At 50.6% G+C, this 242,282-nt stretch overlaps 9 protein-coding genes, 1 long non-coding RNA gene and 1 other non-coding gene across 16 annotated transcripts; 6 read left to right on the forward strand and 5 right to left on the reverse strand.

The window, feature by feature from the left end:
* Positions 1 to 423: 423 nt before the first annotated feature.
* On the reverse strand, positions 424 to 71,669 carry FOXK2 (forkhead box K2). Of its 2 annotated transcripts, none has more exons than XM_060080904.1 (9): positions 71,257 to 71,669; positions 29,469 to 29,663; positions 26,618 to 26,765; positions 22,761 to 22,907; positions 17,463 to 17,656; positions 16,469 to 16,644; positions 15,029 to 15,325; positions 14,598 to 14,807; positions 424 to 3,670 (listed from the first exon to the last, which is right to left on the reverse strand). In XM_060080904.1, exons 1-9 carry the CDS (start codon positions 71,667 to 71,669, stop codon positions 3,474 to 3,476), a joined length of 1,977 nt encoding a protein of 658 aa, XP_059936887.1. In that variant the 3' UTR covers positions 424 to 3,473. The 2 variants fall into 2 exon arrangements, with proteins under 2 accessions (XP_059936887.1, XP_059936888.1); XM_060080905.1 differs by having other exon boundaries at positions 424 to 3,667; positions 71,257 to 71,600.
* A 19,153-nt stretch (positions 71,670 to 90,822) lies between these two features.
* TRNAM-CAU (transfer RNA methionine (anticodon CAU)) lies at positions 90,823 to 90,894 on the forward strand. Its single transcript has one exon. It is a non-coding gene; the product is annotated as a tRNA-Met (tRNA).
* A 3,098-nt stretch (positions 90,895 to 93,992) lies between these two features.
* Positions 93,993 to 114,850, reverse strand: NARF (nuclear prelamin A recognition factor). The gene is made up of 11 exons (XM_060082048.1): positions 114,706 to 114,850; positions 113,673 to 113,753; positions 110,534 to 110,677; positions 107,917 to 108,049; positions 105,248 to 105,382; positions 101,001 to 101,119; positions 100,283 to 100,412; positions 99,202 to 99,265; positions 98,156 to 98,293; positions 97,718 to 97,875; positions 93,993 to 95,792 (listed from the first exon to the last, which is right to left on the reverse strand). Exons 1-11 carry the CDS (start codon positions 114,730 to 114,732, stop codon positions 95,551 to 95,553), a joined length of 1,371 nt encoding a protein of 456 aa, XP_059938031.1. The 5' UTR covers positions 114,733 to 114,850; the 3' UTR covers positions 93,993 to 95,550.
* Positions 114,851 to 119,203: 4,353 nt separating this feature from the next.
* LOC132478990 (cytochrome b-245 chaperone 1) lies at positions 119,204 to 125,532 on the forward strand. 4 transcript variants are annotated; one of them, XM_060082497.1, is made up of 8 exons: positions 119,204 to 119,357; positions 119,728 to 119,946; positions 120,397 to 120,524; positions 121,360 to 121,401; positions 122,003 to 122,076; positions 122,662 to 122,758; positions 123,367 to 123,511; positions 123,916 to 125,532. In XM_060082497.1, exons 3-8 carry the CDS (start codon positions 120,440 to 120,442, stop codon positions 124,034 to 124,036), a joined length of 564 nt encoding a protein of 187 aa, XP_059938480.1. In that variant the 5' UTR covers positions 119,204 to 119,357; positions 119,728 to 119,946; positions 120,397 to 120,439; the 3' UTR covers positions 124,037 to 125,532. The 4 variants fall into 4 exon arrangements, with proteins under 4 accessions (XP_059938480.1, XP_059938481.1, XP_059938482.1 ...); XM_060082498.1 differs by lacking the exon at positions 119,728 to 119,946 and having other exon boundaries at positions 120,358 to 120,524; XM_060082496.1 differs by lacking the exon at positions 119,728 to 119,946 and having other exon boundaries at positions 119,207 to 119,357.
* Positions 125,483 to 143,736, reverse strand: HEXD (hexosaminidase D). Its single transcript, XM_060082494.1, has 14 exons — positions 142,990 to 143,736; positions 142,638 to 142,687; positions 140,773 to 140,913; positions 137,900 to 138,009; positions 135,842 to 135,929; positions 131,275 to 131,439; positions 129,954 to 130,137; positions 129,046 to 129,117; positions 128,721 to 128,916; positions 127,861 to 127,943; positions 126,860 to 126,938; positions 126,683 to 126,784; positions 126,422 to 126,511; positions 125,483 to 125,875 (listed from the first exon to the last, which is right to left on the reverse strand). Exons 2-14 carry the CDS (start codon positions 142,650 to 142,652, stop codon positions 125,689 to 125,691), a joined length of 1,512 nt encoding a protein of 503 aa, XP_059938477.1. The 5' UTR covers positions 142,653 to 142,687; positions 142,990 to 143,736; the 3' UTR covers positions 125,483 to 125,688.
* On the forward strand, positions 143,311 to 161,183 carry OGFOD3 (2-oxoglutarate and iron dependent oxygenase domain containing 3). 2 transcript variants are annotated; one of them, XR_009530435.1, is made up of 10 exons: positions 143,311 to 143,731; positions 146,011 to 146,228; positions 149,189 to 149,264; positions 150,395 to 150,437; positions 152,758 to 152,822; positions 153,379 to 153,435; positions 154,378 to 154,531; positions 157,851 to 157,974; positions 158,584 to 158,655; positions 160,861 to 160,947. XR_009530435.1 is itself a non-coding variant. In XM_060082495.1 (9 exons), the coding sequence occupies exons 1-9, from the start codon at positions 143,658 to 143,660 to the stop codon at positions 160,995 to 160,997; spliced, it is 948 nt and encodes a 315-aa protein (XP_059938478.1). In that variant the 5' UTR covers positions 143,315 to 143,657; the 3' UTR covers positions 160,998 to 161,183. The 2 variants fall into 2 exon arrangements, 1 of the variants encoding a protein (XP_059938478.1); XM_060082495.1 differs by lacking the exon at positions 158,584 to 158,655 and having other exon boundaries at positions 143,315 to 143,731; positions 160,861 to 161,183.
* A 2,516-nt stretch (positions 161,184 to 163,699) lies between these two features.
* Positions 163,700 to 167,366, reverse strand: LOC132478991 (uncharacterized). Its single transcript, XR_009530436.1, has 3 exons — positions 167,201 to 167,366; positions 166,940 to 167,018; positions 163,700 to 164,543 (listed from the first exon to the last, which is right to left on the reverse strand). It is a non-coding gene; the product is annotated as an uncharacterized LOC132478991 (long non-coding RNA).
* A 5,803-nt stretch (positions 167,367 to 173,169) lies between these two features.
* Positions 173,170 to 174,324, reverse strand: UTS2R (urotensin 2 receptor). Its single transcript, XM_060082996.1, has one exon. It carries the CDS (start codon positions 174,322 to 174,324, stop codon positions 173,170 to 173,172), a length of 1,155 nt encoding a protein of 384 aa, XP_059938979.1.
* A 21,721-nt stretch (positions 174,325 to 196,045) lies between these two features.
* TEX19 (testis expressed 19) lies at positions 196,046 to 196,621 on the forward strand. Its single transcript, XM_060082703.1, has one exon. It carries the CDS (start codon positions 196,046 to 196,048, stop codon positions 196,619 to 196,621), a length of 576 nt encoding a protein of 191 aa, XP_059938686.1.
* An 18,780-nt stretch (positions 196,622 to 215,401) lies between these two features.
* Positions 215,402 to 217,413, forward strand: SECTM1 (secreted and transmembrane 1). The gene is given in 6 exon segments (XM_060082704.1): positions 215,402 to 215,489; positions 215,675 to 215,989; positions 216,566 to 216,598; positions 216,851 to 216,990; positions 216,992 to 217,014; positions 217,410 to 217,413. Coding segments are annotated over 6 exon segments (603 nt in total).
* A 3,233-nt stretch (positions 217,414 to 220,646) lies between these two features.
* Positions 220,647 to 223,537, forward strand: CD7 (CD7 molecule). The gene is made up of 4 exons (XM_060082589.1): positions 220,647 to 220,716; positions 221,964 to 222,278; positions 222,521 to 222,654; positions 223,430 to 223,537. The coding sequence occupies exons 1-4, from the start codon at positions 220,647 to 220,649 to the stop codon at positions 223,535 to 223,537; spliced, it is 627 nt and encodes a 208-aa protein (XP_059938572.1).
* Positions 223,538 to 242,282: the final 18,745 nt, after the last annotated feature.

Consider the following 242,282-nt stretch of genomic DNA (forward strand, 5'->3'; position numbering starts at 1 on the left):
AAGTGTTAACAGTGTGGGGACCGGAATACCCGTGTGCCTAGTTAGACAAGATTTTCGTCTCATGGGAGGATGTATCTCAGGCTGTTTGCAATGATCTTTCTCAGGCTGAGAAGCAAGTCTGCAGAAGAAATGGCAGCTACAACCAGAACCTCAAAGTAAGTTTGAAAACTCTAACATGATGGATTGAAAGCCAGCAAGACTGTTATCGCTGCCTGTGACCCAATGCCCTTTTCACATGCAAACACTCAATGCCCCCTCTCTTCTGGTGGAGTCAAGAAGCCTGAACTGCTGTCCTCACAGCAGCTCCTTCGAATATTCGCTCCAGTGCGCTAGGCCTTTGGTGTGCTCAGAGAGCCTATGAAAAAACCACAAAAGCAGTGCCTGCTTAAGCTTATCAAAATGACAATGATACTCTGTATTCAATTAAAATTAATAAAAATATTTTATTGAATTTCAGGAACTTGGTTCTTTTAAAATTTCAAATCTTTGCACACAAATCACCACTATACCTGCTAGAATAGTGGAGGTTAGGACTTGAAGATTGTCACTCGTCTCCTTGTGTAACATAGCACAGAAATCCCAAGTCCTGACACGCCCCACCTCCTTCTGACCGTGACCCCGCCTACTCTGTTCTAGGAGAGGACGGAGGAGAGGTGTGATGCATTTAAGGAGCTCAGCTGTCCCGAGTGGAGACTCAACTTACGTGAGAGGAAGATTAATCCAAAAACCATGCATAGACACCTTGGGATGCACCACATCACTTGGATCACATGTGAGTTTCCCTTTTGTATTTTTGTCTGGTTCAGGGCAAAGCTGCTGAAATGAAATTTCTAGTCCCTGAGGGAGCTCAGAAGTTTGGCAGAAGTCAAAGGAGAGGCTTTTTGAAATGAGACATTTAGGAACCACCGGTGGACAGCCGGGTGGGAGTGAATTGCAGTGTGACTGTCGATGTAGCACCAGGCATCAAGTGGGGCCACAAGGACACAAGCTCAGTGACTCCTGGGTGTTGAAGGGCTCCTGGGGATTCAAAGCTAAATTAAAAAAAATTTTTAAGTGCCCAGGACACGGTAGTTTGTTAATCTATGTTTTCCTTTCCCTGCTCTCTCCTTGATATTCTTAAATTCCTATGTGCCAGTGTATGAGCCAAATGAATCAGACAGAAGGAAAAAGGAAAGAGAATGCCCCACCTTTGAAAAAGGCATGCTCTAGCTCCCAGCAGCAAAAACTATCCTTCTCCCTTCTTTACATTTGAGAACAGGGTACTTTTCTTACCTATAAACCAAGCAGAAATCCCTCCAGGCCCATAAAGTCTACATTTTAGGCTCAGAAATAATCAACTGATGGACTGGGCTTACGTAGGGAAAATCTACCCGAGTCTTTCTGGACGGTTGTGGAGATGCGTCTCCTGGAGGACACACAAGGCATTTGCTTAGTGTTGCCCAGGCCATCTCCCCATCAGGGTGGTCTTGTCCACTCACCTCCCCAGAGCTTATGGTTAGGGGGCTGCAGTGGCCATGACTAAGAGGTCTGGAGCACTCGGTGGAGTGACCCAATCCCACATGTAGGACACAGCAGATCCAAATTATTTGCAAATTGCAAACCTTCTGAGTAAAAAGGAAAAGAATATACATTCCAAGGTACCTGTGAAGTGCCTGGCAGATGCAGGGTGCCGCCCTGAGGCGCTCTGACCCACCCGTGCTTCAGTCTCTGCAAGTTAGACTTTGCTACCGTCACACACGGGGTCTCGTTCACAGGAGGGTTTCGTGTTTATTGTTTAAATGGCTGAGTTATAAATCCAGCTAGTGTGCAGTAATTTCATAATTTTTAATACGCATTATCTGCAACAACATTGTGACAGCTCCATACCGTGGATTGACACACAATACTTAGAACAGGTTTATCATATTTGGTCTTTAGGTAAATAATAAATGTTTTTAAATTGCCTAAATATACCATTCTGAGCTGTTTCATTCCACCAGGAAAATACAGGGGTTTTTTCCTCTCTTTAAAAAAAAATTAAATACCAAAATAACTACATTTAAATAAATAATGTTATGACGATGACATTTAAAAATTCACAATAAGGCCAAAGCCCTCTTTCTGTTTGCATGCTGCTCAACTCTGACCCCCAGAACCCTCTGGAAAGGTGAGTGGCTTTCTTCTGGAGGAACATGGGCTGAGGCCGTGCGGGCCTCCTACTTCTCATTCTCTCACCTTTCCTTCCTTTCCTGTCGCTTTTATTTTTTGTAGGAGAGAAGTCAGCCTTAGTGCTGAATTCAGTTCTAAAAGGTTGAGGGGAATTTCCTATTACAAATCAGAAAGCAACCTAGGTGTTTCCAATGCTTACCCGGACGGAGGGTGCCTGCTTCCAAGACCCTTGTATTAACAGGCAGCTTCTGCTCCACCCCAGCAGCTGCTCCTGCCATGAGGGGGGCAAACCGCACCATCATCGGGTGGCCGGCTGGTCGGGCGATGCCGAGAGCTGGTGACGGCACCTAAAATAGCGAACGTGCCACGGAGAGAGATCTGTGATGTTTGTTTGAAAAGGGTGTGTGATAAAAGATTGAATCTTTTTTTCCAAATGAAGAAGTAAATAGTTCTTTTGTTTTAAACATACACAATACATAGGAGACTTGTTTTACTTAGAGTGGAAAATTATGCCAGGGACAAAGTCAACACAAAGAAACAAACAACAAAAAGTAGCAAGAAAGAGAAATGGGTAAGTAAGTGCAGCTCCGCGAGCCTGGCAGCTCTTTCCGTCAGGGTTACAAGTGGCCCGCGGGTGTCCGTCTGTGTGTCTGTCCGTCTTACACACGGAAATGGAGGTGGATTAAATTCATCAGGTAACTGCTCTAACGTGGAAAATTTGTAGATGTCAAGTAGCTCCATTTAACTTAAACAGGACAGACAAAAGTAAATCATTCCATAGGCTGAAAACAAACAACAAAAACAAACAAACTACTTTGTTTCTTCTCCCCAAATGAAATCCACACAAAAGGTCCTGTGTGATTCCAAAATTACCAGAGTAGAAATGGAGTGATCTGAAATGTCAAAGACCCCATTATTTTGTAAAGAAAGAAAGTACACCTCAAAATATTCTAATTCCACATGTGAACAACAAAATACTGTCTTGTCTACTGGCGGCGGGGTGGCTCCGGCCCAGCAGGCCTGCTCGCACCGGGTGCGTCCTCCCTCAGAAGGACTGAGTATCTACTCGGAACTAAGCTGAGCACTGGGCGGGGAGACACTGCCGGAGCCCAGCTTTGCTGCGTGTGGTTTTGTTCAGGGGTGACTTCAGTCTTTAAATGAAGGAGTTTTAAGGCCACCTGGGTTTGTGTTTCCAGTGCTGAGGTGAAGTCCAACCGCAGGGCCCTCCACCCACCGAGGGAACGCGCTCTGAGCGTCGGTGAGAGGCAGTGTCTCCTTTTGGCACCACAGAGTTGACGTTAAAGTGAGAAACACTCTCCCGGCCGCTAGTTCTGGACGCCCTTCTCCCGCACGGCTGCCGGTGGCGCATCCATGCTCAGGGCGATGACGAGGCCCTCACCATCTTCTGTCTTGACCCGCTTTAGCTCTGGCTGCTCCGCCGGGTCGCCGTTCTGGCGCTTGGTGGGCAGGGAGGCCGACGCTGAGGCGTGTGTCGCCAGCATGTGCAAGGGACTCGCCGCTGCTGTGGAGAGACAGTGAGTCAGTGCCCATGCTTCTGGGTGGACCCTCGTCCCCGCCAGACCCCTGGGGATCAGAAACGCCCCCACACGTTAACCGCATGAACAGTGAGTCTTTTTATGAACAGCCGGCATCTGTTTATTGCCGTGTGCTGTCTTGCTGAAGCAGGAGGAGGGATAAAGGGACTAAGGCAGAGGTGGGGCACAGAGCAGATAGCTTTGCTATTTTGGCTCAAGGGCCACTGCCGGCTTCTCCCCGATGCAGAGTCCCCAAACCCAGAAGGGGATCGGAGTGCAGCAAGCCTGAATCTGAGCCACATACCTTCTCCTGAGCCTGTTGGGAGGGAGCCTGCGAGCACCGGGCCGGCTTCCCCACACCCCTCCACCCGAGCCCTTCCTTCCCTCCAGTCTTCATCACAGAGGGGCCCTTCCCCCTCATGGGGCTCTCACTGGGCACAAGGGTCTCTACCACCTCTGATCTCACCTGCCTCGTGCTCTGCACAACCAGGCAAACTTGTCGTCCCACACCTGGAAGTGCCACTTCCTCCAAGGGGGAAAGCATGCCTGGGCTGGGAGAAGCCTGGAGCTATTCCACTCAGAGGGGGTTCGGGTGAGTGGGGGGTGGGATGTGTGCTGGAGGAGGCACCGTAACCTGGAGAAGCAGCATCCTGTCCAGGAAGACCCCTGCCCTCCCACCCCAGGCCCTTGTGCCCCGAGGGAGGTTTAGGACGGTGGCAACAGGTGGCCAGATGGAGAAAGATATGTGCACAAAGAGCCAGAACAGCAACCCCGTCTCCTGGGCATGCCTGAGTCCCAGCAGTGACACACGTGCTGTCCTGCCGCACTGATGTCAGTAACTAGACGTTACGGCTGCTGCAATCATGACAGTCTGCTCTGCACGCTGCATAAGAGCTGTAAGTATAAGGAGTTTACACCAAGGTTTATAACTTTAGGTATTTTAACATACCGCTTTAGCTGGCACAGGGGGATTACAGAATTTCCTCTCAAGAAATGGAACTTGAAGCTACTAAGTGAAGAGATGAGGGAGGGTCTACAAAATGAAAGAGACAGGGAGCCACGGGACACAGACTGAGGTCAAAGCAAGGGGAGCTCTGACACTAGCAGGATGCCAGTGTCCCCGCTCTCATCTCCACATTCAACACCACATTCCAGCTGGAAGTCCCAGTCGGATTCTGTGTAGGAAAATTTCACGTGGCCATGCCTTTAGGGAGCAAAGGGACCAGCAGCTGGACCCTGGTTAACATGGGGCCTCTGACCACCTCCAGCGTCATCTCTCAAGAACGACTGCTGTGTCACTTTCATGAATAAGGGCATGTGTGGCGCTGGGTCAGCACTGCCGCGGAGCCTGGGTTCTTCCAGCAGGACACACGCTTCATGGCTGCAGTCCATGGCAGAGACCCAGAGCCCTGGCTAGTCTAGGAGATGCCCCACAAAATTCTGGCTTGAATAAATGCTATTTCAGGAGGATGTAGTGGCTGTAGAATCAGAGCAGAATGGAGTTAACGGCAGATCAGTGCAAACGGTCAAAGCCTGAAAAATGATGTGACTGGAAGAAGGGGCTGGTGTGCTGGGGCGGGGCAGCGGAGAGCAGGGCCTGCTGTCCGGGAGGCAGGGATGTGGGTGGAGCCTGGGCCCCAGATTCCTGGCCAGGCTGAGCAGGGTCTTCTGCTAACCATGAACTGCAAACCCTTAAGAAAGGTGACAGAAAGAAAAGGACCAGGACAGTGAGGTAGACTGAGGAGTGGGCAGAGGAGCTATCTCAGCAGGAAGAGTGCAAAGGGGCACTCAGGCCCCAGTGAGCAGGTGGGACGCCACCTAAGCATGGCGTCGGCCCAAGACTCCATATCCAACCAAAATGATGAGGCGTCGTTGAAGAAATAACACAGCCATAACCATGCTAGTGAACCACACATGTGCAACTGTGACTGAGGCCAGGGCCAAGAGCCCACCTCACAGCTGGACTCATCCTACCTCTCCACTTCCCATGAACACTGGGCATCAAAATGCCAGGCTTTCCTTTCCATGCCCTCCTCATGCCCATGGTGGCAGTAACTGGGAAGCACGTCCCTGGGGAGACAGGCTTCCTCTCCCAAGGGTGAGAGGGCAGCTGTGACAATGTGCTGCACCGGGGCACTCGAGAGGCCACACAGGCGCCCACAGAGCAGGGAGAGCACCATGTTCCCGTTGCGGGTACTCTGCCCTCAGTCACGTGGTGCCTCAGCAGGAGGGTGACAACTCCAGGGTCACTTTCCAAGGGGACGCCAGGCACCATCCTGACCCCTCTCGCCCCCCACCCATCTAATTAGCACTGTCTGTGTACATGGGCAGAGGCCAGCAGCTCCAACCTGGATGGTGGCATGGCCTCCCGGCTGATCCCCTGAAGCCTCCTTGTGGCTGTGAATGCCCCTGAAATACCCATCTTAGGCTTGGACACTCGTTGGTCCCCCAGCTTGCCCGTTTCCCACACCAGCAGCCCCTGGCCCTGCAGGTCTCCCTGCCAATGCACTGTCCCACCCAGTTTCCTGGCTGTGTCCTGGGATGCACTCTCCACTCAGGCAGACTCAACTCCCATCCAAGCATAACGCATGGACACATTTCCTGCTATAGCCCAGCACCACTGCTCCTAAGAGATGCCTGACACGGCTGTGAGTGAATCGGTGCCTAAAGCTGAGCCATACCAGGTGGGATACCAAGCTGGCAGGTGCTGAGCTGCTGTCCCGGGGAAACACGGGGTAGGGCTTGTCAACTGATCAACACATACCTTGTTTTATGTGGTTTTTGATTAAAGACGACTTAATCTATACTGTTGATCCATTAACACTGAACTCATGCCTGTACTTTCTCCATAAGGCATGTCACAGCCTTCTGTGCCTAGAACACTCCAGGCCTTTTCAGAACCATGCTCGAAGTTCACTTTAAACAGCAAAACCGGGACTTCCCTGGTGGTGCAGTGGTTAAGAATCCACCTGCCAATGCAGGGGACACGGGTTTGAGCCCTGGTCCAGGAAGATCCCACATGCTGCGGAGCAACTAAGCCCCTGCGCCACAACTACTGAGTCTATGCTCTAGAGCCCGTAAGCCACAACTACTGAGCCCGCATGCTGCAACTACTGAAGCCTGTGCACTTAGAGCCCAGGCTCCACAACAAGAGAAGCCACCGCAATGAGAAGCCTGTGCACCACAATGAAGAGTAGCCCTCGCTCACCACAACTAGAGAAAGCCCACGTGTAGCAACAAAGACCCAACACAGCCATACATACATAGAGTTTTATAAAAAAACCAAATAGAGGGAAGGGATGTGGGAACAGATGTATATGTATGACTGATTCAGTTTGTTACAAAGCAGAAACTAAAAAAAAAAAAAAACCAAACAGCAAAACCACCAACAAAAATTACAAAACACGAAAAACATGGCCCTAAGAAACAGTGAGTAGACACGTGTTCACAGTGGGAGCTGAAAGGAGGAGGAGGGGCACTGCCGAGTTGTGCTCGGCCGGGAACCAGCATGCTGAACTCGAATACTTTGCCGCTCTGCACAAGCCCGCAAAGGACTGTGAAATCAATACAATGAGTCTTGATCTGGGAGTTATAAGTGAATTTCAGTGATCTGCAAGAAACCTGCAAATATGGAATCCACGGATACAGGCTCAAGTGCGTGGGACCACCTACCAGGAGTCCCACCGAGCAGCAGCCTCACACGGGGCGGGTGTTGCGGATGCAGAGGCAGAGTGATGCCCCGGAGGGGCTGGCGCTGCCTCACGGCTAACCTGGCCGCGCCCTGCCAAGTCCAAGCAGCTCCTCCCCTTGCGCCAGCGGAAGACAGTGCTGGTCCGGCGGGCGCTCTGCCTGCTGCTACCGCAACCTGCAAGTGGTTCCCGAAGGACGCTGGGGCCAGTCAACAGAGCACACCACCGGGCAGGTAGAGAAGGCTCCCACAAAACGCTTTCACCCCCTCAACACCTAGCAGGGCCTGGACCCCAGGGCAGCACAGGCTGGAGGCTGGGGTCACTTTCTGTGAGAAGGAATAATACCTGTGAGCACAGGGGAGACTATTTAGGACAACAGGTGAAACGCTGGTCACACGAGGACGCTGTCTGCAGGGTGAAGACACCTTTCCTCCCGAGACCACTGCCCCACAAGATGGAGGTCTAGGGTAGCAGAGTCTCCACAAAAATGGACTGAGTACCTGTGACCAGAGCTGTGGTCCAGTGCAGAAGAGGCTGAAAAGTGGCCAGAGCATGTTGGGTTCAACCAATGGAATACACTGTTTTAACAGACTAAAGGAGAAACGACTATCTTAACACATGACCATCTTAACACAGAAAAAGTATGTGACAAAATTCAACACCCTTTCATGATAAAACTACTCAGCAAACCAGGAATAAAAGGAAAAGTCCTCAACATAGTAACATGTATGATAACCCACAGTTAAATCAGCTTCAATGGTGAGAGACTGGATGCTTTCCCCAAAATCAGGAACAAGACAAGGATGCCCGCTTTGCCACTGCTAGTCAACACTGCATTCGAAGTCCTACCAGGGCAGCTGGGCAGGAAAGGGGAATAAAAGGAATCCAAATGGGAAAGGAGGTAAAACTATCTCTACTGGCAGATGACATAATCTTTATATATAGAAAATCCTAACAAATCGACATAAGGAAACCCCCTAATCAAAAAGTAATACAATCAGGGCTTCCCTGGTGGCGCAGTGGTTGAGAGTCCGCCTGCCGATGCAGGGGACGTGGGTTTGTGCCCCGGTCTGGGAAGATACCACATGCCGCAGAGCGGCTGGGCCCGTGAGCCATGGCCGCTGAGCCTGCGCGTCCGGAGCCTGTGCTCCACAACAGGAGAGGCCACAACAGTGAGAGGCCCGCGTACCACACACACACACAAAAAGTAATACAATCAATTAGTATTAGTTTTTGAATTCAGCAGATTTGCAGGGTACAAGGTCAACATGCAAAAAAATCAGGTGTATTTCTATACAGTAGCGATGAACAATTTCAAAAGAAAATTATGAAAACAATTCCATTTAGAAAAACATTCAAAAGAAATAAAATAGGAAGAATTTTAACCAAGACTTAAACACTGCAAGACTTATATACTGAAAACTATAAAACGTTGAAGAAATCAAAGACCTAAATAAATGGAAAGACATTCCATGCTCAAGGATTAGAGAACTTAATATCATTAAGATGGCAATACTACCCAAAGTAATCTACTGATTCAATGCAATCCCTATCAAAATCCCATTTTCTCCCCCAGAAATGGAAAAGCTGGTCTTAAAATTCACATGGAATTGTAAGGTATACAGAATAGTCAGAACATTCTTGAAGAAGAATGGTGGACTCACACTTCCGGATTTCAAAACTTCCTACACAGCTACAGTAGTCAAAACGGTGTGGTGTTGGCATAAGGGTAGACACGAAAATCAATGAAATAGAACTGAGAGAAATAAATGCATACATCTGAGGTCCACAGATTTTCAACAGTGGAGCCAAGACCATTCAACGGGGAAAGAACAGTCTCTTCAACAAGTGGTGCTGGGACAACTGGATCTCCACATGCAGAACAATGAAGCCGGGCCCTCACATTATATACAAAAATTAACTCAAAATGCATCAAAGACCTAAACATAAGAGCTAAACTATAAAACTCTTAGCAGAAGAAAACACAGGAGTCTAAGTGTAAGTCTTCATGACCTCAGATGTGGCAATGAATTCTTACATATGACACCAAAAGCATAAGAAACAAAAGGGAAAATAAACTGGACTTCATCAAAATTAAAAACTGTTGTGCATTAAAGATACTATCAAGAAAGTGAAAAGACAAACCCACTGAATGGAAGAAAATATCTGCAAATCATATCTAGGTATCCCCCCACGTCCCCCTTTGCCAAAGTTCCCTTTATGCCACTTCATTTTATGAAAGACCTAATTAGTACCCATTTTTGATAATGGACAGAAATCTGAAGAGGATCTTCACTTTTATGGAGAAAGGCAAAAAGCAAGCTCGGCGTTTACCACGTGTTTTGCAGCGTGCCATCAGAGGCGGCAGCAGCACCCCAAGCAGTGGGTGACATTGCCAAGCTCCTCCCCGGGGATCCTGCTCCACCGCAGCACCAAGCCGCCAGAGCTCTGAACCGCGTCTCTGAGGGTCTGTGCCCTACCTTGACTCACTTTGTGCGTCTGTTAGGTTTCACAGGAGCTCTCTACTTTGGATAGCAGGGGAAACCTGTATCTGATCAGGACCTAGTATCCAGAATATATAAAGAGCTCCTATAACTCAACAACAAACAACCCAATTTAGAAAAAAAGTCTAAGGATTTAGACATTTCTTCAGAGATGCTATACAAATAACCAACAAGCACATGAAAAGATGCTCAACACCATTAGCCATGGGGAAAATGCAAATCAAAGCCACAATTAAGAGTAAGATGGCCATGATCAAAAAAAAAAAAAAGGAGAAAATACCAAGTGAGGATGTGGACAAATCAGAACCTTTGCACATCATTGAGGATGGAATGGAAAATTGTTGTGGCTGCTGAGGAAAACAGTTTGGTGGCTACTCAATAAATTAACAGAGAATTACCATACAACCCAGTAATTTCATTCCTAGGTATACACCCAAAAGAAATTAAAACAAGGACTCAAACCAATACTTGTATATGAATGTCATAGCAGCAATATTCCCAATAGCCAGAAGGTGGAAACAACCAAAATGCCCCTCAACTGATGAATGAATAAACAAAATGGAAACATATTCAGCTAAGGAATGATGTACACATGCTACAACATGGATGAACCTCAAAACACTGTGCTAAGAGGCCAGCTAAGAAGAGTCACAATTCATACGATTCCATTCACAGGAAATATCCAGTACAGGTAAATCCACAGAGATGTAAAGTACATTAGTAAGTAAGTGGGGAATGGGGACTGAGGTAAGTGGGGAATGGGGAGTAACTGCTTAATGGTTGTGAGATTTCCTTTTGGGGTGATGAAAATGCTTTTCAACTAGTTAGAGGTGATGGCTTCAAAATACTGTGAATGTACTTAATGCCACTGAACCACATACTTTAAAATGGTAAACTTTATATTATGTATATTTTATTGAATACCACAATTAAGAAAAATACAGATGATTTGAACGCTAAGGAGACACTGGGTATAAAAGAATTATTGCCGGGACTTCCCTGGTGGCGCAGTGGTTAAGAATCCGCCTGACAATACAGGGGACATGGGTTCGAGCCCAGGTCCGGGAAGATCCCACATGGTGCGGATCAACTAAGCCCATGCGCCACGACTACTGAGCCTGCGCTCTAGAGCCCGCGAGCCACAACTGCTAAACCCACGTGCCACAACTACTGCAGCCCGTGTGCCTAGAGCCTGTGCTCTGCAACAAAGAGTAGCCCCCGCTCCCGCAACTAGAGAAAGCCCGTGCACAGCAACGAAGACCCAACGCAGCCAGAAACTAACTAAAAGAATTATTGTTTATTTTTAAAACTGTAACAGTGGTATTGTGCTTATATACTAAAAGAGAGTCCTTATCTTTAGAGATGCATGCCAAAACAGGGAAGGACATGTCTGGATCTGGGTGGGAGCAGATGGGGCGGGTGGGGAATATGGAACAAGGCTGGCTGTGAATTAATTTTCAGAAAGTTTGTCATTTTCCATAATAAAAATTTAAAATACCAAAGCTTCTGATTTTCAAAATTCATTAGTACTAGGCACTGCTTCCCTTTCTTGAGAGTGACTTTCAAGGGTAAGGGAGGTCACAGCTGGGTCATACAGCATCCACATCACACCCAACAGCAGTTTTCAAAAAAAACCACCATCAGAGTCTCCACTTGCCCATGGAATCTTTCTAAAAGCTGACCTGCCACCTCCTCCCTCCTCCCCTTTCTCAACAGCCTCTCTCTCACCCACTCAACTGGGCTGCTTTTGAGGATGCAAATGTCAAGATGGAGCATAAAACAAAGGAAGAGTGAGAACACTGGCACTGTGCACCTGACTTACTACCGACTAGACAGCAAATCCTCTTCTAGACCAAGTGATTTCTAAGTACAAGTTGGAGACTTTATCAAGGAGAACCAATAAAATTTCCCACAAACAGATAATTCCCACTAAAAGATGATTAAAACCGGAAGGAGTTTTAGCATTTCTTCTACCCTTCCTTCTTCTGAGTGGGAACAAGGTTTCTCAGGGCTGACCCAGCACTTTGCCTACTGTTCCCAGCAGTGATCGTCAGTATCATACAATAATTGTGTGCTTTTCTTTAAAGCCCAGATATATTGAGAAATGCATCTTTAATACTACCTATCTATCTATCTATCTATCTAGCTGTGCCATGCAGCTTGCAGGATCTTAGTTCCCTGACCAGAAATTGAACCCGGGTCCGTGGTAGTGAAAGCGTGCAGAGTCCACTGGACCGCCAGTGAATTCCCAAATACAATTTTTAAAGAATTGTACGTTTGGTTTTGATCAATTCTATAGTTATAACAATTGATAAGTGAATCCTTATAGTCATAGACAATTCAATCTTTAATATTTCTCCATTTTATTATTGCAAAGAAAATATGTACTCAGTAAATGACATTTAAGCATAAAGTATGTGGCACTAGCACAAAATCTGTGGGGGACATGGGATTGAGCCACAAGGACTGGCGAGCCTGCTTGTCTGTGTGCTGATATGTGGGTGAGAAGGGGCATCAAATCAGAGCAATATTCAGAGCCAGGAGCATGTTTAAAAGAATAATGTAAGTTTTATTTTAAAACATCAGTATTGGGAATTCCCTGGTGGTCCAGTGGTTAGGACTCCGCACTTTCACTGCTGAGGGCTCAGGTTCAATCCTGGTTGGGGAACTAAGATCCTGCAAGCTGTGCTGCACAGCCAAAAATAAAAATTAAAACAAATATTTTAAAATAAAACAACAGTATTTTCAATAGTGGAAAATTTAATTCCGTGCTTATTAAATTCATAAAGAAAAATTTTAGACACCAATTTAAATATGTGAAAGGGATACACAGTTTCTCAAACTCCTTAGACAGGTGGCCATAAAAGGGCCCTGACCTGAACAGCGGTTCTCATAAGGTCTGGAACATGTGAGAAATGTACATTCTTGGGTCCCAGGCCAGACCTGCTCAGTTGGGGACTGTGGGAGGGAGCCCTTGAGTGATTGTAAGGCACATGGTATCTGGGAATCAACAGCCTACACCATGGCTTAAGACAGGGAAGAACGCCTCTGACCAGAAACAGACCGTCCACCTCTTGACACCACCTGCTCCCAGCCACACACAGGGCCACCAGGTTTGCCACATCTGGACCACCTGTGACAACCAAGTTATTCATGAAGAAAAGAAAAATAAGGCCTGAAAAACTCTTAGTTACTTAGGAGACACCGGGCTTGAGGAAGAAAGCATTTTAAATGGGCAACTGGTTGCAAACTTCTCAATTTATCCACAAGTGGCATGTTACCTATTACTTAAAAACAAAAATCTCTCAGTGGTTAGTTAGTCTTCCCTAGAAAAGGTTGCAGATATTGTTCGTCCATTAAATTAGGGGAGGAGCAAGGGGGAAGCGGAATCACATGAGGTGTCTGTCCCAGGTCTCTGTCCCTTAATAGCTCAGTAAGGAAGGATTCAGAGGTCAACACAATTAAGCCTTCTGTTCCCCACCCTCTTCCCAAGAAACTTGCTCTGGGCACAGAGAGCTACTTGGAGCCAGTAGCTTCTGATTCTACTGCTTGGAGTCCTGTAGTTGAATGACGACAGCCCACGTGTGTGGACAGCAAGCACTCCAAATGCCTGGGTGAAGACTCACTGCAAAGACGTCTGAACACCAGTTCCAAGGACCCCAAACTCCTGAGCTGACTTAACAGCCAGCTGGACTCCTACCCTTCACACTGCTCCACAGGACTGGGTGGAAGAAGGTTCTCTGTCCTCTGGTTTAACAGCCAAGCTCCCTTAGGCTCGTCCATGTCAGAACATCCGTGGGAGCTATGTGCACGGGGCTCCAGAGGGCTTTCAGAGCAAAGAGAACAGGAGACCAGCATTCTCCCCTTCCACCATCAGATACTCTCAAGCACAGCCCTGCCCCAGAGGAGGGCACCACCACTGGACAGATCAGCTGGGACAGCCCCCAGGTTGCTTCTAGGCCACACCCAGATGTCTACAAAAGGTGGGAGTATTTTCATCTCTCTAGATAAGAAAGTCCCCTACATACAAACCTTCAAGTTGCAAACTTTCAAGATGCAAGTGTGCATTCCATAAACGTCAGGCGTGGGTGAAATTGCAGCCTGCCCTCCGTCTCCTATTGCTGTTGATCCTTCAGTTCTACCACCTCCCACCTCCTCTCCCTCCTCCAGTCAGTAAAGTTTCTTGCCTGTTCACTCCATGCCAGCCCCTGTATGCCAGCTGTTGTACTGTACTACTGTACTTTTCAAGGTACTGTGCTGTAAGATGAAAAATGTTTTATTTTTTGCGTTTGCTTGTTTTTTATGTATTATATGTATGAAAAGTTATTATAAACCTATTACAGTACAATACTATACAGCCAATTGTGTTAGTTGGGTACCTAGGCTAACTCTGTTGGACTTACGAGCAAATTGGACTTAAGAACGCGCTCTTGGAATGGAACTTGTTCATATGTAGGGGACTTACTATATTTAGAAATGCTTCTCTCTTCAGATGGCTCCTCCAATGGGAATCACATGGGAGCCAATTCCCACAGCCAATTCCCCGGTATCCTATAGCACTATTCAGTTTCCTATAGTTTAGAAATGCAAACATTTCTTCAGACAAAAAAATTAAAATTGTAACAGAATGAAAACCTTGAACACCACGCTTAATAAAAGGACAGCAGAGGACCTTTGCTCAAGTTGTTAGCACCCAGTAACCCACGGAGGACGCTGCTTACCGTTATTCACCTGGCCGTGGACGGCGGCGGGGATTGGCACCACGTGAGTCCCGTTTTGTGTTACAGTTTTTATTGGAAGCTGGTGCTGACCTAGAGGTGCCTGCTGCACTATGGTGACCGTCTGGACAGGGGTGGTCTGTGACGTCTGAATGATCCGGCCAGCGGCACCTAGTGTGGCATGGCTAATCGCAGGAATAGGTTCTACTTTCACTAAATTCAAAGAAAAGGAAAAGAGAAAAAATGACACCAACTAATATTACCAGGTAGCTTACAGAAATCTCACTAGTTTGAAGTACAACAAACCAGGGGGCGAGCAGCCCTGCTCCAGCACAACGTTACATAACATGTTAGCAAGGGGGTCAGGATGAACGAGGCTGGCGGGTTTCTAAGAGCTTGAAAAGCTGCCCAAAGTGACTGCTTCCGCTGCTCACCTTTTACTTCTCTGTGGTCTCCATTCTCCTGTGGCTCTGCCTTAGGGGGGGCCAGCACGGCCGCCTGAGTGACCACGGCCTGTCCTGCGACGGTGTACGTGTTTGCCGGGGCCAGTCCGGCCACGCTGGTGACAGACACCGCTGGGATCTGGTGGACGACGTGAACCGTCTGCACGACGGGCTGCTGGGAGGTCGAGGTGGTCACAGGGGCGGCGACAGTGTAGGTAACAGGCTTGATCGTCGGTGGCAGTGGTCGCTGCACGGCGATTAAGACAGGCTGACTAGACAGAGGTGAGCCTACCAAGGACGGGAGTGGAGGTGAGGCTCATACATCCCAAACCAACTAACTACGACCCCTCACTAGCAACATGCAGACTGATTTAAGAAAATAGGACATGGCCCCTTTCACCTGGTAATAATAAAGTCATTCATGATGAAAGAAATGACATTTAATGGGGATATTTAACGTGTATCTAACTGCCAAAAAGGCAATCTCTGCTTTGTTCAGATTTCTTTTCTTTGTTTTTGGCCACACCACGCGGTACGCGGTACTCCCAGACCAGGGATCGAACCCGGGCCCCCTGCAGTGGAAGCACGGAGTCTTAACCACTGGACCGCCTGGGAACTGCCTGTTCAGATTTCTTACAACACCTCTTCCCACAGTTCTCTCATCATGAAAAAGAAAACCTCAACACAAGATATGGGAAGAAGCTGCCCAACGAAGCCTGAAGGAGGGGGCCGTGTTCCCTAAGATCAAAGTCTCCATCTCACGATGGGTGCAGAGGCGCAGGAGGTGTGGCGACGGCGCTGGCAGCCAGCAGCTCTGCCAGCCTCTGTTCTTCCTGATTTGGGCGTTTGGGCTCCAGCAACAGGAATGGGGGCTGGCAGGGGGTGTGGCCAGCACAGCCAGGAATTCCAATATACCAAAATGAACACTTTGCCGACCAGCTAGGAACCATAACAGAATTACTTTGGACACATTTTCACACTACTTTTTTTTTTTTTTAATTCCCCAGGGCACATATTTTTATTCTACATTGCGACTTTGTAAGTACACTGAGAAATGCTCACCTATTCATTAAAAAGACATTTTTTTTTTTGCTGCTAATGTCTACTTCGTCTAATTTATGTTATTTCTTTACGAGGGGAATCTTTTCCGTAGATTTTTGAAAGATGAAGCAACTAAGAAACAGGTTAATTCTAAAATGTTTCAGGCACCTACAGAGTCATAAAAGAATGTTGACTGATGTTTTTCTTTTTAAACGCAGTGCAATTACTTTTTCAGAGCCTATAAAATAACGTTCAGGTACTATGCAGAAAATATCAGGCACGAGGTGCCAGGGATCCCAGGCCTCTTGCTATTTCTTCTCTGATGAGACTGGCTCACATGCTCACCTGACCCACCCCTCTCCCACCACACTTGCCCTCTGCACATCTCACCTGGTGCACTCTGGGCAAACCGTGCCTCCTGGATGACAGCGAGTTTGGGCTGTGAGGCACCAGGCTCGGGCTCCAGAGGGGCCGGTGAACCTTCCCTCGACAGGCTCTCAGGGGTCTGGGCGCCACTGGAGTGAGCAGACAGCACTCCAGCATGGTTGGGAGAGGCTGGGGCGCTTCTGTGACCAAAGAGAAGACAGTGGAGTCGTACAGGTAAAGCACTCATGAAGCTGCCTTGTTGTAATAGGCCTATTTTGCAAACACAAAGGTGTCCTTTGTCTTCTGCCAACCAACTACCGTTCCATAAGTCTTACTTTAGAGGTGATGCCTGTGACCTGAGACGGACACTCAGCGAGGCTGGCATGGCTGTGACAGAGCCACTGTATGCAGGGCGCCGCTGCTCCACACCCAGCACGGGCCGCACAGCATGGGGCGGGACGGGTTGCTTCCCTAAGCAGCTCCCATCCACAGCCAGGCAGCGGGAGCCAGCAGCGTGCGAGCCGGCTGGGGCTCAAGACTTAACGTTACAGTCATTTCTGTTTTTGTTTAAAAACAGAAATCTACTAATGGAGCTAAAAATATGGATTTTAAAATCAGGCAATTAACACTGTATAAACCAATCTTGAGTTTAAGCAGCTAAGATGTAGCTTTAAAGAGCTTTTCACATCCAAGAAAAAGGAAAGAACATTATTCATCAACGTGGCATCGTGATATTGCCGACTCATCATATTGACAATATGCATTCAACAAAGCAACAATGTTACACAGGAATAAAATTTAAGTAAAACTTTATCATCTGAATTGTTTCAGACCACTAGAAACAAAAATACAATGGGTGGCATCCAACACTTTTTTTTTTTTCCAAATCCCCAACCCAACATTTAATCATAATGCATTTGGTAATTCCTTCATTTTCAAAAGGAAAATTTACCAATACATCAAAGGTAAATTTACTGACCATTAAATGAGGTCTTTTTGTTTTGTCTTTTTTCCTTACCTAGACGAGAGCGGTCCCAGAGGGGTTCTAAAGCAAGGCACGCCCCTAGGCCGTCTTTTCCTAAAAGCCTGCTCTATTAATTTGCTTTCAGAGGCAGGATCTATCCTCCAGAATGAGCCTTTGCCTGGTTCTTCCTGGGAACGTGGTACTTTGATGAAATAACGATTCAGAGAGAGATTGTGGCGAATTGAATTCTATGAAACATAAAAAAATACGTAGAATTCATATATTTCTTTGCTGAGAAATAAAAATGTGCCCCAGTTTTAGTGCCCTGCAAAGGTCCTGCAGCTCTGTGCTGGAAGGAACCGGCCCTCCCCAAAGTGAAGGAGGAGCTGCGGGGTATGACTACTCAAGAGGCTGCGACGTGGCTTCTACAGAGGAAAAGACACAAGGACACGGGGCACTGTGAACAGCATGGCAGGATGGGCACAGGAGGCAAGGAAGGGAACTGGGGAACGGGGAAGGGGTGAGAAATCTATACCACACGGAAAGAGGCTATTTCCAACAGGAAAGACATCAACTTCCACCTTTTTACCAGGTAGGAAATCAAGGGCTATCACTGTGACCTCTCCCTGTTTGGAGAAGGACAGCGCTGAGATCCACTATTCCTTTAAAATACTTTTTTAAGCACAAAATTAGCTTATAGAAACCGTCACAGCCTTTAAAATGAATAAATATAGCATAAGGTATTTGGCAAACCAGCAAAGGAGAAAAAATGAGCCAAAGTTTGAGAAATATTATTGACACCATCTTCCCATAAAAAAACTTCTATATACTTTGATTTTCAAAATAATATTGTGAGGCACACTGAGAAAATTCTTCTCAATTCCTAAGTCCATTCTTCTTTCTATTACAAAAAGCTCAGCTCACAGTTTACATGTGATTTGAGGACAGCTCCCTGATGCACCGAAATCTGAGACCTACGAAAGGTCAGGAAAAGCTGGATGGAAGCCCTGCATTCAGATCCTTTCGGCATTTACATTAATGCTTAAATTTAAAATTAATAAATTAAACTATTAAAGTTTCAACCCAAACTAAAATTCTGGCTATCCAAAAATCATTTCTAAGTTCTCCAACTAACTTTCTAATAGAACTGCTAGTCACGACCTGAAATTCTGAATTCCCAGAGGTGGCTAAGAAATCAAAACATGTCAAATACTACCTTACAGCCAATCTAAGGGACTATTCAAGAACCAGACCAGTCACAGGCCATGACGAACCACCAATGCTTGTGGATGTCAGTTACCTCATTGGCAACATGAAGGGACAGGCTAAGCTATGTCTGTGATTTGTGAGATTGTTTGTAAGTAGATGTAGTATATTAGATTTAGAATATATGCATAACCACAGATACCTGCTATGACGTTTTATCATAGGGTTTGGCTGATAACCAACCAACACCTACCAACCCCTCCAGAAAATCGAATATGTTATTGGTGTCCCCATCAAGACAGAGAAGGCAATCCTTCTCCATCTGCATTCAGACCTTTAGAGTGTGGAGTAGAAGGCAGATTCTAAGAAAAAAGACTGAGAAGAGCCAGCCCAGATCATGACACTGGAGGACACTCTCACTGTGAACTGTGGGTGAGGGTCCAGAGTTCCTGACTGCACCGTGGGAGGCCGGCACCCAGATGGGAGCTCAGAAGTGATCACTAAGCCACAGTGCTGGGTGACACGTGACAAGGGAGGTGCCGAGCCTCAAGTGAAGGCTGGAACTGCACTGACTGAGGTGGAGGAGGTTCACATGCATGTTGTTAGGAGGAGAAAGGGAGGTTAGCACAGTGGGAATCTGGAGGCAGAAGTGCTACTTCAGGGGACTGGGCACTAGGATTTCTACCCACTGACAAAGGTCAGGACCAGGATCAGCAATACAGCTGTTCCGTTAACCCTCACACCACGGACAAACTGTACAGTTAAGTCCTTAGGTCAGGGAGTTGCTATTTTCTGTTCTGAAAATGTAACAGAACCCAGTCTGCACCATCAAAAGAGGGTCTAACGTCCTCTGCGCTCTGACAACAATCTCACAGACAAATGAGCCCAATTACTGGTCACCTGTGATTCTCCAGCCAACAAGACTCTAGAAAACACGAAGAGGTAATAAGAGATATTTAATGTATAAACAGACAGAATAAATAATTGTATTTCTAAGGTAATTTAAGGCCTTTGTAATTTGATCAAACCAAGCTATATACATTTAAACCACACTGATTCAATTCCAGTGACTCAAATTATTTTAAAGTATTCAGAGAGAAGGCAGGTTATTATTTAAAACTAAATACGAAGAAAAGGATCTGCAATACTGTGCACATTCTCTTTCCCCCACATTCTCCCCAGTAGGGGCTGCTTCCCAGAACCCAGCTGACAGAGGGGAAGGCGCGGAGCTGCTCCCTCGCGCCTGCTCTGTGCTGTCCTCCCTGAGCGCCTCCAGCCTCCCTGCCCATAACCTACACTTCTCGTGGGCAGTGTGTGGCTGTCAGTCCTACTCAGCACTGAGCATTTGCCAGTGTGTATTCAGCACAGTAAGGACTTGTAAAGAAATTTAAGGGAAGGACCTTCCAGAGGAGAGTCCAGTGTGCACGGTGCGCGTGAGCACAAGTCACTCCCTCTACTTTCAGAAACTAGCTCTGGTCCTTTCAGAGGCCAAGAGCTCCAGAATTCTCAAACTTTTCAGTCACAACAAATACCTCAATTCTGAGCGGGGTAAAATTATAAGTCATAACAAAGTAAAACATTTTGGCATAAGTATGCAACCAAAAGAGATATGCCATCTTTCCAGCTAGTGTTACTCAGACCATCTTGCTTTATCCTCAGATTTGCTCCGGATTAGTCAAAAAGCTTTTGGCATGGGCAGACTGCAAAATACCAAAATCCAGTCTGAAAGGAGCCATGGATTTCCATTAAGTGCTCAGAACTGGCATGGTGGGAAGTGTCCGCAGGCGTCATCTTAGGAACTGAGGCTGAGCAAGGGGCTCAAGCACCGGGACCTGAGCCCTGAGAAGCATGGCACTGCCATCTCCCCTGCCCCACTGGGGAGGGCAGGATGCAGTCTGCAAATCCACACTTGAAAAATGGGCTGTTTTGGTTGACAGCTGTTGTTTTTTTTCTCAAAAGAAAAAGGATATGGGTCTTTGATGAAACAAGGTTGCAAAATAGAAGGCTTTTTCTTTTCAGCCAGGAGAGAGGGAATGGGAATGAGCCTTCCGTGTAGAGTCTGTAAGTGCAGTCCCTCAGGATGGGCAGCTCAGACAGTCCCATGACAGAAAAGGACACATGCGGGCATGCTGGGGAGAGCAAGGACTGCTGAGGACAGGAATTTGAGTGCATATCCATGAATTAAAGGAGGGCTGGAGCAAGAAAGCCCTTTCTCGCTAAAATAGCTGGAGCAGGAGGTGTGAAATGTCCCAGGAACAGCCTTACACAGGCAAGAGGCGCAGTCACCCTTACGAACCTTTATCTGGACAGAAAAGAAGATGTTTCAATAAAAACAAGTGTTAATGACAGTTCAGTAAAGAGGGTGTTTATGACTCTCAGTTCTAAGTGGGCTGTGAAGCCACTTCAGGAGCCAGCAGCAATCAGTGTACTCAGGGGTCACCTCCGCAGGCCTCGCCTCTCTGTGATCACGGCCCCTCCTGACTGACTCACTCCCCAGGACCCCGAGGCCAGGAGGAGGTCGCCCTTCAGCCTTCAGTCTTCTTTAGCAAGAAAACCCTGTGATGCACGGAATCAGTTCTCCCGTAAATGGATGCTACAAAGCACAGGGAAATACGACCAGAAGGGAAACACACCACTGAAAGTCTGGCCAGGCTTTTCAGAAACACTCACTCCCATTACAACCCAGCTCACTGGCATTTCAAATCATCAGAATTCTACACACAGCTCCTGGACAGGACACTCTGTGACAGACCTCACCTGCCTGTGCCCAGGGAGCTGTGTGACATGGACATGGATATAGACTGTCGTCTGCTTCTGCTTCTTTTGTTTTTCATTTTCTTTGAAGCACAAGTTCACTGTTACAGAGTAAAATACGGTAAGTACTGCTGGGACCTAATTGTTCATCGTAAGATAACTGCCAGGTAGCTGGATACGGAAGTGTTCTCCTGAGCCACTGTTTCCCTCATGGCCAACTAAGAAATGCCACCTTGCTGTGAACAGGAAGGCGGGCAGGGCACAGATGCTCCAAGCCAGGAGGATAGGCTAGGTCTCATTTTGTACCTTTAGTCTTTACATGACTAAAGACCCCTTACAGAGGAAGTAGCCAGGATTTGGCTGGAACACTGTTTTTACTAAAACATGTTTATACATCTGCAGGTAGAAGAAAAGTTTTTACCCTCCGTTAAACAGAATGGCTTACCCCCCCTACCCCGCCCACATCACTTGATTATGGTTATGGTTCAACAGATGCATTTTTCCAAGGATCATTTACTCATTAAGCCTCAAAGGAATTCTGTAGCCATTCCTGGTTACTTAATAAATTCAAAATATGTAAATGTATGTTTCTTCTCTCTTTTGTGATGCTTTTACTGTTCCATACTTCAAACTTACCCTTTCCCATACTGTCTGAATTAGTGAGGTCCTACTAAACACCTAGTAAATGGCCACACATAACACAGACACGCAGAACAAGGAAAAACATACACAATGTAGAGGTTTAAAAATTAAACTAAATTAAAAAGCTAAACAATGGAAATACTATGCACCAATTTCAAAGTGTCCTCTGAGGAGGCCTGGATTCACAGACAGCCTAGGAATAGGCTGGAAGTACAGGTGGACAACTGAAACAGGGCAGCGCTGTGTTCATCTGTTTTGTATACTGGCCAACTGGAGGAGGTATCTTTTGAAGAAAGGGTTCCTCAGTAAAACAGTTTGAAAACCATCTCTGTGCAAACTTCAAAAAGCTACGTATGTCAGCAGACGTATAGCTAAGGAAGACAGAAGAATGCCAAAGTAAATGGATGGACAGGATTTTTAACTCTCCCTCACCTTAGACACATGAACTGCACTGGTCCAAGAGAAACATCTCAAACGATCCACACCTTTCCCATCCATGGAGACCATAACAGTAAGAAACAGTGCTGAGATTTCTTCTAGAACCACTATTCCTCCCGCTCTGCGCTAAGGAGGTCAAAGAGAGCATGGCGACAGCAGGCCTCTTCCTTCCTCGGCCCAAGAGACCCTCACTCGTCTCAGTCTACCTGTGCCCCAGCTACATACATAGCAGCTCAGTTCTCTTCTCATTTGCCAACCAGCATCTACGAGACATGTGACAGAAACATCTAATAACAACTGAAATGGATTTACCTGCCAGCCCTTGTCCGCAGTCCTGTAGTAGGGATAGTTTTTCGTGATGTGCGTATAAATTCCATTTAGGGTGAGTTGTTTATCAGGAGCCATCGTAATTGCTTGTACGATTAATTGTGCATAGGAATAAGGTGGCTTTGAATCATCCTGTGTTTAAGTTAAAAAAAAAAAGTATTGAAGTTATCAAAATTTTTACTAAAATTCAGGATTCTTGACATTTTTGAGCATTCCTATGATAATGCTTAGTTTTCCTTCCTACAGAAGTAATCTAATATGATGGGGGGAACTCCCTGGCAGTCCAGTGGTTAAGACACAGCGCTCTCACTGCTGAGGGCCCAGGTTTGATCTGTGGTCAGGGAACTAAAATCCCATAAGCCACGTGGCAGGGGGAAGAAAAAAAGTAATATAATATGATGGGAAAGCATCTGGAAAATTGGGAGGAAGCAAATGGATGCATGTAGAGCAGCATAAAAAAGAACATTAAAACCACATAAGGAAAAAGTCCAAATGGTAAAAATGAAAAGAATAAGAAAATGAGAAAAGCTGCCTCACCTCAGCAGGGTCCACAGCATGCACACTAAACCATGCCAGAGGCCCATCACGTGGCTCTAGCAGTCAAGGGAAGAGCTGGGCCAGGACAGTGGTGGCAAAGGGTGGAGTGAGCCACCCTCTCTCAGGCCCCTGTGGGGGTCCTCATACACACAAGGAGATGGGGCAAGAATGCTGAACACCCCAGCGCCGGAGTGAGGACCACTCAGAAACAAGTGTCCATCAAGAGGCTCCTCCTGTAAGGAAACCCCACGCAGAGGAGAGCACCAGGAGCCAGACACAGGGTCCCCACACCAGGGTCCAAGGCACTCGGGCAGGCATTGTTCAGGTGTGCAGGGCTGCTATGCACACCGCAGGATGTTGGCGTTCCTGGTCCCAGCACACTCAAGGCCACCAGTGGCTCTTTGCCATTGTGACAACTCAGAACCCCATACACATGCACAAGGCCACTGGGGAGACGGTGCACCTCTGGCTGTGAACTAGGAAATACACATATCAACAGAGAAACCACAAAACATAACGCTGAATGTAAACAGTAAGCTGCAAAAGAACACATTCAAGATGACACTCCTTATATGAGGTTTAGAAATGAACAATTTAGATACTGTTTAGAGATAAATACAAATAGGCAGACAAGCAAAGGACTGTAGGATGGGTGAGGAAGGAAAGTGAAGTGCCAAAGAACGGAATGCAGGCTTCACCTGTACAGGCTAACTTTAGTCCTGACAGCTGGCCGTGGGCATGTGCTCTGCACTGGAAGACTGAACCACCTGTTATCCCAGCACCCCACTTTTATTTACTTTTTTTTTTTTTTTTTTTTTTGCAGCACGCGGGCCTCTCACTGTTGTGGCCTCTCCCGTTGCGCAGCACAGGCTCCGGATGCACAGGCTCAGTGGCCATGGCTCACGGGCCCAGCCGCTCTGTGGCATGTGGGATCTTCCTGGACCGGGGCACGAACCCGTGTCCCCTGCATCGGCAGGCGGACTCTCAACCACTGCACCACCAGGGAAGCCCCATTTTTTATTTTTTAAAATATTTATTTATTTGGCTGCACCAGGCCTTAATTGTGGCATGTGGGTGTGGCCTGCGGGATCTTCGTTGTGACGTGTGGGATCATTAGCTGCGTCATGCAGGATCTTTCATTAGTTGCGGCATGTGGGATCTCTTTTAAGTTCATGTGGGATCTAGTCCCCTGACCAGGGATCGAAGCCGGGCCCCCTGAATTGGGAGTCTGAGCCACAGGATCACCAGGGAAGTCGGTTAGCACCTCATCCATCCATTCACTCATTCACTCATTCATTAATTTATTTATTAATGGCTGCATTGGGTCTTTGCTGCTGCACACAGGCTCTCTCTAGTTGCGGCGAGTGGGGGTTACTCTTCATTGCACTGCACGGGCTTCTCATTGCGGTGGCTTCCCTTTGCTGTGGAGCACGGGCTCTAGGCGCGCGGGCTTCAGTAGTTCTGGCACTCGGGCTCAGCAGCTGTGGTTCGCGGGCTCTAGAGGGCAGGCTCAGTAGTTGTGGCTCACAGGCTTATTTGCTCCACAGCATGTGGGATCTTCCTGGACCAGGGCTCAAACCCGTGTCCTCTGCACTGGTAGGTTGATTCTTAACCACTGCACCACCAGGGAAGTCCCCAGCACCCCACTTTTAAATAGCTGATATTTCCTGAGCACTTGGACCAGGCTCTGCCCTGTCTGCCCCCTGAGGGAGCTCACGCTGAGTTACAGGAAAGGGACGGTGGAATGGCTGAGCTGGAGTCCACACAAGGTGAGAGTACAAAGCCTTCCTCACTGTGCCTATGCTGCTGTGTTTCCTTGTTATCTTTCTTCTATACATTTCAATTTTTTAAAAAAGCTTTTTTATACTGAAAAACATAATACAGACAGGAAAGTCCATAATACATCCATATCAGGTAAAAACAAAATTTTGTAAAATGAACAACAGTACAACCAACACTAGGTCAAGAGAGAACACAGCCCACGTTATCAGTAGCTTCCTCACGCCCCCTCTGCCTCCCAGAGAGGCCACCACTATTCCTGACATTTTATACTAATCATAACCTTACTGTGACTTAAGTCTTAGCATCTAAGAATGCATCTTGAAACAATTTAGTTTTGCCTGGTTTTAAACAGGCAAATGGACTATGGACAAAAATGGAACCAACAGGGGGTGCCCCTCTGTGTCTGCCCCCACCCAGCACCCTGTGCAAGAGGCTCCTGGCTGCTGTGGAGAGACAGTGCCCAGCCATGGCTTATCCATTCCCATGGCTATGACGTGTCCTATGACACGAATATACCACATTTTATAAATACATAAAGTAACACTATGCCTGGTTTTATTTTATTTTTTCACGTAGCATTATATCAAGAGCACTTCCATATCAGTAACTATGTCACATAATATCCCCTTACTTAATCATTCTTCCCTCAGTTAGGGGCATTTAGGTTGCTTTCAATTTTCTGTTTTATATGAACTTTTGTTTTGAGATTTTTGTCCATTTCCCTTAAATGAAGTCCTAGAAGGGGTATTACTGGGTCAAAGAATAGAAATAGGCAGGGTCCTACTGTGGGCCATCAATAATTACCATCCAGGGACTTCCCTGGTGGTCCAGAGGTTAAGAATCCGCCTTCCAATGCAGGGCATGTGGGTTTGATCCCTGGTCAGGGAACTAAGATCCTACATGCCGCAGAGCAACTAAGCCTGTGTGCTGCAACTACTGAGCCAAAGCACAACTACTGAGCCCGCGCATGCCGCAACTATTGAGACTGAGCACTCCGCAGCCTGTGCTCCACAACTAGAGAGAAGCCCACGCACCGCAACGAAGAGCCTGCATGCCACAATTAAGATCCAATGCAGCCAAATAAATTTTAAAAAATAATAATAACTACCATCCAAAAGGGGGACTGATGTGTCCTCTCTAAAGTGTGTGTTTGTGTGCATATGTGTTCACATGTACATTCAGACATGTGTGTGTGCAACCTTCAGCATCTGGGAAAGGAGAACTAAATCCCAAGAGTGGTCTCCTAGGGCACCAGGCAGTGACCTTGTGAGGACCAAGGGTTCAAGCTCTCAGCACCTGGGCCCATAGCTGCCACCAAGGAGGGCCCAGTGCTGAATGACCAAAAGAATGCATCTCTAGTGCCCCGCACTGAGAACATGCTCAGCAATGACCCAACATCCGCGCAGACGTGCACTTCTCAAAAGGCCCTGCGGGGGATGTTCCTTGACATGCAGGCAATGCAGTGAGGACAGCTGGCTCCCCAACAGGCCCTGGGTTCTGTTTCAAGGCTATAAAACATTTACCTTTGGGCTGTCTCCACCTGAAGCTTCCTTCTCATTTTCTGGCTGTGAGTTGTCGGCCATTAAATTGAGGTCAGATGGTATCACACGGCCCATTTTGTACCCTGAAGACCCTGCTCCCCGGGGGCTGGATGGACAGGAGTTCGCAGCACTGTGGACGAGAAAAGGTTGTTCCTATCAGTCTATGGGAAAACGTACATCACATTGTGTTTCAATAACCGACTCTTAATTCAAGGAAAACAAATTTTAAAAGTAAGAGAACTTCAGCATTTTCCATGGAAAAATGGACTCATTAACTCTGTGAAATTTAAGATCACCCTAAGAAATCAGGTATTTGCTTCCACATGTGTCGTCTTAGGAACTTACCAAGGACACAGAACCATGCATGATGGCTCCAGGGCTCAGCCTGGTAGAGGGACACAGACCACTGCTCTGCTCGCCCCCTCCCACCAGAGAGTTGAGGACAGGCTGTGACAAAGGACATGGCTTCCAGCTACACCGGAAAGGTCAGGGGGAGTCTGAAGAGAGGGAGACAGCAGCGAGGCTGAAGACAGGATGCACAAAGAGGGGAGGAGGCCAGGGATACAGACACGCAGGCTGTGACGGGCTCACAGGGAACACCCAGAAATCAGAAACAGGAACCTGTTTTCAAACATGCACTTTTTTTTTTTTTTCCACAAGGTAGGGCTTGGCCATGATGCTGAGAATGTTCTGATTCTTGATCTCTGCTGATTAAGAGCCACATTCATTTGTGATAATTCACCAAGTTATGTATTTAACTTATTCTCCCTTTTCTGTACAGTATTATACTTTACAAAAGAGAACAAGCTACTGAAATGGAAGGATGCCAAGATAAGATTGTTTTAAAAATCCAGTAAGTTATAGAATAGTATGTATGGTTAGATCTCACTTATGTTTTGGATAAAAAAAAAGTCAAGCATTGCAAATGTATAGAAAATTTCTGGAAAAAATACTTAAGAAACAGTAGTTACCTCCAAAAAACTGAACTGGAAAGGAGGGGCTCAGGAGGTGGAACAACACACTATTACCTGGCACCCTCTGAAGCACTACTGGACTGTCTACCATGAACATGCACCGTCAGTATATGCACTCACCCACGAAACAAGTGTTTATTACCACATGCCAGGAACAACTCTTAAAGCACTGGGGAGAGAGGAACAAGACAGATGGCAGGACCACACTCTTGGCACTCCTGCTTTATGATTTTAAAACTAGCTAACATAAATGAAGGGTCAATGTGGTGAGTGGCCCCACTGGCTGGGTGGTGGTGGGCTCCACCACCGTGAGCTGTCTGAACGGTGGCGGGGGCGGGTGGTGATCTGCTGCTCAGTGCTGGCGGTGGGGTATGGAGAGGGGACGAGCAAGAAAAACAGGATGAAGATGGGGCAGGGGGTGAGGAGAGACTGCATCAGCTCCTGACCCAATCCCTAAAGCTTCTAACCACCTCCAGTTCCCTGAGCGCCCACAGAACTTCTGTCTCCACATGGCCGGGCAGTGTGTCAGTGGTCTGACCCTAAGGCTGCTGCTTCCACTGTGGGCCGCTGTCCCACGTGCGTAAACATGGGCTTTCTCCTCTTCCTCTGTGAATTCTGTGCACTTTTCACACAGTGCTGAATAAAAATCGGGGCACCGGCTGCTGAATTCTGCTTACCCACTGCCACACTTACTACCTGGTCCATCTAGTCACATACAGACAAATTCAACCAAGTGGGAGAGACAGAGGCACCATCCTCAGCAGAGCAGCCATGGCAGGGGGCAGAGAAGGGACCCAAGAGCAGCTGCACTCACATAACACCAAGCAAGGGTGCAGCCAGAGTCTACCTGACACTCCTTCCAGGCCTTTCCAGAAGGATACCTTTCTGTCCATGCTGGCTTTTAAGATAAGAAACAGAAGTGTCCGACTGAAAGCTACAACCCAGAGCTGCCAGTGTTCCCTCTGTGCCCTCCTTGCTCTGCTACATGTAGGGGTCAGTCCCAGTGCACGAGGCAAGGCCTTCTCTGCCTGCCAGCCATGCCCTGCGGACACACCTGGACAGTAGGAGATTGGCTCTCAAGAGAACCAAATGTGTTCCTTTTGCACCTAAGTCTAACATTACTCACATGGAAGAAGATGCCTGAATACATACTTCACTCTTCTAAGACCCAACAGAACACAGGAGGACCGACCATCTGAGCCCTGTCCTAGGGTCACGCCTGCTGGTCCCGGGCAATTCCTGACCTGACCCTCAGCTACTGCCCCCTGAAAGCACCGCACAACATGACCATCTTGCACTGGGTTATGCGGTGGAGAGCACGCCTTGAGGCACCATCCTCCACTTCCTGAGGCTCCCAGTCTCTCAGGACATCAGGACAAACAGAAGTTTGTCACCTCACTGTGGTCAAACTCAGTAATCCAAAGTTTAAGTCATCAGAATTTGCATGAAATTGTAGCAAACAAAAAAACTCAAAATGCAACTGAAAACCCACCTCACACTTTAGACCAATAAGACAAATCATCTATCCTTTAAACTTACACTCAAATAAAAGAATCCACAAGTGAAAACAAGGAACATTTGGGAACTGTGTTTCATATGCAGGAAACTAAGCGCAAACAGTGCTCAGAAACTAAACAGTATTATAAGTGCCCTCAACATCTCCCTCTCCATGTAGGTCAGCACCAGGGAAGGGAGAAGATGTCGCTGTGCGCTGCTGCCCACTACTGTGACGTACGATGGCTTCTGAATGTCCCACAGCAAGAGGCAAGGACTGAAATTTGGACAGGGTCATGTCCACCTTGGCACATGCACACCCTGACCCCACGGTGACCCCGTCTACCATGTAAGCTGCTGTGTACCTGATGGTTCCTGTGGGGGAGGGGAGGGGGCTGATGAGGTGGGCCATGGTGTCTGGAATGTTGATGGTCAGCGGCGAGATGTGAGCCTGCACGGGCTTCACAGGGGACTCGGGCGCTTCCTGTTTCTCCCTCTTCTCGCTGGACAGGGCAGTGAACGTGATCTTGATGTTTGTGCTCGGGAACCTGAACGTGCACCTAAAAAAGAAAAGCCAAATGTCAGCGCCCATCTGCCGATCGGTGGGCAGGATGCCCCACCCACAACAGGTCGCAGAGCCCGAGTGTCCCCAAACATACTGGAGCCTCGACTTGCATGGAAGAGTCGGAGAGAAGCCCACTTCAAGTTCACCTCACATGTTACAAGTCGATTAATGAGTGAAACACAAAGGAGGCATCACATGATTTAAAAACACTAGTAAGCAAAAACATCATTTAGACCAGCTCAACAGGAAGAAAAAAAAGGGGGGGAGAGGAGACTCAAAAACCACTTAATCTACACTGGGTAGGGTCTGGAGACAGGCTTGTGATCTGGAGATGTGCTCTTGGCATTGAGTGGGTGGAGGCCAGGCAGGAATGCTGCTAACTCCGCAGTGCATGGACGGTCCCATCATAAGGAGGAGGCGCCCCAGGTACGCCCCTCACCTTACCTCTGATGACATCTCTTGCCCAGCCCTTCTCTCAGGTTCCCACTCTAGTCTGTCTGCAGCCAGTAGCCAGGGTATTTCTAAAACAGCAAGATCTGCACGTGGTGTTCAAAGATACAAAAAGGCCAGCTTCTGTCTCTTCTGCCCTCGGGGCACAGCCCTTTCCTTCTCGAGGTCCTTCTCTCATGCTGTCCTCCCTCCACTTTAATACCCCAGAGGCCCCCACCCCACTGTGGGTCAGACCCCACATCCCTGCCTCTTGTCCGTTCCTCCCCTTGCTCACTACCCAGGGGTCCCCTCCCACCCCTCAGCTGCCTATCCAAGGGTCTCCTTACCGCCCCACACCCTCCCCTTGCTGCCTTGTTCCTCATTTCACTCTGGCCACATGATTCTATGTTACCCCAACTTTTGCTTGTTGTCACCCCAATAGGATACAACCTCCATTAGAACAAAGCTCAGTTCACTGCTATAAACTGGAGACCAGAAGAGTTCCTGGTATATACAGAGAAGGCCCTCAGTATACACTTGTTGGAATTAATGAACAAGTGCCCAGTTTCATACATTAAAAAGGTAATTAAAACAAGCAAATTGGGCTTCCCTGGTGGCACAGTGGTTGAGAGTCCGCCTGCTGATGCAGGGGACACGGGTTCGTGCCCCGGTTTGGGAAGATCCCACATGTCGCGGAGCGGCTGGGCCCGTGAGCCATGGCCGCTGAGCCTGCGCGTCTGGAGCCTGTGCTCCGCAACGGGAGAGGCCACAGCAGTGAGAGGCCCGCGTACCGCAAACAAAACAAAACAAAACAACAAAAGAAAAAAACAAGCAAATCACATGAATACAACAAATGGGAAGCCCACAATTGCAGCTGCCCCTTTGTCGCCAGCATGAGATTTGAATAATCAACTCCAGGCCTAGAAAAGAAGGGGATTAAGACCCCACTGGCCTTAATTTCTAGCACAATATATATAACAATTATGGGAGTAAGGAAGTTTCCTCCTTTTCCTCCCATCTGTAGTTCCCGAGCCCCTGTCCTCAGGCGATAGTCACTGTTCACCAGGAAGGCCAGGCTGTGAGAACAAGCATCGTGACCCAGCACGAGGGCATCCGATCCTGCAGAGCAGTTACCTCTCTGTGCCTGTTTCCTCATCCACAGAACAGATGACAGCATCTATCTCTGAGAGTACCATGAGGATTAATTCAAATATTTATCAAACACTCAAATGTTTATTAAAATGAAAAAACCAAACTACCTTCAGTCCCACTGTAAGATGTCAATAGTACTTGCTTTTCCTACAGTTGGACACTCGCCATCCACTCTGTTGTTCGTCCCGTCATCACCTGGGAACTCACAGAAGCCCAGGCTGCACCACAGGAGCAGCACACCCACCTGCCTGTCCTCCATGTGCCACGGAAGCAACAAAGCACTGTGCACAATTCCAACACGGGAATGTGAGAATGGGACTCCTCCCTCCCCCAAGGGGTACCTACTTGTCTCCGGGGTTTATTTCTGCTTTCCACAAAATAGGACCACACCCTGCATGTTGGCCCTCAGTCTGCACGTTCCCTCAGTGTCACCCACAGGGTCTGTTCGCACAGATGGCTGAGCGCTGCCTTCAGGGCTAGCACCACCACATGGAGGACTTCCTTCCTTTGTATCCTATTCCCAAAGTTTCCAATTAAAGACAACAATCGTCTCCACGGCACAGGCGCCATCCATAAACCTCAGGCTCCAAGGGCACAGAGGGCATCTAAAGCAACGCAAGGCACTGTCAGGCCACCTGCTGACAGCCTCTGACCGACAGCATGTGAGAGTGTCCCGGCCATCAGTGGACACTGCCACTAACCCCACCCCCTTGACAGGCGAAAATGGTATCTCTGTTTGCATCTAAGCGTGAACTTCTCATACGTGTATGAACCATGAAACACACTTAAAAGCTACCCAGGTAGTCTGGTAACTTTCTGTTTTTTAATCTGAGTTTTGATTACATGGGTGAGTTCCTATTAGTGAAAATTCATCGAGTTACGCATGTATGAAACATACACTCTTCTGTATATGTAGTATACTTCAATAAAGAGTTGTTTTTTTTTAAATAAAAAAAGCCACCTGTAGATGGATACAGAAATTGGTAAAATGTTGATAACATGTCAGGGAGTTCACAGAATATTTCCTATACTTCTGGGTTAACAATGGCGTATTTCTGTACCTGGGCACCCATGTTATAATTATATCCGATTTTTCTATGTAGGTTACATTCGAAGCAAAATACATCAAAACGGTGTTTGAGTTCTCTATGGAGTTCCATTAGTGATGAAATCTTTGTTCCCCTTTAGGGAATGTGAATGGCCACTGCTTGACTTTTCTAAGCTAGAAATAAAAAAACAGTGGGATAGGGACTTCCCCGGCGGTCCAGTGGTTACGGTTACGACTCCATGCTTCTACTGCAGGGGGCCCAGGTTGGATCCCTGGTCAGGGAACTAAGGTCCCACATGCCACACAGTCAAAAAGAAATAAAATAAATTAATAAAATGAACAAAGCTTAATTACAGAGACTAGGTAGCCCAGCCCACCCTACCCAACATGTTAAAAAAAATAGTGGGATAATTTTAATTAGTTGTTTCACAAAAGTAAAAAGAGCAGCAAAACATTAAAACAGCAGACAAAGCAAGGTGAGTGTCAGATCTCTGTCTCCCCGCCACCACCACCAAGAGGCTGTTACGTCTGGGCACACTGGTCCTCGTTCCCATGAAGCACTTCAGGTCATGGAAAGGGTTGAAGAGCCTAAAAGATCCTATACGGATTTGGGAAATTAAGAGCATGCTGCCCGGGTCTCACACCGCTTCGTACCATCACAACACCTAACACCGTGTGCTCTTTAAAAATACTTCAACTGATCCTGAAAGATTTGTAATAAAGCTCAGTATAAAAACATGCTGTTTATGAGAACTCTGAGAAATATGACAAAATAACAGAGAAAAGGGAAAGATTTTAAAATGAACAATAAGAAAAACCAGACAGCAGAAAGCAGAACGGCGAACCCCTAAGCAAAAAATGACCAGGTACTGAGCACCTCTAAGAAGCCGCACAACTTGAGCCACAAATCAAAACTGAAGCAACGTAACAGCTGATGGTTTCAATCTTAGGCAAGGACCCTGATAAAAACTAAGTTTCTTTTACTTGAATAAACATTAACAATTTTAATATGGATTCAGAGTTGCAAATATCCTTTTCTTCACCTCTCTCTTAGTCTCCTATACTTGGTGACAGGCATTTTTCTTGTTGGAATGGAAACTCTTACAAATGAGATATGCAAGCCAATGGCTTGGGTCTAGAGCTCTGAATTTTCAGATTCACAGAGAAGCTCTAAGGATTCTGAAGACCTGTTTTTATTTATTTATTTAGTTCGTTAGTTACTTAGTTATTTATTTTTGGCCGCATTGGGTCTTCGCTGCTGCACCCAGGCTTTCTCTAGTTGTGGCGAGCAGGGGTCACTCTTCATTGCGGTACGCAGGCTTCTCCTTGCAGTGGCCTCTCTTGTTGTGGAGCACGGGCTCTAGACGTGCAGGTTTCAGTAGTTGTGGCGCACGGGCTTAGTTGCTCTGCGGCATGTAGGATCTTCCCAGACCAGAGCTCGAACCCATGTCCCCTGCATTGGTAGGCGGATTCTTAACCACTGTGCCACCAGGGAAGTCCCTGAAGACCTGTTCTTTATATATCAATACAAAGCCAGGCCTTGCTGCAAATACTTCAACACTAACATCACACAGCTAGGCAGAAATAAGCCATATTGAAATAAGTCTCCAACCAAACAGAAAGTCAAATTTAGTGTTATCTCTATGCAAAGCAAGTTCAAACAATTAACCAATTAGGCAAACTATTCCCTACAATGAAGTCCAACTGGGCCACTTCAGAGGTGTAGCTGGCCTCAGGAAGAGGGCACAGATGTCAGATGTCATACCCTTTACACCACAGAGGACGAGACAGGAAGGAACAGTGGTCTGGCCCCACAGCACCACTCGGAAAGGTGAGTGCAGCAGATCAGCCTTCCACCTCAGCACCCACAGTGATGGCAGGCCCCCGGGGGGACGGCTACCATGTCCCCCAGCCTCCTGTCATCCTTCTCTGTCATGGCACAGATTACTCAGACACACTTCCTGAGTAGGAAGAATCTCCCCACAAGTGGGCTCCATTTCTACCTACTTAAAACAACATGTCTGAATGCAATTCAGACAGTCATTATTAGGATAACTCTGGAGTCCCTCAGTTTTTAAAGAGTACTTTAGAAAGTTTAATGGGACGAGGCCTGCAGATGCCACCCTCATGGCCAGGGCACAAAGCAGCAACAGTATCCCTGCCGTGGGGCACCGAGAAGACACTGCCTCACCTTTGGATTTCCTGCTAAAAATAACAAACCCAGATCTCACCAAGAGGAAACATCAGACAAATATTCTACAAAACAACTGGCCTGTCCTCAAATATTCTACAAAACAATGGGACGTTCCTGGTGGTCCAGTGGTTAAGACTCCACGCTCCCAATGCAGGGGGCTCAGGTTTGATCCCTGGTCAGGGAACTAGATCCCACATGCCGCAACTAAGAGCCCACATGCTGGAAATAAAGATCCTGCATGCCGCTAAGACCCAGCACAGCCAAATAAATAAATAAATAAATATTAAAACAAACAAACAAAAAACCCCAACTTTCTCCAGCTCCCTAAATCTATGACCTGCTAACTTCCTATCTCACCCCCAGCAGATGACCCTACTTCTTTAAAAAAACCCCCCAAAAACAAAAATCAACATAGAAGACATAGAAAGGCCAAGGAACAGTCACAAATGAGAGGAAAGTTCAATGCATGGGTGATCTGACTCTAGAAAAAGGGCATCAGTAAACGACTGCTAATCCAGTTAAGGCCAGTGGGTTAGGTCACAGTGTTGTATCAACGCTAATTGGTTCTGGTACCTGGGCTGTGGTTATGGAAGAAAATTTCTTAGGAAATATACATGGAAATACACATGGAAATATTTTAGAGGTAAAAATGCATCATGTATGCAGCTTATTCTCAAAATTTTCAGGGAAAAAACAGAGCAATGAAGCAAGTGTGGTAAATGTTAATATTTGGGGAATCTGGGAAAATGAGAATCTCTGTTCTATTTCTGCAACTTTTCTATAAGTCTGAGTAATTTCAAAGAAAAAGAAAAAAATTTAGAAACTTTCAAGATGTCCAATGCAAAGCTTGATGATCTAGGCCGTGCCACTCTAGGTGTTGCGGGGCCTGAGCCAGGCCAGGAACTGTGTCATGTGCCATGACAAGGAGAGCATACACACAGAGTGTTTGGAACCCATTTACTCTTCTACTTTTCAGAGTGGACCTTCTCCACAGACAGTCTGAGAGCCCTGCTCTGGGACACACCTTCATCATTATCTGTCTTCTATACACTTCAGACTCCCACCAAATTCCAAGGACAATCCTGTGGGACACCTGACATAGTTATGAAATGTCACCTCACTGCAATTCTTATCAACTCCAGACCCTCCTCCAGAGTCTGTTTGTCCCTGATAGTCAGCCTCGGGCTAAGCAGGGAAATACAACCCCAGTTCTGGAGTTCACAGGACAGGGTCACGGCCACATTCACACAAGTGACCCTGACATCTGTGCCCTCACATTCACCCAACACAGTTGGTGTCTGTTAAACCTACACACCGTCCCATCACTGGGCTTCCAGCCTGTGACCCAAGAAGCTGTGGTCTGTGGTGACACCATACTCCGTACTCTGGATTTCTTCTCTCCTGGGACGAAGATTTGTCCCATCCTACATATACCAATATTCACACAGAACAGTATCTCCCTACCATGTTACCAGAGCACAGCACTGAGTGTCCTGACAGCCAACACAGGCTGAACCCTGCTGTTCTACGAACGGCCCAATGTCTCTGTGGCTCACAGCAGAGGTCTGGGTCCAGCTCCTACCGTCCACCCCCTCGGAAGTGGCTGCTCGTGGCTGCTCTGCTCCACGTTTCCCTCCCTCTAGGGCCCAGGCTGATGCAGTGGCTCCAGTGAGGATTCTGCTGCTTCCAAGGCAGAGAGAAAAGACAGAAGGCGCGAGTTCCGTGGCCACACCTGCGGTCAATGGGCAGAAAGGCTTACAGCGAGGACCCTCCCCACACACCACCACCTCCCTAGTGTTAGCAATCCCAGGGGATGTCTGGAAAATCATTTCAAGTCCTTTCAGCTATGCAACTGGCCACAGAGACATTAGCTGAGCTGCTGACCTGCTCTCCAAGGGAAGAAATGAGAGGCCAGTTACTCTGTCATTCACCTCTGACAGCTGACAAAGATAATCTAATAAGAAGGGGAAGACAAACCGATCATTTAATCTTGGGATTGGCAAAGGAAAGACTGTGTTAATAAAAATAACATGTCACACAGGGTGGATGGACAGTGCTCTGAGGCCGTCGATGACTTGCTATGAGCAGCAGTGATTGCCAAGGAGGGATGCAACAGGATCTTCTGCATTTGAAGAAATGTGTGGACAGTTACATCCAAGACTGGATCGGGAGGTAAGGGGGGAAATGAGGAAACCAGTGAGGAGGCTTCCAAGGAGCCGGGGTGTGCAGTGCTCACACCATGTGAGGCAGTGAGGACAGGAAGAGGAGACGGGATCTGACTGGTGGGGGATGGAAATAAACTGCCCTGATGACCCACCAATATGTGTGGGCACAGAAGGGAGAAGACCGCAGATGACTGGCTTCACATCTGGCTTGTGTGACTAAGAATGTTGGTACCAATTACTGAGATGTGGATGGATGAGGAACAGGCTGGGGGGTGCAATGGCTAAGTGGACACATGACCTCTGAGGTGCCCGTTACCCATAATCCCAGGGGGACGTCCAACGAGCCCCTCCTGAAACCTGAACAGGCACACTCGGTGTCCTCGGCAGTGAGAGGGTACATTCGCCACATCACAGAGGAGAAAGAGCCTAAGAAACTCAAGCAGCAGCTCTGGTGGAAGAGAACAGCCTTCAGGACTCAAGCAAGCATTCCCCTGTGGCAGGAAACACTATTGTGGGAGTTTAACAATGGGTTCCAGTCCTAACTCAGTTATGATGGCAAGCCATGCCTCTTTTTTATCTTTTGCAAAAATGGAAGAAAAATTCCTCTCCTTTCCAAACCCTGAGGTGGACTTAGCCAAAAAGGCACTTTAAATGGGCCTATATATATACGCTTTGATCATTCTACTAGTTTCCTCTAATTTTTGACAGAAATATCAAAACTTTTACTACAACCTTTAATGAATTGTAGCCCTTAATCAATCACATTTGTCAGTGACTCATAAATCACTCCCCCACCTGGGGCTGCCTTTTCTGTGGCTCCAAGAGCAACATGTCCACACCACCAGTCAGCCCTACCCGCTGGTCACGCTGAGCTGCCACCACCATGGGTCTGAAAGGGCCACTTAGAGCCCTTCGCCCCAGAAGAAGGTATGTGGAGGGGCAGCTCATCAGCTCAGGAGAGGGCTGCCCCTCAGAGGAGGTGTCTTTGGGAGGCCAGCAGCCACTTATTAAGGAGCACAAGTCACAGGTCGACAGCCTGACCCACTATAAGACAGGTTAGGACAATGAAGACCATACTGGAAGGAGCCCGAAACCCTAAGTAGTCCACAATTTTCTCTGCTGCTCCTCTGCGGTAAACCTCAAGCAACACCTATTACCTCACTTGACTTCTTACCCTGAAAAATGATAAAACATTCTATAAAACTCATGAAACACAATGGTGTTTATTAAAAGAGGCCACATTACTATAGTTTTTGTTGGGTTTAGCATGAATTTTTTATATACAATAAAGCTATTCCTTCTTTTTTAAATTTATTTTTTATTTATTTTTGTCTGCGTTGGGTCTTCGTTGCTGCGCGTGGGCATTCTCTAGCTGCGGAGAGCGGGGGCTCCTCTTCATTGCGGTGCACGGGCTTCTCATCGCGGTGGCTTCTCTTGTTGCAGAGCACAGGCTCCAGGCACGCACGCTTCAGTAGTTGCAGCACACAGGCAGCAGTTGCGGCACTCAGGCCCTACAGTACGCGGGCTTCAGTAGCTGCAGCGTGTGGTCTCAGTAGTTGGCATGCAGGCTTCAGCAGTTGTGGCTTGCGGGCTCTAAAGCAGGCTCAGTAGTTATGGCGCACGGGCTTAGTTGCTCTGTGGCATATGGGATCTTCCTGGACCAGGGCTCGAACCTGTGTCCCCTGCATTGGCAGGAGGATTCTTAACCACTGCGCCACCAGGTAAGTCCCTAGCATGAACTTCTAACCGGAGCCTCAAAAGTCTGATTCAATAAGACACCTGCGCAGCTTCCCTGGTGGCACAGTGGTTGAGAGTCCGCCTGTCGATGCAGGGGGACACGGGTTTGTGCCCCGGTACGGGAAGATCCCACATGCCGCGGAGCGGCTGGGCCCGTGAGCCACGGCCGCTGAGCCTGCACGTCCGGAGCCTGTGCTCCACAATGGGAGAGGCCACAACAGTGAGAGGTCCGCATACCGCAAAAAACAAAACAAAAACAAAAACAATAAGACACCTGCAACCTGGGCTCAGGCCCTGCGAGATTTATCTTTGAGTGAAGCACTTTCACTGCATGTTTAGCTTTGAGGTGACTCAGAAACTACACGGCACGTGAAACAAAGCTTTTCTGCGTGGACAGGGCCACTGCAGGCATGTGGCTAGTTAGTGAGTCAAACAGGTGTTGTGCTCAGAAGGGCCCACAGATGAGGCTGAATGTTCCGAAGCCAGCACCTTGAAATCTCTCCTTCATTTTATCTGAGTCTGTGTTTTGTAAACGAGGTCCAATGGGTCAAAGGACCACAGCCTGGGGCCTGGAGGCTCAGTTCACACACATCTTGCCTCCCACACCCCCTTCCCCTCCACAACCACCCACTGTCCAGGACGGGGCCTGGACAGGGGCACCTTGGGCACCTGGGAGAGTCTGCACTTGCCCCACGAGTACCCTTCCACCTAAGAAAGCTTGATATTAAATAACAAAAATACCGCAGCAGGTTGAGAGAGAGAGGCCACAAAAGAAATGAAAAGCTTTTTGCAGCTTCTTAAAAAACCGAGGTATAACTGATGTACAATATTATATGTTTCCAGTGTACAATGCAGCGATTCACAATTTTTAAAGGTTATGTTCCATTTATAGTTATAAAATATTGGCTATATTCCCTTTGTTGTACAATATATCCTTGGAGATGTTTGCAGCATTCTTATTCCACACTTTCATTTTGCACTGGACCCCATGTATTATGGAGCTGGCCCTGTATCCTAAGGCACTAGTATATTAGGAAATGGTGCATTTCCATAGGCAGATCTGCTTTTGTACCCACAGACCACGAAGCCTTGATTCCAGAAACATTCCTGACCCAATTTAGAGAGCTGGTGTTGGGTTTTCCAGCAACACATGTGACCAGCAGCTTCACAACTGCTTCTGAATTTTTTCTTTGGCTTGGAGAAGAATTTTGTCTGTTGGCTACTTACTGCACTGCGATTCCATTAATGAAGGTACTGGAAAGAGCTGCCTTATCTACTACTTTGCGTGGCAATTTGCTGTTGGGGGAAAGGCTGACTCAGAGAGGTACACTCATTAAAAATCCTGATGCCAGGCTGAGGGTGAAGGCAGTACTGGATATTAGTATAGTCAATGTGATGCTTTGTGCTTCCAGCAGTCTTATAAAAATTTTCAGTCATTCCAAACATGTTCTAGACTAACAAAGATTTCCGCTAGTTGTAGAAATAATCCCATGAGCCCTCTCTCGCCTGGATCAAAAGCCACCACACCCACGGCTCTGGGTGCAAATGGCTGGGCGGGCCCTCCGTCCATGTCGCTGACGGTAGCAGCACACAGTCTATTTTGCTGAGCATACAGCAGGTGCTCAGAGAGAAGCGATTACCCCTCTGAGGTGGGACTACTCTTGAGATTACCCCAAACTTGCCCAAATAACGTTCACATGAAACCAAAGCAGGCTCTCCAACAGACACCTGACTCAGACTGAACTCCTAAGCAAAGCCGTGGGGCAGGGCCTGGGTGCCCTCCTTCCTCTCCCCAGTTCACAGCAATTCCTTCTGCCAATGCAGAAGAGCAGTAACCTCCAAATATTTTTGACTGTACACTTTTAAGTGAAAAATTAAGCAGGAGTCAACATATGACTAATATATCATCAAGAAATGAAAAGGCAAGGGACAGAATCGGAGAAATATTCATAATACACATAGCTCACAGATGACTTGTGTTCAGGATGTACGAAGAATTCTTAAAATTCAATAAGAACACAACCCATTAAAAATGGTCAAAGAGACCTTCACTAAAGTAGTACAGAAATGGCTAACAAGCACAGGAAAATATGCTCAACACCATTAGTCATCAGTGAAATGCAAGTCAAAACCACAATAAGATACCACTGCACACCCACAGAATGGCTAAGATGAAAAAACTGACAAAACCAAGTGCTGATGAGGTCACAGAGCAACTAGAACTCTCTCACACTGCTGGTGGGAATATAAAAGGGTGGGACTGCTTTGGGAAAGTCTGTTGGCTTCTTAGTAAAGCCACTCCACTCTTAGGCATTTGACAAAGAGAAATGAGAGCATCTGTCCACACAGACTCCTTTATGAATGGTCACAGCAGCAGGATGCATAACAATTCAACCTGGAAATGGCCCAGGTGTCCAGCAACAGGTGAATGGATCAACCAATGATGTTAAGTCCATGCAAGAAGATACTTCTCAACTACCACTCAACAATCACAAAGGAAAAAAACTGGGGGCTTCCCTGGTGGCGCAGTGGTTAAGAATCTGCCTGCCAATGCAGGGGACACAGGTTTGAGTCCTGGTCCGGGAGGATCCCACATGCCGCAGAGCAGGTAGGCCCGTGTGCCACAACTGTTGGGCCTGCGGTCTGGAGCCCGCGAGCCACAACTACTGAGCCCATGTGCCACAACTACAGAAGCCCGTGCACCTAGAGCCCATGCTCTGCAGCAAGAGAGGACACCTAAATGAGAGGCCTGCACACCACAGCGAGGAGTGGCCCCTACTCGCTACAACTAAAAAGAGAGCCCACACTCATCAGCAAGGACCCAGTGCAGCCAAAAATAAATAAATAAATTTGCAAAACCAAAACAGAACAAAAAAAAAAAGTGCCCAAACAAGCAACATGGATGAATCTCAAAAACATGTTAATCAAAAAAAGCCAAACTGAAGAGTACACACTGCATGATCCAATTCTTAAGAAATCCTAGAAAAGATAGAACTAGTCTACAGTGATGAAAAGCAGATCACTGATTACCTAGGACTTTCAGTTTAGTGAAGAGGGGCAAAAGGGCAGGAGAGAGATTCTGGGAGATAGAAATGTTGTATTATCTTGATTGAAGTTTTGGTTACATATATATATGCATCGGTCAAAACTCTTTGAAAGGTACCCTTAAAATAGCTTTGTTTTATCCTATGTAAAGTATACCTCAAAAAATGTTTTCTAAAAGAAAAGATTAATGTGGCAACAACACATTCACATATGTATAAATTATATTACTGTACTACACATTATAAAACATAAAAATAGCAACCAAACAGGATGAGAAAAACAATCAGAAGTATTTCTTCCAAAATTCTAAAGGATCATCTTGATCTCTTTCTGGGGTACACACACACACTCTGGAGACTAATGTACTAGAGAAAACATCACTTTTGTTTTCCCTGTGAGGTTCCAAACACAAGGAATATAATGTCTAGGATTGTGGAATTTTTTTGTTATATTGAAATATAACATGATATAAGTTTAAGATAATGTAAGGTAATGATAAATGCATATAGTGCAGACTGATTAGCACAGTAACGTTAGTTAACATCCACCAACTCACAAGTTACAGTCTCTGTGTGTGTGTGTGTGTGTGTGTGTGTAGAACTTTTAAGATTTACTGTCTAACCAACTTTCAAATTTACAATACAGTATTGTTACCTACAGGCAGCATGTTGTACACTACGTCCCGAGGACCTATTCATCTTACAGCTGGAAGTTTGTAATTTGACCCTCCCCGCTTCACCCACTTCCTCCATCCTAGGATTGTGTTTTTTAAACCATTGATAAGGCTACCAATTACACAGCAGTAAGACACATGACTGCATCGAGTTCCTTATTAAATGGACAGTTGTTACATATGTTCGACAATGGAGTAAGGCATTCCATTCTTGGGGCAGTTTATAAAAAGATAATTTCCACTTTATGGGTAAGAAAACAAAAGCATAACCCATAAGGTCTGCTCTCTGAATTGGCAGTTCTGATGCAGAGTCACCCTCCACACTGAGGTACTGCCGATGCTGAATACCTGCAGATGCATTTAGACTTCTCTCTTATTAGGTCAGCTGCACACAAAAGGTGTTCATTTGCTCAATCTGCAGGAAAGTCTTCTCAAAATACTATGCTGAATGGCCAATATGCACACAAAAAGTTCAACATCATTAGTCACCAGACAAATGCAAATTAAAACCACAATACAATACCACAACATTCCCATTAGAAACCCTAAAATGAAAAAGAGAAAATCCCAATGTGACGAAGCTGTGAAGACATCTGAACTCTATCTCACACAGTGTCAAAGAAGTGTAAATGTAGAAAGTGTTTTCCAAGGTGGTTGTACCTATGAAAGCCGAACATAGGTACATCCTGTGAGCCACTGGAGCTTACCTAAGAGAAACGTGCACGTGCTTGTCAAAACACAGCTACCAGAATCTCAATCAAGTGTTCAACTAAAAAAGTCTTCCACTTAAAAAAAAAAATCTATAAAAGACTCATAGGAGCATTATCCATTATAATAGCCCCAAATAAAACTACCTAAATGTCCATCTATGGCAGAATATCGAACTGCACCATATTCACATTATTAAATACTTTACAGCAATGAGAATGAATGATCCACAGCCAAGTACAAAAATATGGGCTAATCTCAAAAACATTTTATTCAGTGAAAAACCAACACCACCCTCTGAAGTACATTCTGTATAACTCCATGTACATGAAATCAAATGCAAACACTCTACACAGTTTAGAACTCGGGATAGTGGTTCTGTGGCTAGGAGGGACACATGGCGCACTTCTGGGTGCTGACAAGGCAATGTTTCTTAACTGGGGGCAGGTTACACTGTGGGTTCTCATTAAGCTTTATACTTAGCATCTATATTGAGATTTTCTGTATGTAGGTTATACTAAAAACAAAAATAAAAACAAATTGTAGAGGGTGACAAGACTAGAGACCAACTAAGAAAGTACTCCAGAAGGCCAGGTGAAAAATCGCTAAGAGCTATGCAGCAGGAAGGTAAGGGAAAGATCTGAGAAATGTTCAAGTGGAGTGAAGGGGACAGATAAATAACTCTATGAATTCAGAGAAGCAGAGCAGACTGGGGGGAGTGTGAGCCCTGGTCCTTGACAGACATCAGCTCACAGGAGGAAAGGAGGATGCTTGAGCAGAGAGAAACAGCAGGACTGCAGACTCTGGGCTGGAGGACAGCCACCTATCAGCATCTTACTCTTCATATCCCACCACAATGACTTGCCTTCAAGGCCTCTACCTTATACAGGCCCACAACCCCTTGCTCACAAATTCCAAAAAGCAAACAGCTCCAAAAAACCTGATCTGAAATGATTTGCAGCCAATTCTGATCTGAACCGAGAAGGAGCTAATTCTAGCCTTTAATTATCCCACTTAGAAAATTCATGTGTTTTGTAACAGAACTTCTAATGTGTTGGATTACAGGGTGCTGGGAATGTGAAACAATATACAGTACACACACTGTACTACTCTTCTAAAATCCAAACTACTCTGATTCTGAAACACCTCTGGCTCCTTAGGTTCTGGGTGAGATCTGTGTATGCCTGCTGGGTTAGAAATGGTACCATTTCCTTAAGAATTTCTCCAGAAATAATTCTGATTGTTGAAGGGGAAATCAGATGGCTTGCTTCAAAAAAAAAAAAAAATCCATTAAGCTACTGTCCAGAGTAGAATATCAATTAGTAGTTTTCTTGCTGTCATTAACAGGCAATAAATGTGCATGGCCGCAAAATTTAAAAGCCACGAAATAGTAAAAACAGCAAGACTCCCTCTCACCGCTCGTTTCTGACTTGTGGCCCCTCTGGAGACAAGCCAGAAAGGCCTTGCTACAGTCAGCTCTCAAGGTAGAACCCAGAACTATTCAAACAAACAAGTAAACAAGCAAAGAGAAGCCTGCCTCAAGAGGCAAAGGCCCTGGGTTCCAAGCAGACCAGCAGTGTCTGCCTCTCTGCTCACTGTCATTCCTTCAACTCCCCCCTTGTGGCGCCTCCCCACACCCCCGAGTAGCTCACAAAGCCCCTTAAAAGAAGTGTTCGTCTGTGTGCAAAAAGGCTGTTTCACCTACTGCCTCGCTGGTAACTAGCATCTCACTTGTGAATCATGTTTGACCCTCAATAATTTGATTAGCCTCCACAAATGACCAAATTGCAATGTGTTTTTCTTTTTTAAAGAGACATTTCATCAGAAAATTCTGGCACAGGTTACAGCATGGATCAATCTTGAAGATATTATGCTGAGTGAAATAAGTCAGACACAAAAGGACAAACACTGTAAGATTCTATATGAAGTCCCTAGAGGAGTCAAATTCATAGAGACAGAGAGTAGACTGGTGGTGGCTGGGCCAGGGGAGGGGAGGGGAGGGAATTAGTGTCTAATGGGCACAGAGTTTCAGTTTTACCAGAAGAAAAGTGTTCTGGAGGTGGTGGTGTTGCACAGCAGCGTGAATGTGCTTAATGTCACCGAACTGTACACCCTAAAGATGGTTCAGATAGTACATTTTATGTTATGCGTATTTTACCACAATTTAAGAAAAAAAATTTAAGAGCACTTACAATTGCGTCAGAACATAGTAAGCACTCGGTAAATCTTTATTGTTTCTTTCTTTATTTTTCAAAGACATTTCACTGAAAGAATTTGAAAACAAGCCTGACTGGGAGAAAATATTTGCAAAAGACATACCTGATAAAGGGGTGTTATCTAAAACACACAAAGAACTCTTAAAACTGGACTAGAAAACAAATAACCCGATTTTAAAATGAGCAAAAGGGCTTCCCTGGTGGCGCAGTGGTTAAGAATCCATCTGTCAATGCAGGGGACACGGGTTCGAGCCCTGCTCCGGGAAGATCCCACATGCTGCAGAGCAACTAAGCCCGTGTGCCTCAACTACCGAGCCTGCGCTCTAGAGCTCACGAGCCACAACTACTGAGCCCGAGTGTCACAACTACTGAAGCCTGCACACCTAGAGCCTATGCTCTGTAACAAGAGAAGCCACCCAATGAGAGGCCCGCGCACTGCAACAAAGAGTAGCCCCCGCTCACCGCAACTAGAGAAAGCCCGTGTGCAGCAACGAAGACCCAACGCAGCCAAAAATAAAATAAATTAATTAAAATTTAAAAAATAAATAAAAATGAGCAAAAGAGCCAAACAGACAACTCACTGATAAAGATATACACATGGCAAATAAGTATAAGAAAAGATGTTCCACATCATATGTTAATAAAGGAAATGCAAATGAAGACAATAATGAGATACAACCATGCAGAATGGTAAAAATCCAAAACAGTGGCAACACCAAATGTTGAGAAGGGTATGGAACAATAGGAACTCTTGTTCATTGCTGGTGGGAATGCAAAATGGTTCAGCCATTCTGGAAGACAATTCGTCAGTTTCTTATAAAACTAAACATACTCTTACCATATGATCCAGCACATAAACTGTGGTCCATCCAGACAATCCAATATTATCAAGTACTAAAAAGAAAGGAGCTATCAAGCCTTGAAAAGACAGGAGGAACCTTAACTGCACATTACTAAGTGAAGGAAGCTAATCAGAAAAGGCTACATATTTGTGTGATTCCAATTCTGTGACATCCTGAAAAAGGCAAAACTATGGAGACAGTAAAAAGATCAGTGGTTGCCAGGGTGGGGTTGGAAGAGGGAGGGATAAATAAGTGGAGCACAGAGGATTTTAAGGGCAGTGAAACTACTCTGTATGCTACCCTAATACGGTGGATACATGTAAATATACACTTGTCTAAACCTATAGAATGTTCAACACCAAGAGTGAACCGTATTGCAAACTATGGACTTTGGGTGATTATGACCTGTGGATGCGGGTTCATTGACTGTACAAATATCCCACTCTGTTGGGGATATTGATAGTAGGGGAGGCTGTGTGTGGAGGGGCAGGGGGTGTATGGAAAATTTCTGGACCTTCCATTCAACCGTGCTATGAACCTAAAACTGCTCTAAAAATATATTACCCCCCCCACCAAAAAAAAGACATCTCAAAATATTATTGATAGCATGTCCAGTTTTTAGTTAATAATTCCAAATATTTGAGGGGGGAAACAGATTTAGAAAATACTGAGCCCCCCACACGGGAAATGACCTCTGACTCGTGGCCCCTCTGGAGACAAGCCAGAAAGGCCTTGCTACAGTCAGACACAGGCGTATCCACACAGGCAACATTATGCCTTCTAATCAGCTCAGGAAGTTGAACCAATTCCATATCTCCTTCTCATGTAAATAACCTAAAACAGTAGCCAAAGGCAGGCCGTTTTAAAAGAAACAGAGAAAAACAAACCCACACAACACAGCAAGCACCACCTGCACATTGGCTGACCCGACCCCTGGCTAATGCAGCTCTAACCCACCTGCCCCCCCAGGCTCCTTCTCTATGTCTCAGCCTTCCCACCTCTTGAGCCCACAGGAGCTTTAAGACACAGTGTAGTTTAAATAGTAAGTTAAGCATAATAAAACCATTTTTCAGAAGTTTGCCAAAAGTTTTGTTTTGAGTGTCATATCCGGTTGTCATGCAAGTTGTCAATTTTTAATATACAGATTTAATAAATTAAAAATTTAAATCATTAGACATTCAGAATCTGTAACTACTTTTTGAAATCCCAACTCCATAAAATTGCTTACTTCAGGAGTACTTTTTTGATGATTTCTTCCACACATGCTCTCCTCCCTCCCTCTGTGAGAGAGGCTGGCCTGATGCACACCTTCGCCCAGAGGATGGCCTGTTGGTGGAGCCAGAGACCAACGCACTCCAGTGTGGACCCACCGCCCCAGAAGGTGGCAAGTCATTCCCCCAAGGGGGCCGCTGCACTCCAGCCTACACAGTGTTAACAAATGAAAAGGCTTCCCACTCAGCAAGCCCAGGTGCCAAGTGCCGGGAAAGCCACCCACTGCTCACCTACCCATATGTGTGCCCTCCACCATCACTCCTGACAAACTACTTAAAAAAAAAACTCAGAAAATGAGTATTCAATGAAACCTATGGTGTTTCTCCTCTAAACCTCTTCTTAATATGACAAATGACGCAAATAAAGTAAATGGTACTAGGTCCAAAATTATTAATTACTTTACGGAACTACTGTTACTGTTATTGTCTTTTCTTCACTTCTATATATAAGCAAAAAAATTTTTAATGTTTGATACTTTGTAGTTCATCTCAATGCAACTAAATTTAAAAATTTAACATTTAAATTTACATCCAATTAATAAGTTGTTCTAGCTGTAGATGCAAATTTAAAATACTAGTAATTTCAAATAAACCAAATTTAAATATAAATATTTGACCTAAAAGTCAGTCAGCTTTACAGTTGTAAAAGCTTCAATACTCTTTCATTTCTCCCTCCCACACTCACCACCAAGTTTTCAACTTCAAAAAGAAATCCCATCACCTCCCAGTTAAAAAAAATTTTTCTATCTCACCAGAAAACAAACCAGAAAAGGAAAGAAAATAAGATTCTCAAGGACTCATCATCACTGCCTGGGCTGGGTGGTCTGTAAGCCCCTCCTCAGTGTGGTAGGGGGACAAGTCCTTCACTGGGCTGCCCATGGCTGAGCATGGCTGGAGGAGGTATCTTAAGTTTGGATGGGGTTTCTACTCCATATAAAAAGAGCACAACACTTTGCTCTTTTATTTTATACCACAACACAATACACAGAGGAGCCCCTAGCAGCAGTCCAGAGGGCAGCTTTCCACCATTCATATGTCACAGACAACAGAAGGAGCACAGGAGGATTCTGGGAGAATGAAGAGAACTGCTAGGATGGTAGAATCAGGGTGGTCTTTCCTTTTGCAAAATGAACTCAATGGTGCTACAGGTCACTTTTAATAAAAAGAAAGAACATTTAAAAACAGAAATGTGCATCTGACACAGGAACAGCAATTCTAAGAATCTACTAATTCAAAATTCAATCACAGTACTGTTAATAATAGGAAAAACAGTTAATCTAAATGTTGAACCACAGGGGATGGTAAGGTAATCCACAGCACGTCCAACAGAAGGAAGCTCATGCAGCATGTTTTAAGAGTTAACACCATGAAAAAAAGTAATTGAGTGAAAAGAGGAGACAAAAATCCTATCTATAAAGGGAGTCTCTACTATTTAAAAAATAAATTTAAACCTATTCATAGAATAATGCACATATGTTTTGTGCCAACAGTGGCTACTATGGATGGTGAGATTACAGGTAATTTTTCCTATCCCTTTTAATTGTTCCAAATGTTCTATTGCAAGCATTACGTTATATTATTTTAAAATTTACAATATTTCAAAATAAACTTAATTTGATCATTTAAACTCTAGCCCACAGCCCCACTCAGCTGTCTGCTGGAGGTCAGCCCTCAAACACATGCCCAGAGCATGATGCACGAAGAGCCTTCTACAGCAACTGCTGAGTTTTATACGCTTTTTCCTGGAGAGTGCTTTCTAACCTCAGGTGCCTACCAGAAGCTGCTGGAGAGGTTTTCCAAAGTATACACGCATGCGCGCTCGCGCGCGCGCACACACACACACACACACACACACACACACACATCCCTCCCACTGTGCCCTCCGCCAGTCTCTGCAGGGAAAGGGAGGGTCCAAGCACCATTTTTCAAAAGACCCTCATGTGACTGACGGTAATGCATACCCCTGGTAAAGAGCCAAAGGTGGGAACAAACAAAGTTGGACATTTGGCACCACCTCACAGCCCATCCCAGTAAGGGGCTGAGTCAACTAGGGCTCCCGCTTCGCCTGCAGAGCAGGGCTTACTCAGGTTCTAAGCACCAAGTAGGGCCAACACATCACCAAAATGATAGTAATGAGGCCAGTGAGGGGTGCGAGGCAGACACATACTGCGCCTTCTGCTCTTCCGAGAGGGAGGGAGCAAAGGCGGCGGCCAGGGAGCATAACGGCTGAGAATCCTGAACCTGGGCAGGGCACACTGACCACAGGCCCCACAAGTCTGAGCGACAAGCTCAGCTTCCACTGCACATCCTATCTGCTCCTCACTGTGTGTACCACCCCAAATGCTATGTTTTTGGCTGATGTCAAAATTGGGAAGGCCAAAGAAACCTGTGCCTTAATAATAAATCCTGGGGATTGACCAGTGCCTCAAATTCAACAGGTCCAAAACGAAATCCAGCCACTTCCCATCGGTTAGGGCAGCGCTAAGGTGTAGGTTTACTCCTGGGACCTCCCCACCCCTGCAGCACGTGCTGCCCTCTGACAGGACCCGGTCCTGTTGAGGTGCTGGTCTCAGCACCTTGTCCACTACAGCCTGTAGCCCACGCAGAACCAACCAGTATGCTTCCACCTCTTCTCATGTTCTGAAACAGGTGACCTCCTGGGAGCACCAGCCTAGATCCTTCCCCTCCCTTCAGCCAGGAGGAAATTCAGGTCCACGGGAAAGCAGGAATAGTCTAAGGACATCACCACCGAGAAAGTGGGGAATGGAGACATCACAGGCCCTGAGAAGCACCTGAGACCACCTCAGTCCCTCCTCCTCCATAGTGGAGCTTCTGCTTCAACCAGCTTGAATTCCAGCACTCTGCAGGTCAAAGGGGGCCCAGGACAAGAAATACACAGAACAAAGAAAGGACAGTGAAAACTATAGGACAATACCAGAAAAAACGCCAGACTAGAACATTAATGCCAGAAGGAAAAACATAAAGGGCAAATACATAAGCCAAAAGATCTGTGTTGTCCTCTTGGACAGGGCTCAGCACCTGCTCTGTCTCCCATGTGCTCAGACTAGTCAACGGCAGCAGCAAGAACCATTAACTAGAGCCGAGAGGTCTGTGTGCCTGATGCCCCCACTCCCCTCACTCCTGTGAGCTGCACCACACAGCTCCTGCTCCCTCCCTCCTTGCAAGAACACCTATAGTTGCCAGCTTACCCACATGCTCTCGCAGTCAGGTAGAGCCATGAATTCCAGTGCTAAGCAAGAAGATGCACAGGAAGTGCCTGGGACTCCTGGAAGTGCTCACCCTGCTGCCTGGAATGCAGAGGTAATGCTGAAATGCTGGCCATCAAACACTACAAAGATAAGAGCCAGAGTAAATTCATATTTTTAAAATGAGAGAGAGGGACTTCCCTGGTGGCGCAGTGGTTAAGAATCCACCTGCCAATGCAGGGGACCTGGGTTCGAGCCCTGGTCTGGGAAGATCCCACATGCCGAGGAGCCACTCGGCTACTGAAGCCCTGTGCGCCACAACTACTGAAGCCCTTTTCCCTAGAGCCCGTGCTCTGCAACAAGAGAAGCCATGGCAATGAGAAGCCCGCACACTGCAAAGAAGAGTAGCCCCTGCTCGCCGCAACTAGAGAAAGCCCGCGCACAGCAACAAAGACCCAATGCAGCCCCCCACCACAAAAAATAAATTAAAATAAAAAAATAAAATGAAAGAGAAATACACTTCCGTGGGTACAAAATCCCTCATCCATAATTCTAAAATCACCAAAGTCTGGGGGTTTTTTGTTATTCATTTGGCCACAAAGCCTGATCTGAAAGCGGGAATGTACATGTTTCTCTGCAGAAACAGGATATGACTGAGGGGTAGCACTGCCCAGCCTTTGCAGGAGATCCCAGGAGCTGATTTATACATAAACACTGGGTCACCCTTCTACAATCCCAAAGCATTCGGAATTCCAGAAGATTTCTGCCCCGCAGGTCTGTGCAAGGATCTTCTTAAGGCGCTGCTAGCTTCTGTCTAGTCACGAGCAGCAAAACCTAGGCCTGGCTCCGCATCCATCTCCAGCCCCCCTCTTCTCAAGTGCAGCACCTAACCCTAATCCCCCACCCCCACCCCACCACCCTGTAGTCATGATCATCCTTCTGCTCAGACCACCAGAGCTCCCTGGCTGACGAACGACAAACTCCTGGGCAGGCAGGGTACTCCCCAGTCTCAGGCCCCATGCCCATCAGTCCACATACGCAGCTTTATAGACCGCGCCTTACTCCAACTACCCCCAGCCTCCCTGTCCCCACATGCTCCCTTCCACCAAGGCAGGGCCACATCTTCTTGGCCCTCCCATCATAGCCCTGCCTGAAGAAGCTCAACTGCTGGGCCCTCGAAAAGCCAAGGAGTTTCCTCACGGATTCTTGTTTATTGTGAGGGAGAGACCTGAGATCAGAGAGAGGCAACATTTACTATAGTTTATAAAGTACTGGGGACTTCCCTGGTGGCGCAGTGGTTGGGACTCTGCCTACCAATGCAGGGTACACGGGTTCCATCCCTGGTCCGGGAGTAGCCCACATGCTGCGGAGTGACTGTGCCGCAACTACTGAGCCTGTGCTCTGGAGCCCACGAGGCACAGCTGCTGAGGCCTGTGTGCCTGGAGCCCGTGCTCTGCAACGGGAGAAGCCACAGTGGTGAGAGGCCCGCGCACCACCAATGAGGAGTAGCCCCCACTCGCTGCAACTAGAGAAAGCCCGCGCGCAGCAACGAAGACCCAGAGCAGCCAAAAATTAATTAATTGATTGATTGATTGATTAATAAGACTGCCCACGCTCAAGCTCCAGTCCAGGCTAACTAAATCAAAGTTTCTAGGGATGAGGCTTGAGTATCAGTGTTTAAAAAAAAAAAAAGTACTGACCTCTCTAAACTGGAGGTGCCCTGAGGCCCTGCCCCTGCTTTGCTCCCCATCTGAAGCCCCCTGGGCCCACCCCAACCAGAGAAAGGGCAGGTACCCAGACATCTAAAAAAGGCACAGTTACTACACGGAAGGAGAAGAGTGACCTTGAACCGTCCAAAGTACAGATGCCAACAGACAGAATGGTCTGGGGCAAAATCAGGAAAAGTAATCCCTCTTTCCTTTCAAAAAGGAAAAGGAAAAGAAGGCTTTCTTTGCCTATGTCCACAGATAAAAACTTTAACACAAGCCCAACAAATAAACAATTTATTTTTGATGAATCGGATTTTCCTTGCTAGCAATCAGAAAGTTAGATCTAAAGAATAAAATTCCCATCAGACTGCCCTGTGAAGGCAATGCAAACAGAACATAGAAATTTCAACACGTGGGGGCCATGTAACATTTATGCCAATAACTGACTTCACGTTACTTCCTATTCATCCTTTAGAGCAGGAGGGCAATCCTCACATCGCTGAGAATTGGAGATTATTTTTAAAATACTCATTCCTAAGAGCTGACAAGCAGTGACATCATCTACTGATGGGCACAGATGCCACAATCTGTAGACACAGCCTATTCTAGGAACAAGACACACACAGCATTTCAAAGCGAGACTAAATGTTCTTCCATGTCAAAAGAGTATTACCAAATAAGCAAATATTCACCTATATCATCACAGCTCTTCAGCCTATTATATGACATACACAGGCATACACTTCACAGTCACAACGCAGGTCTAGAAGCCACAGGGAGTGCAATTCACTTGCTGCAGAATATGAATAACTAATTTGCCTAAAGAACACATTAATCTAAATTAGAGTAGTCAACTTTTAGATGCAACAGTTTATTAAACAGAAACATATGCTCATTACAGTAATTTTTTTTAAAAAAAGGAAAACAGCAGGGCTTCCCTGGTGGCGCAGTAGTTGAGAGCCCGCCTGCCGATGCAGGGGACACGGGTTCGTGCCCCGGTCCGGGAAGATCCCACATGCCGCGGAGCGGCTGGGCCCGTGAGCCATGGCCGCTGAGCCTGCGCGTCCAGAGCCTGTGCTCCGCAATGGGAGAGGCCACAACAGTGAGAGGCCCATGTAACGCAAAAAAAAAAAAAAAAAAAAAAAAAAGGAAAGCAGCAATGTCAACCCATGATGCCCATTTGAAGATAAGCATTCCTACCATCTTAATGCTGTTTTAGATGCAGATATGCATCAAGTATGCCACACACATACACTTACATTTCTAACCGATGGAATTACACCACACACGCTTTTTCTTTAACTTTTCCTGCTGAATACGAGATCTCCTTTCTATGTGAATAAACACACTTCAATGACTATATAGTATTTCCCTGGCCATGAGTAATTTACATATCTAAATGCAAAAAACAGATTAGAGAAATCAGTGCTATTAAAAAGCTTATTTTATTATTAGAGAAATGCAAATCAAAACTACAATGAGGGCTTCCCTGGTGGCGCAGTGGTTGCGAGTCTGCCTGCCGATGCAGGGGACGCGGGTTCGTGCCCCGGTCCGGGAGGATCCCATATGCCGCGGAGCGGCTGGGCCCGTGAGCCATGGCCGCTGAGCCTGTGCGTCCGGAGCCTGTGCTCCGCAACGGGAGAGGCCACAACAGTGAGAGGCCCGCGAACTGCAAAAAAAAAAAAAAAAAAAAAAAAACTACAATGAGGTATCACCTCACACCAGTCAGAATGGCCATCATCAAAAAGTCTACAAATGGACTTCTCTGGTGGCGCAGTGGTTAAGAATCCGCCTGCCAATGCAGAGGACACAGGTTCGAGCCCTGGTCCAGGAAGATCCCACATGCCGTGGAGCATCTAAGCCCATGCGCCACAACTACTAAGACTGCACTCTAGAGCCCGTGAGCCACAACTACTGAGCCCGCGTGCCACAACAACTGCAACCCGTGTGCCTAGAGCCTTTGCTCTGCAACAAAGAGAAGCCACTGCAATGAGAAGCCCACACACCACAACAAAGAGTAGCCCCCGCTTGCCGCAACTAGAGAAAGCCCACGCACAGCCACGAAGACCCAACACAGCCAAAAAATACATTAAAAAAAAAAGTCTACAAATGATAAATGCTGGAGAGGGTGCGGAGAAAAGGGAACCCTCCTACACTGTTGGTGGGAATGTATATCGGTGCAGCCACTATGGAGAAGAGTATGGAGGTTCCTTAAAAAACTGAAAATCGAGTTACCATATTATCTGGCAATCCCGCTCTGGATCCTACGGGGCATATATCTGGAGAAGACTCTAATTCGAAAAGATACATGCAGCCCAACGTTCACTGCAGCACTATTTACAACAGCCAAGACACTGAAGCAACCACTGACAGATGAATGGATAAAGAAGATGTGGTATATGTATACAACAGAATATTACTCAGCCATAAAAAAGAATGAAATGTGGCCATTAACAGCAACATGGATGGACCTAGAGATTATCATACTAAGTGAAGCAAGTCAGAGAAAGACAAATATTGTAACACTTATATGTGGAATCTAAAAACGTATGCAAATGAACTTATTCACAAAACACAGACTCACAGAAATAAAGAACAAACTTATGGGAAAAAAAAAAAAAAAGAACAAACTTATGGTTACCAAAGGGGAAAAGGGTTGGAGAGGGATAAATTAGGAGCTTGGGATTAACAGATACACACTACTATATATGAATAACAAGGTGCAACTGCATGGCACAGGGAACTAGATTCAGTATCTTATGATACCCTATAATGGAAAAGAATCTGAAAAAGTACATATATATATATATCTCTGAACCACTTTGCTATACATCAGAAATTAACAGCACTGTAAACCAACTATAGTTCAATTTTTTTTAAAAGAGCAAAAATAAATAAATTAAATAAACATCTTATTGGTTTAAAAAAAAAAAAGCCAATTTTAGATTGACCTGTAGAGTTTCCCATCTTCCAACCAATGGTTTTTTCTTGGCCTTGAGTAAAGCTTAGTGCTTTAAAACACTGGCAAGAAAACTGGATGTGGGTTCAACTCTCAGCTCTGCCATTTCCAAGCTATGCAACTTTGGGTTAATACCTCCAAGCCTCAACTCTCAACTGGAATAGGGATAGGAATCAACTCAACAGAACTCACAGAGCAAATGAGAGCAGAAGCTGCAGGTCGGTGCCCCACAGCCTCCATTCCATCCTCGGTACCATCTATACGTAAGAACTTCACCCTTTCCCACTGGCCTACACATGGCAACATTTGAAAACATTTGTAGTAACTTAAATGCAAAATTATTTCTTACCTTATGCAAAACATTCTGCAGGTACTAAAAAACATTTAACAAAATCACTATTATGATCTTAACTTTTTTCTAAGGGATTTTAAAGAAGATGAATCAACTTCACACAGTGTTAAGACTCCTGAAGAAATTTCATAACTTCTGATTCAAAGTATAGACCCTAACAAATTACTAAGAATAGCCAAGACAGACTTATTGAAAGTGAATGAGAGTGTGATTTTCCTGTCATTTTGCACTCAAGGTAATTTAGAAATTTTGTCGCACTCTAGTTCGCTTTTAAAAAAATGAGACAATAACCTTGATTTTATTCAAATATTGTCATATCTCTAAATCCAAGGAAAACAACTGGACTATTTCATACTCACTGAAAAATGAGAATTAAAAGAATTAAAAATTTCACTGGAAAGAACTAATCAATCAGGGTGACATTAGCAAAATGGTTCAGTAGGAAGCTCCAAGCTCTCATCCCCCACAACACACACACACACACACACACACACACACACAGAAAAACAAGCAGAAACTGTCAGAACCAATTTGTGGAAAACCCTGCAAAGCACTAGTGTAACCACTAAGTGCTGAATTGAGAAAGAGGTACTGGAAGGTAGGAAAGTTTTAGAATTTGCTACCCCTGTCCATGCCCTCTGCAGGGCAGCAGCAGACTTGGTCTTAAAGCATAAATGGTCTTAAAGTGAAGCAGCCTAGGTTGCCAATGTGGGACTGCTTCCCTGGTTCCAGGGAGCAGAGCGTATCTTGGGACACTTTATTGCATGTGTCTGTTCCAACCCGTCTGAGGGCTACCTGAAGGACTGACACAGGCACCTCTGTGTTTGGCCTACCTCGGAGCTCAGGATGAAAAAGCTTGAAAACACTGCAAATCAAATCTGCCCCAGAGCCTAAGGCGAAAGATTACAGTCCAAATACACAATACACTGTCTAAGGTAAAAGCTGGGGAGAGTTTTCCTGGGAAATTAGGACATTCAAAAGTAACAGTGCAGGGGGGAGAGGGGGGCTTGGAATTGGTTGTAAATACTTTGCATATTGTCCGATTAAACACAAACAGATGGGGTGGGGGAAGTAACAGTGCATGCTGGGAAACTGAGAAAGCCACACAGATACCCAGCACAAGATGCATGCTCATGTAAGACCTGAGAAGACCCTGGGCTTTCACCTTGGGCTGATCCCCAAGCACAGTGAAAGCCTGACCAAAAGTTGAAGGAGGGCCCAGGCACAGAGACAACTTTCAAAGACTGGGAGATGGGAGAGCTCCTGGTGTTCAAGGAAATCTCTGTCAAAACACCAGCTGAGGGACTTCCCTGGCAGTCCAGTGGTTAAGACTCCATGCTTCCACTCAAGGGGTCATGGGTTTGATCCCTGGTCGGGGATCTAGAATCCCGCATGCCGCAGCCAAAAAAAAAAAAGAAAAACCAAACAACAACAACAACAAAAATCCCCACCAACTGAACACAAGCCATGAAATAGGACTTCAGGGATCACTTTGTCAAGGAATACAGTCTTTGCAATAGCAGTTTGAGAAAATCACTAGGCAAAAAGGAGTCCTGTAGCCTTCAACAAATGAAAAACAGCAATCCCTAGGGAAGGAGGAAAATCCAATTTTCAGAACTATTACATTATAACAGTCAAATGTGCGGTTTTCAACAAAAAAGAAATTACAAGGCACACAAAGAAACAGGAAAGTATGACTCAAAGGAACAAAATTAATTAACAGAAATCATCGCTGAAGAAGGTGAGAGATAGGACTTGCTAGATAAAGACTTTAAAACAACTGTGTTAAGTATGCTCAAATAACTAAAGGAAAACACAGGAACTAAAGGAAATCAGGAAAACGACATATTGACAAAAATGGAATATCAATAAAGAATACAAAGTATAAGAAGGAACACAACAAAGCCTGGAGCTGAAAAGTATAGTAACTGAAAAAATTCACTACAGGGGTCCAACAGTATATTTGAGCAGGCAGAAGAATGAATCAGCAAACTTAAAAAGATAGGACCACTGAAATGATCAAGTCTGAGGAGCAGAAAGAAAAAAGACTGAACACAGCCCAAAGGACTCAGGGGACATCAACGAGCAGACCAACATACACATTTTGGGAGTCCCAAAAGAAGAATGGCAGAAAATGTCCCAAATCTGATTAAAAGACATGAACCTACAAATCCAAAACACTCAACAAAGTCCAAGTAGGTTAAACTCAGAGGTCCCACACTGAAACGTTATAATTAAACCATCAAAAGACAAAGAAAGAATCTTGAAAGTAGCAAGAGAGAAGTAACATGTTACATACAAGCACTCTCAACAAGGTTAACAGCTGATTTCTTACCAGAGACCACGGAGGCCAGAAGACAGTGGGATGACACTTAAAGTCCTTAAAAAACAAAACAAACAAACAACAACAACAAAAAACTGTCAACCTACCAAGAATTATATCCGGCAAAACTGTCCTTCAAAAACAAGGAAGAAATTAAGACATTCCTCAATAAACAAAAGTTGAGTGAGTTTGTTAACACTAGACCTGCCCTACAAGAAAGGTTAGAGGGTGTCCTTCAGGTTTAAATGAAAGACCAGTAAACAGTGACTCAAAGTCATATGAAGAAAAAGAGATTTCCAGTGAAGATAAACACATAAGAAAATATAAAAATTAGTATTGTGACTATGGTTTGTAACTCCACTTTCCTACAGGATTCAAAAAACAAATGCATAAAAATAATCATAAATCTGGGAGTTCCCTGGCAGTCCAGGTTAGGACTCAGCATTTTCACTGCTGTGGCCCTGGGTTCAATGCCTGGTCAGGGAACTAAGATCCTGCAAAACACAAAATGCAAAACGCAAAAAAAAAAAAAATCTATGTTATTTGGCACATATGTATGAAGATGTAACTTGTGACAAAACATAAAAGGGAGAAAGAGGAACTGTATAGGAGCAGAGTTTTTGTTTTTGAAGTTGATATCAATTCAAAATAGACTGTTTTAAATTTAGGATATTAAATGTAACCCACATGGTAACCATAAAGAAAATATCTTAAAAATACACTCAAAAGGAAATGAGAAGATAATCAAAACAGTTGACTACAAAAAAATCAACTGAACATAAAAGAAGGCAGTTAGGGAAGAAATGAGGAACCAAAAAACTCTAAGACATAGAAAAGAAAACAAATAGCAAAATGGCAGAGTCCTTCCTTATCAGTAATTACTTTAAATGTAAATGGATTAAACTCTCCAATCAAAATACTTGAGACAAGAAATTTAAGATGTTTTCTTTAGAGAACAAATATTAATATTCATTTAGCAACTCTCCTGCATCAGGCAAAGGCAACCCATACAACAACCCCATGAAGTCAAATGAGTAATATCCATGTTTACAGAAGAGGACCCTGAGGTTAAGAGATTAAATAGCTCAGCCACAGGGGGAGGGGCGCTTGTCTTCCCTTGGCCAAAGTGACATTATGACAGTGTTTCAGTAGCCTGATGAGCATACAGTGCCTGCCTTAGTCATTCTCAGCCCACCCTCAACCTTTCCTACGTGGAGAGGTTTGTGGAGAATAACACAGAGAGGGGAGTAACAAGCAACCTCTGGGATGTGATTCTTAAGTGAAGCCCCTGGAAAGCTGCCCTCCAAAGAACAGAAAGGAGACCTAGGCTGATCCAGAGCTAGCTAGGGTTACTGGACACCAGGAGGTGAGGGATGCTCAACCAGCCTTCTCAGTTGAGCTCCACCTCAACCTACAGACCATGCAATGACTCACAGAGGCTTGGTCAGATGCCCAAAGTTAATCTGCAGCCAAGCCAGGATGCTGTTCCAACAGCATGAAGTGTCCTCCAACAACTATAACCAAGGCTTGGCGCACTACTTTAACAAATAATGGCATAAGTATACAAGCCAGTCACAAATAAAAGCGGTCAAATAATCGTCATTCCCAAAATACTAAAATCACTTTAAAAATTATTTATAGGGACTTCCCTGGTGGTCCAGTGGTTAAGACTCTGCTCTACCAGTGAAGGGGGCCCAGGTTCCATCCCTGGTCAGGGAACTAGATCCCACATGCCACAACTAAAAGACCCTGCGTGCCCGCAACTAAAAGATCCTGCATACCGCAACAAAGATCTCGCACCTGGCAACAAAGATCCTGCATGCCGCAACTAAAACCAAGAAATAAATAAATAAATATTTAAAAAAATTATTTATAAAAGTAAAGCTCTTCCCATTAGAGATACACAGGAAAAGAACTACCCTAAACATTGAATGCCTGGTTACTAGGAACCCACAGATGTTATAAAGAACTAGATATTTTTCAAAACTGTGACTAAAATAAATTTGCATCAACAAGAAAATGAACACTCTGAAAGAAAACTTTTAAGAGAGAACAAAATAAAAGATCAATGGAAAATAAAGTTTAACTTTCAGAGGTGGGGCAGGAGTGGGGGTTAGAGTTGGACCACCTCATTAGGACAAGGACATGCTCTGGACTGGGCAATCCCAGAAGGATCTCCCCAGACCTCTGCAAAAGTCCTAAGCCAGAAGAACCACTAGGAGCCTGGCCCTCCTCCAGCCTAAGGCATGAGGCCATAGGAGCCAAGATCTGTGCACCTGCTCTGTGGGAGAAGTGAAGACATATTTGCAGGGACGTGGGCAAGACTAGATCCACCTTGTCTAGCATAGAGCAACACTGAAGAAAAGAAAACTGCATGGTCTGACTTGCTCCTGGAACAGGTCTACAGAAGTTACCCTGCAGCATGACAACCGTTATATGATCAATGCGCATCATCAAGGACATTTTTATTCAACTACAGGAAATTCTGTCCACGTGTATCCAGGCTTCCCCTGACCCCCTCCATGTATCAATCAACTTTAACTTTAAAAAACATATATATAAAACCAAAAAGCCCACTGAGGATGGTCCACCATCAATATAAACAAGAAGACAGTGCAGGGAATTGTAGAATCAAAGAGTGAATTTAATTTTATTTATAAGTGTTCTAAACTGTTTCCTTTGGTGCAGTATCTATCAAACACTAACCTTGCAGCCTACAAACAAATTCACCAACAGACACTTGAGTCCTTATCATGTTCCTGGCACTACTCAAGGTCACAGGCCACAGTCCCAGTAAGTGTACAACCTGAGGATGAATGAGCCCAGCCCACAGAACACTTGAGTGCCAAGGTACAGGATATGAGCAGTGTTTAAAACACGTGTGGGCAAGTCCAGAAGGAGACTAAGCAAAGTGGGAACACAAGACTCAAGGAGGAACCAGAATGGACAGTTTACATTTAAACCACATCTTCCTCCACCCAGCTCAAACAGCTGTAAAACTGATGCTCATAAACCTAACATCCTCCAAAAGTTTAGAAGTGGCAAAAAAACATAGTATTTTTAATACATCACTTATGCACTCAAAACGCTATTACAGTCTGAAAAAGACCAGAAAAACACAACAGTCTCCAATCTACTTGTTTAGGGTTTTCTGTATCCCATCTGTTCAAGAGTCAGAAGATGAGTTTCATACTGCCGATTACTGGTGACTAAATACTATGAGAAAATGGCATCTGACAGCAGTCTTTCACAGTGTGGTTGTAGTGACTCTAATTCACACTCCCTCACACCATCAATTCATCTTCCAGGAGAACCAAGACCACAAAAAACTGGAACAACTCCAGTAAGACAACTCAATGCTCTTCTCATTAACTGTAAATGCTTGTAAAGTAATGTGACCAACCTAACTAAAGCCACTGGATATGCCTGAGTGCACGTATTCCAAGGGGGAGAACATCAGGCTACTCCCTAAAGTACTAAGGCCAATCTTCTTACAACCCAGGTTAAGATTTAGGATCACTTCCTGTGAGCGTCCTTCCAAAGCTGCAAAGAGAATGATTCTATGCCAGGCCTCTCCACCTCAGGCTTCGTTTCAGAAAGGCACCTGCCACTGAATTAGAAACAAATGTTTTGGTACTTTAAAGGTTTTAAATAGGTACCATTTGTAAAGTATTAAAATTCACCATCTATGGGGCTAAGAATAACATCCCACTGTTACTGACTGCTAAGATCACTGTGCTCCAGGGGTCTCCACCGTCCTACCACTGATGCTTGGGGCAGGATCATCCTCTGTTGTGGGGGGCTGTGCTGTGCATCGCATTATTTTTGGCAGCATCCCTGGTCCCAGCCCACTAGACGCCAGTTGCACGCCCTCCCAATTGTACCAACCTAACCTGTCTCCAGAGGCTGCCAAATATCCTGGGGAAGGGAAGGGGACCCCAGTGAGAACCACTGTTGTACTCTGATACCTTTCACTGGATAAGATACAGAAGCACATTGCAAATGACAAACGGCAGCAAAAGCCAAATAATGTCTAAAATCCCTATGGAATTCTCAGCAGGGCACCAAACATATACTCCAGAAACTGAGGCATGCTAGGAAAGGCATCTTCCTACGAGGTGCTTTCTAATCTCCCTGCAGCCATTTCCTGGGGATGACGGCAGTAACACTTTGTCATGGTGCTCAAGCTGCTTCAAATCACAGAAATGGCAACGTGTGCCGCCTTCAATGTGCCCTGGTGTACTGTGTTTCATTAGCAAATTCAAAAAATCCTCATTATAAACTAGGACCAGGGATTTCCCTGGTGGCACAGTGGTTAAGAATCTGCCTGCCGGGCTTCCCTGGTGGCGCAGTGGTTGGGAGTCCGCCTGCTGATGCAGGGGACGCAGGTTCCTGCCCCGGTCCGGGAGGATCCCACATGCCACGGAGCGGCTGGGTCCGTGGGCCATGGCCGCTGAGCCTGCGCGTCCGGAGCCTGTGCTCTGCAATGGGAGAGGCCACAACAGTGAGAGGCCCGCGTATCGGGAAAAAAAAAAAAAAGGAATCCACCTGCCAATTCAGGGGACATGGTCTTCGAGCCCTGCTCCGGGAAGATTCCACATGCGGCAGAGCAACGAAGCCCATGCACCAAAACTACTGAGCCTGAGCTCTAGAGCCCGTGAGGCACAACTACTGAGCCTGTGTGCCACAACTATTGAGCCCGCACGCCTAGAGCTGGTGCTCCACAACAAGAGAAGCCACTGTAACAAGAAGCCTGTGCGCTGCAACGAAGAGTAGCATCCGCTCGCCACAACTAGAGAAAGCCCACGCACAGCAACGAAGACCCAACACAGCCAAAAATAAATTTATTTAAAAAAAAAACTAGGACCAGAAGTGTGGGAGCTGACTTACTGTATTATCGTTAAGATATTGTAAACTCTCCAAAACCCAGACATAAAAGAAAACATGAGCTACACAAAAATGTTAAACAGATAAGAATACTATCCAAAATGCTAATTGCTTTGGTTAAAAGCTTCCTTATTTTAGAAATCCTCTTTTCTTCATTTAAAACACAAAAAACCTTTCTCCTCAGCAAAGCAAGAATCGTTGAATTTTCAGTGGAAAAACTTGCTACTGTCACTGAGGCTGTTGCCTCGTCTTGTGGAATATTTCCACCAATTATGCATGAAGCTATGCTGTGCTTCTGCAACTGTGTATCTAGATGAGACCTGCTGATGAACAGGGAACCAATAAATGGGGGAGCCACACCTGACTAGAATCCTGTCACTAAATGATCAACATTTGAGAATATTCAAGTAACAGTAATGTCCTAAATCAGCAGCCAACAGGGACATGTATGTTATTTTTTTTAAGATTTTTTTGATGTGGACCATTTTTTAAGTCTTTATTGAATGTTACAATATTGCTTCTGTTCTATGTTTTGGTTTTTTGGCCGTGAGGCATGTGGGATCTTAGCTCCCTGACCAAGGACTGAACCTGCACTCCCTCATTGGAAGGTGAAGTCTTAAACCACTGGACTGCAGGGAAGTCCCTGCACATGTGTATTATATATGTACCAAGTGATGATGGATCTGTGTCATTACCAGGGGTACAAAAACATATAGGACCTGGTCCCCACCTTGGAGGACCAGCAGGGGAGAAAGTCAAACAAGAAGACAAGTTCCAGTTCAAGGTGATGAGGAGGGAACGTTCTGCCTTACCCAGCTTGACAGCGGAAAGTGTTGCTGACAGGCTAGTCCCAAGAACGGGCTCCATGACCTACCCCTCCTAGGGGGTCCACAGCACTTTGAATGTCTGAAAAGCACACGGCTGACATTCGAGGCCTGCAGAGGAGCCCAGCTTCAGGTCCTCACTGCCTCTAAGAAAGAGACCATGGCCCAAGTTTCAAAAGTATATGTGGGAGGGCCTTCCTGGTGGCGCAGTGGTTGAGAGTCCGCCTGCCGATGCAGGGGATACGGGTTCGTGCCCCGGTCTGGGAGGATCCCATATGCCGCGGAGCGGCTGGGCCCGTGAGCCATGGCCGCTGAGCCTGCGCGTCCGGAGCCTGTGCTCCGCAACGGGAGAGGCCACAACAGTGAGAGGCCCGCGTACAGCAAAAAAAAAAAAAAAAGTATATGTGGGAACTTCCCTGGTGGCACAGTGGTTAAGAATCCACCTGCCAATGCAGGGGACACGGGTTCAAGCCCTGGTCCGGGAAGATCCCACATGCCGCAGAGCAACTAAGCCCGTGTGCCACAACTACTGAGCCTGCGCTTTAGCGCCCACGTGTTGCAACTACTGAAGCCCGTGCGCCTCGAGCCCGTGCCCCGCAACAAGAGAAGCCACTGCAATGAGAAGCCCGCACACTGCAATGAAGAGTAGCCCCCGCTTGCTGCAACTAGAGAAAGCCTGCACGCAGCAACGAAGACCCAACACAGACAAACATACATACATACATAAAGAAATAAAAAAAAAAATTTTAAGTAAAACATGGTTTGTGGGACTTCCCTGGTGGCGCAGTGGATTAAGACTCCGCGCTCCCAATGCAGGGGGCCCGGGTTCGACCCTTGGTCAGGGAACTAGATCCCACACGCATGCCACAACTAAGAGTTTGCATGCTGCAACTGAGGAGCTGGCAAGCCGCAACTAAGGAGCCCACCTGCCTCAACTAACATCCGGCGCAACTAAATAAATAAATGAGAAATAATTTCTTTAAAAAAGTGTATGTGGGGGCTCCCCTGGTGGCACAGTGGTTGAGAGTCCGCCTGCCGATGCAGGGGACGTGGGTTCGTGCCCCAGTCCGGGAGGATCCCACATGCCGCGGAGCTGCTGGGCCCGTGAGCCATGGCCGCTGAGCCTGCGCATCTGGAGGCTGTGCTCCGCAGCGGGAGAGGCCACAGCAGTGAGAGGCCCGCGTACCACCAAAAAAAAAAAAAAAAAAAAAGGGTATGCAGTTTGTTACACTTCAATAAAAAAGGCAGTTTTAAAAAGAAAAACAGTATACTGTAAATTGCAAAGTTCTTCGACTGGACAGAGAAGCCATCCTTCATTTACAAAATGAGTTTGGCCAATGGCATTAATGAACAAGAATCCTTCAAATCAGACGTCAAACAGGACATGACTTTTAACCAGTTCCTTTTCCTGACTTTGCCCCCAAGGCAGAGCCACTTTTCCTTTCCCCCTGAAACGGGGAAGGTTTGTGGTGAAGCCAACGTACTGGAGTGGAGGAGAACCAGAAAGGAGGCTCTGGGAGAGAGGGCACCCCCAGACAGACCTCTCGTGCCCTAGCGTGCTGGACGACACCATCCACGTCCCATGGCCTGGCTTTATCCTCAGGTCCTGGCAGAGAAAAGACAACTTTTCCCGGCTGAAGAAATTTCAAACTTCGCTCACTACTCCCAGAGGCTCTTGATCAATGTACTGCACACACGTGTGCATGTGTGTGGAGCTATGAGCAAGTTGCAGAGTGCTGGCCCCTTGAGGACATTTTCACCCCCATGTCATATTTTCTGTCACGTTAGATCTCCATAGGCCCCTCCACACCAGGACACTGTGATAGATAAAATACAAGCAGCCCCTGATGTCTAGCAAGGGCAAGGGCACAGGCATGGTGCTAACCGTGCCACACAGTGTCAGTTATTATCCCTGTTAAAAGTGAGAGAACTAAAACTCAGACAGGTTAAGCAGCAGGGCTGGAATTTGACTGCAGTCTGTCCAGCCCCAGAGCCCATGCGTGCCTTCTCCTGATACAGTTAGCTGGCACACAAATGACCACTACAGGTGACAGGTCCCACATTGTAGGCTTGTTCTCAAACTCTTAGAAATTAAAATTATTTTAAATCTAACCATCTTAAACTATTCCTTAAATAAGCATTAAAATGAATACACTGAGCTTTACCACTAGAAGAACTACTAAACACTAGGTAAAGTACAAGTAAGCTGGTTATTGGGTTATTTTTAACTTAGTAAAGTAACAATTATGCTGAAGTAGCTGCACTGTGTTCCAAATGTCTACAAATCAGTGATAATAAAAATATATTTCAATTTGCCAAATGAATATATATTGTAGCTTTAAAAAAATACATAGTGGTCATTAAAAGCAATTAATTTATAAACTGAGCACTTTCCGAAGTATAAAGCACCTCCGCTCCTCTGCTATGGATCTGCCATTACATGTCGCCCACTTCTGGGTCCTGGACTCCAGCCATCCTAGACCCCAGATCTTAGCTCTGCCTACAAGCTGGTCAGAGTCTCAGGTCATAAAATGAAGGTGTTTCAGCCAACCCTGCAGCCCTGAAACAAAAAAACATGCCAGACCTCACTAGTGGCTCTGCTTAGGTCTTCTAAGAAGACACACTCGGGACTTCCCTGGTGGTGCAGTGGTTAAGAATCCGCCTGCCAACGTAGGGGACACAGGTTCGAGCCCTGGTCCGGGAAGATCCCACATGCCATGGAGCAACTAAGCCCGTGCACCACAACTACTGAGCCCATGTGCCACAACTACTGAAGCCCATGCGCCTAGAGCCCGCGCTCCACAAGAGAAGCCACCACAATGAGAAGCCCGCACACCACAACAAAGAACAGCCCCCACTCTCCAAAACTAGAGAAAGTCCGCACACAGCAACAAAGACCCAACGCAGTGTGAAATAAATAAATAAAAGAAGAAGACACCCTCATTTTGGTGGGAATGCAAACTGGTACAGCCACTATGGAGAACAGTATGGAGGTTCCTTAAAAAACTGAAAATAGAGCTACCATATGAGCTAGCAATCCCAGTCCTGGGCATATATCCGGAGAAAACCATAATTCGAAAAAATACATGCACCCCAGTGTTCACTGTAGCACACTATTCACAATAGCCAGGACATGGAAGCAACCTAAATGTCCATCAACAGAGGAATGGATAAAGAAGATGTGGTACATATATACAATGGAATATTACTCAGCCATAAAAGAAGAACAAAATAATGCCATTTGCAGCAACATGGATGGACCTAGAGATTCTCATACTGAGCGAAGCAAGTCAGACAGAGGAAGACAAATATCATATGATATTGCTTATATGTGGAATCTAAAAGAAGGCTACAAATGAACTTATCTACAAAACCTAAATAGAGTTACAGATGTAGAAAATAAACTTATGGTTATGGTGGGGGGGTGGAAGGGTAGGGGAGGGATAAATTGGAAGACTGGGATTGACACATACACACTACTATATATAAAATAGATAACTAATAAAGACCTACTGTATAGCACAGGAAGCTCTTACTCAATACTCTGTAATGGCCTATATTAGGAAAAGAATCTAAGAAAGAGTGGATATATGTAATTGTATAACAGGTTCACTTTGCTGCAACTAACAAAACATTGTAAATCAATTATACCGCAATAAAAATTTTTAAAAAAGAAGACACCCTCATTTTATCATCTCCTACTGGGAACTCTATCCTCCACACCTCATCTGTGTCCATTCTTTGGGCCTCAGCTACATCTCTCAGTGGTTCCCCCACCCACTTCACCCTGGTGATCCACATAGTTTCTACTCCTTCTAACCCTAATATCGCCTCTGCCCTCCTTAGAATATCTACCCCCCCACAAACACTTCTTACACCCCCACTCCCTCCTCTCTCTCTTCACCCGGGAGTCCCACACCCCATCTCCTTCCTCATCCTCCAAAACATCCTAATCACCAAGCCCATGGCTTCCCACTGCAGGGTGACACTGCAGGTCACTGTCCTTTTCCCGAGGCTCTCCTCTCCTGGCACTCCCCTTCCGATTTCCTTCTTCCTGGTACTGGTATTCTCTGGGAAACTTGGTTCTGCCCAATCCCTATTATCCAAGCAGGACCGAGTCACTGTGAGATCCTTCAGTTCTCTTCTTGGAGTCTTTACCTGCGAAGCTCCAGAAGCCACTGTCTGCTCAAGCTTTCTCCTGTCCTCACCTTAGAGGATGCTACCTGTGATTTAGTGAGAAAGTCTTCAAGTGTGACATTACCAAACTTCATCTGCAAGTTAAAACATGCCACATAAGAAAGAGGAGGTTTGCTGTATCACCAACCGATAGGCAGTTAATTCAGCATAGAAACAGGGTCACTTTCTATTTAAACACAACTGCAGTTCTGCATGTTAAATATCTTTGGGCAATAGTAAATTCAACTTGTTCTATTTATGCTTGGCTATTAGATATTTAGGATCTTACTGATCGGAAAATACATCAAATTCACTTGACATTTCAAAGTATAAACAACTGTTAAAGAGTTGTTTATTTTTATTTATAAATTATGCTTAGTTTGCTACCATGGCCACAAGAATAGCAACAGCAGCAAAACCAGACATTCCTGCCCAACAGATCTTCCTAAAACACTTTACTGCTCACTCAGGCGCCAGACCAGGTCCTTAGACAAACAAGGACCCTGTCCTCAAGGAGAACATTCTTCATTCTCTCGTTGACCACTGTGAAAATGCTCCCCCACCAGGCCCAGGCAAACATCATGCTCCACAAACCTGTCCCCAAAGTCCTTTCCAGCCTGAATTCAATCTCTCCAGTGCCAGGATGCTGGCCCAGCCACACCTGCAAGGTCACTCTACCTGCCCACTTCAGGAACCCGGCCCAGGTGGCCCAGGGTTCCCCCACCTAGACCACTCCACAGACCCCCCCCCAGTCCGAATAACACCTGAACCTCCAACAAGTCAGACGCTCCTGGGGAGGAAAAAGTTGCATCTCTGTACACACAGCCCTGCATACTTGGCCAAAAACCAAGGATTTTTGGAAATCACTTGTTTTTTGGAAAACCACACACTATGGCACTCTTGTACATATTCAGCTCAAACTCCCACCCCCCCCCAACATACACACTCACGCGCCGGCCCTCACTAGGCATGGAACTTACCAACCACCATGGAGAAGGTGCTTGTACTCAGATTTTACCCAAACCATTTAAAATACTCACGACACCAACATACAGGATCACACTCCTCATTTTCCTTTATTCCTCCCGAATTAATACTTTAGTATTTTAATAAAATAGTGAACCATACTTTAAGCCTAAAGTGTTTATATACTCTTCCAAGTTCTCTGTATATAAACTTTTAATACTAACTACAAAATTTAAGTTCATTTTAAAGTTGGAATAAAGTCATTGTTATTCAAATAAGAGACCAACCATAGGCTGTCATATTTTTAAAACTCCTCAGTGACTTTTCAATTCAGTAAGCAAGTATGAAACAAACAGTAAGAATACTTATTAACGTCTGGGGACTTCCCTGGTGGTCCAATGGTTAAGACTCCACACTTCCACTGCAGGGGGCGTGGGTTCAACCCCTGGTCAGGGAACTAAGATCCCGCAGGCATTGGGCGTGGCCAAAAAGAAAAAAAAATTCAACCTCTGCGCAATCACTCTAAGTTACATTTGCTTTTAAACTTTCACAATTTAATTTTTTTAATGTTAAAAAGAACGTGGAACATAAAACTGAGTTTAATTTCAAGAAAAAGATTTTTAAAACAATTTCTCTGCATTTAGCTAGCACCAATCGTCTTTACATAGTTTTTTTTCCTATAACCTGTATCTATGATCACCCTACACCAACAACTTGGAAACAATGCCTTACAGAAAGAGAGGTGCTGCAAAATCCTAACAGTTATCCACTCATCTCACAGTGTAAAAATGCCAAAACCCCTTCCATGAAAAAAACCACTCCCCTCTGTCAGTATGGGCAGAGGTTCCCAGGCCCAGAAGTCCAGGGCTGGTGGTAGCCTTGGTGGCCCAGGGATTCTTCACTGTGCACTAGCTGGAGATGAAGGCCAGAGACCCCGCATCTACCCATCACCTTTTTTTTTTTAAAGATATTTTATTTTTATTTTTTATTTGTTTGTTTTTTGTTGTTGTTGGTTTTCTTTTTTTTTTGGCCCTGCCACGTGGCACGTGGGATCTTAGCTTCCCAGGATCAAACCCGCACCCCCTGCACTGGAAGCGTGGAGTCTTAACCCCTGGACTACCAGGGAAGTCCCCCCATCGCCCTTCTTACTCATCTCCTCTGAAAGCCTCACTCCACTCCTCAAAAGTCTGAATTCTGCTCCCTCGCAGAAAAATCAATTTATTTCCGTGTTTGGTATGTCAACGCAAATGGTTTTGGCTGAATGGTTAATAACAGAATTTTCTTTAAAAACCTCAAAGTTCTCAGAGTAAAAATATAATGCCCTTTGCTGTGATGCCAAGTTATTTGTAAACAACAAACCATCAAATTAAAAAGCTGCCATCAGGTCCCTACTATCGATTTTATGCAATTTATAGTACAAATACACACAAACAGCGTTCTGGTTTGAAAAATAACATTCTTTGAAACGCTCCCATCTAGATTTAAGGAACTAGCTGGTGCAGCTTTCCAGGCTAAACAGTAACACAGTACCCACATACAAAAGTGAACAAATAAAGAAAAGCAAGAGCTCTTATCACCATCTCCAACAACTGAAAGCAGTCAAAAATTCCAGTTTGTGGAGAAAGGTTCTACTTGAAATAATCTAGAAAGCCCCTGAGGAATAATTAGCATTTCCTAGAGAGCAATTTTGTTTTTCAAGCAGACTAAATGATAACTTCACAAAACCATAGAACCAAGCTGAACTGCTTTGTAGCAGGATTGACAGTTCCTCAAGAAGCTCACTTAATTATACTCTATAACACCTTATAAAAATTTCTAAATAATTGATTTTTTTTAAAGTTATGTTGAAAGTACCTAGTTTTCCAAAATTTTAAGGTTCAGAGCACAGATTTAAAAATCCATCATGCTTCAAGAACTTTCAATTTTTAGGCTACAAAAAACACAATGAGAAAAAGAAATCCTTGCAGCTTAAAAAACACACGCTTGAAATAATACACTACGGAAAACGTGTAGAACAAAAAGAAAGTAACAGATAACCCAACAGCAGTTAAGAAGACACAGACTTTTGTTTTGGGCAGTTCCACCAACCAGAGTTTTACATTTCTATTCCACACTACCTACATGCTAGTTACGAAAAATATATGCGAACTCCCAGAACGCACAGAGTACCCCAAAAAACCTCAGCCCACGTGGACAGCTGCCTGAGCCTCCAGCTTCAGCTTTGGATAAGTGAGGATGGGGGGTCCCGGGCAGGAATTGTAGTCTGTGTTCTGGTCGTGGGTATGGTGGATGAGGTCGGAACATTGGGGTCATGGACTGGGATCCGGTCGGGATGATGGGATCTGGGTCTGGTTCTGGTCGTAGAAAGAACGAACCCAGATGTCGGGATCTAGATCCTGGTTGGGAAGATGGACAAGGGCTTGGGGTCGGAATGGGGCTCCGAGTCTGGGTCCTGACTGTGCCCTACTCGTGGCTAAGTCCAGGCGGGGATCGCTGGCCGGGGGCTGGGTACTGTAGGTGGGGGCAGCAGATCCCGGGGGGTGGTCAGGACCCAAACCTGGGTCCACCTGGTCGTAGGTGGGGGTAGGGGGTCGTGGATCGCGAGTCGGTGGTCCGGGTCGGGGTAGAGGTCGTGGTCGGGGTTCGGGTCCCGCCGGCCAGGCCGCCCCCCCTCCCGCCCGCCCCCCCGGCCCGGGCCCCACTCACACGCGCGGCAGCTGCAGTGGCGGCGCCCCGCGCCTTTGGAACACGCCGTCCACGAACACGCCATTCTTGCCGAGGCAGCGCAGATAGAAGTCGCCGCCCGCGTCGGGCCCGGGCTGCGCCGACGGCTCCGGGGCCGCCCCGCCATGGCCGCCGCCGCCCGGGGGCGTGAAGATCTCGAGGTGGCGCCGCGAGATGAAGCTCGAGTGGCCCATGCTCACGTCCACCGAGCCCTGCGACGAGTTGCGCCCGATGGTCACCGAACGCTTCTTCATCAGGTACTCGAACTCGCGGCCCTCGAGGCGCGCCACGGCCCAGCCGCCCGGCGGGGACCCGCCGCCCGCGCCCCCGCCGCCCCCGGCGCCGCCGCCCGCGGGAGGCCCGCCCGCGCCCGGGAGCGCCGCGGCCGCCGCCATGGGCCTGCGAGGGCCCGGGCCGCCTTCCGCCGCCGCCACGGAGCTGAGGGCCGAGCGAGGCCGCCGGCCGGCGAGCGACGAGCGGCGGCGAGGGGCGGGACACGCGCGGCGCGCCGCGGGCCGGCGCCGGGCCCGTGACTGACGGCGGCACCCGCCTATAGCTGCGGTGCACGGCAGTGGGGCTACCAGAGGCTGGTCAATGGCGAGGCACGCCGGCCGTGCGTCGGCACGTCGGCCGCGGCGCCCGACGCAGGCGCGGCTTCTGGCGGCCTGGAAAACCTGGTACGGATTAGGGCGGCCGTGGAGCCGCCGAGCCGACGCACGGCACCGCGCCGAGCGGGGAACCAGGACGGGGCGGGGGCGGGGGCCGGGCCGGTCCGGGGTCAAGGTCGGCGGGGGCAGGGGGCGGGGGCCCGCACGCTCCGCACCGGCCCCGTGCTTTGCCGCTGCCGTCACGCGCGCATTCTCAAGCGTGGCCGGAGCTTGCCTCGTGTTAGCAACCGAAATCCACGCGTTTCCACGGTTGTAGTGGCTGTGAGACCCCACCGCGAGTGTCTGCGGGCTGGCGAGGAGGGAGAGGAGAGTGGGGAGAGTCCGTGAAGAGGGTCCACGGGGCAGGGGGAGGGTCCTCCGGGAGAAGAGTGGGGAGGGCCCGCTGGGAGGGTCCAGGGGAGCGTGGGGAGGGGGCGAAGGGAGGGGCGCGGGAGCGCGGGCCAGCGTCCCGACGCCGTGGGACTGGAGTGAGCGGGAAGCTTCGAGGGCCGTAGGCAGGTCGGGCTCCGGTGGCAGAGCCCGGCACTTGGTCTCTGTGTAAACACCCATTCTAAAGAAATGGAAATTGACGTGCCCCTCCGAATGCGACATCTGCCTGTCTCATTTGCCATAGATGTGTTTGCGGTTATAGTACAAACCCCCAGGGGTTAACACTGCTTTGAACCATAAGCGTGGTGTTGAGACGAGAATGTAAGTATTGGGTTTGGCCAGTGAGTTCGTTCGGGTTGTGCGTACAGGAAAACCCGAACGAACTTTTTGGCCAACCCATAATAAGTGGGGAACCTTTCATTTTCAAACAAAACACAGTCGATCAAAAGAGCAAGCATCCCATCAAGTATAACTGATGTTTTCAAACCAGTTGTCAAAGTGACCGGTGTGTTGTCCCGAGGTCCTGGTGCTCTGGTGGGGGACAACCACCACTCTGCCTGGCATTCGGAAGCTTCCTTGTGATAAAGTAACTGACTGTGTTCAGAGTATGTGCTGTGTGCTGTTGAACTTATGTAAGGCCGCTCACTAGAAACGTTCACTTGCTTTTCACATTTTTTCGACAACAGAGAGTGTCCACCGCATGCAGGGAACCCAGGCCTATAGGTATGAAGAGGGTGAGTTTGTCCCATTGAACTGATGTGTCTCAACAATGTCCCTCCTATGTAGACACAAGGCCCCTTGATGAAACAATGCCAGGCAAGTGGATATGGTAACAACCACACGGTTCTGAGAAGGAAACAGGTCACCGACACTGGGATAGTCAGAAAAGGCTCCAGAGAAGACGGGGCTTGTACCGGCCCTTCCATCCATTCCGAGTGCTCAGTAAGCACCCATTTTATACCAGTCACAGGCCAGGGTTGGACAGAGAGCAGTGAGCAGACCCGGCAGCCACGTCCCATCAGCACATGTGAAAGAAGGGGCCAAAAGAAAGCAGCACGCACGATCCATTGAGACAGAGGAAGAGCACCAGGAGATGCTCTCGGGGTTCAGCAGCATCGCTGCTCTTTACATGGAGCAGCTGAAGGCGGAGATGTGGAGGAGACACACCCCACCCAAAGGGCTTATAAACCTTTGTTCTGTCATCCGGGGGTGTGTCCATGCTGGACACAGGTGCAGGAAGAGAGCAAGACCACGGGGCACCTGCCTGGTGGGGCACCTGCCTGCTGGTGCTTACGGAGGACCCACAGTGCACATGTGAACACATATAGGCACAGCCAAGGAGCAGCACATAGAGCAGACTGAGAGGTCTGAGAGGCGGGCAGGAGGGCCAGAGGAGGAGGATACCTCTGACCTGAGGCCTGAAGGACATGAGCCAGGGCCACAGTGACCTCTGGGCAAAGAGCAAGGGCAGTGGCCCAGAGGCAGGAGTACTATATGCTCCGTGTGTCAGGGGCGGGGTCGGGGGGCCCTGCATGAGGGTAGAGACAGCCAGAGAGCAATTCAGAGGCTGCTGCTCCATGGGGGCCCTCAGCACCTGAGATGGGAAACCACTGGGCATTTCAAGCAATGAGCAACATGATCCAATTTAACTTTTACAAAGATCAACCTTTCTGCTGTGTGGGACAAAACTGAAAACAGGGAGGCCCATTTGTGTCTCTTACAATGATTCAGGCTACAGAAAAGGGTAGTTGGACTCACGATCCTCGAAGCTTTTTGCGTAAGTACCCAACAAACTAGTTTTGTGAAAATTTGTAAGCTTACATATTTAAGATAATAGCAAAAATTTCCATTATGTTTAAATAGTTGCAATAGATACAATTTCCCAAATATTAGAAATGCTGCCTTTTAAAATAAAATCATGGAGACTTCCCTGGTGGTCCAGTGGTTAAGACTCCGTGCTTCTACTGCAGGGGGCACAGGTTCGATCCCTGGTTGGGGAACTAAGATCCCGTAGGCCGCACAGTGCAGCCAAAAAAATTTTTTTTTAATTTTATTTATTTATTTTTGGCTGTGTTGGGTCTTCGTTTCTGTGCATGGGCTTTCTCTAGTTGTGGCGAGCGGGAGCCACTCTTCATCGCGGTGCGCTGGCCTCTCACTGTCGCGGCCTCTCTTGTGGAGCACAAGCTCCAAACACGCAGGCTCAGTAGTTGTGGCTCACAGGCCTACTTGCTCCGCGGCATGTGGGATCTTCCCAGACCAGGGCTCGAACCTGTGTCCCCTGCACTGGCAGGCAGATCCTCAACCGCTGCGCCACCAGGGAAGCCCCCCCCCAAATTTTTTTAATAAAATAAAATCATGACATCGTTCCTTAAATGTATCAAATGGATTCTGAATGTCACTGTAGTTTGAAACGCACTGTCGTATGTTTTATAAACATATATATAATTCCTTGGTTAATGGTCAGGAGTTGTATTAAATCCTCTTTTCCTAAACTCAAATCCCCCTGCAATTTTAGTTCTAAATACAGTAAGTGTCTATACTTGAACATTACTTACTTACTTACTTACTTATTTATTTATTTATTTATTTATGGCGGCACTGGGTCTTCGTTGTAGTGCATGGGCTCTTTGTTGCGGGCTTCTCTCTAGTTGCCACGTGCGGGCTGCTCTCTAGTTGTGGCATGCATGTTTAGTTGCCCCACGGTATGTGGGATCTTAGTTCCCAGACCAGGGATCAAACCCACATCCCCTGCATTGGAAGGCAGATTCTTAACCACTGGACCACCAGGGAAATCCCTGAACATAATTTATTGATGACCCTATTTTTATGCCTGGAGAGAGAGAGAGATTCATATATACATACATATTTTTAATTTGCAGTTTGCTGTGAATTTGTCTCATGATAAAAATACTTCTCCTGGGGACTTCCCTGGCGGTCCAGTTGTTAAGACTTCGTCTTCCAATGCAAGGGGTGCAGGTTTGATCTCTGGTCAGGGAGCTAAGATCCCACATGCCTCGCAGCCAAAAAACCAAAACATAGAACAGAAGCAATATTGTAACAAATTCAATAAAGACTTTAAAAATGGTCCACATCAAAAAAAGTTCAAGTTTTGATTAAGACTAAAGAGTTGAATTATATTGGAGATTTGTCTCAATAATGTCTAAGGCTTTTTTTCCCTGACAAGTAGTCCATATATCCAGTGATGAGAATTACTAGAATGAGGCAGGGTACAGAATCGGTATTATCCCTATTTTTTTCATAAATGTATACACATAAGTAAACAGAACTGGGGGAAGTTTTATTAAAGCAACCTAACTCTTCTTTGAACCTCTTCTGTCTGCAGGTCCTATGTGAGAGCTGAACAGAGATGGCAGAGGTCATGCAGGACTGGGAGATGTTGAAGCAAAGAGAAGAGATCTTGGTGCAGCCCAAGCAACCAGCTGGGACACCAGAAAGGCCACACCCTAGAAAACTGAATACAGCTGAAGAGAGGAAGTTTAAACTCAAAGTCACATCACTAGAAATCATCTGAATCAAAACACAGGGAAAGGGACTTCCCTGGTGGCACAGTGGTTAAGAATCTGCCTGCCAGTGCAGGGGACACAGGTTTGAGCCCTGGTCTGGGAAGATCCCACATGCCACGGAGCAACTAAGCCCGTGTGCCACAACTACTGAGCCTACGTGCCATAACTACTGAAGCCCGCGTGCCTAGAGCCCGTGCTCTACAACAAGAGAAGCTACCGCAATGAGAAGCACACGCACCGCAATGAAGAGTAGCCCCTGCTCGGCACAACTGGAGAAAGCCCATGCACAGCAACAAAGACCCAACACAGCCAAAAATAAATAAACTTATTTAAAAAATGAAAATAAGGAAAAAAGATAACAGAAAAGAGTATTAGAGACCCATGACAAGATCAGAAAGGTCTAATGTACATGAAATTGGACTCTCAAAAGGAAGGAAAAAGAAATGGAACAGAAAAAAATTCTTTTTTTTTAATTTATTTTTGGCTGCATTGGGTCTTCGTTGTTGCACACAGGCTTTCTCTAGTTGCACCAAGTGGGGGCTACTCTTCGTTGCAGTGCGCAGGCTCCTCCTGCAGTGGCTTCTCTTGTTGCAAAGCATGGGCTCTTGGCATGCGGACTCAGTAGTTGTGGCTCGTGGGCTTAGTTGCTCCATGGCATGTGGGATCTTCCCGGACCAGGGCTCGAACCCACGTCCCGTGCATTGGAAGGCGGATTCTTAACCACTGCGCCACCAGGGGAGCCCCCAGAAGAAATTTTTAAAGAGAGAATGTGTACAGATTTTACAAATTGGTGAGAATATACCAACTCACAGATCCAAAAAGTTTAGCAAAAATAATATATAAAATATATATTAACATACATAATATATATGCCAAAAATACAATAGAGGAGATGAAACAAAATTTTTAAAGTACATGAATAATTTAGTAGAAGGCAAAAGAGAAGGAATAAAGGGCAGATGGGACAAATACACAACAGCAAGGTGGCGGCTTTAAACCCAACCATGTCAATCATTACATTAAATGTAAATGTATAGAAAACTACAATTAGAAGTCGGAGATTTTAGAATTCCCTGGCAGCCCAGTGGTTAGGACTCGGTGCTTTCACTGCTGTGGCCCCAGGTTCAGTCCCTGGTTGGGGAACTAAGATCCGGCAAGTCAAGCAGTGCAGCCAAAAAAGAAGTCGGAGAATTTAGACTAAAGGGGAAAAAAAAACCCACCTAACGTAAATGAGTTTACAAAATCCTGAGCAGATATAATAACATAACTGCCTAATGTTCAAAGCAAAAATTGACAGAACCAAAAGGAAAAATAACCCTCTAATAGAGTTTGAGATTTCAACACGTTGCTATGTAATTAATGGAACAAGCAGGCAAAAAAGTCAGTCAGGATATAGATTTAAATACTTATTAACTAACTCAGCCAGTTACACTCCATAAAAATGATTATAAACCCTGCCCATCAAAACTCTGCAGTGGCCCAGCCACATTGTGTGCCAGCAGAGTAAGAAGGAAGAAGGCACCGGGGAGAAGTCTCAGATTTCCACCCGGGTCTTTCCACTAACTGATGAGTGGGGTGGCCTGGCCCCACCGTCTTGTCCACATTCTCAGTTTCCTCACCTGCAAGGTGAGCCACAGCATGGGCTGCTCTCAGAAGCCTCTTCCAGCTCTAACCCTCCATACTGAGGAAGCTCTAGGGGCTACCCCAGGATGCTACCCCACTTGAGAACCCTCTTTCTAGAATAAAACGAGATTCAAACAAGGCCTGACACCGCCAGTGTTTATGTTGGGGCTGTCCTGATGGAACCTGCTATCAAAATTGTGATTCAGTTAACAAACTCTTGTGCAGCATTCTCTGCATGCCAGGTACTGCTCTAAGGACTCTGCAGATACTGGCTCAGGCCATCCTCACGATACACCTCTAGTTGATAGATGCTCTGACTGCCCACATATTACTCCTCGGAGGCACAGAGAGGTTGACTAACTTGCCCATGTCAGCACACCAGTCTGTTCTTTATCACTTCACTGGAGAAGCAAAAACAAGGCTTCCTGTGTGCCCCTCACAATAAAGAGGGTGAATATTGATGATATAATAATCATGAATTTTGATACTCTTAAGAAACAAAAATTCAGAGTAAACTCCAGCACTGCAACTGGTGTCATTTAACAAAATAATATGAACAACTTGTGATGAGAAGTCCTGTGATCTTGAGAATGTAACACCAGGTTTCATAACTTTTCCTAGTAAAAAACCTTCAGAAGTTCATGGTTAGACACCAGATGGAAGCCAGACCCAACAGTCTGTGTTTCCTCCCTGTCCAGCTCCTGCCCAACTTTCCCCATTTCTTCCCACTGCACCCAGGTGGCATGGAGGACCTGTGCCCACCAGCCCTTCAGCTCCACCTGTGCCCAACTCTACTCTGACCACCACCTGCCCGTTGATCCTGCATTCCACCTTTGTTCATCAGCTGCCTGCACTCAGCACTCTCCTCCCACCTATCCAATTCCCTCTCCCTGCACAAAGTATTCCAGTGGTGCAGCAACTCTGCTAGGCTCTCCAGGGCCCCGGACTTCCTAATTGGTGTGTTCTGTGACACGAGTAACATACTGCCTACCTTGCATTGTTACTTACTTTCCATACTGTTACTTTTCACTAGTGTGTGGTGTATGTCTTGTCTCCCTGACTCTATTACTGCAAACTTTGAGCTGCCACTCCCAGTGACAGGCATTCAGTGCACAGCTGCCTCAGGAAATCATGCAGCTCTATCCATCTGACCGGGCTGCCAGGTGCTGCTTTCAGCTCTGTCCTTGGCTGTGGGCACCCTATCCATTTTGATAAGATGGAAGCAGCACTTTGAATTGCATGGAAAAAAATGTACTCTGCAGAGAGGAGACAAATATTCTTATTTTGGCCAAGCTTTCAGAGGAAATATAAGGTATGTTCATTAAAACATGGCCCTGCTGGTAACCAGTACTGGAAATTCAAAAGGTATTACCTTGGATAAAAGATAAATTTCACATTTCTGGTTCTCTTTACAGAAAACACAGTTACCACGGAATAAATAAGTCATAGTATCATAAACTTCTGGCTACCCAGGATTCTGAGACGAATGAAATGTTCCGTTTGATCACACATCCTCGGCTCTGAGGCAGGAATATGGCTGTTCCTATGTTCCTACCTCAGCATCATAGAGCTGGCAGGTAGTAGGTATTTCATATATTTGTCAAACCATGGAGCTGAATTGAGGCCCATTTGATAAAGAAATCCAAATTTATCATATGATATCACTTATATGCAAAATCTAAAATATGACGCAAATGAACTTATCTACGAAACAAACAGTCACAGACATAGAGAACAGACTTGTTGCCAACGGGGAGGGAGGAGTGGGGAAGGAAGGGTTGGAAGTTTGAGGTCAGCAGATGCAAACTATTATATATATAATGGGTAAACAACAAGGTCCTACTGTATAGCACGGGGAACTATATTCAATGTCCTGTGATAAACCATAATGGAAAAGAATAGGAAAAAGAATGTATATATGTATAACTGAATCACTTTGCTGTACAGCAGAAATTAACACAACATTGTAAACTATACTTCAATAAAATAAATTTTAAAAAATTTGTCATATGACTGTGAAGTTTCAAATAATTGTGATACAGTCACAACAACCTGACATCAAAACCTTACTGACGTGACTTTTCTTGACAATTCAAGAGGCATTTCATGATTTCACGGTGCCCATGATCATAATTACAAATACCATTTTTTCACTGGCATGCTATATGTGGAAAAGCACCTGCCAATGTGGAGTTCATCCTGATTGGTTTAGTTAACTATATTGGTATAAATCATTAAACAAAAGTAATGTATTCTTGAATACTGATTTGCTAAGTTGGTTATATGGCTCAATTAATCTATAGAGTCAATATCATCCCAATCAAATCCCCAGCTAGCTTGCTTGTAGGAATTTACAAGCTGATTCTAATATTCATATGGCAGTGCAAAGGATCAAAATGATCTTGAAAAAGAAGAACTAAGTTTGAAGGATTTACAGCTATATTAATATAAATTAAAATAAAGCTGTAATAACCAAGTGAATATAAGATGGCTTCTCTAATTCAGCCTATAACAAAAAGCTAATAAAATACAGTATAGCTACAGTAATCAAGTTAACATAAAACTATACTAATTAAAATTGTGTGGTACTGCTGTAAGAGTAGACAAATCAGTGGAACACAATAAAAAGTCCAGAAATAAACCTCCACGTATAGAATCAATTGATTTTCAACAGAGGTGCCGAAGTTACTCAGTAGGGAAAGGGCAGTGTGACATACTAAATATATACCTGGCCTGTGCCCCTGGTTCCTGACACAGAGCTCCTAAATCCCTTGGAATTTCCTGGGTGATAGGAGCATCTTTTGTTCTAATGAGGCAACTCTGGGTGGGCTCCTGGATGGGGGCTGGTCACCGGAAAGACCGAGCCAGGGTTAGAAGTGGAAGTTTTAGCCCCATCCTCATCCTCTGGGAGAGGGGCTTGAGATTGAGTTAATAATTACTGATGACTATATGATGAAACTTCCATAAAAGTTTCTAAACTATGGGGTTCAGAGAGCTCCCAGGTTAGTGAACACATGCATGTGCCAGGAGGGTGGTACCTCAACCCCACACAGGCAGAAGCTCCATTTAAGACACTTCTGGAACTCTCATACATTGTTTACGGTAAGAACATACAATGATGCAGCCACTCTGAAAAATGGTCTGACAGTTCCTCAAAAGGTTAAACATAGAGCTACCACATGACCCTGCAATTCTTTTTTTTTTTTTTTTTTTGCCGTATGCAGGCCTCTCACCATTGTGGCCTCGCCCATTGTGGAGCACAGGCTCCGGACGCACAGGCTCAGCGGCCATGGCTCACGGGCCCAGCCCAGCGGCCATGGCTCACGGGCCCAGCCGCTCCGCGGCACACGGGATCCTCCCAGACCGGGGAACGAACCCGTGTCCCCTGCATCGGCAGGCGGACTCCCAACCACTGCGCCACCAGGGAAGCCCCGACCCTGCAATTCTACTTCTAGACATATACCCAAGAGAAATGAAAAAGTATGCCCATACAGAAAACTGTACATGAATGTTCATAACAGAATTATTCATAATGGCCAAAAAGTCGAAACAACTAAAATGTCCATCAACTGAAAAATGGACAAATAAAGTGTGGTATATGGGGACTTCCCTGGTGGTGCAGTGAATAAGAATCCGCCTGCCAATGCAGGTGACACAGGTTCGAGCCCTGGTCCGGGAAGATCCCACATGCCGCGGAGCACCTAAACCTGTGTGCCACAACTACTGAGCCTGCCCTCCAGAGCCCAAGAACCACAACTACTGAGACTGCGCACCACAACTACTGAAGCCCGCATGCGTAGAGCACGTGCTCCACAACAAGAGAAGCCACCGCAATGAGAAGCCTGCACACCTCAACGAAGGGTAGCCCCTGCTCACCACAACTAGAGAAAGCCCGGGAAAAAAATTTTTTTTTAAATTTTTAAAATGTGGTGTATCTACGCAACAGGGAGGAGATATGGGGATATATGTATATGTATAGCTGATTCACTTTGTTATAAAGCAGAACTAACACACCACTGTAGAGCAATTATACTCCAATAAAGATGTTAAAAAGAAAAAAAAAGTGGTGTATCTAGACAATGCAGAATTACTTGAAACCAAAAATTTAAACAGTAATACATGCTACAACATGGATAAACTTTGAAAACATTATGCTAAGTAAAAGAAGCCAGTCACAAAAGACCTCATATTATATGGTTTAGGAAGTCTACTCAATAAACAATGCTGGAATAACTGGATATCTGAATAATCATAACAATGACAAATGAGAACTCTGACCCGTATCTTATACCATACAGAAAAATTAATTTGAGATGGATCATAGAGCTGTTTGTAAAAGCTGAAACTATCAAGCTTCCAAAAAGAAAACATAGGAAACTATCCTTGTCTTTTGGGCCCCAGCACCCCAAACATGAAAACCATAAAAGGAAAAGAATTGTTTAAATTAGAGTTATGAAAAAATAAATAGGCAAGAGGCTCGAACAGCTACTTCACAAGAGAAGATATATGAATGATCAATATACACATGGAGAGATGTTTGGCATCACTAGGCATCAGGGAAATGCAGATTAAAACCACAAGGTACAGGAAGAATGACTAAAATTAGTAAGACTGACCTTTCTAAGTGCAGACAATGATGTGAAGCAACAAGAACTCTTGTACGCTGTCGGTGGGAATATAAAGTTGGTACCACCACTGTGCAAGAAAGCCTGGCAGCTTCTTACATAAAGTCTCACACCCACACACCCACACACACCCCTACCGCGTACGTGTAGATGCAACCATTGCACTCCTAGGTACTTACCCAAGAGAAAAGAAAGCAGATGCCTGCAAAATTGCTTGTCCAAGAAGGTTCATGGCAGCTTTATTCGTAATAACCAAAAGCTGAAACAACCGAGTGTCTTCAGCAGGCAAGTGAGAAACAGATGGACAGGATGGGTGCAGCGGGGCAGGGGCACCTCCCCGGATTCTGGGAGCTGGTGCAGGCTCTCCCAGGCACGCCCTTTGGTGCCTCCTCATATAAGCATTTTGTGGAAAGTGTTTTGAGTTTCCACAAAAAGTTCATTCGAATAGAGCAAAGTTGGAATTGTGGTGTCTTCAGACTTGGAGGTTCCAGGTGTAGGAATTTACAAGTTACCAGCACAGCTGTGCTAGGTTGATTCCTGCAGGGTTCAAAACAGAAATCTACACAGCACTGTAATGTACATCAGTGGCAGCTAGCTGCATATTTACTAGGACATCCACACATTAAAGAAATGAAGAGGTGCCAAGACTTCCCTGCTGGCGCAGTGGTTAAGAATCTGCCTGCCAATGCAGGGGACACCCAGGAAGATCCCACATGCCTTGGGGCAACTAAGCCTGTGCTCCACAACTACTGAAGCCGCGTGCCTAGAGCCCGTGCTCCACAACCACACAAGAGAAGCCACCACAATGAGAAGACCGCACACCGCACTGAAGAGTAGCCCCTGCTCTACACAACTAGAGAAGAGTAGCCCCCACTCTATGCAACTAGAGAAAGCCCGTGCAGCAACGAAGACCCAACGCAGCCACAAATAAATAAATAAATAAATAAATAATTTTTTAAAAAAGAAATGAGGGCTTCCCTGTTGCGCAGTGGTTAAGAATCCACCTGCCAATGCAGGGGACATGGGGTTGAGCCCTGGTCCAGGAAGATCCCACATGTCGCGGAGCAACTAAGCCCGTGCGCCACAACTACTGAGCCTGCGCTCTAGAGCCCGTGAGCCACAACTACTAAGCCCATGAGCTGCGACTACTGAAGCCCACGCGCCTAGAGCCGGGGATCTGCAACAAGAGAAGCCACTGCAATGAGGAGCCTGTGCGCCGCAACGAAGAGTATCCCCCGCTCACCCCAACTAGAGAAAGCCTGCATATAGCAACGAAGACCCAAAGCAGCCAAAACTAAATTAATTAATTAAAATAATTAATTTTAAAAATTAAAGAAATGAAGGGGTGCCAAAATAAATAAATAGCATATATATATTTTAAAAGGAATTCCCTCGTGGTCCAGTGGGTAAGACTCCGCGCTCCCAACAGGGGGCCCAGGTTCGATCCCTGGTCCAGGAACTAGACCCCACATGCTGCAACTAAGACCTGGTGCAGCATGCATAAATGAATGAATGAATAAATAAATAAATAAATATTTTTTTAAAAAAGGAAATGAAGGGGTGAATCTGCCCAGGTGTGGTAATGGGGATGTGGTGTATGCCCCATGGTCAGGGCTGATCTACCACCTGTTCACCAGGAAAGGCCCAGAACAACACTCTCCCAGCTGCTCATATGAGCTACTCCCACTTCTTAGGAATCTGCCCTTTTCCATAATAAGAAACAATAATAAGCATGTCTCACTTTTGTAATTGCAATTTAAAATTACATTTTAATTAAGGTTGGAAAACATAATTAGATCACTTAAAAGTTAAAAATTGGTAAAATGTTTTAAACCGTCTGATTTTTGTAAAGAGTGAGTTTTATACGTGAATAATACACACATTCCTAGTTGAATTTCATTCTAAAAAAATGAGAGCTTCAGGGACTTCCCTGGTGGTCCAGTGGTTAAGAATCTGCCTTCCAATGCAGGGGACGTGGGTTCAATCCTTAGTCAGAGAACTAAGATTCCACATGCTGCAGGACAACTAAGTCTTCACGCTGCAACAAAGATCCCACGTGCCACAGCTAAGACCCGACCCAGCCAAATAAATAAAATAAAATTTTTAAAAAATGAGAGCTTCAGCGATAAATCTTATAATACCAATTTTAAAAAGAAAATACTGAGAATACCCTTAAATTTGCTGATATTAACTGGACCTGAAAGTGTGTTTCTAATCCTCCTCCACCAAAATCTCTTCTCCAAAGACCTCCCTTTGGAGCTCTGGAAAGAGAGGCAGGCGTGTTCTCACTCTCTGTACACCTGGGGGCAGGAAGGGGGTCCTTGGGTGTGTCCCTACATAGTTCTTCACACGTCACAGGAGCCATTACATATGTGGCTATGTGTACAGTAAGTCCCCTAAATACAAACTTTCAAGTTGCAAACTTTCAAAGATTCCAAAGTGCATTCCACCAATGTGAGTGAAATTGCAGCTTGCTCTCCATCTCCTATTGCTGATGATCCTTCAGCCCTACCATCTCCCACCTCCTCTCCCTCCTCCAGTCAGTAACTCTTCTTGCCTGTTCACTCAATGCCAGCCCCTGTATGCCAGCTGTTCTATTGTACTGTAAGATTAAAAATGTTTTATTTTTTGTGTTTTATTTTTATGTATTACTTGTGTGAAAAGTATTATCAACCTCTTACAGTACAGTACTACATAGCTAATTGTGTTAACAGGCTAACCTGTTGGACTTATGAACAAACTGGACTTACGAACGTGCTCTTGGAATGGAACTCATTCGTACGTAGGGAATTTACTGTACTTACCTCCTGGGTTAAGGCAATGCTCCCAGAAAGGCAGCCCTCAGAATGTGCCCTGGGGCAGGGGGGCCCAGCTCGAGCTGTCTTGTGTGCCTCTGTGCTCTAGGCCACATTTTTAAAAAAGATTTATTGTTTATTTATTTTTGGCTGCGTCGGGTCTTAGTTGTGGCACTCAGGATCTTCGTTTAGGCATGCAGGCTCTTTGTTGTGGTGTGCAAGCTTCTCTCTAGTTGTGGTGTCCAGGTTTTTCTCTAGTTTAGTTGTGGCGCACAGGCTCCAGGGTGCATGGGCTTTGTAGCTTGTGGCACACGGGCTCTAGTTGAGGAATGACAGCTCAGTAGTTGTGGCACGTGGGCTTAGTTGCCCTGCGGCATGTGGGATCTTAGTTCTCTGACCAAGGATCGAACTCACGTCCCCTGCATTGGAAGGCAGATTCTTTACCACTGGACCACAGGCCACATTTACCTAAGTTTGAGAAGAACACCAGGGATGGCCTGGGAGCGGGGGATGAAGGTGTGAGGCGTGTGCCCCTTGTAGTGACTGGTGTCCCATGGTCAGCCACATGCAGACCCATCTTCAGTTGCCCTTGGCATCGCCATCCAGCCAAGTCTCCTCCAGGTGACCTTCCTGGATCTCTGTGCTGAGGTCAGTGTCCCCCAAAGCACACATGGAAAACATGCAAAACACAGACAGTAGGACAGACAAGGATTCAATAGCTAAAGGCTATTTCTGAATAGAGGAACTTCTATCACCTCGACTCAGGGCCCCCAGCCTCAGCCCCACCCAACCCGGGCTGTGGCTTCTCAGAATTTGTCTGGGCACCTCTGGTCCTCTCATCTCCTGTCTAAACCTCCAGCCTAACTTTGACTCATGGGCTACTCATCACCCATTCATGCATTCACTCTTTCATTCATTCATTCACTAGCTTGTCCACTCATCAAACATTTCCTATTTCCAGCTTCATGTTGGGCCCAGTGCTGGATGCCCAGGCCCACAGGGAGCAAAGGGGACCTGGGCCCTACCTTCATCGGGACAGGGAGGGGAGGCAGCCTTGATTCAGCACTCCTCACCTGGACCAGCAGCCCACATTCCCTCACACATGGCCAGCCCCCTTCCCCGGGTCCCCCTCCCCTCACATGCTCACCTAGCCACCCAAATGCAAGACCCGGGTCCCATGGCACCTCCATCGGCCGCCCCAGCCACCTGCCGTGCAGTGAGAACTGCTCCTCCCTCAAAGCCGCCTGGTACCCACCTGGTTCCCAGCTTGCAGTCTGGGACAGTCATTGCGTACATGTTATCCCAACAGGACTCTGAGTCTGGAATTGGAGCTCCTGATTAGGCTTGGCACTGGTCTGATGCAGAGTAAGTTTGGGAAAGTGACCTAATAAGTGAATGATTATTCCAATCAGTTACTGTCCATTGGCCCATGCAGAAAACTTCTCTGAGCTTATGTGAAGCACAGAGGACCAAGACGAAAACCTTGCCTCATCCTGCTGGCCCTGGGTTAGGGATGAGAAATAGAGAGGAAGCAGGCAGTCAGAACATGAGCATGGAAGCTGAGGCAACTATCTTGTAGATAATTCTGATGGTAAACATCAAAGCTAAACATGTCAATTCAACATCGGTGCAGAGCTACATCTGTAGGAGACACTGTGCTTCATTTAGGAAATAAAAAGATGAGAAGACAGGGATCTTGCCTCTAACAAATCAAATACCACAATTTTTAAAAGTGGGCAAAGAAGATTTCTCATGTTGGAGAGTGAGTTACAGAGAAGCAAGGAAAGGCTGGAGGAAACCATGTGGTTCTGGACTAGAGCTGGAAACGTCAGTATGAACTCATTTCAACCTTCATATGACACAGCAAAAGGGCCTGAAGAAATGTGTTTTCCTATGATAGAACTGCTTCACACATTCACCTGTAAATCACTGTATGTGGTGTACAGTTATTTTATTTCATAGTCATGGAGCTCAGTACACGTAGGGGCAATAAAAAATGCATTTGAGGGCCTCCCTGGTGGCGCAGTGGTTGAGAGTCCGCCTGCCGATGCAGGGGATACGGGTTCGTGCCCCGGTCTGGGAGGATCCCATATGCCGCGGAGCGGCTGGGCCCGTGAGCCATGGCCGCTGGGCCTGCGCATCCAGAGCCTGTGCTCCGCAACGGGAGAGGCCACAACAGTGAGAGGCCCGCATACCGCAAAAAGAAAAAAAAAAAATGCATTTGAGTTGCACTTGTACTTGCCTTAAATTCAGATTAACTTTTATACTTTTTTTTTTTTTTTTGCGATATGTGGGCCTCTCACTGCTGTGGCCTCTCCCGTTGCGGAGCACAGGCTCCGGACGCGCAGGCTCAGCGGCCATCGCTCACGGGCCTAGCCGCTCCGCGGCATGTGGGATCTTCCCGGACCGGGGCACGAACCCGTGTCCCCTGCATCGGCAGGCAGACTCTCAACAACTGCACCACCAGGGAAGCCCAACTTTTATACTTTTAAAGAATTACTGATTATATCAAAATTCAAACAGAAGGAAGTATTTTACTGGAAGGGAGGGGGAAAAAAAGAAAAAAAAACAAAAGAAAAAGTCTGGTAGAAACTTCAAAATATCAAAACAAATGTAACACAATGGAAACTAAAAACGGTAATGGTCAAAATAATGAAGGGAAAGAATCATGATAGCTAAGTAAATATGGGTAATGAAAATGACAACACAGAGATGAAAGGTATTATGAGAGTCAGAACACTCCTAAACAGGAAGCAAAAACCAACCAAACAAACAAACAAAAAACAGAAGAAAAAAAAGCAGAAGGAAGATGATGGTAACAGAAAGGAAAACCACAACCAGTCCGCTCAGCAGGACACACCAGGTGGCCCCACCCACTGATTTTTTACTTCATTGATTACTTCACTAAACCTGTTAGAATGAACACTAATTCCCCCAACCCTGTTTAATGAAAAATTCATTCGTTCAAAATTATGATTCCATTTACAAAGAATCAAGGTACAACGGACAAAAGAGATGCTTCTTAAAACATTTGAAAGTTACTTTTTAACAGGAAAACTGCTACAGGATATTGACTAGCCTATTCCAAGGCTAAACATTGCCTGTATTGTTTTGCTTGTGTAGTTTTCAACAAGATAGACATCACTTACATCAGACATTCACATCAGTAGATGTCTTTAGAACTGTCAAAAATCATGAAGACTGCACAAAGCACAAGAACATGTTTACTTGGGCCACACACAAATCACATAAAAACAGAGCAGGCTCCTTCTGTAAGGAGGTCGGAAACACACAGAACATATGCGATCCAATTAGTGAAGATGAGAAAAGCAAACGTGGAAAGTATTTTCCATTTTTTCCTGGTCTGACATGAAATACATGACACAAAGCTCCTAACAAGTCACTGTGAGGCCACCACGGATTAGAGGTGGGTCCCTGCCTCCAGACATATAGGATAGGTTTCGCCAAGTCTGATGGCAACCCTAAAAGAGTATGTAACATCATCAAAAGAATGCAACTCTGGACAATCTTTTCTAAACTATTAATAATAAAAAGCAAAATCTGATTAACCCTGCTAAAGAAAAGACTGAATTATCTATTTACCATATATAAACAATATTACCAAATCATTCCCATATGAAGGAGTAATTAAGGTCTGCATTTAAAAACTTAGAAAAAATTGAGACTTCCCTGGTGGTCCATTGGTTAAGACTCCACGCTCCCAATGCAGGGGGCCCGGGTTCCATCCCTGGTCAAGGAACTAGACCCCGCATGCTGCAACTAAAAGAAAAAAAAAATTAGAAAAAAATATATGAGGTGTGTTAGGCAGTTAACTAGTGAAATGTTTTATTTAAAAATTTGTTTAATTAATTAATTAATTAATTTTATTTTGGCTGTGTTGGGTCTTCATCACTGCGCGTGGGCTTTCTCTAGTTGCGGCGGGCAGAGCCTTCTCTTCGTTGCGGTGCACGGGCTTCTCATTGCAGTGGCTTCTCTTGTTGCAGAGCACGGGCTCTAGGCGTTCAGGCTTCAGTAGTTGTGGCCCGCAGGCTCAGTAGCTGTGACTCACAGGCTCTAGAGCTCAGGCTCAGTAGTTGTGGCGCACAGGCTTAGGTGCTCCGCAGCATGTGGGATCTTCCCCAAGCAGGGCTCGAACACGTGTCCCCTGCCTTGGCGGGTGGATTCTTAACCACCACGCCACCAAGGTAGTCCTAGTGAAATGTTTTAACTGTTTAAAGTTTGTGATATTAATCAGCTGTGTATAATTTGCAGTTTGTTGTGGTTATTCTTCTCAACATTCACCTTCGTATCGAATTCCGTATTCTTCTTAAAAAGGGAGCTCCAAACTGCACAAGCTGGAGACCCCACCCATCCTGTGCCTTGCGTGCAGCAGGGCACCTGGGGCCCGACCGGGAGCGCTCAGCGTCTGCACGGCAGGGGCATCAATCAGCGCGGCCACACGGAGGGGGCAGGCCCGGAATTCGCCCTGTCCCCAGCGCGGCCACCAGGGCCCCCGACCCACGCCACTACATGCGAAACGTACGCACCCGCTAGGGGTAGGCAGCAGCGCCGCCGCCCAACGCGGACTTACGCAGGGCACGTGACTGCCCTCCCACGTGATCGCGCCCACGTGACCTCCGACGCCGTGCAAAGGGAGGAACCCAGTTCCGCCGAGACCTGGCGAGGTCCAGGATAAGCCTGAGGCCGTGTGGTCGCCGTCCGCCGCCTCCTTCGGCGACGAGTGGAGCGGGTGCCACGCTTGGCAGGGGGCCTGGGGCCCCGAGTTCGACGGGGCTTCAGGCGGAAAGCGGGGCGGCCTCCTCCCGAGCAGTTGGGCACAATTGTCAGCGGGAACGGAGCGCTCCTTCGCTTTGGTCCTGCGCTCTCAGAAACAGAGAATGAACTGATGGTTACCAGTGGGGAAGGGTGGTGGGGAGGGATAGTTAGGGAGTTGGGGACTGACATGTACACACTGCTATGTTTAAAACGGATAACCAACAAGGACCTACTGTATAGCACAGGGAACTCTGCTCAATATTATGTAACAACCTAAATAGGAAAAGAATTTGAAAAATTATACATACATGTATATGTATAACAATCACTTTGCTGTACACCTGAAACTATCACAACATTGTTAATCAACTATACTCCAATATAAAATAAAAAGTTAAAAAAAAGAGAGAAATAGTTCCATGTCCTTTGAATGTCCTGGTGCTCATAGTCTGGCCATAGAACTCCAGCAGTTTCAGTCTCTGTGTTTCTTTTTCCTGATGATTCTGTTGGCCTGAGAGAGGAGACACCCTACTATCTGCAACGGCAAGTTTCATGGACACTTTTTACATGAAAAGGTTCAGCACAAATTCAGCGATTTTTCCCCCAAAGGATTTATTTCCAGAATGTTCTTGGGGGAATAGTTTCTACCTCTTTGAAATGCAAAGTTATTTTTAATTTTTCCTTCAAATTATAAGGCTGAACAGCAAGATTTCATAACACTTTAATTTTAAGCAGTTTTGTATGGAAAAAACAGCTTCCTTGGCCATGGGGAAGAAGCAGGTCAAGAGAAGAAGCCGAATTAAAAGAATAGTTTATTGATAATTGGGACAAATTAGGAGTCTTTTTCAAATGATGGGGAGAAACGTTGCTTTTGTTCTTTTCCGAAATCCAACCAGCATCGCTGCAATACGGAACCTGCCACCATTGTCCAAAGACACTCTGGGCTGAAGGTTGTGTTTCTTGACTTTTTTTAAACAGCAGAAAAGGATGTGAATTCAGAGATTTCTCTGGGTAAGAAGTTGAGGGAGAGAGAGCAAAAATCCACTTTATTCTTAAAAGGGCACTTGCAGGAGACGCCCTCCCCGCTGCCTTTGCTTTTGTCTTCTGGGCTGTACCCCAGGGAGACTGTAGGGCTTCTTACAGGCAGGCTCAGAGGGAGGGGCATTACAGCAGAGTGGCGCAGCGGGAGCGTGCTGGGCCCATAACCCAGAGGTCGATGGATCGAAACCATCCTCTGCTATGAGCTTACATTTTGCCTGCTACATCTGGCTTTTGGGTCCCCAGCTGTGGGGCAAGGTCGGCCTGTGGACCCTGGTGTCTAGGGCTGGCAGCTAGTTCTATGATGTTAACAGTTAGCACTCTGGACTCTGAGTCCAGGGATCTGAGTCGAAATCTCAGTGGGACCTGTGAACCCCTCTTGACCCTTCCCAGGGGCACTTGGGCCAAGGGTGGCCAGCAAAGGGGCACAGTGGCATATGGTTCTAAGGTGTAATGGTTAGCTCTCTGGACTTTGAATCCAGAGATTCAAGTTCAAATCTCGGTAGAATCTGCTTTGCCTGTGACCATTTTGTCTCCCTCTCTTGTGTCCCGAGCAGTGGGACACAGGGACATAGTCTGGCACAGGATAGGTGGTAACTCTGAGACCCTGGCAGGCCACCTGATCACCAATGTTCCCCTCCCGCCATCCCAGAGGGAGCCACGTTAAGGATTTCCTGATCTCTTTGTTCTTTTTAATGTCCTTCCTCCCATCCTGCCCCCCAGTTTGGCTTTAAAAAAAGGAGACTAGGGGAATTCCCTGGCGGTCCAGTGGCTGGGACTCCAAGCTTTCACTGGCGAGAGCCCTGGTTTGATTCCTTGGTCAGGGAACTAGGATCCCACAAGCCGCACAGGGCAGACAAAAAAAATTAAAATAAAAAATAAAATAAAAAAAGGAGACCAAAGGGGCTCATACTCTAGTTCTGAGATGTCCCATCATGCACATTTTACCTCTAGAATCCCATGTCAGGACAGACAATTACTTAATCTTCTCCACTGACGAGCTTTCAGTGCAGACTGTTTACTCTTCATGCAAATGCAGAAAAGGGTCCATTCAGGTACTGCCCATTGGGCCCCTGGGCGGCTACTGTCATAGGAAAGGCTCTTGAGAGTGACACTGCCCACAAGTGCACCTGCTCTTCTCATTGATACCAATACTTCATAGGTCGTGTGCCCAAGTATATGCTTATGTGTGTATGTGTATATATGTGCTTATATACTTACATGTGCATGTCTGTGCACACATGTATATGTGCATGTGCACGCACATATGCCTGTGTATGTCTGTGCACACATATACGTACACACATCCGTGTATATGTGCACACACGCATGTGTATGCGTAAATACACGTGTGCATGTGTATATGCATACACACATACCTGTATGTATGTGTACATGCATATGTCCGTGTATGTGTATGCATGGGTATGTGCACATGTATGTATGTATATGTGCATAGTTATGCACGTGTATATATGCACATGTGCATGTACACACATACATGTGTGCACACATGCATGTATGTGTATGTGCAATTTGATTTCAATTTTAAAATCAGACTTCCATTCTGGTACCTGCTCTCCTTGTCTTTAAAACGTACGGCTTGAAAATAATTACCTTTCACTCAGAGAACATTGTGCCTAAAAGTTTTCATGAAGCTTGTAAGACAAGTCTATATAAATCTAATTTAAAAGGAAGTCTTTACAAGGAGATGGTAAGAAAAAGTTTTTCCTTGAAGAAATCTAGGCTTCTGGCAGCTTCAATGCAGCCTTAGAAATGCTAGTGCTTTATGTCTCACACAATTCACTACTTGCATGACTCACTGAGTGTAACTACCCTTCCCTCTTAGAACGCTGTGCTTGAGTTCTTTCATCAAGCTCTTGGAAACATCCATGTAAAACTAACGTGGAACACTTTTTACAGGGACACGGGAAAGAAGACACTTTTTCTCAGTTAAAAAGCCGGGCTTTTCACAGCTTCAGTGTAGCCTTAGAAAGACTAGTGCCAGGGGTCTCTTATCCAGTACACTACATCTATGACTCAAAAAACTAAAAACAAAAAAACCCCAGAACACATGGCTTATCCTTATTCAGAAAGTCCAGGGGCCAGTCTCTGTCCAAACATGAGACCGTGCTCTCTGTTTCCCAGAACATCAGAGTTGAGGGTTCATTTGCTTTAGATGAACGCTATGTCTGCTGTTGCTGATCAGGAGCAAGGCCAACGCCTGTGTGGAAGGAGGTGGCATCTAAGTACCAAGGTTGGGCCCAAGGTGGGAGCTCACGTTTGGTGGCCAGGTGCCTCAGGCAAATGAGCTGCCTGCCTGAGCTGCAGTCCCCTCACCAGGTGAGACACTCCTCACCTGCGTCTGATTGGACTGTGTGAAGACCTGAGGTCTCACTGCAGGCGGTGTGTCCAGAAGCTTCTGTTGCTCAGCTTTGGGCCAGCAGGTGAGGCCACGGAACACCTTTAAGTCAGTGGCAGAACTTAAGAGCCTATTAACAGGCAGTGCCCTTGCCTCACACCCTAGGCCAGCATCAAACTGATGTGTGGGCAGTGCATGAACTCCAATCCTTACTCCAGCAAAGCTGAGGAGGAAGCACCCGTATCTACACTGGCTGGAACTGGACCAAGCTGACAGGCCTGAAGGAAATGGAATTGAGAAATCTGGGCTCAGATATGGTCCAGAGCAAGGGCACTAGAGACCAGCTATTCAACAGGATGACCGACATTCACACACCTACAGGACATGATCACGGTCCACTGGAGGTGTCAGTGGCACCAGGACTCAGACAACAGCACTCCTGCAGGGCAGCTGCTGGGAGTGACACGAATCTGGACCTATTCTGTTCCCCTCATGCCAGGATAGCACTGCTCACTAGCAGACACCCCCTGCCGATCGTGGCACCACCCCTCACCGTGACTGCTCTTATCACTTGAGTTATACTGAAGGAAAACCAATCTTCATTCCACTTTCCTCTCATGCGGGTGTAACCAAAGGTCAGCTGCAGGTAGGACCTGACACCACATGTGCGAACACGCGCCCCCCCCCGCCCCGCCCCCAGCCTGGGGCCTGGCCCAGGGGTGTTTTTGTTGTAGCTGGAAGAGGTGGCTTTCGAAGCAAGAAGAGCAGCCCCACCCAACTCCTGGCATCCCTGGCCCGAGGAGGGCTTCGGGCAAAGACGCTCCCCTGCTCCAGGCTGGAGGGAGTTGCCTGGGTGGGGCTGGTGAGGGAGGGCACACGCAGGCCCCTGGCTGGGGAGTCAGCATCTGGTTCACGCACTCTCCACACTCAGACACTCTTCAAGTGTTTATTCCATAATCAGTTACTGTAGAGGATAGAAACCCAATTGTATATAGGTTGAAAGCAAAAAATATACAATTTCACACATTATATCCAGTTGTCAACCCAGATAGGTATACAGGTACAATACAACATAGAGTAGATGAAGGAAATCTAACAGCCCAGGCTTTACAGCACTGAGGGATCCAAGAAGAACGTCACCACCCATGATAACAAAATTCAAGTGCTTTGAACATCGAACTGGAGGCCTATCCACAGACATCTTTGTTTCACAGGATGAGCCCTGACATGGAGTTCCATGATTCCATAATTTCCAATTCTTTGCTAGCCCTTTCTGTTTGTGGGTAAACTGCTCTCTTCCACCTTTCTTTAAGGCGAGCTCACGTGAGCACTACATGCCAGGTGGGGGAGTCCTGTCAGGAGCCATGGAGGCTTCACCAAGCCCCGTGGACGAGCCAGGCCCACGGTGTGTGGGTAGGACACCGGGGAGGAGAACGAGGAGAGGCTGGACCATCAGGAAGCTGCCTCATCCAAGTTCAGGGTCAGAAGGGCCATCACCTGCCTGACCCCACCCAAGGAAGGATGGAGGAGGCTGACTGCCGACCACACAGCCTAGCCTGAGCAGGGCAGCTGCCTCTCCATCCTTCCATCTGTAACACCTGTCATCCTTCGCAGGCCTCCCTCTGCCTCAAGGTGAGTTCACTTAAAGACTGAATGTGAAAGCGTGAGTTTGGGACATAAGTTGCCAGAGCCTGCAGGGCCACAGTTAGAGAGTCTGGTCCCAGGAGGCAGCTGTTACTGCACTCTGGACACCACAGCAGTGAGGAACGTGGCCCACTGTTGCCAGAACTTTTTCTCCAGAAAAGCTGAAAATCCAGATTCATATTTATGAGCCCCGATTCCTAAAGGATGCAGTTTATTCACATTCTGGCAAAAACATGAACCGCAGGCTCAGCGGCCATGGCTCACAGGCCCAGCCGCTCCGTGGTATGTGGGATCTTCCCGGACCGGGGCACGAACCCATGTCCCCTGCATTGGCAGGCGGACTCTCAACCACTGCGCCACCAGGGAAGCCCAGCAAAAACATTTTTAAGAATAAAATAAGTGGGTAAAAATAAGAGCCAACTGGGCAGACCATAGACCCCCGCATCCTGCCCGCTTCCTGTCATTTCCACATCAAATCTCTCTGAGGCATGTGAATCAGAACTCCTGGGGTCTTAGCTGTTCACAGGACACTTTCTGGATTTTCATTAAGCCCAGAAGACAGTACTCTGCCTCCATTCTTGTTCTTTGGAATTTTTCAGTCTTAAAGGAACCTCAAATTGGGGCACCCTTCTCTCACGTTAAAATATTCCAATCACATGTATATTACGAAGATAGCACCTCATCAAACTGAGGGAGGGGGCTGCTGACAAATGGGGGTAGCAGAGAATTCTGAAAAACCAAAGTAATAAGAGAAAAGCTGAGCTGTTTTCTTCCAGTGTCTCTGATACCCACACGTGGCAGCTCCTCCATCCTCAGGCAGCTGACAGGCCTGACTCCCAGCCTCCTCGACGTTCACCACTTGATGTCTCGGCTGTTAGCAGGATGCCCTGGGCCCTGGTATGCGGTATGCAGGGCTTCCTGGACTCGGGGGGAGTCAGTGCCATCCAGCCATTCCTGGTACAGCTCCTGCACATGGGCACTGGTCTCCGGGAGCCGCACGGGGATGTCAGCGTAGATGCCTTTCATCTTCTGCAGCAGGGCCTTGTCCACGCACCCATCCTCGGTCTGGGCTTGGCCTCTGCCGTTAAGGCACCCTGAAAAACAAAGGGAACTTACTCTTTCCCTCCTTTCACTTTTTTTTTTTTTTTTTTTTTTTTGGCCGCACTACATGGCATGTGGGATCTTAGTTTCCTGGCCAGGGATCGAACCCTCGCCCCCAGCAGTGGAAGCACGAGTCTTAACTGCTGGACCACCAGGGAAGTCCCCCACCTTTCATCTTAGAGGGACGGTGGTTCTGGAAGAGAGAGGAATGACAGCAGTGTGCAGTGTCTTGTGGCCAGAGCCTGGAGCTGGACCTTGGGCCCCAAGACCCCGGTCACAGGCTCACAGTCCCTGGTGCTTCCTATTCTCTCCTATTTACATTACCCATGAAATGTTTTTATCTAAAGCCGAAATAACTTGCCAACCTTTTAGAAGTGAGTGGCTAGTTTCTCTTGAAATTTATCAAAACCAGGAGAGCACAGAAATTATTAATGAACAGCTAAATCACCGGTGTCTACATAGTGTGTGCATCCACATCTGGGCTGCACGGGGTGGGGGGGGCGGGTGGGCGGGGACGGTGGATGGAGACCCATGAGCCTAACACCTGGGCCTGAATAAAGAACATGCCTCCTACGTATTGATGCTACTTATTTTCAAACGTGTTAGATGATGTCATGACTTGTAAGATAAAAATTCATTTAAGAGAACTTGCAGCAGGACTTCCCTGGTGGTCCAGTGGTTAAGACTCCGCGCTCCCAATGCAGGGGGCCTGGGTTTGATCCCTGGTCAGGGAACTAGATCCCACATGCCACAACTAAGAGTTCGCATGCCGCAACTAAGGATCCCACGTGCCTGCAACTTAAGATCCAGCATGCCACAACTAAAAGATCCCTCATGCAGCAACAAAGATCCTGCATGCCGCAACTAAGACCCGGCACAGCCAAATAAATAAATAAAAACATGAAAATAAAAATAAAAGAACCTGCAGCAAATTTCCAAACCTCCCTCCACTTATCCCTTGGCTGCACCCAACAGCTGCCCTCTGGACCTCACATCTCACTTCCCCAGGGGCCTGCTTCTCTCTCCTCAGATCCCAGCTCCTGCTCCCCCAGCTGATGCCCTAACTACAGGGCACAAGTGAGTCCTGCTGAGCCTCTACCCGGATCGGGGTGCCTTTCCTGGAGGGCCTGCATGGACCCCTCAAGCCCATAGCTCCCCCGCTGCCTCCTCGTCCTCATCTCCTGTCCACTCCTCCGCTCAGACCATGGGATCTGCCCTCCATGTCCTGGTCCCTGGAGTGAGGTCTCCAAGGCTGCCCATCCCCCATGGCCAGCACTCGCCTCTCTGCCCTCAGCTACCCGCACTGGGGCCTCCTCTCCCTGAGCCCATCTCGCACCTGGATCCGCATCCCCCCGCCCAGGTATTTCCACCTGCGTATCTTGTGGGCACCCCCCACCCCAGAATGGCACAGACATCCCCGACCCCCTGAGTTGGCTCTATCACCACCAAGGGGCCTGATGGGCCATGGGGGCCGCACGCTTCCCTCCTGCCCGACTCCACCAGCAGGTCCTCTTGCGGGACCCCTACCCCCTCTCATGGGCCTCCATCCATCACACGGGTCTCTCCCATCACTCACTGACAAACCTGGCTGGAGGAAGTAGGGGCCATTCAAGCTACCAGGCAGTCTCAGTGTTCTCGACACCAGCTGCCACACGAGCCGGCTCTCAGCTGCTGCCACCCAAGCAACTCTCTTCTGGGACCATGTCCCCAAGAGGTTTTCCAAGGTGACATCTCCCAGCCTGCACTTTCCAATATGTGCGTGTGAGGGAAGGAGAGGGACCATCACACCACAACCACCAGGGCAGCATCCACACTCCCACAAAGCCCTTGGAGCTGAGTGAGGCTGGGGGTGGCCAATTGGGCCCGTTTCCTACAGGGCTCAGAGGTGCCCAGCTCAGCCTGGGCCCCTGAGTCTTACCCCCGGCACAGGCGAGGACCTCCACAAAGTGGTACGGGAACTTGCCCTTCTTCAGCTTTAGGACCACGTTCTGGATGTTTCGAAAGCCATAAGCAGCAGCAAAGCGCAAGAGAACCTCCCCGCTCTTCTCGAGGGTGACCTCCTGGAAGTCTTTGTTCCTATAAAATCAACAACACAGACTTTGATCTGTAGGGTCCTTCCTCTGTGGTTTGAGGATTATTTCCAATCTAAGTTTGGAGTGTCAGCAAAATTTAAAAGTCTGTGAATAACACATAAAAGGCCTTTCGATCTCGACTGGTGTAAATTCTATAAATAGGACCTCCCTCCTGGACCTGCAGATGGCTTTGCGGGGCGGGGGTCCTATTTATAGAATTTACACCTGACAGGCAGCGCTGACCACACAGGAAGACAGACAGAGGCCGCCCCAGCCCCACGCACCTCAGGGCGCGGTAGGTGACCTCCCCCACGTCCTCGTTGAACAGCTCCTTGGCCGCATGTCTGAAGATGTGCGCCAGGTATCCGTCGGAGCTGGCTCCGTCATGGCGCCTAACCTCCTCTTCCTTCATATCTCCAAACCTCACCAGGCAGGAAAAGTGACAGCAAGAGTTAAATCCAACTCCCTAAGTTTTATGATCCAAGGTCGCAAAAACCTTTACAAGTATTTAGACTTTGGGCAAAAACCTCATCTGTGTTGGGTTTCACTGGCTGACGTGAAGCCTGCAGGTGCAGGCGCGCCCACTACTACCCAAATGATTCCTTTCCTCTGGCTGCATGTGTGTCAAGGTATGACCCTTAGAACCTCACAACTCGGGGCACGAGAACTAGGCATCTGAGGGCCACTTGAGAGGGCACACCGTCTGTGCCCAGTGAGGACAAGGCCTCTGGGTCAGCCTGGGCCCAAGCACGGGCTCTGGCCACAGGCACACCAGTCGCTCACATCCTATGCTTACAGTCCGCCTTCCACACCAGGGCCACACGTGGGCCTGACATCACTGCCAGAAGGATCTGCTGCGCAGCCCGTGGGTGCCCTGTGGCCCTCGCGTGCTCTTGCAGGCTGTGTGCACTCTGGGGAACAGGATGCAGCAGGAGTGCGGTCAGTGGTTGGGGTCACCACTGATGGCAGAAACCCAGTCTGCTGCTCTTGGGCAAAGGGACCTGAGGGAGCCACTCTGTGTCTGGAGGTGCCCCCCCATCCCCCATAGGTCCAGGTGTAACATCAGGAACATGTGAAGTTCAGGAGTGGGGGGTGCTGGTGTCCACTCCATGGTGCTGCGCGTGCTCTATTCAGAGCCAAGGGTCGTACGCAGTGGGGCACAAAGGGAATGGTCCCCCAGACCAGGGGCCTCACCACACCCATGCTTCAGTGTGGCACGTGGCCTCACTGTAAAGGAGGGAGGCCTTGGGACATGCACCTGGCAGAGGTCACAAGGTCACACAGGAGGCCCCCAAGGTGCAAGGGTGCCCCTCCCTGCAAAGCCACTTACAGAGTGTCCAGAGCAGCGTCTCTCACCGAGAGGTCACTTTGTTCCATCATCTGAGTGATTTCACCTACAGACAAAGAAGCAACATAAGATGCCATGACAGGACATGGCCCACATTTCCTCAGGAGCTGCTCCCGGTGTCACCTCCTTCCCCCGGAGGACATTCTAGGTTACAATGACCTTGGTCATCACGCCTGTCACAGGCAACAGATGCAAAGTAACACTGATGAAATGCCAGGGAAGAGTCTAATTCCTCCTTCTGCCCCTGAAACGGGGGCTTCTACAAACGTCTCCCGGTGTTTTTGCTTCCTGAGTGGAAAGCTTTCATGTGGATAGGATGACAGTTATCTGCAACAAGACCGATCGAAAATCAGGACCACTTTTGTATCTCCCTTTGCACAAGGGATCCTAAAGAAACCCTTAACACTAAGGGTGTATCCTGAACCAACTGCTGTGGTGTCAGGTGTGTGTGAGAAGACTGAACATCTGTGAAAAAGAGTCAAATCTACTGTATTCAAAGAAAAGATGCTCGAGTGTGCTTCTTAGGAAAACCCATCATCTAAGGTGAGCAGAGGGCTGTGGCTGAGGCTCTCCCACCCCACTCACCCCCATCACCGCCATAGGAGCCTGTGCGGTGGGCACCTTTCCACGGGCTTCCATGTGGGGAGTTTCTGGTCAGGGGACCCACTGTCCTCGGAGGTTGCCAGAGAGTCAGCCACTCTGCCTCCATGCCATAGGGACCTGTTTTCAAGGCCATTTGAAGTACACCCACCTGGGCTTCAGTAAAGACTTAATCTACCCCTCAACTGATGGCAGCATTCTGAATGGTTCTTGAGGATTCCAGGGAATCACTCCTATCACAACACTGAGAAGGTGGTGCGGGCTCTCTGCACAAGTCCAGGGGCAGGGCCTCCATGAGGAGTCCCCCAGCAATGTCCCCGGTCACACATGTGCTTTCTGCTTTGCTCTGAAGGACGAAGCTTCAGTGTCCCCAGTGTGGTTGTGCGTCAGGCCCTCACCGTGGACATGCACCGGCCGCGGGGCTGGCCTCCCCCTGCTGCCTTTCCCGAGGCCCCACCCTCACCTGAGGTTAGCACGCAGTCAGTGCCCCGGGAACCCCTCGAGGCTGTGAGAACATCTTCCTGAAGGGCCTCCAGCTTCTTGTCATAGCAAGGGGCCACGATGACATGGAAAATCTTGTCTGGGGACAGGTTCTGTGCAGGAAAAGCAAATCCATGTTGGGGGCCATGCAGAAGGGAGGGGGCAGCTTAATGCGCTGGACATGCCGCAAGGGAGCAGGCCTGGTGCTTTCTCGGGGTCCAAGCCCCGGCTCCCACAGACCAAGTTCCTGAGCCGCAGCACCCCCAAGCCCACCCACGGCGCCACGGCGCTCAAGACCTGCTGCCTGGACATTCACAGGGAGAAGCCAGAAGCTGGCCTGTTTCCCCTGAACTATGCACATGGTGACCAAACATCGTGACAACAAGCCGCTGCTGGACTGTAAATGAACGCCCAGCCATTTTCCCCGCAGACTTTCCAGATGCTTCCCAAGAGACCAGGCCGCCCCTCTCCGTGCCCCTGGCTGAGCAGGAATTGGTGGCAATGCCAGAAGCTGGAAGCTGAGTGACCAGGTGTCTCGATGCCCCCTTAATCAGCAGGGCCTGGGGCTGAGACCACCTTGCACACCCGGTGGAACCTCCCCTGCCCTCCCTCGCTCGCCCTCAGTTCCCATCAGCACCTGTCCTCACAGGGAAGCTCGTCGCCTGACCTGCATGCTGCCCTTCAGGAAGAGGCCGGCTTACCTGCCGTCTGGCAAAGTAGTCCTTCACCAGGGATCCCATAATCTGCTGGGGAGACTTGGCAGTGCAGAGGTGGGGGGTGACAGGGTGACCTAGCACCCGCTCAGCATATCGGACCCAGCCTGAGGAGGGAAGGGCCCCGTGTCAGCTCCTCGTGGCTGCCTCACCCGGCGTAGAGCAGGATACGTCTTCTTTCAGGAGTGCGTGACAGGCTCCCTCTGACCAGGCCGCCTCTCCTCAGCGGCTTGGCCACGGGAATCCCAGGTGCGTTTGCCATAAGACCGGAGGGTGCCGGGAATGCGCGCCTCCCTCGGCCCCAGACCAGAGAGAACAGAGCAAGAGGAAGGTAAGAGCTGGGGTAGCAGGTCTCCCCAAATCGAGAACAAGCCTTGGAGGAGCAGCTACGAGGTGGCGGCCTGGGCGGCTTGGTTCCAGCTCCACCTTGCCAGCTACAAAGTTGTTCTCATAGCCAGGATGGGTGGCCACAGCTCAGACAGGAGCCAATGGTCACCAGGCCTACCCAGCTTCACTCACCTATTGGAAATCAACAGCCCAGTAATTGCCCACTTTTAGGACAATGAAATATGAGAAACCCACACTCCCCAAGCAACATACAACAAGCAGCACAACCTGCAGCGTGCCCATGGCGTGCCCAGCACAGTCCTTAGCATTTCCCCTGAGTCGCTGACTCCCACAATGCCTTGTGAGTGCACCGCCGCTTCCACAGATTCCGGGGTGGACTGCAGGTCAGAAAGGTCAGCGGACCAAACAGCCAGCAGCTCAACCTGCAGGAGCAACAGCCTGCTCCCTTCTCCCGCTGGGCACGACCTGGTGAGGAGAGCGTCTGGTGTGCACACCACAGCACCATGAAAGGGGTGTCAGTGGGGGAGCGGGGGCGAGGAAGCCTGGAGACAAGCTGCCCACCAGAACCCTGGGGCAGCCACCTCCCCATGCCCACTCCCAGAAGGAGGAACAGCAAGCACCAGCCAATCCCATCTGAACAAACTCAAACCACAGCCATCACCTGCTTGCAGGCCTGAGCATACTCAGGAAATGTTCATGGTCACCAGCAGAAGCCCCTAAGAGAAATGCTGCTGGAGGATGGCTCCCCTCGTTCCCAGCCTCTGCACGTGTACATGGAATGGTTCACATTGAAAAAGAAAAACTAGGGAATTCCCTGGTGGTTCAGTGGTTAGTACTTAGCGCTTTCACTGCTGGGGCCCCAGGTTCAATCCCTAGTTGGGGAACTAGGATCCCACAAGCTGCATGGCACGGCCAATAAATAAATAAGTAAAAAGAAAAAAGAAAAACTATCAAAGGTCGTTGAGCGTTTGCGGGCCCAAGGCCACTCCCACCACAGGTCTGGCTTTGTAAGGCCCCTGTGCACCCTGGTCTCAGCGCCAGTGCCCGCACCTGAAGACTCGGCTCTCAGGCAGACCCCAGCTCCATGCTGCGGGCGAGTGTGCTACGTGCTGTGAAGGCCTCGCACAAGATCAGGCAGGACAGCAGGCGGTAGGAGCCAGGGCCCCGGAGAACCTCCTGGCCGGGCCGGGGAAGAGGACCAAACAGGGATGAGGAGGAGGAACCGGGTCACAGGATCTGCAGCACCTGGCACCGGAGACCAGACAGGCTAGCACTTTCTCATGGGCACCCCTGATCAGAACTTGCTACCAGCACCGGCATGGGGCTTGGTAAGCCCCGCTGGCCCCCCAACTTGGTGGCAGCATGGGTGTGGTGGATAGGGCACCCAAATCCCACCCTGTCAGACTACCCACCTCTTCTCAGTGACCCTCTCTGAAGGCAGAAAGGGAACCTGCTCAGAGAAGTGCCTGGCACAAGGTTCCCACTCTCCAGACACTCTGCTGGGTTGGAGAGATTACTTCCCACACTTCAGCTCAATGAGTGCTCTTGGTGGGATATCACACAGCCCAAGGCCCGTGAGCATGTCCAGAGCTGAGCAGCTCAATACCTCCTCTCCCATCCACCCCCACGGGGCAAAGGTACATCGGCAAGGTGGTGCTCCATTGGCTTGTGGGCAGCAAGGGCCTGCCCAGATGTCCCTATCCCGGCCTGGATGTGCTGCCCTCCAGTCTGAGGAAGCACGACTGGGACATAGGGACCCTGTGTGCAGAAGCTTGACAAGTCAGTCCAGGACCACCTATAGCCTGATTCTGCGTGCCAGGTCAAATCATCTGACTTGGTGTTGTTTTAATTTCCCTAAGTTGTCACAGGGAAGCAAAACGTCAGCACCAAATTCTACAAAAGGGTTAGGTCCGAACCAGATCTCACCTCATCTCCCTGAATTTGAGAGGTGGCATAAACCTGAACAACAGTTACAGTTTTGACTGGCTTAGCTACGAAGAGCTCCCGAAGGAAAATGCATCATTATCTAGGAAGAAAACTTGGAGAAGCTCCAAACCCATGAGTAAACAGCCCTGAGCAGCTCAAGGAGACCACCAAATGCTGCAAACACCACGCTGGAGGAGGGGGAGTGGCTGGTCTGCAGCAACAGCAGACAGCCCAGGTCTCCACCAGCGCTGCACTCACTCCAAGGACAGAGGGCCCATTGCTTTCTGCAGGAATCAACCACCTGCTTACTACCCAGGTCAGCAGGGCTAGTTCCTGCTAGGAGTGGAGGTTTCTGTCCCAGGCTCCATCCCAACAGGGCCTCCCACATAAGGAATCCATCGCTATCTGAAGGTTTGGTGTCAGGACAGCACGGGAATTCCTGTGATCCTGCTGACAGGAACGTGGAATGGGAAGTCTGGAACCACTGCCCTGGGGGCACGGGCCAAGCTCGGGTCATTTTATTTTATTTTATTTTTTAATTTTTTAATTTTTATTTTTTTGCGGTATGCGGGCCTCTCACTGCTGCGGCCTCCCCCGTTGCGGAGCACAGGCTCCGGACGCGCAGGCTCCGGACGCGCAGGCTCAGCGGCCATGGCTCACGGGCCCAGCCGCTCCGCGGCATATGGGATCCTCCCAGACCGGGGCACGAACCCGCATCCCCTGCATCGGCAGGCGGACTCTCAACCACTTGCGCCACCAGGGAGGCCCTCGGGTCATTTTATACTGCCTCTTCCTTGGATGGGTGGGAATGAGCCACAGTGAGTGGCTGTGTGGCATTGAGTGAGGGCCCCACAAGGATCCGGTGCGGGGATCCCAGGGGCAGGGGTACCTCTGCAGTGCCCTTGGAGAGCCAGGTGGTTCCCCGAGACCTCAGCTGTGCATACCTACTCCTAAGCAGCTGCGAAAACACCTACAAGGACGTAAATGCAGAAGTGGACACCACAGTCCAGCAAAGTGTGCATTTAGAGTCAGTTTATACATAGACTCTGGATACAGAAACTGCCTGACATGCCTGGAGAGCTGGGAGCATCCATGTGGGGGGTCACCTTTCCAGGAGGACAACCTACACACCGGAAATAAGCCCCACCTGATGCTGATCACCTCTCGCCGGCCCGCGGGCCGCTGAACAACATCACTCAGTTAATGAATCAACCCATGGGCCTCTTGGACAGATGGCAAATTTCCTTTCCATGGTTTTACGAGTGGGTGGAAAGTATTTCCAAATTCTAAGCCACCATAATGTCAACATTCGACTTTATTAAATCGTAATCCTAATGATTGATGGGTGACATGTAAAATGCTAGAAAAATTTGGAACCATGGTGGGGGAGGAGGGGTAAACTGAAAATAGAAACGTGAACAAAAACCTAAGATTATGTAGACCATACCTGGGCTCTCACAGACCTGATTTATTTAGAAATAATTTTTTCACTAAATGTCACTTACCAGTACAGCACTTCCTCCCTTCCCTTATGCATCATCTTTAAACATTTTCTTATTCCAAAACTTTCTATTTCTGCAGAATTAAAAAACCTGTGATAAAATTTCTCTACCTCAGGCACCAAGCTCTATATAATAAAACTAATTAAAGACTGTTTTAAAAAGTGCTCCAGGATGGAATCTAGTATTAATGTAAAGAAATATTTTTTATTATGTAACTTCTGTTTAAGCTGGCAAAAGATCCGTGGGTGTTCATATTATCTACAACTGTTTGGACATTTGAAATATGTCATACTTTTAATAAATATGTTGGTCGATGTAAAACTACTCAAGGCTCAAACTACTCCCCAAGACCCACTGACCCCCTGACCTCATCCACTGCCTAGGCCTGCCCCCAAACGCAGACTGATGTGAAAAGGTGCTTCAGGCACCCAGAGGCCCAGCCGCAGGCCCTGTGCTCACCAGGACAGGCAGAGGTCAGCATGGGTAACGTGGGCTCTTCCTCACTGTGCTGGCGGAATCGACGCACAAATTCTTTTTGACTCTCCAGGATGCTGAAATCTGCAGCGATTGTTGTATCGAAGACATAATGCACCCCTGCAGGGAAGAGAGGTGCATTCAGCTCCACATCACAGAATGTGGGATCTATTCTCAGGGTCTGGAGTGTCAGCGACAAACTGAAAGGGCAGACTCCACAAGCATCGCTAGCTGCTGAAGTAGGAGAGTGTGACCTTTATTCTTTCAAACAACAGCATGTATCATTTTTCACAATAAAACATATATATTCTCTCTCCTGCTTCCTCTTTTCCCCTCTACATGTACACAAACACCTTACCGTACTCCATATGTAAATTAATGGAATTTTACAAGGTACCAGCGGTATTCTCTTCCAATTCACTGGCTAAATTAAATTCCAGTCTGTAATGGTCTTTGATATCTTTAAAATAAACAAAATGAGTAAACTGGCTGAGCATACCTTTATTATGTTGATTTTTAACTAGCTTTCTTTTTCTTAATATTTTTCTTTTTTAAAAACTGAAGTATAGTTGATATACAGTATTATATACAGGTGTATGATATAGTGGTTCACATATTTTAAAGGTTATGCTCCATTTGTAGTTATTATAAAATATTTGCTATAGAGAATTCCCTGGTGGTCCAGTGGTTAGGACTCAGCGCTCTCACTGCCATGGCCCGGGTTCAATCCCTGGTCAGGGAACTAAGATCCTGCAAGCCGCGTGGTGTGGCCAAAAAACAAATTTTTTTTTGCTATATTCCCTGTGTTGTACGATATATCCTTGCAGTTTATTTTATACCTAATAGTTTGTACCTCTTTATCCCCCACCGTTATAGTGTCCCTCCCGCCTTCCCTCTCCTCACTGGTAACCACTAGTTTGTTCTCTGTATCTGTGAGCCTGCTTCTGTTTTGTTATATTCACTAGCTTATTATATTTTTTTAGATTCCACATATAAGAAATATCACACAGTATTTGTCTTTCTCTGTCTGACTTAACTCACTTAGCATAATACTCTCCAAGTCCATCCATGTTACTGCAAATAAGTTCTTAATATTGGAAAATAAACCTAAGACAAAAGAATGTGCTTTCGATAATTACAATAAAATAAAGCAAGCAAGTAATTTTAATATCTGCAGCTGGTCTAAACCTTAAAAGCAGCCAGTTATTCTTAAAAAGAAATATTATTGGGACTTCCCTGGTGGAGCACTAGTTAAGAATCCGCCTGCCAATGCAGGGGACACAGGTTCGATCCCTGGTTGAGGAAGATCCCACATGCCGAGAAGCAATGAAGCCCGTGTGCCACAACTACTGAGCCTGCGCTCTAGAGCCCACGAGCCACAACTACTGAGCCCATGTGCCACAACTAATGAAGCCCGTGTGCCTAGAGCCCGTGCTCTGCAACAAGAGAAGCCACTGCAATGAGAAGCCCGCACACCGCAACGAAGAGTAGCCCCACTCGCCGCAACGAGAGAAAGACCACGCGCAGCAACGAAGACCCAATGCAGTCAAAAATAAAAATAAATTTATAAAAAATAATTTAAAAAAAGAAATATTATAAATATTGTGTCACCTTAAAGAGTTACCTTAAAAATATCAGTTTCACTGTGGATATATTTTCTTTATCAATATTAACATATAATGCCCAATTATTTATTTTTTAAAAATCCCCCCCTAAAAATAGGGCCTTTCACTATGAGAAGACAGAGCATCTAATAACTTTGATCTCTGGTAAAAGTAAGCTAACCTTAGGCTTTTTAAGATTAAAAGCATAAAGGACGACTTAAGGAGTCCACGCTGGTAGCTGCAGCCTTAGTTTTGGTTGTGGCAGGCACTGCACTGAGAAACAGCTCCGCGGGGAAAGCAACACGGAGCAGTGAGGCAGGCAGACCAGTGCGAGGACATTGAGTCTACGTGTCATCTTATTAGTAATCCCAACGCGTTTACATCTTTAAAAATCCATTGAGGAACAGTAAAAACTCTTATTTGGCAAATGGCTCAAGTTCTCCTCTTCTGAGCCCACCTGTAGGACACTCGGGGTTGGAGGGGAAGTTCTAGTCTGACATGACAGGCAAGACAGAAGCATTCTTATCGCTGTTTGAGGCAGTATTACTCTAGTATTCGTTCACCTCTGAGTCCTCGTGTACTGACCTTTCACTCTTCACACAAAGGACATAGCCCATTCCCTTCCTGCTCTGATCTTCAGAGAGCTTCCTGGGAAACCAGATGCCAATCATTGTAGATGTGATTCTCCATCAAATAAACGCCCTCTGTAACCACTATGAGCCAGGCAACTCAACACTGCTGGGCAAGCGTGGGTCCCAGGTGTCCCCAGCTACGTGCCCCAAGATGGCCATTTGCTGTTCCCGGAGGGGCCATCCCCGGCCGTAATACAACACCCATCTGCATGGCAAGAGGGTAAGTGACACCAGCCTACCATGCATGGGGCAGAGAGACAGTCCTCTTATGTTCCACAGAACTCTCACGGAAGCTCTTACCTATCCTGTGCCCTTGAAGATTGAACTCTAGAGATTAAAAGGGCAGTTAAAAACTCAAGTTATAAATTCAAATTAAATCAAATTTATTTGCTATAAATAATATCAAAAGGCACCTCACCAAGACTTTTGAGGAAGCCACAGAGTCTTCTGGATGCATCAGTCACACTGAGGCTGAATTTCGCAGCAAAATAAGGCAGAGACTGAGGACATACCGACACTGCCAGCACCCTGTGCTCTGAGGCATCACATTTCTAGGAGAAACAGAGAAGCACATTGTACATGTGGTGGTTACACAGGGAGTGAAAGTAAGACGCCGTCATGAAAGGTCTAGAACAAACGGAATGTAACAGATGCCCTACGGGAAAACTCGTAAAATATACAAGACACTGGCAAGCACAAAGACAAAGGAGAAAAACACGAGAATGAAAAGAATGAGACATTCCAGGAGATTTTATCAACTTTGAGAACAATATTAAATCAGAAATATGTACATCGATATTATACCTAAATGCAAACATCTGGAGAAAATGGATAAATTTAAAGGAAAAATAAAAGTTATGTGCAATATTGGACTGTAAATAACTGAAATGACCCATAACAATGAAAATGGGGCCCTGAGGTCTGTCCCCAAGAGACCTCAAGCCCAGGTCACTTAGTGGCAAATTTTAGCAAATTTTTAAGTAGTAGATGATCCTCATTTTCTGTGAAGTCTTTAATAAATACCAAACAAACAAGCGTGAAACCAGGCTATCACACCCTGAATCCAAAACTAGATGCTGGCAGTTCAAGAAATCCCTAGAAAAATAGGAACAAATTGAGTTTAGAAGCGTGCTGATTCATCACGGACACACAGGATATAACCCAGGGGAGCAGCATGAGCAAGCATGTCGGGCATTGGAAAGTCAGCAGTGGGATCCCTTGACATGGGATTAGAGGAGAGAAGATGCAGGATTATCATGACAGAGACTGTTCAGGTCAGACACTGTCTGCAAATGAGGAAAAGCGGAAACCTGGACAGAGGCGTTCAGTGGTCACCTTCCACCACAGTCTACCTGTGGACTGGTCACAGACAGGACAGTCTGGTCCTGTCCCCATGCCCCTGCCTCGAAGCTCAGGCGAGACAACGCTGAGGCTGCCTGTCTCCTCTGGATGGGATTTCACCTTCATGTGACGCCTGGGAAGCCCACACCCAACAAATCCATCAGGGCGCCAAGCTGGCACACACTGACCTCCAGCTCCCTCACAAACTCCTATGATGCCCAAGCCATCCAGGCATGGTTTCTGTGGTTTGTGACCAGCAGCACCCTAATATAAATTCGGAAGCAGGAACAAGGGGGTGCAAGTTTCAAATGTTACTGGAGCAGGAAGAGCAGAGGGCAGTCTGTCCCCAGCTTCAGGAGCCAGACTCAGCACTTCCTGCCCCTCTGTCTGACACCCTGCCCAGGGAATTGCGAGGGCGCACTCCTCACTTCATTCTCACTCAAATATCACCTCCTCTGAGGGAGCCGATTTATGACCAAGAGGGCATCAGCCTGAGCCCAGAGCCGAGGGCAGCAGGGAAATAGAAACTGCTTTTTCCTGATGACAGCCCTGACTCACTCACTCTGCCAAACCCCCAACCTCTCCCACTTCTAAGCTTTCAGTTTCATGAAATAACTAAGCATTTTCTTTTTATGCTAGTTTGACTTGGGTACCGATTTTCTACAGCCAAAATGCTGATTGGTATGAGTATCTACATCTCTTTAATAGTAAAAGATTCTGCAAACATCTATTTAATAGTGAAACCTTACCAGCATTTCCACTAAAGTCTGAAACAAGACATTAGGACTATCTTTTTAAATTTAATTTTATTATCATTATTTTTTTAATTGGCCATGCCACACGGGGCATGTGGGATCTTAGTTCCCCGACCAGGGATCGAACCTGCGAGCCCTGCATTGGGAGTGTGGAGCCTCAACCACTGGACCGCCAGGGAAGTCCTGACATTAGTACTATTTTTATCACTACTGTTATTTCAGGTTGATTTAAAGGTCCTAGACCATACCATCAGAAGAAGAAATAAGATATACACAGACTGGAAAAGATAAAATTTGTTACCTGCAGTCCGTACACCTAGGAAAAAACCTGGGCCTCACATGGGCCAAAGCGCCCAGCAAGGTGTGTAGAGCCAGTACACACACTTCCTGGGAAGCAGCTGTGAGAGCACAAACACCCCAGGCCAGAGTGAGGGCAAAGAGAGATGTGCTTTACAGCCTCATCTGCCTCTGCGTTTCCTGTCTTTCCCCTTCACCTGTCTTCCTGTCACTACTGGAATACAAGAGACATTGAGTAGTTCCATCTGTACAGGGAGTCTGAGTCTGCAGGGATGAGCTGAAGGACCACAGCCCTGCCCCAGGTCACAGAGCCTGTGAGGACAGAAGCCCTGCCTCTGAGAATGCCCCAGAGGCAGAGTGGCAGCAGCTGAGCCACCACACCATCCCATGACCAAGCACTCAGAGGCCTCCCCCAAGCCAGGGGAGCCTGGTCGGTGGTGCCGGCCATAGCTGCTGTCCACATCAATGAGGGAGTGTGACTGTGGGTGTGGTTTTGTTCTGACAGGGCTATGGAGAGGGTCAACTACAGCAAGGGACACAGAGCCAGGGCCAAGATGCACTCCCCAAGCCCCAGCAGAGGCTTCATGCCTCACCTTGACCTCCGCCCACCTCTGGCGCCAGAAAGCGCCCGGTATGCCGTACCTTGTTAAGGTTCAGAACTCGGAAGAAGTCCTTGGCGTTCTGCTGGGAAACCTGGACTCCTTCCTCTGCAGACACACAGCTGTCACAGGCCAGGCAGTCACTCAGAAATATCTTGGCATCAGCCAATTTATGGAATTCTCCTTTCTACGAAAGAAAGATGATGCTCTGGCTTGATTCTTCAACAAAATCTCTTTAATACTTGCTTCTTCAGAAAAAGTAACAGCACAAGCATAATACAGAAAACTGGTGCAAAATCCCTGAGACATCCAGGCCAGGCCTGGAGCTCCAGGTGCTGCAGCCACCACGGTACCAGGGTCCCACGGATGGCAATATGCGGGGAGCGGGCCAGCACCGTCAAATGTGGCAGGAGGAGAGCTACACTTCTGGGCTTCTCCTGCCCCCACGCCTCTCCCTGCTGCCACTGGGGGCTCCTGCTTTGGCCTGCTCTGCACTCGCCGTTGAGCTCGCCCAGTCCCACGGCTCCCCACAGAAGCCTCCCATGGAAGCCCACAGACTGGCCTCCCTGAGAGGCTTACAACTAACGTACTTCACTGCTGACCCGTGGGCAACAGGGCCCTCGCGTCACAGAGCTGTGACGCTCAAACTCACACATCAGTGACTCTGCTCCCTTAGACGCCAAGACAATAACCCTTGGCTGCTTCATCTTCTCCTGGCTGCACCTGTGCCCACTTGCTCCCTGCAGCCCCCTCCCTAGGCAGAGGTCCACCAGAACACAAGCCACACCTCCGATGGAGGCCCTCATCGCCGTCACTCCTCCCAGCTCTCACCTCTAGCCACTCTGGCCCTTCCTGCTCTGGGTCTCCCTGAGGGAAATGCTCCCTGAGAGCCTGGCTCACCCCTCGGACCCTCGCAGACACCTGCCAGAACAGCACCCCCTGGCATCTATGTGTTGCCTCTTTTCCCTGAAATGCAAGCTCTGAGGGAGCAACCTTGTCTCATTCCCTTCTGTTCTCTGACATCTCCTGTATACAGAAGGCACTCAATAAATATTTGGTGGATGAACATATGAATATTCTAAAGCCTACTAGAGCCATTTCAACAGCTCCTGATGGTTGTACATTGGTTCTTCTTTCAAACATTTGGTGAGAGAGGGCTTGGGGTGGGGGTGGTGTGGCCCTCCCGTCCACAGCAGCTCTGAATAGGAGTGCACACTGTCACCTGCCTCCTCCCCATGTGCCCCTGTGTCACTGTGCAGCGCTCACTCTGGGACCTTGTTATGTTGCAGATACTCATTCAGGAGGTAAGGACAGGACCCAAGGGTTTGCACTTCTAACAAGCCCCCAGGTGGGGCCAGAGCTGCTGCTCCAAGGGTCTGGAGCACAGGGCTTGGCACACAGCTGGTGCCTAATAGGTACTGTTGAGCGGCACTGAGAGCTCTGCCTCCACTGCCCCTGCAGAGGCGCCCAGGACCACACTCTGAGCCGCCGCGGGCAGCAGGGCTCCCTCCCGGCCTACGAGCCACACGCCACCCCGTCATCCTCATCCTTCTGCAGGCTTTCAAGGGCCAGGCCTGGTTCCTTTCCACCTGTTGCGGTCCTTCCCCTTTCTCCTGCTGCCTCTTAAACACGGGCATTCTCTGCAGAAGCCTATCCATTGGCCCTTCTCTCCAATCAGCCTCACTTCTCAGAGCAGCGTCAGGCCCCTACTCAACCTCTCCAATCTCGGCCTCCAGGGAGCCCTCTCCCTCCCCAGCTCCAGACTGACATCCTGCAAAGCTCAGCGTCCATGCAGCTCAAACTGCACTCAGCTCCCTGTTCCGTGCCCCCTTTCCTGCTTCTGCCACTCTGGCTGGCCCACCCAGGCCTCACCACCCTCAGCCTCCCAAGTAGTTTCCTTCTATTCTTCCCCTACTCTAGTCAGCTTAAGCCACCTGCCTTAAAACATGCATCCAATCTATCTCCTTGCCCTTAACACCTTCCCTGTGCCTGATGAGCTTTCACCCCATCCCTACATCCCCACCCTCAGTTCTCACCACCCCTCAGGGCCCACTCCAGTAGCCACTTTCCTGACTGGCTCTTCCCATCAGGGGGTCCGCCCACTGTGCTGGCAGGGCGCCCACTTAAGCCATGTACACACGTTATCTCCCGGCTACCACAGCCCTGGGAGAGAAGTAACCCAACTCCCCATGTCACTGATAAGGAAACTGGGGCTCCCAGGGTTAGATGTCTGTCCAGGGTGATGTAGCCAGAGGGTGGGTGTGGGAGGCCCCAGGCCAGGTGCTCTGGGGCTGCAGGGCCCCAGGTGCTCCCTGCCTCTCTTCTGCCTCAGTGCCCTGGGTGCTTGTCTCATCCCCTGCTGCTCACAAGGCCTACGGTCACCAGAGCACACAGCAGCCCTGGTACCTGGCAGAACCGGATCAAAGCCTGTCCGACTCAATGTTGCATCAGGACTCCTCAACGAAAGAGGAAACCTGCTGCTTGCTTCTTCCATGTTGCCAAGTCTCCATTTCTAAAACCGGCACCAGTACTTTTTAAGGGAAGAAATAACCTTAACCTCCCTGTACCGCATCCTCCTCTCTGTAAAATGGGGACAACAGTAGGGCTTACTTGAAATGCTCATTCTGAGCATGAAATGAGATCACATGTATAAAGCACTTTCTCTAGCGCCCAGCTCAGGGTATGTACCCAGTAATTGTAAACTGTCACTACTAGCTAAGGAAAACTTAAAAACTCAAGAACTGAGATTAGAAACCATTAGAAAAATAAACTTACAGAATCAGGAAATCTGAATTATTTTATAAATTACCTACCTAAAATCCCATCTTACAGAATAGAACTTTTCACTAAAAAAAAAAAAAAAAAAAAAAAGGTTTAAACATGACAGCTCTATTTCTAATAAACAGTCAAGGACAACATTTTTCTTTGTCCCTAACATGGTATGTCTTGGCTTGGTGTATTCTGTGAAGAGACACTGTTTCGTACTCTTACCTTGAAGATCGTGTGCCTCCAACTGACTGACCTGCACGTTTGGCCCCTGGCAGGGGCTTTTTAGCCCCTGCATTTCTTGCTTCTTTCTTTCTTACAGCAATGATGTATCTGTTGATGTGAGCCCCCAAAGAGGAAAAAAACAGCAGCAGCTGTTTACTCCAGGCTGATACAAAACTGAAAAATCTACTTGCCTCTCCATTCTCGTGGGCTGGACTTGGTACATCGACTGATGCATTCTCTTGGTCATCGGTTTTTGTTTTTTTACTACATTCCTTGAAAAGGCAAAGGAACATATGAAAGAACAACTTTTAATCTGACTCTGTGAATTTAAAAAAACATACATACTTGCTGATGAATTCATCACATGTCTCAAAATCTTTTCTACAGAAATAGAAGCACTTATAATTGTGGACATACAAACACACCCATACACACCTTTATACCTGCATTGTTTGCAGCAAATGAAAACTAGAACCAATGTGGCCTCTCATGACAGGTAAATTAATGCCAGACTACCTGGACATGTGTATACTTGGAATACAACGAACTAAGGTTGTGTGTAATGCTACGAAAAGGTATCTCCTGTATAACGTTGAGTGAAAGAAAGAGCAAGTGATGGAATAATATTTATGATACGATCCAATTTTGAAAAAACAAACAGAACCCTCCCCCCCCCCCGTGCATCACAGCCTAGAAGTAAGTGGGTAACGCTATCACAGTTACCGTGGTTACCCAGGTAGCAGAAGGCCCAGGCCGTTTCCTTCCTGCACTTCTGTATCGTTTTCGTTACTGTAAGCACGAAAGTTTTTAGGTAGCATAAAGCCCCCTAAAAACACTGTTTATCACCGTATCGCTAATTCACACCAAGGATGGTGTCTGCTGTAAGTGCCCTGACTGGTAGCAAAGGCTGGTCGGTTTGTCTGGTGGTTTTTGGCTTCCAAGGTACTTTGAAAGGATAGACATGCGCCCCGACGTCACGCCGCCTCCAGGAGACGGGAGCGGGAACCGGACGCGCGGGTGGCCCACCCTCAGCGGCCTCCACCCCCGAGAACGGCAGCTGCGGGCCGGCGCCCGGAGGTTCTGTCAGCGACAACGCGGAGGCAGAGGCGCTCGGAGCTGCCAGGCTCCCGACGCCCCCGAGGGCCTGGGCTCTGCGAGCGTAGGCTCCTCCCGGCCCCGGACCCTGCCCCGGACCCCGCCCCGGCCCAAGCGCGCGGAGCCCACCTTCCGCGTGCAGTGCTCACACTTCATCTGGAGCGGGGCTGGCAGGTCCGGGTGCGCGGCCTGAGCGGAGCACCGCGAGACGCGTTCACCACCGCCCGCCTCCCGCTGCCCGCCACCCTTTGTTGTCTTCGCTCCGACGCGGCCCCACCCCTCGCCGCTCCGCTCGACCAATGAAAGCTCCGGGAGCGAGCGAGCCACAAGCCTGAACCAACAGGAGCGCGTAGAGGGCGGTGCGGCTCCACGCTTCAGGGCTCTGCCTAGGCCAATGAGACCGCGGGAAAGGGGCGGGTCAGGCCCTGGAGCCAATAGGAGCATGCGGGGCGGAGCGGGCGGGACCCCCGCGAGGACCGCTGCCGGTTCCCCGGTGGGTTTCCGCGGCGTGAGGGTCTGATGGCGGCTCTGGGCGAGCTAGCTCACCGTCCCAAAGGGACGGCCCGAGATCGTTCCCAGGGTGCTCGGGCGCGTCAGCTTGGCGCCAGACGCGCGCTCCGCTCCGGGCTCGGGCCGGCCGAGACGGCGCCGCCCCGCCGCCATTTTCACCCCGAGAGGCGTCACGTAGGCCCGGCGGGGCGGCAGTGCGCACGCGCGGCGGGTCGGGAGCACGTGTTGCCGTCGGGAGCGCGAGGCACCTGTGAAGCGGTGGTGCTGGACCTGCGTCTTTCCCCTGCCTCTAGCAAACCGGGGGTGGTGGGGGCGGATACAAGGCTAAGTGGAGATGCTGAACTCTGTCCACTGTGAAGATTTTATTAAGCCTGTACATGGTCATCGTACCATCGGAAATGAGAAATACACCTGGAAGAAAAGCATGAGGGTGTCTATCACACCAGCAGTTCACAGGAATCTCAGGAATGGACCCTTCTTCCTCCTAACCTTGGGGGAGGGGGTCACAGAGGTCAGCAAAACATTCAAGTATATTCCACATAGCAGAACCTCACTAGGATCTTAAAATTTTCCCCATTAAAACCGTTTTTAAAAAATAATTTTTGGTTCATACCACTTTTTTTTTTTTTTTTACAAATGCCATCAGTTAAATTCAGGAGGTCCTCACTAGCTGCCAGATTAACGCACTGTATTACTCAAATCTATGTCAGCACCTCCCAGAAAACATCTTCAATTATCAGCTGGAAGAAAAGAATAATTTCAGGTTGTCATTCGTATATATTTTGTTAATGTTTTAAAAACATAACAGTATCATTGTGTGAAAAAAGCAAGTTACAATTAGTTCCATCGAATGTGTATTTAGTGTCCAGGTTTCCCCAATGGTCTCATCATTTTTCTAGTTTCAATCAGGATCTAAATAAGGTTCAATGTTTTATTAGTCTATATTTCAATTGGTTTGTGTGTTTGTCTCTCTTAGAAATCTTTGTTTCTAGAAAAAAAAAATAAGGCTCACTTAGAAGTTAACAAATATAGTACAGGGAGTTCCCAGTCTTAAGGTTTTGGGAGTTTTTTTGGTTTGTTTTTTAAATCTAGGCTCCATCCACAAACCCCCCTCTCTCCTTGCATATCATAAAGAAATCAGGTTGACTGCAAGGTTTTCAGCAATCGCTGAATGCATCCATGTGGAGTTCTTTAGCATACCTTTATTCTGAATTTTCAGCAAAGGGTAGTTAAAACATTCTAGTGGCTTGATCACAGTTAGGTAAAAATTTTTTGGCAAGACTACATAAATAGTGTTGTGAAATCCCTCCAGGGGGTTCTATTGTCCTTTTTGTGATGTTAATTAGCAGCCATTGATGAGATTGCCTAGATTCATTAGGGTGATTTTTAAAAAATTATTTATTGGCTGTGTTGGGTCTTCATTGCTGCGAGCGGGCTTTCTCTACTTGCTGTGAGCAGGGGCTACTCTTTGTTGCATTGCACAGGCTTCTCTCATTATGGAGCACGGGCTCTAGGGTGCGCAGGCTTCAGTAGTTTCACACGAGCTCTAGAGCGCAGGCTCAGCAGTTGTGGCACATGGGCTTAACTCCATGGCATATGGGATCTTCCTGGACCAGGGCTCGAACCCGTGTCCCCTGCATTGGCAGGCGTATTCTTAACCACTGCACCATCAGGGAAGCCTCATTAGGGTGATGTCTTACTCCTATAATTTCTTCTTCACTTATTAGCAGGACTACTTCCATAATGAGAAATTCCTCTTATCCACTATTTGATTATTCTGTTGAATTCTTCTGACAAGACATTAATAGTCTCTTTGCATTTAAAAAAAATAAATTTATTTATTTTTGGCTGCCTTGGGTCTTCGTTGCTGTGCACAGGCTTTCTCTAGTTGCGGCGAGCGGGGGCTACTCTTCATTGCGGTGCGTGGGCTTCTCATTGCGGTAGCTACTCTTGCTGCACAGCACGGGCTGTAGAGCGCAGGCTCTGCAGTTGTGGCACACGGGCTTAGCTGCTCCGCAGCATGTGGGATCTTCCAGGACCAGGGATCGAACCCATGTCCCCTGCATTGGCAGGCAGATTCCTAACCCCTGTGCCACCAGGGAAGCCCAGTCTCTTTGCTTTTTAATACATTTCCTTGTACATTTCTTACTTCAGACCTGACATAAGTCTCACTGGAGGCACTCTGCTACAAAACCACTTAGGGGTTGCTGGGGAAGGTGGTGGATGCTGGGTGTAGTTGGCCAGTGTGTATTGTAAAAGCTGGACACTGGAGAAGCCCTGTGCACTGCAGAAGCCTGTGGATCCAGCACAACAGAACCAGAACCAGGAAAGGAAACTCTTCCTCCAAGTGTCTCCAGCACCCTCTATTGACAAAGCTTAATATCATGCCAGAGAGCACAGAACAAAATAAGGGCTCAGATGCATTTTCATAGAACAGGCAATGAAGTCTGAATTTAGAACAGATATATAATGCATTGATAACTGGCAAAATATGCAGATTTTCCTCACTCAATCCCCTATTTATGGATTTTGTATTTATTTCCAGACTTTTGCTCTTATCAATATTCAGCAGGATTTTAACCAAATCAGACATCATTTGTTCACTCATTTAACATTAGTAGAAAGCTCGTCTAGGCTTCATTTTTAAATGGCTTGTACTCTAGTACAAAAGGTGAAATTATGCAAATAACTGTAATGCAAAGTAGAATTTTCTGGGTATCAACTCAGTTCTCCCTAAGTCCTAAGGAATTAAGATCACTTTCAGCTGTACCAAGCAAGAGGGACTTAAAGGAGGTGCTAACCAATTCAAATGGACCTTCAAGATGGTGTGGGATCTTACCAGAGAAGGCATTTCAAGAAGATGGAATGTGAGCTGAGGCATCAGGTCAGGAAACCTGCCACATTCAGGCAGAACCTTCTTCTGTTCCAGCTTAGCACGTAAGTTCTCTGAGTGTGGTTCCCAGAGCAGCAGCACGTGTACATTTCAGGCCCCATCCACTGCTGGGAACAGGTCCAACAGTCTGTGTTTCAACAAACCCCCCAGGTGATTCTGAACCACAGGCAGAGAGTATATGGAGGCTGGTAAAATAGAAAAGTCATCTCCAAATTTTTGACATTGTGCCTATATTGATAAAACATCTAGGGTTATGCATATCTATGTATGTATATTTCTTTATAAGGTAATATGCACTGTGTATTAATCTTATGTAAATTATAAGACACATGACAATAGATAAAAAAACATAAAATAAGTAGGAATACAAGCTCTAGTATGTTTTTCTAGCACTCCACAGATCGTCTTGACCGTCCCAGTTTGGAGGTCACTGAAGCAGGCAGTGGCCGTGTGGTGGAGGCTCTCCTGTTCCAGGTAGGGTCCTCCATCTGGTGGAAAATAGAAAGGCAAGTCAGGGTCCTGCTTGGGGCCTCATCTGGGGGCTGTGGGGACAGGTGCTGAGTGTTTTGGTGGAGAGTGGAGCAGGGAGGCCACTGAAGTGGCCATTCAAGATTTTCCTGGAGAAAACTGTCTCTCCTACTACAATCTTCCTTCCCAGGCACTGGGGCAAGTTTCTGAGCAGCAGAAAAACTGCCATCACGAACATGTGAATGTTCAGTTTCCCCAGCTACACTGAGTTTTTGGGGGGTCAAGGATCTCTGGTTTTCCCCTACCCTCCTCCACTGTGCCTTGCAGCATTGTTCAGATTTAGTTTTTTAACCTGCTGATATTCTTACTGGGTTCGCAATTGAATCTGCAGATCACGTTGGGAGAATTTATATTTTTACAATACTTTTCCAGTCCATGAACAAATATCTTGGTTCTACTTTAATATTTCTTATTAAAGTTTTTACAGAATCTACCATAATGTTCGTACGTATCTGCTGTGAGGTTAACTACGTACTTCACGTTTTCTCACCATCCTAAGCGGATGTTTCGTGGTACAACTCACCTCACCTTCCTCTGCGGAATTTCTAAGGGTGGTGACCCCAAACGCTATCTACTCAACGACAGGGCGCGCACACCACACCATGCGGCCGCCTCTGCTGCTACGTAGGAGACCTCCCGTTGTAGCCCCGCCCGTTCTCCCACCTCGAAGGCTGAATGGGGGCCTCAGAAGTCAGCGCCCGCCCGCCCCACCGCCGGTCCGGAAGTCAGCTTTCCCATCCGCCCCCGCGGGTCCGGAAGTCAGCCGGCTTAGCCCCCCAGCTCCGGAAGTCGGAGGCCGGCGGGTCCTGAAGCCTGGCGGTCCGGCCTTTCCCCGCGTCCGCGCCCGCAGGTTAGTGTCCGCAGTGGACGGGCCGTACCGCCGTCGCGGGTGGGAGGTGCGGGGTGGGCTGGGGGGCGGCTCCCGCAGCCGGGGTCCTGCTGGGAGCGCAGTCTCGGGACCCGGCCCGGCTCAATGCCCCGGAGGCCTGGCGGCGCGCGAGCCGGGCGGGGCGCCTGGTGTGGCCGCAGGGGTCAGCGGGGCGTGTCCAGGGTGGCTTGTGCCGGTGACAGGCGTGATCGCGCCCCGCGGGCGGCTGAGTCGCGCGTGGAGACAGATGAGGCATGTCAGGGGAAGGAGCCGGTGATGTCCCAGGATCCTGGCTTCGTTTGTGTGAACTGAATTCACTATTTGTTGTCAGAAATTTGACTTGACTTCACAGGGAATATCTGAAAAGCTACCCAGAACGGGGTCCCTGGAGCCAGCATTTCGAGCGTATTGCAGCGTGCAGGGCAGAATTCTCCACGTGTGGAAGATCAATCCCCTTTGCTGACTCGTTCATTAAACCAGTGCTCTGGACCCTCCGCTCCCTCCGCTCCCTCCGCTGGGTGCAGACTGTTCTTCTCGGCAGCTGTAGGAGACCGTAGAGCTGGCTTTTTCGGTCAGTGCCAGTACAGACTCAAACTATGATGAGACTTTCAGTTCCCTTTTTCAGAGGCCAGCACAGGGAAATGAGGGTGTTCTGGTAGGTTCCGGTAAGGTGCCGGAAGTTTGAAGCCTGCTGGGGGCTAACGGTTTCCAAGAGACTGAGGTTTCCAGGTAGGAAGGGAGCAGGTGATCAAGTGCTTGTTGATGCTTTGTGAGTCGGAGCAGGGGACAAAGCCCCAGTGCAACCATTACAACTGAGCAGAGAAGAACCTTCCTTACAGGTCTCTGGGGGATTAAGTGATTTGCCGGACCGCAGAGACTGCAGTCAGCACGGGCTGACTGGTTCCTGAGCCTGTGTGGGCCTTGCTAGTGGGCAGCCTGGCTTCCTGTTCTGGAGAGGAGCTGGGTTCTTGTCTGTTGGCAGTGACTCGAGGGCTCCAGCTGTCTGTCTGCCCTTCCCCAGCCCCCCAGTCTCCTGTTGAAAGTTGTGGCAGCACGTTCCAGGGATGTATATGCAGGTGGAGACACGCACCAGTTCCTGCCTCCATCTGAAGAGGGCTCCAGGCATCAGGTCCTGGTCCCTGCTGGTTGGTAAGGATGTTCATATTTCTCCTCAAGTTAAAAATCTAACTTTAAAAAAGGATGAAAATTAAACTAAATTTTTTCATGGTTCTGTTACCCCAAGATATGGCAACTATTGTGCCTTTCCAACTTGTATCCTCTACGTGTGCTTTTACAGATGATGTGTGTCTGTCTTGTCTTTTTTCACCGTTTAACATCCTTTCGTTAATACTCTGCATGCTCTTCTGAGGTCCCCGTACTTCCCCTTTTGCTTGTTTTCATACACCCAGTCCCAGGTATCTGATTTATGTCAGGGCCCACATGATGGAGACAGTGAGGAGTAAGGCGGCGGGGGCCCTGGCCTCCATCCCTGTCAGTACCCATTGGAGGGCCCTGCACTCCCTGGGCAGCTGCACCATGTTGACTGGAACCTAGGTGTGTGGGGAGAAGCTGCTGTGCCTTCAGCAGCCTGGCTGTGGGCCTTCCTTCCTAGGACTCTGCCTGATGTGTCTCATGTGCTGAGTTGTGATTCTTTACCTTCAGCCTTGTCTTCATTCCACACAATGTGCTGTCAGTGGGTAAAGCCCACATCAGGTTCCTCTTTCTGGTTCCCCCGTCAGCTCTGCAACCTCACATAGACATGTGTCCAGTGAATACTGTGACTGGTGTAGAACATTCTTCTGAACAGACTTCCCAGTTGTTTCCCCCACTTCGGAGCCTGGTGGTCTTCTTGCCCCCTGCTCCCTGCCCTCAGCCATCCCTGGCAATGGGAAGGGGCTGCTTACCTGGGTCTGTGGGTCCTGGGAGGAGTTGGGCTCTGGGCTGGTGGTGGCCCAATGGGAAGGTACCTGCTTTCTCCTCGCAGGAATCTTGTCGATTGGCCTGGCTGCTGCCTACTACAGTGGAGGTGAGATGCATCACCTGCCCCCCAGGAACTTCCTCAGCTGATTGGAAGAGAGAAAATAGGAAAGCCCGTCATTTGTAATCTGCCAGGGCATGGCTTTGGGGACTGCCTCTGCCTCTAAACTGTTTGCGGATGCGGCCCACTTCCATGTGCTGGTGTGTCCCCCGCAGCTTACGTTTTTCACGTATATCTTCAGCATTTTCATATATCATAAAATATTCTTCAGAAAGGCACTCTTGTGTCTGCCTCATGTTCTGTTGCAGGGATGATCCGTGCTTCCAGCAGCTCCCTGTAAGCGTTCCCACCTTTCTGCTCTTACTCACCGTGCCGTGATTGTCATCACGAGTAGACATCCAGGGGAGAGTGAGGGCAGAACTGGGGGAGCACGTCCTGTCCCAAGTGACAGGGCCCGCAGTGCTAGGTGGCCATGGCGAGGGTGGGGTGTCCTTGCAGGCATGGGCAGCAAGCCAGGCCCCCAGGTGCCACTCCTGCCCTCGGTCTGGGAAGCAGCTGTGCTGGGGAGGGGGCACCGTCTCTGGGCACGTTGGCCTTTGCCCCTCTGCTGCCTTCCCTCGCCTGATTGTCTCCTGTGTTTGCTCCCCAGATACTCTGGGCTGGAAGCTCTTCTATGTCACGGGCTGTCTGTTCGTGGCCGTGCAGAACCTGGAGGACTGGGAGGTGAGGCCAGCGCAGGAAGGGTGCCCAGGCTTTTGGGCTCCTGGGCTTCCCTGCAGTGCGAATCAAAGCAGGAAGAAAGGCTCCAGGGGCCTAATGCCCCCCCCCCATCCTGAAACTTGAGCTTAGTGGTTTCTGGATAGCTGGACTTGGCCTCTGGACATTGCCTGTCTGTGACCATCCCTAGGCGAAGGAATCGTCTAAAGCTGTTGTTCTCCCAGAAGTTCTCCTAGAATAGAAGGGCAAGGCCACTTCCCTCACCTCCCTTTTGTCCCTCTTCACGTGTCCTTTGGGTCGCCTGGCCCCAGTATTGCTCTCTGACTGCCGATTTCCATTCCCTCGTTTGATGACCTCGTCCGCCGTGCTCGCTTCTCTTGAGTGCGGAGAGAGGCTCCTGCTTTTCACACCCCAGCCCCGGGAGGGATCAGGCTGCAGGGGTTTGGGGTTCTGACTGGGATGGGAAGGAAGAGGGGCCGCCTCCTTGAGTGTCTGCTCTGGTGAGGGTGGGGACGCAGTCGGCAAGTCTGTGTGTGTTGGGCTGGCTCACAGGCTAGCAGCCAGGTGACTGCCTTGTGGCTGGCGTTCTAGGAAGCCGTCTTCAATAAGAGCACCGGGAAGGTCGTGCTGAAGACGTTCAGCTTGTATAGGAAGCTGCTGACTCTCTGCAGAGCAGGCCATGATCAAGGTGAGGCGTGGGGAGTGAACAGGACACAGGTTACTCTGGGATGGACGGAGGGCGGCGAGCGTCTGTGATGGCAGGGAGCAGCTTGAGGCCTGGAAATGGGCTGGGTCCAAGCTGGCCGCTCAGTGACCAGGGTTGTGTCCTGCCTTGTGGACGCTGTGTACCCCAGATGTGCCCTGGCCCAAAGGAAATTGCTGGGCAGCCCCCAGCTCAGTGACTGGCCACTAGAAACCAGGAAGGCATTTTCCAGCAGTTGGGGAAAATGAAGCAGAAAGCTGGGCAGCACTGTGCTTAGCCACCCCCTGAGGTGTTAGACTGAGAGAAGGGGTGGGATTTTCAAGGCAACAGTGGGCCTGCTGGACATTCCTTCTCACCCAGACTGGACATTAACCAGCAGCCACACAACCCTGCACTGTGGTCACTGACCTGTGACATGAGGTCAGGGTCTCGGCATGGGCCCAGCCTCAGACATGGGGTGACACGTGCTCTCTCCTTCATGACAAGCGTGATGTGATCCTCTGCATCGTGGCCCCGAAGCAACTGTGCCAGCACCCCGGTGGGAGGGGCAGGGTGGGTGGGGGACACGGCCACTGACAGGGCCCTGCCCACAGTGGTGGTCCTGCTTAGTGACATCCGGGACGTGAACGTGGAGGAGGAGAAGGTCCGGTTCTTCGGGAAGGGCTATGTGGCAGTGCTTCGGTTTGCCACGGGCTTCTCCCACCCCCTCACGCAGAGTGCTGTCATGGGCCACCGCAGGTAAGCCGAGGACGGGCGACTTGATTGGCCAGGGCTGCCCCTCGCCCCCAGTCAGGTGGTCCTCCCCAGGGACTGCCCTGCACGGCAGGGCATGGAGAGAGGCCTCAGGAACGTGGGGGAGGAGGTGAGGCCGGGGGGGCAGGCCTGCCACCACCCACTAGGGGGAGGTCAGGGGTCCCCACAGGGACAGAGGGGATGGGGACGTCAGGGGTCCCCAGTGGGCATAGAGGACTGGGCTAGGGTCAGGTGAGGGTGGGGATCAGGACTGAAGGTGCTGGGTCCTAGTGGGTTACCCTGGAGGTAGATACCTGGCGTGAGACAGGTATGGTCTTTTGGCTGCTGCGGGGTGGCCGGTACCTCCATCACAATAACCCACCCTTCCTCCCTGTGCCCGTCTGGACCAGTGACGTGGAAGCCATCGCCAAGCTCATCACTACTTTCCTGGAGCTGCACTGCCTTGAAAGTCCCATGGAGCTGTCTCAGAGCAGTGACAGTGAGGTCGATGGCCCTGGGGACCAGAGCTGACCTCCACGGAACCCCCGCCTTGGTTCTGGTGGGGCCCCAGCAGGACTGATGGGCCGCCTCCAAGTCCTCCTCCTCAGCTCCCGGCTGTGTCCCTGGAAGCCCCGGGGCAGGACCCTCAGCCGCTCCTGCTGCTTGCTTCTGTCGTCTGAGAAAAACCACAGTGGGACCTTCTCTGCAGGCTCCGAGGGGTCCAGAGAGGGCACAGGCCTCAGATCTGTCTCTTTCTGGAATCAGACAGCCCACTGGGGCAGCGGCCTGGTGTGGACAGGCCAGACGTGCTAGCTGTGGGGGGCTCAAGGCCTCTGAAACGGGAAGGAAGAACACCCAGGGTCCCAGGGTGTGAGGGCCAGGGCTGAGCTCTTTGGGTCGAGAGGTTTGCCAGGACCAGGTCCTGGGGGTTGCGGTGAGGCTCCAGCAGGCCAGCGCAGGGCCAGCGTCTGGGTGAGGCTCTGAGGATGCTGCCGCACACGTCATCCCCAGGAATCCCATCTCCTGCCCTGCTCCCCACGCCCATCCCTCCCCGCAGCCAGATGTCCTCAGTGGTCAGAAGCGAGGTGCTTGCCTGCGGAGCTGCCAGGGCTCAGGGTGGACGCTAAGGGGCACGCCTGGTTGGTGTGCGCAGCCACTCCTGAGGCTTCCACAGCCCCCAGACTGCTGTCCACTCAGGTGGCTCATCTCGAGTCCAACCAGGATTGCAGCCAGGCTCTCACAGAGAGGATAACCTCCCGCCCCTGCCCCCAGAGTAGGCAGAAGTTCTCTCTTCTAGCTTTGTGCAGCATTTAAAAACCTGGACCCACGCAAAAAAAACAAACAAAAAACCTGGACCCATCCCTCAGAACCCAGATTCCCAGCTTCTCTTGAACTCTGGTGCTGGGCCTGTGTGTTTGGGGCCGGAATCGCTGGGCTCATGGCTGCCCCTCAGCAGTGCCTGAGCAGCTAGCTGCAGCCACCCTTGTGGAGTCTGGGTGCCAGCCACACTGACCCTCAACTGCACTATTAGTTTTCTCCTGCTTTCTCTGAACCTAGGCTCCTCCGAGGTACAGCATGTGCCCAGAGCACCTCTGAGTGAGGGACCCGTGAGGCTGTGCACCTGGGAATGGCTGCATGGACCAGGGGTTCTGAGGCTGCCTGGGTGAGAGATGGCAACTTCCAGGGAACTCCAGAGAAATGAGATCCTCTCCCTTACCAGTGGTGGCCGCCAGCCAGCCCTTAATTTGGGCACACAGTCATTTAAACATGCCAAAGTTAGGTTTCTAAATGGTTAAACCTGAAATACTTTTTTCTTAAAAGGTGTGAAACAGCTATGGTTGGTTTCTTGTGTGTTTGCCCCTGGGCTGGAGGAGGGAGGGTGTTTGGCCAGCTCCCCTCTCCCAGGGCTGGGCTGTGCGAGGAGGGTCTCCAGACCATCGTGAGGGCCAGTAACTAAGTCTTTCAGAGTTCTGGCTTCCACTCTCCTTTTTATTTTGAAAGAATTAAAGTTCTAATGCTGATCACTGCATAGGCCCAGAGTGTCTTTTCCTTTCATGTTTACTCTTGTTTCTGTGGGTGCTGTCTGCTGGCACGGCTGCCCAGGGCTCAGGAGGCGCACGTGGGGCCGGGTGCAGCTGATGAGACTGCAGGGAGGCCGACAGCCTGAGCCTGGCCCCCTCCCCTCAGGGGTCCTGACCCGAGTCGGGCCTGGGGCTGGCTGCCTCACCCAGATCCTGCAGCAGAGCCTGCAGCCGCCGCAGGCTGGGGTGCACGTTCTCCTCCAGCCACTCCTCCACTGCGTCTGGGTAGAAGACACGCTGCAGGGCAGCCTCCAGCTCCCCCACGAGAACGCTCCACCTGGCCAGGAGACTGAGGACCAGGAGGCAGTGAGCCTGCCTGGCGAGGGCCCTGGGGCATACCCTCATGGCCTCCAGAACCCCACGGGTCAGTACATCCCGTACCTCAGTTTACTCATCCATAGAACAGGGCCGTTAGCACCAGCCTCAGAGGGTTGTTGGGAATAAGTGAATGACTGTCACAGTCTGACCTCTGAAACTAGAAGGCACTTCACAACTGGCTGGCAGGGTTTTTCTTGGTGCATGAACCTGCTGACAGTTGACTGCATCTTATACTCAGTGGGGACAGTCTGTGTTGGCCTCTCTCAGAGCCAGGATCAGCCCTAGGCAGTCTGGTTCTGTGGTGAGCCCTGGACCCTGCTCAGGGCATCTGGTGACCCTCACCCTCTCAGGCAGGAACGCCTCAGTTTCTCTAAAGCCTAAAGGCACAGCTGATTCAGTTGAGTCACCTAGGAATCCACGGCTGCGATAACTAGAAAGCTTGTCTAGAAAGCTGCCAGCATGCAGTAGAGGGTGGGCAGCCTCGGGGATGGGCACGGCTGGGAGGGGCGTGGGCTACCTGTGCGCCTGGGGCTGGATGTGCTGGATCATGACGGGGTGGATGAACTTCCGCCTGCGATGGTAGGGGCTGAACCAGCCGGTCACATACCTGGGGGCAAATCCACACACACAGGTAGGCACGCTGTGGCTCGTAAGGCTCGGTCGTTGTAAAATAAGACCTTTGAAAATCTGGTAGAAATTTTAAAAAGTTGTTTTCCACCCAGAAAGTCTTCTTGCAGGATTGGCTGGCCCTCATCCTGCCGGGTGGGGGGTCACTCACCTGTCCCTCTCCAGCAGCGCATCCACGGAGCTGCACAGATGGAGGCTGACTTGTGTGATGAGGTTCAAGATGTCACTGCCAGGGAAGGAGCCGGCCCTCTCACTGCACAGGGAGCCGCCGTGCTGAGGATGCATCCAAATATGAGGGGACAGGCAGGGCTGGGGGTGAGGGTGTTACCTCCTAAAATCCGTTGCTTCCAAGCTCGAAGTCCCAAGAAAGTTCTCCACTCTTGCTTTAACGTTTTCGGCAAAGCCTCCTAAAACCAACCACAGACGGAGGTTGGAGGGGCCTCTGGAGGAGAAGGTGGCCTGGACTCCGTGCTGGCTGGACCTCCTGGCCCTCAGGCATGGGTGGTGGGCAAAGCAACTGAGAAGGACCACCAGCCAGGCCCAGCTGAGCACATGCTGACCCCAGGGGTGGGTTAGCCCAAGGCTACTGCAGCCTGGTGGGGAGGTGAGAACACGCTGGAGGCTCTGTGCTGCCTGCCTCCTGGGGAAGGGGTGCCAAGGCCAATGCGCTCCTATTAGCACAGGCATCTGCTCTGTTGTCTGTACCTTTTCCCGAAGAGTTCAGAACTAACACTTCAAAAGAGGATAAGCCAGAGTCCCAGTATCTGTCCTTCCACCTCCCTGTAGCTCAGCACAATACAAAGTGTGTTTTTCAGTCCTCTTTCCTCAACCACCTCGATGTTTTTGTGTGTCAACATCACATATGTTGCTACTTAAATTCCCACCTGGTCCCATATAACATGCAGTTTATGTAACCAGGGCCTCGTCACCAACCTTGCCTGCTGGTCTCCTCTGTCTCTAAGCATCTATGCCCACACCTGGCTGCTCCCTCGAGAACCAGAAGTGAGGGAGCTGCCCCACTGGGGCCACACCCACCAGCACTGGGCATTCAGGATATTTACGAAGGCAGACCCTCCCCTGCACCCTAACCATGATGAATTTCCTTGTGGGTTCACTGTGCCTGTGGGGCATGTCCCCCTAACTTCCTGGTCTGTGTCTTGGGTTTAGGCTCGAAGACCCGGGCTGCAGTGGGGTGGGTGGGTGGGTGAGCCGGGGCCATGGGTGCGTTCCCCTCCCCTGCACTGGTTGGAAGACCACAGTCCAGCCCCAAGGAGGTGGCAGTTGGGGGCCCCGGGCACTAGTCTTCCTGAGAGGAGCAGGGGACCATACCATGTAGAAGCACCTGCAGACAGACAGCCAGGGATGGGATTCCCACGGGCAGCAGCTCGCACAGCACAGAGAAGTGGTCATACCTAAGACCATGGGAGAGGGGCGCTCAGCACAGCAGATGCTCAAACACGAGTCACCGCGAGACAGGACGGATCTAGAAGCTTCTGCAGAGCGGTTGCTGCTTCCGTAAGGTTCCATGGCTTTGCAGGAACCCCACCCAGAGTGACCTGCCTGGGCTTAATGCTCTGTGGTTGCCACCCTGAAATCCCTAAGTTAACCTTTGACTCAGCCGCATGAGTGAGGGCTGAGGTCCAGTGGGTCAGCCCTGCCTCCCGCTACCTCCTGTGGGTTCAGGGCCTCCTGCTCTTGGTGTCAGGGCCACCTGGCCTCCCCCTCAGGATGGGACCTGAGGCCAGGACTTGCCTGGGACCAGGGGTTTACCTGTAGCTCTACTTTTCAAATGATGTGAAATCCTAAACAAGCCAAAGTCTGTCCTCATGCCTCTCCCAACATGACCTCGGGCGGGGGGGGCAGGACAGGGTGAACAGGCAGAGACAGGTGGTTCGGACAGGGCATGGGCCAGGAGGGCCAGTGCCCTAGGGCCCTGAACACCCCAAGCAGTGTCCCCTCTGCAGAGTGTGGTGCGAGGGGCTTGACCCCAAGTGGCTTGTTTTGTGCAGCTGGTCCTTCCACACCCTCCTCAGAGGGCTGGCTGCTTCCCCTTGACCGAATGGCAGGAAGGACTGAGGCCCAGACTGGATGGGCCAAGGAGGGTGGTGTGTCCTAGGTGACGGGAGCCGCTTAGACCCTCCCGGGAAAGGCCGGCCCCAGGAACGTCCCTGGGGCCTGCATGGCCTCACCTCTGCCAGCCAGTCAGGACGATGCCCTGCAGTGTGTCCGCTGGCACGCTGCCCGCCACCTGCAGCCACTGCATGTGGTTTCTGAGGTGGTGCTCGATGGGGGTCAGGGCCTGGCTTGCCCCTGTGGCTCCCTTGAAGGCACTGGCGGCCCAGAGCCAGGAGAAGCCGCTCTTCCGGTACTTCTCCATGAGGAGCGCTGGGTAAGCAAGTGAGAGGTGTGAGTGGCAGACCTGAGGAGGTGCAGCCGGGAAGCCCGAAACACACACCTGTCCAGGTGGAAAACCGGGAGGAGCCCAGGACCACCGGGCTCTGCTATGGTACTGACCCTTGCTGTGGACGTCCAGGTCGGCCCCGTAGTCCCAGAGCACAGGTTCCACCAGCTGCGGCACCCTCGATGCTGGGGGTGGAGAGAGGCTGTGAGGGCGCGTCCCTAACTCTCCCTTATTATGTTAAAATAGATTTAAGTACAGACTCAATACTATGCTATGATTTTGGCTGTAAATGCCACAGCCACAAGGCCAGCTGGCTTTGGAAGTGACTGGACACTGCTGGAGCTGCCAGGGGTGAGTCCCAGGCCAGCGGTCCCAGAGCTCCCTCGAGGGGGACACACTGTCTGCATGCGGGGCCGGCCCAGGTGCAACAGGAACATACCGCTAAGTGGACTTAATTATATTTAATTAAAACCCAAGTGGCCACATGTGGTAGAGGCTGCAGTGAGGACACCTGGGTGGGCCTTGCGGAAGCGTGGGCCACGACCTCCCTGTCTCCCCCCAGAGCCTCAGGCAGGCTGGGCCCCGGAGGGCTGGGGGGCCACTGCTTCCCTCCACCAGCTGGTGTGAACCTCAGTAGAGGCCCCTGCATGGCTGGCCGTGCAGATGTGTGGGGCTGAGGCCCCTAGAAGCACTGGAAGCTCTCAAGCGCCACCAGGGGCCCTTGCCCCCCCGCACCCCCAGGTTTTGATGGTCAGCGCCCCTCGGGGCCTCGTGCTGCTCTCTGGGTCAGATCTCTCACAACAGTACTCCTGGCAAGACTCCAGGAGGCCTTTTAGGGGAATGGCATTTTCATGTGAGAAACAGTCCTAACAGGATGGTCTAGAGTTAGCTTTGGTACGGATCTACTACACGGTCTCTCCTTGACAGTCGGGGGCTCAGAGTAGCTCGGCTTCCTCCCCTCATGGCACCAGGAAGCCCCCTGAGGAGCGTGGCCGGTCCCCCAGGGCCATGCCTGGCCGACCTGAGAGCTGGTCCTCGGGGATGTCCCGCAGCATGTCATCCCACACCAGGGGCGTCGTGGTGGGGTGCCGGGCCTGCACGTGGCTGGCCACCGCCTCCATGTAGGACAGACACAGCTCTGCTCTGGTGTTGGGCTCCTGCTGCAGCCACTGTCTTGAGTCCTCACCCTCTCCGAGGTAGTACACCTGGGAGGAGACACAGGTGGGTTTGCCCCAGGACCACGCATCCTCACCCGCGGGTTCACGCTGTGGCCTGGGAGACTCTCGGGGCAGCTGCCCATGGGGAGGAGACAGTGAAGGGTGCCCTTGCCTTCTGCACCGAGACCCGAACCTCGACTCAAGACTCCCTTGAGCCTGGGCAAGGAAGTCTCGAGTCTGGAGCCCCACAGCAGCCAGAAGATGGAAATAACCAGATGTCCAATAACACAAGATGGATAAACAGAGCGTGGCCCGTCCACTTGCTGGAACATCACTCAGCCACGCTGGAGAGGGTGCCCAGTGAGAGAAGCCCATGCATGGGGCAGAACTCCGTTTATGGGGTGCTGGGGGGCAACGCAGAAATGGAAAGGAGACTGATGGATGCAGGGGCGGAGGACAGGGCGGCAGGGAGATGAGAGGTCCTGCAGTAGCCGGGGGGAGGGCTGCACAACACTGAGAATGACTTAAAAGTTACTGGATTATTCACTTTAAAGTGGTTACAGTGGTAAATTTTATGTTATGTGTATTTTACTACAAAAAAGAGATTTTTTTTTGAAGAAGAGGATCAAGCTCTGGGGTAAAATGCCTACAAACCACCGTCCCAGCTCAGATGCCCAAGCTCAGACGAGCAGAGGCCTTTGGGTCACTGTGCTCGGTGGCTCGGTATCTTCCTGGCCACTGTGTTTCTCAAGGACAAGGAGGGCACCCCCGGGAGCCACTTTTCCAGCCAGTGCTCCACGGCCCTAAAGTGGTAATTTCCTTTCTCCCACAGTCCAAAACTGTTCTTCTTCAATTGGAAGAAAGTAACCAGCTCAAACTCATGGCCACACTGACCCCGAGGACATGAATGTGCCGTAACCGGGGGCTGCTCTGCTGCTGTCCCGTGGGTGCCTGCACCCCATTGCACCCTGCTTGGCTCGGCAGGTTTGCCGGTACGAGATCACCCGTCAGCTGGGACCAAGGCCCTCACGGGGGACATCTCCTCGGCCAGCACTTCTTTATCCTCGGAACTACTTTTCTATTTAAGAGAAGAACCCACGAGGTGGGAGAAGGTGACCGTGAGGTGAAGAAAAGGGGCTGCTGCAGAGCTGGGGGAGCCGCCTGCTGGCAAGGCAAGGCACCCACCTCGTCACAGCCGATGTGGAGCCACCGGGCGCCCGGGTGCAGCGCCATCACCTGGTCAATCATGGCTCCAACCAGTGCCAGGGACTCCGCCTTGTGGGGATTCAGGGTGTTGGGGAAAAGTGCCACTTCCCGGAGGTGAGCGAGAGCCTCGTGCTTCAGCACAAACTGTGTGGAGACAACAGGAAAGCTGGTGGCCCTGGGGAGGACCTTGTCCCCGAGCTCCCCGAAGTCCAGCTCCTGCCTCTGCGTCCTGATGGCCTCGCATCTATTAGAGTCCCCGGAGGGGCCGGTGGGGCTGCACTGCGGACCAGAGCCAGGGTGCCAAGTGGGCGGGTCTCTGAGTAACCTGGCTGCTTGGTCAACAGTCCTTCTCCCTTCCAACTCTAACTGGGCTGAATGAGAAAACGGAAAAGATAGCTTCCCTTCACAACAGAGTTACACACGGGTGGACTTCTCGCTCAAGTGAAGAGGTTGGCAAATCCTCTCCCCAAAACAAGTACAAAGTGGAATGATTTGTCCAAAACGACCGTCTCAGGGCTCCAGAGACCAACCAAAGGTGAACAACAAATTGGGAAATGCGTGTTCATGAAAGGCTGCCATAACTTTGGGTAAAAACAGCTTCTGCAGCTTCTGCCTAGGTGCTCCCACCCCCCCCCCCCCAATGGCTGGCTGTGGGTAAACCCGGCCTTTGGGGACCTGTCAGTGAAAGTGGCAAACTGTTCTGAATTCTGCGGTCCCCACAGGGCTACAGAGGTGACACATGTTCTCCTTACGCACCGGCTGGCTGGGGCCACACACACCCGAGGGCCCGAGCAGGCTGGGTGGAAAGCAGAAGCCGCGGCAGACTGAGAACTGCCTGAACGCTGAGTGTGGCCCCCCAACCCCTGTGGCATAACGGGGGGCCTTATGGGCTCGGGCACAACCACCACCCAAACCCTGCGGAATCATCAGCTGTGAAGACAGAAGAGTGACCCCTAGGGCAAGAACCGAGAACAAGAATACAAAAACAACAGAGGCATCCGTGGCCACACACAGCTGGGGAGACAGATTAAATCCAGGCAACTTACCACTACCCATGGGGGGGAAAGTCAGACTTGCTATAACATATGATCTGAAATGTCCAGTTTTCAACCAAAAATTGAGACATGCAAATAACTGGAAAGTGGGACCCAGACTCAAAGAAAAAACAATTATATGGAAACTGATGCTGAGTGGACCTAGATGTTGGATTTATCAGACAATTATTTCAAAGAAACTATTATGAATATGTTCCAAGAATTAAAGGAGGGGCTTCCCTGGTGGTGCTGCGGTTAAGAATCCGCCTGCCAATGCAGGGGACACGGGTTCGATCCCTGGTCCGGGAAGATCCCACATGCCGCAGAGCAACTAAGCCCACGCGCCACAACTACCAAGCCTGTGTTCTAGAGCCCGTGCTCTGCAACGAGAAGGCACTGCAATGAGAAGCCCCCGCACCGCAATGAAGAGTAGCCCCCGCTCACCACAACTAGAGAAAGCCCGCGTGCAGCAACAAAGACCCAACGCGCCAAAATAAATGAATGAATGAATTTTTTAAAAATTAAAAAAAAAGAAAGGAAGTATTTACAATAAGGGAAATTAAAAATCCATTCAGGGGGAATTCCCTGGTTGTCCAATGGTTAGGACTCTGTGCTTTCACTGCCGAGGGCCCAGGTTCAATCCCTGGTCAAGGACCTAAGATCTTGCAAGCCACGCAGTGTGGAAAAAAAAAATCCATTCAATGGGCCCAGCAGATTTGAAATGTCAGAAGAGAGTCAGTGATTGGAACAAAAGATCAACAGAAATTATTCAATCTGAGTAACCGAGGAAAGATGCAAGAAAATGAACAGAGCCTCAGAGACCACAGGGCAACATCGAGCTACCAACACATGAGCTAAGGAGTCCCAAAAGAAGAGAAGGGGACAGAAAAAAACATGAAGAAATGGCCCCAAACTTCACAAAAGTGAAGAAGCTCATCAAACTCCAAGGAAGATAAAGGCAAAGAAACCCAAACCTGGACACAACATAACCTAAAAGGCACATTTAGGGGAATAACACAATTAATGGCTGACATACCACGTTCGTGGTTTGGAAGACTCAACACAGTAAAGAGGTAATTTTCTGCCAAAACTGATTTACAGATTTAACACAATCCCAATCAAAATCTCAGCAAGGTTTCTAGTAGATACATAGAGAAACTGAATCTAAAATACATATGAAGAGGCAAAGGAACTAGAATAGCCAGAGTAATTCTGAAAAAGAATAAAGTTGGAGGAATCTCACTACCTGATTTTAAGACTTACAATAAAGCTATAACAATCAAGATAATGTGGTATAGACAAAGGGATAACACATGGATCAATGGAACAGAATAGGGTCTAGAAATAGATTCTCATAAATGTGGTCAATTGATTTTTGACAAAGGTGCAAAGGCAATATCAAATTTCAAAGAAAGCACAGTGTTTCTGACAAATGGTGTTGGCACCATTGGTCAAGTAGTGCCGTACTACGCGCAAGAAAAATGAACCTCCACCTCACACCTCACACAAAAACTAACCCCAAATGGATCATAAGTCTAAACGGAAAATGTTCAAGTGTAAGACTTCAGAGGAAAACAGGAAAAACCTTCATCACCTGGTGACTGGCAGAGTTCTTAGAAATGACATCAAAAGCATGATGCATCAAAGAGAAAAACGGATAAACTGGACTTCGTCAAAGTTAAAGACTTTTGCTCTTTGAAATACACTGTTAAGAGAATGAAAGGACAAACTGCAGATTGGGAGAAAATGTTTGTAAATCACATATCTAACAAAAGACTTTGTCCAGAACAAAGAATTTAAAAAACTCAACAGTTCAGAAAGTGAAATGCGCAAAATCCTTGAACTGTGCTTCACTGCTGAAGAGGCTATTCTGATGCAAGTGACCAGACGTAGAGTCTTCGCCAACCCTGCTGACACCTTGATTTTGGACCGCTGTCCTCCAGACAGTGAGAGAACAAATGTCTGTAGTTTAAACCGCCTGGTTTGTGGTCCTTTGCTATGGTAGCCCCAGGAGACGAATCCACCGTAAGAGCAGAGCAAGGCCACTTAAGGAGCAGGAGGGCGTGGTACGATGGAGCTGTACTTGAGGTGCTCAGACCAGCTGTGGAGGGGAGCAGGGCGCAGGGTGGGGATGGGCGGAGTGATGCTGGGAGACCCACTGGAGGACTTTACAGCCCATCAGGCAGTAGCTTAGACAAGGATGGTGACAGTGGGACGGAGGGAATGCTGACTCAGGTGGCAGAAGAGCAAAGGGTAGGACCTGACAGTAGACGGGAAATGCAGCTGGAATGGGGGGTTGGGGATGGTACAGCCCCTCCCTGAGGCTGGAAGGGGCCTCTCAACAGAGACACCAAGCAGACAACTGTAGACTAGAACCCAGGGTCTGCACTAGAGACGGGGGTCCTGGGAGTCACTGAGGACAGGAAAGGGAAGCAGGAGGGGGAAATGGCTTTGTCCAGAGGAGTGTGAAGTGAGTAGAGGGCCCTCGAGAGGTGCCATGGGGACAGCCAAGTCCAGTGCAGCTACAGGACAGCACACAGAGAAGATGCTGGGCACAGCCAGAGCCGGGGAACAGGAGGCTGTAGGGTTTAGGAGGAGGGGGTTGTGGGTAACGAGAGCATGTCAGGACCGGAGCCCAGAGAGCACAGCAGGGAGAGTGCACCAGGAGAGCTGGAGGGCAGATGATGGGAGAGAATCCCCCAACAGGAAGGAAAGCGCCATCACTGGAAGTGAAAGTGAAGATGTGGGAGAAGGACTGCTGATAGATCTAAACGGAGCCTGAGAGCCATTAAATCAGTATTATGTTTAATTTGCTTCCCCTTATCTGAGGCAGATGTGAAAAATATTTTTGAAGATAACAAAGGAGCTTGGGAAAATATTTTCAACATTAAGTGAAAAAGGAGAACACAGAAAGCACGTTTTCTTTTTTTTTAATAAAGTATATTTTTAAAAATATTTATTTATTTATTTTGGCTGTGCCGGGTCTTAGTTGCGGCACGTGGGATCCTTAGTTGCGGCGTGCAGGATCTTTAGTTATGGCACGCAGGATCTGTTTTTAGTTGTGGCATGCGGACTTCTTAGGCGCAGCATGCATGTGGGATCTAGTTCCCCGACCAGGGATCAAACCCGGGCCCCCTGCATTGGCAGCACAATCGAACCAGGGCTCCCTGCATCGGGAGTGCGGAGTCCTACCCACTGGACCACCAGGGAAGTCCTAGAAAGCACATTTTCTTAATGTTGTATTTCACCTCACACAATAATACTTTGATGAATACACGTTAAAAAGGAAAACAACCCAGTCTGCAGGGCTCTGTGGGAATCAGGACCCCCATCTAGCTCTTCCCCTCCCCTCCTTGGACAGAGGGTGCTCCCACCTAGAGCTCCGAGCTCCTCAGCCGTTCCCAGAGCCTCTCTGTACAGTACTGAGCTGCTCCCTGCCTGTGTCTGGCCCCGTCTGTGCACCCCTGAACCCCACACCTGGGTACCAGGTAACTTTCCTTCCTCCCACTTACCTCCATGTGCCCAAATGTCTGCACCAAGGGAATGACCTCCAGCTCATTCAGTGTGGCCAGATGCAGGATCTCTTTGATTTCGGAGGGGCTAGAGAGACCAAGACCACCCAGAGAGGTTCACGCAGGCTTCCATTCAGGCTCCCCCCAACCCCCCTCATCAGGTTCCTGGGGGACGAGTCTACTGCGGAAACTAGCAGGGTTGCTAACTCTGAAAAGCCCAACAGATATTCTCAAGTTTTCAGAGAAGACTCCCATGCTAGAATTTAGGAAAACGATGCTCTGTTATGTCAAGTAACAGTTTACTTCTTGTGAGAATAGTGCCAGCTATTCTGACCCAAACTCAACAAGAGGCTAAAGTCATTTTACAAGAAACTAGGCCACACAAGCAATCATATTTTAGAGTAAGGGTGGGAAGACGGGCCTGAGAACAAACACACCACCTGTTTCTGTACAGCCTGTGACCTAAGAATGGTTTCTATGTTTTAAAATTGTTGAGAAAACTCAAGAGAAGAATATTTTGTGACATGTGAAAATCGTATGGAATTCATCCTTCAGTGTCCACAAATAGGGTTTTATTGGAACACAGCCACGCCCACTCATTATTATCACCTGTGGCTGCTTTTACCCCACTAATAGTTGTTAACAAAGATCAGTTGGGCTGCACAACCTAAAATATCTACTGTCTGGCCCTTTATACAGAAGGCTGGTGATCCCTTTACAGAGGAAAGAAAAATGAAGAGTTTCAAGATTAGGGTGGGAGTGTCCCTTCAAGCCAGCATTTCGTCTCTGAGGCCACTGAGGACGCCATCCTGGAAAGGCCCACTGCCTGCTCCACCGTGAGTTGTCATTTGTGAATTTATCTCAACTTCTGTATGTGTTTGAACCATCTCTAAAGTTAACCAGTTCTATAAATGAATTGATTTATATAAAGTTCTGTCTTTAAATATACCTTTTTCAAGCTTCACCGGAACCCTGGCACCTTTTTCACTTTCAAAAACGAAGGAACTACACTACCAAACGTAAGTTAGATAGCTAGTGGGAAGCAGCTGCATAGCACAGGGAGATCAGCCTGGTGCTTTGTGACCGCCTGGAGGGGTGGGATAGGGAGGGTGGGAGGGAGGGAGACACAAGAGGGAAGAGATATGGGAACATATGTATATGTATAACTGATTCACTTTGTTATAAAGCAGAAACTAACACACCATTGTAAAGCAATTATACTCCAATAAAGATGTAAAACAAAACAAAAAACAAAGGAACAAAACGTGTTCATTGTAGGAATAAACACGAATACCTCCGCCATCTCACCACATTAATGCTCTGGTTCATGCCTTTCCTGTTTCCTGCCCACACGTACGTGCTGGGAGTTCTACCACATGCAGCCAAGCTGCCCTCCAGGACGGCTGGGCTGCTTTACAGCCCACCAGTGGGAGGCTTGCTTTTGCTCACCCTTGTGGACACAGAGCATTATCATTTTTTTAAAAGCTTCACCAGTTTGGTAGCCAAGATGGCATTTCACTGTTATTTTATTACTATCATATACTTATTGGCTATTTTTCTTTCTTTTGGGGGGATCAAAATGTTCTTTGCCCATTTTCTTTTGGGCTATTTATTACCGATTTACATGGATACCCATAATTTTAAAGCCAAGTGGGGTGTACCCATGACCGCACTATCTGACTTCACTGATTCTGATCCTCTCCCCTTTAATCCTCACTTTTCTGGTGAAGATCCCGCCTTAAAGAGCAGCCCTCCTTCCCCTGCATGGACACCTGTCAAAGTGTCCTCCACGCACTTCACACCCAGACAAGACTGAAACAGATCACAGCGCTTCCTTGTGGGGGATCATAGCTGAGGCTTATTTTCTTTTAAATGTTTCCAAATTCTCTTCAGTGAACATGCTTTATTTTTATGATTAAAGACACACATTTAACAAGACAGAAGAGGACTGTCCTGCTGTCGTTCGATTCTTGCCTGCCCTCCACTCCCTTCCAGGTTGCTGCCCCACACACCCCATTTTCTCTGCAGAGGTATCGCCTTGCTTGGCGGCTCAGGTACCTGTATGCGTGCTTGGCCCTCAGCAGCCTCAGGTGGCCCTCGTAGGGAAACATGTCTTCATACTCGATGAGGAGGCCGTTTGCACCCAGGGCACGGAACAGGGGGAAAATCTGGGGGAGAGGGGGATGTGATGAAGTAGTGACTATTTGAACAGAAAGTGACACACGTGAAGCTCACGGACTCGTTCTTCCAGCTGATGGACATGGATTGCAGTTGATCTTTGTATTTTTCCCACGTACTCTGTGTGATGCCAAATCAAATTCTAAAGTAGTGATGTGTTCATTGGATACAAGGGGGCGGAATGGTGGGGGGGCTGGGGCAAGGGGAGCCTACAGGGCTTTGGAGGGTTACTGGAGCACCCGGAAGGAGCCTAGAGGAGGGAGATGAAGGAGGAAAGAGGCTGTCCCGCTGTGCTCATGGGGTCCCTCCCCTGGTTCTCCCCCACTTCTTTCTCCACCTTTATCTCAAAGAACATGGATCCCTATTCTCCAGGACTTTTAGGACTGTGTCTACTGTACACAGGACTGAGATTTTCTTCTAGCCTGGCATCATGGCCAGGGGTGGGTGTTAAGGGAGGGGGCTCCTGCAGAAACTCACAATAGTAACCCACGTCCAGACAAGGGCCACTGTGAGTTTTACGTGATTTGTAGCATTCTTGTTGATGTTGCTATCAGAAGTTTTCTTTCCCCAAGAATATGGGGATGTTCTGAAGCATGCTGGATGGAAGGAGGAAATCAGCTTGGGACTAAGAATTAGCTGGGATAATTGTAAAATGGGTAATCAATAATTGACTGCAAATTACAAGAAGAGGCAGATTGTGGAAAGGAGTCAAACTAACCCAGGTCAATCACTTACACAAATGGAACATAATGGTTACAGCATTTTCGTATTTTCCTCAGCGTTTTTGCTCCTGGTTTACCTTGTAGCCTTTTGGCCATCTGACCACTGGGTGGCCTCTTTGGCATTTCCATTGGGGGTGGTAGGGATCCTTGGTGCTGGGGGTGGCTAATGGGCTGCTAAGCTCAGCCTAAGGGTGCTACCCAGCCAACTTGTGGAAACAGGAGGAATAAGAAATTGTTGTCTAAACCTCTGACTCTGTCAGCAGCAGCAGGTAATGAAATGGGGGCTCCAGCTACACATAAGCTGGATCTTCTTTGCCTGTCTTCCACATCTATCCATTTGTCACCATGCTTTTATCTCTTCACACTTGACTTTTTCTTCTCTGCCATTTATTTCCCAATACTGTTTCACATGGCATCTACTCACTTTTTTCTTTTTCTAGTTTGGTCTCCGTTTCTGACTTTTTTTTTTCTTTTTCTTTCTAATTCATTCCCGAGTCTGGAGGCAATCTTTTCACAATCTCCTTCTGTCTGGCTGTCACATTTCTGGGCTTTTCTATTTCTGACTTATGCTGTTCTTCCATAATTGTATCACTTTCTTAGTATCTCTGCTCTCATTTTGAAATACTGCGGAACTATGTCATCTGCTTTGTGGTCACACGTTCCTGGTGCACCTTCACTGTTCCTCAGATCATCGTCTTCTTTTTTCTTACAGTGTCTTTGTGTGGCACAACTACACTTCTTTTCTGTTGCTCATTTTTAAATGAGATGTGTTTTTTCTTGTGTTTTTGAGAGCAGGTTCTTCTGTTTGGGATGGAGCTGGGCCCAGGGCTCCCTCTGCTGCTGTTACATAAAGGATTAGCAGTTATGGACTTTGTGTGGCTACTGCCACAGCACGTGGTCTCCACTCCCTCTGGATCCCGTCCCCCCAGTATTTGAAACTTCTCTCCACTTCACCCTCAATGTTCCTGCCCAGCTCAATGTGGATTTTCCCCCCAACACTGTGTCCTTAGTGTGGGCTCTGTCCTTCTGGAAGAAGTTTCTGGAAGGTATTTTGGAGTGCTTTGAGGCCTTGGGCACTCACCCTCAACCTGGAGCCAGGGACAACTCGCCCAGTTTCTGACAGACCTTTACTAGCTGGGCTCTTTTCTGGGTCCTCTGGTCTTGACATCGTCTGAATTCTCTTTTCTCTTTCCTCTACCACCCCCTGCCAGGCTGCTAACCCCACGTGGGTGTTGTGCTGTTGGTGGTTTGGCCCCACCCCTTGCATTTTGGAATTCACGGGGATACCCTGATGCCTATTTTTGATTTAGAGTACCTGTGTTTTCTGTGGCTGCCATAAGAAGTCACCACAAACTGGGTGGCTTGAAACAGTCAGAATTTATTCTCTCACAGTTCTGGAGGCAGAAGTCCAAAATCTAGGGAGTCAGCAGGGCCATGCTCCCCCTCTGAGGCTGTAAGGGGAATCCTTCCTGCCTCTTCCAGCTTCTGGGAGTTTCCAGCACCCTTGGTCCTCCTGGGCTTGTGGATGCATCGATTCTAATCTCTGCCTCTGTCCTCATGTGGTACCTTCCCTGTGTCCTCACATCGTCTGCCCTCTGTGTATGTCTCTGTGTTTAAATTCTCCTCTCCTTATAAAGCCACCACTTATTGGATTAGGGCTTTCCCTATCTCCATATGACCTCATCTTATGTCAATGACCTCTGCAAAGACCGTGTCTTTAAATCAGGTCACATTCCGAGGTCCGACGGGTTAGGATTTAAACACATCTTTTTGGGAAACACGATTCAGCTCACAATGAAGAGGCTGTGGTTTCTTTTGTCCTTTCTGTGTTTCCGTTTGCCGTCCTGGTTGCTGTCTGCTTTGTGAGGGGATTTGGGAGAAATTCAAAACCTACGCTGCTGCCACCACTGTGCCCCAACACAGAGCACACAGTTGTGCTCCAAGCACACGTCTACAGAACACGGATTGTTCACAACTTCATAACCAAACCCAAGGCAAAGTGATTCTCTAGAGGAGCAAGGGCGCTCTCACCTCCGAGAGGTAGCAGACCCTCGGTGGGGCTCCTTTCAGGTCCAGATGAACCAGTCGCATCTTAAATGGTGAGCAAGCCGACATCGTACTATTTTTTGTGAAGTCATGTGACAAAGAAACCTCTTGTCTGGGCACTTCTTCCTAGTGGAGAAATTCAGGGTTATAGACTCCAGAGGCTCAACTGGCCTGGTCCTTCCAATGTCTGTTTCAGTTCTTATATGAACTGGGAGGGAACTCATTTCACCGACATGAAATTGAATCAAGATGTCTGTCTCGGGACTTCCCTGGCGGTCCAGTGGTTAAGACTCCATGCTTCACACTTCCCTGGTGGTGCAGTGGTTAAGAATCCACCTGCCAATGCAGGGGACATGGGTTTGAGCCCTGCTCCGGGAAGATTCCACATGCCACGGAGCAACTAAGCCCATGCGTCACAACTACTGACCCTGCGCTCTAGAGCCTGCGAGCCACAACTACTGAGCCCGCATGCCACAACGACTGAAGCCCGTGCACCTAGAGCCTGTGCTCCACAACAAGAGAAGCCACCGCAATGAGAAGCCCGCGCACTGCAACAAAGACCCAACGCAGCCAAAATAACTAACTAACTAACTAACTAACTAAATAAATAAAAAGACTCCATACTTCCACTACAAGGGGCATGGGTTTGATCCCTGGTCAGGGAACTAAGATTCCACATGCCATGCAGCGCAGCCGAGTCAAAAAAAAAGGATGTCTGTCTCCATGTTCAAACATAGGGACCCTTGCCATTAAGTTGTGATTTGTCCCTAAAATAGAACAGCACTGTTTCCTTATAAGATGGCTATAATCTGTAATAACACAAATGACTGCAAAATAATTTCTTGTTTTAAAGACTCTCTTATCCTATGTATACTATGCCAGTGAAAACAGGCAAATATCTCAAACACTTTTCAGGCCCCACAATATGATGTTTTTGTAGAAAATCTATCCTCAATTTTATTCTACTTTGAATAGCGTTAAAAACAATTATGTTTCTAGAGTTCGAGTCAGCTTGGTTGTATAGAGGAGGAAGTTCTAAAAATTTATTCTAGGTCAGAGAAAACTATCTGTGATTTAAAACAGGCCATTGATAATTTAAAAAACAAGTAAGCCACAAGTTTATCAGTGCTGGCTAGTTTATGTTAAACTAGAGAAAGTTTCTGGATGATACTGAAGCAGCTGGGAAACAGTGAAATCTTATTTATTCTATCATAAAACACCAAGGATTAGATTGGAAAACGGAAGAAAATCTTTGTACATTGGTCATATATTCAGCTCAGTAATTCAAACTACTCATTCTGTGCAAGGATTCATAAATCCCTGACCTTAAGGAATCCATAATATAGCAGAGGAAATAACATAATGCACACAGAAACCAATCAGTTTGATTTTTTTAAGAATAAACTATATTCAAGACAGTCTCAATGACAAAGTTCTTAAAGCAATTACCTAAATTACCACTGAGAAGTGGATGAGTTTAAGACAAAGCATTCTGAAAAACTGCAATGTTTTAAAGTTGAATTGTTTTACATTTAAAAAACACCCCCCCGAAAAAACCCAAATCTATATTCCTGGGAAAAGAATTAAAAGAAATTAAAAAAAATTTTAAAATATTTTCCTGGCTGCGCCGTGCAGCACGTGGGATCTTAGTTCCCCGACCAAGGATCGAACCTGCGCCCCATGCATTGGAAGTGCAGAGTCTTAACCACTGGACCACCAGGGAAGTCCCAAAAGAAAAAATTTTGAGCTGAGAAGTCTGCATTGGTCCTGTGTGTGCCTCCTCGTGTTCAGAAAGAAATCCTCCTATTATTCCTGTAGCCCTAGGGCAGGAATGAACACAAACATCTTACCTGCATCAGACACATTCAGAGTTGTTTATCAATGTAAGTTGCTGCAAAATCTAAAGGAAAAGGAGAGGGAGAATTCAGTAATCCATCTTGTGAGTGTGTAGTTCTTTGCTTTGATTCCCTCCTGCATGAAGTCTATAGAAATGTGATTATTTCAAAGACTTGGGTCAACTGTCATTATTGTTACCAGACAACCTGGCAGGTCTGCAATTGTCCCAGTTCCTCGGGCTTCCAGTTAAGTTACCAGGAAATGGCATCTGATTTCCCCAGTTTCGGGATTGTGGGGCAGATCTCTTTTCCTGTTCAATGAGTCTAACTAGGTTTTCTTTTCCCCCTGTATCAGTAAATTACTCACCTTCTTCAGACTTAATCCTCATGAATGAACCTCACTGCTAATTCCACTCTTTCAGAATCAGGTATCTCCACAGGGCTGGTTAAGATCTTACTTCTTGCCCACTGGACGTAAGGTTCTCTAGGGAAATTGAATGTTGTAAACCAAGCAGCAGGGCCTAACGGATACATGTGTACTGAGCACCAACTGGACCCAGTGCCCTCCGGTGTGGCATGGGCCGGGGGAGAGGGGCGTGGAAACCCCACAGAAGAGGGTGCGGAGTCCCTGGGAGGAGGGCTTGGAGGCCCCGGGCGGGGAAAGGGCTTGGAGAGCCACGGGAGGAGGACTTGGATACCCCCGGGGGGTGGGCTTGGAGACGCCGGGAGAGCACGCACGGCGGGGCGAGGACACACTTCAGACGAAGGCTTGGAGGCTCTTCGGGTTCCGCGGAGGGCAGGGGAGGAGAGGGGTCAGGCAAGGGCGGGTGCGCCGCGGATGCGCGCAGGTCCCCGTTCCGCCCCGCTCGGCGCTCGGCCTCAGATTGCTCAGGCCTGGCCACCAGACCGGAGGTCGACGGCGGAACGCGTCGCTCCGCGTCCCTGGCCGCGCTGGTCTCGCGCTAACTCTCGCGGCGCTCGTCCCGGGCTCGCGGCGGATCCCGCGTTCGACCCGGCTCCACGGCGGCCTGGCCAATGGCACCTCAGAGGAGGGGCGCTCCCAAGGCGCCCGAGGGCAACCGGGCAGCGGAGCGCCGGCGCCCGAGCAGGTACTGGTCAGCGCCGGGAGCGCGCGGACGGCGGCGTGGGCGGGGCCTGGTCGAGGGGGAGGGGCCTGGCCTGGAGGGGCGTGGCGTGGTGTGGCGGGTCTGTGGGCGCGGCCCGGTCAGGAAAGGCCTGACCCAGTGTGGGCGGGACCTTTCCCGGGACGGGCCTGCAGTGTGGGTGTGGCCTCGAGGGGCGTGGTATATGCTTGGGCGAATCGGGCTCTAGAGGGGTGTGGTGTGTCTGGAGGGCGTGGCCTGAAGAATCCCGCGAGGCCCGCGCCAGGAGGATCGGGGCTGGGTGGGGGGCGGCCCAGGAGAGGGCAGACCGTCGTGAATTTTCTCTGACCTCTCTCACCCAACTGCCTAAATCTTTAAGAGCCAGGGGTGTATTTTAATCATTCCAGGATAAATTACCTTGTCGTCGTGCTTGCCCCATGGGCCATGGACCTTGCTCCAAATCCCCTTCTGTTTTGGCAAGATTCTAGGGGTGCAGCTTGAGCGAGCTTACCCTGAACAGGGGTGCTTATTTTGAGGAGACCTCCAGGGGAGTGTTGCATCCGAATCTGGCCCAGGAAGCTGTTTTTTCCCCTCTTGTCTCTGTACCTTCCTCTGTGTCCCTTTCTGTCTCAGCAGCCGGGCTGTTCCAGGCGAAGGTGTCACTCACAGTTTTGCACCTGCAGTTGGGGTTCCAGCCCCTGCTGCTGAGATGGGCGGGCAGTCTCCCTGCCCCATTTGGAATTGGGGAAGAGAAATGATGGGACCACCGGAGGGAGGTGTCCACCCTGGTCTAATTGGAGGAGGCCAGGTGGGCTGGAGGCTAGACAGCAGTTCTAGGAGTGGGGGTGGGGGTCTTTGTCTTCTGGGCAACTATGCTCCCTGTTTAAAATGATCATGTATTCACCCAACCTAGTCTCACTGAGCTGTGCCCACCTTGGGATTTATTTAATCAGAATTTGTGTGTTATATATATAGCAATTTGAAGTGTGGAGAGACATATAAAAATAGAAGGCAGGGGCTTCCCTGGTGGCGCAGTGGTTGAGAGTCCGCCTGCCGATGCAGGGGATACGGGTTCGTGCCCCGGTCTGGGGGGATTCCATGTGCCGCGGAGCGGCTGGGCCCGTGAGCCATGGCCGCTGGGCCTGCGCATCCGGAGCCTGTGCTCCGCAACGGGAGAGGCCACGACAGTGAGAGGCCCACATACCACAAAAAGAAAAAAAAAAAAAAAAAATAGAAGGCAGGGGCTTCCCTGGTGGCGCAGTGGTTGAGAGTCCGCCTGCCGATGCAGGGGACACGGGTTCACGCCCCGGTCTGGGAAGATCCCACATGCTGCGGAGCAATTAGGCCCGTGAGCCATGGCCGCTGAGCCTGTGCGTCCAGAGCCTGTGCTCTGCAACGGGAGAGGCCACAACAGTGAGAGGCCCGCATATCTCAAAAAAAAAAAAAAAAAAAATAGAAGGCAGGCTCTCTGCTTTTAATCGTATACTTGAAGACATGAGGTGCACCTCCTGAAAGGATGCCTGGATCTCTTTTCTCATTTCTGCCAGTGCTTCAAGCCCTTCACACTTTTCTTAGATAACAGAGTGCACAGCTGCTCAGTTACACACACGTGAAAACACACGTGCATGTACACAGACACACATATGCATGGTTATATACCACCCAAACACACATAGACACACATGTGCACACACACACAGACATGCCTACAACTTCTGCACAGGCAGTGTGAATCCCACAGTTAACCCGGGTTGTACAGAAAGTGTCTTACCGGTGAATCATTTCTCTTGTACTTGTATTCTCTTTGTGGCTGGCTGGTGGTTTTAGTGAAGTGGGCTTGACTCATGCTTAACTTACTTCACATTGTGTGTGTGTGTGCACACGTGCATGCACACGCACGTGCACTGGGACCACATGCATGGGGTTGCGGCAGTCATTTTTGGATGCAGGCAACGTGATCGGTGCCACAGACTCTGCCAGGACCTCGCAGACAGGTTCTCCATGGGCCTGGCCAGGCTAGGAGGAACACCAACAGGCAGTTCATCTTGTTGCCCTTGGGAGCAAGTGAGCCCTGTCTGGTCATATGGGGTGAGGGGCACGTTCCCCACCACATCCTCCCATGCTGGCGAGTGCCTCTGGATTGATTGAGAGTAGCTCTGACAACGGCAAGCGTGGGAACAGTTTAAGGCTGTAACTAAGGGTAGGTGTGGTCTGTGGTCATTGTGGTCTGCATTTTCAGCACATGCAGGTGCATTTGGGTGACCACAGCTGTTTTCTGTTCTCAGCACCAAGAGTGTCCGGGCGCCTCGGGATGTGTGGAAGAAGTGGCTGAGGGTTGCCGTCCTGGGGGCCTGCACCACGCTCGTCGCGCTCCTGCTCTGGGGCAGTCTGGGGGGTGATGACAGCATCACTGAGGTCCTAGCTCATCGAAGTGAGGTCCTGCCAGGCAGGTTCATCGAGGTGCCCTGCTCCGAGGACTATGACAGTCACCGAAGGTTTGAAGGTACGCGATGCTGAGGTGATCCGGGAAAGAGCAGCATGTTAACATGGAATTCAGTGTGTTCAAAATGCGTCTTTTTTTGCTGCAATGAATTGATGGGAATCAGGTTGAAAGTAGTGTGGGGGTGGTGTTGGGCAGGTGACCTTCCTCAGCACCCCCGCTCCCCCCCTCCCCCGCCCCCGGTTGGTTAGCCCACACCTGGACCCGGAAGTGTGGGTGTTTCAGGCCCTGCCTGTGCAGGGGCAGGCCCACTGGTCACTGACCAGGCCTCACGGCCCAGGCCGTGGCCAGTGTTTCACTGAGGTCCCCCACACTGTGGGTGCCATCTGATGGAAGAGGCGGTTTGCCTGGAAGGATGTAACAGAATTGGGATGATAGTAATGAGCAAGTGGAACCCAGAAAAGGCATTTTCTGTCTTAGGGTGTTGTTACTGCAGAAAATGTTGCAACAGGGAACGTAGATACCAGAGGCCCTTCCCCCATGTCGTGTGCCCCATCCCAGCGCCTGCCTCCTCTGCTCGAGGGCAGCAGTTTTAAAAACCTAACCAGAGTGACTGGGTTTTAAAGACAAAATTCATTTTATTTTTCTCTTCGGAGACATGCTTTGGACTTGAACCAAGAAAATATTGCTAAATCCTTCCACCAAGGGGCGCCATTGTGATGCACACAAGTGGGGTTTAGACGAAGGGAGGCAAAGACCCGCCCAGGGAATGGGGGCTGCCTTTCCCCTCAGGGGTCAGGAAAGTGGATAGGTTCTGTTGTGGGCACGCTCTCTCTGTCTTGGTCAGCTTTTTCACTCTAAAGTCCCAGCTTTTGAGAACGTATTTTTCCTACCCATTTAGTAATTTATCAACATTAAAAACAGTTGGAATGAGGTGGAGGGGGAGTTAGTGGAGACGGGTATGGGTTTTCATTTGGGAAGATGAGAATGTTCTGGAGATGATGGTGGGGATGGTTGTACAACAGTGTGATCGTAGTTAACGCCTCTGAACTGTACACTTTAAAATGGTTAAAATGGTAAATTTGGGGTTGTATATATTTTACCAAAAAAAAAAAAAAAGGTGGAGTGTGCATTAAAGCCTCTGGACTCCGCCTCCCTCTCGACCCTCTCTCCCCTGTAGCTGACAGGGGCTCCGCCTGCCCTGGGCCTGTGTGTCTGGGTGGTGTGTGTGCGTGTTTGCAGCGTGTGCACTCGTGTATGTGCACTGACATCGTCAGCCACTCACAACTCACTTTCTCACCAAAATTATGCCCTTGATGCTCATTCACATTGAGCCTATGGTGTCGCTGCTGGATTTTAAGATTTCAAGGTCGATGGGGCTTGGGTTCTCTCTAATTGCACTGTAGCTGGAGACTGTAACCTGTATGGTACAGACCTTGTGACGCTGAACCGACTTTCCTTTTGGGCTAATATGTCTTTGTTAACATTGCACGTGTACCTGGAAAAATGTGTGTTTCTGAATGGTTGTTGCAGAGCTCTGCGTGCTTCCTAGTTCACGCTCACCAGTGCAGACGGTCTTCTTGAACTTGTGTCTCGCCGTTCACAGTTACCAGGAGCCGCGAGGCAGGGTCTCCACTAAGACTCTGGGTCTGGTGGCCGCTTCGCCACCAGAGGTGTTTGAGGCGATGTCACTTGGTGCTTTTGTTGCCCCTGCATCTTCCTGGTGAAACTCTTCCTGTTATCAATCTTTTTGCCTCTCACAATTCTTTTGTGTTAAAATGTATTTGTTGATATGATGTCGCTCCCCAAGCTGTCTTTTGGTTATAGTTGTTTTTGCCTTTACCTTCAACCTTTATAAAAAGCATTTTTGTGTCTTAATAAAAACACCTATATTCATAGATTGTATTTAGCTCCGTGGAACTGAGGCACCCCTCCCCTAATGACCCCCATGTAGAAGTTTATTTTTCCCACATGATGAGACCCAGAAAAAGGCACCCCAGGCCAGCCTGGCTCCCTGTAAGCACCCCAGGCTGAGCGCCCCAGCTCTCCCACTCAGCGTGTGGCTCACACGGTCCCAAGACAATCGCTCCACCTCCAGGCACGTTCCAGGCAGGAAGAGAGAAAGGAGGATGAAAGCTAAAGGTCAGCCAACCCACCGTGTCCTAAGAGTGTCCCAGGGCCCCATCTCATCGGCCAGGACATATCCTAGGGCCCACCCAGTGCGAGGCAGCCAGCCTGCCCTTGGCGCCAGGACACCAGGGGCTTTGCTAAGCTTGTCCATCTCTGGTGCTCTCCCTCATCCTGGCCCCATCTACCTGACCCTGGCCCTTTCCACCCTGACCCTGGCCTTGTCCACCCCAACCCATGGCAACCCTGGCCACTTTAACCCTGGTCCTGTCCACCCTGACCCTGGCCGTGTCCACCCTGGCCCTGTGCACCCGACCCTAGCCCCATCCAAGCTCCCCCATCCTCCTCCCTCTAAGCAGCTCAGTCCTGGGTGCAGAGGCAGGAGGAGGCAGGGTGGAGTGTGTGGTGAGCACCTTGGGGCAGCTTCGCCAGGCCCTGCAGAAGGACAGCGACTACAGTTGCAAGCACAGCTTTGGTCATCCAGGAGGCACTAGCCAACGGGTCTGGATCTGTAGTCAGTGATGGTTCTAGAATACTGTGGATGCCGCCTCTGGGCTGTTTTCTCAAGGGTGGGCAGAGTGTCAGCTGCTTCAGGAGTGACCCGCCTGGTGTGGGGCTGCCAGGACCACCCCCTCCCAGTGAGATGTGTGCACCGCAGGGGGTCTGCTTGTACTGGAAAGTCACCGTTGCTTCTCTGAAATTCACATCTGACCGAGTGGCCTATATTTTATTTGCCAAACCTGGCCCCCTAATCCCATGGAAGGCAAGGCCCCATCCCACAAAATTCCGTTGTCCCTGGGGAGGGCCGCCCACAGGTGAGTCCTTGACAGCAGCGGGCAGCTCTTTTGTCGGGGTTCAGCGGGCGTGGCGTCTCATCCCGGCTCGACTCTCTCCAGGCTGCTCCCCGAGGAAGTGTGGCCGGGGCGTCAGCGATGCCATCATCACCAGGGACGAAGCCCGGAGGATTCGCAGGTACACGTGTCTCTGAGTTTCTGTCCTGAACGAGCAGGAGAGCGGGGCTGTGGGTGAAGCACAGAGAATTACTACTAAAAGGATGATTTAAAGAAATTCATTAGAACTCCCTAAGAATTCCCCTTTGCACTTCCAAGGCAAAGAGGGCCTTTTCTGATTTCCAGGAGGAGAGGCTGTTGTCATCAGTGATGTGGTTGCTGACGGAACCTTCCAGAGGCCTGGGCCCTCTCCAGGGGCAGCAGTTCTGGCCCAGTGGGGAGGTTGGGGGGATGCTCTCCCGTCAGCCATTGAGGGGCCCAGCAGGTGCCTGTGTAGAGACAGTGTGTGCACCCAGCAGCCCCAGGCGGTCACTAGACTAGTTCCGTCTCCTCTCCAAAACTGGTTGGGATAGCCCTTCTGCCTCCTAGCCGTGACTCATGACAGGGCAGGAAGTCTTACTCAGAAGTAGTTGGCACTGGATTTTTCCTTATTGTCTTTTAAAAACAAGATCTTGAAGCTCTGATTTTCCAACAGGGAGTTCAGACACAAGCATGTGCCCAGTGGAGCAGCGTCTGGTCCACATGCCGAGCTGCGTCTTGAGGGGAGATTCTCCTCCTGTTTCTAGATAACATTGTAGAGGCTGGTTGGGTGGGGAGGGTCCCTGGTGTGAGGGATGGATCCAGCCCCCAGTCAGTTTCCCGGGCGGCCATGAAGCATCTGTCAAAGGCACCAGAAGCTCCTGCATCTTTGGTGATGTGGGTGGTCCTGTGAGCTCCAGCACAGGCCACCATGTGGCCTCTGCCTCCTGAGCTGGTGATTACGAAGGCTGCCCCCCAGCCTGTGATGCCAGGAGAGGGACCTTCCGGTCCAGAGGAACCCATTCAACTCAGCATCAGGTCTCTGAGCTAAAGATGGAAACTAAGCCCACTTCTCCCCAAGCTATGTCATACGTGGTTAAGGAGATGGTGACAAAACACTAACATTTACTCACTTAGCTTGAAAGTCAAGTCCTTTGGTCCAAACATGTGATTTTGTCATAAACATTAAGCAGCCTGTTAACATTGTGTTAGTCGTGCTGATTGATACGTGTCTAGATGTATCACAGATGATGCTGTTAACTGAATTCTGATTTAAGACGGTCTTCCCCACAGCATAGCCGAGAAGGGGCTGTCCCTGGGAGGATCGGACGGAGGGGTGAGTTGTGTGCCGTTCCTGCTTCGGTTTTCTTTTTACCCCTTTAACTTTGCTCTCCCTCCGAGGGGAAGGCGAGGGCACCGGGTGTGCAGGCCCTGCTCCTGGGAATGAAGTGTCCCCTCCCTTCACAGGAGGGCTGCCTCGGATCACATCTTTGTGTCAGGCACCCTGGCTGGGGGCCGTGGGGGGAGGTCGTAGGCAGTGAGTGAACAGAGTGGGAGATGAGCAGGGGCCCATTGAGGTGGGTGACGGCCCTGGGAATGGGAGAGCCAGCACACGCGGTAGGAGCTGGTGGGAGACAGTGAGGACCACGCAAGGTGGAGGAGGCTCCCACGGATGCTGCGTGGGGACTGTCATCCGCCAGGTGAGACTGCAGGGGGTCTAACAGTGGCCCCTGAAATATGCATCCACCCAGAACTGTAAATGGAACCTTACCTGGGAAAAGGGTCTTTGCAGATGTCATTAAGTTATGGGTCTCAAGATGAGATCTTCCTGGATTATCAGGATGGACCCTAAATCCAAGGACAAGAGTCCTTGTAAGAGGAAGGCAGAGGGAGATTTGAGATTGAAGAGGAGGCCGTGTGAAGATGGAGGCAGAGGTGGAGTGATGTGGCACAAACCAAGGGACCCCTGGGACCACCAGAAGTCCAAAGATTCAAGGAAGGATCCTCCCCTGGCGCCTTTGGAAGGAGCGGGGCCCTGTCGACACCTTGATCTCAGCCTTCTGGCCTCCGGAGCTTGAGAGGATGAATTCCTGCTGTTTTAAGCCTACTGTTTACAGCAACCACGGGGAACTCAGCCAGGCCGATGCAGCTCTGCATCTCATCCGCTTCCTGGGCAGGCTTAGGAGTCCACCCCCGCGAGCACCTTACGTTGGCCGGAATTTTCGTGTGGTCCCAAATGGGGATCTCCTTGCCTGGCATGTGGGCCTGTAGTAATATCCACTCTCCTCTGCATAGTTTGGGGATTATCTTCATGAGTCTTTTATTCTGCAGACTCTTTCCTCTTGAGTTCTGAAAATTAAGCTTCTTCTTTTATTTTGGTTCAGTTCAGGGGCAATATTTATTACAAACCTATTTGTGCGTGGACTCATCTTTTACTCTGTGCTCAGCATTTACTCGGGAAGTTGTCTTGCAATGAATCATCCAGGTTTGATACCTTTAAGTGCAGTTAACATTTTTAAAGCCCAAATTGTGTTCAAACAAACCCCTGGGCTGATCGCTGTATCCATGAGCAAAGACACCCAGACAGGGTAGAGGTGGTCTGTGCTGGCGCCCACTCAGCTCTCAAGACATGGGAAGGCCCCCCGGAGGCAGGGTGGGCAGGGGTGGAAAACACTGGCTGCTCATTAAAGAGTTATGACCCAGCGATTCCGCTCCTGGGCATCTACCCAGGAGAACGAGAGCGTCTCCCACGATGGAATGCTGTCCCAGTGTCACAGCCAGTTCAGTTACAACGGCCCTAAGCTGGAAGCAGCCCACGTGTCTATCTCCAGGTGAATGGACCAACAAGTGACTCCTACCCAAACGATGGGTGCCCCTTGGCCAGGAGACAGTGGGCGGCAGGTACCTGCACCGATGGGAGGGAGTCACGGGGAGGCAACACCGAGTGAAAGGAGCCAGGCCAAGAGCGAGTGCACCTTCGTGACTCCAGGGCCTCAGGTTCTAGAAAGTAACCAGCTGCTGTGGCAGAAAGCACCTGGGGAGGGTCAGGAGGGAGGGGTTGCAAAGGGTGCAAGGAGGGCTTCCCTGGTGGCGCAGTGGTTGAGAGTCCACCTGCCGATGCAGGGGACGTGGGTTCGTGCCCTGGTCCGGGAGGATCCCACATGCCGCGGAGCGGCTGGACCCATGAGGCTGGGCCCGTGAGCCATGGCCGCTGAGCCTGCGCATCTGGAGCCTGTGCTCCGCAACGGGAGAGGCCACAACAGTGAGAGGCCCAGATACCGCAAAAGCAACAACAACAACAACAACAACAACAAAATGTACCAAACTGAACACTTTAAACAGGAGCTGGTCGTTGTGTGTTGCTTATACCACAGCAAAGCCGGGGGAAGGGCTTGTTCTTAGACCCATGGAGGAACTGTATCTGTGGACTGTTTTCAGAATTTTAGACCAGAGAGTCTTCATTCTTAGGGCAGGAGAGAAATATCCTCTGTCACACACCTTTGTCCAAATGTCTTGAAACCCAGCTCGTGTGCCTCGTCGCCCTGACCCGGGTGTGCAAAGATGGGTCTTGGGAACACGTGTTTAACGTTGGTGGCTTTTAGAGCTCAGTCGCCTGCCAGGCAGCCCTCACGCTGCCCTGCCAACGTCTTTTCCAGGCGTCTATCCTGGACCTGCACTCGGGGGCCTTGTCTGTCGGGAAGCACTTTGTGAACCTGTACAGGTGAGAACCCCAGGGTTGGGGGTGGGGGTGGGGTCTCTGCTCATTTCTTAGCTGGAGACACCTGAGTGAGGCTTGCGTGTATGGATCAGAGCGGCTTCAAGTCTTGGGTAAACTACGACGTTTGCCATCGGGCCGAGGCCAGATGAGGACTGGAAGATGCAGCTCTTCCAAAGGGCAGGATCCTTGCCGGCTAGCTTCAGGGGAACAGCTTAGTTAGGAATGGACCAAGGGGTGGGGTTGGAGGGAGAGGTGGGAGAGGTGAGTGGCAGGCCAGGCTCCTGAGAGCTGCCTCCTGAGAGGCTTTGATCCTCCCCGAGGGCCAGGAGAAGCAAGAGATTCCCCCAACCTTGATAAATGTCGCCCCACCTGCCAGGTACCTCCCTCCCACCCTCCTCCCTTTTACCACACAGTTATCATTGTAGAAGGAGCAGCTCCAAGATAATAAGGACCAGCTGGTTTTCGGGGACTTGCTGGTTAACTGGAGGAAAGGCTGAATTGAAAGGAAATAGGAAACATTAATAAAACATCACATTTGTTAATACTCATTTTTTCACAGATACTTTGGGGATAAAATACAAACTATCTTCTCAGAAGAGGACTTCCAGTTGTACCGGTGAGGGAAGGAATGCCCAGGTCAGGAGGGGGGAAGGTGGCGGCGGGGCTGGGAGTGCTGGGGGTCAATCCTGCAGAGAACTGACCCTCAGGTTCCTGGGTGTGCACATGATACCCTGTCCCACGTGTGCGGACCTGTGTGTGCATCTCTTCACCTTTCACCTTAGCCAGCCCTTGTCTTTCTGTAGTGTTACCAAACCCAGGTCTGGCTGCTCGCTCCTCGAAAACCAATTCTTGAGAGACAAGTGTTGGTGGGGAAGGAAAGGTTGCTTTATTTCAGAGGCCAGCAACCGGGGAGAGGGTGGACTCCTGTCCGAGAACCAACTCCCGATTGCTGCTCAGGGGACAGGGACTTTTAAAGGGGAGTTTCAGGGTTATATAGGCAGAGAGAGGGAGCAGAACAGCATAGTCAGTTCTGACAGTCAGCTTGAAACCAGTAATGTGGTCTGATCAGCATCACCTTGGTTGTTTTAAGTACAGTTAATCTTTAGTTCCAGGGTTTGTTCCCATGTCTCTGAGGTCAGTTCTCGGAATTGTGTGAAGTGGAGGAGCTTATGTCATGGCTTCAATTTGGTCATCATGTAGTCATCCTCCTCCCCCTGGTGGGGGCTTCAGTAGCTGCAAAACAGCTCACGGGATATGGCTCAGAATATTATCTATAGCCCTTAAGGAGGAACTAAAGGTCCTTGACTATGCTTAATGACTAAACTATTATTATCTGGTCTCGTTTGACTATTTTCCTTTGTTTCTGCATTTTCTCACTTCTCTGATTAAACTTATTTTTTGGCTAAAGTGTTTCCACAGACAAAAGGCAGGCTGAGAACATGGGGGTTGGGGGCAAGGACCAGAGGGTCCTGCTCCGTTTCAGTGTCACACGGTGCAGGCCCTATGGGCCCAGGGAGAATTCTTTCCTGTGTGGCTGACACCTGTGTCCTCTCGGCAGGGACCTGCGGCAGAAGGTCCAGCTGGCAATCGCCCAGGCATTTGGCATCAGCGCGTCCTTGCTGCACCTGACGAAGCCCACCTTCTTCTCCCGCATCAACAGCACGGCGGCCCGCACGGCTCATGACGAGTACTGGCACGCGCACGTGGACAAGGTGAGCGAACCTGGGGCTTGTCCACCACGGCCCAAGCTGGGTGCTGTCTGTTCACGTGGTCAGAGTTTTAGAAGTTTCCTCTCTCACTGATGCGGTCGAGGAGATAAGATTTGTTTCTTGTGTGATGAGGTGAGAGAAGACTGTGAAAAGCACATTACAGAACAGTGAGGGCCTGACGGGGACCATCCTTTGCTACTTGTTCCCACACGCAGAGCTGTCTGCACCTGAGCTGTGAGCTTATCGTCGGATGTAACCTGACCCGGCCTTGATTGACCTGGCCTTTCTGTCGTGTGGTCTCCCCTCGGGCCTGCGTCCCGCACCCTGCCCAGGAGGCCCCCTTCTCCCCACTTTTCACCATTTCTTGGGAAGATCTCTTGACCACTCCAGATTCTGCAGATTCCCCTTTCTTGATCTCTTGTTGTTCCCTAGACACAGTGGCACCTAATCAATCAGTGGTCCTGATCAGCCACAACTGAAGCCCTCTCCCGCCTGCATTGCAGCCACTGCCCTGCTCCACTCAGCCAGCACGCACAGCGTGGTGCCAGGGGATAGTTGGCCGCGGAAACGTCTGAGGGCTATTGGCGGTCACCCCAGCCGCGGGTGTGCTCAGGTGACCCAGATAAATAAATCTCTGTGTCGCTTGACCCTGGAACAAAGGAAGCGAAGTGAAAAATAAGCAGAGGGTTTGAGCAGAAGCTCGCAGACTGGGCTTCTGCCTGAAATTCAGTGGGATATTCGTGTGTTTATTTAATCTCGACTGTCTGAGCTCAGTGGAGGAGGGCAGCACTTAAATGTGGTTAGTGAGATTGAGGAACCCAGTATTTAATTAAATTAACTTAAATTGAAGTAGCTTTATGTGACCAGTGGCTTGTCTGAGCCAGGGCAGCTCGGAGGGCTCGATGGAACTCGGGTTGGAAGTGTGGGCTTCACCCTAAGGGGGCGTACAGTGTCTGCTTGTTCTCTTCCCACGGGCTTAAGGTTGATCAGTGGGTTCAGACTGATCCATCCACGATCAAGCTTCCTGTCCACCCTCACTTCATGGCTCTAGCAGCCATTGACCCATTGATAACCATTGCCCAGGTGCATTATTTCATTAGGGGACCAGGACCGAGACCTTCAGTATAAGATCATCGTAGATATTGCAGAGGGAAAAACAGGGTTTTATGGGGTTGAGGGCAAAGACGACGTGTGTGGAGGACAGACAGGTTCGCACAGCAAGGAGCCTCACGCGTGGGACGGAGTCCGGAGAATTTCCCTGCAATGAAGGAAGAGCAGCCCTCCATGTACTGGGAAGTGTGGGTTCAGGAAAGACAACACTGAATGTAGCCTGGTTCAGTGATCCAGCTTCAAAGGAAAAAAGATAAGGAAAAAATTCTTCAGGCAGAGAAAATGAGTCAACAGTGACAAGTGGGGTAGCCTCAGACATCTCAGAGCCAGGAGACCTCGGGACAGGGTCTACAGGACCAGGGTGGCTATCACAGCCAAGGGGTCACTCATGCATGGACACAGCAAAAAGACATACTCGCACGAGGGGACCCCATGCATCTGCTCCTTGCCTTGAAGCTCTCCAGCCTCTAGCTCAGGACAGCTCAGGCCCTGCTGGCCTCTGCCATCCCCGTCACCCGCCATTACCCACCTCCTTCCCAGATCACTGTGTTCATGTGGGTTTGGGGTGGTTCCTTTGCAGAATCTGAGCTGGGTGGGTAGGAGAGGGTCAGGCTCCTGGACAACCCCCGCCCCCGGGTCTCTTTTATGTTTTATGCAGGTAGTGGACATGAGGTTCACTGCTGAAGCGATTCAGAAGCACTGCCCTGGGCTGTTCTCAGGTTTAGGTCACTTTGATGTTTGCTTGGTGCCCTGATGCTGGATAAGGGGCCCGTAAATGGGGTCTTGGTGGGGGAGGTGGAGGGAGCTCAGGTCTGTGTAGAAAGTCCAGTCCCACAGATGGCGTGGTACTGAGTTCATGAGAAAGTGACGGGGACTCAGTCACCTTGGCAGGCTTGCTGCCTCTCCCCCCTGGTCAGCCCACCCTCTTTCAGGAGATGACCACTGTCACGGTGATGGTGGCCTAGCTGGTTGCAGGGGGAGCGGGGCTTTTGGACTTTTTGAGCCTTGATCAAATGTGTTATGGATATTGATCTGGGGCTTCTGTGTACTGCTCCCATGGTGCCTACAGGTGTCAGTAAAATCATTTAAGAATCTATTCCTAAACACAGCAGCTCAGATAAAGGAGCCTGGGGCTGTGTGATAGGGCACTGATAGAATGACTTTGGGCTGCTGTCCTTGGACTCTTTCATTCTTCCTTATCTCTTATCCCAGTCTTGCTAATTGAATGATTCCTCAGACTGGGAGCTGTTACCATGTGATTAAAATTCCTTGTACACGCAAGTCACTATCTTTGTGTGGAAAAAAAATAGCCTATCTCACTGATTCCCTCTATTAAGTAGGTGCTAATTTGTGTGAGTTCTTATGTCCTTGGAAACAACACCTGCTTCACATATTACAGACAACAAACTCCTCTATCTCACATTGAAATCAAGTTCTTCATATGGCACCCCTTACCTATAATAAGTCCTGAAGATCCACAGATGGGACAACTATCTGGCCACCTCCCCTCCCGGACTTCAAGGGGTCCTTGGGAAACAAATGATAGTGCCTCCTGTTTACATTATACCCAGGCCCAGAGGGTCCACGCTCCTGTGAGCCCAGAGCACAGATCTCACCCCCATCCCCTGCTTTCCACCGCCCATGCCGTCTTCCAAAAGAATGTCCACGCAAAGAGGGCCAGGCAGGAAAGGACAGACAGCATAGCGTGGGCACTGGGTGGTGGTGGGGTGGGGGGAGTTAAGTGTTTAATGGGAACAGAGTTTCAGTTTGGGAGGATGAAGGGTTCTGGCGATGGTCGGCGTGGGTGGGTGCACAACAGTGTGAGTGTGCTTAGTGCCCCTGAGCTGTGCACTCAACGATGGGTAAAGCGGTAAATTGTATGGTTTGTGTATTTTACCACAATTTAAAAGAAAGCTTGGAGTGCCCACATCTGGAGAAAGAGCGGAAGCACCACCTTTGCTCCCTGTGCTGACGCGGGAGGGTCCTGTTGGCGGGTGGGTGGGTGGCGTGGCGGCCCTGGGGGTCACGCGTGTGGGCTTCTTGGCGTGGGCTGCGCCTCTGACTGTGCGGGAGCCAGGCGGGCCCGCGCGCCTGTGCTCGGCAGAGGGTTTTCTGTAGTTGGGAGGCAGCGCGAGGCCTCGGTCTGTCCCTTCCTGAGGAGCGTGTCCTCCCGCAAGCAGACGGTGACACGCCCTCAACGCTCTGCACGCAGGTGACCTACGGCTCCTTCGACTACACATCGCTGCTGTACCTCTCCGACTACCTGGATGACTTCGGTGGCGGGCGGTTTGTGTTCATGGAGGTGGGGGCCAACAAGACGGTGGAGCCGAGAGCAGGTAGGACTCACGGGGGGGCCTTTCCCGGGATGCTGTGTTTACGGTGTGTCCAGTGTGTCCATGGAGCACATCCATCAGAGGAGGAGGCGGGTGTGGCCACGGTCACTGCTGTCACTGCAGAGCGAGTTCCCAGAGCCAGCCCCCGCTTCATCCCCTGTAGTGACTCGAAGCTTAACACGAGGCAGTGATCCTGACCTAATGTCGGTAAACCGCACCGAGCACAGGGACCTGCCTCCCCGACCTGGTGGTCCCAGAGCTCCCACTGCCCCCAGCCCAGCTCGGACACTCAGTGCTGCTCAGTGAGCATGCGTGGAGCGAGGAATCGTCCCCTCTCCTCCCCAGGTTTTGGGGTGGGGAGGGGCGGGGATCCCCCAGGGGCTTCCTGAGGGGCAGCCCAGGCCCCGGCCCAGCCCCAGATGAGACTCAGAGACAGAGCCAGGCCATTTGGCTCTGGCCTGGGCGCCTCGACTGTGCCAGCACCATTCACCTGCTGCCGTGGCTCACCCGACCCCACAGCGTCACCCTGCTTACTGGGTGTGTAGCTGTGTCCGCTTCCGCCTGGCAGCAGGCAGCTCAAACCAACGAGGCTGTCCACCTGTGTTGGTTTAGAACGTTCCCGTCAGCCATGAGGCAGTCCTGCAAGCCACTGCGTCCCCTCCTGTGCATCCAGGTTTCCAACAGGTACAGTCCCCTTCCGCCTCAGCATTTCTCGGAGTGCAGGTCTGCTGGTGATGGTTTTTCTGAAAATGTCCTTATTTCACCTTCTTTTCTAAAGCGTATTTTCACTGGATGTGAAATTCTGGATTGGTGGGGTTTTTTCCTTTTTCTTTTTTTTTTTTTTTTTTTTCCTTTTTGCGGTACGCGGGCCTCTCACTGTTGTGGCCTCTCCCGTTGCGGAGCACAGGCTCCAGACGCGCAGGCCCAGCGGCCATGGCTCACGGGCCCAGCCGCTCCGCGGCATGTGGGATCCTCCCGGACCGGGGCACGAACCCGTGTCCCCTGCATCGGCAGGCGGACTCCCAACCACTGCGCCACCAGGGAGGCCCTGCTTTTTCTTTAAAAGCATCGTCCCGCTTCTCTGGCTCCCCTGTTCCTGTCACCGCGGTCACTGCCCCGTAGTAGCTGCCTCTTTGCTCTGCGACCTCAGGATGTTCTCTAATCTCTGGTTTCATCAGTCTGACTATGACGTGCCTCAGTGTGGAGTTGTTTGTATTTATCCCACTTGGAGTATTTATGCTGCTCAGCTTATTGGATTAAAAGTCAAAGTTTTCATCACATTAGGGAAAATGTTGGTCATTTTTTCTTCAAATCGCCTTTTCCTGCCCCAGTATGAACCTCTCCGCTCTTCGAGGCTCCAACATGAATGGTGGACGGTTTCCTATTGTCCCACAGGCCACGAGGAGCTTCACTTTTCCTCAGTCCTTTTCTTCTCTGTTTTTTGGTGCCTCTGTTTGCAAAGTGTGCAGAAATGCTGGGGTGGGGGTGGGGGCTCCCAGAGACCCCCACTCTTGCTGCAAGTCGGCGACATTTGATAACTGTCTGCAGCGGGGTGGCGGTGGGGGCGTGCACAGATGGCGTGGATGGGCAGACGGCCTGGCTACGTGTCCGAGGTCTCAGGTGTGACTGAAAGTGGAAAGACTGAGGACAAAACGTCCTTCAGCAGCGTGAGCCTCAGAAAGTGGCGTGACTCCAGATTGCTCTGGGAGAGAGTGTTTCCTTCAGGTCAGGGGCGGCCTGGCTGGTCCAGAGGAGGGTCTGAGTTCCTGGTGTCCCCAGGCCCCCATGCAGAGGTTTCCGTGTGTCACACGATTTCTTTTGCTCCCTTGTTTCCGGGCAGAGCACGGTTCTCTGTTTAAAACCAGAAAGCAGCAGACTCTGGGGTAGACTCTTCTCCTCTCTCAAAGATTTAGCAGTCGAGTTCCTGGCAGTGACCTTTAGAAGAGAAATGAAGTTGTCATGGGACATTTGGGGCAGGGCCATGTGGCGGCGACGCGGCGCCTACAGGATCCCGGGGCTCCTCCCCCACGATTCTGTAACGGTCAACTCGTTTGTCCTAAAAAATCTATGGTGGGGGCTTCCCTGGTGGCGCAGTGGTTGAGAGTCTGGGGACGCGGGTTCGTACCCTACGGTGGGTGTATGAGGCCAGTTAAATATGGAAGCACACAAACACGAGACTCTCTGAACACAGGTGGGTGGAGGACCCCCACTCCAGGACGCTCGGAAGCCACCTCCCGAGTCCTGTCTTCAGCTGCCCTGGAGGGAGCTACAGGCGCTGGGTGTTTGTCTCGACGTGTCTTTCCTGGTCCTTTGCTAAAACATTGTCACCACCTTCCAGGGTTTGGTTTTGTTCCATGTGTGATTAGAAATAAGATCATAGGGGCTTCCCTGGTGGCGCAGTGGTTGAGAGTCCGCCTGCCGATGCAGGGGACACGGGTTCGTGCCCCGGTCCAGGAGGATCCCACATGCCGCGGAGCGGCTGGGCCCGTGAGCCATGGCTGCTGAGCCTGCGCGTCCGGAGCCTGTGCTCTGCAACGGGAGAGGCCACAGCAGTGAGAGGCCCGCGTACAGCAAAAAAAAAAAAAGATCATAGGGTGGGCCCGAGGAGGTCACATGGCTCGTAGAGGCCCCTGGGGGTGGCAGCAGGGCCTCACCCCAAGCCCAGGTTGCCCCACAAAGAGCCCGCGGAGGCTGGGCCGGGTGCTGGGGTGCCCTTCGTCCTGTGCGAGGGCTCTCCTGCTGGTTTGTCTCCAGCCCCCGCCTTCCTGCATCAGCTGTTTCTCCAGCCTGCCCGGTTGGTCGTGTTGCTGCGTTGGCCTAAACACAGGTCCTCTGAGGCCCGGCCACGCGTGTGGCCTTGAAGTCATGCTCTGCTCTCCTCTCTCCCAGGTCGGGTGTCCTTCTTCACCTCGGGGTCCGAGAACCTGCACCGGGTGGAGAAGGTTCACTGGGGCACCCGCTACGCCATCACCATCGCCTTCACCTGCGACCCCGACCATGGCATTGCGGACCCAACGTTCACATAGCCCTGGGAGGCCTGTCCAGCAGCCCTGCAGGGAAGCAGCCACGCTGGACACACACCCCTTCCCTCTTGCTCAGCCCATTTCCACTGAACAAGGTGCCTTACGAATCATCCTGAATTTTGATTTGCTAACATTTGATCATTTTTCAACTGTGAGTAAATGGGGGGAACCAGTTTCCGCTCACAAGCATCAGCGTTGGCTCTGCTATGCTGATGTGGGGCCCGGGAGCTGGCAGGGCCACCATGCCCTCCTTTTCTCAGGAAGGGATCCTGTGCCTGGGGTGGAATCCCCGTTTGTCAGCAGACAGAGGATCATTACCCGGCCACTGGAGACCGACTTAAGTGTGGATGAAGCTGAGTGGGGCTAGAAGCCTCCACTTGGGGAAGCAGAATCAGCATTATGGCACCTTGGAGAAGGTTCCGGGGGCAGGCAGCTCTGGGAGCAGCAGCTGGAGGGCTGGGAGGGCTGATACTGCTGGATACTGGGTGGAGGCGAACATCTGATGTTCTGGCGGCTCTGGGCAGAGCCCCCAACACTGCTGGCCACTGAGAGTCACCCTGGCACCATGTCCATGCCAGACTGGGCTCTGCCCCATCGCCAGCCAGGGTCCCTGACACAAGGTCCGAGGGTGTTCCCAGCGTGGCCATCCGCAGCTCGCCTGGGGCCTTCGTCTGCTCAGGTTCAGGTCTTAGCAACCCTCTTCTCGTCCTGGAGCTGTCCATGCCTTTTACATAAAAGTAACAGTCAGGGGAGCCAGGAATAGTAAATAAACTGGCCATGGGGGAAGCCTGGGTAGCACGGCCCCAGGATAAGGGCGGCACGTCCATCATTTGGCTTCTGCCAGGGTCGGGCAAGGTGCCAGGGCCGCCCCACAAAGCAACTGGCCTGGGGTTTGGGCATCTTCTGGGAGAACAGCCGATCACCCGCTGTGAGTGCAAAGGGATCCCCAGAAACGGCTCTTGGAGCAGGACTCTCCCGGCCACCCTGACCCAGGAGGAGCCTCAACACTTTCCCTTTCGCCCACCCAGCATGGACATGTGAACACGGCCACTGCAGCCCCCCGCGTTCCCCACACTCTGCAGTCACAGGGCTGCTTGGGCTCATACGGAGAGGGGCAGCATTCCTGGACCCTGGGATGAGCCATTTGCGTGGCATCTGAGGAGGCTCCATGAGGGTCTGGAAGCCAGGACCCCTGGGTCCGCCCCTTGGTTTGCCGGGTGACCCTCCTACACCGTGGTGATGATATGCGTGTCTCAGGGCTGTAGGGGCCGAGTTTCCACGTGCAGACAGTGGCTTGGGATCTGCTCCCTTCTGGGTCGTGGTTGCAGTTTCCAGAAAGGCGGGGCCACCACCCACATGATGGCCTGTCGTGGTTCCTGTTTTTAAAGGACTTTGGGCAGATCTGGGAAGGATGAAGGCCATGCTCTGGGTGGTGGGTAGGGCTGACCTTAGGGTTGGCGATGCTTTGGGGACACTGTCTCTAGGCTGGAACAGCCGGCCTCAGTCCTGTGCAGGAAAAGCTACCCCCTCCCATTCCAAGTTGTCCTCTGGCTTCTCCTGTCTTGGCTTTTCAAAGGTTTGTTGCTCTAGTCTCAGGTTGAGATGCAAATTCCGACAGGAAAGCCCCGTGCAGGCCTCACTTTGTTCTGTAACCTTCATGTTATCTGAATGACGCCTTACCCTCAGTGTGAGGATGGGCAGACGTTCTCGGGTATTCCACAGCCCACGTGGCCACTCACTACATCTAAGGAGGGGGGGTCTGATGGTTTAGTTGTGGTTGAAGTGCTTTGGAAATAAGTAAGGTATTGGTTTTAATTGACATTCTTTGCTACTTAATCCTGTTCATAATCATCACAGAGGTACTTGGACAAAGGAATAAAGATATTTGGGCAAAAGCAAGAATGTCCTTCTTTTCAGAAATTCCCTGGCGGTCCAGTGGTTAGGATTCTGCACTTTCACTGCTGAGGGCATGGGTTCAATCCCTGGTCGGGGAACTAAGATCCCACAAGTCACTCTGCGTGGCAAAAAAAAAAAAAAAAGACTGTCCTTCTTTTAAAATAAGAGAAGGTGCGTAGCCCATGCCGGTGACCTCCAGAAGCGCTCACCTGGGGCCACGTGGGCATCTCCGTCCTACGGGACGGTCCTGAGAGCAGATGTGGTGTGTTCCAGGGAGAAGAGGACGTTCCTGGCACGTCCTCTGCTGAGTGATTTATTTCCTAATAAGTGTTTAGTCTGAATCAAAGAACATGAGCGTTGGTCTCACTGCTGGAAAGAAGGGGTTGCCGCTCCATCTCTCCTGGCGAGCCGGCCGCCAGGGCCAGGCCTGAGCATGGCTGAGCCTCCGTGAGAGCAGAAGCTGAAACATCAGGTCAGGAGCTGACCCAGTGGGACGGGGTCTGAGCCAGCTGCGAGTTACCTCACCTGCCCCGCGCAGGAGAAAATGGCAGAAGATCACAGAAGCAGAAGTGGCCACAACGTGCCAGGGACGGCATGCAGGGCAGGTGTGGCCCCACCATTTGTGTGGAAGTTGGGCTCGGCCAGTGCAGGGAGGGTGGGGTCCCTTGTGTCCACCTTGAGGCTGGCTTTGCCAGTCACTGCCTGGCACCTCCGTTGCTCTCTCACCGGGTGGGCAGGTGTGGCTGACTCCTCGCCTTGCCTTGGGGTTCCGGGAGGCTCGGAAGGTGCTCGGCAGCGACAGACAGCGGGACCAGGCGTGAGCGTGGGCAGGCGGGAAGGATGTGGCTGTGGCATCCCCGTGATTAGGGCAGGGCCGGTGGGCAGGGGCCGCAGAGCAGGGCGCCATGGCTTCGGGTGGTTGTCGCAGGGGCCACAGAGATGCCGCTGGCGGGACGGCATGGGGGTTGCTGTTTATAGAAATCTCCGCAGCTGCCCAGTCTGTCTCAGGGCTGGCCCCAGAGCAAAACACCAGCCTGTTTGTTCCCCTTCGAGTTACAACTGGAACCACCTCGAATGGTCTCGGGATCCATGCTGGTTCTCAGTCCTGATCTTCTAATCCTGAAGTCACTTCGCTTCCATGTTCTCTCCTCCAACACGGTCTTCACAAGAGAACTGGGACTGAGCTGCCCCAGTCCCCACCAGCCCTCAGCCCCCAGGCAGCACTGACTCCCGGGCATCTCTTGGGCTTGTGCTGTGGGGCCTTGGGCGCAGGTATTTCTCATGCAGTCCAGGGAAGTGGTCCCAGCCGCCAGCCCCCTAATTGGCGGCATCTCTGCCCCGCCCGCCGGGTACTGGCTCATTTGCCTTCTGAAGTCACAGCGTCTCAGAGCCTCCCACACCTTCTAGAGGTTTTCACAGGGAGGAAGAGTCTGGGGACACTTCTGCTCATCCCTGAGACTGGGGGCCGATGACCTAAGACCCCAGCAATGTGAGTCCTGAATGATGCAGCGTATTCCAGAAACCAAGCCAGTCACACCAAACTCAGGGCCCTGGCAGTGCTCAGCCTGGAAGGCAGGGCCCGGGGTGTGTTGTGGGGAGGCAGGTGGGGGCAGGTGGGAGCAGCAAGAGTTTATCCCCCAGCGTGTGTACAATCTGAGAAGAGTTGACAAAGTACAAAGCAGTAAGACAGACGAAATGACCTAGCAGATTGAGGCCAAGCACGGGAGAACACCAGTGAACCAGATGTCAATCGAACTTCAGGCCTGAGGCTCCCGGTGGCCCCAGGGAAGAGCGAAACATCCTAAGTCCACATCCAACCCATCTCGGGGTCTCCTTGGATGCACTGACACATTAATACCAGTTTCTTATCTTGATCTTGAGTTTAAGGCCCCCATTCTGCCCCAGGAATGGGCCCTGCAGGCTCCTGTCTAGTAACTCAGCCCCTAGTAGCCCCTCTGTAACCCTGTTCACCCTCGGGGGCCTGAACCTCCCCTGCTGGCCAGCACGACATGCCCTGCAGTGTAGCAGGGGAGGCTCTGGACCAGCACTGAGGGCTGTGCTCTGTTCCCTGCAGATCTGAGGCCCCACCTTTGTTGCAGCAAAAAATAAAAATAAACAGATAAAAAAATAGACATGAGTAAATGGCCTTAGGCACATACCAGCCAAACAGGCCTGAAAGAGTTAAGCAATCTCAGTTATTCTTTAGCTGTTACTACTCACACCTGTAGCTAGACTTGCCCTTCACAAAGCTAATTACTTTCTGATTCCGTATGAATTATACTCTGCACCTGGCATCCTTCTCCTCCTACACTTCCTTGTAGGATTCTGCATCTCAAAAGGAAGAAGGTCACAGCGATAACTTCAGGGACACCAGACTGGGTTGCTGAGCTGCCTGACGCCAGCTTTTGGCTGAAAATTTGCAGAAGAAAAAAAAAAAAATACAAGACCTTCATTGCTTTGATCCTTATCACCTACTCATAGACCATGAGCCCTGGAATATAAAACTCTCTCCATTCCCAGGAAAAGGGGGGCACAGTTCTCAAGCCTGCTATGTTCCCCCTTTGCCAGGCAAAGAATAAGAAAAGCTATCTTTCGCGTTCCTCCAAAAGTCTGTCTCCGTATTTCTTTTCAGCATCGGTGCACAGAGAGCCAGGATTCTTGGCATCACCTCTATGTTCCTTCCGTCTCAGCACCTTTGAGGCCAAGCAGATCCCAATGGAGCTGGGGGTGCAGGTGAGCCCCCATTCCTGAGAAGGCCAGTGGGGGCTCTGGGAGGGCTGGGCCTTGCCTGCCCCAGCGCAGGGCACCTCTCCCACCCTGCAGCATGGGGGTCATGGCTACCACCCCCCATCCCAGTGAACACACAAGGTGGAGGCTTGGAATCTTGCTGCAGTCACACACCTGGCCAGGTGCCCAGCTTGAGCCCCCTGCCCCCACCAGTCGTCCCTGGGCTTCCCAGGCCTGGGGGCATTCACCTGTCTCCTCCCATGCCCCTTGTTAAAGAACAGACAGCTGGGGGGGTCTCTTAGGAAGGGCCCCATTCCTGGAAAATTCCGGTGAGAGGAGGAGGGAGGGGAGAGAAAGGGGGAGGTGGGTGGGCACCGTCCAGGGTCTCTGCACACCCAGGGTGGGTCCTGGACCAAGATGTCCTCCCCAGGAAAAAGTGGGCCACGTGCTTACACCTGCTGCCCCCTCCCAGAGTCCCCAGCCCCCCACCAGCTCTCCCTGCCCACCCCATGTAGCCAAATCTCCCCCTCCCCCTGCCCTTACCTGTAGGGGCTGCAAGGGGCTTAGCAGGGCTTGTGGGGTGAGGTGGATGTGGCAGTGAGGTGGGGGCCACGCAGTGGGTGCTCTCCTGTGCCCGTGTCTCTATGAGGCCAATGCAGGGTGGGGGTGCAGCTGCTGTTCCCTGGGGACCCCTGCCCTCCACGCCCCACTGGCCCCTTGGAGCCCTCGCTGAGGCCTCACATCCAGGGTGTGTGGGTCTTGCCTCCTGGGGCATGGCATCAGGTACACACCCCTCAGAGGGGGAATCCAGACCTCTCAGGTCAGGACCTGCCCACGAGACCCCAGCTAGCACCCCAACCTCGCTGTCAGCTCAGGCAGCCTTCCTGCATCCATCACAGGTGGGCATGTGGGCTCACGTTGGTCCTTCAGCACCTCCCCCCATCCCTATAATCGCCTGTGCACCAGGACCACCTCCCGGCCACACCTCTGGTGGAGAAGGCTCCTGGCTTCCAGCTGCCTGCTGCCCAGCCTGGCGCATTGTGGGGCACACAGGGTCCATCCCAGCTCTGCCCAGCCACCATGGGCTGGGGGGAAGGGGCAGGATGAGGAGAGGGGTGGGGGGCGCTGGGAGGCTGAGGGCAGAAATGGAGGTTCCCCCACCCCATCAAACCCCAGTCCCAGCCCTGACTCGCTCCGGCCCTGGGGAGGAATCTTGGTGCAGGGCAGCCAGTTCTGACACCCGGGCAGCCTCGGTATTTCACACTGACACATAGTTTTGGGGTGAGACCAGGCTCTGGGCTTTCAATCACGCTGCGGGGTACCTCGAGCCACAAAGGGCAAAGGCGGGTGGATGCTCCCAGCTCCTGCCGGTCCCGGGTCCCGTGTGGCCTGGTTCCTCAGCTGTGAAACAGGAATAAGAGAATTTTGTATAAAAGATGACCCAGTGGTGAGCTCGCCAAGGGGGCCACCTGAGGGCCAGGGAATTTGCACATGGAGGAAGGGCAGAGAGGGGCTGGAACACTGGACTGGAGTCCCCAGGCCACCTGCCGCCCCAGCTGCCTCCTGGCTCTGACCCTGCTCACCACTCAGGCCTGCCAAGCCTTGGTCTCCACAGCTCCAGGAGGGGAAAAGTGGCAGGACAGAGCCATCCAGCCTGGGGGCCCGCTCTAGGCAGCTCAGGGGATGGGGCTCTCCTCTGGGCCCTCACGGGGTCCCAGGAGAACTGGCCCCCACCCCCTGTGTGGGGCTGGGCCCTCGGCCGGCCTGAAAAAGGCAGGAGTCTGGAGCTCCTGGCTGCTGGCCACTGGCAGCCTCTCGGGCTTCCTGCTCAGAGCGTCATCTGTCTGGAATTCCAATGGAAAAAAACCCTGCTCTTGCAGGTGGCCCTGTGGCTCTCAGATGCCCGGTTTGGTGGTTTGCAGATGTATGGGACCCAGGCTAGATTCTGGTCATCCCCACCCCCTGCCTGGGATGGGGGCTCCCACCTTCTGCTGGCTGAGCCCCCTCCTTTCCCTTGCATGCTGGGTGTGTGAGTGGAGGTGCCGATGAGCTGAGGGCTTTCTCCAGGGCAAGAAGGAGCCCCAGCACCACCCCCCAAGGCTGGCCCTCCAGGTGACCTGGATCAGGAACACCAGTCAGCTGGGCGTGTTCAGGTGTGGAATCAGGTAAGAGTTCAGGTCTCTGCACACCTGAACTAGGCCACCCTCCCAGGCAGGGCCACTGTCACTGTGTCACCCATGGCCCCAGGCACTGCCCCCCAGAGCTCCATTTGGTGAGGACAGTCTACAAGAGCAGAGAGCTCCCTAGGCAGGTAAAAGTGATGTGTCTACTGGTTGTAGGTGCAACTCAATTCCCAAAGAATGACTTCCTGGAAAAAACAGGAGTAGAGGAAACTTTGGACTGCGTGTGTATCTTTGTTGATGAGTAATTTACACAAAGTGCAGCAGCCCTGGGCATGCAGCCTGGTGACACGCACTCTGTGCGCTGGTGCATCTCCTTGCGGAGCTGGGCTCTCCCTGCCTCCACCCCCGGGGACCCACAGAAGGTGGCAGGGAGGGGCTCAAGGCACAGGTTTCTGGACTGGGCCAGGCCACTCTCCTGGGCCTGAAAAAACCCACAGGTCAGCAGCCAAATCCCAGCCAAGCCTGAGCCTCTTGGAAACTGACCGGCCTGCGAAGCAGGAATGTGCTGCACCTGGTAAATCCATCATCCATCATCCGATCCTCCGCCACTAGGCTCCTGGATCCCTGCGCCTTCTGTGAGCTTGGCTGTGAACTCGGCTGTGAACTCACCCGCCTCTGGCTCCTTCCCCACCTTCCACCAACCCCCTCCACCACCTCCGGGAAGAGGGAAGACAGAATAAGAAGGGGCAGCGGGTCCCTGGTGGAGGGACCGTTTGTCCATTCATTCCCCACTGGGTGCTGGCTGCCACTGTCCTGGTCACAGCCCCCACAGCCTGCCTGACCCCTGTCCCCACTCCTTGTTTTTGCTATAGGAACCGAGGGGAGTGGGCTGGGGAAACTCAGGGAAGAGGGTGCAGGGGGTGGGGATGGGGCCGGGGACATGCCCCAGGCCTGGCACACGGCTCCCTCCCGATGCAGCTGGGCACCCAGTCCCCATGGCTCTGTGCCCAAGGTCTTCCAGAGGAGCTTCATGCACCACCCCCAGCAAAGGCCTCCCTGCCCAGCCTGCACCCCATTAACCCAGCTTCAAGGGAGCCCCCCTGGAACCAAGTCCAAATTCACAAAACCTTCCATCTGAGCACAGTGTCTCACAAAGGGATCCCAGTAGCCGTCTATGAAAAGAAATTCGTTCCCCCAGTGCAGGGTGGGGCTGGCCCTGGGGCAGTGGTCGGGACTGAAGTGAGGGCAACAGTGCCTCAAAAGAAAGCCGTTAGGAGCACCGAGGGCTGAGCCTGGCTTTGGCATTTTGCCTCTTCACCTGCAAGTCTGGGTGTTGGGTGGATGGCATTGAAATGTCGAGACCTCGTCCATCACCCTGAGTGACCCTCAGCCCGAGTGCTCATCCATCAGACAGCCGACAGCCCTCCCATCCCCACTACTGACCACCACTGCCCTGGAGGCCAGGGCTGGGCTCAGACAGAAGGTGCCCTCAGCTCCTGGCATCAAGGGCTGTAGCAGAAGAGTGCCGGCTGTTCCTCCTGGTCCTCCCTGTCATTTCCCACTCCCTCCCCCTCCTCTCTCCCCCCATCCCTCCCCTTTTCTCCTTCCTCCTCCCTTCTCCACTCCCCCCACTGGCTCCTCAGCCCAGGAAGGCGGTAGCCCCAGGTGAGGCCTTCAGGTTTCAGGAACTCGGTCTGGATCTGATGCTTGCAGAGTGGACAGGGGCACTGTCACGATTTTCTCGAGTGGTGGCCTGTGTCCCCCTCCCTCCCTGGTTATGTGTAAAGTAGCTCTGTGCACAGCTCTGGTGGTTCCCTGCTCAGGATGAGCAGATGCTATCATCCAGGGCGTCCAGTGAAGGCTGTTGGGGCACTGGGGGCCCTGACAATGGGGGAAGGACGCCCGGGCAGAGGCCCAGGCCCACTGGCACCTGTGGGGGCCTGAGATTCTGGGGCAGGCAGGGAAGGGACGGGATGCAGGCAGGGGAGCAGCCCACGCTGGTGCCGACAGCACCTGTGCCCACCCCAGGGGGGCCCTGCAGGACAAGGCCCCCTCACCACAGGCCCAAGAGCATCTCAGGCTCCAACTGTGGTTGGGGAGTGTGGGAGTTAAGGTCAGAGGGCCCCAGCGCCCCAGGGTGAACATCCACCCGGGGCTTCCCTGGCTCTGTTCCCGATGACCTGCCCCCACGGCGTCCACACTGCCAGATCTCCAGCAAAGCCCTGTGGCCTTAAGCGTCAGATACCATGAGGGAACCTGCAGAGTGAACCCCGGGCTCTGAGCCCTCCTCCCTGCCTTTGAACTGTTGGAAAAGACTCGGCAGTGGAGCAGCCCCAGCCGCCCAGCGGGATGTGAGAGCAGCCAGACCTGTGGACATGCCTGGTCAGTGCCTTCCTGGAGACAGGGGACGGGAGACCTGGCCGGTGCCTTCCCCAGGTCACAGGGGGCGGTGGTGACCTGGTCAGTGCCTTTCTGGGGACAGGGGAACCTGGCCAAAAGGGTTCCGATGACCCATAGAAGCAAGACGATCCACAGTGAAGATGGCCATGACGATGTCCCTCTCTCTCGAGGGGCCCTGCTGGCTGCCCCTCCCTCAGTACATGTTGCCAGGTGGGGAAGCCCCAGGTGTCTGGGACAGAACTGGAGGTGAGGAAGCCTGGACTCACTCCCGTCGGAGGCCAAGGTGATGAGGATGGGAAGGGGGGTGCCCCTGCCCCCCACAGCCTGCGGGCAGCACTGCCCTCCCCGCCCTGCCCATCTGAGCAAGGCCTACGGCCCTGGCCCCACAGGCGTGTGACTCTGAGAGACGGTCACCGTCCGGAGCTGCCCGTTCTTAATCCGAGTTTACCCAGAACAGCTGCTCTCTTGTCATAAAACAGTGCCTGCCCCGAGGGAGGGTAGTGCGGGCAGGACGGAGAGGCCAAGAGGACATGAGGACAGGAGCCCTCACGCAGGGCAGCTGGAAGGAGCGGCAGATGCACAGTCCTCCGGGAACAGTCCAGAGGTTCCAGAGCAGCAACGCCTCCACACAGACGCGCACACGGGCGTCCACGGCGGCCCTGATCATTTGGAGAAAATGTGGCAGCAACTCAAATGCCCCAAACCGACACGTGTTCATCCAATGGGGCACATTCAGCTCTGCCCAAGCTGTGCAGCCGGGCGTCTGTTCCCGGAATGTGGTGGGTGAGGCTCCTCCATGCGGTTGGAGGCCTTCCAGCAAAACTGGAGGTTTCCGGGAAAGAAGGAATTCTACCCCAAGGCTGCAGCATCTTCTCCTGCCTGAGTTTCCAGCCCACCACCCCATCGATGGATCTCAGATGTGCCAGCCCCTTAATTGCTGAACCAGTTTCTTCATAGAACCTTCTATTATTTACGTCTGTCCTATTGGTCAGTTTCTCTGGAGCTCCCTGCCTGACATGTCCTGAGACTGGATTGTGATGATGGTTGCACAACTCTGTCTTTTCACTGAAAATCATTACTTGCACTTTAAGCGGGTGAGTTTTATGGTGTGAGACTGCCCCCAATAAAGGTGTAGCATTTGAACAGGAGCCCTCACCTGCTAGAGCCGGTTCTAGCCATGCCCCGGTTGGCCCCTCACCCCGGGACCCTCTGCTGTCCAGCTTGCCAAGGGCTGGGCACCATGCCTGATGGGCTTGAGCCAGACTAGGCCTCCATAAATCACCCATCCCTGACGGGTAGGTCCCGGAGGCCCTGGTGAAGGGAGAGGGAGAGGCTGTGGGTGGTGGATCCAGGGAGGTCGGCCAAGCCACAGTAGGCCAGCGGGAGTCTCCTCGTGGCTGTGTGTGTGGGTACACAGGCGTGAGAGCCTGCCTAACATTTTTAAACACTCTGAAACACTCAGGGTGTCATCATGAGGCTCCCCAGAGGCTGGGCACTTCCAAGCGGAAGATGGGAGGACAGCCCCTGCAGCTGTCCCAGGCCTGGCGGTGGAGGCTCGCCCGGCCTACCTGGGAGCATTAACCAGGGTGCTCAGGTCTTAAGTTTGGAGCCAAAAATGTAACTTTTTCAGCATCACTCGGAGAAACAGCACACAGAGCACCTTCACACATACAGATGAATGGGGGCTACAGGGCCACTTCTGGGGGTCTCAGTTTTCTAAGTTTGGGGGCTTCTCAGCACATCCTGGAATCAGGATTTGGGGAGCAGAGACCCAGGGTCTTGGTCAAGGTACAAGCTTTGGGCTGTTTACTTCCAAAAACATTTGGGGTCCCAAGTTGCACTGGTGGCCTTGGACGCCATACTTAGGGGCCATCGGGGAGGTAGGTGTAGATCTCCACCTGCTCACACATTAGGATCCTGTCAGGGTCTTGAAAGGGGTCCAGGAGGGCCTGGCTGGTGGTGAGTCTGATGTGCAGCCAAGGCTGAGACCCAGCTGTGGGATGTGAGCCGGGGCCACAATGTGGAGTGTACAGGCTGCTGGACGGTTGGGTAGGGGTGGGGAGAGGTCCAAAATCTTTCCCTGTGGGCGGGCTCTCTGCAGGCAGGGTCCAGTGGTCTTGATGTCCACAGGAGGCCCAGCTCGGATGCTGCACACAGGAGGCATGAGATAAACCCCTACATGTGTTGTACGATCCACCCCCCACCTGACCCCCACCCCCCCAGGTCTGGGGAGGGAGAGGCAGGTGAGCTGCTGAAGGGAGAGGAATTCTGGCTCACGGTTTCAGTTTAGGTGCCGAATTCCTGCCCTGGAGTGATGCCCCAGCTGCCCCTCCTCCCTGAGCAGGTTGAGGCTAATGGCTCCCTGCCCCGCCCCAGGGTCTCAGGCCCCACATCCAGGGCCCGGCTCAGGCCTGATGGCACCCACCCACCGTGTCAGGAAGGCTGAATGGCTGGATGTGTCTCCTCCCCAGCCAGGTGGACAGGCTCATCCAAATGCGGGGGGACGTCCTAGGGGTCCTGCCTCCGTTGACATCCCACCCACACTGCTGCGGCAGGACAAGGCTCGAAGAGCTCAGAGTTTATTGTTCCAGGTGCTGAAGCTGTGAGGGATGGAGCCACATGGGAGCCGGGAGGGATGGGGAGAGGGCCATGCACCAGCCAGGAGGAGGGTCCCATGCAGGCAGCCTGTGTGCCTACACGCTGTCACCTGCCAGTGTGTGCCCCGCCACGCGTCATGTAGGCACTCACGTCTGATGGGGGCAGTGAAGACTCCACTCACCACCGTCTTCAGAAGCTAGTCCTGGGCCTGAGCCTCCTACAGACCCTCACAGATGGACGGGGCAGGGGGGCATTATGGGAAGGTGGCTGGGCTGATGGAGCTGAAGTGAGTGATGGGGAAGGGAGAGCAGGGAACTTTCTGGAAGAGGACTGAGGAAGGGAGGCAGTCAGTGGGGGAGTCCCGGAGTGACCTGGGCTCTGGGGGCCACTCCCCACCCCAACTCCAGTGCCCACCTGGAGGCTGGGGACGCTCAGGTGCAGAGCCCCCTAGGGGCTGCCTGGGACAGCGCGATGGTCTCGCTGGCCTGCTGGCTGCTGGAGGACAGTGAGCGGCCTGAGCCGCGCTGGCAGCCGGTGCGGGCCTGTGGGAAGCTGTAGGTACCCCCGGGCCGGTGGGCGCCCCTGCCTTGGAGCGAGCGCTGGCGGTAGTCGCGGTAGTTCTTAGTGAGCAGCGTGTAGAGGAAGGGATTTACGCAGCTGTTGCTGTAGGTGAGGCAGGTGGTCAGGTAGTTGACGATGCGGGCGGAGCGGGGCGTGAGCGGCAGGGTCCCGCGGTACTGGGTGAGGAGCTGCCACAGCCAGAAGGGCAGAAAGCAGGCCCAGAAGAGCAGCACGATGCCCAGGATGAGGTAGAGCACCCTGGGGTTGGGTAGCCGCCGCGTCTGCGTGAAGGAAGCCCGCTGCGACTGCCAGTAGGCCCGGGCCAGGCGGACGTAGAGCAGCCCGATGACCACGCCGGGCCCCACGATGCTGGTCCCGAAGAGCAGTGTCAGGTAGGTGCGGTGGGCGCGCTGGCCCCAGGACGGCAGGCAGAGGCTCTTGTGGCCCCTGCGGACCAGCCGGATGGCCAGCATCATGGGCAGTGCCAGCAACAGCGCCAGCAGCCACGTGCCCAGCGCCAGGACCTTGCGGTAGCCCTTGGAACGCTGCACCATGTCCAGTGGCCTCACCACGGCGGCGTAGCGCTCACTGCTCATGAGGGTCAGGGTGAAGATGCTGGCGTGCATGGTCAGGAAGTCCAGGCTGAAGAGGACACGGCAGCCCACGTCGCCGAAGTGCCACGCCTTGGTGACGTAGGTGGCCACGATGAAGGGGATGCTGAGCAGGTAGAGCAAGTCCGCCAGCGCCAGGTTGATGACGTAGACGTACATGGAGGCCGAGGTGTGCAGGAAGCGGCACATGACAGCCAGCGTGTACAAGTTGCCCACCACGCCAACAACGCCCATGGCCGAGAGCACCACCCCAATGGTGCCCGTGGCCACCAGGTCCTCCAGGGAGCTGGGCTCCGCTGGGCTGGCCCACGAGCTGTTGAGAGAGGCATTGGGGGCGCCAGGCGGCTCAGGCATAGTGCTGCCTGTCGTAGGCAGCACAGGGAACCTGCTCAACGGCTCTGGACTCAGTGCCATCTCTGCTGCCTCACACTGGGCTTGGGGCTGGGGCCTGCTGCTCCTTTAGGCAGAGAAGGGGCATCTGTGGATGACAAGCTCGTCCTGCGGGAGAGGATGCCCATTAAAGATGCAGGTCAGGCACCCCCTCCCACTCCCAGGAGGCCGTGAGATGACACAGTTCCCACTGGGCTAGGGAGGTCTGCAGAGGGATGGGGTTCGCCAACTGCAACACCCCCTTGGGGACTCTTCGTTCAAAACTCTAACACTCTGCCTCATTTCCCCAGCTATGTAGGGGGACCACCTAGACCAGCTGCTCCCCGTGCGTGCCCCAGCAGCACCCCCACCCTGGGCCTCAATGCAAGTCCAGAGGCCTCTGGGCTGGCTGGACTTTTCTGAAAACCAGAGCACAGCAGGCAGCCCGCAGGGGTGGGGTCAGCAGTGGATGGAACCAGGAGTCCTCCCTAGGCCTCCTCACTTCCTCATCTGTGAAGGGCAGGGAGACCGTGCTGACCCCTGTGTCCTTTCTCCCAATTTATTTCTCCTGTATGTTTTAAAAAATATATTTTGTTCGGATTGCAAAAGTAGTATCTGCTGACTTTAAAGTTCAAATAGGAAAATATGTTTGGTAAAGAGGGGAAAGCCCTTGTAATCTCTCTTTATCCACATGGGGAAAATGGACCTTGATGCCTACCTCCCACCACACGTGAAAATAATTCAAGATGGACTGTGCACCTGTATGTAACAGAGTAAATCAATTAATTAATCAAGTTCCGTTAGAAACAGGAGAATATCTGCATGACCTTGGGTAGGCAAAGATTTCTCAAAAAAAAAAAAAAAAGAGCAAGACATACTTGCAATAAAAGACCCATCAAGTGGATTTCATTAAAATTAAGAACTTCACTGAGAGAGTAAAAAATGTAAACCATGGACTAGGAAAAGGTTATCAGAAGACATATATCAGACAAAGAACTAGTAATCAAAATATATGAAAGGGGCTTCCCTGGTGGTGCAGTGGTTGAGAGTTCGCCTGCCAATGCAGGCAACACGGGTTCGTGCCCCAGTCCGGGAAGATCCCACATGCCGCGGAGCGGCTGGGCCCGTGAGTCATGGCCGCTGAGCCTGCGCGTCCGGAGCCTGTGCTCCGCAACGGGAGAGGCCGCAACGGTGAGAGGCCCGCATACCGCATAAAAAAAAAAAAAAAAAAAAAAAAAAAAAGGCAGATTCCAAGTGCTGGGAGGATGTGGAGGAACCAGACTCCTGAACTGCTGGAGGGGCCGTAGAATGGTGCAGCCCCTGTGGAAAACAATCTGGCACCATCAAAAAAAAAAAAAAGTAAAGTTGGACACATGTCCTCTCATCCAGCAGTTCCACTCTTAGGTTTGTGTCCAAGAGAAATGAGTGCAAGTGTCCACAAAAAGCAAGAGTGAGAATTTTCACAGAGGCAGGAGCTGGAAACCACCCACTGTCCATGAACAGTAGTGGATAAAGAAACTGTGACCCCTGCATAAAAATGTTGAGATGATGAAGAAGATGGAATTACCCTACAGTCAACAACTTGATGAAACTCAAATATGCTATGTTGAGAAAAACAAAAGAAAACAAAAAAAACAGACACAAAGAGTACACTGTGATTCCATTTACCTGAAGTTCTGGAGCAGGCAAAGTCTCTATGATAGCTGTTGCCGGGGTGTCAACTGGTAGGGGGCACTGGAGAGCACTCTGAGGGATGGACTTGTGCTGTGTCCTCATGTGGTGGTGGTTACACAGGTGTAGACGCGTGTAAAAACTCACGGAGTTGCACACCTATGGCCCGTGCTGTGTGAAAATTGCCGTCATAAGAAAAAAAGACCTAAAACTGGAAATACTTGAACTGAGAGGAGAGGCCCATCCATCGCCCCATCTCCCCACATCCAGGGAAAACACTGGCTCCAGGTTTCTTCCCTCTACAGGTCCAGCGTTCACACTAACACAGATAAACTCGGGGCGTCCACCCGACGTGGTCTGAGCCCTCCGTGCAGAAGGGAACCTGGGTGCAGAGATGCCGCCCCAGACCCCCTCTCCGTGGAACCCGGCCCAGCCTCGAGTCTGGCGAGGGCAGCTGGGGGCCTTCCTACTGGCCGGAGGCTCCCTCCCCGGCCGCCGCCCCCCGGGGGTCAGGGTTCCGGAGCCCTACCGCAGGGGCTGCAGCGAACCGAGCCGAGGGCGCCCCCGGGAGGGACGCAAAGCCCTCGCCGAGCCCGCGGCGCGCACCTCACCGCTCGCCACCCGAAGCGCTGCACATCCTCCCCGAGGCGCGAGGAGGGCTCAGTGGTCCTGCGATCCTACCTGGCACAGTGCGGGCCGGCGGGGAGGGCGCTCCGCGCACCAGGTCCCGGCCCCCGCCCCCGCCCCGCACCCTCTCAGCGTCCATGCCCACCTCGGTCACTGGGCCATCAGGTCTGTGCGCCGAGCCCCGGGGTCGCGCTCGGGACGTCCTCCTCAACGCCACGCGTCTCCGGGAACCTTCCCGAGGGCTCCGTCCCGGACGGGAGCGCGGAGGGGCGTGCGGGCTCCCAGCGGCGCGTGGTAGAGGGGAGCCCGCCCGCCGGTCCCACCGGGAGAGCCTCTCTCCGCGCCCAGGCCCCTGTCGCCGCAGCCACCTGCCCGGCCGCCAGCTGGGAATGTGCCGCGGCCCTACGCCCGGCCTGGGCATTAATAACTCGGGGGGGCCGCGGGAGGGAGGGGGGCGGGGATGAGCTGGGGCGGCTGGGGAGGTGCGGGGGGGCGGGAGAGGGCAGCCGGCGCGGGGGCGGGGTGGGGCGCGCAGGGAAGGGGGCAGGTCACTCCTCGGCCGTGGGGTGAAGCCGAGTCCAGGCAGGTTGCAGCCCTTGTGCGGGGCGTCTCTGCTTCCCTTCGCCCTCTGCACCCCACCCCTCAGTTTCCCAGGCGCTGAGCGGTTGTCAATCAAGCCCTGGACCCTCCCGTGCACCTGGTGGGGACACAGTGAGGGGGGGGTGGTTCTGAGACACCGAGGCGGGGCCTCGACACAGTGGCATTAATGACATTCATAATGTGCACTCGTCACTACTTCCAAAACCTTTTATCAACCCAAACAGAAATTGTCCCCATTAAACAACTCTGCATCCCATCCCCCCAGGCCCTAACAACCACTATTCTCCTTCTGTCTCCATTTTTTATTTGACTGCTCTAGGAACCCACCTCCTGTGAGTGGGATCATACAGTTTTTGTTCTTTAGTGTCTGGCTTCTTTCACTTCTTATTATGTCTAAGAGGTTCCTCCATGTTGTAGCAAGTGTCAGAGCTTTCCTTCCTTTTCAAGGCTGAATACTATTCCGTCGTTTACACACCACATTTGTTTATCCCTTCATCTGTGATGGACTCTTCGGTTATTTTCCCCTTTTGGTGATGGTGACTAGTGCTGCTATTTTGATTCACAATTTCCTGTTCCTTTTATGGATCATATTTCTTCCTTTATCTCTTTGAAAAATCCTAACCATCATTAATTGTCAGGTCTTTTTCAGATGACTCCATTTTCAGGGAGCCTGGGACCCTCCGAGCACTGCTCTCCACACCTCATTGACAGATGGGGACCCTGAGCCAGGATGCTCTTAGCATGGGGGTGTGCCTGAGTCACCCCACTGCAGCTCTCAGCCAGGTGGACCCATGGACAGGTCTTGCTCTCATCCTCCTGCTCTCTGGGCAGGTGATTCAGGCTGGTCGGCCTCATGGTGTTCAGGCCCATCTGCTGCCTTTGGTCCAAGCACCCTGTAACCCAGAGTGGGCCCAGGCTACAGAGAGAAACCTCCAGGAACACAGCCAGGGCCAGCTGCCAGGGTCACTGAGCAGCCCAGCTTGATACAGGCCCTCAAGGCCACAGGCCAGGATGTATGGATGACCAAGGATAGCATCTGCTTAAGTGTTGGTCAGCTCCCTGCCCATCTCAGAGAAGCCTTGGTCTCATCTCCTGGTCATGATATCCTGCAGAGCTGCAGGCCACACGGCCCATGGCCTTCTCTCTATTTGCACCACGAGGGAAGGACAGACACCCATCCAGCACGCATGCTAGACAGACCCCATGGACGGTAGGGTAGGGGCTGGGCTGTCCTGAGTGTGAACAACAGGGGCCAAGGGTGGAGGAGGGAGATATTGCAAGACACGAAGGTGCTGGTGGCCAGTATGTCCCCTCAAGGGGTGCCATCAGGAAGATACCTGAGAACCTTCCTTTGCTGCACAGTGTCCTCAGCCTGGATCTGAGAGGATCCAAGTGGCTGCAGAGGTCAGAGGGGCGAGGAGAGGGGACCGGGATCCTGCAGGAAATTGATGCTGCTGCCCTCGGGTTGGGGGACCCCCCCTCCCTAAAACCTACTGTGCTCTGTGCAAACATAACTCTGCCCATCTCTGATTCACTTTATGGACCATTAAATCATAAATCATAATCATAAAGCCCCCACTTTCCACAAATGTGACTTTAAAGCTTCGCTCTGCATATAATGGGTTCATTATGTCTTGAAATAATAATTTTTCTGCAAGAACTCTTTCCCAACTGTATTACAAAATTACTGGGCAAATGAGTTTCCATAGGCAGAATCTGGCTTCATCGGGTCTCTTCACAGGTGCCCATCCACCCTGACCACAGACTTGTCAGAGACATATCCTGTCACTGCCCTGTCCCACCTCCCTCAAAAAAAATGCCTGGGAAAGAGAAAGGGGAGGGAGCAGGAATGGGGGTGGGAGGAGCACAGGCCTCGATGCGCCCCTGAGAGCCTAGGCCAGCCCCTCCCAGGAGAGCAAAGACTAGGGGGAGGCTGGAGCTGGGCAGAAATGGCTGGCGTAACCCCACCTATGGCTCAGTCTAGGGCTCAGTCGCGGGCAGAGGCTCCCTGGGGCCCAGCTGGGGGCACCTTCCCCAGAAGGAGGTTCCAGCAGGGACGCACCTGCTCGGCCAGCCCCCACCTCCACACCAGCCCAGGGCCCCTCTGCAATCAATAGCTAACTGTGCTTTTCCAGGAGACCCTTCCCTTGGTGCTGCTGCTAACGTTATTACTTGATTTCAGTTTCAAAAACAACATTTTCCCCAATCCTTGTCTCAAATACCCAAGATCTGAGACCCAGCTGGAGGAATGAGGATTTCAATCAAACCAATTAAAACATGCCCAGGTCTCCAGCTGGAGGCGGGCCCCTATAAATTAACGGAGAGTCTCCAGCATCTGAGCGATCCACGTGACTGAAGTGCAAAGCTGGCATGAAACAGCATGGAGTTCGGAGAGGTCCCGACTGAAAATGCCTGAGCTCGGGAAAGCTGGATGCAAGGGAGAGGGAGGAGAAATGTCAAGTACACACAACGCTGTCTCTCTCAGAATCGACGTTGGGGTCCCTAGGGAAGCCACGTGGGCCTTCTGCCTTTTAGAGAGGTGCTGCAGGTCCAACACTGCCGCCTCCCAGGTCTCAGGGGCCCACTCAGGCTGGGTGACCTGCAGAAAAGGGCCCCAATTCAGGATCCATGAAACTGCACATTCTGAGTGAAGAGGCTGGATGCAGAGGCCCTGAGAGTCCTTCCGGGGATGGCAAAGGTGGGAATCAATGCAGGAGTGAAGATGGAAACCCCAGGGGCTCCAGATTTCTCCTGAAAGCAGTACAGCCGAGGCCAGATGTCTTCACTGTGTCGGTGAACTCTAACTCCTGATTCTGTCCAAGTAACAGACTGTAGAGGCACCTCTCCCCTCAGCATGGCCATCACTCTCCTCCCTGCCTCCCTGGGAAAGGAGGTCAGGACACCATCTTCTTCCTGAGGCCCTTCAGCCCCATCCATGAAAACAGCAGTGAGGTGCCTGAGCCTCCAGACTAATGGAGGGGTCTCTGCAGCAGGCAAAATCCAAGAGTGGGGGTCTCTGTTGCTACAGAAGAACAGAGGTGAAGTCTCTCCTGGGGACTTTCTTTGCCACCACCATCATCACCATCAACTTCATCACCATCTCCATCACCACCACCATCATCACCATCAACTTCATCATCATCTCCGTCACCACCACCACCAGCAGCAACAGCAGCATTTTTACCTTCACTCAGTACATAATACACACCTGGGCACCCCCATCTAGCTCAAGTGACAGTATTTTTCCATATTTGCTTCAGATGGTTGTTTAAGGAAATAATGCATCCTCAGTCCTCCACATTCCCATTGTCCTCTCTCCCTAGAGGCACTGTTGGCCTGACCTGCAGAGGTTGGGAGGGACAAACTTCTGGAATTATCTTCAGCTGATGCAAGCGTTCTGTCCTCTGGGAACTGCAAAGGAAAGCAGTGAGGTTAGGGCCCCCCAGCAGGCAGGTGGGAGCAGGTCCCGCAGGGACGAGTTGGGTGCCAGGACCTTTGGGGTCAGACCCGGCCCTTGCGCTCTGCCTCTGCTCAGTGTAGCTGATCTGGGGCCAGTGGGCCACACAGCCTCTCCCCCAGCCAACTCCCTACCCTCCCACCTCAGAGATCCCAAAACCCAGTCCGCCTTGCCTGATGGAACTGAAGGAAACTGAGGCAACCTGTCACAACCTGAGGGAACCTGAGAGAACCTGAATGAACCTGACAAAACCTCAGGGAAACTGTCGGAACCTGATGCAAGCTGTCAGGACCTGAGGGAACCTGTCAGAACCTGAACAAATCTGACCGAATCTGACAGAGCCTGACCAAATCTCACTGAATTTGACAGAAGCTGACAGAAGCTGACTGAATCTGAGAGAAGCTGTTGGAAACTGACTGAACCTGGGAACCTGAAGAAACCTATCAGAACATGACAGAACCTGAGAGAAACTGTCAGAACCTAAGGGAAGCTGTCAGAACCTGATTGAACCTGAGGGAACCTGCGAGAACTTGACGGAACCTTACTGAACCTGTCAGAAACTGATGGAACCTGAGAGAACCTGTCAGAACCTTACAGAACCTGAGAGAGCTGTCAGAACCTGACAGAACCTCACAGAACCTGAGAGAATCTGTCAGAACCAGTCAGAGCCTGACCAAATCTAACAGAATCTGACAGAACCTGACAGAACCTGAAGGACCCTGACAGAACCACCCCTACCTGAGCTAGCCCATCTGGCCTGAGGCCACGCTGGACCACGTGAACTCTTCAGCCTCCAAGCCCCACACTCCACCAGCCCGCAGGCCCCAGACCCTCTCCTCAGTCCAAGGGGCTCTCTCCTGGCAGGGTGCCTCCCTCCTGTGGTCACCTGGGGGGAAAGGAGGGGACAGAGCCCGCTTGGGCATATAAAGGGCCATTTCCTATAGTGCTCTGGGCTCATCTGCATAACTCCCATGAGCCTCAGCCCACCAGGAAATGAAACTGCTGAGTCATCCCCCTCCCCTGCAGGAGAGCCTGTGCAGCCCCCAGGGGAGGGCATGCCTGTTCCCCCAACCCTGTCCCTAGGGTGATTGTGCCTGTGATATTTGCTACTCTGAGGGCCGAGAAGACTGTTCCCATCAGTGTTTCATTCTGCAGGTTTCTGAAATTGTGTGGGCAAGCATATCTCTTATGGTCATTGTCCCTTCATGGGTCTCTTGGGTGACCTGCCTGGCCACGGGTCCTATCCTTCTGTGGTTAATGGATTCCTTCTTCGTATCTCTTGATTAAAATTTCTTTATGAATTTCAGAAACTGATCAATTGCCAATTATTTACATTTTAAGCATATTTCTGTCTCTTTGGCTTTTCACTTTTAAAATAAAGTCTCTTTATCTACAAATAATAATACAAGTAATAAATAAACGCTGGAGAGAGTGTGGAGAAAAGGGAAACCTCTTACATTGTTGGTGGGAATGTAAATTGGTGCAGCAATTATGGAGAAAATGTGGAGGTTCCTCAAAAAACTAAAAACAGAGTTGCCATATGATCCAGCAAGCCCACTCCTGGGCATATATCCAGAGAAAACTATAATTCAAAAATATACATACACCCCAATGTTCATAGCAGCACTATTCACAATAGCCAAGATATGGAAACAACCTAAATGTCCACTGACAGGTGAATGGATAAAGAAGATGTGGTATATATATATATATATATATATATATATATATATATATATATACACAATGGATTATTACTCAGCCATAAAAAAAGAATGAAATAATGCCATTTGCAGCAACATGGATGCAACTAGAGATTATCACACTAAGCGAAGTCAGAAAGAGAAAGACAAGTACCATATGATATCACTTATATGTGGAACCTAAAACACAACACAAATGAACATATCTACGAAACAGAAACAGGTTCACAGACATAGGGAACAGACTTGTGGTTGCCAAGGGGGATGGCGGATGTGGGAGCGAGGGATTGGGAGTTTGGGATTAGCAGATGCAAACTATTATGTATACAATTTTTACAAATTGTAAAGTTTTTTGTTCCAATTCTGTGAAGAATGTCATTGGTAGTCTGATAGGGATTGCACTGAATCTATAGATTGCTTTGGGTAGTCTAGTCATTTTCACAATATTGATTCTTCCAATCCAAGATCATGGTATATCTCTCCATCTGTTTGTGTCATCTTTGATTTCTTTCATCAGTAACTTATAGTTGTCTTTTGCCCCCTTAGGTAGGTTTATTCCTAGGTATTTTATTCTTTTTGTTGCAATGGTAAATGGGATTGTTTCCTTAATTTCTCTTTCTGATATTTCATTGCTAGTGTATAGGAATGCAAGAGATTTCTGTGTATTAATTTTGTATCCTGCAACTTTACCAAATTCACTGATTAGCACCAGTAGTTTTCTGGTGGCATCTTACCATTTGTATACCTTCTTTGGTGAGGTGTCTGTTCAGGTCTTTTGCCTATTTTTAAATCAGGTTGTTTATTTTCTTATTGTTAAGTTTTAAGAATTCTTTGTATATTTTGGATACCAGTTCTTCATCAAATGTGTCTTTTGGAAATATTTTCTCCCAGTCTTTGGTTTGTCTTCTCATTCTCTTGACTGTCTTTTGCAGAGTCGAAGTTTTTATTTTTAGTTAAATCCAGCTGATCGATTATCTCTTTGATAAATTGAGACTTTGATGTTACATCTAAAAAGTCATTGCCGGGCTTCCCTGGTGGCGCAATGGTTGAGAGTCCGCCTGCCGATGCAGGGGACGTGGGTTCGTGCCCCGGTCTGGGAAGATCCCACATGCCGTGGAGCGGCTGGGCCCGTGAGCCATGGCCACTGAGCCTGCGCGTCCGGAGCCTGTGCTCCGCAACGGGAGAGGCCACAACAGTGAGAGGCCCGCGTACCGCAAAAAATAAATAAATAAATAAATAAAAGTCATTGCCAGACTTCCCTGGTGGCCCAGTGGTTAAGAATCCGCCTGCCAATGCAGGGGACACGGGTCCGAGCCCTGGTCCGGGAAGATCCCACATGTCACGGAGCAACTAAACCCATGTGCCACAACTACTGAGCCTGTGCTCTAGAGCCTGTGAGCCACAACTACTGAAGCCCACACACCTAGAGCCTGTGCTCTGGAACAAAGACAAGCCACTGCAGTGAAAAGCCCACGCACTGCAATGAAGAGTAGCCCCCACTCACCGCAACTAGAGAAAGCCCGTGTGCAGCAATGAAGACCCAACACAGCCATAAATAAATAAATAAATAAATAAATAAATAAATAAATAAAATCAAAAGTCATTGACGTATCCAAAGTCATCTAGATTTTATCCTGTTATCTATTAGGAGTTTCACAGTTTTGCATTTTACATTTAGGTCTATGATCTATTTTGCATTGGTTTTTTGTGTAGGATCTGTGAATAGACTCATATTTTTACATGTGGATGTTCACTGTTTGCAGCACCATTCATTGAACAGACTATCTTTTCTCTACTGTATTGCCTTTGCTTCTTTGTCAAAGATCAGTTGATTATATTTATGTAGGTAACAGACACTTTTTTTTAACAGACACTTTTTAAAACAAAGACTTGTTTAGAGTCTTTTATATATAATCAAATGTTAATCTTTTCTTTAAAAAATTTTTTTTGTCTTTTAAAGTATATCCTACAGTTCCAAGGTCATGATGTTAGTTTATTTCATCTAATTCTTACTCTCTAATATTTTTGTTTGCTTCTTGTATTAGTCAGCCAAGGCTGCCATCAGAAAATACCAGAGTGAGTAGCTTAAACAACAAAAACTTATTTTCTCACGGTTCTGGAGACTGTAAATCCTAGATTAGGGTGCAGGATGGTCGGGTTCTGGTGAGAGCTCTCTTCCTGACTTTCCAGATGGCTACCTTCTCACTGTGCCATCACATAACACAGAGAGGGAGATCTCTCTCTCTCTCCCTCTTATAAGGCCACAGTCCTATCTGATTAGGGCGCCACCCTTATGACTCTATTTAACCCTAATTATCTCCTAAAGATCCTATTCCAGATGTAGTCATATTGCAGATTAGGGCTTCAACATATGAATTTTGGAGGGACCAATTCAGTCTACAGCCCTTCTCTTTGCATTTTTATACAAAATGCAATTTAAATGGAAGTTGCTTTTATTAATATTATAAGAATGTAGATAGGCAGCTTTTGCCAAGTTAATTGGGTCAGTCCTTCTTTCCAAACTTCAACAGATATATTGAAGCACACCAGCAACGTCTCCCCCTAGATGTTTGTCGAGCACCCCAGAATGAAGGAATCAGCAGTCAGCAGCTGGGCCTGGAATGGGCAGTGCCTGCAGGAAGGAGACACAACCACCTCTAGAATTAGACAACAGCGAAGGTTCTTGGATAAGTGGCTCCCAGATTTTGCTGCAGGTTAAAATTTTCTTGGGAGGTTTGAAGAGACCCAATGGCCACATCATAGCATGTGGCAGACACACCTAAGGGGACCTCCAGTCAGTCACACCCTCCCTGTGAATGGGGGTGGAGCCTGTGATTTGCTTCCAACAAAAAGCAGTGGTCGGGCCTCCCTGGTGGCGCAAGTGGTTGAGAGTCCGCCTGCCGATGCAGGGGATGCAGGTTCGTGCCCCGGTCTGGGAGGATCCCATATGCCGCGGAGCGGCTGGGCCCGTGAGCCATGGCCGCTGAGCCTGCGCGTCCGGAGCCTGCGCGTCCGGAGCCTGTGCTCCGCAACGGGGGAGGCCACAACAGTGAGAGGCCCGCATACCGCAAAAAAAAAAAAAAAAAAAAGCAGTGGTCAAGGTGGTGGATGTCACTGCCTTGATGAGGTTACATTATGTGGCAAAGTGTCCCTTCTGCGATGACATTACATAAGACTCCTACACAGCTCTTGCTCTCTCCTGCTGGCCTTGGAGAGGGACACAGCCATGTTGTGAACTGTGGATGGGAACTGTGAGTGGCCTCTGGGACCAGCTGACAGCCAGGAAAGCCAAAGCCATCAGCCCTACAAGCACAAGGAAGTGAATTCTGCCAGCTAAGAGCACAGCCTGGCCAATACCTTGGTTGCAGCTGTGTGAGACCCTGAGCCGGGGGCCCAGCCAGGGCATGTCCCAACTCCTAACCCATGGAAACTGAGAAAATAAATGTGTGCTCTTTTAAGCCACTAAGTTTGCTAATTTGTTACGAAGCAAAAGAAAACTTACATTCACCCCTTACCAATGATAGCAGAATTCACACATGGGACACAGGCATCAGTGTCTTTTAAAACTCTGCAGGTGCTTCCAAAGTGTACACTTCAAGAACTAGTGCCTAGATCACTGGGTGAGGTTAGAACTTTTCACAGATATTGGGTCCTTTGATCCCTCCTCCCTCTCTGGTAAACGTGGTCTGAGTTCAGTCGATACCCAATCAAATCTCCACAGGGACCCCCCAGTAGCCATGGTCCTCTGACCACCTGATTGCCCCACCCTGTGACTCAGACACCCCACCATGACCTGCCACAAACTGAATAATTGGTCCTGCCTCGAGTTCCTGACCCACATGGCCCTCACGGGGCCAGAGTCACGGTCGGGAGGTCAGCAGGGCCCAGAATCTGGCACCCAGACCTGTCCACTGCCCAAAGCCCACTCCTATGGGCCCGGGACACATGAGTTCTCACAATGGAGAAGGGGGAGAGAGAAGATGAGGGTCAGTGGGGCTGACAGACCAGAAGGGCACCAGGATGACTGCCCTGGTCAGTTTAGGGCCCCATTGCCCGGGGGGCTGGGCGCAAACGCTGGTTGAAACCCGTGGAAGGAAGGAGACCAAAACCCTACCATGTGCCCCCAGAGCACCAGCGCCTTCGAGCTTCAGCAGAAGTTAGCAGTCTCACCCACTTGGCCTTCTGCAGCTCCTGAGGCTCAGAGAACATTCCAGAGAGGTTTGTGGGGTAGACACATTCCTGCTCCTTCTCTGGCTTGGTGACCTCCATCCTCAGGATAGCCAGCCATCACAGCGTTCCCAACCTGCTGTGTTCCCGGGCATGGCCCCTGCATCCCTGGATGGGTTCAGAGCCAGCCTGGGTCGGTGCCTTTCCCAGGCACAGGCTCTGCCAGCACGTCCGGGAATCTGACCTCAACATGGCCAGTCGTGCCCAGAGAAACCACCCAACCCACGAAGCCCTCAAGGTCCCACGGGCTTGGATGTGTGGGCAGGTGACCCAGCTGGAGTCAAGCCCTGACAAGGAAGAAAAGTGTGTTTAGACAATCAAGTGACTCACCAAATAAAACCTTCTTGAAAACTGTTGTAATAATCAAGATGAGGAAGGGATCACTGCCTATTCCAGTGAAGTCCAAGTACTTGGATCTTAAACATTTACGTCGTTGCTCTTATATTACAAAGCAAAGTCCAGCCCTTACCTCCAGTCTCCATATTTGCGCCAAGCATTTCAGTAGATTTTTATTGGCTTTTCCCTCTCATTCCTCCTCACAGGCAATAAAGGAGGAGATGAACAGTTTAACACTTTCTTGCCTCAATTCACTACAGAGAGTTCTTCAGAGGGACACTGCCTGTTGATGCAAAGGAAGATCTCTGCTTCCACGGGGAGCAGACACCCGGTGAGGCCCAGAGGCCGTGAGACACCCCCATTGCCGTGGAGAACAGATGTGCTCTGAAAAGTTGCCTGTCTGTTGATTTTCTATTTTTTTACTGACTTGCCCATAAAATTAGAGTTGTGTTTCCAAAAGGAACGGAAAGCCCACAAAGACAAGGACGAATAATAATTCTCTGACCAACTTATGCTAATAAGACTCAAAGTCAGCCATAGTAATGAGTAAGGTTCATGAGTTTACTGTAAAATAATGTACAGAGCCACTGGTTTCTGTCTCTGCAATCCCCTGGGGTATAATTGGGGTCTCACACGAGTGGGGGCCTCTAGCACCATGCTCCAGTTTCCCTTAGAGGCACATACTTCTATAGGGACATTAAATTTTGAATGCCATGATAAATCTGAAGAAATAGCAAGAATCTTGGATTCCCATTTTCATATCATTTGCACCTAAGCGTGTGAGAGTCATTTTCATTTGTTTCCTTCTTACCATTAGAATTTTATAGAATCAAAGAGTTCAGCGGCTTCTGTTCTCCTTCTGTGCTGACTGGTCTTTGTCTCACATCCAGTCACAGCCCCATTGTCCTTTCTGCCTCCAGCTGCCACCAATTAGAGGTCTGACCTCAAAGGATACCTTCCCCCAACAGGCCTTTTGCCTTTTCCAGTCTCCAGGCAGCACAAGCTTCCCCAGGAGGGGGGATAACATATTGCAGATTGCGCCTCCTTACGCAGGGCTTGCCACGTGTCACACTGCAGGGACATGCCCTGTGTGTGGCCACACTCTCCACGACATCGCCCCCGACTTCTACCATCTGAAATTAAGGTGTTTCTCTGCTGAGGAGATTATTGTTAGCTCCCCCTCACTAAAATGGAGGCTGCAGAGCAAGAAATGGCATGTTTTTTTTACCCCCTGAATTCCTCAACCCAGGACAGGCCCTCAGCAGGCATCTGTCCCATGGGTGGGCAGGTGGGCTGTCAGTCCCAGCAGCAGGAGTCCCAGTGGGCTCCAGAATCCAGCTGCACTATGTCACTGCAGCTGGACCTCCACGTAGGGGGAGACATGCCCAGCCCTCCATACCATGTTGACCTGCCAGACTCAGATTTGGGGCTGAAAGTTCTGTGTTTCACCAGAATGAGGTAAATGATATTGTCAAACGATACTAACAGGCCATGTCTTATAGCAGGAACTTGGGCTGCAGGGTTTCCAGGGAAGGGCCGCCGTGGACACAGTGGGGCCACTGCAGGAGTTGATGCTACGATCCCAGCTAGGAAGAGGGCACGTGCGGGAGGGGAATGCTCGTGGGAGACTCAACATCCCGGGCAGACGCAGGAAATCAGTTTAATTCTTCCTTCTCTCTTCTGCTACTGCTTCTCACAGCAAATGTGCATTTCGAGTCTCTGTGGCACCAACCATCTGTAACTGGATGAATTCATTTTCTTCTCAAGGGTTGTAGGAATGCCCTTTAGAAACATGGATGGTTTGTGCTGGTATTTCATTTTGGGAACATCTGGGCAGCAGAACCCTCTTCATATCTGACACTGAAGGGAGATTTTTTTAATCATTTTTTAAGCTTCTTCTGTCAGGTGTGGGGCATGAAAAGGGCCAGAACAATAGGGAAAGGAGGTGTGTGCTCCGAGAGCCTGGCTTTTCTCAGTCCCTTGGGAAGATGCTTGCGACAAGTTGTCCCAGAACTCGGAGCAGAGGGCGGCCTTGAGCCTCCACTTCTGACTCATGTGAGCTTCTAGGTCGGCCCCGTATGAGAAGTCGGCTTCTGAGAACCAGGGCACTTCCCATGTGTCCTGAGGGAAAGATGTTTCCAGAATTCCAGAGCTGGACAGGAACAACTGAGAGCACAGGATGGCTGAACAACATCCCCAAAAATGTTCACTAATCCTGGGACCTGTGAGTATGTCACCGCACACAGCAGAGGCTTTGCAGGTGTGATTAAGTTAGGGACCTTGACATGCGGTGGGGGTGGGGGTGGCCTGGACGCCAGTGGGACCAATGCATCACCAGCATCCTTACAAGGGGAGGGGGAGGGGGGCAGAGTCAGAGAGAGAAGGCATGAGGACGGAAGAAGAGGCCACAGATGATGCTGCGCTGCTGACCTGGAGACGGAAGAAGGGGCCGTGAGCCAAGAAGTGTGGCTCCTCTAGAAGCTGGGACAGGGGAGGGAGGGATTTTCCCCTGGAGCCTCTAGAAAGAACCAGCCCTGGACCCACTGAAGACATCAGACCTACAGACTCCAAGAGAAGAAATTGTGTGGTTTTAAGCCACTGAGTTGTGGCAGCCACCGCCAACTCACAGGATGAACGTGCTTCTGCCTGGATGGTTCTGGGGACTCTGGAGTAGGGGACATTGAGACGTCCCATGTCCAATGAGCTCCCTGAGGTGGAGGCAGCCACATCGAGGGTGGCGTCCAGAGCAGAGATGGGTGCCTCCCAGCAGAGTGTGACCAGAGCTAGGCTGGGCTGCTGGTCCCTGCATGTGGGGACACGGGGAACACATGATGATCACTTGCTAGGGGATGTTCACCCTGAATCTGGCTCTTCTCACGGCTGCTGCAGCTGCTGGAGCCTCTGCTGCCTGGAAGTAACCATGGCAATGGCACGGCTGATGGATGTGTGTACAGCCGTTCAGGGTCTGAGTGCATGTGGAGGCTGTGGCTATGGGGGAGCTTCAGACACTCACGAGGGTTGAAGTGAAAGAGCCTGAGGGTGGTTCCAGGGGCTCCAGAGTCATCCCCCTAAGGGCTCTGGGCAGCGGAAGCCCCTGGGAAGGAGGTCCAGCCTTGCCATGGTCTCGCAGGACAGCACTCACCCCGCCACCCTATCCACTCACCGAGCGCCAGTCCCTGGCTGGAGTCTGGAGGTGTGAGGGTCCACGGTCCATGGCAGCGTAACAGGCAGGTGCTGGAGGGCGGCTGGGGGAGGTGAGCAGTGGGGAGAGCTGTGCTCAGGACTCCAGCCAGGAGGGGCTGGTCTAGACCCCACCACCACCCACAAAGCACTTCCAAGGGCTTTCAGTGGCTTCCAGAGGTGTGGTCATAGCACATATTTATTCTAGAAAATTAGGTGAATATGGAAATCTATGAAGAAAATTCAATAACTCACAATACCACCACCCAGAGGTAATCATGCTGATATTGTGTTTCCATTCTTTATATGCTTGCAGACATGTGATACCCAACATGTGTGCACAGGGCACAGAGGTGCCCAGACGCATGGCACTTACGTGTGCACAGGGGCAGGAATCCACCGGCACATATCACACCTGACATTTGCACACGTGGCCACAGATTTTTTTCTTCTACAAAATCAAGGCAATACTATGTACACACATAGGGACTTCCCTGGAGGTCCAGTGGTTAAGACTTTGCCTTCCAATGCAGGGGGTGTGGGTTTGATCCCTCGTCGGGGAGCTAAGATCCCACATGCCCCTCAGCCAAAAAAACAAAACATAAAAACAGGAGCAATATTGTAACAAATTCAATAAAGACCTTAAAAATGGCCCACATTTAAAAAATATTTTTAAAACTACTATGTATACAACTTACAACCTGCTCTTTTCTTTTCACTGGACAGATGCTGATCACTTCACAGCAGATCTTCTTTGAAATTTGTTGTCTGTGGCTGTGTGTGTTCCATGGTGTGGCCGTGTGTGTTCCATGGTGTGGCCGTATCCTGTGCATTCCTACCGGTGGACACTGATATTGTTTCCCAATTTCCACTCTTCACGTCGTTCCAAAATGGACCTCCAGTTATGCAGTTTTAAACTTATTCCTGAAGATATCAGTATCTTTGCTGACCTCTCGTGGGAATGGGTTGCAACCTTCCTGTTGTGCAGGATCATTCCCTTCTGTCTCTCTCATGATGTTCATTATTGTCTTCGTCCTTGGCCACTGCCTTTGGTTTCTGAAGAGATCTGCTGGGAGAATCCACGGGTCTGAGGCTCCCCAGGCTGTCCTAAGTTCTAGATCATTCCTTCCGTGGACCCATCCGAGCATTCCGAAGGGTGCGTGGATGTTGGGAAGCCTGTGCCCATGTCTCCATGACACCGAGAACAAGTCGCTGTCTCTCCCAGCTCGGGAACGGCTCCAGAAGACTTGCCGGCCCCCAGTGTGGGAAACTGCTTCCAGAACCTCGCTCACGTCGTCCTGGCACTATGCTGGCCATTTGTTCCGGCCTGTCTTTGGACGATTGTGCGTCCTGCGAGGACAAGCGCTCAGCGCAGGGCAGGGGCAGTTAGAGCCTGTTGAACAGATGTGTGGATGGATCAATGAAAAACCAATGACCAGAATTTTACAGATGTAAAAATAAAAACAAATAATCTAAAAAATGACATTTAAAAAACGAGTCCTCATAAAGAGAGATCTTAGTTAATCATGTCTGAATTCACTGAAGAAAAATTGATCGAACTATTGAGGATATTGTTTCTCTTGAGTAACCCTAACTCTGTTGTCAGGAATGATAAGATTTTTATAACAAACATATTTAAATTGTTATTGAATTCACACAGATTAAGAGCAAGTTTAATCATTTTCATCTAAGAAGTGATTATTCTTTGAAGAAGTTATAACATTAAAGCACTGGGTTTAATATATGAACACATGATTAACCTTTTTACAATTTTGAAAAAAAAAAATCAAGGACCAGATCCACAGGAAGCGAGACTGTCCTCTGATCCTCTGTGCTGATCTGGAGTGGATCCGGAGTGGATCCCTAATGCCGGGAGGGGGAGGGAATGGGAGGATGGGGGCTGCCCCCGCCAGGTGTCTAAGTGCCTTCACTCCCCTAGGTCTCACACACAAACACACACACACACACACACACACACAGCCAGAAGAGCCAAGGTGGGCAGCCCATTCCCACCCAGGCTCAGGGTCCACGAGCCAAGACTGTCACCTTGAATGCTGGAGTCCATGAGAGCTCATGGCTGAGGGCAGGCCCCTCGATGGTGAGCCCGTGTCGGGTGGCAGGAGAAGGTTCAACAGGCCAGGGTTCAGATGCCCACTCTTGGCCTCCTTGCTGTGGGGGCATCGCCCCCCAGGCCTCAGAACTATTCATCTGCTGGAGGGGACAGCTGGGGTCAGGTAAGGGCTTGGGGGCACAGGCTCTGCCACAGAGATATCCTGGGTGGAGTCAAAGCCTGACAACCCTGGGCATTGAGAAGGGAATGGGACAATATCTCTCCAAATGATCACGTTTTATGTTCTGAGTTTCCTCTCTGAATACAAATACAGAGACCTGAGTCAAAGTCAGTCCTCTGCTCTGGGTGCTCGGCCCAGAGGTGGTGATAAAGGCACGTATAGAGGACAGACTAATGCTGGGGAGGCAATGGCTTGCCAGGGTCAGCAGACAAGTGAGAAGTCACCAGGAGGGTCACTGCTATTTGTTAGTGTCCCAGCCCTGGGAGGGGCCAGAGAGGGGGCACCTCGTGTCCCTGCAGGTCACAGAATGTCCCTCTACCTCCAAGTCCACAGCTCTTCCAAACCACCAGAGGCAGTCACCTGTCCCTCACAGTCCCTGCCCAGCAGGCGAAGGCCAGAGGCCCCAGAGCTCCAGCCTCTAGCCAGTCACAGCACAGAGCTTTCCTTCCTTAAGACCATGGGAGAGCAAGTGCGCATCTGAACATGTACATGTGTATATGTGTACATGTAGATGATGTACATGTGTATAAAGATATAAATATTTGATAGTGTATGTATGTATAGAAAATAATGTGTAATATATAATATATGCAATAATGTACATATATATATAATAATGTAATCAAGAGGGCAACATCCATCACCTTGTCACTTTTGTTGGTTAGAAGCAACTCACATTTTCCCCTCCAATCATGAGGAGGGCATGACTGCCTGGGGGTCATCTCAGGGTGTCTGCCACATGCTGTGACATGGGATTTTTCAAACTCCTAAGACAATTTTAACATGCAGCAAAACTGGGGAACCACTGATCCAAGGAACTTTATTGTCATCTAATTCCAGAGTGAGGTGGTCTTCTCCTGCAGACCCAGATGCTGACCAGGAGCCTAGATGCAAACTTGTTCACTTGGGAACACTCGTCAGATGTCCTTGGGTAGATGTGGCAGATGCAGTTGGATGCACTGGTTGGAAATTCACAAGGAAGGACTGAATGATGTGATTAATTTAGCAATTATTAAAAAACCCATCTACAGGTGTCCCTCACTATCCAAGTAGAGCCTACCTATGAAATCTTTCATAAGCTGAAATGGCATAAAGCGATGAAACAATCACCTTTTTCGTAAAAGCAAAAATCCTCTTGGGATTTCTTTTGGCTAGCGAAAACAGGTATTAATGTAGGTCTTTCATAAAAAAGAAGTGGCGTAAAGAGAACTTTTGAAAAGCGAGGGATACCTGTACCTATTCTCTTGTATTACATTCTTTTTTTTTACAAAAGCAAATTACATTTAAATTAAAAATTAAGAAGCAAAAGAAACAAAAAAATGTGAAAGAATAATTTGAAGATACAAGAAACTAACGTTGTGGTCTTGGAGAACTGAAGATGTTCTTTACAAAGACCAAAAAAATATTTTCTCAAAAGAGAGATTGATACATTCGACCATACCTACAGACTTTAAACAGAGTGAAAAGGTGAACCACAAAAGTGTAAAATGTGGGGCTTCCCTGATGGCGCAGTGGTTGAGAGTCCGCCTGCCGGTGCAGAAGACGTGGGTTCGTGCCCCGGTCCGGGAGGATCCCGCATGTCGCAGAGCGGCTGGGCCCGTGAGCCATGGCCGCTGAGCCTACGCATCCGGGGCCTGTGCTCCGCAACGGGAGAGGCCGCAGCAGTGAGAGGCCCGCATACCGCAAAAAAAAAAAAAAAAAAAGTATAAAATGTGGTTAAAACGTATTTTCAAAAAAGTGAAAGAGGCTTAAAGGCTCATTTAAAGAGCCTTTATTTTATTTATTTATTATTATTTTTTTTTTTCTTTTTGTGGTATGCGGGCCTCTCACTGCTGTGGCCTCTCCCGTTGCGGAGCACAGGCTCCGGACGCGCAGGCTCAGCGGCCATGGCTCACGGGCCCAGCCGCTCCGCGGCATATGGGATCCTCCCAGACCGGGGCACGAACCCGTATCCCCTGCATCGGCAGGCGGACTCCCAACCACTGCGCCACCAGGGAGGCCCAAGAGCCTTTATTTTAAAAGTGAGAAGAGCCAAAGAGACAGAAATGTGCTTAAAATGTAAATAATTGGCAATCGATCAGTTTCTGAAATTCATAAAGAAACTTTAACCAACAGGTACAAAGAAGGAATCTATTATAACCACAGAAGGCTAGGACCCTTGACCAAGTAGGTCACCCAGGGTACCCAGGGATAGAACAATGACCATAAGAGAGACGCTTGCCCACAGAATTTCAGAAACCTGCAGATTGAAAGACGGATGGAAACAGTCTTCTCAGCCCTCAGAAGAGCAACTATCACAGGCACAATCACCCTGCGGACAGTGGTGGAGAAACTGGCCTGCCCTCCATGGGGGCTGCACAGGGTCTCCGGGGCGGGGCGGGGTTGGGGGGGGAGGGGAGGAGAGGAATGACTCAGCAGTTTCATTTCCTGGTGGGCTGAGGCTCATGGGAGATATGCAGATGAGCCCAGAGCACTATGGGAAATGGCCCTTTATATACCCAGGCAGGCTGTGTCCCCTCCTTTCCCCCCAGGTGACCACAGGAGGGAGGCGCCCGGCCAGGAGAGAGCCCCTCGGACTGAGGAGAGGGTCTGGGGCCTGCGGGCTGGTGGAGTGTGGGGCTTGGAGGCTGAAGAGTTCACGTGGTCCAGCGTGGCCTCAGGCCAGACGGGCTAGCTCAGGTAGGGGTGGTTCTGTCAGGGTCCTTCAGGTTCTGTCAGATTCTGTTAGATTTGGTCAGGCTCTGACTGGTTCTGACAGATTCTCTCAGGTTCTGTGAGGATCCCTCAGGTTCTGACAGGTTCCCTCAGGTTCCATCAGTTTCTGACAGGTTCAGTAAGGTTCCGTCAAGTTCTCACAGGTTCCCTCAGGTTCAATCAGGTTCTGACAGCTTCCCTTAGGTTCTGACAGATTCTCTCAGGTTCTGACAGCTTTCCTCAGTTTCTGGCAGTTTCTCTCAGGTTCTGTCATGTTCTGTCAGCTTCTGTCAAATTCAGTGAGATTTGGTCAGGCTCTCTCGGGTTCTGTCAGATTCGGTCAGATTTGTTCAGGTTCTGACAGGTTCCCTCAGGTCCTGACAGCTTGCATCAGGTTCCGACAGTTTCCCTGAGGTTTTGTCAGGCTCATTCAGGTTCTCTCAGGTTCCCTCAGGTTGTGACAGGTTGCCTCAGTTTCCTTCAGTTCCATCAGGCAAGGCGGACTGGGTTTTGGAATCCCTGAGGTGGGAGGGTAGGGAGTTGGCTGGGGGAGAGGCTGTGTGGCCCACTGGCCCCAGATCAGCTACACTGAGCAGAGGCAGAGCGCAAGGGCCGGGTCTGACCCCAAAGGTCCTGGCACCCAACTCGTCCCTGCGGGACCTGCTCCCACCTGCCTGCTGGGGGGCCCTAACCTCACTGCTTTCCTTTGCAGTTCCCAGAGGACAGAACGCTTGCATCAGCTGAAGATAATTCCAGAAGTTTGTCCCTCCCAACCTCTGCAGGTCCCTGTTGGATTAGGACCCAGTTCATCCCCCCCCCCCAAATCCCCACGCAGGAAACACCTTTGTCCTCCTCCTGATCCTCCCCGTTCTCCTCCTCATTCTCACGCCCCTTCCTCCCTGCCCCCCAGCATTTCACTGTGGCCCCACCTGTGGGCCAGACCCCCGAAGATCCCAGCAAGTCCTGTCGGTGGCGTGGCCATGTGCCCCCCAGTCAGCATGCGGTGTGAGGCGGAGGGCATGTCCTACCTCCACACGTCCTGGAGGTATCAGCTTCAACATGGCAGCCAGCTAAGGGTCTGCTTCGCTTGCTTCAAGTCTGCCTTTCTGGTCCTGAGACAGTTGCTGGAGTTGCAAGACTGGGAAGATGAAGATTGGGACCCCGAGCTGATGGACCACACTGAGGCAGGGTCTGAGCAGGGGGCATCCCTGGGGATGGGACCAAGCTGGGGGCAGGGCCAAGGGCAGCCTGCACAGGGTGGGTCTGTGGACTGGGGGTTGGGCACCCTGGCGTCAGGCCCCGTGGAGTCAGAAGGGGGGGACCTGGACGATCACTTTGTGCCCACCGAGCTGGATCCTCAGGATGCCACACCCCTGGGCCTGGGTGCTGAGGATGCTGACTGGACCCAAAGCCTTCCCTGGAGATTTGGGGGACTCCTTTCCTGCCCACACTGGCCAAGCCCTTCTCCATGGCAGAGGTTTTTCAAAGTGGACCTGATCCCGGCGGGAGCCCATGGTATTGGAGCTGGGCAGCACCCGGGCCACGGACCCTGTTGAGGCCAAGGCCTCATTACTGGACCTGCAGGTCATCTTTACCTGCATCTTTACCTACCTCCGGAAGATGAAGCCAGGATGGGCCCTGAGGACCCCAGACCAGTGTTGGAAACTGCTGCTGAAGCCTGATGAGGTGAGGGTGGTGAGACTCCCAAGATGCACCCCAGAAGCAGGACCTGCACCAGTGGAGGCTAAGCATTCTGGAATCCTCTCCAGGCCAGAATGAGGAGCTGGTCCCTGCAGAGTCAGCCCTGCTTAAGAGGGGGTTCACCATCCTCTCTTATTCACCCTGGACCAAGAGGGAGGCAGAGGAGGGGGACTCGGCCTCTAGGCCACAGTCCTCCACCCAAGGATGGGATCCCAGCACCAGTGGGCCCAGAGGGCCTGGGGAGAGCCTGGCTGTCATGGGAGCCTCAGCCCTGGGGGAGCTGCCATGTTTCCAGACCCTCAGCCCAGGGCCCCTAAACTGAGGAACTGAGGCCCAAGTAGTCACCATTGTCCTGGCTTCCTCAGGACACCAGAAGCTGGGAAGGACTGACCCCTCCACAACAGCCAGGGTGGTTATTAGCAATTAGCAATTAGCAAAGGTTGGAGACTTGGGCCTGGGGAGGAAGAATGGTGAGTGGCCCAGAGACTGAGAAATGGGATCCACCACAGCATCAGGTGGAAGGGACCTAAACACCTGTAACTGGGAGAGAAGTTCTCTGTCAAATGTCATGGAGTTAGGAATTTGAGGCTCTTCAGGATGTGCTGGGTGAATGGTTGCCGGCAGTGTGTGAAGTGGGGAACAGCACACAGATCTGTGCACCAGCCCCACCCTGGCTGTGGGGAGGGACGTCTCAAGTGTGACACACTCCCAGGAACAAGCTGGAGTTTGGGGACCATAGGGACATGTGCTTGCCTTTACCCATTGGCCTCTGGGTTCCACAGGACCCAGTTATCAGCACTGGGGACTGTGCGGTGGGAGAAACCTTGTTTCAAATATTGGCAGTTTTATGCAGTTTGCCTATTTAGTTCCTGTTTCTTTGTGTGTCATTTTTAACTAAATAAAGTCATAGAGTTTTGCATCAAGTGTTGTCCAGAGCTCTTCCTCAGAAAGTCTTGGTTGGTTCTCCTTTCCTCTCCCTCTCAGGAACAGGTCAATCCTGGCAACTCCCACTTCACCAGTCACAGTTGACCAGGGTGACTAAGAAAATCTATAGCTTCCAGGTTAGTGATGGTTAGAAAGCCTGAAGGTGACCCTGTCTGGGTCTTTCCTATTTCATTTCCTGGGAAGGACAGAGGATTGGCCCAGAGAAAGTATTCCTGGAAGAGTGGAAGCAATGCTGAGCAGTGTCTGTTTTCCCTTTTTCCCCCAGATGGTCTGATAACCAACTGAATATCCAGTCAAAATCCCAGGCATGGTTTATGGAACTTTGGATCCAACACACACGAACACATTCACATTCACAGTAACTCACACCAATGACCTTGTGACATAGGCACGTGCCATACAGACCTTTGGGTGAATAGAATGTCAGTAAATTCTGGGGTCAACATTTCACATCTGTGTGATGACTGTTCTGTGATTGGTACTGGAAACCATCAGTCTCTAAACATTTAATGAGGCCTACTGTGCACCATGCACTGTTATAGGCACAAGGGGTATGTCAGTACAGAAAACAGATGGAGGAGGGTTCCATGGGATGGGGTTTCCACTCTAGGAAGGAAATGGGTGATAAAAAGACGTACCTGAGAATGGAGAATGTGGTGAATGAGGAGAGTCAGATGTGCCAAGGGAGGCACTGTGCAGGGAGCCTCCTATCCCTTCCAGCCTACCTCTCCTTGTCTTATTTGCTTTGCCCACCTACTGACCTCTTGTTGCCTCTCTCGATCCAGGGGACCAGGACACTGCAGTGTGGAAGCATATCCACATGCCCTGGTCACATCTCTCACCAGAGCTCTAGGAGACCGGCAACCTCCGTAGTCCATCTTCTCACGCTCTGGTCATCATGCACTGAGAGACTGTCCTTTAAAAAATAACCTCCAGTATTGTTTGCTTATTTCAAAATAATGCATATCCATCGCCCAAAATTTAGGAAGCGGGCTTCCCTGGTGGCGCAGTGGTTAAGAGTCCGCCTGCCCATGCAGGGGACACGGGTTTGTGCCCCGGTCCGGGAGGATCCCACATGCCATGGAGCGGCTGGGCCCGTGAGCCAGGGCCGCTGGGCCTGCGCATCCGGAGCCTGTGCTCCGCAACAGTGAGAGGCCCGCGTACCACAAAAAAAAAAAAAAAAAAACTTAGGAAACAGATAAGTAAGAGGAAAATTAACATCACCGGTAACACAACTCAGAGTGCTATCGATGTTTGGTACGTATTGTACTATTCATTTTTCTGTAGATATTTAGAATTTTTTGTCTAAAAAATATATATTTTTTAAAGTGTGGTGTCTGCATGTTACTCTTTTTTTTTTTTTTTTTTTTCTTTTTGCGGTATGCGGGCCTCTCACTGCTGTGGCCTCTCCCGTTGCGGAGCACAGGCTCCGGACGCGCAGGCCCAGCGGCCATGGCTCACGGGCCCAGCCGCTCCGCGGCACATGGGATCCTCCCAGATCGGGGCACGAACCCGTATCCCCTGCATCGGCAGGCGGACTCTCAACCACTGCGCCACCAGGGAGGCCCCTGCATGTTACTCTTAAGTAGGAAGAATGGCTTCGGGAGGTGCAGGAAGAGAGGGCCCGGGCACCGACATCCAGCTGTGGCCAGCACTGTTCTGAGCCCTTCTGGGGTGGGATCTAGGTGGGGTGGGTATTATCATCTGCCCTGGGCAGGTCCAAAGCCTGGTTGAGGCTCAGAGTCCACTATTTTCCCTCATGGCCAGGGCTTCCCCTTCTGAATCCAGAGTCTGTGACTGATCCAGAAGCCCCAGCGGGTTGTGTAGACCATAGTCCCTGAGCAGGAAAGGAGCAAATGTGTGTGGGAACCACAGAGCCCTTTGCCTGAAGGGGCACGGGGGTTTCCTCACCATATGCATGTCCTTGCCACTGTAGCCGGACACATTAGCAGATAACCTGTCGCCATTTAAAGGTGGGTTTCCGGGCAGCTGGGGACCAAGTTAGGGGGTGGGGGAGGTGGAAGCAGAGCCCCCTCCACCCCGGAGTGGGGGTTTCACCAGCAACAGCAAGGGCAGAGGCTGCCCTGTGGAGTCAGCAGAGACCTGCTTGGGAAGGTCTTTGACACAGCTTTGAGCAGCCCCGTGAGTGGGAGGCTCTGGTGTTTCTTGGGGAGAGGTCAGGGAAAGGCCCGACAAGGTGCTCCGGAGGCTCAGACCTCTGGAAATGTTGCCCCCAGACAGGCCAGACCCCAAGCCAGTGACCAGGTCGGGCCCAGGGCGGGGTCTGAGGGCGCAGGGCGTCCCTCAAAAATGCCTTTGCATCTGGCTGACACTCCTCCAGCCTTTGGGGTTCCCAGCCCCATCTCAGGGCCACACAGACCACCTGGGTTTACTGTGTTTGTTTCCCTGGAATGTAGCAATATTGTTTTTTTCTTTCAGAAAGTTTACATGGGAGGCTAGCAGCCGAAACCTGATACCTCAAAACGTGCATCTCACCTCACACCTAAAAGCCGCCTCTTCTTGCAGAAGGTTCTGTTTTCAGACCACCTGCCCTCCAAATTCATGGTGAGCACAGCCACCTGCATGTGTGGGGAAAGGGTGGCCGTGGGTTCACCCCCTTGTCTCGTGGGTGCCTGAGGCAGGCGGGGTCACTGCAGGCTGGGTGGGGGGTGGCAAGTGAGGGGGCGGAAAGGACTCGGCTGAGTGGTGCTGATCTGGACAAAGACTCCCGCTCTGGCCCCACCTGAGAATTGGAGAGGCGGCCCCATGGATGTGCAACCCGTGAGCCAGAGACCCCTTTGCTTAAATACACCAAACATGAAAGACGTAAACCTGGATGCTCCTGGTAGATTTTCTTTTTTTTCCTCTCATCACCCTATAAAAATGTCATCTCCTTAAAAACACACATTAAAGGAAACTAAGGAAAAATGCTGAGGATTAAAAATTCTGGGCAAATCATAACAATGTGGCCTCAGCGACTGCCGGCCTGCCCTCATGGAGACCAGGCTCATCACTGTCTGTCATCGGAATGAAAGGCTGAGGCTCTCCATGAATAACACATTTTTCAGTTAAAAACAGTTTTCATATTCATTTCAGTTTAATCTGTTCATGTTGAAGTCAGAGCAAAACCAAACTTGTACAGAGAGTGAGCTGGGAGGGTCAGACATTTGACACAGGCACAGGCCACGTTGACTCAACTTCTGCTCCATGAGGATCCCATCCACAGGCCGTGGAGTGTCCTGCACTGGAAAAGCCACCGAACATACGTGGGCAGCTGTCGTCACCACCATGGATCCCACTGCTGGACACAGTGGGGGATGCCATGAGGGGCTGTCCTGAAGGGATGCCAGGAAGGGAATCATGAGGGGACACAAAGAGGACACTATGAGGGGATAATCATGAGGGGGCCAGGAGGAGACACCATGAGGGACACATCATCAGGGGATTTCATGAGGGGACACCATGAGGGAAAGAAACATCATTTGGGGATGTCATGAGGGAACATCATGAGGAGATGCCATGAGGGGGCAGCCATGAGGGGACTCCTTGAGGGGAGCCGTGACAGGACGCTCAGAGGGCATACCAGGAGGGGATGCCATGAGGGGACACCACCAGGCACACAAACGGCCCCAGGGGGGCAGCACAGCCATGCCTCCTGCTTTACCACCCTGGCCCAGCTCCTAGCTCCAGGTGGGTGGGCTTGCTCCTGGGCTCCTGCCAAGGCAGTGGGCTCTGAGCTGCCTCCCTTCTCCAGTGAAGGTGGGGGGAACATGCCCACCTCTTGCCAAATGAGGACCTCACCTGGAAGCAGGAGTGTGGGTATGACAGCCCCTTGTGTGCAAGGACCCTTCTCAGGCGCCCCTGTCCCTGCTGTGCATTGCACTTTTTTTTTTTTTTTTTTTTTTACTTATTTATTTTTGGCTGCGTTGGGTCTTCGTTGCTGCACGTGGGCTTTCTCTACTTGCAGCGAGCGGGGCTACTCTTCCTTGTGGTGCGTGGGCTTCTCATTGTGGTGGCTTCTCTTGTTGCAAAGCACAGGCTCCAGAGCGCAGGCTCAGTAGTTGTGGCGCACGGGCTTAGTTGCTCCGCGGCATGTGGGATCTTCCAGGACCAGGGCTCGAACCCGTGTTCCCTGCACTGGCAGGCAGATTCTTTTTTTTTTTTTTTTTTTTTTTAAATTTTTATTTATTTATTCATGGCTATGTTGGGTCTTCGTTTCTGTGCGAGGGCTTTCTCTAGTTGCGGCAAGTGGGGGCCACTCCTCATCGCGGTGCGCGGGCCTCTCACTATCGCGGCCTCTCTTGTTGCGGAGCACAGGCTCCAGACGCACAGGCTCAGTAATTGTGGCTCACGGGGCCAGTTGCTCCGCGGCATGTGGGATCCTCCCAGACCAGGACTCGAACCCGTGTCCCCTGAATTGGCAGGCAGACTCTCAACCACTGCGCCACCAGGGAAGCCCCTGGCAGGCGGATTCTTAACCACTGCGCCACCAGGGAAGCCCTATCAGGAATATTTTAACCAAAGACAGTTGGTGTTGCTGTACTGATATCAAACAAAAGAGACTAAAATAAATTGGATGATTAGTGTGAAAAGGGTCATTATCTGATAACAAAGGCTCAACTTACCAAGAAGATACAGCAACTTAAATATTTTTACATCTAATAAAATAGCTTTCAAATATATGATAAGATTGCTAGAACTACAGGGAGAAATGGATGATTCCCCATCATCTGAGCCATTCCAACCCACCTCTCCCAATCACTGACAAATCAGCTTAAGCTGATAAAATTCGTCAAGTATATAAAAGATCTGTACTACCCCACCGATCACCTTGACGGGAGGGACCACAGAGGATACAAGGATGTCTCAAGGACGCCGAGGCATTTATAACAATTGACGTGTGTGTGTGTGTGTGTGTGTGTGTGTGTGTGTGTCTCAACCGAGGCACAAAATGTCAAGGTGTCAAAGTAAGGGAGCCCAGAGAATGAGGACAGAAGTTAGAACAAAGTTACAAATTGGCAACAAAAAGATAAACATCACAGCACTTCTGGAATATGAAGAACATGCTGCTGAATGTTTTTTTTTTAGTTAGATAGGAAATCAGAACTGAAATCTACAAATTCCTAGAACTGAGGGAAAATGAAACTCCACCTCTCAGCAGAGGCTGAGATTCTAGTGTGAAACTTCTGAGAGAAGAGAAGGGAAGACAACGAGGGAGCCCAGTGCCCTCCAAAGACGGGGTCCCAGGATTGTCTAAAAACGTGAAAGATGCACACCTTGGACAACAAGCATGTGTGTTTGTACAGACACAGAAAACTTCTCAAAAGTTATATGAGGAAGTGTCCACAAGCGTTACCTCTGGGAAGTAAACAGGAGTCCCAGGGATGACAGCGCAGTTCGTTTTAGCTTAGCTTCTTCTTCTTTTTTTTTTTTTTTTTTTTGCTGTACGCGGGCCTCTCACTGTTGTGGCCTCTCCCGTTGTGGAGCACAGGCTCCGGACACGCAGGCTCAGCGACCATGGCTCACGGGCCCAGCCGCTCCGCGGCATGTGGGATCTTCCCGGACCAGGGCACGAACCCGTGTTCCCTGCATCGGCAGGTGGACTCAACCACTGCGCCACCAGGGAAGCGCTTAGCTTATCTTCTTATGACATATGACTGGTTTACTTTCGATACAAACTGTTTCATTTCAAAAGTGTAAATGCTTTATCAGGACACCCATGTTCATCAAAGTCCCAGTGGATCTCATTTTGTAGGGACGAGACTAAGCCCTCAGCTGATGCTCAAGGCCCCTCAGTGTGTAGGACCCTTCTCCCCTCCTCCTCAAACAGCCCCTGCCCAGGACCCCCCGTTGATCTGAGAGACCCTAGGCAGGGCTGGATGGGAGGGGAAGGAAGGACTGATTTGGGAGGTGGCTTTAGGGATCAGATGCTCCTTCCAGCCCAGGTGGGCATGATGGGCAAGGGGATGGCATGTGGTACTTTGGTCCCCAGGCCAGGTTATTTGTGAGGCCTTTCTCTAGTGCCTCGTTGGCCCTCGGGATGGGGCTGGGGACCCCAATCTCGGTGCCCCTCTGTGGAGGGGCTGAATTTCACACTGACCTTGGTGCCACCTTCCCATGAGGATGACTGGCTTTAAGGTTTATCTGCCCACTAGACAAAGGTTACTCCTTTGGCACGTCCAGGACTTTGTCCTGTTCTGCCTAGCTCAGATGCCAGGTTGTTGGTCAACCTTCAGGCCCAAGTCCAGCTGAAGAGGTGGCCCTTTTGCCCTCTGACCTCCTTGAAGGCCGAGATGCTCCACCTGTGGGACAGCTGGAATGTTCTGTCCTGTCCAGTCTGGGGCCCTCCTCTGCCACCCGCAAAATTCAAGGGTCCCCCAGAACTCAGCTCTGCATCCTCCTCTCTTTTCATGAAAGTGGGGCATCACCTACTCTGGCACCTCTCACTGCCTGCCTGACAAGGACTTTCCCACCCATGGGTCCACAGCCTGTGGGACCTCTCCCCTGGTGGCCTAGAAACATGTCTTTGTCCCTTACTCCACCCTGCCACCAGGTCACCTTGGGTTCTAGTGGAAGAGGGCAGTCTACGTGCCACCCAACTGGCACTGAGCACTTCCAGGCTTCCTCACCCCACCTCCAAACCAGCAATATCTGTGGGCTCTCCCTTCTCCATACACCTCCGAGCCTTCCCCACCCCCATGGAACCACGGCAAGCACCTCCAGACTCGCTGCCTCCACCCCACCCCTGCCTTCCAGGGGGCTTTTGGAAGCTCAGGTCTGATGAGGGACGTCCCACTCTGGATAGAGACAAACCCCTTCTCCTGCCCCCCATCCCCTGACACAGCCCTGCACACGCCCCCTTATTTCTCATAGCCATTGACTCATGACTCCACTGCCCCAGGTGTAAGTTCACAGGACCCAGACTGCCTGAAGCTGCATCTGTACACCTGCCCCTCTGTCACAAGGAAGATGAAGCTTGGCGAGTTTAAGCAGGTTGGTCAGTGGGGAGTGACAACGAGTGGATGAAGGGTCAACAGCTGCCTCCTGGTCTGCAGTAAAGCTGGGCCTTGCTGATGAGCCCCCCAAAGCTGGCAAAGCTGGACATGGACCAAGGATTCTGGATTCAAGTCCACAGCACCTGCTTCCCTCCAGCAATTTGAAAAATGGAGACTAGAGTGAACAAAGAATGACTCAAACACCTCCGCCCTTCCCCACCCATTTAACGCTCACATATTCCCCTTATTCCCCACTTTCAGAGTCTCAAAGAGAAACTTTTATCTTAGTGATTTTTATAATAAGCACCAAAATCATCTGTACATGAGAAATGTACAAACCCCTGTAATGAACCCCTAGCTTCCAATGTTTCTCCAAGGTCAGCACCTATCGGCCTTCACCCTCTGGGAACGATCTCACACAGGTACGCCCCTAGGTCACCTTCGTTTGCCCATGATGTGTCTCCACACCCACCCTGGGTATGACCCTCAGTGCAGAGAGAGCTGGGAGGAGGAGCTCCGTCTGCTCGAGGGCTAATAAAGGGCAGTCTAACCTTTTAACTCTTGACCACTGCGCCTCTTTATTGTGGTTCCTTATCCCTGTCTGCACCCCCAGTCCTACTTCCAAGTGGACCCAACTTGCATTTCCGACAAGTTGGAATCAGGCTCTGAGGAGTCTCAACAGGCAGTGCTCTGACCCTTGGGTGCGAGCCTGTGTGGGGGGGTGGTGCACACAGGAGGGGACTGGCAGGTCCCCTGATCCACGAAGGGCAGTGAACCCACCCAGCTCCCCAAAGAAGCATCTGTTCTGAGGAAGCTTGAGGATGGAGAACTCCAGGGATTGGCTCTCCAGAAAAACAACCACCTGCTGTTATCTTTAGAATGATCATCTAATGCAGTGTAGGAAATCACTACCAAGAAAATCATCAACTTTTCCCGTGAACTCAGGGCAGTTCCTGAAACTCGAGTGATTTCTCATTACTTGGGTTTCCTTCCTGAATATAGGACCTGGGCGCCCAGCCAACCTCAAGCGGATCCTGGATCCTCCTTCCCGCCTCCTCGCCTGGCTCCTCCCCGGGATCGCTCAGTTTTATCCTGCCCACAGCGCACAGACGAGCTGCAGCTGCGGGCGTGGAGGAGCCGGGCGCACCGGGACACTGGCCTCAGGTGAGGGGCTCGCGGGCCGAGAGAGGAGGCCCAGAGGGGCGGGGTCGGGGCTCCGGGTGTCGGACAGCTTGGTGCACTCAGGCACGCGCTGGGATGCAGACAACGGGGGCGCGGAGCTCCCCTACCTTCAGTCACGCCGGCTGCCTCTTGCCACAGAGATGCGCCCAGAGCGCCGGGCCGGGGTCCGCGAGCCAGCGACCGGGGGCGCAGGTTGCACGCCGAGGGAGGGGACAGGGACTTCGCGTCGAGGTGGGGAACTGCGTCTCTGCAGGGCGTCCCCAGGCTCAGCTCTTGGAGGGGCAGAGAGGTGGCATCTCGGGCTCCCAGGCATCCACCCATCCGGACAGAGCCCCTCCTGCCCCCGACCACGTCTGTGGCGAAACGCATTCACGTCCAGGCCCAGCACGGCGGCTCTCCCATTCGCGCACACACGCTCACTTTCGTGCACACATTCACACTTGTGTGCACTCCCAGGGGCGCACACGCACACTCGTGGACTCTCACACTCACAGGCACTCAGCTCATTCACTCACAAACACTCGTAAAACAGAATGAAACCCCCCAGAGACTTCCCCTAAGGTGGTGTGGTGTGCTCAACTTCCCCTTTCCACGCTTCCCTTTCATTTTTGGTTTAACTGCAGCAGCAATCACTAAATTCAATTCACCACCCACTAGTGATTAATGAGCTACAGTTTGAAAACCACTTTCCATGCCTGTGGTGCCAGAGCCCCTGGGAGGCCTTCATCCCCAGGGACATAGTGATAGTGATAGTGAAGGTGGTGGGGAGGCGCTGAGGTCCCAGGAGGGTACGACCAGCAGGTGCAGGGGGAGGAGGGTTCTCAGAGGAAGTGCCTTGTGGGGTTTTTTTATTATTATTTTATAAAGTCTTATGGGATATCCAAATGTATTTATTTGTTTATTTAAAAATATTTATTTGTTTATTATTTATTTTTGGCTCACACCATGTCTTTAGTTGCGGCATACAGGATCCTTAGTTGCGGCATGCCTGTGGGATCTAGTTCCCCAACCAGAGATAGAACCCGGGCCCCCTGCAGTGGAAGCACAGAGTCTTACCCACTGGACCACCAGGGAAGTCCTCAGGAAGTACCTTGTGAACGAGAGTGAGAAGCAGCCAGGCAGAAAGGCAGAAGGGAAGGCATGTGCTGAGGCTGAGGCGGGAAAGGTTTTCAGGCTCGGCCCCTAGGCCTGGAGGACTTTCATGCCCAGTGGGGATTCCCTCCAGGCCACAGAAGCAGGGACAGGACATGGGCAGTGGCGCCCTGGACTGGGGCATTTCCTCCCTCTGAGCCAGAATTGGGGCTCTGCGCCTTTTCAGCTATCTTCTGGAGGTGGTTGGTCGCCTCCCTCCACAGTGTTGGTGAAAAGCCGGCCAGGGCAGCATTGCGCTCACCTTCCCATGTAAACATCCAAGTACATAAAGGGGGTGTTACCAGAGCCTCTGCGGTAGGCGGGAAAGCTGTTCCCGCTGCTCACAGGCGCTGTGGGAATGGAGATCCCCGCTGACCGAGGACCCCTGTGCACCTGGCCAACCGACACCCTTGATTCCACAAACCTGCTGCCTCAGTTTCCCCAAGATCCTGTGGCAGGACAAGGTGCTGGCAATGGCATGCACTTCCCAAGGGGTTTCCCTGACCCCCAAATGTGAAGAGCTCCCAAGTGACTGCACAAATCCCAGCTATGTTGCCCCATCTTGATATGTGCAGATGCCAGCACCCGTGCCCATGATTTGAGAGAAATCTGAATTGTTGTCTCGCTTTTCCCGATCCCAGAAGTCTTGGGGCCCCTCCAGTCCTTGCCCCATGCATGCAGTCTTCCTGTGCCACACCTGAGCCTCTGCCTTCCCACCCCTCACTTTCCCTGTTGTGCCCTGGCCTCCCTCTCTCCCATTTTTCTGTCCTTTGCAGCATTGGAGAAAAGAGGGGAGACTCAAGCAGAGGAGTGGAGCTGCCAAACTTAAAAACCCATCTGAATTTCAGATAATGAATCACTTTGAAATACAAGTATGTCGCAAATGTTGCATAGAATATACCTAGGTTTAAAAATAAGACAGCAGTGGAGCCCCAGACAGATCAAGGCAGCAGAATGTTCCTGAGGACATGGGGATCTCCCTCCATGCCCAGTCCAGCTCCTCCATCTCCAGTATAGCTCTTTGCAGACAGCCCTTCTGTGCTCTATAAGGTGGAAGTTTGTGTCTCCATTTTATAGATCTTGTTCAGTTGAGTTAAGACTTGTCCACAGTTTTGGGGGTCTGCCCCGAGCTGGAGGTCTGCCCAGCTCTTAGGCTGTATCCTCTGATGGTGAAGAGCCAGGCCCAAGGTGGCTGTGCTTTGGGGGCAGAGATGGGTGCGACCCAGGTGTTCTCTTATCTGGATTCTGGAATCATCCAGGGGCTTTCCCAGTGAGGAGAACCTCAGGGAGCACATGAAGTTTGACTGAGAGGTCCCTGTGTGTGAGGGCAGAGCCCTCCCATAGCCCGAGGAAGGCTCAGAGGAGACTGGAGGCTTTGGGCAGTGGGAAAAAGAGCCTGGAGTCCCAACCAGGGCCTGTCTGGGAGCCCACAACTTCAGCAGCCTCTGGCTTCCCTCAGACAACATGACAGAGCATGGCCAGGGGTCACCCTTACCCAGGTCATACCCCCTCAGGAGGACACCAGGTGGCGGTAGGAGGTCTGTGACACTTCCTGGTTTAATAGTCTTCTGGTCATTTCATTGTGTGTGACAACATACCTATAAATAGCACATCTAATGACTACAGATGGGTGTTTCTTAAGGTGAGGCTAAAATAGATACTAATGTTTAAAAAATGAGTCAATGTAAAAAAAATGGTACTGATGAACCTAGTGGCAGGGCAGGAACAAAGACACAGACATAGAGAATAGACTTGAGGACACGGGGGGTGGGGAACGGGGAAGCTGGGGTGAAGTGAGAGTGGCATCGACATATATACACTATATATACATATATACACTACCGAATGTAAAATAGATAGCTAGTGGGAAGCAGCAGCATAGCACAGGGAGATCAGCTCGGTGCTTTGCGATGACCTAGAGGGGTGGCATAGGGAGGATGGGAGGGAGGCTCAAGAGGGAGGGGATATGGGGATATATGTATGCATATGGCTGATTCACTTTGTTGTACAACAGAAACTAGCACAGCATTGTGAAGCAATTATACACCAATGAAGATGTATAAAAAATAAATTAAATAATTGTTAGGATACTGGGGTATGTAGTGTGGTGAAAACCACAGAGGTTGGGGCGGGAGGCTGGTGGGATTGGGAGACTGGTGGGCTGACCTCACTAGGGAGTTTCCCTCTCAGGCAGGTGAAGTAGGACATACCAATACTGAGGGCAAAGGGTGGCAGGCTCGGGGAATCCCCGCACACCTCTCTCAGAGGGCCCCGTCCTCATTGCTGGAGGTCCCCGGCTGTCCTCCCAGCCAACCTCTGGACCTCAGCCTGCTGCTTCCTTTTGCTTTCCTTTTACTTGGCAACATACATGCTCCCTCCCAAAGTCCAGCCAGGCAGGTCAGCCTCTGTTATATAAACACGCTTTTGCTGAGGTCACCCCCTCTCCATGTCACCTGATCCAGGTGCGAACCAAGGCTGACCTTTACCCTCCCAGCTCAGCTGAGGCCCCTGCTCAGGGCCCACCATGGGGGACTGACTGCACCCTTCATGGGAACGGCCCTGCAGGGGAAGCTGAGCAGGTCTGCAGGGATTAAGTATCTACTGTATGCAGAGCAAGTGGGAGGCCCTGAGGGGCCCTCCCCGCAGCACTGTGTGTGTGTGTGTGTGTGCGCGCCCTGTGTGCTTGCTTGCACGTAGAGGGGTGGGCCTCGCAGGGAGTGGGAGTAGGATCAAGGAAGCCTCTGAAGAGGAGGTGGTTTCTCCCAGTTGTTGAGGCCCTGCATGGTCCAGGATTGTGAACTAACCCACCCATTCATTTATTCTCAATCAACATCTCAGAAAGTGTACTTGGAACTTGAAACACAACTCTTAAATTTATAGGAAAGATAAACGCCGGACAACAGTCAGGAAAACATGTGATGAGGAAAGGTTTTGAGGGGGAGGGTTTCCTTCTGGATACTACAGACCCCTGGGTATCTCCCTCCCAGAAAGAACACGCCTGCTAAGTCTCGAGGTTGCACAGAAGGAACGTGGTAGAAATAAATTCGCGTTCAGAGGACTCGGGGTGTCAAGTCTGTGCACTGGGCATTCGGTGGATATGCCGGGCCACCAGCAGGGGGCTCCACCACTCATGCTGCTGAAGTACCAGGCTCCCAGAGCATGGGCTTAGGTGGCGTTCATGTTTTGGTCCCCTGGGGGTGAACCCTTCATGTGGCCCTGAGGACACCTGCCCGCTCCAGCCTTGGGGGTCAGCGGGAAAGCCTCCCTGGGAGCGTGTCCTCCCGCATCTCCGGCCTGGGGAGACTTGGCCTGCCTCCCCGTCGATGGGGCACCCAGACCCACGTTGGATGGCCGGGGAAGTGTGGGGACCAAAGACTGTTCTGGGGTCAGTGGAGGCAGCAGAGTGGCGGGGGTTGGGGGAGACCTTGAGGAGACCGGAAATGCTGGAGGTCCTGCCCAAGGCTTCCTCTAGGGACGGCCAGTGGCCAGAGATGACCACACAAGATGAGTTTCCTGTGTGCTCAGCCAGGCTCGGGGTAGGACACACCTGTGCAGGGGTCTCCCTCCAGGTAGCCCTGAGGGCTCTGGCCAGGGGACCAGGGGTCACTGTGTACCACCAGCAAGGATGCCTTTGGGCCCCATGTGTTGCTCGGCACCATTCTGTGTATTCCAATTTAAGAAAACTTGTTTTTCAAAAATACTCAGGAAGGGGCCTCCCTGGTGGCGCAGTGGTTGAGAGTCCGCCTGCCGATGCAGGGGATGCGGGTTCGTGCCCCGGTCTGGGAGGATCCCATATGCCGCGGAGCGGCTGGGCCCGTGAGCCATGGCCGCTGGGCCTGCGCATCCGGAGCCTGTGCTCCGCAACGGGAGAGGCCACAACAGTGAGAGGCCCACATAACGCAAAAAGGAAAAAAAAAAAAAAAAATACTCAGGAAAAGGACTGAGCAGATCTTATCTGAGGTGCCAGGAAAAGCCCCAGCACAGAACGTTGCAAAACCTCTTTCTAGAACCTTCTATCACAAGGCTCTCAGCAACATGTAATGGCGATGAGCTATTTATACCCATCCTGGCAATTGCTGACTGGCAGTAAAATCAGAAAGGTAGCCACTGGATTGTGTCCAACTGTGAAATCTCAGCCTCTTTTGTGTTATGCTGAGCAGGTTCAGGCAGGATCGGGACAACGGCCCCTCTCCACTCAATCATCAAAAACTTGGTTCTAAAAAAAAAAAATTGATTAAAATTATGTTGATGTTCTCATGGAAGACAAAAGTCCAAGGAAAGATAAACAGAGCAGTAGAGAGAGCCTGCCATCCCAGGGGTGAAAACACACGATGGACAACAGCGGCTTGGACCGCATGGCTTGGCAGGCTCTGAGTGGCCCCGCTTGGTGGGGGTCCCTCGGCCAGAGGGGACAGGGTGCTTCACTCTTCAGTGCCTTGGGCACCACTTGCCCTCCTGGAAGGAAGCAAAATTAGACCCTGTCACATGCCACTTGCAAAAAGACCTTGAGGTGGATTTAAGATTTGAATATAAAAATAGACAAAATTTGGCCATGATGGATTCTCAACAGTCTGGGAGGCCTTTTTATTTTTATTTTCTTTTATTTATTTTCTTTTATTTTTTTGGCTGCATTGGGTCTTCATTGCTGCACACGCGGGGTTTCACTAGTTGCGGCGAGCGGGGGCTACTCTTCGTTGCGGTGCGTGGGCTTCTCATCATGGTGGCTTCTCTCGTTGCGGAGCACAGGCTCTAGAGCGCGGGCTCAGTAGTTGTGGCTTAGTTGCTCCACAGCATGTGGGATCTTCCTGGACCAGGGCTCAAACCTGTGTCCCCTGCATTGGCAGGTGGATTCTTAACCACTGTGCCACCAGGGAAGTCCTGGGAGGCCTTTTTAAAAGGATACTTTAAACAAACAAAAACCACTTTAAAACAAAATCTTGAAACTTTCGAGGAAAAGACAGATAGGACGACATAAACATGTAGAGTCTTTATTCCAGAAACAATCAGGGGAGAAATGATGATGGGGAGGCACTTTCCGTGGATGGTGGTTTGTTTCTGTAAGGCGTGAAAGTCTTATAAACCTGTAAGGAGAAGACAGACAATCCCAGGAAAATGGGCAAAGGGTTTGCAAAGGCAGTGGCAATGCAGAAACTCAAAGGGCCAAAAACAGGATGAGCCGGTCTGCCCCCTGTACTCCCCGACCTCATCTTTAATTATAGCTGCAAAGGCCCTATTTCCAAGTAAGGCCACCTTCACAGGTTCTGGATGGACATGTGTTTTGGGGGTCACCATTCACCCCACTACATACAGTATGAAGGGAGAAAGGAGAGAGGACGGGCAGTGGGCATCTCTGCTGAAGCTCGTCTAATATGATTCCACATATGTAAAATTACTCGCGTGTGTGTGCACACGTGTGCACAAGAATACGTGTCTCTCAGTTGACATCTTTCAGTGCTTCTTTCTTCCTCAGCTACATATATGGTACATATATGAGAAAAGAAAGCTGTCCTTCTGATGGTGAATTAGGAATAGAAACAAGTTTAGAAAGTCAAACAAAGGAAGCTGGGAAACAGCAGCACCGGTCACACGAGTTCCGACTCTGGCCCACTGACCACTCTGGAACCCGACCCCGACCCCACGAAGCTCAGAACCGCTGGAAGGGGCCACACCTGGTGGGGCCTGGTGACTCAGCTTCCAGGGTGGCCTACACCTCCACTGCCTCAGGACCTGCCACTGCCTCCTGGCAACCGGGTCCACCAGCTAAGCCTGGAAGGATGGCAAAAGGAGGCTCCCCAGCGGAAACTGGCCAGTAGCCTATCATACTATTAAAGACAGCCAAGAGAAAGCTTCTCTATTTTTTATGAATGCAGAGGCACAAAACAATGCATAAAAAAGCAAGGGAGTGATGTGGAGGGTTGGGAGGGGGAGGCAGCGGGTGGGCCGGCGGGGCCGCCTGGTGGGTGCAGGTTAGGGGCAAGGTCAGCCAGAGCCTGATGTGGGAGGTGGGCTCATGGGTGCCGATTATTGTGAGTGAATGAATGAATGAACTGGACCAGTGGTGGGAAGACACACACCAGGAATCCCAGTAACGCAGCTCTGGGCCATGTGTGCTCTTAGATTAAACAGGTATCCATGCATAGATGGAAAACTGGCATCCAGGGTATAGCAATTGCCTCTGATTTGTGAAGTTTAGGAACAGTGCTGATAACACTGTCATCAGATGCCTGGGCACATGCAGCACAGCGATCAATCAAACCTCAGGGAGATTCAGGGTCCCTGTTCTTAGGAGAATAGGCACATACCATGTAGAGTCCGTTCTCGGTTTGCCATGGGGTCTCATCCAGGATGCACCCAGGGTCAACACCGTCTACTAGAGACCAGAGCACCAAGACTCCTAAGGGCAGGGGGATGCGTTGTCACCGGTACACCATACCCTGTACACACCCCACCCCGGGACTCCAGAATCCCATGTGGATTGAGTGAGAAAGAAAGCACCACCTATCCATCAGCCTGGCCATCTGTCTGTCTGCTCTGCCTGGTCCATCCCCTTGGAGGGTGAGCCGGCTGGGACCAGCCCTGGGCCCATGGGCACACCCATGCTAGGGTCCACCCCCACCCTCCCCAGGAGTGTGGCCGCCAACCCAGAGCCCCTGCAGACCCAGCCATTCAGGAGGAGGACAGGAGAGCCTGGGTTGGTTTGCATTTTACGTTCTTGAAACCCTTCCTGACTCAAATTCGATGTTTCTTTCAAAAGCTGGATATAGCCATTTTCCTTCCAGGGTAGAGTGGGCCTCCCTCTCCTGCTGCTCCGAGGCCCCCAGATCAGCAGGGCTGTGCACCCTGTCCCACTCTTGCCAGGAACTCACAGGGCCACCAGTACACTGGCCAGGACCTGCTGGTCCAACAGGAGTCCCAGGGGCGAGGCAGGTAGAGGGGGCAAGACTACAGGCTAGTCAGCTGTCAGCTCGGCTCTGAGGCAGGAACCCAGTGAGGGTTGGGGCGGAATGGGGAGATGGGACAACAGGGAGGACCACAGGCCCCACCTGGTCAAAGTCCCATGGATTTGACGAGTTTCCACACATGCAGTGCTTGGAATGGGGGTGCATTGTGGCCACAGTGGGGGGGGACTGAGATCGTCCCTCCCATCGTCATTCTCCTTGCTTGGCCCAGAGCCTCCTGAGGTCAGGACCGAGCCTGTTCACCGACGGCCCCAAGCTCCTGGAAGAGATTGCGTTCACAGTTCCCTTTGCTCCTGGCCCTTCTGCCCAATTCCCCCCAAAGTGGAAAAAAATCAGAAAGACTGAATTCAAAACGGAAGGGTCCCAACTCTATGACGTTCTGGGAAAGGCAAAACTATGGACACAGTAAAAAGATCAGTGGTTGCCAAGAGTTGGGGGGAAGGAGGGATGAATAGATGGAGCACAGAGGATGTTTAGGGCAGTGAAACTACTCTGTATGTTACCTAAAGGTGGATGCATGTAATTATACATTTGTCCAAACCCATTAAATGTCCAACACCGAGAGTGAACCCTGATGTAAAGCGTAGGCTTCAGTCAGTGAGAACAAAGCACCATAGGCTCATCAGATGTAATGAACGCCCCACTGACTAGAGATGCCAGTAATGGAGGGTGTGGGAATTATCTGCACTTCCTGCCCAATTTTTGTGTAAGCCTAAAACTGCTCAAAGAAAAACCAAAAAGTCTATTATTATTATTATTATTATTATTATTATTATTTTAATCAAAGGGTCAATAGTTTAAATAGCTTAAACTAATCAGGATAAATGTCACTTTTACTGGAGGCTGAAGCCTGAGATAGACCGTTGTTTCAGAGGAAGTGAAAGTTCAGTTTTCCAGATCAGAACTCACGACTTCCACAGGAAGACTCTTTTCGTTAATAAATCTGGCAAGCGGGCCAAATGTCCCCAAATGCCCAGCTGTGGAATGCAAAAGCGGGAGAGGGGCTGGGGGCTTCCAAGGTGGTCTTAGGTTGGCTACGCGAGACTGTGTGTCACAACCCATCTCTACAGAACACACGGCTCAGGCAGTTTTGTATGTTTTATATAAAATTGAAGGATAACCCCTGTGATGTAAATGGGGTTGTCTCCCAGGGACTTGTTTCCTGTCTCATCCATGCTTTTCATCTGTCTGACAGTGGCCCCACTGCACACATCATAAAGGTACAGAGAAGGGTCAAGGCACAGCGGTCAGGCAGGAGCTTGGGGACCCCCACCCGCCCTGGCCAGGCTGTGGCCGCTCCCACTGGCTTCTGAAGGAGGCCAGGGGGCCTCTGACTCATCGGCTTTCCTTCCTCCAGGGAGTGTCCCAAAAACCACTAAGGAAGACGAGGGACCCCTGAGGCCTGCTCCCCGTCCTGCCGGCCATGTTGACCTCGGCATCTCCCCTTCCCGCTCCCAGGATGCTCTGGGCCCTCCTGCTCTTGGCCACCTTTGGGAGTGCTCAGAGTGGAGGTAAACTTCGTGGTCCCACTCTGCTAGGGGGGCCCCCCCAGGGGTGAGACAGGGGTGGAAGGAGAGACCTAGGTCAGGCCAGGAGGGCCCAGGCCCCAGGTAGTGTCAGTGACCCCAGGGAGGGCAATCAGTGGAAGTCCTGAGGCCCAGCCATGACCCACACTTTGGACTGTATCCCCACACAGACTGGGACAGCCCCAGCTGCACCGAGGACGTGGTTTCTGTGCTCAGGGGCGAGCCAGCCATGATGGCCTGCAACATCACCAACCTCTTCTCCCACATCACCATCTCCCGGCGAACCCACCACGGGGAGAGCTGGCAGCTCGTCTTCAGTGTAAAGGCCCCAGGAAACTTCCGCCAGGATGGTTGGCAGCTCTGGGTTCAAGGGGGCGAGGCGCACCTGGTGATTGAAAAAGCCCAGGACGCCCAGGCAGGGCAGTACAGGTGGAGTCTTGTGGGGCTACAGAGAAACTTCAAAACCACCACCCTGAACGTCTCAGGTGAGGGGAGGAGCGCCTTGACCGCCACGTGCTTTCCTGTTTGAGAGGGGCAGCAACCAGGGGGGAGCAATTCCTGCTCACCTGAGGTGCCCAGAGCCACAGGGGTGGGGCCTAAAGAGGGCTTCCATCTGCTCCGCCCACCCCACTTCTGTGCCCCCTCCGAGCTTCTCCCCAGGGCAGCCTGTGCACGCATGCCCTGGGCACCATCCCCTGTCTGCACAGGGAGCTGGGCCCTTCCCTCCCTGAAAACCTCCTACGCCCTCCCCCTTCCTTTGCTGCAAAACTCCCCAAGTCACCACCCCTCACTCTCACCCCCCTACACCTGGTTGTAATGCAGTCACGGTCACCCCGAGCTCTGGGGACAGGGAGCAGGGGTTCAGCTTTGCCCCTGACCAGGTACAGTGGGAGGGGCTGAGAATGGCACCCCCAGCCTAGCCGGGCCCTGGGAGGGGAAGCCAGTGAGGCCCTCATGGACTCCTGTATCCAGAGCTCATCTGATACCTGGGGTGGAGGGGCTGCATAAGGGCTGGCCCAGGGCAGGTCCCCACCAACCTATCTGGGATCTCTCTTTGGCAGAACCCCAGGACACACTCTTCACACCTTCCTGGGGTAGGTGTTTCTATCTTCATCCTGGGGTACAGGAGGGGAGCCTCAAGGAAGCCCCCTTAGGTCTCCCCCCATCAGACACCCCCACCCTCTGTGCCTGGCACCCTGCCCATCCCATGCACCCCATCTCCCTGCCACTCTCCCACCTATGGGCTTCCTGGCTGGAGGTGATGTCCTCCTCGAGGGTGCCCCCAAGGCAGGCAGTGGCTCCTGCACCAGTGAACGCAGGGTGGAGGTCCTGCCCACTCCCCACAGGCCCGGAGATGCTGCTCCCCAATCTCAAGCCTGACCCCGAAGACAAGAGCCAGGTCCAGGTGGTCCTCCCCATCCTCGCCCTGGTCGCCTTCTCTGTCCTGCTGGTCTGCTTGCTGGCCTGGTGCAGAAGGTCTGGCTCCCCAAAGTTCTCCAAGCTCTGGCAGGTATGGGCCCCTGTGCCTGGTCTGTGGGCTGGGCAGGGGGTCTTGGATGGGGTCTTCTGAGACTCAGCATGGACACTCGGCCCCATGGCCTTGTACCCACCGGGGCTAGTGGGAGAGTGGGGAGCGTGCAGGGTCCCAGAGAGCTGGTACCCCTCCCCCAGAGGACCCCAGCCCACTATGGCAGTTCCAGGCCCAGAACACAGATGCCTCACTCCCAGCCGGGCCACCAGGTCCCCACTGTCCCCAGGACACCCTGGAGGATGGCATGGGGGGAGCTGGACTTCCTGCTCCTTCCAGGAGACCTACGATGTGTGGGCAGTTAGTGTGTCCTCAGGTGTGCCGGTAGGCACAGGTGTCTGCTGATGGCTCTCATCCCTCCCTCCCTCTCTCCCCAGATAAGGAGGCTCTGAGCCAGAGTGGGGAGTTGTGTGCACCACGCACTGCACTACACAGAGGGAAAGTGAGGGGAGGACCAGGCCGAGGACTAGGAAGCCTGGCAGCATCCTGGCCTCTCCCTGACATGCAAGCCAGGGAGGGCTCTTCAGCAGCTCCTCTGGCCCAAAGTGCAAACGTCTCAAGTTCCAAAGCTCTTGACCCCGCAGGACCCTCCCCCTCCTCTGCTCCGTCCGGGCCTCTTGGCCTGGGCTCCTCCCTGGGGCAGGAGGGCCCCGCTGCTGTCACCTCGGAGACACCCCAGTCTGGGGTCCTGTGTGGATCGTGGACACCCTCCTGTCTTTGGCCTATGAACAAGAACAAGTTTTGGGGACCCTCCTGCCAGCAGTTGTGGCGCCAGGATGCAGGGATCAGGGGCCTGAGGTGGCGCGTGGGCCCCTCCTCCACCACCAGGGGGTAGAGCGGCCCCTCTGGAAGGGAAGCAGGACAGGTGGCTGCTGGGGACCTGTGTCCAACCCCCTGGTCTCCCCTAGCCCTGGGGCTCCCGTCCCCAACATCTGCCCCACCTGCTGGCTCTTCTAGGTCCCCAACCCATTTATGCCAGATGTCTTCGTGATCAAAACTGTGTAACTCCATTGAGTGTGTTCTTTTTTTGGCGGCGGGGGGGTGGGGGGTAGGTCTTTTTTCTTCCTTTCCTCTTTTGTTCTCTTATGATTTGATGCCTGTCTTTAGTGTTGTGTTTGAATTCCTTTTTCTTTTTTGTGTGTATATCTATTATAGATTTTTGGTTTGTGGTTACCATGAGGTTTTGATATAGGAGTCTATACATATGCATGGTTGTTTTAAGTTGCTGATCTCTTCATTTCAAACGCATTTCAAATATCCTGCATTTGTTCTCTCCTCCTCTCATGATTACTGGTTTTGATATCATATTTGTGTATGGATGATTTGCTACCTTTACTGTGTGTTTGCCTTCACTGGTGAGCTTTCCCGTTTCATAATTTTCTTGTTTCTAGTTGTGGCTTTTTCTTTTCCGCCTAAAGAAGGTCCTTTAGTATTTGTTGTAGAGCTGGTTTGGTGATGCGTTTAGTGTATTCTTAAAAGGTACATATAAGGTGATAAAAGAAGGTTTTTCTAGAAGTACTGCATTCAGTGCTTTGCAAAACATCCGTATTGCTAACCCTCAAGATGAATAAACTAAACCAAATAGCAAATCATCAAATGAGCTGAGAAGCACATTTTTAAGTGGAGAAAATAAAAATCTGAAACAAGCTGCTTCGAGCCTCAAAAACTAAAAAGTCCCAAGGCATCCAAAAGACCAGACATCTGGGAGTCCTCACTCACCATGAAGAATCCAAAACTGGAGACCCTGCGCGGTGCCTGACGACTGTGGCCTTGCAGGAGGATGATGATCCCAGAGCAGCTTTGCTGGCACCCAGAGTCCAGGTCTAGAATGGGCTGCATTTTCATCTCTCAGGTTAAAGTAAGGTTCACACGAGAAATACTGGGTTTGTGCCACCACAGGGCCAAGCCCACGGGACACAGTGTGCACGGCACCTGGGACCTCCATGCTTTGGGGGCCGTGGACATCTGTTCCATTTTGCCTGAAACAGACAAAAAGTGTTGATGCATTTGAAGTAATTCAAAGGTTATTTTAACTTTGGTGTTATGGTGGGAAGGGCTCACTAAGTCATTCAGCCCCTGCACACCCAAGGCAGGAAACCTAGAAGGAAATACTGCATCTCGGTCTTTGACTAATTTTCATTTTCTACTTGTTGCTTGTCTGTATTTTCAAGGATTTCTCTAAAGGACGTTTAGTTTTGAGTCCTTGCAATGCCCTAGAAGCCCTTCCTCCTGATTCCCCCTCCCCCTCTGCAGCCACACTGGCCCTCTTGCAGACTCTCAGACACACCAGGCAATTTCTGGCCTCAGGGATCATGCACCTACTGATCCTTCTGCTTGGAATGCTCTTCCCAGGCACCACATGACCCTCCCTCATCTCCTCAGTGCTTTACTCCTATGGCCCCTTGAGGTTTGGCCCCCTCTCCCGACACAGGCTGTGTGTCCTGCTGCAGGTCTGCTTGTCCATCCCTGGAGGTCAGCTCCGGGCCACAGGCCTCTTGTCCATTTTGCCCTCTGCTCTTGGCAGGCACTGGCACATACGGGCGCCCAGTGAGGGTTGGTGATAAACAAAGGCAGAATGAGATTAGGAAGGGTCTTGTTTTGCCAAGCCCTATGCTTTCATGACCTCCTGCAAACAACTTGCTAGGTTCCTAGGGGCCTTTGGCGAGATTCTGCCCCCGAAATAGATACCCCTCGTGGAAGGAGCGTCTGTGGGTCAGCCCAGCAGACTTAATCTGCCCCCATCACCAAACCCCACTCAGGACCCTGAGCCATCAACAGACAGGAGCATCTGGCCAGTGGAGGGGGCTTCCAGGAAGGAAACAGCTTAAGGCTGTCAGACCACATGTGAGCCATGCACACATACCTGTGTACATGCACATGTGGCTTTGGGCCCAACACTTGAGGCTTGGCCATCTGGCCCGTGGCCCACAGAAAAATGACCTCCTGGTTGCCTAGAGTCTTCCTCCGTGTCCTCGGGGTCAGGGGCCAGGCATGGGTCTCCCTCTGCCCTGGGGGCTGATCACCAGGGCCTGGTGCACCAACATAGGATGTTAGTCCAGCTGAGATGCCTCCAGCCCCTGCACCCACAGGAAGCAGAATCGCAAGCCACCAGGGCAGCCGTAGCCTTGGGCACATGCCCTGGCCCCGTCCCTACAGCCACACCAAGCCTCCACGCTGCGGGTATGACTGACAAAATACTCCAAGTTTCTGGGCATAAATCAGGTCCCCACGTGGGGACCCCCTTATCTTTCTCCTGGGCCTGCCCCTGCCGCACCCTCCTTTCTCCTCTCCTGTTGTGAAGCAGGGGCAGAGGACCAGGATCATGGGTCTACCTGGGGGCACTCAGCAGTTTAGAGGCGGGGATGAGGGCTGCCCCTCCCAGCCTTGCCCACAGCGCCTCCCCTCACTCATGGCACCGCCTCCAGGAAGCCCTCCTGAAGTGTCCAACCTACAGTCACTGTGTGCAGTCCCCCTGCCTACCTCCTGCTCCATCCTGCCCCGACTGCCCCTGGAAGTGGCTGTCTGTGAGGTGGTGGCACGCAGTTAGGTGCTGCAGAGAGGAAGTCTCGACAGACCTGTAAGCGGGGCCCTGTTCTTCCCCCACTGCAGTGAGAATGGCTGGGCTCCTGGGGCTCCAGCTGCTCCCCATGCTCCTTGTGCTCCCCTGCAACCTGGCTGCCCAAGGTAAGCACTTCCCAACCATCCGTCCCCCCGTCCCCCACTGCACCCATCAGCGGGCCCAGCGCTCCCACCCAGCCACCCTTGCACCCCTCCCCTCCCCGCCCCAGACTCTCCTTCTGGGAAGGGGGTGCTCCCCCTTCCCGGGGATGCTGGGGATGCTGAGTGTGACCTTCCCCTGAAGCCTTGGCATCCCCTCCAGAGGGTAAGGTCCGACTTTGGACACTTTTAGACAAAAAAACAATGGGCACCAAGACGCTGATATCTGGGTGCAGAATCACCATAGTTGAATCTCTTCTTTCTCTTTACCTGAATGTCTGGGGACTTTCTCTCCTACAACCAGCAAGGCTGCCTTTGTCCTGAGAGAACATTGTCCTTCGGTTTACCTTTTGTGCGAAGTTCTGCAGTAAGAAGGAGAGATTAATTCCACAAGGTGGGATGGGGACCCGGCAGGTGAAATTCTTGTGTTCTCTCTCCCAAAAACAGCTGCAGAATTTAGTTTGTGGACAGCTGGTATTGGATTATGTTTGCACCTAGAAGCGGGTCCTGCTGGGCCTTGCTGGGCAGATGAGGGAACTTTCTGGGTGTCCCACGGACAAGCCAGGATATGCCCACCCCATGGAGCCACTGGCTTCAGGTGCCTGAAAATGGTGGAGAAACTGAGGCAGTAGGCATTGGAAAGAGACAGGGAGACAGACAGCTGCCCCCAGCCCTCGGGAGCTGTCATTTAAGAGAGGGGGAAGGTGTAGCGCCTGGGAGAGTGGTTGGAGGTCTCAGCGGACGGCCTGCCGCTGTGGAAGGAAGAGGCCCCAGCTCCGACGTGCTCCGACCCTCAGGGTGGGGAGAGGTCACAGGCTGCCCAGCCCCCTGGAGCCCCTTTGGAACTTGAGTACAGCCCAGGGTGCTGGCGCCATGAGCTGCTTCAAGGCTTCCGAAAGTTGCCTCATCCTTGACAACAGCCGGCTGTCCAGGACTTCCCTGGTGGTCCAGTGATTAAGACTCCACGCTTCCACTGCAGGGGGCACGGGTTCGATCCCTGGTCAAGGAACTAAGATTCTGTATGCCAAAAAAAAAAGAGAGAGAGAGATTAAAACCTTCTTTAAATTAAAAAACAAAAACAAAATAAAATAAAAACAGAAAAAACCCAGCGGGCTGACCCAGGGCACCTCTGCCCTGCCACCATCCCCGGCAGAGAGGTGGGTCCCTGCCCCTCTGGCCAGGCTGGTGGTGACAGTGGCAGGTCCTCCTTGCAGAGGTGTGGCAGTCCCCCGCCTACACGATCGCTTTAGAGGGGGACTCTGTCAACATCACCTGCTCCAGCCGGGGGCTCCTGCTTGGCATCTACCTGAAGCAAAGGTGGCCGAAGCTCAGCAACGTGATTTACTTTGAAAACGGGAAGGAGCCCACGGTGGACCAGCGGTTCCAGGGCCGCATCACCTTCTCAGGGCTGCAATACAACCTGACCATCAGCATGCACCACCTGCAGCTGGCCGACACCGGTGACTACGCCTGCCAGGCCATCATGAATGAGGAGGTCTGGGGCCCTGGGACGTTGGTCGTGGTGACAGGTAAGGAGTGTGCCACCCCGGGGACCACTCCACCTGCCTGCTGGCCAGCCCAGGCTCCATCGGCCCCTGTCTGAGGATCTTCCCTCTACCCTTGCTTGAGTTACCGTGAGCCCACCTCCTCCAGGAAGCCTCCTGGATTCCCACATGTACACACACTCCAGAGCCCCGACCTCGCCCTGAACCCAGAGGCTCTCGTGGACTCCCTCACCTGCCAAATGCCTCTCTCTGTTCCTTCTTCCCAGAAAAACTGCCCCAAACAGTGAACACGTGCCCGGAGACTCAGCTGATACTCTTTGCCCTCCCCACAGCCCTGGCTGTGGGCTTCTTCCTCGTCGGGCTGGGGCTGGGAGCAGTGTGTGTGCTGAGAAGGACAGAGGTCAGTGTGGACCCTCAGATGTCATCTGCATCCCTATAAGCCCGCTTCTCTCAGAGAGCAGGGAGGGAAGGAGAGTGGTTAAGCCCCAGGGAGTTGGCCACATGGGAAACCTCAGCACCCAGCCACTCCCTCTGTCAGGGTCTCCTGGAGCTCAGAGGGTTTGGACGGCAAGGTCCAAGGTGGGAGGAAACCCAAGAACTGGAGCCCCCAGCAAGGACGGGCATGGGGCCAGGAAGACACGTCCTGGTCAGACGTTTACGGGGGAGCGAGAGGAGGGTCCAGAGAGACCCTTTCGGAGAGCATGGGGATGCTGCGCGTGACTGTGAGAGTGTGCACGGGTGTACATATGCGAGTGTCAGGCCTGTGGGTGTGTGAAATCCATGTGCGATCATGGGCTGGAGGCAGGAGGGGAGGGGGCAAGAGAGACGGGCCAGGAAGTGGTCAGCTTGTCCCCGGTCCATCAGCTTTTGCCCCCACTTTCACCTAGCGCCTCCAACTCCATGTCCCCTGCAATAGCCAGACCCCTCCCTGTCCAGGGCCAGGGAGCAAGGTCACTTCCACCTCCACCTCCCTGCCGCTGCCCGCTGGCCCTGCCTCGCCCACCCTTGCCCAGGCCTGGGCAGCTCTGGAGAACTGGGGGTCTGGCCGAGGACCCGCCTAAAAAGGGTTCATGCAGGCCCCCAAATCTAAAAGCTTCCTGAGGAGAGATGCCTTGAAGATAGAGGGTGGCCCTGAGCGAGCTGCCCCCAGTGGTAGATGACAGGCTTTCTTTCAGATCCAGAAACTTTGCTGTGCGAAGGATAAGAATTTGGTGTGCGTGATCTACGAGGACATGTCCCACAGCCGCTGTAACACCATCTCCATCCCCAACCAGTACCAGTGAGCCTGGCAGGACCCCAGGCCTCCCTCTGTCCAGCAGAGCTCTGGGCAGACCATCCAACCCAGCACGGACACACAGGCAGCTCCCCACAGCAGTCAGGCTCCTGCTGCCTCCTCCAGGCAGCCCTCCTTGCCTGCCTCCCACCCTTGAGGCTGCTCCTGGCACCTTGGAGCCACCGGGAAGGAAGCTTTTCTGTCGTCCTGCTGCCCTGACCCTTCCATGGCAGAAGAGGCTGCTCTGAAGGAGGGACTTGGGCCTGGGGCAACGGGCAGCTGGGGGTGCTGGGGAGGCTGGGGACTGAGCGCTGACCCCAGCCCAGCCTTGCCAGAAATAAAGGGCTTCTCTTCTCCCCTTTCCAACTCCAGTGTCTATTTCTCAGCCAGCTTAGAGTCAAGGAGGCTCGGAGGCTTGCCTGACACCCTCCCTAGAGTCTCCAAGGACTTTGACAGCCTAAGGGACTATGTGTGAGACTTTCAGAAAGGAGGGAGGGGCACGGGGACACACACTCACTCCAGCCCCTGTTCAGGCTGGAGAAGGGACGAATCCACCAGAGTCCTCCTGGCCTCACTAGCCTCCACCACGGGGTGACGTGGGAATGGAGGAAGGGGAGCCAGCAGCTGTGGTCTGGGGTTCTCAATAGAGGGCCCCTCCCGGCGTGCGCTCATGTTGGGGTGCAATGGGACCTTGGGGAACCGACCCTGGGGAAACAGGCGCGCCCAGAGTGGATGTGAACCGTGGCTGCGTCCTCCTGGGCTCAGGGCCAAGAAACAGCAGACCATGCTGCCCACCAACTGAGATGAGATAACCCTTCCTCCACAGGGTTTGCAAAGACTGAAGTGTCATTAGCCAATGATGTTCGTTTTAGCTGGAATTCTGTCTTTGGGAAATGATCTTTGGGCATAGAAACAAGATTGCAGTGATATCCATGGCAGTGTTGCTTTCAATACAAAAATCAACAACTGAGAAATTACCTAAATGTCCAAATAAGAGAAGCGCTATATCGATGACGGTTTGCACATGCAGCAGGCATTAAAAGAGAACCATGAAGAATCTGAAACATCACACTAGGACCTTTGAAAGATGCCATAACGATACAAGCTGGTGCACAGTGTGTGTATGACCCCACATTTATAAAGCACAGATGGGTGTATGTAGTTGTTTAAACACATGACAGTACTTTTATGTCTACATGGATGACATAATGGAAGAACAAATGGGGTGTTGACACTGGTTCTGTCGCTGTGAGGTGTGTGTCACCGGGGCGGGGAGTCACTGGGACACCCTGGGCTTGGGTTGGGCAGCTCAGGATGTGATCTCAGCTGTTCTTGTGGAGGGTACCGGGACCCAAACGGGTACCAGGGGCAAAGACAAGGAACACAGCGCCCCTGTACCCCCCACCTCCTAGGGCCCTGAGGAAAGGCAGGCCACCCTACAGAGCCAAGTATACAGCAGGTGTCCACCTGTTGCCTGCTGACTTCTGGTCTCCACTCTTGTGGCCTTGGGCAAGTCCTGCCTCTCTGGGCCTCAGTTTCCCCATCTGTAAATTAGAGGAGTGGGATCCACGCTGTCTTTAAGGGCTAGACTCTGTGGTTTCCCAGTCACACTGGCCACCCTTCCCACTGCCCCGACCCTCAGCTGTCACCCTGACCCTCAGCTGTCACCGTAGCTCTGCCCTCTTCCCACCACCTGAGACGGAAGCAGACAGCGCCATCGGCCCGCCTCCAGAGGCCCTTGTCATCGGAGGCATCTCTCCACCCGACTCCATCCCAGCGACCAGAGGCTGTGCCCCTCGGTCCTCCTCCCCTCCTTGTGATCTGTGCTCGGGGCTGTGCTCCCTACTGTCCTCCCCTCTCATGATCACCCCTTAATCATCTGCTTCTCTGTCCTTTGCCAGGACGGTGATGACATGAAGGGCAGGGCTGGGTCCCTCCTCCATGTGCCCCCTGCCCCACATTGAGCACCACTGCATGCTGGGCATGTTACATACATGTAAGCACAGTGGCACTTAAATACTCCTGGCTTTGTTTCCGTTGTGACAGAGAACCTGAGTGTGGCCTGAGTCCTGATTCTCACATTCTGTGTCTGGGTCTGAGCCTCTTGGGCCTCGATTTCCTCAGTGTAAAATGGGGGCAGGGAAGTGGTCCAGTGGTTAGGACTTGGTGCTTTCACTGCCGAGGGCCCGAGTTCGATCCCTGGTCAGGGAACTAGGATCCTGCAAGCCGCATGGCACAGACAAAAAAAAAAAAAAAAAAAAATGGGGGCAGCAGCTTCCCTACCTGGGGGGGCCATGAGGACCGAGATACCTCGGTCAGCCCTCAGGGTGGCTTCCGCAGAGCAAGTGCTTCACAATCTTTGCGGGTGTGGACTGAGCCTACGGCAGCTAGAGGCAAAGGCCTTGCCGGTGGCAGCAGCCTCCATCCTCAGACCGAAGCTTTGGGGGTTCCAGTGGGGGGCTTGGAGAAACAGAGTCAGCTTGGCCCAGCTGGCCAAGCACTGGGAGCAGCAGTGGAAACATGGGCCTCTGGGCATTGGCTCCTCCTCACTCTGGCCCCCAAAGCATGGCACTGACCCTCCTGACACAGGGGCTGGCCGGGGGCAGCAGCCAATGAGGGGGGGCCGGCACAGTGGGCAGAGGGGTCGGAGGGGGGGTCTCAGCTGGCCCAGGGGTGCACCCCTCCCACTCCAGGTTGGCCTGCCCCAAATCCTGGGGCTAAACTCACTAATTAAAAGATAGTCTCAAACTGTATTTAAAAGAAAAGATTCAACACGATATTGTCTGCAAAGAACAATAGGAACAATAGGACACCACGGGTTGGAAGGAAAAGAACGGAAAACATATAAAAAGCAAACATGAACCACAAGAAAGCTGGAGTTATCAATCCTACCTTCTGGCAAAGTAGTAATACTGGCAAAGCAACAATAGAACAAAAACATATAACCAGTGTGAACCCATGAATCTAAAAACAGCAAAATACATAAGAACAGGAAGGACGTAACCACTGTGAGAAATAGATAAATCAACCAATTAAGCCTGAGATTTCAATTTGCTCCTTCAGATCTGAATCATGCTGTTAGTTAATGTGAAATCCCACACTCATCGAACAGAAAATAGACATGACTGTACACCATATGTGAAACTTTAAAAAATGATCACTTACTATCAAGAGGAGCTGAGCAAAAATAGAAGCAGGGCTTCCCTGGTGGCGCAGTGGTTGAGAGTCCGCCTGCCGATGCAGGGTTCATGGGTTCATGCCCCAGTCCGGGAAGATCCCACATGCCGCGGAGTGGCTGGGCCCGTGAGCCATGGCCGCTGAGCCTGCGCGTCCGGAGCCTGTGCTCCGCAACGGGAGAGGCCACAACAGTGAGAGGCCCAGATACCGCAAAAAAAAAAAAAAAAGAAGTAACAACAGAAACAGGGTAAATAGCCAGGACACTTTAAGATAACAGTCACGGCAGGAACAGAGAGGGGCTAAACCCTGTTTAAGTAAAAGATCAAGAGGTCATATATTTCCCATCCTTGGGGCAAGGGAGACATTGCATATGCGCAGAAAGGCTCCTTGGGGGTCAAAAAGGAGGGGGCAGCACCCCAGAATAGGTGATGCCAAGGCCGCCCACAGGCCTCTGGGCTGGAATCCATCTTGGAAAAATGTTGCACAGGGGAGAACTGCCCTATGTAAATGATTTAACCGCCTCTTTACTGTGCTCCTCTTCATTAGGGGGGACGCCCATACCCTTTTTCTCTGGGTGTGTATCTCTGCCTTGCTTCTGTCTTAACTAAACAAACTGCTTCTCTGTGTGCTCTCCCACTTGTTGTACTGTCTTTAATAGTAAACTTTGTACCTGTTTGTATAGTTTTTGCCTCCTTGAGAAATGCATTTTCTCAATGGGGGCAAGGGCCGGGGGAGTTTTGCTTCTTAGCCTCTAGCCCCTGGTGGTATAGTGGCTAGGGTTTTCATACAGGTTACCCAGGTTCAATTCCTGGGCAGGGAACTAAGATCTCGCTTCAAGCCACCTCTCACCTGCTGCCTCTCCAAGATCATTACCACATGGCCTTCTCCCTGTACCCAAATTTCTCTCTTCTTATAAGGACACCAGTCATAACGGGATTAAGGCCATTCAGGATGGTCTCCTTCTAACTTGACTACATCTGCAAAGACCCTGTCTCCATATAAGGTCCTATTCACAGGTCCTGGGTGGACATGAATTTTGGGGGGTACCATTCACCCTCAGTGCACCATCCCTCTCCCAGGTAGATAGCAAAATCTTCATAGATCTTGAAGCCACTGCACACTCATAAGTAGATCCACTAACCAACTAAATGTATCCCCAGCCCAACTTCCTCTTAGCCAGGCCCCAGAGATGCTCTGGGCCAGCCTGAGGCCACCTGACACAAAAGCACACTGGAAGGAGACAGGGGTCTGAACCACCGTGGTTACACACCTTTACCAAGTTTTACATCACACCTGACCCTCCAGGCCTTGGGAGGGGCTGGGCCTGAGTGTCAGAACCGCATAGCAAACCCGCCTGGGCCCACCGGCCGGGGTGGTTCTGGGAGATACGTCCACCCTGAGCTCCAGCTCAAGCCACCTATGCACAGCTTCTAGATGCCACAGAGTGGGTGGTCATTTCTGTACGGCAGGCGGGATGGGGCCCAGGTACTTGAGGCGCAGCACCAACCCCAGGTCGCAGGCCCGACTCAGCCCCACATCCTGAAGCTTCCCTGAGGGTCTTCTGTGGACCTCTTGGACCATCAGGCCTGAGGCCACCCCAAGCCCCTACCCCACTGAGGAACTTTCCAGCCCTGCCATACACCACATTGCTGTGGGGTCAGCTCTTGGCTCCCCAAGTAGGGGACACGCAATTACGGGGCAGTGGGTGCTCAGCCCCTGAAGAACACGCTGGCTGTGCCCTATCGATGTCCGTGTGATGTAACCAGGTTGGGGTCCAAAGGTGGAGCCAGGGGCAGTTCTTGTTCTTCTAAGTGAATAACTTTTATGTCCATCCAACAAATACTGACCGAGTGGCCATACTGCACAGAGCACAGGTCTAGGTGCTGTGGGTACAGCGGTAAACAAACTAGGGGCCCTTCCCCCAAGGAGTCAGCACTCCTAGGTGGCAGGAGAGAGATCTGGAAAGAGGCACCTGGGTGCTGGTGAGAAATACTGCAGGAGGGGGATGCGGGGAGCCAGGGGCGGGAGAGGGCGGCAATGCTCCATGGGGCCAGCCTGGGGACACCAGGGGAGGGCCTCAGCCTGACACCACGCCGAGGGTCAGGGCTGTAGATAAGTCCATCTGCTGCCCTCACTGCCCCTATGGAGGACTCTCAGGTCTGCAGGCCTGGGCGAGGGGGAAGGGTAAACACGAGGAGACCCTCCCCGACAGGCGCAGAGGTGAGCAGCCACAGAAATGTCAGTCTGTTCACAGGCACCTGTCAGCCTGGCCAGCAGAGGCTGTGGTTGCCGTGACGGGAGCTGCTGTCTGGGTGCAGGAAGGAGAGGCGAGGCCTGCGGTGCCCCCCACCAAATTCTCACTCCCCCACTGGCCTCACATCCGCCCCCAGCCCTGCTCAGTCCTGCAGCCCCCCATCCTCCCCAGCCCCCAACACCCACAAGGGCAATAGCACAAGTGGTGCCCGTATCCAGGCAACTGTCTTTCACACCTAAACCAAGGAACCAGCAGCTAATAAAATGTACCCCCTTCACCACCTTGGCAAATGAAAACCCAGAGCCCCAACATGGGCCAAGGATGCTTGTGCACCTTGCCCTGACCCCCTGCCCCTACCCAGCCACCGGGGCAGCCACAGTCCTGGTGGGTCCAGCCCTCCCCCCAGCTGGGCACTGCTCCCACCTCCTCTGGAGCCCTTGGCCAGCCCTCCCCACCTGTCCCCAGCTCCTGGAGGCTCCTTCCACCCTCCTGCCCTCCCCTCTTCCTCCTCCCCCTTCTCAGTCCTCTGGCTGAGGGATGTCACCCCTTTGCAGACTCTGAGCATTCTGCTCTCTACTGGGTGGCGTTCAGGGCCTCCTGAGCCACCCTGGTCTCCCTGGGGATGGACAGCCATGGGCAGGTGGCCTGTCTCCTCAGCCTGGAGCTCCCACAGTTCCTTGGACCTGACCCTCGACACATGCATGGCACCTGCCTCTCTCAGACTCAAGCCCTGGGCTTCAGGCATTCAGTCCTCACAAGGCCATGCCCTGCCCCACCCCCCGGGGACAAAACCAAGCCAGGGTGGGTGACTGGCCCCCACCTCAGCCCCACCCTGATGGATAGCCCAGGAAGGAGGGCTCCTTCAGGTTATTACCGAACTCAGGCTCAGCTGCTCGCCGCTCAAAAGCCAATAATTCAAGAGGCAAGTATCAATAGAAAGGAAAGTTGCTTTAATCACAAAAGCCAGCAATCTGGGGAGAAGTGGATTCATGTCCCAAGACCAACTCTGAAGATTCTGCTCAGCCATGACAGTTTTTAAAGGGGAAAAAAGGGAAAGAATCTCAGTGAAGCACTGAGGGAGGATGTTGGGTTCTGCATCATATTCTCCATTGTGTGCACGCTTCAGACATTATCTTGCCTTCGTGATCTGCTTGTAGGATTGTTAAGGGGACTATTGCAGGTAGAGAGCTAGTCATTTTTTAACTGCTCAATTCTTTTTTTTCCCCCCTTAAGATTATTTATTATTTATTTATTTTATTTTATTTTTGGCTGCATTGGGTCTCAGTCGTGGCACGTGGGATCTTTGTTGGGGCATGTGGGATATTTCGTTGCGGCGCACGGGCTCCTCTCTAGTTATGGCGGGCAGGCTCCAGGGTGCGTGGGCTCTATAGTTTGCAGCACACGGACTCTCCAGTCGAGGCACATGAGCTCAGTAGTTGTGGCGCACGGGCTTATTTGCCCCACAGCATGTGGTATCTTAGTTCCCTGACCAGGGATCGAACCCGTGCCCCCTGCATTGTAAGGCAGATTCTTTACCACTGGACCACCAGGGAAGTCCCTCACTTCATTCTTTTTATCTAGGAAACAAATCAACAGATTAGGCAAGGCATGGTGTGCATTCAGGAGAGCATAAGTCAGGAGTTTGGTTAAATTGCCTAGTGATCTTGTTCCTATAATTAGGTTCTTTTAAGGTTGGAGGGGAACAGGAATGGGCAAACAGGAAAGGGGCAAAAGAGCTGCTTTCAATTCCCCACTGTCAAACATCATTCCATTTCTATGAGATTGTGGGTGAAGGTCCATCTTCTGTAACTTCTTCATGCTGATATAAGGCACTGTATTCTTAGAGTGGAAGATGTCAACATGGGCCTGTAGTATATCTTTACTGACAATTTTTTTTTCTTTTTTCTTTTGTGCGGTACGCAGGCCTCTCACTGTTGTGGCCTCTCCCGTTGCGGAGCACAGGCTTCAGACGTGCAGGCTCAGCGGCCATGGCTCACGGGCCCAGCCGCTCCACGGCATGTGGGATCTTCCCGGACCGGGGCACGAACCCGTGTCCCCTGCATCAGCGGGCGGACTCAACCACTGTGCCACCAGGGAAGCCCCTTTACTGACAATTTTAATTGCCTGCTTTCATGTATGGGCAGAGCAAGCTACAGGTATTTTGATGCCCTCAAAGATATAGATTATTATGAGCAATAATATTAATCCCATTCTCTTGAGGCCAGTTCTTGGAATTCTGCCAGCCGTAGATTCAGTACTGCTCAAGTTGGAGCAGCTTCTCTCATGGCTGCAGTCTGGTCATCATAGCAAGAAGTTCCAGGCTATTCTCAGCATGTCCAGAGAACGACTACCTTGACCTCAGAGTCTTCTACCTGCCTCCCCCCCCACACACACACCTTCTGCCCGAGTGGGTCTCTCTTCACCTGGGCTTGAGGCTTTGGTCTTCACACACCAGAGGTGGGGGGTCTCCTGGGAGACCAGGCAGAGGCTGGGAAGATCCCCTGCCCAGCCTCCCATCTCTTTGTGTCCCTGCCAAGGGGCTGTCACTTGCCAAGCTACAGGGCTGGAGAACAGTGGTCAGCCCCCCAAATTGGCTGTGGTCCTATGATCCTCTAGCCATGGTGTCCTGGGGACTCACTGTTGCCCCTCACTCAGACCTCATCCGCATCATCAGAAAGAACATCTGGTCCTGGTCACTGAGCTTGGGAGGGCTCTCTTGTGACATGGTCGGTCACATCTTCTTGTCTGTAGTCGGGCCACTTAGAAGGGGGGCTCCCTCTCTCATCCCCTCCCAGGACATTGTATGTCCCCAGGTCAACCTCAAGCATGCTGGACCGCTGCCTGGACCCCTTTGTCCGTTCCAGCGCCAGGGCTCCAAGACCCGCCAGCTTGCACTGCCCCTCCCGACTCATCCGTTTCTCTTCTGGTTCCCTGCTGCTGTCACCTCCTCCCTCTTCACCCAGAGAGCCTGCTCTGAGCTCAGATCTGCCCCCAAGATGTCCCCATTTCTGCCCCCTGGTGTCTGAGCCGAACCCTGATGGCCCCACCCAGTCCATTCTGTGTGCCTGTAGCTGGGAGGCCCAGCTGGACCTGCATGTCCTGGCCCCTCCCTTCCCATCATCTCAGCTGGCTATCCTCCCATTGCCCCCAGAACCCCTTGCTGGTTCTGGGAGACCTAAGCCTTCTCCATCCAGTTCCTCTGGAGCCAAAGGCAGGGTCTGAGCAAGGAATGGGGCCCTGAGGAGCTGCTGTGTCCATGGTACAGCCTGCACACACACACACACCTTCACCGGCCCCTGGCCTGCCTGCGACCCACCCTCTTCGCTGTCTGCTGGAATCCTCAGAGCTGGCCCCTGGCTGCCTTCAAGGTCCCTTACTGCCTGCAGGTGACGAGCTCCCAGATGGTGTCCCAGCACCCAGCCTGGCACAGCATGGTGGTCAGGCAGGTTCTAAGCGGGGTCCCCAGCCCCTGTGGGCGCTGTGGAGCCCGTGGAGCCCTAACCGATCTGGGTCCAAGCAGCGTCAGCTGCCACCCCTCAGAGCGATGCAGAGAGCAGAGCCTCCTGCCCTCTGGTGGCAGGACGGGGACAGGGCAGGGAGCCCGCCCAGCTAGTGTTCCTGGCTTGACACACCAGGCCTGGAAGGGAGCACCAAGTTCCTAGAGTTCAGCTCCTCATTGACAGATGGGGAAACTGAGGCCCAGAGGTGGCAGGGGCCTTTGACAAGAGATGGAGCCCGCCAGCCTCAAGACGACTTCCCGAGTGGGCTAGGCGCTGGTCACGAAGCAGTCTGTTCTCACCAGACTGTCCCCCTTTCCCCAAGAAATGAGCATCCCCACAACGTTCCTGATGGTTTGGGGGTCTAGGGTTTAGGAACTTTAACAATCAACCCGAGAGGCTGGGGTTATCCAGACCAGCAGGGCTCACACCCCAAGTCAATGATTTGGGGAGCTAGAGGGACAGAGGGCACGGAGCCAATTTTCTTCGTGGGAAAGAGCTCTCCGGAAACGGGTAAGAACGAGAGGAAGGAGCAGGCCGGTCGCAAACAAGGTAACAGCTGACGTAGACACACATGAAAACGCTCACCCACAGTTAAAGAAAAGCAAAGGGCAGCTGTCAAGTGCAATTTTCACCTGCGACTTAGCAAGTCTCAGAAATCTGTAATACAGGGTTGGCAATGCTGTACGGATCAGACCCCTCACACTCGATGTCTTGTTTACAGAGATGAACTCAGCAAGAAAAACAGGCAAGGGGGACCACAGCTCCCAGCAGCCGAGACCCGTGGCCGTCAGCACAGGACCTGTGGCCACCACCGCCTACCAGGAGAGGCGTGAGGAGGCAGCCAGCCAGGTGGAGGGCACCTCACCCCTCAGACTGGCTGGACGGTCCAACCGCAGTCGATGTCGAGGTCTGGGGGTGTGGGGTATGGGCAACACTGTTTATTCGTTTCACCAAAATCTCTGCAAGGGGCCGAGCCCAGCCTGGACCGGTCTCCGGGCTCCAGGCTCAGGGACAGCGCCACAATTTGTGACTGCAGCTTTGCCGACTGGTGGCCCCCAGACCAACCTGAAAGGAGGGACCGGCAAGGTGTGTTTGGCTCCATGATGAGGGGCGTCTGCTTCTTTCCCAGGACACCTACGTCATCCAGGCTAGAGGCTGCTCTCATGGAATCCAGCTGGTCCTGCCCCCTTGACCTCTACCTGCCCTTCTGCCGGCCTGCCCTTTGGGCCCCTCCTTTCCTCTAAACCTCTAACTGCCCCCTCCTGGAGCATCTGCTCCTCTGAACCACCCCTCAGCTTTTGCCCTCAGCTTGGTTCCTTGAATGGCATTTGGGGATTTTAATGTCCCCGAAGTTGAGAGGGTCTGAGGTTGCCCAGGGCTTCCTTGCCACCCTGGGGATGGGTCTAGGCATGAAAACTTCTATAATTGTGAAGTCCTGAGCTAAGGCCTGTCACAATGTCAAGGGTCTTACAACAGCGTGGGGAGGCCTCTCTCTTTCAGTGCCAACTCCCAGACCTCTAGGCCCACCACCCTTCACGAGTGAAATAGAGACCTTTTTCCACGGTGGCTGCAGGAGGTGTTCTGCAGAATGGACTTTTCACTGTTCCTTCCCAGACACCCTGCTCCAGGGCTCCAGACCCTTGCCTTTGACCTCTCCTCCTCATCGACCGTGGAGGGGGCTTCTGGCCAACACCTTAAGACAAAGCCCCATCTCCCAGCATCTGTGGGAGGGCAGGAGTCTAGCTCTGATAAGCACCAGTTAGCAAGCCCAGATAGGCTTCACATGGACCAAACCCCTTCCCACTTTTGCAATTTTTCACTTCTCTCACTCTACTGAGCCATCCCCCTCCCTACTTCCTCATTTTCCCTTTAAAACATCCCATCATCTCTGCATAGATCTGGAATGGAGCTCAGCTCCTTCCCTACTGGCAGAGTTACAGAATCAAATCTTTTCCCACCACTTTGACTAGCGTCCAGGAGCCTCTGCCATGCTCACAGGGCCTCAAAGGTACCTCTCATTCCACGCCCTTCACTCTTGCCCCCAGACCAGTCTACACACTGCTCCCTGCCCTGGGGGTGGTGGTGCACAGCGCCCTGTTATCTGGGGATAACAGCTGGGGGTACACTCACCGAAGCTCCCCACCCCACCTTCCTGGTGGATGCTGGCCTGGCTTACGAACACAGATCTGCTGAGTCAGGTATTTCATGGGAAGCTACTTGTCAAAATAAGCATACTGGGATGATGATTCAGAACACACTGGAAATATAGGAAAGGAAGCTCTTGTGGAGACAGGAGCCCCACATCCCAGCATACATGCTGGTTCCTGGAATGGTCTCAGGCCCAGGGACGCCTGCCCAGTCTGCCCCCAAACAAAAACACACAGTGTGCTCCTCCCCCCCCCACACGTGCACACAGGTGCTACACACGTGCTACACACGTGCACCTGGTCCCCCTCCTATGATGCCCCCCCACCCCGGCCCTGGACTCTTCCCCCCAACCTCACCCCTCTCAGCTTTTTCAGGCAAACACCTCCTCCCCATCCTCCTCACCACTCTCTCATCTTCCTGTCCCCCACCTCCATTTCCCACCCCGTGGTCTCAGAGGGAAAGGGCCTGGAGGGCTGGGATTCCACCCACCCAGCACAGCCCTGGGAGCTGAGGGCAGTCCTCACCTCAGTATGACAGGAAACAGAGAATGGTCCCCTTTTACTTTTTGTATTTTAATTCAAATTACAAATGATAAATGGAACATTACCTGTCATATCAGTAAACAAAGGATGTCACAGTCATCAGCAATTGCAGCCCTCCAATGTGAGCCGGTGAGCCCTAAGGAAACCCAGGTTGTGAAAACACAGGATACTGGCCCCCATAGCTGAGATGCATATCAAAGAAATGAGTTCAGTGAGCCCAGACTCTTGCATCTTCCCATACATAGAAAAGCGCTAAATTCCTGAACTTGAGGTATCTAGTTTTCTTTAATTAATAGTAATCTTTTGTTCCTACTACCTGCCCTTGGCTGAAAAACTTCTATATATAACCTGGCTGCCCCCCTTGCCTCTTCGGAGCAGTTCTCTCAGGGTTACTTGAGATGCTTTCTTCGGGCTTGAAGTCCTAAAAATTCCCATAGAATAAAACATAACTCTCAACTTTTAGGTTGTGAATAATTTTTTAGTCAACACAAATAAGTCACAAAAGTAACAATAAAAGGATAATAAAATTCTTTTTTAGAAATTTTAATAGGAATTTAAACATAGAAAACCTCTTTGTACTTTTATCAAGTAGTTTTAAAGCACAGACATCAGAACTTCCCTGGCAGTCCAGTGGGTAAGACTCTGCACTTCCAATGCAGGTGGCTCAGGTTTGATCCCTGGTTGGGGAACTAGATCCCGCATGCGTGCCTCAACTAAGAGCTCACATGCTGCAACGAAGATCCTGCGGGCTGCAGCTAAGACCCAGTGCAGCCAAAATAAATTAAAAAAAATTTTTTTAAGGCACAGACATCACTAAAGATGAAACAGTACTGTCCTGGGTCCTTTCGGTCGTGTGAGATGGTCCAGGTGCTGGTGGCAAAATACTGGGATGTGGTCACCTGACGACCATTCCTCCCACCATCGCTGGGGCCCAGGACCGCTCTATCCCTTTTCATCTTCTGATGCGCTTGCTTCCCCTGTTTCTTCTCTTTGCACTGAGGGCAGCAAATGGGAGATTCCAGACCCTCCACTGTGTTCAGTAGAGCAAACTGAAGCCACAGAGCCGTGTCTGCAGCAAGAGGCTGATACTTCCGAGGCCCCGTGGGAAACTGAAGAAGCAGCGTCATCCTTCCAGGTGATGCCGTCATTCTTCTGTTTTCTAGTCATGACGAAATAATTCCTGTAACCAAGCAGGACCCTATGGTGCCTCCCGCACATCCTCTGCTTTAGCTCCTCTCTGAAGTACCCAGATAACAGTATCTGACACACATTTCCAGAGTAGTCTTACAGATGCTAAACCCCCCACCAATAAGGCAGACGTTAACTCCTTGATGACCATGAGCCCCAGGACTCCTGGAGCCTAAGGATACTGTTAACTCCTGTGACACCACCCTGTTACCTCACCATCAACCAGTCAGAGAACTGTGCATGAGCTGATCACACACCCTGGGACTCCCCTCCCTCACCTGGCCTCTAAAAAGGCTTCCCTGAAGCCCGCTGGGAGTTCGGGCTCTTTCAGCACTCGCTGTCCCAGACTCCTTGTCTGGCGCCTGACAATACATGCTGCACTTTTCCTTCACCACCGGGTGTCAGTAGATTGTCTTTACTACGAGCCTGCCAGCGGACCCAAGCTTGGTTGGGTAACGTTCTTAGGATGATGAAGTAGCAAAATGCCTCAAGATATAGGAAAAACAAGACAGGGGTCAGTGGGCCACAGTGGTTAAGTGCAAGCCAGGAGGCGCTTTACTCTATTTAGAAACAAAAGTAACCTTGTGTTCCCTTTGTGCTTTGAAGACCTGTAAAAATTAAAGTCTCACAAGAGTTAAAACTGCCCACTACCTGGGGTACTTAAGAGGCAACCGAGACCGAAGTTGGCCCCGGGCCGGGAAGGGGGAGCAGGGGTGCGTCGGGGTGCGGCCCAGAGGGGCGGGGAGAGGGTGCAGGAAGGGGAGGAGGGCGAGACGAGGGTCGCTAGACGCGGAGGGGTCGGCGTCGGGGAGGGAAATCGCGGGGAGGGGGAAGGGGCTAGTCAGGGAGGAGGACGGGAAGGGAAGGGTGGGGGCGGGAAACGGAGGGGCAGGGAGGGGGAGGGGCGCAGGCTCGGAGCCCAATAGCAGCCCACTTGCGGGTGCTCAGGAGACGGAGGCGGTGGGGAGGGCCAAGTGCCCGGACCACTCCGGACCGGAGGGTTCGGGGGGCGCCCCTGAAGTGGGGGAGCCTGCTGAGCTGGGGGCTTCCGCTCCGCGCCTCGGAGACCACTGAGGATCGCGGGAGGGCCAGGAGGCCGGCTGGGGACCAGGCCTGATCCTCCGGCCGGGTTTGTCAGCGCGGCCTCAGGTGGACAGCGACCCAGGCAGCTAAGCATACCTGGCGGGAGACCCCCGGCCGGAGGCCCTTCCTTGTCTTCGTCTGAATGCGAAGACCCAGGAGTGCCGGGCCGCGGCGCAGCCCCGCCTTGGTGGGCCAGAGCCCAGGAGTCAGTCCTGGGGTGAAGGGGCTCCTTGCACGGCCCATTGCCAAACCCCCACCGAGGGTCTGCGCCAACGCTGCTTTCTCCGAGAGAGGCACAAGTCAACTACGCACTTTATATGCCATCTGACTTTTTACAAAGTTGCCAAAGCAACTCAACAAAGGAAAGTCTTTTCAACAAATGATGCTATAATAACAAGACATCCACGTGGCAAAAATGAATCCTATGTTACATCATGTACAAAAATTAATTTACAATGCACAATAGATTTAAATGTGAAAACTAAAACCGTGAAGTTTTAGAGGAAAACAAAGGAAAATATCTTCTGACATAGGGACAGGCAAAGGCTTCTTAGTTCTAAGAAAATAAATAGATAAATTCGACTTCATTGAAATTCGAAATGTCTGTTTTTGAAAAGACACTGTTAAGACAATCAGCAATCCAGAGGATGGGAGAAAATATTTGCAAAACTAATACCTGGCAAAGACTGGTCGACTGGTCTCCAGACTATATAAAGAACTCCCACTGCTCCAAATACAAACAACCCACTTGGAAAACTCCATCCTATCTCACTTTTGCTTTTTTGACCACATTTGAAAAAGGGCCAGCCAAAGAGTGGACATGAATACAACTGTCTTTTATGGAATCAAGTCCATGGTTTGGGGTTTATTTCCATTGCACCTTGAGGAGGAGAGCCAGCCAGCCCAAGGAAGTAAATTGGGAGCTGTCATTAACTGAAGGACACAAAACAAAAGTGCCCAGATGTAAGTTAATGTGTTATATCACAGGAAGAAATTGAAATATGTGCTTTTTCAGATGTAACAATTTAACTGCCTACATGATAGAAAGTTAAATGTACACTAACCTTGTTACTCTTCAGTTATCAAATACCCTCCCTGCAATGTGACTGAAGCTGGCAGAATGAGGTGTGCCAGCCCAGAACTACCAGAGGTCTGAAAGTCCTCTTTTGCAACACTATTTGCAACACAGAAGTTTAAGTGGTCCCATTGGACTAACTACACTTTTGCTATCTTAAACGGGTTTAAACACAGGAAGGGGTGTTTGAAAATTCCTTTTCTGTATAATAATCCCTTTTAAATGCCCTCCTGGAAGTTACCTGTGATAGTACATTTCTAATAAAATGCCACTGTTGGAAAACAAATTATTTTAAGTTAAACAACCCAATTTTTTAAATAAATGGACAAAAGATTTGTTCTTCTCAAAAGAAGAAAAAAGTGCTTAGTGTCATTCATCATCAGAACAATGCAAATTAAAACCACACTGAGGGGCCTCCCTGGTGGCGCAGCGGTTGAGAGTCCGCCTGCCGATGCAGGGGATACGGGTTCGTGCCCCGGTCTGGGAGGATCCCATATGCCGCGGAGCGGCTGGGCCCATGAGCCATGGCCGCTGAGCCTGCGCGTCCGGAGCCTGCGCGTCCGGAGCCTGTGCTCCGCAACGGGAGAGGCCACAACAGTGAGAGGCCCGCATACCGAAAAAAAAAAAAAACCACACTGAGGGGGCTTCGCTGGTGGCGTAGTGGTTAAGAATCCTCCTGCCAATGCAGGGAACATGGGTTCGAGCCCTGGTCCGGGAAGATACCACATGCCACGGAGCAACTAAGCCCGTGTGCCACAACTACTGAGCCCTCATGCCACAACTACTGGAGCCCGTGCGCCTAGGGCCCGTGCTCCGCAACAAGAGAAGCCACTGCAATGAGAAGCCCGCACACCGCAACAAAGAGTAGCCCCACTCGCTGCAACTAGAGAAAGCCCACACACAGCAACGAAGACCCAATGCAGCCAAAGATAAATAAATATTTTAAAAAACAACAACAACAAAAAACCTCACTGAGATACCATTTCAGATCTATTAGAATGGCTACAATTTTTTAAAAAGTGCTGATGAGGATGTAGAGAAATTGGAACCCTGTTAGTGGCGTGCAAATTGAAAGCCATGATGGAAGAAGATCTGTCAGCTTCTGGTGAAAATAAACAAACTCCTATCCTTTGACCCAGTCCTGGGTATCTGCCCAGAGAAATAGAAACATATGTCCATGCGAAGACTGCAAAAAGAATGTTTGCAGCAGCTTTATTCACAATAGCCAAAAACTGGAGCCAGCCTAAGGGTCCATCAACAGGATGTTTACAATGGGGCACTACTCAGCAATCAAAATGACAAATGATCAATGCATGAAACAACATGGATGGATCTCAAAAACATTATGCTAAGTGAAGGAGCCTTACACAAGAGTGTGTACTCTGCTTCGTTTATGTGACTCTTTGAACAGGCAAAATTATGGTGGAAAAAATCAGAATCATGGGTGCCTCTGCACAGTAGGGGAGGACATGGAATGGGAAAGGCCGGAGGGAACTTTCTGGGAGTGATAACATGTGTTTGTCTGGATAGCAACTTGGCTCACACAGTGGTGTGTATTTGCTAAAGCTCAGCAAACGTATGATTAGGATTTATGTACTTCATTGTAAATTTAACGTTAAAAATCTATAAACAAATACTACATGTTAATGGTATGCGTGCTGCAGTATGTGGGGGGAATTCTGCTTATATCTGCAATCTAATAATATTATATATAGTTTTTACTATAATGGTTTAATAACATAACGAGCACTTGCAAATCTACCTCCAGCACCAAAACTAGAGCATTTCCAGTAACTTGCATCTATCTATTCGTGTGCTTCCCCTTCCCTCTCCCCAAGATATTTAGCATTTTCTTGCTTTAAAGGGTTCCCCCCAACGTTCGTATGCTATTATATGTTTTACGTGCTTATAACACGTTTATATGCCTAACAGTAGACGGACTGCTGGATGTAAATGCTAATGGCAGAATTTGGGTGGTGGTTCACTGGAAAATAGACTTTGCTGAGTTTGAAATTATCCATTGAACAAAACCCTGAAGTGCAGGTTGGCGTGAGGCAATGGTCTCATCTTTGGGCTGTCCACCCTGGACGAGCACTTTGCCTGGGGAGAGGGGCCCGGGGGGCTGTGCTTCGAGCGCTCGGAGCTGGCCCGCAGGACCAAGTCTCCGGAAACTGCTGGGAACCCCGCCCCCGCGACCCCGGCCCCGTAACCCTGGTCCCCCTAAAGGTCCCGCCGGCCTGGCCCTCCCGGCGTCGTAGCTGCGACTACCAGCCACAGCCCAACACCGCCTCCCCGGCACATGACCGAGCCTGACCAATCACAGTACAACAAGCCGTGGCCTCTATGATTGGGCCAGGGGTGGGCACATGATCCTAAGTGACCAATCAGAGTCCAAGGATGTCTCTTTAAGGCGGAGTAGTCCTCGTTCTTTCAGCCCGGCCCCCTGGCATTTGCAGTGCTGTGGTGCGCCTACGACTGTTGCGGGCGCTTGGAGGGATTCGCCGGCGACCCTAGAGAGCTGCCGAGACGCGAGAGGCGCCCGCTTGGACGACGGGGCCTCCTGCTGCATCTCCCAGAAGGGCGACGTGGGATGAGTCTCCCGGGGTCGGGACCGGAGCGGGGTCTAAGGCGTGGTCAGCCCCGGGCTGCTTGGTCACATGTGGTTCTGAGGTCCTGACTCGCCAGTTCCGAAAGCCTGGCCCAGGGGACCCGCCCATAGACAGGCGGTGTGGACGCCAGGCCTCTTCCGCAGGCCCACCGCGCTGGGGTCCCCACAACGTGACAAGGACGCGCCGCTGGAAGCAGCACGGGGGCTCCGGATTAAATGCCGGGCCTTTATTGAGTTAACAGTACACTTACTGTAAAATTCACTTAAAAAAAAAAAAAAAAAATTCACTTAAAGTTCGAGGTTCAGTGGTTGTCAGTATATTCGGAGTTGTGCAACCGTCCCCTCTATCGAATTTCCATTTACATCACCCCAGATGGAAACCCTGTACCGGTCTAGCAGTCATTCTCCGTCCCAGTCCCTCCAGCCCTAGGTAACCACTCATCTACACCTATATTGCATATACTAAAGAATTAATTCCTTGTTCATCTGAAGTACAAGTTTAACTGGGTGTCTTGTATTTTTGTTTGCTAAATTTGGCCCCCAAAGGGGGGAGTACTCAAGCACCCTCACCTGAGGAGGGGGACCAAGGCACGGACTGGAGTGTAAGATCTGCCCATAGGACATACTTCCACAGAGTATGGTTTCCAAGAAAATGGAACTCCAAAGAAGCAGGCAGACATCAAGCCAATCCCTAGCTCTGCATGGGTCCCCTGGGGCTATCCCTGGTACACCCTGCATGGAAGGTACAGGGGCTCATGGAGAGGAACAGTTAGTGAGGGTGATTTCAGGTCTCACAGGCTTAAAGGTCTTTCATGAATATATTTTTTCTGCAATGACCGTCCTTCCATATTTTCTAGTTCTTTCTATATTTAAAAATAGGCCTGGTTGTGTGCTTCTTAAATCACGTTTCAATTTTGTTGTTGTTTTTGACCATTTCCCACAATTTTGCGATGCAACATTGGTCACTCTGAGCAGCTCAGTGACCCTTCCTTTCATCTGGAAGGCCCTGCTGGTGGGGACTGTGGCTGGTGCCTCCCATCCCTGCCCCCCTTCATAGCAGAGTAAACTGAGGCTGGGAGCCCTCACCAAGCTCACCAGAAAGTAAAGGAGGCTCTGCAGCTTGCAGGCTAGCCTTCCAATTTCACAGCCAATTTCCTTCTTCCTCTGAGGGTCAAGTTCA

Source organism: Mesoplodon densirostris, chromosome 18 (assembly GCF_025265405.1).
Source record: "Mesoplodon densirostris isolate mMesDen1 chromosome 18, mMesDen1 primary haplotype, whole genome shotgun sequence".
NCBI classification, from domain to species: Eukaryota; Metazoa; Chordata; class Mammalia; order Artiodactyla; family Ziphiidae; genus Mesoplodon; species Mesoplodon densirostris.

What these genes read in the sequence shown, in the direction of transcription:
- FOXK2 (XM_060080904.1), bottom strand. Translation starts at nt 71,669, where the DNA reads ATGGCGGCGGCCGCGGCGCTCCCGGGCGCGGGCGGGCCTCCCGCGGGC. An exon ending in TCCCCCACAGGAACCATCAG is followed by an intron (nt 26,766 to 29,468) that starts GTACACAGCAGC and finishes TCTCGTCCACAG; the next exon opens with TGCTGCGAACTCCTGTCCAT. An exon ending in CTGCGGACAAGGGCTGGCAG is followed by an intron (nt 17,657 to 22,760) that starts GTAAATCCATTT and finishes TATGTTTCATAG; the next exon opens with AATTCAATTCGCCACAATCT.
- NARF (XM_060082048.1), bottom strand. Translation starts at nt 114,732, where the DNA reads ATGAAGTGTGAGCACTGCACGCGGAAG. An exon ending in GTGAGCACTGCACGCGGAAG is followed by an intron (nt 113,754 to 114,705) that starts GTGGGCTCCGCG and finishes TGCCTTTTCAAG; the next exon opens with GAATGTAGTAAAAAAACAAA. An exon ending in GCTGACCTCTGCCTGTCCTG is followed by an intron (nt 101,120 to 105,247) that starts GTGAGCACAGGG and finishes TTCCCTCCTCAG; the next exon opens with GCTGGGTCCGATATGCTGAG.
- LOC132478990 (XM_060082497.1), top strand. Translation starts at nt 120,440, where the DNA reads ATGTATATGCAGGTGGAGACACGCACCAGTTCCTGCCTCCATCTGAAG. An exon ending in AGAACCTGGAGGACTGGGAG is followed by an intron (nt 122,077 to 122,661) that starts GTGAGGCCAGCG and finishes CTGGCGTTCTAG; the next exon opens with GAAGCCGTCTTCAATAAGAG. An exon ending in GCTGTCATGGGCCACCGCAG is followed by an intron (nt 123,512 to 123,915) that starts GTAAGCCGAGGA and finishes CGTCTGGACCAG; the next exon opens with TGACGTGGAAGCCATCGCCA.
- HEXD (XM_060082494.1), bottom strand. An exon ending in GGGTCTGCTACCTCTCGGAG is followed by an intron (nt 138,010 to 140,772) that starts GTGAGAGCGCCC and finishes CCTCTCCCCCAG; the next exon opens with ATTTTCCCCCTGTTCCGTGC. An exon ending in CCTGGACGTCCACAGCAAGG is followed by an intron (nt 128,917 to 129,045) that starts GTCAGTACCATA and finishes TTGCTTACCCAG; the next exon opens with CGCTCCTCATGGAGAAGTAC.
- OGFOD3 (XM_060082495.1), top strand. Translation starts at nt 143,658, where the DNA reads ATGGCACCTCAGAGGAGGGGCGCTCCCAAGGCGCCCGAGGGCAACCGG. An exon ending in TGGGAGGATCGGACGGAGGG is followed by an intron (nt 150,438 to 152,757) that starts GTGAGTTGTGTG and finishes CGTCTTTTCCAG; the next exon opens with GCGTCTATCCTGGACCTGCA. An exon ending in GGCACGCGCACGTGGACAAG is followed by an intron (nt 154,532 to 157,850) that starts GTGAGCGAACCT and finishes CTCTGCACGCAG; the next exon opens with GTGACCTACGGCTCCTTCGA.
- UTS2R (XM_060082996.1), bottom strand. Translation starts at nt 174,324, where the DNA reads ATGGCACTGAGTCCAGAGCCGTTGAGCAGGTTCCCTGTGCTGCCTACG.
- TEX19 (XM_060082703.1), top strand. Translation starts at nt 196,046, where the DNA reads ATGTGCCCCCCAGTCAGCATGCGGTGTGAGGCGGAGGGCATGTCCTAC.
- CD7 (XM_060082589.1), top strand. Translation starts at nt 220,647, where the DNA reads ATGGCTGGGCTCCTGGGGCTCCAGCTGCTCCCCATGCTCCTTGTGCTC. An exon ending in CTGCAACCTGGCTGCCCAAG is followed by an intron (nt 220,717 to 221,963) that starts GTAAGCACTTCC and finishes TCCTCCTTGCAG; the next exon opens with AGGTGTGGCAGTCCCCCGCC. An exon ending in GTGTGCTGAGAAGGACAGAG is followed by an intron (nt 222,655 to 223,429) that starts GTCAGTGTGGAC and finishes GCTTTCTTTCAG; the next exon opens with ATCCAGAAACTTTGCTGTGC.